The sequence below is a fragment of the Aulonocara sp. 'chitande type north' Nkhata Bay genome, linkage group LG10, assembly GCF_057382095.1.
Source record: "Aulonocara sp. 'chitande type north' Nkhata Bay isolate Kocher_YH1m ecotype deep benthic linkage group LG10, A_spYH_male_GT1.1, whole genome shotgun sequence".
NCBI lineage: Eukaryota > Metazoa > Chordata > Actinopteri > Cichliformes > Cichlidae > Aulonocara > Aulonocara sp. 'chitande type north' Nkhata Bay.
Genome location: NC_141353.1, coordinates 27,044,117 through 27,287,909, shown reverse-complemented (window position 1 = coordinate 27,287,909; position 243,793 = coordinate 27,044,117). Strand labels below are relative to the sequence as shown.

The 243,793-nt window shown below is 38.1% G+C and overlaps 8 protein-coding genes and 2 non-coding genes across 27 annotated transcripts; 4 read left to right on the top strand and 6 right to left on the bottom strand.

The window, feature by feature from the left end:
• Positions 1-1,103: 1,103 nt before the first annotated feature.
• On the bottom strand, positions 1,104-16,714 carry kctd7 (potassium channel tetramerization domain containing 7). Its single transcript, XM_086309341.1, has 4 exons — positions 16,141-16,714; positions 14,195-14,364; positions 6,334-6,512; positions 1,104-4,279 (listed from the first exon to the last, which is right to left on the bottom strand). The coding sequence occupies exons 1-4, from the start codon at positions 16,444-16,446 to the stop codon at positions 3,903-3,905; spliced, it is 1,032 nt and encodes a 343-aa protein (XP_086165467.1). The 5' UTR covers positions 16,447-16,714; the 3' UTR covers positions 1,104-3,902.
• On the top strand, positions 15,902-48,928 carry LOC147321045 (uncharacterized). 13 transcript variants are annotated; one of them, XM_086309343.1, is made up of 14 exons: positions 15,906-16,633; positions 17,874-17,920; positions 18,124-18,356; positions 26,922-27,026; positions 30,487-30,529; positions 30,907-30,950; positions 31,047-31,092; positions 35,045-35,076; positions 35,189-35,221; positions 35,346-35,373; positions 37,431-37,486; positions 37,581-37,634; positions 37,734-37,775; positions 47,403-48,927. In XM_086309343.1, the coding sequence occupies exons 3-14, from the start codon at positions 18,152-18,154 to the stop codon at positions 47,456-47,458; spliced, it is 744 nt and encodes a 247-aa protein (XP_086165469.1). In that variant the 5' UTR covers positions 15,906-16,633; positions 17,874-17,920; positions 18,124-18,151; the 3' UTR covers positions 47,459-48,927. The 13 variants fall into 13 exon arrangements, with proteins under 13 accessions (XP_086165470.1, XP_086165473.1, XP_086165472.1 ...); XM_086309342.1 differs by having other exon boundaries at positions 15,906-16,637; XM_086309354.1 differs by lacking the exon at positions 18,124-18,356 and adding an exon at positions 22,280-22,398 and having other exon boundaries at positions 15,912-16,633; positions 47,403-48,925.
• LOC147321046 (uncharacterized) lies at positions 44,123-46,307 on the bottom strand. Its single transcript, XM_086309340.1, has one exon. The coding sequence runs from the start codon at positions 46,272-46,274 to the stop codon at positions 45,048-45,050; it is 1,227 nt and encodes a 408-aa protein (XP_086165466.1). The 5' UTR covers positions 46,275-46,307; the 3' UTR covers positions 44,123-45,047.
• A 934-nt stretch (positions 48,929-49,862) lies between the features above and the next one.
• Positions 49,863-63,133, bottom strand: pgk1 (phosphoglycerate kinase 1). Its single transcript, XM_086309338.1, has 11 exons — positions 62,950-63,133; positions 59,044-59,094; positions 58,546-58,701; positions 58,165-58,309; positions 55,436-55,539; positions 55,162-55,281; positions 53,399-53,513; positions 51,715-51,894; positions 51,457-51,634; positions 50,667-50,765; positions 49,863-50,566 (listed from the first exon to the last, which is right to left on the bottom strand). The coding sequence occupies exons 1-11, from the start codon at positions 63,012-63,014 to the stop codon at positions 50,526-50,528; spliced, it is 1,254 nt and encodes a 417-aa protein (XP_086165464.1). The 5' UTR covers positions 63,015-63,133; the 3' UTR covers positions 49,863-50,525.
• A 2,070-nt stretch (positions 63,134-65,203) lies between these two features.
• On the bottom strand, positions 65,204-67,137 carry cox7b (cytochrome c oxidase subunit 7B). Its single transcript, XM_086307546.1, has 3 exons — positions 66,986-67,137; positions 65,937-66,052; positions 65,204-65,423 (listed from the first exon to the last, which is right to left on the bottom strand). The coding sequence occupies exons 1-3, from the start codon at positions 67,020-67,022 to the stop codon at positions 65,346-65,348; spliced, it is 231 nt and encodes a 76-aa protein (XP_086163672.1). The 5' UTR covers positions 67,023-67,137; the 3' UTR covers positions 65,204-65,345.
• A 456-nt stretch (positions 67,138-67,593) lies between these two features.
• On the top strand, positions 67,594-67,704 carry trnal-caa (transfer RNA leucine (anticodon CAA)). The gene is made up of 2 exons: positions 67,594-67,631; positions 67,659-67,704. It is a non-coding gene; the product is annotated as a tRNA-Leu (tRNA).
• A 1,550-nt stretch (positions 67,705-69,254) lies between these two features.
• On the bottom strand, positions 69,255-74,131 carry pgrmc1 (progesterone receptor membrane component 1). Its single transcript, XM_086309337.1, has 3 exons — positions 73,765-74,131; positions 71,877-72,032; positions 69,255-71,171 (listed from the first exon to the last, which is right to left on the bottom strand). Exons 1-3 carry the CDS (start codon positions 74,057-74,059, stop codon positions 71,077-71,079), a joined length of 546 nt encoding a protein of 181 aa, XP_086165463.1. The 5' UTR covers positions 74,060-74,131; the 3' UTR covers positions 69,255-71,076.
• Positions 74,132-75,907: 1,776 nt separating this feature from the next.
• On the top strand, positions 75,908-88,533 carry rab24 (RAB24, member RAS oncogene family). Of its 3 annotated transcripts, none has more exons than XM_086309336.1 (9): positions 75,908-76,394; positions 77,107-77,306; positions 78,817-78,885; positions 80,037-80,115; positions 82,191-82,258; positions 82,950-83,049; positions 83,877-83,927; positions 85,057-85,116; positions 86,272-88,533. In XM_086309336.1, exons 2-9 carry the CDS (start codon positions 77,190-77,192, stop codon positions 86,337-86,339), a joined length of 612 nt encoding a protein of 203 aa, XP_086165462.1. In that variant the 5' UTR covers positions 75,908-76,394; positions 77,107-77,189; the 3' UTR covers positions 86,340-88,533. The 3 variants fall into 3 exon arrangements, with proteins under 3 accessions (XP_086165462.1, XP_086165460.1, XP_086165459.1); XM_086309334.1 differs by having other exon boundaries at positions 75,909-76,394; positions 77,179-77,306; positions 86,269-88,533; XM_086309333.1 differs by having other exon boundaries at positions 75,912-76,394; positions 86,269-88,531.
• On the bottom strand, positions 78,436-123,905 carry nsd1b (nuclear receptor binding SET domain protein 1b). Of its 4 annotated transcripts, XM_086309331.1 has the most exons (26): positions 123,815-123,905; positions 123,627-123,719; positions 123,073-123,242; positions 120,878-121,782; positions 116,120-116,264; positions 113,716-113,888; positions 110,522-113,528; positions 108,113-108,225; positions 107,732-107,987; positions 104,143-104,243; positions 100,049-100,091; positions 98,919-99,163; positions 98,699-98,836; positions 98,232-98,355; positions 97,267-97,467; positions 97,003-97,182; positions 95,410-95,566; positions 95,116-95,321; positions 94,918-95,030; positions 94,638-94,784; positions 94,076-94,198; positions 93,864-93,980; positions 91,872-92,013; positions 91,665-91,771; positions 91,381-91,582; positions 87,564-91,195 (listed from the first exon to the last, which is right to left on the bottom strand). In XM_086309331.1, the coding sequence occupies exons 4-26, from the start codon at positions 121,763-121,765 to the stop codon at positions 90,507-90,509; spliced, it is 7,617 nt and encodes a 2,538-aa protein (XP_086165457.1). In that variant the 5' UTR covers positions 121,766-121,782; positions 123,073-123,242; positions 123,627-123,719; positions 123,815-123,905; the 3' UTR covers positions 87,564-90,506. The 4 variants fall into 4 exon arrangements, 3 of the variants coding, with proteins under 3 accessions (XP_086165457.1, XP_086165458.1, XP_086165456.1); XR_015131306.1 differs by lacking the exons at positions 123,073-123,242; positions 123,627-123,719; positions 123,815-123,905 and adding exons at positions 78,436-83,118; positions 122,750-122,879 and having other exon boundaries at positions 89,118-91,195; XM_086309332.1 differs by lacking the exon at positions 123,073-123,242.
• Positions 123,906-135,382: 11,477 nt separating this feature from the next.
• Positions 135,383-135,456, top strand: trnav-uac (transfer RNA valine (anticodon UAC)). The gene has a single exon. It is a non-coding gene; the product is annotated as a tRNA-Val (tRNA).
• Positions 135,457-243,793: the final 108,337 nt, after the last annotated feature.

Genomic DNA, 243,793 nt, shown 5'->3' with positions numbered 1-243,793 from the left:
CACCTATGCACGGCTCCTCTTTGTAGACTACAGCTCGGCTTTTAATACCATCCGGCCATACAAACTCCGTCCCAAACTCCACCAACTGGGACTTAACTCCTCTCTGTGCAACTGGATTGTGGACTTCCTCACTAACCGTAGACAGAGTGTCAGAGTGGGTAAGAACACCTCTTCCACCCTTGTGGTCAACACCGGTGCCCCTCAGGGGTGTGTTCTGAGCCCTCTGCTATACACTCTCTTCACCCATGACTGTATTTCCTCCTGCGCGTCCAATCTCATTGTTAAGTTTGCAGATGACACTACAGTGCTCGGACTTATATCCAACAATGATGAGACAAACTATAGGACAGAGGTGCAACAACTAGAGTCATGGTGCCACGACAATAACTTGGTCTTAAACACCAAAAAGACCAAGGAGATCATTGTAGATTTCCGGAAGAGGGGTCATAACAACCATCTGCCTCTCTTCATTGGCAGTGAGGCGGTGGAGAGGGTGAGCAGTTTTAAATTCTTGGGGGTAACTGTGACCGAGGACCTGTCCTGGGGCAACCATATCACCTCAGTTGTACGGAAGGCCCAACAGCGCCTCTACTACCTGAGGAGACTGCGGAGCGCACACATTCCCAGATCTCTGATGTTGAACTTCTACAACTGTGCCATCAGCAGCGTTCTGACGTATGGATTTCTAGTGTGGTTCCCCAGCTGCACCAAGGCCGATCAGCAAGCACTCCAGCGGGTGGTGAAAGAAGCTGGCAGAATTATTGGAACAAGTCTGCCAGAGATCAGTAATATCTTCCCCACTCGCTGTCTGAGGAGGGTGCACAGTATCCTGCGGGACCAACATCACCCTGCGCGCCACCTTTTCCATCTGCTGCCCTCAGGGAGAAGGTACAGGTCTATACAGGCCAGAACATCCAGACGGGCCAACAGCCTGTATCCACAGGCTGTGAGGCTCCTGAACTCTCTGCCCCCCTCTCACGGACAATAACCATATCCAACTTCTTAATAGCAATGAACTGGTCTGCATTGGTGCATCATATCTTTATTCTCTTCCCCCTCCTGCCCCCCCCCCTCTTTCTTAAATAGATAACTATCATATCTGATATCATATCTCACAGTACAATAATATTGAATGGGTTGCATTGTTGTATTTTGTCATGTTTCTCAGGTCTTTGTCTGAATTTCTACGAACATTATTGCTAAGGATTGTCTTATTGCATTGGAGTCACACTGGGTTAAATATGTACACTTGGGTTTTAAGGGGTATTTATTATTTTCTTCTTTTTTTTGGGTTGTATGGAAGCCCCAAACGCAATTTCATTGTTCTTGACAATGACAATAAATAAATAAATACTAAATACTAAATACTAATACTAACTGTTTTTAAACTTGGCGGGTAAATTTCTGTGGACCTGAGTAAGTACAGTGCTGAGTTTCAGCTGAGCTAAAATCACGCAGCAACCTTTAGAGCTGAAAAATGAACCAAAAACATAAAGTGGAAAAAAACTGTAGTTCCTCAAGTGGCCACTTGAGGCTGCCTCCAAAAGGCAAAAAGTCCCCATAGACTCCCATTATAAAATACCCACTTTCACAGCATTAATATGTTTACAGGTTGGCACTAACTGTGGATATTTCCCTCCTTCATATCAACTGTACAGGGCGTGGCTTGACCTTCACTAAGTGTATTCACTGAACTCGACCTCTTAAAGGTCTTTGTGTTGTTCTAGAGGCTTTTGGAGCATTTTTAATAGAATTAAATAATCTCTGCTAATCCAAGACCGCGTCTGGGTTTTAGATTTGGTGAGTGAAATTCTGCTATCTTTTAGGTCGTCCACACAGGAAACAGTTTCCTCACTGTCTATCGCTTTGTAGCTGATGGGTGATAACAAGGCTTCAGATGCTCCCTGTCACAACTAAATCAATGTTATCCCTCGCTCTCATTGAATGTCAGTGACTTTCTACATTCTTATCCTGTGGGGACGCACCTTAATCGAGTGATATATGTGTCCTAGAAATATAACTACAGGTTGCACAGATGCAGACTACTGTAATTGGCGCCTTAACTACCAGCATTTCATCCTACGTTTTTTCCCCAACGTCTTTTTCTGTTGTAAAAGAGAAACTTCATCCCCATACAGTGTTTGGAAGCAAGGCTGCAGAGAACGCGAGGGGCACCGTGCACAAGTAAAACTGTTGGTGGCATAATTGGGAAAGTGGTGACAGGCTGTCCTCACATGGATGCAGCTGTCGCTGAGGAAGCACTGACAGGTCTGTGCTGGAGTGCAGATAGGTGATCACACTATATGCATAATGTGCCCGAGTGCAATGATGGCTCACTTACTTGCACCTTGGCACAGCACGCAGCAAACAAACTGGACTCACCCTCACCTGGTGCGAGTACAACAGGTGTACTTGTGACTTCATTGGCTGATGTTTCCTAAAACTGTAAGTCTAACAGACAATGCGGCAAGCCATGTGGATTAAATATGAAGCGATCAGCGGTTTACATCAGAAGCAGCCGTACTTTCAAATTGATCCATGTTAGGAAACAATGCTTTTTTTCCTTCGGAATCCACCTGCTCGCATGCTACATGTGCACAGCTGATCGTGAAGCACTACTGTTTCTATTTTTCTATGTTTAATACATAATTGTACATATTGGTCTCAGAGTTCCTGCATGACTTAAATGTGCTCCTTTTTAAAGGTAGGTTGATTACTTTAGTCATTTAAAGTGAAGTGAATCTTTCCATCAGAAAATTTATATCCATCCATCCGCATGTGTCTAACAGAGTAGATATGCTTCAGCTACACAGGTTGCCTTTCACCCATGCCATTTGTGCATGATGTGCATTTCCTTCATCATTTGTTAATAACTCTGAGTATACATGCAATAAACAATAGGTATGATGTATGTGGCCAAAACATTTCCTGCTTTGACATTTAATTAAATACATTAACTCCAAAAATGACCAAAGTGCAGGTTGGTGCTACGATGGTCAGTGCTGCCACCTGAGAGCAACCTCACGGGGCCTTTTGTGTGACATCTTCATAGGTGTTCCAGTTTCCTGCCACAGTTCAAAGACAAGCTTGTTAACTTAGCTGGTGATTCTAAATTTGCTGTAAGTGTAAATGTGAGCATAAGTCTCTGTTTTATCCCTCTGATCCACTGACTGCCTGTCCAAGGGTACCCCGTCTCTCACTCAATGTTAATGCTGAGACCCTCGGGTGGGTTTCTCAGAGTAAAGCTACTACTCTACATCAAAAGGAGCCAGCTGAGATGGTTCCAGCATTTCACTAGCGCCTCCCAGGTGAGGTGTTTGGGCATGTCCAACAGGCTGGAGGCCCCGGGTCAGACCCAGGACAAATGGAAGAGATTATGTCTCTCGGGTAGCTTGGAAAAATCTGTGTCCCCCCAGGAAGCGCTGGAGGAGGTGGCTGGGAGAGAGGTAGGTCTGGGGATGTCTGCTTAGACTGCTAGAAACAGCCTAATTTAATTTGTGGATAGTAACCTATTAATAGGCTGAACAGTAATCTAACTGATCTAACTGAAAGCATCACCTCATCTTGAAGGCTAATGAGTGTATCACACGTGCGCACCTGTGGTGATCTATTGCAGCACACCTGCACACCAGTGAATCAAGGTAAGAGGTTAAACTAGAGGCCACCAGAGTTAGGTGTGTTATGGTACTCTCTACAGTACTTTTAAGACGCTATAGATCTTGAACAAGAAGGAAAATATAAAACATCTTGGGGAAACTGAATACTTACAGCATGATTTAAAGGGTCACATTTTTAAGACATCAGCACAAAACACTGGCAACGTCAATACAAAAACCAGTATCGGCTGAGTTAAAAGTGAAACATCCATCCCATTGCTCTTTGGTCCTATCAGCCATGGAGCTTCACCACCATGTGATCTTGAACTCGTAGATGGGCCTCTTGCAGTAGTAATGGTTGATGAGGTGTTTATCACAGACGCCGATGCACTGCTGCTCGGCGGTGATGCCGCGCTCGGCCAGGTCACTGACGATGCAGTGCAACAGGTCATAAACGTCCGCCACCGCCTCCCACGGTCCAAAGGAAACGTCCACCTCGCAGTGATGCTCAAAGAGCTTGGCCTCACTGTCCGAGCGTTCGAAGCGCAGAGAGTTAAAAAGAGGGCGTTCATACGGCGTGATGGGCATCTCCTCCTTGTAGACGCAGATCTTCAGCTTTGCAAACCGCGCCTTTTTCTGCATGGCTCTCAGTTTAGCGATTTCCACGATACGCTCCAGATTGTCTGAAATGAGAACAGAAGCATTTATCTATACACAGGATGGAGCTAGATAATTAGCTACAGTTTTTTAGAAAAAGAAATAATAACTATTTGTAGTAGTTCATTTCTTTGCACTGTCTCTGTACCTCTTTGGTCCCTTAAGTCTTACTATTCGTGTTTGTCTGGATATTTCCTGTTTCACTTTGAAGGTTAGTTATCTTTTGTGTCCTGCGTTAATTTTGCTTCCTGTCTCCCTCTTCCCCCATTCTTTAATTATTTCCTTATGTGTATTGTTGGGATGATAAACATGTATCATACATGTTCTCATCTGCTGTACGGCTGCATCTGATGTTTCTATAACAGCGACTGCTGAGCTGGCTGAACTGAGAGACTGTTGCTTCCTCTGTGATCGGGGTCGTGACCACTGCTTCGCTGTCAGAGGCAACGCCACAGCAGATGATTTACTCCACAGCAGGAGAGTCTTTAATTTTTTGCCATCTTTCATCTTTCTTAAAGTGATTTTAACTCTCTAAGTGAGAGCATTTAGACTCCTCAAGGAGGAAAACTGTCAGCACGTCATTTGGTTTTAGTCGTCACTTGGCAACAGCATCTGTGAGCTCTTTTAAGTCGACTAAGGCGAGAACACGAGCATTTTCTCACTCCCTAACCTCTTCTTATCGACAAGAAAAAGCTATGAACACCAAAATCAATGTCTGTGTTTGTTTTTGCCATGAACCTGTGCCTTTTGTGATGCTTTTCAATCTAAATAATAATAATAATTATAATACCAATACCAATTATAATACCAATAATAACAGCTGAATGACTCGCACTTGCACAAAGTAATCTGCAGCCTTTGTGGGTCAGTATGTGCAAAAACCGGCACAAACTGGATGAACTCGTCAAGATGTGCTATAATATTAGCCACCATTAACGACCTTTAGCATCCTTTATATGATGAGCTTCAGACGATTGCATCAGTGCAAAGGTTTGACTTTCATCAAATTAGCACCACCAGGTTCAGATTCTGAATTCTCTCCCTCGTGATTCATGGTAACAGCTTTGTACATTGTACCATATGTACTGTAAGTGTGTATGTATTGTGTTGGACTATTGCCTACAAAGCAAATGCCTTAAGGGGACATTAAAGTTTTACTCTACTCCCTAACAGTGTAAATATTTCATGTGTTTTTAACAGCGGGCTTTTGTAGGACAGAACATTTATGACGTATTAAGACTCAAGAGTTACCATGACTTCCCCATGGTACACGGTAACTTCAAAATGAATAGAGTCTTTAGTCTGTAGAGTTTATGGATTTTTATTTTTATATGTATTATTCTAGACACTTCATTTGCTTTTTGTGTGCACCACAGATAAATAGCTCACTTTATGTGTTTATGAAAGCATGTGTTTTATTAGGGACACAACCAGTCTTGACTCAAATCACTGTCTAATCTAGTTGCTTTCTTCCATTTTTAAATAAATCTGCCCGAGTACAGCCTCTCCGCTTCCTTTTCTCTTCCTGTCATATTTTGTATTTATTTTACATGAACCTTAATTCACATCTTATAAATAAACCATTTCCTTGGTATGAGGCCATTCTCGCTTCCATTAATCGAACAACACTTTACACTTCACACAGGATATGCCAAACTCATTATCAGGAGCTGCATCTCATCAAGTTGTTTCAGCCTTCAGCAAATAAAAATTTCATATTAGACTTGATTCATTTACTTGTTTGTTTTTTTTACACCCCTATCAGCTTACTTATAACAACCTGAGGGTTTAAATGCTAACGACAGCCAGGTTAATCTAAAGAGCATGGGGTGACTTCAACACAATGAAATAAAACACAACAACACTTTAAATATTGAGGCTCTAAAATGTAATTATTTGGTTCAGAAGTCGCAGAGACCCAAGAATGTGCTTCCACTGCATATGATTTACACTGTGTGCACATCACACACATTGAAAAGTTAAGTGTGTAGCTGTCACAGCATTATTACAGTCTGCAACATCTTTGAAAAGTTTTCTTTCACAAAGGTTGCATGTGTGAAGGACAGACTTCCCCAGATACCTTTGTAGTAGGGCAGCAGATCGAGGAAAGCTTGTCGAACTTTCTCCCCTGTGAGTGGCTGGATGTCCTCCAGGCTGTCCAGCAGCGGGCCGATGGCATAGTACTGAGCCTCTCTGTATACCGCTCTCACTCTGTCACGGTGAGGAAGCTCGCCTTCTCTGAGGAAGTTCAGGATGTCCCTTTGGATGGAAAGGCCATTGATAAACTGATAAAAAGCCTTAGTACTAAATCCCAGCAGTCACTGGTTATGTTTGAGCTTTTTCAATATGCAGAGTGTTCTTCCACAGGAAGAAACACTTGATTGAAATAGATTATTGATCACCTTCTGTGCTTTGACACAACTTAAATGGTGTACACAGCCGGCTGTAATTATTCTGTTGTCACTGTTGCCTCTTTTGAAAGCTGAAACTATTGTTTTTTTTTATATTGATTAGCCCTGCTGGGTAAAATCTGTTAAACGATGAATGTACAAAATGGCAAATATTATGCAGAAAAATATTCAATAATCCTTTTCCAATAGCTTGCTGTGCCTGGAGCACTGTGCACAAAGCAGACAATATTAAGGTTACCATGCCTGAAACAGCAAATGAGCATCCTGCTCACATAAACAACTGTGAAAGCAATGTGTAACCCTCAGCTGAGTCTGGCACATCCTGATGCCATTTTTATTATTTTAAGATCAGTTTTTACTAATCAGAGACAAAACATAAAACTCATTTTGTCTGAACACAGTCCTGGCAACTATTTCCTTGCATCCAGGTGACCAGTTCCTGAATATGAGGTCTTCAGGTGTTGGAATAATGTAAAAGGCAGAAAAAAAAAAAGAAACACAAAGTGTTCTTGAATGCCCTTCAGTCAGGACAACACATATCAGAAGAAGATTATTATGGTTATTTGACAGATGTGACACTGACTAATATCATAAACAATGTAAAAGAAGGAGCAGAGGTGGAGGTGGGTTTCAAAGAAGCTTGCAGCACCTCAAGCTAGGCTAATGTAGCTTAAATAGTGTCCCTGTATGAGATTTACCAATAGGTATCCAGTCTAGGAACACGTCAACCTTAATGTCTAATGATGATCTGCTCTGTGCAACTGGTCATTGCTTACAAATGCAGATACATTTAAAAGCTAATACTCTAAATGGTAAACATGATAGCTGAGGGTTGTGAGATTGAATGCAAACACTGAATGCAAACACAGGCTTTGTGTAACCAAGGCCTGCTCAAACACAAGTGGCAAATACAAATAGTAAGAGTGGACTGCAAAGGAAATCAGAAATCTTCCAGTAGCAACACTTTTTCCAGAGGACCATACAAAGCAAAAGGGTCACATAGTCGACAACTGAAGAAAAATTTGGTTACACTTAAAATAATTGTATACATGTTTAAATTAATCTGCCCTGATCAAACACACTGCATTGAAACATAGCTAAAAAGCATTAAAGACTCATGTAGTCACTTATCTTGACTGTCATGGGTCAGTCCCAGCCCCCAGGCCATACTTTGCCCATGTGTGATCTAGGTAGTGATTATCAAACTAAAATAAACCCACTTGGTGTTACTGAGTGATCCTAAAAACCACTGACACCTGACCCAAATCAGACAGATCGTAGCACACCTCTCATCATCACCTGGAGATGCTGAACACAGCATCTTTTCCTCTGGAATAAAACGTCGTGCACAATACTCAAATCGTTGACCAGAAACGCCTCCACAGCAGAGGAAAATGATTGTGTGACTGCATCATTACTTTCCTTTCAGCCAGATGTGCCACTGCCGTACCAAGTCAAGAAAATCCTTAGCAATACTGAAATCTTGACAGGAATTTTGAATCCAATTTAAAGTGCTGGAGCATGTCCTAGTAATCACACACCAGGTGTCAGGCCATTGAGACATACATGTTTGTTTGCCTTCTTCATATAGCTGTATGTCTTTTCCTTTACTCATCCTGCATATTTTATGTAGATTCACTAAGAGACACTGACTCAGAAAAGTTGGTTTCCTTCTGTTTCTCTGCAGCAGAGCCTGGAGGGCTTGTGAACTTAAGAGGATAAACTGAATGCAGAAAAATACTGGACGACAAGCTGCTGCAGTGCACAAGATAACAGCAGCCTGGAAGAAGATTTATTTTCCAGCGAGACAATAGGAACCAGAGCACAGAATTGGCTAAAAACATCCCAAATGAAAAGGCTCCTTCTGAGCGTGTGCAGCCTGCAGTGCCAGCACCCTCTGAAGTTTTCATTTTATTACTTTATGCAGTTACTGTATGTTCTGCCTTTCAAGCTGATCGAGTTGTGTTTTTAAATCTTTAATTACACCTCTTCACACATTTCAGCACTGAGCTCAGGTCAACATCACGTCTGACACTGTGGTCAGCAGCACAGGAGCACCACAGGGAACTGTGCTGTCCCCTCTTCTCTTCACCCTGTACACCTCTGACTTCTGCTACAACTCTGAATTATGCCATATTCAGAAGTTTGCAGATGACACGGCCATCATGGGGTGTATCTGGGATGATCAGGAAGAGGAGTACAGAAGTCTGGTGAGGAACTTTGTCGCATGGAGTCACACAAACCACCTGCAACTCAACACCTCAAAGACTAAGGAACTGGTTGTGGACTTCGGGAGGTCCAGAGAAGGTCCACTGCCGGTTCAGATAGAGGGGGAGGAGGTGGAGGTGGTCAACAAGTACAAGTACCTCGGGCTGTGGGTGGACAATAAACTGGACTGGTCATGCAACACAGAGCACCTGTATAAAAAAAGCCCAAAGCCGACTGTACTTCCTCAGGAGGCTGAGGTCTTTTAACATCTGCAGGAAGCTCCTGAGGATGTTTTACCAGTCGGTGGTTGCTGGAGTACTTTTCTATGCTGTGGTGTGCTGGGGGAGCAGCACAGCAAAGAAGGACTCATGCAGGCTGGAGAAACTGATCAGGAAGGCTGGCTCTGTGGTCGGCATGAAGCTGGACACTCTGGTGACAGTGGCAGAGAAAAGGACATTAAAGAAACTGATGGACATTATGAACAATGCCAGGCATCCTCTGCACACGGCCATAAACAATCAGAAGAGTCTGTTCAGTGACAGGTTGCTTCTCCCCAAGACAAGAACTAACAGACTTAAAAACTCCTTTGTCCCACACGCCATCAAACTGTTTAACTCCTCTCTGGAGGGGAGAGGGAGGGGAAACAGGAGGACAAAGGAGGGAACAACTAAGCTGTAGTGCCTCTTCACCTCACTGTACAATACCTTGTGCAATACTTTTTGTAAATAGTCAACAGTGCAATAGACTCAATACTTGAAATGTGCAATTCACTTGTATTTTTATTTTTTATTCCTATTTATTCTATTTATCCCCTTTGTATATTTTATTTATATTTGTCTCTGTATTTATATATGTGTGTGTGTGTGTGTGTATATATATATATATATATATATATATATATATATATAACAATTCTGTAACTGTAACTTCGGTCGTTGCTGTGCTTTTTGGAAGTCGAATTTCCCAGAGGAACCCACCCGAGGGATTAATAAAGTTCTATCTTATCTTATCTTATCTTATCTTACATAAGTCATCTACTCCGTTTGCTCTTGTATTCATATTTAAAGCTTTTCCATTGTAGCAATGGACGGCTCTGGGGATGATAGTGCTGGTGCGCCGTCTTTTACACTGAAATACCTTTTGTACATTCAGGATGAAGCCTATTGGTTTCAACGATTCCTGCTTTATTTTACTACTACTGTAAATATGCAAAATAGCTGTAGCTTTAGTATCACGGCAAATTTAAAGTTTGTGTAATCCTTTAAATTCTTGTTCATTATTTGAGGGTTTTATTTTGGTTCTTAGGTTGTTTATTGTTATATTTAGAAATAACAGAAGTACTTTTATGGTCATACGTGCATGTAAATAAAAACATGGGGTTTATACTGTATGATTAAATTCTTATTTTGCCAAATTCTTTTCACACAGCAGTCATAAAAAGTCATTATAAATAACATAAATTAAAAAATAAGAACTCAAACATTGGAAAGAGAAAGTACAAGTAATGACTATACAAAAAATAAAATGAGTTAAAGAGAAACGTGTTTTAAAAAAACCCGAGTTGTATTTATGCTTGTGCAAGTTTGCAAAACAGGTCTGTCCAGATTTTTGTGACAGTAGATAATAATAACAATAATAGTACAGTAACAGTGAGTCGTGATGAGGTGAAGGAGGGGGAGTACTGACTGTTTTACTCATGAGTCTAATGCTCTTTTTGACTTCGGTTTTAGACTCCTGTAGAAGTGTGAACAGCTGAGGTTGTGGGTGTGTACTGGGTCTAATGATGTTCTCGCCCTCCTGGTGGTATAAATTGGATTTTAGATTGGATTTTCATATCTCTTGAGCCTTTAGTTCTCCGTTTCGGTTTCTCTCCACTTGAATTCTTGTTGGGTTTTATTTGGTATAATTACTCATGTTAGTTTTCCTAGCTTTTTCCGACCCATCTTCTTCTATATATATATATATATGTCTTCTCTAAGTGTTAGTCACTGACTTCCTGTTTTATTTTGGCAGTCATGTGTCCTTTGTGCTTTGTGTTTAATTTTACTTCCTTTGTCTCATTATCCCTGATTAGTCTCACCTGTGGACCCAGCTGTTCCCTATTTCCCTTTTTAAGTGTCAGTAAAAATTATTTCAGTTATCCTTTGCTCTTTGTCACAGTGTCAGTTGCCCTTCCCTGTGTGGGTTTTTTTTTCTGGATAATGCTCGTTGCATTCTTGCTGGGCTTTCCAACTGTAGAATTAAAAATGTGTTTTCTGTTTACTCAGTTTGTCTTGAGATTTAAACTCAAGACAAACAGGTAAACTTGTCGATCAGGTGGTTTTATTAAGGACTCTCCTGGCCACAGCTCTGCCTCTTTACTGCTCACTGTGTGTCAGAGAGGACAGGCTCCAGCTCCACTTAAAACTAGGACAGAGTTACATTCCCAGCTACTGTGTCACTGAGCTTTTTATTACTGCCTGTTTTTCTTTTTTTCCCCAAAAAACAGGTTACTTGGACTGTATCTGCGAATAATTCCATTCCCACATGTGCTCCTGCATACATTCACAGTCTGCGTGCACTTACAGCAAATGCCAATAACATGCTTGTGCTGTCCTGTACAAAGAGCATCGCCTTCCTGCTTTTCTCCACAACACACAAAAAAAAAACCCTAGTTATCACATCAAACTCTTCTTTAATGCAAAAACAGATTACTGACAGCCAGATAAAATACTTACTAACAGCTATCACTAGTCTAAAAATGCAGGCAGCTAGCTAACCAATAGGCACCAAAATACTCACCAATCAGGTAGTCTAATTAAGACTCCAGTCGCCACAGGCCTAGAGACCAGTTGGTGACCCCAGCCCCTGTGGCAACTATTGATTGGTAAGGAAAATTATGTCTTTCCTGGCCAGCTGGTCCATGGTTGTTAGCGGGTGCTACTGCCTGTAAATTCAATTGTTAAAGCCCCACTCAGGCAGGCTTATTGACCAGTGACTGACCTGGCCTGGCAACCTCTGGTCACTAGGGAAAATATGTATTCCTTAATTGATTGGAAAATGGTTGCCTGGGCTTGAGGCCAGTCGGTGGGGAAACTGGCCAAACCAAAAACTTCTTCTGCAGAGACTGTTCACCTTCAAAGTAAAAGCTAAGCCTCACTGCTTTAGCAAAAATATTTCAAAAGGGGCAACTTTTACTTTGGCAGGCAAACCTTCAAGTTTTCACTTTGCAATGCACGTTTTCAAGTTTCACTAACGGTCCACCAGTAGTTGGGAAGTGCTTGCAGAGAAGTTGGCATCTTTAAGGCAAACTTTGGGAGACTGCAGCAATCTGCTTCCAACCATAGCAATCGCAAATTTTTTACTGCTTTGCAACAGCTAGCAACCATTCACCAACTAGCTGAAAAATACTAATTTTTCCTTAGCAAACAGAAGCAGCTATCCCCTCAGACATGTTTTATTTTATCTGGAGAATGACTGACCTATGTGTGAAACACAGAGTTTACAGATCTCAGTAAAGTCTTGTTAAACTCTGCTGAGGTTGTTTTTTATAAGAGATGTCTAAACAGTAAACTCTCTTTTTTTCTTTTTAATTTGCCACACCTTTTCTGTCATGGATTTTTAGTATTTGTGACATTGAGTTTTGGTACTTGTCATCTTCTTATTGTGGCCTTTCTAATCTTCACAGTGGTTTCACTGTGTAATCAGTGTGACTCTGTCGGTCTGTTTATGCCCCCATTGCCGTTTCCTGTTTATTGAAAGTGTCACCCTTCATGCTCACTTTTGATTCCAGTTTGTTTCTTCGGATAAATAAAGGTTTTCTTTCTGTTTAATGCATCTCGGTTCCCTCTGCACCACTCATCCATGACATTTTCAGTCCTTTTCTGCTGACTTTGTTCGCAACTTGTCTGCCCTCCATAATCTAAAATGACAGCAATCTAACTAAAGGCCACAGTGTTATGTTGTGACTAGGGCTGGGCGATATGACCCAAAATTCATATCTCGATATTTTTTAGCTGGATGGCGATATAAGATATATATCTCGATATTTTTTTTAAAGCCATAAGTTAAGAACAAAAATAGAGTTCTTAGTCACACTGTGTCCCAGATGTCACACGGGCACTTTTATTTACATACAGCGTAGATGTACATGAAGAAATTACTCAAAAATAAATTATCAGCATTTATTAAATAATCATGGTCCATAAATAAAAGAAAACAATGTTGTTTTTGTGCATAACAAAAAGCTCACAATTGTGCAGTCAAAATGTAAACTAATAGACGCTGAGCATAATAACAAAGAGACAGATTTCAGAGCTGCACCACGTCTCTGAACAGGTGCCATTTATGGTCCTTATACACACACAGTACGTATCACTCCGCGAGGCTCCTCCCCGGTAGCCGTAATCCTCCGACATCAAGCGGTGTAGCTCCGTAGCTTAGCAAAGTCATATTAAAACATTTTTTGACAGATTGCTGAGCGCTGTGTACCACATAAAATCGGTTTGTGGTCAGTAAGCACAACCAGAATTCATACATAAGGCGCGCTGTCGATTTTTGAGAAAATGAAAGGATTTTAGGCCGTGCAGCTCCTCCGGGCTGCATGTCGTTAGCGCGGTTAGCTCGTTAGCGCGGTTAGCTCGCTAACACGTTGACGCCGTCCAGCCCCACGCACGGTAACTCGCTAACGGAGATTTTCCGCTTTCATCTTGTCATTGCCTGCAGGTGAAGCTATGGGGGAGGGGGAGTTGTGTTCAGTGAAGGAGAGGCGAGGCAGAGTAACGTTGCGTAGAGACAAAAGTGGACGAAAGAGAGGCAAACCTGCGGCTCCACAAGTATAATTATAACGTAACATAGACTATATCGATATAAACGATATTGTCACATCTTATATCTCGTATGAAAATATATCGATATTTTTAAAAAACTCGATATATCGCCCAGCCCTAGTTGTGACAGAGGCTGCAATTTTCATCCTATCACAAATACAATCTCAGTATGGACATTATATCTTCGGAAATAAGCAACAAATAAGAAAAAGCAGCGGCACAGAAATAGATACGTAAATCAACTTTGAGTGCTAGCAGAAGAGACCAATTTATTTCACAGAATACCTGATTCACCGAGACCTGTCAGAATATAATGAGCTGTCTGCAGCAGCTTGAAAATCTTCAGATCACAGAGCGTGAACCTTTCAAAAACTAAAAGTTTGTCCTCCACTAAGCTGCCTTTTAAAAACTTTGTACTCCCACATATAACCCTCCTCTTCCTCAAACTCATAAGGAGATATCACTGCAGGCAGCAGCACTGATAATGATGGTAATATCTTTGCTTGAATCTCACCCAAAGTAAGCTCCATCCCGATCGATGAAGTAGCGCCCCTCTGCATCGCGTGGGATGTAATGACGGCCGCTAAACATGGCAGCCAGCATGGTGTCCTCATATCGCCGCAGTGTGGACAGGCGAGTGGTGAAGTATGTGCCCCCGACGTTTAGAGAGATGACCTCTGGAAACTTAAAAGGAGAAATACGACAGATTTAAAATGAAATGCATATTTTACGGTGCAAAAAAGCAAATCATAAGTAGGTTTTAAGATATTTCCAGTGAAATTCGCCACGTGCATTTTAAGAGGCTTTAAGAGGCCAAGGTAAATGTGATATTACACCAAAAAATGTACTGGAACCGATCTGAGATTCCAGTTACATTTGTTTAGATCTTCTAATAATTTACTGGTCAGGTTCAGTCTCCATCAACAGCTTTACTTTCTAAATCACGTTCTTTCCAGCTGATGAAGATTTATTTTTAAAATGTATGGTGCAGTAAAAATGTCTTTTTAATATGATGATTTCCCTTATGAAGGAAATACAGTTATCCAAACTTGCCTGCCCTGTCTTAAAAAGTAAACCTAATAAGTGGTTGTGCCAGCCTTAGCAGCAAGAAGTACAATTAAGTGTTTGTGATAACTGACAGTGAGTCTTTCTGTGGATGAGTTTTAACCCACTTTTCTTTGGGGTCTCTTCTTCCAGTGTGGCTGTTTTAAATTCAGCCACACTGGAAGGTTTTCCAGCATGAACAGGCTGATTAAGCTCATGCAAAAGCATCTCAATCTGTTTTAAGTCCACAGTTGGCCACTCCAAAACCTTCATTTTGCCCTTTTTCAGCCATTCAGAGGTGCACTTTCTGGTGTTTCAGACCATTGTCCTGCTGTAAGTCAGAGTGCTTTTAACCTTCAGGGCATGAACTGATGGCTGGACATTCTCCCTCAGGATTTATTGGTAGAGAGCAGAATTCATGGTTCCATCAACTACTGACCCTTACTGAGCCAAGTGAGGCCCACGGTTCTTCAGATGTTGTTCTGGGTTCTTTTGTGACCTGCTGGATGAGTAGTTTTTGAAATTTGTGGATAATGGCTCTCACTGTGGTTAGTCCCAAAGCCTTAGAATAGGCTTTGTAACCCTTCCCAGAATGATAGATGTCAGTGACTTTGTTTCTCGGATGTTCTTGACTTTGACATCTTTGACTATTATAGTTAATTTATGATTTTTGGGAGGAAGTCAATTTCTTTTTCACATAAGACCAGGTTGGTTTGGATAGTTTGAAGTAAATTTAAAAACTGTATTTTGTATTTACTTGGGTTATCTTTATTTAACATGCAATTTGCTTGATGATCTGAAACTAAAATATTTCTCAGCCGCTTTAAATGACATAAAAGGCAAAGTTAGAGAGGCAAGGCTAAGATGGCTTGGGTATGTGCAGCTGAGGGATAGTGGATATACTGGAAAACAGATACAGCATGTTTAGCTGCCAGGTAAGAGCAAAGGAGGAAGGCGCGGAGAACATTTATTGATGTAATGAAAGACAAACTGCAGAGGGCTGGTGTGATGAAAGCAAGAACACTCTTTTCACTAAGTGCAATAAGACAATGAATATTACTTTATTTTCTATTGCAGATTAAGAAAATCTTGCTGTGTGAGCAGGTCTCAGCAGCCTGTGGTTAAGATGATTAACCTGCTGTGCCTGTGTTTAGCTCCATCAGTCATGTGACACAATTGCTAGCCAATCATCACAGGATTCAGCAGCTCAACCAGCCTCTGACCTCTGGATAAATATGTATACCCATCAGCACGGTGTTGTTATTTGGTAGTAATAAGGTGGTTATAATTAACGGGATGTTTATGAGAGTGTACCTGCAGTTGGTGTTTAATGAGTTTTCTTTATGTTAGAAGCTGTGTTGTTTGGTGGCTTGTGCCACTGTTTTTTTTTTTTTTTTTCATGGAAAAGAGGCCTACCTCCTGTTCCTGGGTGTTCAGCGAGGAGCGGAGTGGCGTGCTCAGAGTCAGGCTCGGCGAAGGGGAGGCCGGCTTTCGGAACTCGTCCTCCACAGAGTCCGAGCTAGACATGGCATCGCCCGGTTTCTCGGTGTCCCCAGCGGCCGAGAATACCACCATCACTCTGGGTAGAGGCAGCGTCCGTCTCTCCTGAATGAAGCGTCTCACCCGCGTAGCGGCGGGCAGCGGGCTGAAGGACAGAGACTGGCGCTCTCTGCTGCTGCAACCGTCAGAGCCGTTGGAACCGCTCGAGCCATTCTGCTGCATGCGCGCGGCGGGCCAGCTCTCAGCCAGGCAGGTACGACACAAAGCAGAGCTCGCGACTGTTGGTACAGAAAACAACAAGAAAAAGGAGAGGGCAGGAGCGGAGGGTGTGGCCCGAGCAGCTGCCAGTCCGGCTTTCACCGGAGCGAAAGCGGAAGAAGCGGTACCCCGCCTCCGGCGACAGCAACGTGTAGGTAGGAAAAAGATGAAAATTTAATCCCGACGTTAGCAAGCAGCACGGGGACCGTGAGGTTTTTGGAGCGTGCGTACTCTGACGTTCCACGTCGTCATCACGCCAAGAGAGTGAAGTACGCTGAGATTGGAAATGAGCACTTTTTCAGTAAACTTATAATGTTGATTGCAGTTTTATTTTTATAAATGTAACTGAAACTATATGTCAAACATTTCTTCAGGAAAAAAATCTATTAAAATATTTCACATTTTTCTTTAAATATTGTTTTTGAACCTTGGATTTTTGCCAATTTTATTTTACAAATTTTACTATTTTTTAATTTTAATATTATATTTTATTTATTTATGTTTAATTTTTTTTTAAATTTTATTTTTAAAAGTTGGAAGCCAATTGAAGTTCATCTTTACATGTTGTTTTTGAAGTTTTTTCTTTGAATATTTTATTTATTTTTAGCTAGTTAGTTTTCAAAAAAGAAATGGGATTTAACGTACTTTCTTTAAAATGTTTTTGTTTTTGTTGTTGTTATTGTTGTTGTTTTTTTTCACTGACTGACCAGTCAGTATTTAGAAGTAGAATGTGAGGCAGAGCCTTCAGCTTTCAGGGCCCTCTTCTGTGGAACCAGCTTTCAGTTTGGACTCAGGAGACAGAAACAATCTCATCTTTTAAGATCAAGCTTAAAACTTTCCTTTTTTATAAAGCGTTGCATGTTTCTTCTTCAGTTACCTTTTTCACTCACTATGTGTTTATACACCTCTCTGCATTCATTATTTGTTAATATTAATCTCTGGAAGAAAAAAAAATCAATAGAGTCCACAAGAGTTTTTCAAAGGAAAATGTTTAATCTGGTCAAAACAGCAGGAAGGATAACAACACCCCTCACTCCCTGAGACATGGTCGAACAGGCCACAGTTCTAACAGCACCTTCATGTTCCAGCTCCTGTTTTAGCTAATTTCTTCCATATTTCTTCAGTGTAGATTTTTTTGTCTGTGCATATTCTTCTTTTACTTTCTTCCTTTAGATGAAGGTAAGAGCTCATGGTTTCTTATCTCTGGTGCCCCAGATAAGGACTGCCACTGCTTGGCTTTGCTTTTTGTTTTTTATCTTTAGCTTTCTGTCCAGTTCTTGGTTTATTGGTTACAATTTAATTTCTTGAGTTGTAGTTTATTTTAGCTTTTCATCTCCTGTGTCATGCATTCAGTCTTGCTTCTCTTGTGTCCTTATCCCTATTGGTTTCAGCTGCATCCAGTTACCCTCTTGTGTCCAATCCCCTCGATTACCTCAGTGTGAGTATTCAAGCCCTGACTTTTACTTTCTGCTTATCCTTTAGTGTCATTCCCCACATATGACATGTCAAATATCAATGTCAATCACTGTTTTGCAATATGATATAGAAGCAACGATTCCAGATTCTTTTTTCCTTTCTCACCCATTCTCTCCTTTGTTATAAGGTGTTTAACTTCGTCGCGTGACGCTATCTTGTTTCCAGCATGTATTTGAAGTTGTAACAGCACAAAATGTCCAAGGAGATGGAGGCGATCGTGGCAGTTTGTCTTGTAATCGGAAGGTTGCCGGTTCGAGCCTCGGCTCCGACAGTCTCGGTCGTTGTGTCCTTGGGCAAGACACTTCACCCGTTGCCTACTGGTGGTAGAGGGCCCGGTGGCGCCAGTGTCCAACAGCCTCGCCTTTGTCAGTGCACCCCAACCCATCTGTGGCTACACTGTAGCTTGCCATCACCAGTGTGTGAATGGGTGGATGACTGAATGTAGTGTAAAGCACTTTGGGGTCCTTAGGGACTAAGTAAAGCGCTATCCAAATACAGGCCATTTGCCAAGGAGATGCATCTTTATAGATAATGCAACTTAATTGGATTGATGATTAACATGATTAACTGGTCTGTCTAGAGATTTTGTTTGCTTTTACTGACAACTTGGTGGAATCTGAAAGTAACCCACACGTGTGACGCAACCACTGAATGATAAATCATAGACTGGGAATTGTCACAAAGCAAATATAGCAACATATTATAGTGACACTGGAATCATTATTCATGGTAAATAAAATAAGGACCTCCAAATGAAAGATGAAACTATAAAACATTTTTGAGTCTTGGTGTAATGTCTGGATAACTGTGATAATTGTGAGTCAATGAGAAGACGTTTTAAAAGGAAAATGCAAAATGCAGTTTAATTTATTTTATTTTTATAAAAGTTGAAAGCTAATTGAAGTTTATCTTTATATATTGTTTTCGAAGGTGATATTAATAATAACTAATGATTAATATATAATTCATAGTTCAGCATATTGAGAGAGAGTACGACCATGCAGGCTATGTTATTCACCATATTACCATGGTGTCATTCCACTATTATTACCAATAATTACCACCCCCGCTAGAAAGTTATGAGTAGAGATGCGCAGTAACGTGTTACAAGTAATGTGCTACTGAAATCCGATTATGTTTTTCAAGTAAAGGATTACTATTACTGCATTACTAAACCGTGATTTGTTTGTGAGAGTCTCATGAGAATGACATACGAGCCTGCGACATCCGTGGCAGCAACAGACGTGTGTTAGATCAACAATGGATAATATGGAGTGCGGGAGAAAGTACGACCATGCAGCTTTTAACGTTTGAACATTACTTTGAGTTTGATTCCCCTAAAAAGTGCCAAAAACAGCGAAAAATCTGAGCAAGCACCTAGCAAGCCCCCAGATCCCCCCACTGACATGACCCGCTGAGGCACCGGGCAAACCTCCACCGACCCCACTCCCGCTAAACAGGTGAAAATAGATTTAAGAGCAACAGGACTTAGTGCCACTGAATCTTTTATTTTATTTATTTTTTGCTCTGTTTTACTTGCATTTATTTGAAAGAGTGAGTGTAAACACAAAAAATTATTTTATTTTATATGCTTGAATATGCGAAGATAGGTTAAATGTTAAACAAATTTCTTCAAGTCAAAGACTGTTATATCATTCATATCACATTTATTTTTTGCTTGATGCAATGTGCATAAAGTTAAAAGATTAAAACTAATAAAACAAGTTTTAAAAAGAGACTGTTGATTGAATTTTATATGATAGATTATGAGGAAAAAGTAGAATTGGGATGAAAGGTCTATTGCTTTAGAATGTATTCAGCTTGTGTATCATGTTTTTAAAAAGTAACTAAGTATTAAGTAACTAATTACTTTTGAAAATAAGTAACCAGTAAAGTAATTGGATTACTTTCTTGGAGAAGTAATTACTATTTTCAAATAACTTGACCAACACTGGTTATGTGACTGCTTCAACCAGCTCACACTGTGTCGTCAGGTTAGAAATAGGCTCAGAGCAACACTCCCCAGTAACAAGCAAGTCACTCCTCCAATCAGGAACTCACAAAGACCCTCACCAAACAATAAAAGAGGATCTGTTGATTTTCTGACTTGTTAAAGACTTGTGACAGCCCTGGCAGAGCTACCATGGTCTTGTGGTGTGGTGTTACTCTCTCTCTTTATCCCCACCTCCTCTCATCTGCTGTTGTGTTTGTTACTGAGGCAGCATTTTCCTATTCTGACCTGTGCTTTTTCCTGTCCCGATGCTAAAGCTAGGGTCTGTTTTGTCACTGGTCTTTTATACTTTGTAGCATAACTCTGTTGAACAAATACAGGTATGATATAGGTGTCACTTTCAGATAGTATTATTTTATTTTTTGTGTTGACATTACTGCTGCACTTGTTGTCGATGTCTTTAATAACTGATGTCTGATAGTTGCCAAAATAGGAATTTCCCAGAGGGCAATAAACTTTAAAAGGGGGCAGGACTGTGGGCAAAATTTAGCTCAGCGCCTGCTGGTTATCTCCTTTCTGCATAGAAAGGGGAAAATTCTTACTGACTTACTGACCGACTTTCTTGCAGGAGGCGGGTTAGTGAACGAGTTTCACAGCTCGTGAAACTTAGAAACCAACCTGGTGACTAAAACTCAGACACGAGAATTGAAACTTAAGAATGAAAATGAAATCAAAACAAAACTTTAAACACTTTGAAAAGTAATAAAGGCAAACTCAGGTATATTTAAAATAATTCAAAAACCCCAAAATATACAAAAGCCATTTTAAAAGTTATTTTAAGTCATTTTAAAGTTAGTTTAAAGAAACGGTTTTGCCCTGATTCTGCCTCCCTGTCGCCTTTCTGGGAAATGTGGCACATGATTAACACGTGTTGACTCAGTGTGTGTGGCTGCTGCATGATGTCATGGATGGCAAGGTGGTGACGGCTGCATTAAGCTATTAAAACAAGCTGAACAAGTTGTTAAAACCACACAGAAGTTCTGTTCCAACGTTTTTAGTTGTTTAAGTCTTTTTTTTTGTTTACTAATAAAACAACAAATATATTTTAATACTATGAGAAACTCATGGCAAACAAACAAGCAAAAAAATCCAAAATAACTCGCACCAGGACTCACATTACTACTTTAATATATACATAAAATGTCGATAAATGCTATTATTTGAAATATTACTACATAAATAAATACATTACTGTAAAACTGTTAATATTTTCTAAATGGGTTTTTGGGCACAACAAGCGAGAAGCAATTAATGAAAATGACTCCGAAGAAGATAAAGTCAGATGTCGTAACTGACCTCAAAACCAGATACAAAACCTGAGTGGTTGGTGTAGAGGACACAGTCTTTGAATAACAGTGTTTCCATTCCTTATCTCCTTAACTGCACCACTCATCCGCACCTTTGTTTCCTCATTAGAAGAGTACAAGTCGCTGTTGAACATTTATAGCTGGTGGAAATACTCAGCAGCAAGGATACTCACAAATATTCCATGTAGGGAACATGTTACTCCAGATACTGTTTATTTAATGTGCAATTCAATTTTAGATTATACTGATTAATTTTAAATCACTACATGGTATGGATGCATAGGGTGGCAGAAAGGGCGGGGGGTCATGTTAGATTCTTAGTAGGTGAAAACACAATTCCTTTGTTTGCAGGATCCCATTAACTCAGGCAAGTTTTCACCTGAGTAGGTCCTTAAGTAACGGCAGGGCAGGACGCAAGCACGATCTACTAGTGGGTAGAGTCAAAGGCAGGATCTACTCGTCTTCCCTGAGAGCAAGGGAAATTATTAGAGAGTGCATGTGAGAAATATGCAAAAAACGGGAAAGAAAAACCATCAGGAAATACGTTTTCACACCACTGTACAGTCCAGTGACATTGGAGGTAGCCACAATCCTTTTTCTTTATCGTTTCAGAGTCATGTGGCTGGGCTTAGCCTGTATCAGCTGACATGAGGTCAGAGGAGGGGTGCACTTTGCACACGCCTTGCACAGGTTGCCAGGCTATTGCAGGTCCAACACAGAGAGAGGGGCAACCATTTAGTCATATCGTGTAGGTCTTTGGACTGTGGGAGGAAGCTGGCGGAAACGAGAGAATATGCAAATTTCACATTAAGGTTCCAGCTCAGATGAAAGTTTAACTTTTTTGCAAGTGCTAACCATTGCACTGCTGTGCCACCATAAGATTACATTTAGTGTGAGAACAGCTGAAGAATTCGGCTTAAAAATATCAATGAGAGTTGTTGCTTCTAAATAAAAAATGCTGAAGAGAGTGTTTTTGCATGTGTGTCCACTTCAAACCACACAGAGTTTACAGTTGAGTGCTTGACGGATGTGGGGGGTGTTGAAAGAGGAAGCGCAGCTTGTCGTCACTGTGCTGCTGCTACCAGAAACTGCAGAAGAATGAAGACAGACGGACCACAGAAGGTAACACAGAAACACAGCAGATAAAACACATTATTATTATTATTATTATTATTTTTTTACAATTAAGGCTGTATAACATCGATATGTAAAGGATTTTTTTATCTGATGAGATGTTGGAACAAAAAAATCCAAATCATGATTTCACTGGTTTCTACATTTCTCTGGTGGCTCAATGGTGTAATGCTTAAACGAAAGATCCCCATTTGATTTTGGGGTTGTGTCCAAAAGGGGAACTGGCATAAAAAGCCGGCCCAATCAAACATGTAGAACCACCTGCTGTGAATAAGTGAGCAGCTGAAAGTAGTTTCATCCTCTACATTTATCTGAAAGTTTAAGATTTTACCTGCAAAAGATGTGACCAGCTCCTAAAAATGAAATGCTGCTCCTTAAACCGCTAAAGAATGGATATATATAAAAATAAAAAAATCTGCACCTCAACTAAAAGATTGGAAAAAAAATATCACAGGCATTAATGAATACATTATTAATGACGGTCCAAAGTTATAATTCTCTGACAGGATATAACTCTCTTACTTTTACTGCTGCTTTAAGTGCAATAAGGTGCTTATGATTTTTAAAAAAAAATCACAATTAGGATTTTTATATGGTTTTATTTCTGCTTATTCAAAGACTGTATTAATTTAATAGTAAGTCAATGGAAATATTTTAAACTGCTTGCTTGAAAGTACCAAATGTATTTAGTGCCAAAAAGTAAGTAAAGTACTTTATGTCTGGGTATCTGCTGGCAACTGAGGGAAATAAGTAATGGGATAAGCTTTACACAGTAAAAGTATACAAATGCATCATTTGGATACAAACAGGAGGAAAGCGAAGAAAAAACGTACATTTTAGCAGCTAATTTTTATGAATAAAAACACACAGATGGGCCAGATAAAGAAAAAAACACTTCAGATGTAGATTACAGTGTCAGAACTTATTAAATATTACGACATAAAGTATGCTAACATTCAGGATTCAGAGCTTACATTTGTCCCAGGTTTAAATTTTAGTAGAGAAATTAAAATAAGGGTCTGCGATAGTGAGAATGAAAGATTAATATGAAAACGCAATCATTAATCCAAATGTACAGAATGAAGATAGGAGCTGGTGTATTGTTTGTTGCAGTAGTGGACAGCTATTTGTTGGTGAATATGTACATATGCAAATATTCAGTGAGAAGGCTTGACATAAGCTTCATTTAGATAAAAACAGTAAAGACAGCAGTCCTACATCATTAGAAAAAAGTTCCTTAAAAAACTTTACATTGAGTTTTGAGAGTCAGGAAGTTGCTATATGCTATATTCATATTGGAGATCATTAAAAACCTTTTGATCTGCTCTGAAAATCAATGCATGCTTTTGCTGCCAGATTTATAAACACTGCAAGATTTTTACACCAATTTCCTCTAGCATATGTTCACTCCATTGCTCATGGCGATAGATCCAAGTTTTTCCTTCATCGGGATTTTTGGCGCGGCAATGTGAAATTTGTTGCCGCTGTAATATTAAATTTTTTTATTATTGTGGTTTAAATGACTCAATACGGTTGGATTTTTGTTTATCAGATGAGAAGTGAATGCACAGATTTCATTTAGATAACAGGCATTTTCACTCTACTGTGCATGGACCAAAGGCGTTAAATGAATAACAGCGGATAGAGCGATGTTTGGCATCATCCAAATACCGAACACGTCCACGTTTCTCTGCAGCAGGACACAAAATCTTTACAAATAGCAACAAAGATTCATCAGCGCACAGAGAAACAGTAGGTGCTGCAGTGGGGCTGTGATGGAAAAACTGCCGCCCGCTGGAAAGACAGACTTTCCAATGAGACCACAACTTGAGACCTGAAACCAAAGCATTTCACAATGGATGGAAATAATAAACTATGATGTAGAATGAATAAGTCATGTTCTAACCCAGCACTGAGATGCTGATGATATTTAAAGGTGTTAAATATTTACATATTTATACATCCCTTTCCAAAACGCTGCAATAAATGTTGGCGTCTTACTTAGATCCCACGCAGAGTTCACTTGGACTAAATGTGTGAATTTTGCCTAATTGTCACTGTTTGCTCATTGTAAACTTAAATGCATTACTTCATTCATGCAAATTTGCTTTTATACACAGTAAACAAAGATTTACAATTTTATGAAGCCTGGTGAGGAAAAACCTGTTCAGACAATTGAAGAGAAGTGACGATTTGTTAATTTAATTAATTAATTTGTTTATTTAAATCTTATTCAGCCTCTAATATATACAGACTCTTGCAGGGGTCATTTCCTGTAGACTTTGATAAAGACCAGTCATATAATGTCTGACTGTAGCTAATAAACTGAATACTTTATTGGCTACATTTACTGGGTTCGACCATCTCTTGCCTTCAGAGCGGTCTTAATTCTTAATGGCATCGATTCAACAAGGTGCTGGAAATATTTCTCAGAGATTTCAGTCCATGTTACCACAATAGCATCACAGTCACTGCAGATTTGTCAGCTGCACATCCACGACAGGATCCCGTTCACCATATCCCAAAGGTATTCTATTCTATTAGATTGAGATCTGGTGACTGTGGAGGCCATTTGAGTACAGTGCACTTACTGTCATGTTTAAGAAACCGGTGTGGGATTATGTGAGCTTTTTGATATGAGATTTTATCCTGCTGGAAGCAGCAAGCAGAAGAAGGGTACATTGTACATTGTAGGGGTGGCTGTAGCTCAGGTGGCAGAGCAGGTCAGCCGCTAATCAGAAGGTCGGTGGTTCGATCCCAGGCTGCCTCCTGGCTTGGGCAAGATACTAACCCCATGTTTGCCTACTGGTGGTGGTCAGAGGGCCCGGTGGCGCCAGTGTCCGGCAGCCTCGCCTCTGTCAGTGCGCCCCAGGGCAGCTGTGGCTACAATGTAGCTTGCAATCACCAGTGTGTGAATGTGTGTGTGTGAATGGGTGAATGACTGAATGTAGTGTAAAGCGCTTTGGGGTCCTTAGGGACTGAGTAAAGCGCTATACAAATGCAGGCCATTTACCATTTACCATTGTGGTCATAACGGGATAGACGTGATCAGCATCAAAGCTCAGGGAGGCTGTAGTGTTTGAACAATGGTCAGATACAAATATTCCCACACCATTACACCCCCAGCAGCCTGAATCGTTGATACAACGCAGGATGGCATACCAGCATAACCCTTTCATGCTGTTTCCATCAAATTATGACCGTTCCATCTGAAGGTTGCAGCAAAAATCCAGACTAATCAAACTAAGCAACATTTTTCCAATCCTCTGTTGCTGAATTTTGCCTGCGTGAACTTTATCGTATGTTTCCTGTTCTTAGTAGACAGGAGTGGCATCCGGTATAGCTTTCTGTTTTTTTTAGCCCATCTGCTTTGAGATGTTCTGTGTATCTTGGTTGTAATGAATGCTTATTTAAGTTACTGCTGTCTTCCTATTAGCTTGAAGCAGTCTAGCCATCCTGCTCTGACCTCTAAAGCATTTTCAGCCAAAGAACTGCCGCTCACTGCAGTTTTTCTCTCTGTGCTTTGAAGTTCGCATGATCGTCTTGACCATGTCTAGATGCTTAAATGCACTGAATTATTGGCATGTGATTGGCTGAACTAGACATTTGTGTTAAGGAGCTGTTGAACAGGTGCCCCTAACAAAGCGGCCGGTGACTGTTGGGGTTGCATGCTAATCACAAACACCAGCACTCGTACAGACACAAAAGTTTAATATTTATCATTATTACCTGTAAATGAATAAGCTATACCAAATTTTCAATTTAAAAAAGTCGATAATTAATTTTTCTTTGAACACAAAGGCAGCAACAACTTTAAACTTAAAGTGAACTTAAATTCAATTCAATGTAAAAATTCTCTATTTTATGAAAACACAACTGAAGCGACATATTGTGAGTAATACTTGAGTAGTTTTAGCTTTTCAACCCAGTTGCACAGCCTATCTGACCTCTCACACTCCTCTTAAATAAATTTACGTTACATTTTTTTAAAATCAGATTCTTAAAATTTGATTTAATCTGCACATTTGTTGAACTCTCTTAACCTTAACCCCAGAGATCATTGCCTTTTGTTTATTCTTGGAAAAGGAGGGCTGACCAGACTTTAAAAGAAATGCGCTCCGTGAGAAAGTTGCAAAAAACGTCTTCCAAAACGAGCCTGATTAGTCACCTGCTGCAGATGAATAGGAAATGACCTTTCTGAGATCACACTATAAAATAATGTGTCCTTGAAAAAAAACAGTTTTCTTGCATTGGGGTGTTTGATGCTTCATAAAGGGTGTGGGCAGGTATTAGTCCCATACACAAAGCAGTGTTTCAGTTTTGTTTTGGCCGACCACATCCTGTGGTTCTTTGCCGTGTTAACAGGAAAGCAGCAGCAGCAGCTGCTTAAGCCATGTAGGTGTGAATGCTTGTTGACCAGTAATGTCTGCATTAATATAACTAAACAAACTGAAGGGGTTAGTTTGAGTTGCTCTAAAGTCTTTCCTCTCTCTCCTTTGTGTGTCTCTCAGGTATGATAGGAAATTCTGGCCCGCTGCCCGCAGTCCTGACTGTTGCGTCAGTGGCTTTACTGAGTCTGCTGACGCTGCTGTGTCTGCGATGCAAAAGGAAACCCAGTAAGTACATTTCTCAGAGAGCTTGGACCGATGTGACCGATTTCAGGTGTGAATAGTGATATACACAAACAACTGAACTGGAGACACATGCGGGCTTTGTTTTACTTCGCTTGAACCACATGAAGCAGTTTGGGGGGAGGCAGCTCTTCACGCTGTCTCTACCCGCTTTCCATTCTTGGGTCAAGCACAGTAAGTACGTCCTCCATAGGGAGGTCTACTGCACAGCTGCAGAACAAATGAGTTGAAAGATCAGCAACACCACACGCTGTATGTGGGTCACAATGCTGAGGACAATGTGGGAGCATGCTGGTCCCCTGCAGAAGAACCACATGCAGTCTTTATATTATCTTGATCTCTTTAATCAGATATGAGCACTATTCAGCTTCACACCTACAGCATTTTACAATCACAAAGACACCTAACATACATGTCTCTGGGCTGTCAGAGAGAAACCATGCAGACGCGGGAGATCTTGCATACTTTTTACAGAGAGGCTGGCACCACCCTGCCGCTTCAAAGCAAAGATAGAGATGTGAAAAAATCAATTTACCCTTGCTTTTTTTTACACATCCACACAGACCAGACATGGAGGCAGGATTTGGGGGAATTAAAAATTTAGCGATTATAGATATATCATTGTAATAACATACGTTCCATTACCACATTTGTCCTTGTCAAGGTAAAGACCCTTGAACAAATGTTAACAGCACAGTGATCCGCTGCGAGCGAGCACCCAGCCCCCACAAGCCGTCGTAGCAGGAGCAGAGAGCAAAGAGACGAAAGAAAAGCGTAGAGCGAGGACAGACAATAAAATAGGGCAGAAGTCAGAACCACCGAAAAAGCTCTCAGATTTCAAAAACCCCCCAAAACTGTGTTGTAGTATAAAGGAATGCTTAAAGTCAGGTACAAATAAAGCCAGTTACATTCTCGCTTTTTTAGATCTAATAGTTTACAGAAGTGATGATTTCTCAGAGATGAGATCATGTTTTTCAGCTTTGCCTTTAGTCCAGCACAGGGGTGTCAAACTCATTTTAATCTGAAGGGCACATGCAATTTAATTAGATTTGACATGGCTAGAAAAGTATTGTATAATAACCTAAACGTGCTCCTTTCAGTGCAAAGAAGCACAGATGCACTTTGAAAACATCAAACTTTATAGACTTAGAGATGAAAATAACTACAGTTTGAGGAATACGTGACTATGTTTTATACACTTCTGTCATTTCAAAGATATGTGACTGTTGTAAAACAAAGAAGCATAATCTAACCAGACTGTGGTGTGGCAGGTCGTGGGTGATGCCTCTCAGTCAGAAGCACGTTACACTGAAGATGATTCAGATGCAGGCTCAGAGGAAAATAACAAGTTTTACTCTCATTATGTGATACATTCTTAATGACTTCACAAAATAATGATTCCTTGCTATGATAGGGGTCTGATCATGGAGGACTTTGTATGTGAGGATTTTAAATTCTATTTAACGAAGAGCCAAGGTCACTTTAGAAGGGGGATGAAAGCAGAAGATCATCAAACATGCTGCACAGGAACTGAATAGGAACATGTGATGACAGCCAGCAGGCTGAGTAGAAGACAGAGCTATATACACTCACTGGCCACTTTATTAAGTACACCTTGCTACTACCAGGGTTGAACTGCCTTTTCTTTCATGACTGCTGTAAATTTTCATGACTTGACAAAGTGTTGGAATCATTCCTGAGTGGTTGTTTGAGTTTAATATTTTTTTCCTATCAGCTCAAAACAGCCTGACCATTCTTCTCTGGGGTCAACAAGGCATTTTCACAACTGCTGCTCACAGAATATTTTCTATTTTTCAGCCCATTGTCTGCAAACCATTGAGCTGGTTATGTGGGAACATAGACTAGCTTTTAAAGTCTCTTAAATAACCTTTCCTTCCCTGTCTGATGCTCGGTTTGAGCTTGAGTGGGTCGTCTGTTTACATGCCTAAATGCACTTAGTTGCTGCAATGTGACTGGCTGGAATATTTGCATTAAGGAGCAGTTGAACAGGTGTTCCTAATAAAGTGACCAGCGATTGTATACAAAGAAGTCTGACAGGCAAAGAAAAACAGGAGAAACACATTATCAAAAAGGTTAAAAAAAATCAGGGAGTCCAAGGACAATAAACAGGAAGCAAAACTAACACCTTATACCCAAGAAAACATCCTTCATCGCAAACACAGGAAATAACCCAAAGACACTGAAAGACATGAACACTAACACAAGATGACAAAAGCAAAGGGAGGGACCAAGAAGAAACACGAGATAGACTAAAACTAATGATAGAAAGGATCAAAACACAAAACTGAACTTATTTCTTGAAGCCATTAAGTTAAAACTAAAAGAAAGAGACTCAACATTGCCAGGACTAAGACTTGCAATGTGTGGATAACAAAGAAATCAAAACAGGACTCTGAACCTCGAAATTGAATATATCAACTTAGATTTCAAAAAAGAAATTAGGGACAAATAACGGGGACAACTGAAGATCAGTTTTCCATAAATTTTGCCATAACGTGGAGTCAGTCTGCGATAGGCTGAAGTTGGCAATTATATACTCAGTGTTGGATGTTTTTTTCTTTTGAGCCAATTTATTGGCTAACATTATCTCAGAATGGTGATGCAGGAGATTCCCAGAGTAATTTCATAAATGTATTTATTTTCATTTATTTATTAAAATATCAGTATTTAGTGTCCCTTGTATCGATACAAAATATTGCGATACAGTGCTCTATCAGTTTTTCCACCACCAAGTCTTTCCATTCATCGTTGTTATGAGATTACTGGCTATTAGTTTGCCGAGAGAAACAACAGGTGGTGCAAAGTTTGCAGTCAGGTGCCGCTTAAATCCCAGCAAAAGAAAAAAATGAGTCACACCTCCACAGATTTCTCATTTGTTCATGCAGCCTGCTTTCTTAATCATAAGATTTTTGCTTATCAACTCAACATGTTTTCTGCATTGTTATCCTTTATCCTTGAGTAGCTTTGCATGAGTCAGTTTAGAATAATCCTTTTTTTAATCTTATACTTCTTGGTGCAAACCCTTAGTTCATCTTCTATCTGAAAACCCCCCAGTTTAAACTCCTTCCCCTTTAAGCCACTTTCCTTTGCTTGGCTGCTCCTCACAAACAAAGGATTTGAGCGGCAGGTGGGTGGGGCTTCTGCACCCACAACCACAACTGTGAGCCATAGATTACCATATGGCAATATTCACATTCATTAACATCTTGTAGACCACCATAACCTCCTGAGACCCTGCATACTTATATGGAGACATTGGTTATTGCCTTATTGTAGCCTACACTTCATTCTGCTCAGCACAGACTTGTGGAATCACACACATCGTATATTTATAGTCATAAGACACAGCTGCAGTCAACTGGTATAAATATTGAGGTTGAATTCTTTCAACCTGTTTCTTTCTTCTGTCTTTTTTTACCTGCAGAGATCATTCAAGAGGACCGTCAAATATACAATCCACCAACGTTGTAAGTAATATCTTACATGATGATAAACTTTTCAGTCTATAGACAGCTGTAAAAATGTCTGATAAAAACAAATAAATATATATAGATATATATTTTTTGTGACATGTGTCAGATGAGCAAAGTGACTGCAAGAAAGAAAATTACAGAACGTGTCCATCGCTTTCCTGCAAGTTTAGTTTCATTCACTTATTGAAAGTCTCATAAATCTGCAGATAAAGCCTTAAAATTACATCACTGAACATAGTTAAGCATCTCTAAAGGCCTTAAGCAGTAAACAGTAGTAATAGTAGTAAACTGTGTGGCTACCATAAATATTTAATACCAGCATATTTTAATCACTTCATAAAAGTCCTGACATTAAAACTCTATCTCGACAGCCAACGTGGGGGGAGTCAGTTTGCAGTGATGCGATCAAAAACAGGTAGGCTAAAGTAAACCAATCAAATCTGTACCTCAGATACCGCCTCTGTGAAACGAGCTTTAATGCTTTGTTTAAAATCCTCGTTTTATTTTTCAGTAACCAAAACCAACCAGATATCATCATCATTTGAAGCAGCAGCAGCGTACGTACAGCGTGAGATACTGTCACTTGCAAGACTCTGCACGATATTTAACCGCACTTGGTTATGTGTTTCATGCAGTGCTTATGCATATCTGCGCACACGAGACGCTTTTTATCAGGGCACATAACACAGAAGCCAGATCAGTTAAAGGTCAAGTACAAAGACTCAGCTTTAATGGTGTTACTGCTGAAAAGCACTTCAATCTGCAAACAGTTCCCCCCCGATTCCAGCTTGAGTTTATAAGATGTATCCTCCATCAGCTATTGCTGATTTGAGAATTGATACGAGTGAATTCTATTTGCTAAATATGCCCACGTCCAGCAGCTCCCAAATATTTTATTTCTTATTAATCAATGCCGTAGGTGATTCTTTATTCTCCGGTTTGAAGTCTATACACTGCATGTTAATATGTGCTTTAATACCTCAACTGGTTCTGTGTCCTCTTAGTTTTGCTGAACCTAAATAGCAATGGCAAACATGGATGGACATGCTTAACTTACTTAACTTAACTATTGATTTTCAAATGCAAAGTTAGAAGAAAATTAAATATGTAACACTTTAGCCAATATTCAAATTAAACTGCCTAATTTTTTAACTTTACTGCTACTATGTTTGAAAGCTATAAAACTACTATATGTTTTTGGCAGGGTTTTTTCAAAGTAGGCTGTTTATATTTAAATTATTTTACACAAACAAAAGCAGGTGATACGTAAAAAAGTTTTAAACTACAATAAACTGCATTTTTTTTAAGCTATTATGTTTTTTATATGTTTTTTGGCTCCACACAATTTGCAAATTCCTCAAAAATGTTTGTTTTGTTTGGGGGTTTTTTTTAGATTAAAGAGTGCCCACCCCTCAGTAAAATGTATTAAACTGCACACTGAACACACAACTCAACCTGACTGTAAGCTAGGGCTGTCACTATATGATTTTCACTGCATGCTGGGCCATAAAAGAGTAAACTTTCTCTCAAAAAGACAATGATCAGCACAAATACAGGCCATTTACCATTTACCACAGTCTGACCAACCTGTGTACTGCCTGGATTGACTACAAGAAACGCTACGACTCAATGCCTCACACATGGATCCTGAAATGCCTAGAACTTGTGCCTAGAAGTTCAACAGGACCTTTAGACCCTCATCAGGAATTTGACAGAGATGGAGAAGTTCAAGCCAATAGCACAAGTCTCCATCAAGTGTGGGATTTACCAAGTAGATGCTCTGTCCCCACTGACAGGCCTGAACCTCCTCTACCAGATGATTGACAAGACTGGCTGCCAATACCGACTAAAGAATGGTGCAATCGTCAGCCACCTCTTCTAAGTGCAGGACATCAAGCTGCATACCAGGAGTGAACAAGACATCAACTCACTGATCCACACCACTAGAATCTACAGAAATGACAATGGAATGTCATCCGGACTGGAGAAGTGTATCCAGGTAGACACAAAGAGAGGGATGGTAGTTGGAACTCAGGGGACTGCATTACCAGAAAGCAACATTGCAGACATTGAGGATAGCTACAAGTAGACAGGAATCCCACTGGTAAATGGAAACTATGAAGAGGCCCCTAGGAAAGCTGCAGTCAATATCTATGCCATGCCGGTCATCAGATACTATGCTGGGATAATCAGCTGACAAAAAAAAAAAAGAGACAGAAGCCATTGACATCAAGATAAGGAAGCTCCTTACCATGCATGGAGTGTCAAATCTAGCACCCTGTATGATAGAACCACTATCCACGATAAAACAACAAAGATCCGTGTGTACATCAGGAAGATGGGCTTAGTGAATACCTCAGGCAGCAGAAAACTGAGAAAGAAGATGAGCAAGAAGGGGAACCATTATACAAGGACAGGCCTCTGCATGAAAGACAGCACAGAGGCACTAATCATGGCAGCACAGGAACAAGCTCAGAGAACAAGATCCACAGAGGATGGGGCCTATCACGCCAGTCAAGACCGCAGGTGCAAGGTGTGCAAAGATGCCACTTAGAGAGTCAAACAGGGTGCAAGATGCTAGTAGAGAAGGTGCACATGCAATGCCATATCCAAGTGGTTGTCATAATATACAGGAACATTTGTGCCAATTATTTCCAGGAAGTCCAGAGGTCAAAGTGGGATATGCCCCCTAGGGTGGTTGAGAATGACCAAGCTAAGAGCCTGTTGGACTTCCAGATACAGACAGATAAACTGGTGATGGTTAACCAACTGGAGATAGTAGTGGTGAACAAGCAGAGGAGGGCTATAGTGATAGATGGTCAGTGGTCAATGGTAACTTTATTGTTCCCAATGTGAAATTGATTTGCAGTATATCTACTCATTAAACAACAGATACATTGTATTAAAAAAACAAAGAAATAAAAAAAATTAAAAAAAACCCATCCCGTTCTATCAAAAGCTTATGGTTTAGTGTTATTAAGCATAACAATAGCAGTAGGTATAAAAGAGACTCTGTCTCTTGGTCTTCACTGCAGGCACTATATGAATCAGCTCAAAATTTCTAAAGAGAGGATGGTCTGAACATAACATGGCAGAGGTTGGACCTGGACCTGAGTCCCCCCTGAAATCTTACCAGCCACTTTAACCAGGTTACCAAGTCTGGTCTTATTTATCAAGGACAAATGACCTGTACCAGGCAATGATACAAAACATTATAGCTATACCAAGTGACAGCAAAATCAGAAAGAAGGAACACAAGAAGCTTGAGAACCTTGGAGCTTGAGAAGATGTGTGTGTGTGTGTGTGTGTATCTATCTATCTATCTATCTATCTATCTATCTATCTATCTATCTATCTATCTATCTATCTATCTGTGTGTGTGTGTGTGTGTGTGTGTGTGTGTGTGTATCTATCTATCTATCTATCTATCTATCTATCTATCTATCTATCTATCTATCTGTGTGTGTGTGTGTGTGTGTGTGTGTGTGTGTGTGTGTGTGTGTGTGTGTGTATCTATCTATCTATCTATCTATCTATCTATCTATCTATCTATCTATCTATCTATCTATCTGTGTGTGTGTGTGTGTGTGTGTGTGTGTGTGTGTGTGTGTGTGTGTGTGTGTGTGTGTGTGTGTGTGTGTGCAGCTCAGCTAAACAGAAACAAATAAACTCATGATGGAATCAAGGGGAAACTCTTAGAATAAAAAAAAAATGCACCTAACAGCTGCTCAAAGACATTCTAACTTAAACATTAGAATTATTGTTTATTTCTTTATATGCTCACAAACAGAAATGAAAAAAAAAACTACTGTGCGATGTTCTTTCTTTACATCTTTCACAACCACCTGCAGACTTATTATAATTCCAGTCTATGTTCACCTGAGGGTGAACTACCAAATAAGAGAACATAATCAGGCTTTCTTTTCTTTTTTTGCATTTGCTGGCTCAACAAACCATAAAACCGGACTCAGAGATAACACAATGATGGTTATCAGTTTCTCTGTTCTGCTTGCTGCTTCACACTCTGCGCTCTCTTAAAAACACGTATTTAATGCATCATTTTCTTCTGCACAAAATGGATCAACTAAGCAGAGCCTATTTCAGACAGAAATTATCAGAGAAACAGGTAATTTTCTAGAAGTCAAGAAGTTAGCTACTGTCAACAGTTCCATGTGGATGCTTGTTTCCACCACTGAAAAACAAACAAACAAACAAACATAGTTTGTTTGTTTGTTTGTTTGTTTGTTTTTTTTGGGGGGGGGGGGGGGTTGCCAGGTAGAGCGAAGTCAAAATATTGATTTATCATCTCAAAATTTCAACTTAGCAGTTTTTTTGGTGTAACAATCCAAATTTTTAGCTTATTGTTAACAAAAAGAAAATGTTCTTTTTTTTTCAGAAGATGAGCAAATATTATCACCATAATATCAGCTTCCTATCTGCTTCTCTGTGGCATTTCATCCCAAATAAACTTCACAGTTCAAATGGGTTTTTTTGTTTTGTTTTTTTCAGTGAAACTCGAGAGCCATCTGAACCTCCAGAAGGTAAGCCCCCCGTGTTTTCTTATGCTTAAAGAGCACACGCTCTGCATAACTTGCCATGGTGTTTGCAGTGTTTAATCTGAGGTTTAATAACTGTGCTGTGTTACACCTGCAGAAGATGAACAGTCAGACTACATAAATATTGACGGTAATAAGTTAACACACACACACACACATCTGGATGGCTTTTAAATTTAAATTCTTGGTGGTTTTTTTAAATTAAATTATTGTATTATTGTCTTATCTTTGATGTGGTTCTGCTGTTTAACCAGTCTGCGGAAGTGTGGAACGTGACTATGTGTAAGTATTCAAATTCTTTTTAACTGACCTTCTTTTTATGGACCTGCTTTATTAGATGTGTACTCACGAACAGCCAGAGCCAATCCAGACTCAGTGTTTTTGTTTTTTCATGTCTTGAACTTAGTTATTTGACATTTAAACTTATTTTCAAAAGATAAAATGTCTCTTTTTTGAGAAGGAAAGAGAGAGAATTACCTCCTGAATTTGAAAAAATAACGACTAAAAAAAAAAAGTTTAGAAATATTTTTTAGTAGTTGGACTGGAACTCATTTAAATGATAAATGGCCTGTATTTGTATAGCGCTTTACCCCAAAGCACTTTACACTACATTCAGTCATCCACCCATTCACACACTGGTGATGGCAAGCTACATTGTAGCCACAGCTGCCCTGGGGCGCACTGACAGAGGCGAGGCTGCCGGACACTGGCGCCACTGGGCCCTCTGACCACCACCAGTAGGGTGAAGTGTCTTGCCCAAGGACACAACAGCCAAGACTGTCGGAGCCGGGGCTCGAACCGGCAACCTTCTGATTACAAGACGAACACACACTTCGATCATCGCTCAGAGTTCAGGCTCTTATTCGAGGACACTTTGACATACGGATATTGAAAAGTAGTAAATGACCCACTCTATTACTTGAGACACAGCAGCCAAAAACTAATTAAAGACAATTGTTGTTGCTATATTGCAGTTATGATGCCGAAACTAAAATACTGATATTCCTACTCGTATACTGTGTTGTAAATAACTTATATAACTTAGTGTAATTGTTCTTTTTGCACATCTGCAATGGATCCAACATCTGCAACACGCAGAGTGGAATACATGGACACTTATGACCAGTTAATGTAAAAACCAGTTAATCTGGAACACTGGTTTCACATTTAACTGTGCCAGCGTCATCCTCACTGTGTTTTTATTTAAAACTGGGTGTTGCTTTGGCTTAATGTTGTCAACCTCTTTTTCACACGCTGCTCCTGAATAAGTTTGTATTGCAGGTCTGTTTTCAGTCGCAAATGTGGGTGAAACGCTCATTGCATAGTTTAGGACATCGGTATGGGACAGAGTCATGAATTAAACGAGGCATTGAAGCAAAGAATTTGTGTCGAGAATTTTTTATAATCGAATTACTTGATAAATCATTGGAGCCCTACTACACTCCAATTCTGGGAGTAATTCATCTGCAGAAAGGTGCAACAATCAAACATAAAGATGAGTTTTTATTCATATGGTAATGTAGAACTGTATAACATAGTTGTGAGAAAGCAATTAGAATGTGGACCACAATAGAGCATTTGTCCTGTTATGGTTTCACCATTGGTTATGTTGGCTTGTTTGCACTTCTCTTGTATAGTGAGTATTTAAAGGTGATTTACAGTTGTATAACTATTTATGTGAAAAAGGAGAGAGAAAATGGAAATAAAACCAAATACATAAAAGATGGTGCCGTCAACCACTGGTACATATTGAAATCTCAGTCTTACAGCTTTTTTAGACCAAAAGGTTCAGGTGAACACCTATTTGCTAATTAAAGGATCTGTACCACACAGTAAGCCATATTACTTTTCAGACAACTGCATTAAAAATGCACCAAAACTCAACAACTGTTTAGTGACTTCTCCTGGCAGAGCTGACAGCTGTTCAGTGTTCTTAGCAGCTTCCCGTGTCATAACGCCTCTCAATCAAAGCTTTCACAACCTTTCACAGCCTCACCAGTTTCAAAATAGACGTACGATAAAATAATTCACCCCATGTAGAGTTGTTTAACAGGCTGCAAACATGCAGTTTAATCCTGGAAATGCGGGCATTTTAACATCAGAGTCCATTGGTGTTGGCTTACTTTTGCAGCCCGCCTCAAGTGGCCATTTAAGGAACTGCAGTTTTTTTTGCATTTTGAGCTGGATTCATGGAGCTTTTGTCCCTCGGTTAACCAAGTCCTGTTATTATTTATGAAACTGTCAATATAAAACGTTTAAAGAGCATACACTTTAGTTTTTGTATATGTTTACACAAAGCGATAAAGTGATGAGTGTTTGGTTGTTTGTTTATTTTATAGCAATCCAATCAGTGAGTCGCTGTACGTAAATGAAAAAACCCTTAACAACGGACTGGGTGAGTGATTTTGCTTTAAAATAATCACAGATTTTTAAAAAGCTGACTGATTTTTGCTTAACACTTTTTACGTGGGTATTTTGTGTTTTTGCAGATGACATTCCAGGAGTGTATGGAAACGTTTTCCCATCGATAGAATTAACAAACGGTACGTCCAGCCTTATATTTTCTGACTCCATTCGAGATGTGAGAAGTCGATTGACGAATAAAGAGTTCAACTCATTCAAACTATTGTTTCACCAAACAGACGACGACGACTATGAAAATTCAGACTTCCTGAAAGATGCAGGTCAGTTTCATTTTTGTCAAGTTTGTGCTTTTGTTCTGTGTTTTTTTTGTAATCACTTAATCGAGAAATTGAAATCAAGAGTCCAAGTAGACGTGAAAACGAAGCATCTGATTGACAAATAACTTGTGGATTATACTGACTAAGAAAAAATAACAGAAATCAGACCGGTGGTTGAGGACCATAGTATCCCAAAATGTGTGTATGCGTGAAGGAGTCTGGACGGGTACTGAGGAAGGATTTTAAGTGAGAAGAATCTTGTAAGTGATACATACTTACCTGTGAGCCAGTGGAGGTTTAAATTATTATGTAGCAACAAAAGAGGTAATACATACTTCCCCTGGGCAAGGTTATCCAATGGGCATTCTGGGCCCAGGAGTCCAAAGAAGCAAAAAACAAAACAGAAAAAACAAAAGACTCACTGAAATCAATAATAGATCTAAAACGAGGAAAAAATAGGTGAGGCAGGCTGAAGTGAGTAACGCTGATAATCTCTTTATCGTGGCAGCTGTTAGTGGGTGAGATCTATTAGGGAGCAAGTGAACATTTTGTCCTGAAAGCTGACGTGTCAGAAACAGCAAAAATGTGCAAGAGTAAAGATGTGAGTGAATCTGATGAGGTCCAAATTGTGATGGGGTTGAGTGTTCCCAGTCTGGAGTATCTATCAAACCTCAAGAGTTGTGCAAAGAAGGAACGATGGTGAGCCAGCAGCACGGTCATGTGCAGCCAGGGCTCACTGATGCATATGGGGAGCAAAAGCTGGCCTATTCGGTCCAAACCAACAGACGAGCAACGTAGCTCAAATTGCTGAAAAGGTTATGCTGGTTCTGATAGAAAGGTGTAAGAATACAGAGTGCATCACATCACTTGTGTCCTGCCATCATGTGGATGTTATTTTGACCCATAACACCTACCTAAGCTTGTTGCAAGCTGTGGTCACCCTTTCATGGAAACTGTATTCATATATGGCTGTTGCCTCTTTTAGCAGAATAATGCGCCCAGCCACAAACCAGAAATGGTTCAGGAATGATTTGAGGAGCACAACGAGTGTTGACTTGGTCTCCAAATTCTCCAGATCTCAATCCAAACGAGCATCTGTGGGATGTGCTGGACAAACAAGATCGATTGGTGGAGGTCCCACCTCACCACTTCCACGACTTAAAGGATCGTTAGCTAACATCTTGGTGGCAGATACCACACCACAATCCATACCTGTAGGCAGGTCGTCATAATGTTAAATCTAATCGGTGTATATGGATTGCATGTTTTGTTTAATTATTAAAGAAGATGAAAAGCCCTGACTGTCAAGCTCTTGTGCCTATTAGAGGGGGCTATGCACACACATGTGACAAATTAAAGGAATAACCAAAATAACACAGCTAATTTATGAAGGTGTTGGGCAACACAAACAGTTTCAGTGTGCCTCAGCATTGATTCTCCAATTCACCTTTGCAGGGGAGATGGACCAGCGGTCTTCAAAAAAGTATTCGCTTATGTTCTAATGATGGATGCGGAGAGTCCAGCTTGCCAAAAAAGAATATTTTTTTTCCCTGACCTAATTTTTATTAGTTTTATTCATATAAGATTGCATAAGAATCATGTTGATTCCACATGATCTGTGTTTTTTCCTGTAACACAAATCTGTTGTCTCATGTTGAAGTGATTTCATCGTGTTTAGGGTAATGGATTTTCACCTGTAACTGCAACTTTATTTCTTAATGTCAAAATTATTCAAAGGTATTATGTTCTGAGTACACAGGAATACTTTTACTTTAGGTACTTTAAGTTTAATTTCTTGCTACTGCTGAAGCAAAGTGCTACTACTTCTGCTATGGCTAAAATGCAAGTACTACTACTTCTATATTATAATTACAAATACATGTATTATATGCTGACTTAATTCTATGATAAATATATTTTGTACACTGCTCTTCTTTAACTAATACTACCTATAATATCAGTTCTAAATATTTTAAAAGTAGTAATCTAATAAACCAAACATACTTTGTTAATCAAGTGTCTGTATTTTCTCAGCATTACAGTTACAAAACTGGAACTGGAACTTGAATCAACACAATTAGCAATAATACTCTCGGTACTCTTTTTCCATGGAAAATTTTGCGTCATCACTGAGAGTTACAAACTGTCTAAAATCTTTCATCTTTATAAAATGATCAGTGTGGCTGCTCTACCAGGTGTAACAATAAAGTTTAACATCCAGGCATCCGTGAAAACAGAATTTATGAAGTTTAGTGGAGCTTGAAGTTAGCAGAGATTTAGCTCTTTGTGTCAAAGTAACTGAGGATAAAACAGAAAAACATGAAGGAGATTTTCCTGGCCTGGCTTTTTACAGTAGATAACATTAAAAATATTCTGCAGTAGAACAAAAACTGAAGAAAACCATGAATCAGCATATGAACATTACCTGATGCTGCTGAAGTGAAGCAGAGCAAAGTTACAGAGGTTTTACTAGAGACACAGCTAAGCCTTTTGCAGTTCGGCATAATTTTAAAAAGTTTGACATTTCTTGTTGGAAGTCATTTTTTTTTAAAAAAGACAGCGGCTGACAGCGCTGTAAACAACGTTAGACTGGAGGGCAATAAGCTAGCAAATAATGCAGAAAACAGAGATTTGAGATGGGAAATACATTGAGAGAGAGAACTGTGCAGGAAATGTGATTTCATCGTGGTGGAAGCAAAACAGCAAAAGTAAGAGAGAATTCATGACGATGTTTACGTGAAGTGTAGCTTTGATCTTCTTTTGCTTCCGGTTCGGTGAATTTTGGTCACAATGATGAAACCTACAGCTTCAGAATCTGTGAGCTGTCAGCTTTCAGCCCAGATGGCGTGTCTGTTGGGTGAGGATGCCGACATCTCGCAGATTCTGATGCGTCGGGTCTGCGCTTTGTGTTTACGTCTTTGTGTGGAATCCGTTTACTCTCATTTGCTTTTTTAGCTCTTTAGTGGTTGCTGAAATAGTTTTGTGAGCTTTAACCTGAAATTCTGGCGTTTCTGGCAAAATACATTTATATTTAAAAATCGATTCAGTATTTAATGAATCTATATCGCTTTATTCAAGCTAAAATCGATTTTAATTGGAAAACCGATTATCGAAACCCACCCGTAATAATGATTTGCTATGTGGTGGCTAGCTACACAGCTATGGTTAGCATAATATAAAGACAGTGAAGCTGGAGGACGAACGTTAAAAAAAGTTCAAAAGTTAACGTGAGGGTTCCCGATGGTTTGGGACAAATGCAACTGCATGGCAGGATGCTGTAAACAGACCAAACTTCAGTCAGGAGAACAACTGAGATATTGTGGATGGATTATTGTTCAGATTAAACAGAACAAGATACAAAGCATTAAAACAAGTTAAAGACACAACAGCCTTAATAAATGCAGAGTAGTTTAGACCGGGAAGCAAGGTTCATACGTCATCACTTAACAACTGGATACTAATTGCTTAACGCTTTATTTTAATAACAATAACTAAAGTAAATGTGTCACGGCTGGCGGAGGGAGCCGTGTGGTGTGGAGGAAAAGGAGGACCCAAGATGCAGCAAACTGATGATACGAGTGATGTTTTATTTACAAAGGTGGCGGTGACAAAAACAGGCAACGAGGTATGAGTACTTTACAAACGGAAACCTAAACTGGGAGAAACTAAATAGCAAACCTGAGACCGTACAAAGGGGGTGCGGGGCAGAGGGACGCAGAGACAGGACACCATGGAACGCAGATGAATGCAGAGATACGCAGAAATACACGGATGAGTGCAGACGAGCCGACGAGGAGCACAGGCAGACACCAACTATAAATACACACACCAGGTAATGAGGAAATGGCACACAGGAGGGGACACAGCTGGAACTTAATGGGCATAACGAGACACAGACCTACAAAGTAAAACAGGAAATCTAGAACCCGAACCGGACACAAGGGGGGAGGACACAGAATAACTAGAACAGAGGGAAATAGTCACAAAACACAAAACGCTGGGTCAACGACCCAGGACCATGACAAAATGAACCTTGTAACGCTTTAAGAGCTGCACAATATTGTCACATAATAAAAAATGAAAAATGTTTCTTACCTATATATCATATCTTAGGTCACACTTTTTAACTAGCTGCTTAAAGCCCTGCTTTTCCACCATGTAACCACATCAGTAACTTACATCCGTTTACTCTTCCTGTTTGTTCCCGAACAGTTTTATTATCAGATGTAGGTAACCCGTGGGACAAGAAGCTCCATCTAGCATGTAAAAAGTCATATTTCCTCAGCCGAAAGACTCGGGGTTTTTTTTGCATAGAAGCTTTTTGTTTTCTTGTTATCCCACAAAATAAGATGAAGTCCAGGTCCCAGCTACATCAACTACAGCGTTTCACTGCCTTTCTTTATCACTGCAGCCCCTTCATGAGTTCATGGCAGAGTTTTAGTAGCTACATCATCCTATCTGTATGCACATTTGTAGAGGCTTTGGCTACATGCTACTAATGTTACACACTTTCAAGAGACCAGCTACATCAACATTAAGGAGCTGCAGCAGTCTTTAGTGGAAAAATATAAACTAAATCTATTTTTTTTAATATCCCAAAATGACTATGACCTTAGGTGTATGTTGTTTGTCTTATTATGTGGCAATAGACACATAATAAGACAAGCCAATCATATTACCCATTTTACATTAGCTTGTTTAAATGCTAACATACTGACACTAACGCAAGTTTGTTACACTCAGTTAACAACACTCACACAAAAATAATACTACAACCATCTTAACTAACTCATTGACTAACTAATTTGAAAACAGTTAATGTTAGCTAATTTATGTTTCTCTTTAATGTTAGCCGATATGTCAGCACACACACACACACACACACACACACACAAAACAAAACAAAACAAAAATATTAGTAATTAGTAATATAATATAATTTATATATATTATATTAATATAATTTGCTTTGCTGTGAAGCAAAGCAAATGATTCACATCATTTTCAAACTCCTCAAATCTTTTATTGAGTGTATATATTCACTCAGGGATTTGATTAGGACTGAGATCTAGCTGTGGAGGCTCTTTGAGTATAGTGAACTCATTGTCGTGTTCAAGAAACCAGGTTTATGATGATTTGAGCTTTGAGAAATGGTGCATTTTCCTGCTGTAAGCAGCCACTAGACGACGGGTAAACTGTGCTCATAAAGGGATGGACATGATCAGCAAGAATACTCAGGTAGGCTGTTGCGTTTACATGATGCTTAGTTTATACTAGGGGGCCAAGAGAATATCCCCCACACCATTATACCACCAGAAGCCTAAACGTAGGATAGATCCATGCTTTTATGTTGTTTATGCCAAATTCTGACCCTAACATCCAAATGTCACGGCAGATATCGAGAATCATCAGACCGAAAAAAAATCATCACACCATCTTCTGTAGTCCAATTTTGGTGATGCGTGCAAATAGTAGCTTCAGTTTCCTGTTCTTAGCTGACAGGAGTAGCATTTGATGAGGCCTGTTGCTGCTGCAGCCCATCCTCTTTGAATTCGAAAGAAAAAGAAGCACACTGATTCACAGGAGGTCTTCGCGTCTCCTAATATTAGTAAACATCGGTTTTGTGTAACACTTACCATGATTGCTTAAAACCTACGGAGCCCCTCTGATGACATGGTCCAAAAAATAAATAAGTAGTCCACAATTGTTCAGGGACTCTAGGTCACTCAGATCCCTGACAATTTTAGGCTGGGAATGAGCTACAAATGCATTTTGAAAAGCCTGGCACTGCAAGGAACCATTATTCCAGAGAGACATTTAAACAGGATATTGAGAGCCCAGTTGCTTTGCAGACGTAAATACGACCCGGACGCTGGGATAGATTTTATTGTCAACCAACTGCAAGGGCCTGGGAAGGATCACGGTCAAGTGTTTCGTTCCCACAAATTAGCATTTCGTGGGCACGTTACACCTATTTCGTGCCCACGAAGTAGTATTTTGTGGCCACAATTTATTTATTTTTTTGGACCATGTCATCAGAGGGGCTCCGTAAAAACCAGTCATTGTAGTGTCTCACATTAGGCCAATAATAGTAGACCTGTGCTACATTTGTCCAGCTAGGCAACACATATTTCTGCATAAGAGATACATGAGACACCCTTTAAATAAGCAAATTTCATGTTTAAAACATGGAAATGCAGCCAAAATGGACCATACAATGGCCTCAGTGAACACATCAGCACATAAGTAGAGATGAGGAAACTCAATCACATTAGATATTAATATTACTATGAGTAAATTATATATATTATATATTCTGTTACATGGTTTAAAGAATACAATGTGATAATCACACATGACAACGCTGTTTCCAGTTATACAAATTTATTTTATTTCACTATTAAAGAAACCAATTATGTGAATAAAAGCTCACCACAAGAACATCTCCCAACCCAGTCTTACAAAGTTGCAGTTACAATAAAAAACTGTTGGTGAGCTAAAAAACAATCCTGGTGCTGATGCTTGTCATTGAACGTTTTGGACAGAGCTCTTGATTGAAATGCCTACCGTTGTGTGTAGGCATTTCGGTCCAGATGTTATGGAGTTCAGTTCAGCTAAGATGTATTTCTAAAGCACCGGATCGCAAAAATAGCCGCTTCTCGGCTGTTTATATTGTAAGGTAAAGACCATACAATATAAGAGAGAAAACCCCCCAACAATCAGATGATCCCCTGTGAGCAAACCCTTGATGACAGTGTCTGTGAAGGTTATCAGTCATCAAGGCCATAGTAGTCTAAGGAGCTTGGAAAGAAAAGCGCCTGGACTTCTTTAAGTTAAAGAAGTCCAGGCGCTTTTCTCCAAGCTCCTTAGACTTGGTGACGGTGGGAAAGAAAAACTCCCTTTTAACAGGAAGAAACTTTCGGCAGAACCAGGCTCAGTGAGGGGCGGCCATCTGCCTCGACCGGTTGGGGGGGGGGGGGCACAGCTGTTATAACCCCTGACGCAGCATAGCTTCTAATTCTGAAAGATACGTAGATACCTTAAACCTGCACTCTATGCAGGACACCAAGCAATGACACGACTTGCAGTACTATAGGAGTCTATGCAGAAACAGTTTTCTCTCTTGAATCTCTGTAATTTTTTTGCTACTGAGTGTCTGGGTGCAGTCACTCATTTTGGGCCAATTAAATCAAATGAACTTCCATTGTCTAAGTTATAGCCCTATTGAACTTGCGTTAACCAGCTTTAATAGGGAGGGCCAAAGTCGTAGTTGTGCTAAATTTCCTCGAATTCTCCTCGGAGATTTTCGAGTAGCTTCCTTTGTTCTTGAAAGTTCTTTTCCATTTGTCTCATCGCTTCCCGTCCATTCCACATCTTTTTGGTAAGGTCACTAACCGTATTTTCTAAGGCCTTATTTTGTTGTTTGAGTATGTCAACTTGGACATCGTAGTTGTTTATCAGATTGTTATGTTCTTCCTGTGAAACTTTGGGAGTCTGAGCTTGGGTTTGCAACGCCATGTCTTCTGTTTTCAAGGCTTCCTGTAAATCATACAGATTTTTCTTGACCTCTTCAAGCTCTCTTTTCATTTCCTCAAATTCATGGCACAACAACTCCTTTTCTCTGTTGGTCACGTTAAAATCATGTTGGGAGTCTTTCTCAGTGGCTTTGGAGATCCGTGATTCTCCTTTCACACCCTCATCGTGTGGTTTCAGTTCTTTTTGAGAATCACCACTCCTTTTGGAAAGCTCCTGGAGGTCCTGTTCAAGAAGTTCGTTATGCCGCCTCAATATGTCAATTTCATGTGCAAAGCATTGGCGTTCCAGGGTCTGTCTGAGCTGTTCACTGTCCGTTGTTTTGTTTTCCTCATTCATGATCCTTTTTCTTTCTTCACTCTCTTGTAACTCTTTAAAGGCTGTGTTTGCCTGATGGAGCTCAGTTTTAACAGCCTGTATTTCCTGTTGCATGTCATCTTTTTCCTTTTCAAAGTCCCTTTTCAGCTCACACATGCGTTTTACCGTCACATCATTTTCCTCTCTTAAAGACTGGTTGTCCTTTTCCATGTCTCCCACTTTTATAACCAAGCCTGTCTTGCTGCTTTGCAACTCTCTGATTTCTGCCTCCATTTCCTGCATCACCTCTTTCTGTTGCTGGATCTCTTTGGTTTTGGAGCTGTTTAAATCCTTTAGAATTTGGTTCCAATATTCCAGCTCTTGAATTTTGAAGTGAATTGTTTCATTCTCTAGTTGCAGGTCTCTTTTCCTCTTGTTTTTAGAGAACCCACTTCGTTTGAAGAGAACTTCAATGTTTATTTGGAGAATCTTGTTCTCATTTATGAGCTCTCTTTTTTGCTCCTTAAGGTCGGCGTTCTCGACTTTAAGGTCACGTATGGTAGAGTTTTGTTGTTTGAGAGTTTTATTCTCATTTTTCAGCTCTTTGATTTGCTGTTGAAGTTTTTCGTTCTCGGCTCTCATGTTGCATGCAGCAGGATTTGACAGACTCATATTTCAAATTGAAGTTGATGCTAAATCTCTGTACCAACTAAAAGATTTTTTAAAAATACGGTCAACTGTGTCAGAAACGGAAGTTTCGAGTAGTTTAAGTGTTTTCCTGCCTAGTGAATTCTTCCACTATCTTTGAAAGACTGACAAGAGTGAGAACCTCTCCCCTATTTATAGGTTTTCGTGTGCTGATGTCATAAAGAAGACCAGAGATCAAAGGGATTCTGCCACTAAAAGTTATTCCACGCAATAATTTGCATTCATAACAGTTTCAAACGAAAGCTCAGCAACACTGACGTCAAGTAACATCAACCAGATGACGTGAGCAGGGCATTTTGGGGAACCCAGAGTGTTTCCAGCTGATTAAATACCATAAAAGACGTAATTATTTTAACGCCATATAAGTAGTAGCACTTATATGGCGTTGGACGTCTTTATTTGCATACTCACCCAGTATAACCACAAGACCAAAATACTGCCATATATAACATGTCTAACTTTTCTGGCTGATAACATCACAGGAGCACTAACAGAAAATGGCCCACTGAGGATGCTTATAGGTTCCAGAGTCCTGTGAACGTCTAATTGGCTGCCTCACTATATTACTTCACACAGCTTTCAACCAACAGTAAATGTGGTGCCATATTACTGACTACCTGGGGCATTTGCTTTATACAGTAACAGCCAACATGTTACAGCAGCTGCTTGGAAATCTCAAGCACTCAGATATATGATTTAAATGCAACAGAGGAACAAAGAGCACGGTGAAAAAGTCTTGTGCTACCTTTCATTTCTTTATATTTTGTCAGGAAAATGGGAAATAAGTGTCACAACTGATGAAGACCATCAGAAAGCCTGGAAAACTATTGCTTAAGACCACTTTCAAAAATAAGAAATGTGGCTCCTTGGAAAAAAATATATATAAGCGTGGCTTAAGACTTTTCCACAGTACGGTGACTGTGAAAACATTCATTTAAAGGCCTGCTTTCAGCTGTGCTTAAGCAGAGCTGCCCAGGTTTTAGTTGACCTCACAGCCCAGTTTGTCAGTGGTGCTAGTTTCAGTCATTATGCAAATGTGTCAATGGTCTGGACGTGTTTTCATCATTAACCACTTATGCACATGTTTTACAGATGAGGCAGATTACGTAAATCAAGATGTTGAAAGAAGCATCGGTGAGAAGATGTGACCATCCTGGACAGCTCTGCAAGTTATCTGGTGGAAAACTGAAGCTGAAAACTGCTACTTTAAAAAAAGATTCTCATGTCTGTCTGACTGATGTGCAAATAACATGCACAGATGCTTTTGGACACTGAAAGTGAAAACCAAGTCTGCCACCTGGTGGTGAAATAAATCAATTTAAATATAGTGTAAACAAATTTGTGTTTTGCTTTTTTAAAAATCTTTGATAAAAACCTTTTTCTTAAAAAAAAAAAGGTTTCCATTTTTTAATCCAGTCTGTATACGTAAAAAAAATGAGTGATGAAAATGATAAAAAAAAAAACATGATCAAATTAACTGAAACTGACCACACATAGGCTATTATTTGCTTTTTCTGCTCATATTCTAGAATTTTTTCAAATTTATGACACTGATCCCTGTGAAAAAAGTATAATGTATTACAGAGGAAGTAGACTTTATTAAATTATATACATGCAATAATTTATAGTTGTGGTCAGAAGTTTACATACTCTCATCATGGGCATGAAGGTCATGGTATTTTGGGGCTTTCAATGATTTCTCTGAACTGATCTTTTTCCAGGGTGGAATGATTGTACAACATCTTTAATGACTTTAGAAAACTGGGTGCACAAGTTTGAATCTATTTTGGATTTTCTCTAATCCGGCTCAAGTATATACATACACTTCCACTAATCTTTGGTTAAATATCCATTGGTAAGCTTCTGGAATACATTTCCTGGATATTTGATTACTCTTCTTGGCAGTATTGGTAGAGTTCATTTAAACTGATTGGTTTCCTGGCACAGGCACGGACCTGACGTTTAAGCACAGTCCACAAATTTCCAATAGGGCTGAAGTCGGGGCTTTGGGAAGGCCATCCCAGAAGCTTTGTTAGCCTGCTCTATCCTATTCTGAAATCAGTTCTCATGTGTGTTTGGGATCATTGTCCTGCTGGAACACAAGTTTGAGTTTTTTTTAAATATTTGAGTATATGTATATATTTCAGTTTGTATGTATACTTCTGACTCTGTGTGGAATAAAGAAAATCCAAAAGATTAACATGTATGCTGTACAATCTGGAAAAAGATCAAAGACATTCCCATGACATTTATGCCCATTTATGATCATTGTGTGTAAACTTCTCACCAAAACTATATGTGCAACAAAAACACAAAGGATTGATTCCAAGTATGTCTCTCTCTGTAGTAATTAACTTATTTTATTGTTAATAAAATAAAGTTATTTGATTAACTTCTTTTTGGTTTTATTTTTGTTTTGCAAGTTCGCAACAGTGTTTCAGTTTTACTTTGTTTTTTTTAAACATTTTGGTTCCATTTAATGACATTTTTCAAACCTATTTTTAGTCATTATAATAACCATGGTGTTCAAGTACATTATGTTTACACAGTGATTCTATGCGGTAAATAATAAAGCCAGAGAGGTTTTTCTTCTTAACAAAGCCAGAGTCATGTAAATCATTTCATCTTTAATGGATTGTTTTGACATGTTGGTGAAAGTCTTCATTAATAACTTCCGAGTCAACGGCTTCTTAGTCCTCGGTGGGTTCAGGCTCTGTGTCAGATTAGCTGATTATAAAGTCATAAATTCAGGCTCATGCATCATCTCACACAGTTATTCTTAAATTTGAAAACAAAAATAAGAAGCCTCTAAAGTGGCTCTTTGATTAAATAAAAGAAAACATGACTATGGGTCAAACACAATAGTACAGGATTGTGGCTCTCAAACCTCCAGCCCAACCACATGGGAGCATCACCTGTTCACTGTGATGCACAACATCCAATCAAAATTACATCATAAAGAGACATTTGTTGTCAATCCTGGTACGACTTGTTTGATCCAGAATTTGAGCCCCTATTACTCTCATGATAGTTTGTATGCAGACTCAAGTCTACTATTTATGGTTAATAAGGGTAACCTTTAAAAGTCATGAGCTACTCATAATATAGGTAGACCAGCAGAAGACCACAAAAATGTGTCTCACCATCAGGATTTGAACCCTGACACTGAAGTCAGGCATGCCACCGAGATTTGGAGACATTATGAAGGATCAACACTAAATACAGAGACTCTTTGCATACATTTTATCAATAGAAGTCCATGCAAGTTTGAATGCTTATATTTGAGCTTTACTAGATAATGGAAACATGGAAAACAAAACAATAATAGCTCTAACTTATTCAGTTTTAAAAGTTCACAAAATAATTATTTTAATTTTTCACCCCGTTTTTTTTTTTTTAACCTTTGTTCACCAAAAAGTTAAATAACTTTGTTTCCTTTCCTGGTAGTGCAGATAACCCAGAATAAGCTTTATCGCGTCATCAGTTTCACCAGTAAATGGCTGCATTTCTATGACAGTAACACCTTCAAAGGAGGAGTCGTTCACAGCAGAGTTTTTAACACAGAGACAGTTTTATTAGCCTGAACAGATCAGCCGAGACATCTGTCTGAAGCCGCTCGAAACCAGCAACCACCACAGAGGACAGACGACCAGAGCAAACATTAGTGCCAACAGACAAAATGTAACACACCAAGTTACCATTTCTCTCATACATTTTAATATATATACTTTGCATGTATATACACTCAGGGTGGTGCAGTGACGTTCCCAGGGAGGCAAAAGTGACGCAGCAAAACATTTACACACACGAGCCACTGAGGAAGTTTACAGTGAAGCAGACGTTGCTGTTTGAACCCAGATTCAGTCATTGCAGAGGCCGTTTGTGTTTCAGCAGAAAGAAACGACTTCCACCTCGATGAGGTTGATCTTTTTTGTCCTAACCGTTAAGTAAAGGCTCCTACTTTCAGCAGAGTGGCTTTGAGAAGCATGTCGAAGTAAGGCAGGGCGCTCTACTCAGTAATGACAGCAGGTGTGAGGTAACGTTTTCCTCCTCTGAGTCACAACTTCAAAAACAAAGACTGAACATGAAACGGCTGCAGGGTAAAGATGGGATTTGTCTTATTTCACTTCTGGGGATGTTCTGGGAGTAAACAGGAGTCTGGATGTGTAGCTAACCACCTCTCGTACACACACTCGCTCTCCAGTTGATGAAGGTTTAAGCGTTACTCAGGGCGTCCACACCTGGCAGGACTTTACCTGAGGACACAAAGAGCAGATGCTCAGTCAGGCTCAACATGTTAAAAACAGTGTTTTCTATTCTGTGAGTGAACATGGGGCAGCTTCTCCCATCACACACCCTCCAGCAGCTCCAGGCTGGCTCCGCCTCCCGTGCTGACATGGCTAACTTTGTCTTCTGTGTTCCACTTGGCGCAGCAAGTAGCGGTGTCACCCCCACCTGAACAAACACACGTGAACGATTTAAAGGTACAAAAACACCATTAAATTATACTTTTACTTGCTCTTTGTGCACATTCCACACATTTATGTTTTTTTTGTTTTTTTTCACCCAATCAAACAGCCTCATCATTTAATCTCGCTGTAAACCCCCTCATAACATTTACGATCACTGAATGTTATTAAGAAGGTGACATGGCTGCAGTAAAACCATCATAAATGACTCATTTTTGGACTAACTGCACATGTGGTGCTACTGTTTGTACAGCAAACAAACCAGATGTAAGAACACACCTCATTATGAAAGATCTGCTTTTATCTGACAGTTTAAAAGGTGCAGAGAGACAGGAAACAAAGCTTTTCTCCTCAGCTTTGCATACTCAAACATTTTGTTTATTACGATTTGTCAGTAGTAAAAGAACAAGATCTAAAAAAAAAAAAAAAAAAAATATGGAACTGAACCTGAATGATTAAAAAAAAAAAAGAAAAAAAAAAGTCCGAACTGTAAAGCTGCACTATAAGTAAACGTAATGTTCTTGAATGCAGCACGAGTCCCTGTGTGTCTCCAGTAAACACTTGTGTCCCATAAACCAGACTACAAATAAATCACAGTAAAATCTCCTTGTGATGAGCGAGGGATGAAACTGAGTGAAACTAAGGAACACGCTCCCCATTCGTCTCCTCTTTCTTACCGATGATTGTGATGCAGCCAGATTTGGTCACCTCGACCACTTTGTCCATCAGGTTCTTCGTCCCTTTAGCGAAGTTGTCCCACTCGAACACACCGACCGGACCGTTCCACACGATCTGCTTGGCCCTGCCGACCACCTCTGCGTAGGCCTTAGAGCTCTCGGGTCCACAGTCCAGACCCTGCAGAGGAGGAAAGAATGCTTAACTTTCTTCATAGTCCATTAAGTAGTTTTAATTTAAAATAACTTGTCCTTTCTCACCATCCAGCCGGCGGGGATGCCAGCAGCAACTGTTGCAGTACCGGTGGCGGCATGTTCGTCGAACTTGTCAGCAGTGACGAAGTCGACGGGCAGCGTGATCTTGACTTTGTTCTTCTCAGCTTTGGCCATCAGGTCTTTGACGATGCCGGCGCCCTCCTCGTCATACAGGGAGGTACCGATCTGACAGGAGCAGGAGGACGGGAGAAAAGATTTGTGACTTACATGAAACCAGCAAAGACACAATTAAAAACAAGTAAATCTGAGGAACTATATACGAAGAGTATTCAGAATGGGGACACATTGAACACTTTTGAACATCCTAAGTTTTGCATCTAAAACTTTATATTCAGCTATACATTTTAAGATTTACCGTAAACTTCCATGACTATTACTTTAAAAAATAAAATATACAGCCCTCTGAAATCTGATGTTTCTTTATGATACAGACAGGACTGCAAGAAGAAAAAACATTTACTCAAATCTGCAGACATTTATCACTGCATGATTCATATTTTGGGTTTTCTTCTATACGAGTCTCAAAGAGGTTTTGTGTTCAAGTCCTACTTAATGTTTGGAAGTTGCACCGAAGCTACCCCACGAGATGAAAACTGTCGAGTTAAGCTGATGCTGAAACTTATTTTACTTCACACCCTTCATGTGTTGAGCAAGTTTGTGTCATTTCTAGTGGAGACGCTCAGTGCCATTTAAAGGGAAGTGACAACAGCTTTCTGATATCTTGCAGCCTCAGATGGATCAAGATCATTTAGGAATGTACACAACACAACATTTACCGCTCAAACAGGAACAGTAGGAGGATGCCCGTTTCACAGGGCAGATTTGCCCATTGTGGTGCAAAATAACCTCACCTTTTTGTAGTTTCCAAGTATACTAAATCTAAAAAGTTATGCAATGTCACAAATGACTGGGATAAGAATTTTATAGCTGCACCTGTAACTGTTTGCATTGAGGCACAAATCACAATAAGTAACGGCCTGTCATTTTTAAGAGCTCCAGCTTCTTTCACCTCACACCCACTCTGTCTTCATACCTCTGCTCTTGCCTCATAGTTCAACTGTGAGCTTAGTGAGATTAGGAATCTTTTTGCCCAGGCAGGCAGCAACTTATCACTATTATTGGGTTTGTGGTAGCTATTCATTTCATAAACTGGGCAAATAAAACCAGGAGGAGGAAACTGAATAAAATCTGCTTGTCAAGAAGTCAAATTTAGGTCACAATCGTGACTTTCGGTCTCTGCAGTGATGCAAACAAAACTGTTTCACAAGACCGTTTCGTCACTACAAAAGTCCAAGTGTGAGCTCCATTAGAAGGAGAAATTTTATTTTATTAATCTACCTGAGGCTGAACACTGAGGTTAAAACATGAATACTCATGGAAAACTAAGAAACATATCCACTCAAGACTCAAAAAGCATCACTGTTTTAACTTAATAGTGTGTTGTATGCGATTTGTTTTTTTTTTTTTAACCGAGTCGTCTTTTTTGGGAAGTTCATCCAGCACAAGGGGAGCAAGTGTAAATGCAAACTATGTACAGCTAAACAATGAGCTGAAGCTCAAAGCTTTCTGAGGCACAGAGCAGGCGACCTCCATCAGGTGAAGTCATTTGAGCCACCATTTTTAACGGTTTGATTTTCGAATTGCTTTGGCGACGCATCCTCCTCCTCACCTCCATGTTGTTGAGGACTTTGAGGAAGGTGAAAGCCATGCCACCCCCGATGATCATCTCATCAACCTTATCCAACATGTTGTTGATCAGCTGGATCTTATCTTTCACCTTTGCTCTAAAACAGAGAAAACACGTCAGGACAGACAAACAGTGACAATCCTGAAATTCACTCATCTGTACATACAGGAGCTAAAAACTGGTTTATTTTATTAGTTAAGATGTCATAGCCAAATTTTATCCTTAGATTTTCTCTCTTTATCAAAACTGCACAGTCTTTCGCCGCAGGGCATCTGGTGAACCCACTGCCTCCTAATGCAAAGTTCTGTGAGTCAATAATTCAATTAAGTCTTTGATTATATAAGATTAGGCATTTCAAGCAAAAATATTCACTGGCTCTCTGTGAAGGCCTCCTCCTCTTCCTTTATGCTTTAAGGGTTTCATGTAGGCTTCGTGACAGCTGCTGTAGTCTTTGGCTTTGAATGAAACTCTTCTTTGTAAAAGTAGCATCTAGTTACACTGAGACAAACTTTAGTAATTCAAAGTCTTTTAGCAGTGCATTATTTCTCCATTATTGTTAAATATTGGCTCATGGAGCTGCTTAGATATTATATTGTATTGCATCCCACCACACAGAACAGTGCAGGAAAACCATTAATGACAAGAAATGGTTGAATAATCTGGTTTTTTGTTGTTGTTTTTTTATTCCAATATTCGAACACAACCTTCTGTCATTATACCAAACCCTTATCAATAGATCTGCACTGTTATTACATTTCAACTGTAGTTATTAAAAAGAATTATGTCAGTGAAATCAGAAAGCGAAGCTGCTAATCGATTTATCTGCACCTCTGTACCATTAACCTCACCGCTGATGACTTTGAGCTGCAGAAAAGTCTGCAGTCTCCTATTGCAGGTGTAATGTTGTAAGTCAGGGGTTTAACAACAGCAGTCGACGCAGATCATTTACACACTAATGGTCAGCATCCTCACAGAGGAGCTGATTGGCTGCAGCAGTCGACGCCGACTGCCAGCAATTGTTGCACAATGTACTCTGGCATGTTGCCACATCTGGCTGGCAGCAGACCAAGCAAGTTAAGGGTTATGAAACCACGGCAGGACAGAGGTACAAAGCTACAGGAAACAGTGCCACAGTCTCACTAAAACTGTTGATCAAGTCATTATTCCTGAGAAGCAGCTCTTATTCTCACTGTATAGAAGCAATTTCTATACAATTAAATAGAAATACATTCTAATGTTACCTTATACAAGACTTTGACACGATTAGCAACTGTTAGAAAATAAAGTTGTTTATTTTGGAAGTCCTCACTTAATGATGGAAACTGTAGTTTTACTTCTGTGCACAGAAGGTTAATGGGCAGTTTTCTTTCTGAGCATAATTTGCAGACACATGATAAAAGGTTTAAAACATACATAAAATTTTGCTTGTTGACCACCAAATATTTGTGACCATAAATCAGGGGTTAGAGTATAAATCAAAATCAACTTAAATCTTAATCCTGGATCTGCCTGCTCACTGAGCCTTGAATAAAGCAGTGCACAGTGACACCACAGACAATATAATGAGCTTTTCCTCTATTCCTGGCTGGACACCCTGTGACCCTTCCTAAAGAACTGAGCAGAAGAAAATAATGTCTAAAGTGGACACAAATCAGAACTAGTGACCATGCTCTGCGTAGTTTTTTTTTTTTATATTGTCCAGCCAACATTTTCAAACTTCATCTGTTAAAAAGAGATGTTCTCACCCTCCGAGGATAGCCAGGAAGGGCCTCTGAGGTTTTTCCAGAGCCATGGCGAAGTAGTCGAGCTCCTTCTTCATGAGGAAACCAGCTGCCTTCTGAGGCAGATTCACTCCCACCATGGAGCTAACAGCGACAAGGATGAAGAAGTTACAAACTACTGAATTATACCATTTAATTAAACTAATCGAATTGAAACTTCTCAAAGACCATCTGCTTTGAGACCGCAGATTTCACCTAGTGATCATCACTGTATCCACCTGACCTGCGTGGCGCTCACCTGTGGGCTCTGTGAGCCGTCCCAAAGGCATCGTTGACGTAAACGTCTCCCAGTTTGGACAGAGACGCTCTGAAGAAATCAATCTGCTCCTGGGTTGCCTTCGTCTGGAAAGACAAGAGAAGACAAACACCATTTGTTAAGGCTGCAAAGTGGAAAAGCAAGAGTTCATTTTACTTCAACAAGACTGTTGGCCTAAATTCAGGGACTCGTTTAAGTCCTGTGAACTGATGCTGCATGTCTCATCATCCTGATCTCAAAGCAGTTTTTCCTTGTTTCAGCTCCAATCCAGTTCCACTGTCCACATACAAATAAAAGCTAATCTACCTGCCACCAATGAGCAGAGGGCAACACCTACATACCCAAATATCTTCAAGCTCAACTCCGTTTTGTGTCCAGGTATAATCGGACTGCTGTCAATATGAACTCAGTTTATCCATCAGGATTCAGTCAGTACATTGTGGGTCAGGTTTCTGATGCACTTTAACAGGGAAAGGTCACAACTGTGAGACTGTAGGCAGAGTAAAGGTCAAGAGAGCTCTTTAGGGGTCGACCAAATGCCAGGGAGCCCAGGTCACTTCTTTCCAAGGGACAGGTTTCAGGCTTTAAACTTTTACCCCCCTCCAAAGAGTATGAGCTTCAGAAACCAACAGAAGTTAGCAATTTTTGTAAAATAATTGAATAGCTGCAGATTAGTTTTCCATTACTTGACCAGACTAACTACTTGCTTCAGGCCAAAAAATAAACTGGGTAAAACTAAATATGGATCTTCCCCCATAGTTCAACACAGTGATGCTTTTAATAGCCAGACCTCCAAGCTGAAATAACCCTGATGAACTTTCACAGCTACAGAAAACACTTTACAGTTTCACAGGCCGAGTCCTCCTCCTGGCGACAAACCGATCCTTGTGTAAAAAGCAGTGGAGCGCCCATTTAAGTGAGAAAGTGAGACCATTTCATGTTTTTATAATGAGCTAAAAATAAAGAGACCGTGGTGTATACACTACAGCGGTACAGTAGAAACCAACCAGCATACCAACGAGGCCTCACAGGACAGGAAAAGCCCACAGACCTTCAAGATAAATGTCAACAGGTCAAAAGTGGTGCTCGGCCACGGCTCAGACCGATGCTCATTTCAGACAGCGTCTGTCTGCGAGTTTGAATATGCTACATTAGGGAGTGCGACCAGGCATTCTCTAACCAGACTATTTATCCCAGAGATGGGAAATTGCTCCTACAGCAGCCTTACTAAACCACACCATAAATGGCTTATGAGTAGACGAATATGAATCTCAATAAAAACACAAATGACCAAATTTATCTTAAATAGGTAAATGAAAGCCTATTATTGTGTGTGTGTTGCATCATTAGGGCTTTTTAGAAAAGCTGGTTTTAGAAAAGTTTAGTCACATTTTCACAGTTAGTTTATCCTACGAACATAGTGCGGTTAACAGTGTGCTACAAAACAGTCTCTGCACCAGCACTGTGATGTCAGATGGTGATGCAGCAATTTCAGGAGAAGCTGCAGCTGGAGTGACTGAGTCTTCCTCCATGTGACCGAGCATAAAGAAAATCTGCTGAACCGACAAGGTGTTGGCCATTTTTCTGCTTCACTTTGCATCTTTTTAGGTCTTATTGAAAGTGTGTAAAATATAGAACACACTTTTTTTAAACTATAAAAAGACACCTTTGTCTGAGGCCTGGGTCATATTTTCAAATACAATTTTGCCTTCCAGTGATTCATCCATCCATCCATTCGCTTCCGCTTATCCTTTTCAGGGTCGCGGGGGGCGCTGGAGCCTATCCCAGCTGTCATAGGACGAAAGGCGGGGTACACCCTGGACAGGTCGCCAGTCTGTCGCAGGGCTAACACACAGGGACAGACAACCATTCACTCACATTCCTTCGAACATTCACACCTAGTGACAATTTGGATTATCCAATTAACCTATCCCCACAAGCTGCATGTCTTTGGACGGTGGGAGGAAGCCGGAGTACCCGGAGGGAACCCACGCAAACACGGGGAGAACATGCAAACTCCACACAGAAAGACCCCGGCCTGATGGTGGAATTGAACTCAGGACCTTCTTGCTGTGAGGCAACAGTGCTAACCACCGTGCTGCCCGATTCCAGTGATTATGTTGACAAAATGATTGGGCCACATTCCCTTTCGCACTGACGCTCTCATTCTCCGTGTCTTTTGTGCTCGAAAATTCAACTGCAGCATGTTCGTGGATAGAGCCTGGTCTGTCCTCCGTGTACGGCTTGGTTGCCAAATAACAACTTGCTCAGTTACATTTGTGATGCAGCAAATTGCCATGTGATGCAAATAGAGAAAAACCAATTTGGCCAAACTACATTATTTCAATCTCTGAAAAATTCACTTCAGTGTGTTGTGAGAGGTTAATGTTCAACTTCTTTTAGATGGAGGCAAAAAGAAAAAAGTAGAGGACTGGAAGTAAAGAGACAAACTGTAGGACTACATGCAAGTTCTGAAAATAACAGGAACTTGATTGCAGCTGTAAGTTATCGTGCTCTTCTTCACACCGATGGCAGTTCAGAGACTAAATATTCAATTTTCTAATATGACTGTAGTCTTAGATGACAGACCAATATTCTGTCTTTAGGAAAACTGACACACACACAAAAAAACAAAACAAAAACTGAAGCCCAAACCACACATAACGCTGCCGAGTCTAACCACTGTTAACACTCAAACCTCAGAAGCTCACCTTGTTCCCAGAGGGGTCCTTCCCTTTGCCCTCCTCGGCAACGTGGAAGCGGAGGTTCTCCAGCAGGATGACGGATCCAGAGGTGGGGTCAGCACAGGCAGCTTCCACCTCAGGGCCCACACAGTCCTTCAGGAAGGTGACGTCCCTACAGTCACAGAATTAGTGAGTGTGATTATGATTGGTTCTTAGAGCAGATCTTCTCTTCTTTAGTGTATAGATAGACAGATATATACATTTTAAACGAAACAAATCTGCCTTTGCTAGAAGCAACCAAAAATAGCGTTAATATCTTTCTTACTAATACCAGAATATTTCAACCATAACAAGGACACCACCTCTGCCCTTGTTAACAAACACCACTTATTCAGGCCATCATCTCACCTCCCTAGGAGGGTCTTGAGCTCTGCGGCGACGGGCTCCAGGGAGTATTTCTCAGGCATGGCGTTTCCGTCAGGACGGCCCAGGTGACTCATCAGCACCACAGACTTGGCTCCATGATCCAGGCAGTGCTGGATGCTGGGGACGGCTGCCTTGATCCTGAAGGCACCACACAAGTGAACAGGAGTGTTTAGAAAAAAAAGAATCAAGTCACACTTACTCAAACTTAATATTAATGTTCTTGCTTTTAGGAATGTTACATTCTTCCCTTTTCTGTTAAAAGACTACAGTTACGTTTGTCAAAAATCAAGGCCAGTGAGATCTTGACATCGATGTATGGAGTTTTAACAGAATTAAAGCATGCTAGGAAACTACATATTTTTTCAGTTTTCATTTCCGAGGAAGGCTCTCAGCAAATCTAAATCTGCTACTCCTCTTCTAGAAATCCCAGCTGCTTAACACATAACAGACTGAAAAGATTCAGAATAAGATAGACGCTACCTCTGGTTGTTTGTGATCGCCTTGTCCTTCATTGGAACGTTGAAGTCGACTCTGAAAGAGAAGAAACCTTTCACATCAGAAAATAAAACCAGGATGCTACAAAGTGCTACAAAATTTTAGGGAATTTGGCAAGACTTTAAGACAGGGGTGTGGAACTCTAGGCCTCAAGGGCCAGTGTTCTGCAGGTTTTAAATATCACCCTGGGTCAATACACCTGAATCAAATGATTACTTCAAGACATATTGAGTGGGTAATTTAGTCATTTCAATCAGCTGGGTTGGATCAAGGACACATCTAAAACCTGCAGGACACCGGCCCTAGAGGCCTGGCGTTCCCCCACCCCTGCTTTAAGACTATACCCCTTACCCATTTGTTAGAAACCAGATGTAACTGGCAGCTGAGACAGGAGGTCTTGATTTAAATCTTGCACCATTTTTAGCTCAGTGTTTGGTCCCTTCTCCTTCCTCTATTGACTCCTGGAGTCAGCTATACACAGCTCGAGTCCCCTGATGCCAAGCAGTCAATACCATTAGCTGAGAAGCTTTCCTCTAAAATGACTTTTAGCACGCTTTATTTTTATTTCCTATGTAGAGAGGAACATACGTTTTAACCTTCAAGGTTTTAACCTTGAATCCCCCCAAAAATCATCAGGACAGTAATAAAATTTTTTTTACTCATGCATGAAATTGGTCGACTTTGTTTTGTTTTTAAAGGTGGGGGGGGAAAAAAAAAAGCCCATTTTGAGCCAGGAACTGAAACAGTTTTCCTTTTCATAGATGCACACTGGCAGCTTAGAGTACACGCCGTGTCCCTCGTACTCCAGCCGGTTACATAACTGCCTCTCCTTTCCCTCCCTCTGGGGAACTGATGCTCTGAGATGTGATCAGCCTGCACGCACTCTGTACCTGCCGTCATTGTTACAGCAATCCACTGTCTTAGTCTGAAAGCCATCAGTCAGCAATTCAGAGGCTCAACTAGGGCTGGGCGATATGACCCAAAATTCATATCTCGATATTTTTTACCTAGATGGCGATATAAGATATATATCTCGATTTTTTTTTTTTTAAAGCCATAAAGTAAGAACAAAACGAGAGTTCTTAGTCAAAGCTGTGTCCCAGATGTCACACAGGCACTTTTATTAACATAGAGCAGATGTACATAAAATTTACTCAAAAATAAATTATGAGCATTTATTAAATAATAATGCTCCATAAATAAAAGAAAACAATGTTGTTTTTGTGCATAACAAAAAGCTCACAATTGTGCAGTCAAAATGTAAACTAAAAGACGCTGAGCATAATAACAAAGAGACAGATTTCACAGCTGCTCTGTTCCCAACTTCTACTCTGTGACTGACAGCATTGAGTTTGAAATCCTCTTCGTAACCACGTCTCTTAACAGGTGCCATTTATGGTCCTTATACACAGTAGGGTAATATTACGTTGAAGCACAGTACGTATCACTCCGCGAGGCTCCTCGGTAGCCGTAATGCTCTGACAGTCCATCAAGCGGTGCAGCTCCGTAGCTTACCAAAGTCGTACTAAAACATTTTTTGACAGATTGCTGAGCGCTGTGTTCCACATAAAATCGGTTCGCAGCCATCAAGCACAACCAGAATTCATACATAAGGCGCGCTGTCAACTTTTGAGAAAATGAAAGGATTTTAGGCTGTGCAGCGCCTCTGGGCTGCATGGCGTTAGCGTGGTTAGCTCGTTAGCGTGGTTAGCTAGCTAACACGTTGACGGCGTCCAGCCCCACGCACGGGTCGATGCGCAGTAACTCATTAACGGAGATTTGCCGTGTCCGTCTTGTCGCTTCCTGCAGGTGAAGCGATGGGGGAGGAGGGGGAGTTGTATTCAGTGAAGGAGGGGCGAGGCCGAGTAACGTTGCGTAAAGACAAAAGTGGACGAAAGAGAGGCAAACTTGCGGCTCCACAAGTATAGCTTTAACGTAACATAGACTATATCGATATAAAAGATATTGTCACATCTTATATCTCGTATAAAAATATATCGATATTTTTTTAAAACTCGATATATCGCCCAGCTCTAGGCTCAACAGTAGGATCTTGTTCACAGGTGCCACTCATCCAAAAGCTGTGATAGTTTTCCACTCTACTTCTGTAAATTTCTGCATTTCCCCCCCTGTTGCTCTTGAATGCAGATCTTTATACGGTTTATAGCACAGTGGACTCTAAAGCTCTTTTAGCTGCTTTACAACTAGAAATAAGCTCAATGAAGGAGTTAACAGCAGCTCAGCAGCTGATTTTCATGGGAATTTTCAGTCACTTAATAAAGACTTGGATTGCAGTAGACTTCAAGTCTACTGCAATCCATCAAGTAAAACTTTAAACCTTTTTTTTTAATGCTGTAAAGTTTGGTACATTAACATGTGAGGGTATTTCTCACTTTTGTACAGAGCCCCAAAAAGCACTAGTGTGTTTGACTCTCCATTTTTGCCTTCATCTTTCTGTTCGCTGGAATTTTGCAACCCTAAAACTGACATGTTTCATGCTGCTGCAGCAGGAGCCTACATGACAGAGGAAGCCAGCTGCAAGTCTCTGCTGAACACATTTCAATTCTGTCAGCCACTTCAGGACTCTATAGCAACATAGAGCCCTTTCCCCTTTTCAATAAAGAGCCCCTCCCCCTTTTAAATTCAGGGCCAGCCTTGTTCAGTAAGGAAACACCGATTCACTGCCTCCATCTGAATCTGGGGGAAAAAAACCCACCACCACCATGTGTCATGCCACGACAGGCCCTGGGTGTGATCTGACGTAACCCATTGTCTAACTGTCTTAGACCGGCACAACATTCGCTCACATAACTCAACATGTGGTGAATTTTGACCTTTTAACACTCAGCAATACGGGTGAACCTTGTTCTAAGCCACCTGGTGTTGCATCGCCAAACTGAGCGAACCAGCATGGCCCTCTGACATTTTCACACATGGTGTCAGTTTCAAAAGTGCCTTCAAGATCACTGGAGGGGGCTGCAGAAATATAAAGTGAATGACTGCCAAATTAGACTAATATAAATTTGACTTCAGTTTTGTCCAGTTAGGATGCAGGGCATCTTTTCTGCTAGAGAGATTTCACTGGAAGATGGGAATAATAATAAAATAAAACAAACAAATTGGACTGAATTGCCAGTGACCTAATCATTACCTGTTAAAGTGGATCAGTCGGCTGATTAATAAAGTCAGAGTCTTGTTTGATTCAGTTTTCAAGCAATTAAAGTGTTTCTTTGGCTCAACCTTCATATCCCAGCTCAAAAATCACTCAACTTTTTTGGGTTGTTTTGGGCCTCCTAAACTACTGAGAATGGATGTCAAAATGTGAATCTGGATATTTGCGATAGCTATTTTTTGCCGATTATCATTAACTATGAAATTAATAATCCCTTTCATAGATAACGCCAACAATTGCTAGTTTTCCCTCTATATATGAAATAGTTCCTGGTGCTGTCTGAATCATCACCTTTAAAATCTCCTTTGAGGCCTAAGCTGAAATCTGAAGACTTCAATAACATTCATCATCAATTTTCAGGTTTTTAAACTGACAAACTCATTATTATTAGAGGGATGCTGGTGTATTTTACAGGACTGACTCGGATGCCAGTGGTTCCATCCATCCATGCAGCATCTCCGCACAGGCACGTAACATGAAAGGAAAACGTGACAACCGACGAGTTCACTTCCTGTCGTCTGCCCGTCGGACTAAACCGACTCAGACACCATTTAGCCATCACTTTAATGCCCTCACATCACTGTGTGTGAGCACCAAACAGTCTGCCACCGCAGGAAGAACAAACACGACATTTTGGAGAAGCTCATCAATAATCTCATTTCCGATTAGCCGCTACGGTGCCAGCAGAAGCTAACTGCCAGGCGATAATTAACGCTCACCTCATAACGACCCGCTTCCCCTTGACGTCCACCTTGTCCAGGGTGAGTTTGTTAGACAGAGACATTTTGCTGAGTTTAGCTGCTTCTTTCGTGCACCTTCCTTTGCTGGATCTCCTCCGCCTCCTTCGGCTGTTGGTTAGCTACCGAATGACAGCGGTGACCTTAACGCAGCGGAGGAACACCACCGGGCAGGGCAAATCGCACACCCGCCGCTGCTGATTGGCTAATGCATTAGGAGAGCTTCCACGCTGATTGGATCGGTTTGCTGTTTATCTTCTGATGCTTCCTGATTACTGCATCAGCTGAACTTAGTGGATGTCATTCAACCCCCCCTCCCCTCCTGCATACTTTAGAAGATATAGCAAAGGCCAGGGACGGATCTACAGTCATGGCATTGGGTGGCATGTGCCGCCATATAATAGTCTTTTGTCACCCCAGTCAGTCAGTCATCTGCAAAACTAGGGTGGCACTAAGGGGGACAAGAAATTATTTTAGGGTTCCACATGCCACCCTATGCCACCCCTGTAGATCGGCCCCTGCCTATATGCTCTTTTTAAATTTTATTGATAGCCACTAAAACCATAATTATGATTAAAATAAACTATATATACTGATGCTTTTTTTCCTGAATACTGTCATCACGTTTAGTGCAGGAAAAAAATGGTAAAAACGTCATTTTCAAATGACAGCACAAAAAAAGGAAAAAAATGCTACCACGAAAAATGTACTGTGTCGACCAATAAAAAAATGATATGGCAGCACATGAGGTTTGTGTGACTAATGCGAGAGAGAGAGCGAGTTTTGAAATGTGAGAGATTTGTGAAGTTTAGCATTTTGTGGTGTAGTTGGTGTGTAGCATTGTCTAGTATAGTCAGTGTGTAGTGTAGTCATTGTTTGGTTTTGTGTGTTAAAAAAATTAGGGTACTATTGAATGTCAAAGTAGGCAATGCTGTCTCTAAGTGGAAAAAAGGAGGAGCAATACACCTCCCATTGTTAGACCTGCAGGTTTTAGGCCTGTGGTGTTCTCATGTAATGTAACAAACCTCATGTTACAATTTTATTTTTTCTATTAAAAAAAGAGTGTGATGCTTGAGTTAGATTTGTGTGTTAGACTATATTTAAATGAAATGTGTATACTTTGATGTATTTTAACCATATATAATACATATTACAGAAAGTAACAGCTGCATATGTGTAAAAAAAAAAACTAAGGACATTTCTCTAGATCTACCCCTGGCAAAAGCATCAAGGATATTATTTTTGCAAAAATAAGCACATGAAGGAAAAATATAATTAGGTTAATAATAAGGAAAGTAATATCTGTAAGGTAAAAACTGTCAATACCAATTAATACTTTTGAATAAATGAATGAAATTCATAATACATTTTAAAAACATACCAGTAACTAAAACTTAAGAAATCTTTTAACAGATTATTTAGATTCAGGGATAGCTTCTTTCCCAGAGCTATCACCGTAGTAAATAAGCACAAAAACAATTGAACCTATTCCATACCGTCACTGTCATTATATTATGCTGCTATTCATACTGTCATTATATTAATGCTGCTATCCTGTATATATTGTACATACTATTGTTTGAGTACTTACGATTGTTTTTTTTGTACTTTTTATATTTTACATTTATATTTATTATTGAAACTTGCACCAAGGGAGTGGCACTCCAATTTCGTTGTACTCTGTACAATGACAATAAAGGCTATTCTATTCTATTATTGTATACACATCCTTGGATGAATATATTTGATGTACTGAGTACATTAGTTAGAAAATGTGTCACCACTTTGCAAAGGTCCCAAAAGAGATAGCATCATGCTCTGGGGCTGGTACAGTGGTACTGGTACATTGAACACAAATGGATGGAATAATGAAGGATGACCTCCAAATTCTTCAACTTCATCTCAAGTCAACTACATGGGTTGGTACCAGTGAGTGTACTAAAAATCTGACTACATTGGTATTCAAAGCTTTCCAGGTTATTTTTGTTTTTCAGGCCTGTATTTCTCATGTAACAGTATTTCTCATGATCACACAAACCTTGTAATTTTAGATTACCATATTGCTCCCTTCAAATGTCTTAAGCCTCTGTTAAAAAGCCTAATAAAAACACACGGCAGGTAGTAAAATCTGTATTATTTAAATGTTTTAATGCCCTTCAGCAACTCACTTTTCCTCAGTTCAAAACAGTTCTGTCTGATATCAAGCCAACTAATAACTTTATTCAAACAGATGGAGTCAGTAGAATCACACTTAATTTATTTGGACAAAGAAACATGTTGGAATAAACAAGAGCATTTGCTGTCTGAACACGCAGATATTTTATTCATCTGTACAAACAGAAGGGTTGGATGGAAGGTAGCTCTGTCATGGCACCTCTTCACTCCTCTCTCCACGGTTTGGGCTGGATCTTCCCGACAGGTGACAGATTCCAGGTGATGCCAGTCGAAGTTAGCACCTGAAGCAAGAGAAGTCAAATTTATTTTTTCAGTATTGCCTGGTGAAAATGAGAAAACAGACAAGTTTGGAAATATGAAACCAATTTTTAAAAAACTGAAAAATTTGCATATCAGTGGAAAATGCGAGTGTGAAGTATCAAACTTTGTTTTTAATTACTTTTTACTTTTGCCATTTAATAAAAACACCAATACAGAAAACATGGTTATTCTGTAGAATTTCATTTTGAAACAAACGTCTCAATACAGTAGGGAGTCTATATTCAGTCCCCAAAACCTTGGCAATTGCTTTATTTAAATCATTTATTCTGTTTTAAACTGAATTAAACCAAAGTATAGTTTTAACAAATGTGATCTCAGTATCGACCAAACTAACCGCAATGTTTTTTGTTATCTTTAAAAATAGATTATTCCTCCTCCCCCCACACCAAACATCCAACCACACTGACTATATTATCAATGTTAAGGTCTGTTCAGGTCATGCTCATAACTGAATGTGATGCGATCAAACTTACGTATCCCCACACGGCTGTGCAGAAGATGGCTCCACTGACCAACACACCGGCACCGTACTTTGAGTGGAAATTCTGGGGGAGGTTGGATCCATGCCTCACCTGCCGCATGGCCTGGCCTACATGACAAGAAGAAACAGTCCTCATGTTAATGACTGAGCTGTCAGAATGAAAAGAGATGATATACAGAAACTACTGAAAACAATCAATTAAAAAAAAAAAAAAAAAAAAAAGGGAACAAAATCAATCAGTAACAGAAACTAATGATAAAAACAAAACAAATCTAAACAAACATCTTTTTGTTTAATTTTTTTACTTCATCTTATTATTGATGTATATGTAGAGGTATTCATGGAGCGCTTCTATTTTCTATCTAAACTATGTGTTTTTGTGTATTTTTACAGTTGTCCCCTTTCATAACATACACAGTAACTCATTTTTAAAGTGGGGTTTAAAGAAACCAATACATGCTTAAAATAAGCACGTACATTCTGCTCTCCTGTAATAAATAGTATTTGTGAGTACAATTCGCTGTATTAAATGTTAAGCTCAATACTTCCACAATCAATTTCGCTTTCTGCTAGCCTCTTTTAGAAGGGCAAGTCAAGAGATTTACTAATCTTATTTGCCCTTGCAGTATCGCACTCTCACATCAGACGGGTACATTCGCGTACTTTCAAAAATGAATGCATACTAGGATAAATACTCGATAAAGAAATGAGCATTGCAAGTGTGTTAGCCTGTCACGTCTTCGAGTTACGCAGGTCAGAGGGTCGGACAACGACATGTTTATTGAATAAGGAGCACTTTAAAACGACTACCTAATAATGACTCTCACTTACGGGATATAACTCTGGTTATTAAATTAATCGGGAAAACAGCTTTTTAAGATTTCCTCCTTCAGTGGTGCTAAGGTTAGCCTGTCTGCATGCTGACTGCGGTCACCGGCCCATCAAACTGTCATTCTCCAGGTCAACTAGTATTAAACAGCACACCGATCTAAAAACGCAACCATTTAGGGCGAGTTTATATGAAAATAACTGCTTTTTTACCGCTAATGTTCACTGCAGCTTTACCAAACCGGTACATGTTGCCTAGCCTGATGTCTTCAGATACCCTTGAAGCACGGAAGTGTAATATGGCCGCCGCACGTAGACAAAGCGGAAGTTATGCTGCGTTCATGTTCAATAGTAAAATAGTCCCCGCCAATGTACTTGAGTAAGTCATTCAACCTTCCATAAAAAGGCTCTGGTCTCCGCTAGCAAACGAGCTGTTCTCGTGACGATGTTTTTCAATTTTCACATCAACCTACTATATTAAAACCTGTGGAATTAATGCTGATGCTTAGTTATGTCAAATTAAACGGATATCCGCTAAAGATAATATAAATGACTTCATATTTATCCCACTCTTCTCTATTCCCTGAACGCAGCATCATCACGAGTCTTAAAACGAGCATGCGCAGATAAAGTCTTAACATTAAAAGTGAATACAGAAGATAAATACGCACTTTAAGCTGAGATAAAGTTGTAAAATACGCTCACATAACTGGCAGTTGCTTTTGTTAAGAAATATAACGACATATATTACAATCGAATCAAATCATAGGCTACACAGTGTTAGGGTTAAGACCCCTACTAACAACATCGTTGAGCACCGTGTCAGGATGGCCGAGTGGTCTAAGGCGCCAGACTCAAGGATAATCTCCTTCCGCAGAGACGGGACTTCTGGTCTCCGAATGGAGGCGTGGGTTCGAATCCCACTTCTGACACATAACTTTTTTTGGTTAAAATCGATGATACAAAATGATTAGGGTAGGCTGAGTAGGTTATTAGTTAATTTCTACAAATTAGTTTAGAACTAATTAACAAGTTTACCAGCTCAAACATTTATGCTAATGTTCTGAGCTTTCTGCACAAGTACTCACTCTGCATTTTGTAGGAATCGTGTGTTTGTCAGGCACAATCCAGGACTTTTTAAAATCAGAGTGCTTTTCAGATGTAAATGAAGTGTAGAAAACTGTTGCAGAAAACACTGATCCACGTAGATTTTCCTGTACAACTATTACAGAGAATGGTCCAGAAACAGAGAAACTACCCAGTGAGTTCTCAGGGTGAAAATATCTTGTTGATGTAAGAGGTCAGATGAGAATAGCCAGGCTCCTATGAGCTGATAGGAAGGTAACAGAAACTCAAATTCAAATTCAAAGTGTTTATTGTCAGTACAGAAGAAATAGCATTCTCTGTGCAATGACACTCTTCCTTTGCTGTCCATTCACAAATGCCAAGTTAGGTAAGGGGTAAAAGAACAAAAATAAAATTAAATAAAATTAAATAAATAAAAAGATAAAATACGGATAAAAAAATAATAAAAAAGATAAATAATTACAAATAAGTAAGCAAAGAAAAGTGTGGTATGCAGATGTTGATGTCACTCTGTATATTTTATTTTATTTATTTTATATATTTTATTTATTGTTTACTCTATTTAATTTGTAAAATATGTGTACACACACACACACACACACACACACACACATAGAAAAATATTTAGTATACACATCCAGAAATGCATATACTATTATATATTGTACATATATTTATTAGTTTCAGATGTAGCCATTCTTGTATTTTGCTTGTTTACATTATTGTATTTTGCACAACTCTGTTGCTTGTGAAGCTCGCACACAAGAATTTCACTCACATGTGCTGTACCAATGTACCTGCACATGTGATGTGACAATAAAGGTGATTTGATTTGATTTGATTAGATGGATGTACAAAGGAGCTTAATGTGCAAAGCAACCTGATGTGCAAAATTGCAGTTGAGGTAGGTCAGCTGTTCAGGAGTCTGATAGCAGTGGGGAAAAAGGAGTTGTTGAGTCGGGATGTTCTAGATTTCACACTTCTGAACCTTCATCTCGAGGGCAGTCCATAGCAGTAGTGCTGCTGTTCTTCCTCATGTCCACTATTATCTCCTTTGTCTTATCAGTGTTGAAGGCAAGGTTGTTGTCCTCACACCATGACACGACTCGTTATAACCGCGGTATGCAGAAGAGCATCTCTGAGCACACAACACACTGAAACTTAAACCAGATGGGCTACATCAGGAAAAGACCACACTGGGTGCCACTCCTGTCAGAAGAGCTTGCGTGGATTCGGCAAATAGGAGACTGGAAAAACATCACATGGTCTAATGGGTCTTAATTTGTGCTGAGCCATTCAGATGGTAGGGTCGGAATTGGGCATAAACATAAAGGCATGTAAACATGTTCAATAAAAATCTAAATATAGATATAGAAAGACACAAGACAGTCAAGTCTTCATATTGTAGTTTTTTTTATTTAAATCAAAACATCATTTCAGGATTATAACAGTATGACTGTATGATGAATAATATATATACGCATACCAGGAATGTCAACATATTGGATGTTTTGTTTGTTTTAAATGGAAGTTACATAGAAGAAAACATTTTTCTACAGTCAGAAACAACTCCTGAGTTACAAATGAACTCACGTCTGAAGGCTTGAAAACGCTTCAAGGTTTAGCTGTTACGTCCATGACAGCTGATCTGAGGGTTGGTTTTGGTCTCTCTGTCATCATGGATTTAGTGTTAAAATCAAGGTAAACAGAATAAATGGGGGGAAATAATTTCCAAATGTTTGTTCGTTTAAAGGAGCACCACGGTGACCGCACTTACCATTACGCATTTTTTCTAATTCATTTACTGACAAGGTTTTTACATGTCTACTGCTTTTACAGGTCAAAAAGCAAATTGAGAATGAAAAGAGCAGCAAATCCTTTGTCTGGGATGTTGAATCCAGATGCTAAAATGCTTAACTGCTGTTCTGTGGTAAGATCGCAGGAGACAGCAGAGGGAGAGAGAAGATGGCCTTTCCATGCAGAGGAAACACATCAACCTGCACTGTCACAGTAGTATTATAAAGCTACTTTCAGCTGTTCCCTCCTGAAAGATACCCTTAAAGAACCCCAAAGGGATCTGTGTCTCTTCCTGGAGTCAAACCAGGGATCTTTCACTTGTTAATAGTGACTATGGAGACATTGATATAAGATCAATCAAATATGTTAAAGGTTCCCACCAAATCCCCTCAAAATCAGCTCATTTTTGGGACAGATTTAGTGTATTTAATTATGCCATGCAAAATTTAACCTTTATACTTGGAATATTTTTTTCCAGCTACAGGAACTGTTAGGAGTAAGCCGAAGGGTAGGGATAACAGACCTATGGTACATCATCATCCTCTTACAGTTTGAACATGCATGCAGGTACAAATCTTCAGAGATCATCAGTACAACAGGCCTGATGTGAAAGTTAGATGTAGTTTGTAAGGAAAATGTACTTACTCTTATAATTAAAGTGACAATGGACGAGTTTTAGATTTAACTTATCATGTTAGGAACTGCACAATGTAGCGGCTACAGAACAATGACACCAGCAGTGTTTAGACTACCTCCTTTAAGGCCTTGATTTAATGACGCAAGTCTGTGTCAAGGGCAGTGTATTATTATTGTGATTTATGTCATCTTACAGCAATGGATTTTCTTATCACACAGGCCCAAAGACTCAAATGTACAACTAACCCCTATGAGCCAAAGGTTCAGACTTTACACTGCTCAGTTTCAGACAGTTTTTTCTACTTTTGGGTCTCTGTGAGGTCACAGAGAGGGGATGTCAGCAATATGGTTATCTCAGGCACAGAACTCTGCCTGGTGTTTCTGATGGGCAGCCAATCATAACCAAAAATCGCTTCTTGAGACCCTACAGCGAAACCTGGCAACCATCAAGATGAGCTGATCACCTTTTTCAGCACCACATAACTACCAGGAGCTCAACAAAACGCTGGGATTGGTTGGTGGATCAGTGTTTGAGAGATTACAGTAACAGCTCTAAACAATTAAAGAACTCTACATTAGAAAGCTGCATTTCTAACCGTTAATGCCTGTAGACGAGATTAATAAAGATAAACTGAATTCAGTCATTGTATACAAGCCGAGATTGGTCCAAAAGTAGTGGTAGATGGTCAGAAGGTGGAGGAGTTTTCCAGCGACCCTATTAGGGTTATCAAATTACCAATATACATTAAGGCATCTTGTTCCCCCTTGTGGTCACGGTTCATGTTTTAGTTCGCCTTCTTGTTTTTTCCTTCCTCGTCATCGGTGTACTCCGTCGGCTCCTCTCCTGGCTTCAGAAGCTTGCCGATGTAGTCGTACTTCACTGAAACGTAGAACAAAAATCTAATTTAAAAAAAGAAAAAGAAAAAAGACCCGAAGGGAAAACAGCCAAGGTCTGCACGTTGCGATCTGCAGCTGTCTCACTTTATTAATGTGACCTCACACCAAGGCCACCTGCGTGAGGTGGCCATGAAACTCATCCAGAGCCGCCTCAAGTTACTCTTTTTCTCATTTTCTTATGAAAATCAAACATTTTATCACTGCAATTTTGTTTAAGCTCATACAAGCAGTGACATTCTCTGATCGCTCTCTCTCTGTGCTTCTGGGCTGTTTCAGGAAAAAGCCCTGAACACATAAATGGCAGAGATGGCCAAAATCTCTTCCTTTTTCACCTGCATGGTTCCAACAGGTTTTTGCAAATTTGCACTATGAGCATGATGGGAAACAATCTTAAAGCAATCCAGTTGTAATCTGATATCCTTTTAATCTGATAACAGGCTACTGACAGTGAGGAAAATAAATATTTGTGGCTAAAGGGTAAAGGGAGATAATGGATTAAGAGCTGGCAAATCAAACTGCCCGACATACTTGTTGACTGAAACCCTGGTTGATCTAAGTACAGGCTTTATTTTACTATAAATGCTTAGTAAATTATAAAATACACAAGAATTGTAAAACATTTTTAAATTTTTTTCTGTGGCATTTTTGGACCCTAATAACCTGACAGTGTGCTTTATCTTCCACTCACTGGTGAACTGAGACTCCCAATCAGAAAGGCTCTCCTTTTGCATGGAGTTCAGGTCCGACAGGTCATCGTGTTCATCTTTCAGGCCCTCCTTATCCAGGCAGAAGGTTGCCAGACCTCTGGATGCATCTCTGCCTGCAAACACTCCGTACGGTCCATCTGCAAGGTGAGGAAGACATACGATCAGATGATCGTGCATGGGAAAATATCTTGAATATTTGTCTTTAAACCACAGAGCGCGCTGAGGAAAAATCTGACGTTAAAGAAAGGTTATTTCAAATACAGATAATGATACATTTTCCCCAAAACCCCCCCAAAGATGTGGTTCATATCATTGAGGGTGTTTAAAACTCCTAACGAATGCTGTCTTATCCCAGAGTATACTGAACTAGGTGAGTGACCACCTGCCTCAGTTTGGATTTATTTAAAAGATATAACAAAAAGATCAGCATATAGAGTTAATCAGCCTTATTTGCCCCCCCCCCCCCCCCCCCCAACAGCAAACAACAGCCAGTCCTAAGGTTTTCCTCGAGAGCTGCCAAAGCTTTTTCAACTTGAGGGCAAATTTTAATATAAGTGATCCAAACTCCTGAAATGAGACAAACCGTGGAATTTAGGCTACAGGGCAGGGTGTGGAATGCACTAAGAAAATCTGCGTGACAAATGACTATCATGTTGTCCAGAGGTTACACGCAACAGAGGTTACATTCTTAGATAAGACAAAACCCGAGAGTGCTCACTCTGTGCCCGTTTCCACAGAAGTGAAAAGTCACAGAGAAAATTGACTGTGTCCAGGAAATCATATCATCCACATCCAGATACTTCCCTAACTAATTTACTTACCTAATTTTTAAATTTTGTGTTTTCACGGCCTCAGACTTTTCTTTAGATTTTTGGCCATTTGCTAAACATATTTTTGGCTTTTATTAATTAAATGGAACTTAAAAAAAACTTGTTAAAGATGACAGTCCTGGTGGTTTTCACTCTTTCATTTCATCCTCTTAGAAAGTGGTTTTCAGAAATGGGAATGTGCAGCTTAAGTGATTTTGTTTGGTTTAAACGTATTGTTGTCCATTTTCTGTAAAGCTATCATCAGAAACAACTGCTATATCTGTGTCCAAAGCGTTGTGTATTGCATTGATGAGACATCAAGTGAAACTGAACCAGGGCTGGGTTGTACTTTTGTGTAATAACAGTTTGTACCATAAGATGGTGCAGTGAGTTTTAGATCAATTCTGCTTAGTCACTACAAAAAAAACATAGTCAAATTAATTCAAAGTAGTCCAAATGTAAAGCTATAAAAAAGAACAATCTAGATAACAGCTATTAAGACATTAACTACATGTTAACAGCACATTCAGACCAATCAGAGAGTCTATCTACTTTGTGTCAAGCTCTGAAGGCACCAATATTTTGACTCCTATATTATGTCCTCCATCCGCACAGTACATACTGTTGTGCTTTTACTATATTACCTGGATGCCCCGGGGCTCATATAAAACCCTGAATGGTCCCTACTGCAGTTTTAAACCCCTAATAGACTGGACTCTTCTATGGACAGAAGAAGCATCGGGTATGTTTTAAACATTGCAGGGATCAAGCCCTTTTTCTAAGGAGAACTCAACGTCTTCATAGACGATCTCTGGCTCCAAGGCCACCGCAGCCCCTCTGTTATGAAACGGGATCTCAGTTAAACAACTAAAGGGGGTGTGGCGCCAGCTCCAAGACACAGAAGTCAACTAAAAGTTGTGCCAAGCAGCAACAGTTTTTTTTATTTTTTTGCATTTAGCGATAGTAACTAAACTAAAACCCACGCTAAACTAACTGCCGTTGGTTTTGTTCGTGGCACGAGGACACCACAGTTAGTAACCACTGCACGCGCGAACGTTACCTGGTCCGTAGAACTTCTTCCCTCTGGTCACGTCAAACACTTTTCCGTTGATGGCCATGAGGATCCGCGGGTTCTGCAGCCCATCGTAGGGCTTCAGCTCCGCAAGCGTAAAATCTCTCTTCTTCATTTTGGGCAGTGGTTTGTCCTCCTCGCTGAGCTCCGGTGGTTTGTCCCCGCGGAAGATTTTGTACAAAAGGAAAAAGCAGAGACTGAGCAGGGTCAGATTCAGCGGAGAAGTGAAGATCTCCTGAAAAATTCCACCAGAAGTTAACTCGCTACTCTCTGCTTCGGCCATGTTGTCGTCTCTTTCCCCTGAACAGTGTGTGCTGGGTGGGATTGGTGGAGCCTGACCTCACACTACTCAACGGCTTAGGGCCGAGCCAGCGCTTGTGATCCCTGGACCAATCACAGTTCTCTCTCACCCTTACAGTCCGCTGTTTGGACCAATCAACGTCTTCTAAGTGCCTCCATAGATATCGTACTTTGTCCATGTAACAATCATCTGTGGAGGCCAAAAAAAGTCTAAAAAGCGCCAAAAACAACAAGGAAATTACGGTGCGACATGAAACCACCACTAAAAGAAGATATAAAAGACTACAAACAGTTATGTAATGTAACAAACAAATTAAACAAAACAACACATAAAATAAATACAGAGATGCAAATTTATACAAATGCTTCTTAATTCCTTTGTGTTCATTTTGGATGTTTTTGACTGCATCTTGTCTTTTTTGTGTATGTGGTCTTTGTTTTCTTCATTTGGTCCCCGAATTAAATTAATGTCCTTGGTCCTGTGGTGGATATCGTCAATAATTATATTGATAACTTTACACAAAAAACTAACAATAATTCTGTTTTAGAAATGATTAATATGATAAGTCTTTAATTAGTTCCAAAACAGAATAAATACATAATAAATAAGTAAATAAAGATATATATATATTTTTTTTTTTTGGCCTGTCCCGTTTGGCTCTTTTGCCATCAGAATTGTTGTCTAAAGGCAAAGAAAGATGCCCAACGGATTTACTTTACCAAACTGACCATCCCAGCCTTGCCGTAATGGTCCATTTGATTCACCTTTTATTGTTTATTTTATTTTCACTTACTGAATACGGGACAGACTTGACTGGGGGAAAGAAGGGGAGAAAGAAAGAGGGAAAGAGAAACAGCTGAGAAGAGGGACGGGGGAGAAGGGCAAAAAACAAAAACCAACAGAACGGGCAGAGAAAAAAAATGCATATATCAATCACCTGGATCACCTGCTGAGAAAGAAAAAAGAAAGCAAGCAGAAGAGAACAAGAGTAATAGAATAAACAGCATCACAATGATATATGGGAATATGACAGTAAATACTAAATGTTAAACATTATTGTGCAGCACATAAGATCAACAGAACACAGTGTGCTTTGAGGTAGGAGCCAAAAAGGGTGTAGTTTGTGGGTGTGATCACCCGTGTGTACACCTGTGAGCATGGACGCGCTTGTTTTTTGTTTTTTTAAAAGGTTCCTTCACCCTCTAGCAGATTATTACATGAAGGAACCTTTTAAAGATATATTTCTAAAAAAAAGGAAAAAAAAGAGTAAATGTAAACAAAAACAGGCTTAAAATGTTTAGAAGGTCCCAGCACAACTACATAATGGCTACATATTCCTATTAAAAGAGATAAAAATGACCACCACAACAAAGTTATGTTATTATAAGTCAAACACAAACAAATGAAACAAAGCAACACACATAAAACAAACACAGAGACGCAAAATGACAGAAAAGCGCTTCTTTGGACTCGGTGTGAAAGTGTTTTTGGTTGTTTTATGTCTTTTTGTGACTCTCTGTTACTTTTGAATAAAAATGTTTTTATAAAATAAAGTTTAAAAAAGTGGATCATTTTCTTGTGCCTGGTGGTCTCATTCAATAATTAATGCTTGAGATAAATATATCCATGAATTAATTGTATAATATGCTAAATCAATACATATTATTATTATGTGTGCAACTTGTAATCTTGTATTCTTCTAGATTTAAGTCTCTTTTTTTAAACTTCTGGGTGATTTTCTGATGAGATTAAGGTGCACACAGGCAGACTGAATTAAATAATAACAGTAAAAAGCTGTGGTTGTGGTAGGGTCATTTGTGACTTTCAACATCCGTCGATTGTGTCATAGAACTCGGTCCACTTCCTCTTGGAAACCGCCTCTCTCCGGTATTTGGTTCCCACCCACCCAAACAAAGCTCAGCTGGCGATTTTTTTCCTCACAGAGACGATACTTAGCTTCGTGTCTGCCCCAGCGGCAGTAACCTGAACCTGTTTTCAGAGGACTGGATTCCTGATAACCAGAAACCATGACCAGTTGGCTCCCGTGTGTCCCGGTAACACGCTCAGCTGACTGAAGGCTTGTTTATAATTTCACTCATTGCGCAACAATAATAACGTTAACCGAGCTAACCGCCAGCGCTACCAGTACTAACACCACCCGGCTCTGCGAGGCTGGGAGCAGAGATGAAGAGCGAGCCGACGGCTGCTGTGTCCACTTTAAAGCGGATTTGATAGACGGGGCTCAGCCTTGGTTTTGGTTCCTGCTGGGAGGAGATCTGATGCTACGAGAGATTTGTTGAGTCAAGCTAGCTACCCGGTGAGTTTTGATGTTTTTATATGTAGCCTAGCCCAACTCGGGAGCCCTGAAACCCTGTAAAGATAATGCTCGGCCGTGTTTGAGCAAGTAAGCTAGCTGGATCATTTCTAGCTTCATGCAAGGTAGTAAAACCACACCTTTGCTTTTTTTTTGTTATTAAGAGAAAATAAAAGAAAGAGACTTTAGTAAAACTCTAATTAAAGCTAACTCTATATCTCAGGAATAGAAACACACCTAGTAAGACTTTCCTTTTAAATTCAGGTTATCTTAAAATAATATAGTAAAGTACATAGTGTATAAATATTTAATCTACGTTATGATAATTAGTGGTTATTTTCAATGACAAGTGCAGCAGTTATGCAGTAGTAGCTATAAATTTAAAGGAAATAATTCGTGTTTTATGTTGTTAGTCAGATTAAACTAGAAATTAAGGCTACAATTGTACCTTTTTCTTTACCACTTTTATGTAGGTTTTTGAGGGTTGGGTCTTACTGCTGCAGTTTTGTTTCACTTTCATCTTTGAAAAAATAAGAAAAGAAATGCATCCAGAGATTCAAATCGTAAAAAAATGATTGTGAGATTCCCTGTGAAGTAACTATGGTGTTAACAGACTCTTACAGAACGGGTGAGGATTTAAGTTGGTAATTTCTCATTGTTTCCAGTGCATGATTTATAAAGTTCAGTCTCTAACTCGTGTATTTTCTCTTTTCAGCTGCCTTATAAATCAACTCCCCTCTGCTCTCCCTTGTTTGCTGTGCCGTGGTCTCTTCTCTGGCTTTTCCAGACGCCGTCGTTATGACCGCAATGCGTGTGGACGTCAAAGTGGTGATGCTAGGAAAAGAGAGCGTGGGGAAGACTAGTCTGGTGGAGAGATATGTTCACCATCGCTTCTTGGTGGGCCCGTACCAGAATGTGAGTGTCAGCTGCCTCCATGAAGGGCTTCAGTTTTAACTTTAGCCCAAGGGAGGCTGTGGTAACAGAAGATCAAGTCTGTGATTGTTTCAATGCGTCAAAGCTCTGACAGGAAGTAGGGTTGCAGTAATGTTTTAGTACATTTCTGCAAGCTAATGCTGCATTTTCCATAAATAATAACAGTATAGTAAACATTCTATATATACCACCTTTGCAAAGGGCTTTGACAAACAGACAAACACAGACCAATCAATGGCAGATCTAAACATTAAAGTTGGACAAAAAATGTAAACTTATACATGTATAAGAAAAGAATAAAGGGAGCCTAGAAGGCAAAAGTATAAGGTAAGACATCAAGTAAAAGAGAGTTCTAAGAGGTGGTTACCCACTCTGCAAGCCTAATCTCCTCAGGTAGGTAATTCCAAAGTAGGCACCTTCAGATGTAGGTCTGGAACAACCAGGAGGCCCCACCTAAGGATTTAAGGCTCACTCATTTCTGCAGCTGTAGGCCTATGAGGCAGACATCCTCAATTCTATCTTGTAAAGGAAGCTGCTCTGTTGATGACTTTCTCCATGTGAGAGTGTGAAAGTATTGGTTTTATCCTCACAGTGTTGACCTCCCTCGTTCTCACTTAACAGTTTATTTATTCTCGATTCCTCGAGCTTAGGTGTGGGCAATGCCACAGGCTTTTAACAAAGTGAGCCATCTTCACCTATGAGCCTTATTTTAAAGTGATTCCAATTAAATATGACTGCATCATAAATTGTTTTCTTAGACCCAACAGGATTAATGGCACTTGTTTTATATCTTGGACCACTTCTAATTGCACCATGTGACAATACTGTGAGGTGCAGAAAGTTTGATGATCCAATTAATCATCTCAAATAATCAAGTATTTTTCCCACCATGGTTCGTTTATTCCAGCTAGGTGTCACACCCGTTTTATACAAGTCATTAGCCTCTTTAAAGCCGCAGGAGTTAACCCAAAATGCTTTCTGGTTTAGGCAAACCTGTTAGCCTTCCAAGTCTCCAAAAACACAAACACTAAAATAGAAGACGTAAGTAAACACACATCATGTTTAAAATCTACAAATGGAAACAAAAAACAATTAACGTCAAAATGATAAAAATAGCTTTTAATGGTATTCAAAGTGCATATTTAGGATTTTCTGGAAAATCTAGATATTGCTTACATTTCCTACAACACTCATGTAGAAAACACCTGTGGATCTTTACTTAAAGCTCCTCCATCAAGCCATCTCTCTTCCTTTCCTCTGTCCTCCAGATGGATTTTAGGAGACACGAAGTCTTTCAGTATGACGCAATGAGATTGATTTCTGTGTCAAAACCTGCGTACATTTCGAGGAGGCACAAATTAGAGAAATGAGAAAAGCTTTAAGAAAAAACGAAATCCACATATCATCTGACAAATATCAATCTAACATGGCTGAAAGCAGTCATATCATATGTTTGCAGTGTCTAACCCCACTGCTTCTCTCTTTCTGACAGACCATCGGTGCTGCTTTTGTTGCCAAGCCAATCCAGGTGGGAGAGAAAGTGATTACTCTTGGAATATGGGTGAGTTAGAGGCTGCCTAAAATGCACGTGCTTTGTGATAGTCAGTCGTTTCACATTTGATCCCTTTCTTGCAGTTCAATGAGCTGATGGAAGATTCATAAACCCAAAAAGGAATTTTGTATATTTCCCTTTTTTTTTTTTTTTCCTTTTTTCAAAATTTCCTCTGTTTGAAGACCGGAAAATAGCCATGAGTAAGAGCAAAGCCAGTCCGATGTCATTTGTCCTGCTGAAGTTGCTACTTTATGCTGTTAAAAGGTTCATACTAACAGTAACTCTGTCTATTTTTTCCAAACCCAACTACCCACTGCACTCATGGTGTCACAGCTTCAAAGTTATTGGAACCAAGAGAACTAATATTGCTAAGCTTTGCTATGTCACAACCAAAACTTCCTCAACACAATAAAACTTTATGTACCATATGTATTCCAATAAACGGTCCAGAATTTTCCTTTTTGTGCACCATCAGCCAAGCTGACTGGTCTCCACCCCATGTTGTGCTTTTGTCCCTACAGGCCTTTGTGTTGTTTGTGTTGATCACATTTCCAAAGACCTAGCTTTTAACTGACTACCTGGTTTCTGTTTTAGGAAATAACCAAAACAACAGCCTCTTTATATCTTTAATACCGGTATAATCATACTTAAATTACTACCTAACTGAAGGTTGATGATTCTGAATTTTCCTTTCAGAATAGATTAATGTCATCAGCATGTACCCAGTATTAATGTATCTTAACTTTAATTTAAATTAGTCGATGTTAGTGCCAGTTAGAAGAACTCTCTGCATAGCTGTCCTGACTCAACCTGCTAAAGGATTAAAAGTCCGAAGCTAAACAAATGGTTTCCCTGTGTGAATGTGGAAACTATGTAAAAATGATGGCGTGTGTGTGGGTGGATGCAAATAGTTATTAATGAAAGTAGTTTTTATCATATCTCATATAAATGGTAATAAGAATAGAGGTAAAAAAAAATACATAATATTAATTTGACCTGTAAAATTTTGGAACCACAGCCTGTTGCGGCATAAAGATAAAGCATTTGAGCTGTTTATGATAGCTTTAAACAAAAAGTTAAGGCTTCTCTCCTGATCATTTCATCACTGTTTAGGTTCCAGTTCCAGTTAGTTCATCTCTTCTCTTGTGTTTCCCACTCAGGACACAGCTGGATCAGAGCGTTACGAAGCCATGAGCAGAATCTACTACAGAGGAGCTCGAGCCGCCATCGTCTGCTATGGTAAATCTATACTTTTACAGTGAAGAGGAGATATTCCTACGTTAATAACTTCACTGGATACTCACCCTGACCTCCTGTCAAAATCAGCTGATATTTGTTGTGTGTGTTGAAAGTTGGTGCTTCTTAATTATCCTTGTTTTTCCACTGTTTTTGGTGCCTTGTAACTTAAACTTAGCCTAAATACATGAGTTAGCACAATAATTTGTTTAGGGCTGAAAAACACATTTAAGAGCAATTTTACAACCACTTCAGTGTTGCAACAAAATCGCGTTTGTTAAGCAGCTTTGAGTATCAGTATCAAGAATGTCAGGTTGGCCGGTGTGCAAATTAGCACAGTGTTGCTGATAATTATGACGCGCATATCTGGTTTATAAAGATGATGGTGTTCACTCACTTTCAGTCACAGCCAGGTTGAATTTCATGATACGTTCTTTTAATAGGTGAGTCGTGACTGTTAATGTGTTACAAGGGGACCACAAGAACTGTGACAAGTCAGCTTGGCCTGCGTTTCTTTTCTTAGTTTCAGATTTTGTTTTCCCACCCTCATTTGGGCGACTGTAGCTCAGGGGGGTTGGGAAGCGCATCTGTAACCGGAAGGTCGCCGGTTCGATCCCCGGGCTCTCTGTCCTGGTCGTTGTGTCCTTCGGCAAGACACTTTACCCTACCGCCTACTGGTGTTGGCCAGAGGGGTCGATGGCGCGATATGGCAGCCTCGCTTCTTTCAGTCTGCCCCAGGGCAGCTGTGGCTACAACCGCAGCTGCCTCCACCAGTGTGTGAATGTGAGAGTGAATGAATAGTGGCATTGTAAAGCGCTTTGGGTGCCTTGAAAAGCGCTATATAAATCCAATCCATTATTATTATTATTATTATTATTATTATTATTATTATTATTATTATTATAAATTCTGAAGTTATGAGGGTCAAAATGAAAGTGTGGGTTGGCTTCAGTACCAGTTCTGCTCGGTGCTACCACAGCTCACTCGAGGCAGCAGTTTCCATTTCATAAATGAGACGTCCTGCCCATCACTGCACTCTGTAAAACAGTCAGGAGAATCCTTCAAAGGCAGGTACACTGACTCGACCTGGTGATGATTTCAGCAGGTGACGTGTAAATCAAACTGGTGTTGTGATGTCCGGTTTGAGCTGTTGTGTAGAAAAATGTTTCAGCATGTTGTGGGCATTTTAATCCGACTTTAAATAATCATGTTACAGATTACAAGATTACAGCTACCAATGCTTTGGGCTGTTTCAACTGTGCACATATGACAGTGCTGTGGAAAATTTGAAACCGGTTCTCAAGCAGCACCGGTTTTCAATTCCAGTCTGTAATCTCTGTATATCTTCCTATTCAGTATCATTTATTGTGACAGAAAGGTCCCATTTCCATCTATCTAAGGTCTTGGAAAAACCACAGGTGGCAACAACGGCTATCATTTTAGGCATTTGAAACCACAGCTTTCTGATAGAAGATATGTACGGTTGTGCTTTGCAATCTATAATATCAAATTTGTCAATGGCAAAAGAAATTGAGTTTAGGGATACAATATTTCTCAATCCTTTTAAACGGCAGTAATGCATTATCAGTTTTTTTTTTCTTTCAGTGTATTACCCCATTTCCTAGAATCGGCATCAAGGAATCCTGGCTTAAGTGTTAAGAAGCAAACTAGTTGGTGTGGTGTTGGCCTCTAACCAAAGAGCCACTGTCCAGTCCTGAACTGCTTTCAGATCTGTGTCTTTTTTCCACATTGGGGAACTTTGTAAAAATAGTCGGTGGATAGTCATTTCCCAGCAGATTAGTCACACTGCTGTGATGTTTAGTTTAACATCTTTCTTCTTTAACTTCCTCCTTCTTAAGTTGGATTGTATTTCACCTTATAGCCTAATCTTTCAGCATATTTAATCAATTATATTATCAAACAAATAATGGACAGATTGGCTGTTAGTTTTAATGTGTGACGAATATGGGGTGCCTGCTGTGTGTGTGTGTGTGTGTGTGTGTGTGTGTGTGTGTGTGTGTGTGTGTAGACAAGGATGTTGAATACTGAAAAGTCTGCTGTATATTTTTGGCTTTCAGATCTGACTGACAGCAGCAGCTTCCAGCGAGCTCGCTTCTGGGTCAAAGAGCTGCAAAACTACGAGGAGGTAAGATGGTTTCTTTCATTGAAATGATTGCACGTCATTGGATATGTGATTTTTTTTTTTTTTTTTTTTTCTTCACACGCCCAACAGTCATCTTAATATGGAAGCTCAAAAGGGTTTTGGGGGCATTCAGTTTTACACCATAAGTAAAGTTAGCAAATTGCGTTTATACAATAGCCGATTTATACAATAAAATTATATTATGATGGTGTAACTCTGCTAGTTGGCTGTGTTGGTTGCTAAATTGGGGTTTCAGTGTAATTGCCTCTGAGGTAATCCGGCCTCCATTTTGTAAAGCAGTCAGTTTATATGCATCTGTTAGGATAATGAAGCACTGAAAAAACACTGTCTCATTCTGAACTCTATTTCAGTCCTTTACACAGCTGAAAGTACCATATATTTAAAGCAGGCAATATCTAATCAAATAAGACTCAGCTTGATGGATGTGATCAGATGGTTCAGTTTGTAGTAAAAAAAATATAAGAGTTCAGTCCACAACCTTATGGAAGATTGTTTTTATTTTATTTGATTGTTTTATTGATCCAGATAAATGTATGTGTTATTACTATCTGTGGCCGCACAGTCTGCTGTCAGCGAGGTTTACTTGAAGCTGAAGTCCCACATTGGATTTCTGAAATTTCCATCATGTCAGTAATGGACATTGTGTTTTATTCTGGTGTGTTGTGCACTGCAGCACTGTAAGATCTACCTGTGTGGCACCAAGAGCGACCTGATCCAGGAAGACCGGAGTCTTCGCAAAATCGACTACCACGACGCTCAGGACTTTGCTGAAGGTGAGCCCAGTGGAGTGTAGACATGCAGAAAGATTACGCTGTAACATGTTTTCTTTCTGAGATGGTGGCCTGGTCAAAAGTGAATTAACATCAGTATGCTTAACAGTATGCATTACTTATGAAAACAGTTGAGCAATAGTCTTGTGGTTTCTTTCAGGTTACTGATTTCTGATTTTCGAAATTTTCAAATTCCTAAAGTTGAGGCATTCATAATTTTCTAAAATGTAAACATAAATACATAAAACATGGAAGAATAAAAAAACCTAGTTTGGTTGTTTATTGATATAAAGCTAGTCAACTTTGTCTTTTATATGTGAACAAATTTACAGACGATCACAGACAGTTTCAGTTGTATCCACAGTGTCACTTAAAAATACCCTGAGTGTTTAGTACATGAGTCATTTTCCTTACTTTATATACTGTAAATATGTGTTTGAACTCTATAAATGCTCTTCAGCTGTGGAAAAATGATTTATAGTTGATTCCTTGAATGTTTCTGATATTTTCTTGTCTTTTTCTTGAAAATTGTATCCGAGACAGCTTTAAGAGACCAGTCAGATGTGTTGACAAAGTTGATCATTTAACCTTAGAAACAGGATTTTCCACGTGCGCTGTCATGTTTGAAACTGGGGGAAAGACTGTATACTGAAGAGCTTGTGAACACTCTAGATGTTGTTAAAAGGATGTTAAGAAATCTCTAACTTCTGTCTGCTTTCTCTGTGTGATCAGCCCGAGTTGCAACACAAACACAATTTCTCTTCACTTACATAAGTTTGTCCTTCAGACTGACTGATGTTTAACCTGAATGTTCTGGTTAATATTCACAGAGATTGGTGCACAGCACTTTGAGACCTCCAGTAAAACGGGGAATAATGTAGGTGAGTTCGACCTCGAGTCACCGGAAGACTTCATGTAACACAGGTTGTTGGCTCTGACCGCAGCCTCATTCATTCATTCGTGGTTTTGATGAGTGAGGAAGTGAGCTGTAGCATTAAAAATATGGGTATGTTTTCGTTAACATGCAGGATGATCAGAGGATGGTCAGAACACAGCATGGCAGATACAAATTGGCTCCTCATAAAAGACGCTTGAAGCTGCTGCAGATACCCACTCAGTTTTGGATTAAATGTATTCTTAGCAGTGTTGTATGTGCAAATGAAAGCCTTTCAGTTTTTGATTGGAAACATTTCAAGAGTATCAAAACTGTTGCTCTTTGGCAGCTTTTCTGTCTGTAAAAATGCAACACAGGGGTCAAACTTAGACACATTTCTTCACAAAAACAGGAGGCAGAAGGAAGGTTACACAGGGTGACCGCTTAAGATCTGAGTAGTGCATCATGAGGTTTTCGAATTGGTGTGTGTAGCCAGAATCAAACAGGGACAAACTGACATGACAAAATCCACCAAAATGGCATAAAAAGTAGGTTACTGATTCACCCAAGTCCACCTTTTATTTTTGTTTACCCAAGAGAATCTCTGCATATTTTCACACCCTTCTTCAAACAAAACAGCTGACATGAACTGGACAAATGTTATTTTTAAGTTACTTATTAGCACATAGTTTTAATATGTACTGATAAATTTTGTGCACTTAAGAGTGTTTCTCTTTTTTTATGCGAGTGTGATCAAAGAGTGTTACCATAATTTTCCGCTAATCACAGCCAGACATATTTAATTTACTTCCTGACAAGAGAAAATATTTAATCTAAGAAGCTTAATGAATGGATTAATTAATTGGTAGATTATTGCCAGTATTCTAGTGTGAGGCCATGGCTGAATCTGATGATTAAAGTCTAATTAGAACAAGAGCGTTGTCTCCTTTGTGGCTTTTAGCATTCTCTCGCTGGATGCAGGTTTTGGAGCATCCCTTATCAGCCTGCTTACACTAAAAGAAGCTATTGCGTGCTGTACACCAGGTTTTAGGAATGTGAGTTGGCTTGTTTTTGTTGGCCATGACAGATACGAACTGATGGAAACTGACAGGCCTCATTCTTCCTCTGCTTTCCAGATGAGTTATTCCAGAAAGTTGCAGAGGATTACAACAGCACTGCTTTCCAGTATATGACAGGTAAGCGTGTCGTTCATGTACACAGATTGTTTTTGTTATCTTTATATCAATTCATGTGGCAAGGGTAATGGAAATTTGTTTGAAGTTATGTTATCCGTAGCAGAATTTACTGCAGAACTTTCAGGAAAATCTAATTTTTTAAAGTTAAAGGTTTAGCATCTGTGCAGAAAATATTAAAAATGTTACACATCCACAAACGTGTTTGAATTAAAGAAAAGCATGGAAGTAACAAAGGATTACAAATAAAAGCCCTTGACTTTTATTTAATGACTTTATATTTAATTTACTTTATTGCAATTTGTTGTTACTCCATCAAAATCAATAGTTCATCTATATTATGATGTTAAACTAGCATACAGTTATATGGAATACAAGTCAACATACTTTATATCTAAAGATTTTTTTCTAGTAGTATTAAAACAAATACTTTTTAAAATAAAAAAAATAAGAAACCAAGTTATAACATTTCACAAACAAAATTCATGGATTTAAAAAAAACAAAACTTTTTTGCACAGAAATTAATAAAAATCCTTTCAGAATATGTAATAAATAAACAATGCTGAGACCAATTGTTCTTTCTTTTTTTTCTTTTTTTTTGGGTCCAAGAATTTCTGTTTGGTAAATGTATAGCTGAGATTTAGACACTACAGTATTAGTGCTCAGATGGGATGGTGCATGAGGGATCACATTTTGGGCTTTTAAATAGTATTAATCCAAAATAAAAAAGCAGAAATTAACTGTGACACAAGTGATATGAAGTAGCCATTCATACTTAGAAAATATCAGTGGTCCCAGAAATGATCCCTGAGGAACACCATCATAAAATGGAGTAAGTTACAAATTACTGACCTATAATATAGTAGACGCGGGACCTTATAGAAAAGTTTAGACTTTGGAGAAATATATCTATTATCTTTGTTGCTAAAATTTTGGGGAAAAAAGACCAGTACCAGTCTTTTAGATGTGAATATAAAGTTAGAGCTTTCAGCTAATTAACTTAAATGGGAAATGGGTGAAACAGGTTTCCTTAGGTTTGGCAGGACTTTCTCTAATCTATACAAACTATCAAAATGTAAAAGCAATATGCAATGTGTTTATCTCCTGGAAATGATCTCAAACTAATTTAAAGTCCTATCACTTTTGTTTCATAGCAGAGGAAACGGGCGTCGACTTAGGCCAGAAGAAGGACTCTTATTTCTACTCCTGTTGTCACAACAACTGATGCTGAGGAGCAGGACAGGAAGTGTTTGCATTCCCTCAGCTGGAGTCAAACCTGGAAATGCTGGAAAGCTGTAACTCATCTATGAATGTGGTACCAAATCACAAAAAGGAAAATCAAACAAAACTCTTTATACTTTGTTGGATATGTTTCTTTTTTTCTTTTGTGCCATAATGAACTGAGAGCTGCAAGACTTTGGGGAAGAGGATCTTCAACTGCTGGGTGGTGAGGGACTTAAAGACCACCACGCCCACTTTTTTCACCAAGTTATTCATATTTATCACCATATCAACTTGTGACTTTCCTGCAGCCCACAGGGCGATAAGCCTCCCCAAGTTCAGTGTTAAACAATCAGAAGCAACACTGTGGTTGGACAACAGCCTGCAGTGGTAAGGGTGTGGGATCCTCACTGAAGCCAGACTGAAAGAGAACTCGATTGATGCTGTGTGTTTTAGCGGTTGCTGTGTTTTGGGAGGGGGAGTTGTTTGTTTGCAAATGCTGATTTTGTTTACCTCCAACTGTATTTAACATTGTTGTGGAAACACATCTGTCAGTCCTGCTCATGTTCAGTCAAGGCTACACAGATGGAGAAGCCAGCTAGGATGAAGTGTGTCAGAAAACTACTTGTGTTCCTGCTCTTAATTAAAGCCGGGGTAGGCAACATGACCCATAATAACCTTTCAAGAGGGCGCTAGACTCATGCAACTCCTCTACGCTCTGATTTTAGGCTTTAAAAGAAATCAATCAGTTAAGTTTAAAAAAAAGAAAAAGCCTGAGTAAGAATTCGTATGTGGTAGCTTATTGGGTTTTGCAGAAGAATTTTTACCCAGAAGAGTAGGGTTTGAATCCTGTGTGGAGACCAAACTAAGCTCATGCTTCAGGATGAAGGTTGTAGATTCTGGCACAATCTTGGTTTGTCTTTTCTAGTTTTCTACCCGCTGCATTTTTAAGTGAAATACTTGAAAAACTGGCAAAACACACGACATTTTTCTTTATAGAGGCCTTTACAGTAACAGTACATCTTTTGCCATGTGTCAGCCACGAAAGCGCCGTACGCTGCCACTACTCAGACTTGTTGTGCATTTGTCCTAGTTGCCACTCAAGGTAGTGCACCAACACCCACAAAACCCCCCAAAAACTGTGGCCCAAAAAGCATAATTCCCAAAGACAAAATAATTTAAATAATAATGCCTGAATTGGGTGTAAATTCCCCCCCCCCCCCCCAAAAAAAAATCCAGTATGAAGTCCAATTGCTGTGTCCAACACAGCAAGAACACTAAATGCTGCTAAAACAGATCTGTTTTGCATCATAAGCTACAATTTCTGTAAAAATGTCCGAAAAATAAGCTGGTTTTAAGGAGGTGACTAACAACACGCCCACATATCTGTAATTAAATTGCATGGCCTGAGCTGCCTAAAAGAACATTTTTAGGGAATGTTACTTTTCTACAAATAATCTACTGTTTTTCTAAGTTTGAATGCATCTCTCAAAGAAAGAAATATATCTGACAGATTTCTAGCAGGAAAATCTTGGAATGTTCAAATGATTTCAGGAAGAAGCTCTTCTGCAGAAGGACGATCAGCGAAAAGCCTCGTGGGCTAACATTGTAATGTCCCACAAACATTTAAAGCTATATTTAAGATTCGAGTCACTAATTTATTGCCTTTTAAGTTGTACTGCGCAATGGACTTGTAGGTTGCTGCTTTGATGTGTTGATGTTCAATATTGATGCAAATATTTTTTAAAAAACAACTGATGTCCACATCTGTTCTGAAAAATAAAAGGCTCATTCCAAGAATGTTTCAGAACGCAGATAGATTGTAAGTTTGAATTGATCCACAGTATTTTGCTTGTGTGTAATATTTGGCAAAGACTGACAAAAATACTGTATATGCGCAATTTTGGCATTGGATTGCATATCAGCATAAATCTTTGCACGTTTGCCTACAGAAGTGAATTCGAGGAATACTAAAAACCTTTTTGATTCAGGTTGGTATGTTTGGCTTTTTATCCCACACTTACAGCCCACTTTAGTGGATCGGACCAGTGAAACTCCTTTTTCTTGATATAAATAAGTTTTAACTACACACTTAATCCATGACATATTTTAGTATTAGAAAAATAAGTGCAATTTCAAAAGCATAAAAAAAATGCTGCAATGAAGGAAATCTGTCACCATGACTCTTTGGGCATAAATTGTAAGAAATAAATGGAAAATAATGGAAAAAGTTGTAACTTATTGCCCAGACTGTCCTGTCGTTATAAAAAAGAAAATTTTGATAATTCACAAAATATCATATTAAAAAAATATGTATTTCTATATATCTATAGTAGTGAAAACATACTAATTTGGATCCTTGACTTGTGTGATTTATTTTAATTAAATAATAATGTGGTATAATGTAATTATTTTAAAAATTGACATTATTGGCTTTAAAAAGCATCCAAGTATCTCACAGATCTCTTTTCAGATTTATAATTATTAATCTCAAAACAAAAAAAAAGATACGAGCCACAAGATGCTTATTTCATGTCTTCTTATATATTTATATAGCAGTTGTTTTGACAGGTCAGTGGTTGAGATCTAACATAATTACACTGGAATGAGACATTTCTTGTTGGGCAACTGTAAAAAGGCATTAGTAGGGAAACTTGGCTCTCACAGGGGCGACATTGTTCCTTAAAAATATCTCCAAAGAAATACACTCTAAGGCATTGGCAGATAACACACAGACAATATTAAGCTTGAAGACAGAGCGAAATGTGGCAAGAACACATACCCAAGTGCAAGCGTGGTGACAGGAGTCCGCCGTTTCAAACGTTTTTGCTCCCTCCGAAAGACTTTTGTTTCCCCGAGAAGTGCGGGGGTCAAGAACAAGGGAGGAGGGCATCGACCCCGCCGCTCTCCCTCCCTCCCTCGTCACCGTTTGTGCGTCACAGACCAGCGAATAAATAATGACTACAGAGCACAGCACACACACTGGAGCCAACTGAGTGCTACCTTTTCTTTCCGACTGCAAGGGCAAGGCTGAGCGTTCATTTCGCGTTGCACACCATTAGTTGTTGGACGACGTGAGCCTGCAGTCCAACAACAGTGGAGCTGAATGTCCCAGGATGGCACGAAATCTTTCACACTTTAACTTTCAAACAGTTAATCTTTTTTTTTTGGCATGAAATGTTCGAATCTAGAGTCTATTTGTAGCTGCAAACCAAATCTACATGTATTAAAAAACAGTTGATTCCATTATACTGCATTTTGTTTTTCCCAACAACACCAGGAAAGACAAAGTTGGCATGGTTAAGACTACTCCAGGCAGCCTGTCATATCTTCACTGGTAGTCCTGGATCTTGAAGCACCAACTAATTGATGTGAGTCATCATGAAGAACTGGAAATGGAGAGGAGAGTGGATTTAATATAAGCAACAATTAATATTCCCAGGATATGGAGTCCTGCGTGTACATTGACTCGGGCCTTTGTGGCAGGTGTTGCCAGCATCGTGCGTCCCGACAACTGGACCACAAGGGCGAGTTGGTTGTGGTGGTTCAACAGTGTTCAGATTAGAAAGAAAAGCTTTAAAAAGAACACAGAGAACTTCAGCTAGTTTAATTCTAGACAAATACAACGTTTTTCTGACACGGCCTCAAACTGCACGGATGTAAACATAATCCCGATTTAACTCAGTAGAAGTCACAAACCGAGCCCAGCTGTGACTCTCTTTTCTAGCATAAAACATCTGCCTCTAACCGCACAAAGCTTCATAGGACACCTGACCTACACCTCCAACAAACATGTGAGAAAACAAAACAAAAAAAGATGAAATGTGTTTCCAAGTCTCATGATTGATGTCCCGGGTCCGGATAGTTTTTGTGCACTCGTAGCAGGTGTGTAGATGGAGGTAGGGAGTGATTACCAGGGTAAAACTACATGTAATGCAAGCATAAATAAACTGCAAAATTGTTGGATGTGTGTCAGTGTATACATAAATTATATTATATTATATTTTTTATTTATAAACCTCACAATTTGTTTATTTTTTTAAATGTAGTTTTCTCCTAAAAGCCCCTCCATACATCCAACTGAATACTGAACATTAACAGTGACTGTAACTGAGTAACCTCCATGTGCTTCCTCACTGTAGTGACTCTGTAAATAATGATCCTCTGTGCGTCACTCCTCTTCTTCATCCTCCTCCTCCTCCTCTTCTTCTTCTTCATCTTTGAGCTCCAGGTATTCGACCCCCTCCTCCTCCATTACCGTCTCTCTGTCGTCTTCACTAGTGTCTGATTTATGCCTCTCTGCATCACCCTCTTCCAACAGCTCCTCCTCCTCCTCCTCTTCTTCAGCCAACAGGTCTTCCTCCAAGACATCCCTCTCCTCCTCATATGAGGAGATGGGCGAGTAGTGGGGGAGGTCGAACACGTGCGGGCTGCTGGGAGCATCAGAACTACTGGGAGGAGGCGACGTTGCAGGAGCTGCGACGGGAATAGTGATAGGTACTGGGATGGAAAAAGCAGGAAAGGACTCTGACGCGCACATGCCGGCACCGGTGCTTACGTCCCAGGCCCTCCTGGCAGTCGGGTTAACGTTGCAGGTAGTGTTAGTAGCAGAGGGAATGACCGCCATGCCCAGCCCTGAGGTGAGGGCTGTGGGTTCAGGTGTGTACTCTCGGATCTCGCCTGCTTCTAGCGGTTCCCCGCAGGGGTCATGGGCACTACAGGACAGCTTGCCGTCCAGTTTGGAGATAAAGAGCAGGCCGTCACGGTGCTGGCAGCAGTAGGAACTGACGCACAGTTCGCAGAAGGACGCAGCCTCCTTACTGCATATGTCACACTGGTGCCACGGACATTCCCACCGACCTACAACAAATGCAAGAACATTAAGGAATCTTTATTTCACTGAGGACCACAACAACATTTCCACCAGCTGTAATAAACATTTGGTGGCATAGATCTGTTTTGGGACCATCCTACATTTTATTTTCATAAAAACTGGGTGATATTGTGTGGATTAGAGAAAATCCTAAATAAATTAAGTCACTGACCTGCAGGCCTCTTGGTGAGGTTCAGGCAATCTGCATGGTAAACCTTGGGACATCCAGGTTTTTTACATGACACCATCTGTCCTCCGTCTCCGCAGATGAAACACTCGTCCTCCCTTTCTTTGGTCAACACCACCTTTTTCTTCCTCTTGCCGTGACCTCTCCTCTTCAGCTTGCGATCTTTATCATCAGGCGGGGGGTTGTTCTGGTTCAGAGAGCAGAGGAGTAGGTTATTCCCAAACAAACACAGGTGGTTATTAATTTTTGTGGCGTGTCCCTCCTCTCACCTTTGGCCTGAGGCCTAAGAAGCCGCTGCAGTTTGATGCTCCACATTTACACACTGTCTTCCTGTTGCCCAAACACTCCAGGTTGTAGTTGAAGGTGAGCTCTGTGCCTGAAAGGATAAACACAAATGAGTGAGAGTGGCTTGCTGGCATCACCAAACATCAAGATAGAAACAACTTCTATCTTCTGATCTGTAAGAGGCGGCGAACCTGCGGCAATGTCGATGAGAGCGAACAGTCCCACCCGGGTGTCACCGTTCACCGTCCACTTCTGCGTCTCACAGTTTGGCTGACAGCTGTGGTTCATGAAGCGTGCCTCGTTCCCCTTCGGCCCAGCATCAATGATCCGATCCTAAAACACAAAGTCATCCAACAAGAAATTAAATTAAACTTAATTACTGTATAGGTCTCTAGTTTGAAGTTGTAGCTATAACCTGTACTCAAACACAGGTCTGGCCATGAAATTTCCAAAGTGCCAAGAAAGCATCTACTGCTGGTAACAAGGTTAAAACTACCAAACACACGATTCTGTTAGAAGTGCATTCATACCTATCAGGAGGTATTGATTGAAAAAAAGAGACGGCAGGAAACAAGAGATGTAGGAAAGCCATTCATGTTCAGAGGCTTTACTCCAAAGCTGTTCTGTGTAAGTGAATAATTTTAGATCTTAATTAGATTTAATCTAACCATGTGGCAGTTTGCTACTGTTTTTTTTTCTTAAACCATAATTTGGACTGCTTTAAACACTCTTCTGTGTTCCCTGTTAAGGCTCAAGTCCTTGGTTAATGTTGATGCACTTGTTATTTCTCCTCAGAACTACATTGACCACTTTATCCTCTATACTCGCTCAAAAAGAAAAACGACACTACCAGTTACTAGACAAAGTTGGGGAGGCCACTAACTGAGCTCTGACCCAATGTGACTGGGGCCTTATTCACTTGATCCAACATGGCCACCATGATTGTCACACATTCATAATAACTGACAAGTTAATGTCATGTAGTAAGCGGCCACGTAGCTGCAAAACCTCAGTTAGTGCATTCTGTAGTCTTGAATAGGGTTGCTCTTGAGGTTAGCAGCGTTTTCACAGTTATAGTTCATTTACTCTGGTCCAAATCAGTTAATGGTAGGGCTTTTCGATATAATGATATGTATCGGATGACGTCTAATGTTTCATTTTACGCTATCATTTGTTTCGTGGTGTCGCAAAATAAACTGTTTATGGCAATATTTTTTCATCGTTTTGATGGTCACTGTAGTGGCTATATTATTTTCTTAAAGTTCTCTCTTTCTCTTATATTTAATATAACCACACTACAGACAGACAAGCGCTTGTTTTAATGCCTTGTCGTTAGCAACAAGGTAACAGCATCACGTGTCCGCTTGTTTATTTTCCACATAAACCTTTCACAATAAAGCTCAAGATCCTGTTGAGACTTTTCAAAATAAACTGAATCATATGAAAGACGATGCAGAGTGTTTTCCGATGAAAAGCAACATAGAGCCGTCAGGTGCTAAAAAAAATAAACCTTAGACTCAAACGCAGCACGCTGTGTAATAAATACTCACAAAGAAAACGGCGGCTGTTACAACTTATGTCTAAAAATGTATAGTTTCATGCATCGGTTACAACACTCGACTCCAGGTACATGACGCCCAGCTGGAAACACTTCCCGCAAGTCGAGCTGCGCGAGATTCACAGAATTTACAGAAAATGTTAAATTTTTGTGATTTATATCGTTATCGGACGATAGATGTCTTATATCGGGATATGAGATTTTGGTCATATCGCACGCCCTAGTTAATGGGTTTGTAAACTTGAAGTATTTTCCTGTGGTTTGGTTTCTTTCCACTTAGTTATTAGGGAAGATATGATGAAACGATAATTTACATTTTACAGCTGGTTGCCAGCCCATACAGACCTTTGTACATCGAAGTTACCCTGTTGCATCCCAGAATGCAAAATATATGTGGCTACGGGAAGATGTTAATTTAAACTTCCAACGTTCACCTGATAGTTGGTTGAGGTCTGATCACTTTCACACCATAAACGAATCGGTTAGGAACTGAATGAGACCTCCTCCTCCGAAGGGTCTTGGTGCAGTTGTTTTGCGATTAATGTGTACACACCTGCATAAGTGAACTGAACGTAACAGGCTAATGTGAAAACACCCTAAAAACACACGTGGCTCTGAGTCGTACCTTGTCAAGAGTTAACATGTAGAAGTTACAGATGTTGTTGTCCTGAGCGTGTCTGATCCTCGACCTGCACTCCTCCTCATCGATCACCTCCCCGACATACTCGCTCACAAACTGACCCTGAGAGAACAAACACATACGGGAAACGTGGATCATTCACTCCTGGCTTATGATGGGAATTCCAGCAGCAACAGCAGCAGCAGCACTGCGGTTACCTTCTTAATGTCATGGACACAGCGGAGCCCCCAGCCTCGAGACAGCGTCCTAAAGATCTCTACTTGGCTGTACTGACGCTTGGTGAACGCCTGGTTGAGGCACCGCTCGGCCGCCGGGCAAACCTGCAAGTAAAGAAGCGGCCTCGGTCAGATACTCGACACCTGGCTGCAAAGTCCAGGGCAGGCAGCCGCTAAAGTTCCCGATTCAACTTTAGAAGATCTGGAGCAATACAACTATTACGTCTTAGCCCCACTAAACTCCAATTGGTCAAGCACAGCTATTGGTGGCAGCATAGTAGATTTTTAAACGCATTTCTTAACATCCTGAAAGTAGAAAATTTCACTAAATAACTAAAAACACTTAGATCATGCACCTTGTACAATAAAATTCTAGAAAAAAATGAAACCAAACTAACTGGATTAAAATACTTGTAGAAGCAGTCTGTATGATTTAATACACCTGTGGCCATCGAAGTGACTGGAACACCTGAATTCAATGATTTGGATCAGTCAGTGAATCCATCTGTAGCTGTGCATGAGCGTGATGAAGGTGTTTCGGTACCTGTGGATGGCATTCGTAGAGCAGCATGCGGTTGATACACTCGGAGTCCATCCCACATGGACTATCATCTGTCTTCTTGCAGTTACAGCGGGGGATCTCTGAGAGGTCGGCAGTGAAGATCTGAACCTTTCCTATTGGTCGATTAACCTGAATGAGTCAGAAAGGTGTGTATCAGCATTACAATCAAACCTCATTTTTTAAGTCAACTTATGAAGAAAGCTTTTTACAGTTTCTTTGTGATTTAAGCAGCTTGATTTCAAAGTAAAGGCACCTCCATTACCTTAATGTGTTTGTATGGAGGAGGCTTCCTGTCGTTCTTCCTGTCCTCTTGAAGCTGCCGAAGCTCCTTCTCTGCCTGCAGCTCACGGAACCGCACAGCCGCCTCCTCCAAAGCTGAGGAAGGATGTCAAAAGTCAGCGATCGCAAACACAAACCATGATATCAAACCGATCAAAGGACAAATTTTACTTTTGCCTACCTTTTTTGTAGGTCGCATCAACCCCTTTACCCATCTTTTCCTTGCTGTTGGCGTCCACGTCCATGTAAGGGAAGACTCTGGCCTGGTAGGTCCACAGGTAGTCGTTGGAGCCGAAGAAATGAACGGGGAACTCGCCGACATCGTGCCTCATTCTCTGGATGTTTTCTGGGATTGTTTTGGGATGGCTGACCTCTGCCGGCCACCACCTTATGGAGCAGAAAATGGGAGAATAAAGGATTTGATGACGTGCGTCTGACTTTTCAGATTTAAAAGACTCTGTGGGTCATAGCTGACCTGTAGCGCCCAACTTTGACCCATACAATGTCTTTATAGCGAGGCTTCTTCCCGGCCTTGCAGTCGTTGCAGTACCAGCTGCCTTTGGGCATCTCGATGTTCAGACACTCCCGATGAAATGCAGCAGGACAGGACTCACAGCAGAGTAGGCTGCCCCCTGGAGCACAGGAGGAGGGACAGCATTGCATTAACCTCTCATCAATGAATCATGAAGCCAGCCGTCTGACAGCTAAAGCTTGTCAGACGGCTGGTCTCACATTTAGTCCTATATGTACTCTGTATGTATACAGAGGAGTTTATGGTTGGCTCAATGACTTTAAGGTCCTGTTGCTGTAAAACAAGCCCAAATCATCACACTTCCACCATCAGCAGCTGGTATAAGATGTTCCAGCTGATTGGCTTGTTTCGTTTTTCGCATTACAGTCAAACATCTCCCCTTTGGTCTCATCTATCCAAAGGTCTTTATTCCAGTAGTCTTGTGGTTTGTTCAGATCCGACTTGTGCGAAAACTGAGCTGTAGTGCCATGTTCTTTCTCCTACAAACCTCTCAAAACAAGCCATACTTGTTCATTCTTTTTTTCAAATTGTACCATCAAGAACTTCAGGTGAGGCCTTGAGAGTCTGACATGCAGCTCTTGGGCTTTTTGCAGTTTTGCTAAACAACGTTGGGGTAAATTTGCTGGAATGTCCACTTCTGGGAAGTTTGGCAGCTGTGTTCAGTTTCTACTTGTGAATGATCGTTCTCACGGTAGAATGATGGTCTTTAAATTGTTTGGAAATCTACTTGTAACCCTTCCCAGACAGATAGGCAGTAACAACTGCTTCTCTAAGATCATTACTTGGCTTGGCTGCCACAGAGTCTGCGGGACTCTGTGGTGATTTTGTGGGAGTCCGTTGGACTCTGTGGCACTATCCCATTGGGTATAGTAAACAATGAGACACTGGAAAATACCAAATTTTCCAGAACACCTGCCAGAGCAGACGAAAACTGGAAACTTCCATTCCTAAAAAAGTGGGAGCTCCCAAGAGCCTTGGGTCTTTGATTATGTCCAAATGAGTCTATGGCCTAACCCTTTCTGGGTGCTTTATGTCAATTTTACTTCAATTTTGTCCATGTTTTTAAATGTATTAAAACTGTATTTCACTAAACGCTTTTCTGCCTGTTGAGGCTGCATCTCCAGTGGATTTTGCATGTTTTTGGACCAGTTTGAAAGTTTACCTTAGAGCAGAAATTTGGTCTTCAGCTCTAGCCTTTGAAACAACGATGATGATGAATTAAACAAAAATCTTAGTTCTTGTGGAAACAATAAAAGGTATTCTTAAGTTTTTCATACAGTAATTCTGGATTTTGGTTCAGTTTTTGTTAAATAAATAATGACAGTGACATATGCCACGTGTTGGTGATCGTAAAATACTTTGTGAGAACCAGATGATTTATTAATATCCTGACATAAAACCTTACCGGTACTTTATTTTCCACCTGACTGTAATTCGTAACCGTAAGGTGAAATAAAATATAAATCTGAGGTGAAGAAAACAGCTCAGCAACAAAACCAGTTTAGTCTGGTCTGGAGTTTCCTTTCGCATCTGTACCTTCAGTGCAGACGAAGCACCAGCTGACGTTCACGTGTTCGTGATTCTTGACGCCGCGGCGGGGGGTGAAATGGTTAGGACAGACAATGCTGTTGTTGGAGAGTACAACACTGCCCGCTGCCATACAAAGATCTGTAGCGTGATAGGCAACCGGGCAGCGCACGCAACGTACCAGCCGACCTGTAGACGTAAAGAGGAGAGTAAATGCCACGGCGCAAGACGGGTGATTACAGCGAAGGTGCGGTCTGAGCGTCCTCTGATTACCTTTAGAGATGTTGGAGCTGTTGGGATTAGCGATGAAGCAGGTGAGGCAAACGTGGATGGAGCAGCGGAAACCTCTGTTCACGGGTACGGTCGGGGTGTAGTTGGCGATGCACTCGCCATGATAAAACTTCCCGCACACAGGGATCATGCAGCGCCGCACATCCTCACCGCGCTTTTTACACACAAAGCAGGTGTGGAGTCCTGGACACAGGAAAAGTCACAGGTTTAAATGATCACCTAAAAAAATATATCTTCATATTAATTTAACAAAATGAAAACAGCAGATAATAAGTGGCCTCAATTCTCCCTCTAATCGCTTCCAGAATGCAATGAACACAAATGACTGGGAAAATATATATAAATAAAACTATAATTCCTAATAAAACTATGATTATTTTAACAATTCTTTTTAAATCTGTTTTTAATCGTGAACTATTTGTTTAAAACTTCCCATGCTAGACATGATTTCAATACTAAACATGTTTTTCCATTGTATGAACAAAAATAAATAAAATGGCAAACATGACAGGCATTTTTTTTAAAATTATTTAAAAAAAAATTATTTAATGATTGCTAAAACAGACTAAAAAGTCTTACAAACAGAAATAAAATTGAAACCAAAAATAAAGAAAAATTTTGAAAACTAAAAATAATAAATAAATAATAACAATAAATAAATTTGCGTAGTGGTCTATGTGTAGTGGTTTACATAGATTCCCAGTTTGATCCTGGGAGCAGACACAAAAAATAAAAAATAAAAGTCCACCCACTGCGGTGACCCGTTGTGGATTAAGGCAACATGGGGAGTGAAGAAAAATCCAAACGCTTGGATATTTCTTATGCTAGAACATCTTTAGACCTTACAGTCTGACCTTTTGTAGTGATTTTTACATTTGGAAAATTCACACATCAAGAATTAAATTATAGGCTCTACTGACATCAGGGAACAGCTGTTTAGTTTTTACCTGATTTGCACTCTGGACAGACAAACTTCCCCTTCGGTGCTTCGGCCAGAGATATGCAGGGCAGGTGGAAAGCGCCACAACACTGACCCTCACAGAGCAGCAGCTCCCCGGTCTTCTCACACACCTGAGCAGAGATCATAGCATAACTAGAATGACTCAGAGAGAGGGAACTTTACGTCTCATGTATGCATGGTTTGCGAGGTGGATATGAAGGCTTCAGAGTTTTTAGAGGAAAACATCTAATGTCTGCTAACTGTTGTTTAGATCTGACCATAAAGTAATGAACTGAACAGAAATGGAAGCTGTGATAAAATGTTTGAATACAGCAGCAGAGAAGTCGCTGTAGAGCTTCTTGTAAAGACACAAGTAGCGTTCTAATCTATCACTGCTAAAATGAAACCTTTTCTTATGGAGCTTCTGGACACATTTCTAGGGATCTTTTTGTCACTAAACTGCTGAAAGCTCACCTGACATATGTTCTCCTTCATGGAAGCCGGGCCTCCTCGGTCCCCTATGATCTTCCTCGTAGGTAAAAGTGAGTCGTCACACAGTGACAAGTCGTCCTTCATGGAGCAGAAACTGTTGTCCAGGCTGGATGGTTCACCCTGAGGAGACAAAGCAGGACTTTGCTGTTGCATAGCAACAATTTTAATTATTGCTGTACGTAAAAAAGTAAAGCTGACCAACCTCTGACTCTGCTCCGTCCTTTTTGATGTCCTCGGCTTTACCGTCGTCCGGTTGAGGATCGTCGACATCGGCTGGTGCCGTCTCCTCCTGTCCGGGTTCTGGCGAAGACTGCTCTGGAGCAGAAGGTGCAGGAGTGCTGGTCTGAACCAAAGGTGTGGGTGTACAGAGGTCAGAGGTCGTTGCCGGTGTGGACTCTGATGCTGGAAGTGGCTTACTCTTTGATTTTAGGGATGGTGCTGAGCAGTCTATGTGGAAGAAAACCATATTTGAAACAGTAAGACAGAAAAACTAGCTTTTCAAGATTTTCAACTCATAACAACAAGGACTTCCTCTTAGCATCATATTAAATTACATTAACTGTGCAGATTAAATACGCTTGGCTGTAAATTCATCTGGACTCCTCAGAGCGTATTTTAGTTGGCTGCTTTCCCAAATTTAATTTACAAGGAAAAAAGAAAATCTGGTGACTTGGATTTTTTTTTTATGTTAACTTCTTCTTCTTCTGTGTCATAAAATGTTTGAAACCCACTGAACAAATAATGTAATTACACTTTATAGATTTAACATGTACACAATGATTATTTTATTTCATTTACAACATTTAATTACTTATTATATTTTCTCCTTTCTAAATCTGCTGCTTTTCCACTCATGTTTTGTTTGTTTTGTTTTCTAAGCCATCACTAACACTGACCTATGAGTCAGTCAAGCATAAATATACAAAACTCAACGGATGATGTGTGTCGTGTCGACATATAACAGATAATTTAGTAAAGCACTAATTCTAAATTGTATTTCTGGACACTTTGTTACTAGCGGTCTGTCACAAAAACACTATTTGTTCTCATTTCTTTAATAAAAACTATGGAAAATACCAAAGATAACACAGACATAAAATTGTATTTTTACACTATTAATGTGATTCCCAAAGAGTTGAAAACTGGGCAAGTGGAGGAGAAGAAGAAAAAGTGGCAGATGAGTAAAAATCCTCTGATCAAGCATGTCTTTATAAGCCTGCCTCTAATACAGATATAGGCCTGCTACCTACTGTTAAGTTAAATAAAAGTAGTCCTGGATGAGATACCGCACACTACAGTGTAATTTAGAAGGCTTTACGAAAACTCACTGACCAGATTGAGGAGTTGGAGGTGGATTAGTCTTCAGTGTTTTGACCTGGAACAAAGAGGAACACTTTCAAAAATGACTGCAGTTAAACCAACATTGTTTTAGTCTATCAAACAAAAAAAAGTTTCTTTTTTTGCTTTGTTTGTAGCTCTTATCTGCAATTCTCAAAAGCATTTTAAGGCTAGAATCCTCCATCCATGCCCATCCATCCATCGTTTATTCCAGCCAGGTTGGAAAGGGCATCAGTCTGAGATGAAATGCCCACACCTCCTCCAGCTCTTCTCGGGGGACACAAAGATTCCAAGCCAGTGGAGAGACATAATCCCTCCAGCATGTAGGACAAGCCCAAAACACTTAATCTAAGAGATGTCCTGGAGGCATCCTAGTCACATGGCTGATCCAACTCAACTGGCTCATTTCGATGTGGAGGAATCAACAGCTGTACCCCGAGCCCCTCCTGAGTGATTGAGTCCTGTCTCTAAAGGTGAGCCCAGCCTCTCTTCAGAGCCTTTTCAACACTTGTATTTGTGATCTTAATCTGCTCTCGCTTCATCACAGAAAACTGGATTTATACACCAGTCCATCTGTTGATCTCCATCTCCGTCTTGTCTCACTTGTGAACAAGACCACGAGGGAGCTCTGAGAGAAACTTCAACCTCAAGTAGAGGCTCCACGCATCTCTTGCTGGGGAAACTGGGGGTGCTCATCTACACGATATCAGTTCTAAAGACATTCTTAGGAGTGATACACAGAGGATCAGGGAAGAACTACACGCTGTCAAAGTTTTATTTTGTTTTTGAAAGTCACTGACTTCTTTTCTTAGCTGAGATTGAATGTAAGGTGAGTGATGTTTAAAATAAAATATTTAAAAACAAATAAATTCAATTAAAAACAAACACTTTTAATCTTTAAAGGCACTTTTGGCTCTATAAAATTGTTTATCTGTTTGTTTGTTTTTTAACTACACAATAATCTGAAATAATCTGATCATCTCATAGTCTCAGCTTCATCTCCACAGCATAAATCCTTTACTTGTATTATTTATACTTATGTTTGTTATTTATAACTCAAAGCAAAGCTTACATAAAATGAAATACACTTCATTATTTGAAAGCCCCAGACTTTAAGAAGCTCTTAACATAATGCGTGTTTAGATGCGCTTAACTAAACATCTTAACTAAACACGTGTGGGAGGATTAACCCTCCATCATCTCTTAAATGCTGGAATGACTGGAAACACTCAACCGGTGCTTATGTTTGTGACCGGAGGCCAATCAAACATGCCTACGTTGTTTTTATTGGACTGAAAAAGGATTCTAATGTTTCTAATGCCCGTGGTGCAGTGCTGTTTATTTAAGTAGCACAGTGCATCGGTCATGCATTTGCCTACATGCACATTGGTGTTTCTAAGGTTTTTTCAACACAGTGGCAAGTTTCTATTATTTGACTATAACTGAACATCAACTATGACCAAGCATCAGACTGAATTTAGGAAGGTAAAGACTTCTGTCTGACCATCAGATCATCAGTTCTTACATGCTGCTTACAACTCTCTCCACTTTGTATTATCAGAGATATCTCTCACAGCTCAGGTGGAGGCAGGATTGATCCAGAGGAGAAACTATTCCACCCTATAAACCTGAAATCTGCGCTACAGCTGACCTGAATGGTGTGCAGAAAAATCCTATACTCCAAACTGAGATTCAGGCCTCAGGACCTCACACAGTTCCCACCTATTTCTAACAAATGAGTTCACGGTTATAGTAAAGCATTCTCTCCTTCAGCCTCCTCTCATTTATCGTAACTGCCACACTGTTTTCAGAGAGAAAAACCTGTAAAATCCAAACTTACAACGATTCATTTTTGTTAGGGCTTTAAACGCTCCCTTGCACTCCCTCATCAGGTGCGCTTGTTTCTAAGTCACTAATCCATGCTGCTCACAATTATCGCAATAAACCGACTGCATCTTTGTGTATGAATTAGTGTTCATACACAAAGTGTTAGTGTTAGTAGATCACCCAAGGAACTTTCTATTCCCACTGGTGCATTTTTGAAAATTTTCCTTATACTTATTTGCTTTACAGCTTGCAATAAAAACAATGTCTTGCTGGTGCAGGAGTGACTAAATCTGACCGTGGATAACATAATGAGAGCTTTGACCACTAATTTTGTCTTGGAGTCATGGAGTAACAGTTTTTAAATGATTATTTATTTTATTAAGGAGAAAAAGTTATCCAAACCTGCTAAGTCCTGTGTGAAAAAGTAATAACCCGTAACAAGTGGTTGTGCCACTCTTGGCAGCAAGAACTACTTTGTAAAGTACTTTGTGATAACTATCAATCAGTCTTTCAGATCACTGTGGAGTTTTGGTCCACTCTTCTTTGCAGAATTTTAATTCCAATTCCATGAATGGTCTGTTTAAGGTCAGGCCAAAGTATCTCAATCGGATAAAAGTCTGAACTCACTCAGGTACTCCAAAACCTTCATTTTATTTCTTTTTTGGCCATTCAGAGGATTTCTTGCTGCCATGTTTTGGATCATCCTCCTGTATAATAAGAGTACTTTTAATGAGTCATAAGCTTTTATGTTCCGTTTAGTCAGCAGTGGTTTTCTGTGTCTCTTGAACTCTCCCATTGATGCCATTTTTACCCAGTCTCTTTCTTATATTTGCATAAGATCTTTGACCTTAACCCTTTAAGACCTACCATAGAACCAAGTCTGCCAGAGCTTACTTTATATTTTAACATGTTGTAGAGCCATTTTTGGGAGCATTTCAAGTTGCTATACATCAATACAACTGTTATAGCCCATATTTTAATAATATGTATGCATTAAGTCCATAGTAACTACATTAATTGCAAAAAAGTGCAATAAACTACAAAAAAATTGAAAATCGTTTTGTTTTTTGTTTTTTACATATATTTCTACTTGGAGAAATTTAAGAGGTTTATCCCTCAAAATTTTAAATACAAAAAAGTTGCAAAAAATAGTTTACAACAACAGGAAATTTATTTTGAGTGTCTTCATAGTTTTATTTTTGAGATACAGCAATTTTTATATACTGCAGGAAAAACGAAAAAACAATCCTATGATGCAAATTTGCAAAGAAAACAGCATGTGTATCAAAATAAACTATTTCCAGCAGTGCAATTCGAGTTCTAAGCATCCCAGAAACTATTCAGAAAAGCATAAAGTCAAACATGACTTCTAAAAACACCAGTATAGGCTTTTAAGGCTTACAAGTAAAAAACTACATTTTCCACGAAAATGACGTCACTTCCGATTTCGGGCAGGAAATAGCGTACATGCGATCGTTCGCGCTGACGTCTGTTTCAATGTGGGAAGTGTTACGAACAGCTGATCGGATCGGCAAAGCGTGTTTCTGGAATATTATGTTTTTGTTCCTGCAAGCGCTTTTTATGCAATTTTTGCAAAGCTATATGTGGAAGGAAACCGTGACCGAGGACAAGCTGATGGCATAAGATGTAAGTACAACTCCTCCGGTTTCATATGCAAAAAAAATTATTGCGCTAGTTCCGGTTCTACAGGGATTTAAAAATAGGCAAAACGGAGCGTGCCCGCTCCGACCGGCTTTAAAGGGTTAACTGAGCCAAGTTAGTCCCGCAGTTCCTTAGATGATGTTCCAGGTTCTTTTGTGACATCCGTGGGGAGTCATTAGTGTCTTGGTAGACCACCTCCGGGAAGGTTCATTACTGTTCCAAGTTTCCTTCATCTGTGGCTCTCACTGTGGTTTGCCAGAGTCCCAAAGCCTCAGAAATATCTCTGTAATCCTTTCCAGACTGACAGATGTCAATCTTTGTCTAATATTAAAATCTGTTTGATGATCTGAAACATTTAAGTATGACAAATGTGCAAATACTTTTTCATGGCACTGTACTACTGATACTATAGGAGGAAACTAAGATTTTCTTTCTAATTATAATTGCTAACTCAGTAAAATCTAATCTGATGTAATGCTTTTATGAAGGTAAATGGATTTTTTTGCGCTAAATAAAATGTACAGCTCTATCTTATAAGCTGGCACATACAAATACATTACACCAAACGAATAAATGTACACTCATTAAACATGCTGTACCTTCTTCTTGAGGCCTGTTGATGCCTCGGCCTCCAGGCAGTATTCCAGGATCTTCTGAGTGGGTTTTCTTTTGCGCTTCTTCTCCAGCACAGGAGCGCTTCCTGGAAAAACAAGTGTCACAGCCAGATTAGCATTAACCATCACAAGTTTTCAACACACCCGTAAATCAAAGTTTTATGTGGCTTTAGAAAATTTTTAAGTCCATGTGTGGAAACACTGACAGCCTGCATTAGACTTTGTCTGCTCCGTCACACATTTGTAGGAGCAGTGGATACAAACCAAATAACATAAGTGATGATAAAAACTGACTATTATCAGCCTGCTACAAAACAGAAAGTGACTGGTTCTCTGTGGAATACTCTCAAGGTTTTTCCTACATTAAAAAGCCATTTGCAGCAGCTATGTGTGGCTCAGGAGGTAGGTTAGGTCATCAGTGGTTTATTCCCCTGGTCTGCATGAACCCACATTTCTTCTGACTGTATCTATGTGTGCTCGACAGGAAGTGCTTAAAATACTTGTGTATGTGTAAATATGTGAATAACTAGTGCTTTATTAATAATAACTGATAGTTTACAGTAATGAGATCACTGGCACAAGAATAAAGCTTAATACAATATTTACTCTTCATTTGGTTAAAGCTCCTGTTTAACCAGTCATCTTAAGCTGGTCTCATTTTACAGTGTTACTGACAGTATTTACTTTAAGCACTTAACTTACTGCACGCTGAACTGTAACCTGTTAAAACAAAACACAAACTTCATTCTTACAAATTCTTGGGAATTCCTGTCATGTTCCAGTTCTTGTAGAGCTGGGCGATATGAGATTTTTTCATATCACGATATGTTTTTTTCATTTCAGGCGATAACGATATCTATCACGATATAAGCCAAATAACTATATTTGTAAGATTTAAATGTGCCGTTGCTCACAAGTAAAATGTGAAATAATCAGCAGCTTGTTTTTATTTAAATATTTATTTCCCATAATAAGTTCAACAGGGTAGATGTACTCAAGGAACATGAGACTTTTTCAGATAGATAAAGGCAAATATTGCAAACTACACAAAAGGCAGCCGCTAAAGCGTTTAAGTTTCAAAAGAGAACAAACGAAACAGACTACTAAATTGTCAATTCCACTTAGAAACAAAATATTAATTCTAAAAATAAATCTTAGTTTGTTTTACAGAAGAACAGACAAAACTGACTAACTTTTGTCAATATCAAATAAACTGAGAACTAAAAGGAAATTCTCAATCTCTCCTTGTTGTATAGCTTAGCTTTTCAAACAGTTTTAACAGTTACTTTAGTCTGACAAAAGCCGAATGACGAATTAGCGCTTCCAGTCAGAGACTGAGGCTACGTCCACACGTACACGGGTATTTTTGAAAACGGAGATTTTCCGTTTTCGTTTTAAAAAATAATCCCGTCCACACATAAAGGCAGAAATGAAGGAAAACGCTGCTATGAACATGCCAAAGCAGCAGGTGGCGCTAGATTCCTAACCGTGCAGAAATGTTGGCCAATCAGAAGTCTAGAAGCCTCGGTGGGAAAAAGTAAACAAAGCTGGGGCATAGAAGCAGAACCGAGTCGTATGTGTGGAGGGACAGTAACTGTGTGTATATGTAAGCATTTAAACACTGCAGAGAGTAGAATTAACAGTAACAGTATTGTAGAAATTCATTTCACCGAAACAATAACGTGGCGCACAGTGTGACGCATGCACCAGTTCATTGTATTTCCAGACTTGCTTTCGGCACAATTTACAGTGCACGCTACTCTGTTTTTTGTCAGACTTGAAATAGCCGAAATACCTTCACACTACGGAACTTCTATGGCTCTTCCGTTCGACAATCTCTCCGGCATTGGAACCATCATCTGTTTTCTCTTCGGTCACGCTCGGTTGATTTTTCTAGTCGGCACACTCATTTCCTCCATTACCCGCTGGCTGCTTCCCAAACAAACACACGTGTGGCTTGTCACTTGTGCTGTACGTAACAAGTCACGCGACGTGACGCTGCGGCTGTGATTGGTTCGGCTCTGCGCTACTTAGTTTGGATTGGCTGACCTTTTTTTTATTTTTTATTTTTTTTATTTTAAGAGGACAAGAGTGGCGAGGTCTATCGCGATAGCTTAATTTCTCTATCGAGTAAAAGGTATATCGCGATACATATCGTTATCGTTCTATCGCCCAGCTCTAAGTTCTTGTATCATTTCTGTTTGCCTTTCTTTAAGTGCAGTTGTGGTTTATTACTGCTTATCAGCGGCATGAATGTCGCGGTAATTTTGGGCTTTGAATTTATTTTTAATTTTCTTTAATCCACACAGGGTCAAATATATAAATACGTCTCCACTAATATTTGTTTAAGTCCACAAATTTTCAACATGGTTGAGGGCGGGACTTTCAGAAGGCTATTCCAGAAGCCTAATGTTAGCCTTCTTTATCCATTTAAAACCAGTTTTTATGTGTGTTTGGGTTTATTGTCCTGTTGGAACACCAAACTGTGTCCAAGTGTGTTCAAGCGTCTAGCTGTTGATGGTGAAGACGAAGTCCTTCTCCTTCATTATTCCATCCACTTTGTGCAATGTACTACAGGCAGCAAAATCGCCCCAGAGCACAATGATACCGCCACCATGCATGCACCAGTTGGTACTGTGTTCTTATGTGGTTTGACAGCTCCACATTTAATCCTCCATACATGCCTCTTGTCTAGAGGCCAAACAGCTCAATCTTTGTCTTTGACCTTTAAACTGTCCTCCAAAAAGCATTTGGCTTGTTCACCTGGGCAACTGCAAATTTCAGTTGAGCTTGAAGGCGTTGATTTTGGAGCACGGTCTTCTTTCTTGATCGGCATCCTCTCACTCCGTGTCGATGTAAAACTGGCTTCACTGTGAACAGCGACACTGGTGTTCCACCAGTTGCCAGTTCACAGCAGCCTTGAGCCTTTGATGGTTCCTAGGTTGTTCCTGAACGTCCTAACCAACTTCCTCTCATCTGAGGCTGACAGTTTGACAAGGTCTAGCAGAAGATCCAAAGTGGTGACTTAACCAAATAAGGTGTACTTATGTACAATTGTTTGAACTGATGATGGAATCTGCAGTTGTTTTGAAAGGACTCCAATAGATCTCCACAGCTTCTATAAATCTACAATTATCCTTCTTACAGCTTCACTGAGTTCCTAGGACTTTTCTGTCTGATGTCAAACATTTATTTTTATGCTGGCAAATAGAAACTACCATTTGAAGGCAATCATGACCACTAATGAGAAGTTTAAAAGCCTTGCCCTTATCAAGTGAAAGAACCTTTTAACTTGTAGAACCTTCAGCAGCACTTATTAAAAGAGTTCATGTATAAGTTGACCCTGTGTGAAAGGTATGAGTACTGAAATGGCAGAGGAGCACGTCGATACCCGTGCCTATGGCCACAACGCTGTCTACAACACATCTGCATATTTCTGGTCATGGTTCAGGCTTCTTAGCGCCAATGCAGGAAAATCTTAAAGTTAACCGTATAATATTTCAACCACAGTCTACACAGAGACTTGACCTGAACTTGTGTCCTCAGAAAGAAAAGCACACAAACATAGTCCTACCATTGTCTTTGACGATGCTTTCTGGTAGCGAAGGTTCTGCTTCAGGAGGAGGGGTTAACGTGTCGATGGAAAGAACAGGTGCATCTTGTGAAGGTGTGTTTTCAGTGCAGGGAATTTGTAGGTCAGAGGGCGTCGTTGCACAGATTTCCTCAGGGGGTGGTGTCTGTATTTCGGGAAGTAAGTTCAAGGATGGCTGGACTTGCATGCTCTTGTCACACTCCGAGGGTTCAGATATGGAGGTAATGGGTTGAGAGGCCTGAGAGAGCAGATTGCATGAGTTGTGTGAAGCAGTATAAAGTTACACTGGCTGGTTAATACTAAACTGTTATGCTCATATAATAATGTGTACTTACAAAAGAGCTTACTTTGTGTGATTTTTACCTTTCCAATCAACTGGAGAGGCTTTCTCGTTTTCTTCCTCACGGAGAAAATCTGGTCGTACTCTTCAGTCCATTCAATCATCCTCTTGCTTGGTTTTCTTATTCGTTTATGTGCTAAGGGGACAAATTTTATTTTATTTTTAAAAAGATTATAGATATACATTTATTTTTGACCTATTTAGCCCTTTGACAGCATCAGTATTTGTTAGTGCTGTCAGCGTTAATGTCGTTAACGGATCACCTCGTGTGTGTGGCTGGACTGCGCTAACACGTTAACGAGCTAACCGCGCTAATGCATTGACGCCGTGCAGCCCCACGCACGGGGCGAATCGCGCTAACTCACTAACGGAGATTTGCCGTGTTAATGCGGTTATGGCGTCAACGTCATTTTAACGACATTAACACTGAGAGCACTAGTATTTGTACAACTGGTAGACTAACTATGTTAGTAGTCTACCCATTACATGAGCAGAAACAGACTGCTATTTTTTTTTTTAAATTCCTCAATGGCAAGTCAGAATTCAGAACTGAACCTAACAGTTTAAAGTACTGTTACTTTTATACCTGCAGTTTAATGTGCACACAGATTTACACCTGTGGTTAAAGGATTTACTATTCAGAAACACAGATTTTTCATTTCATACACATTATTGTATAAACTAGGGTTGGGGAAAAATAAAACAACAGATGCAGAAAAGCATCACGATATTTTGCGTGATGATACTGTACCATTACAGGGACACAAAAGAGGCGTAAGTATTTTCAAATACTTCACTCTTCAGTGAAGTATTTGAAAATCCCCTATGTGTAAATGGAGTTAACAAAAGCTAGGGGGGCAAGGCACTACAGCAGGGAGGGCAGTTGCCCTCCCTTGTCTTCCCCTCTGTAGACTCGCCCCTGCTGGGAATACTACGAACAAGAGGGCTCATCACATGCAGATAATGTTAGCCGACCAAACTTGTGAATTGGCTCAACCTAAAAAAAAAAATCAACCAAGACTCAGCTTGACAAAACAACCCCCTAATTCAGTGAAAGCTAATGGCTCAGTTGTGCAAGTAAAAATAGGACAGCATGTATCCATGTATCATAACAAATAACCAAATAAATAAGATTATCATCTCCAGCTGCCTGATAATTGTACTGATTTTTTTTTAATTGAAATTTTTTCATATTCTGTGACTAATTGCAACTAGTGGCGACTAAATGGTTGTCCCAGCGTTAAGGCTGTTGCACACCAATGGCCACTTCTAATCACAAGGCGATTGCACAGGTTGCCCGATGGGAGGCAACTTTTCTGCAAACAGTCACAATCCAATTTGGACTGACTCACCACCTACTTTATAAAAGCAGACACATTGCCAACATGTTGCCATCAGTCTGAAGGAGTCTTTCCCAATCAGCACAACTTGAGGGGACTCAAATGAACTGGATGTATTCTGATTATTGCTGAGAACAAATGTAATAAACAGAAATTCCTACCTATGTAGTCAGTGACAGATGTGTGATTTATCACAATTAATTGTTGTATTATCAGAAACCGTCTGCATGTAATTGCCTCACACACTGATATCAGTCTGACTCTGTCTCATGGCAACATTTATGGCAGGTTTTAGTTACAGTGTTGTTTTACTTGACGTAATCGTATTGTATAAAACTGATATTGGCCACGTTTAGCAATTTGCAGTTGAAAATGGCTGAAGTATTTATTTTTTAAGGAGGTATTTGCCAGAGTGCTTAATATTTAATCTAAACAGAATGAGGTACTTCTGTAATTGAGTAATCAAAGGGTAACGAGTACACACGGTTATGAAGCTAATCCGATCGACACAACCTTTACAACAACAACCCCCACAAACAAACAAAAAAAACAGCAAAGACATGACAAACATCATCTATATTTTGGTTATTTGCATTGAGGATTTTAGTGATTAGCCGGTTTATCTGTACTGGCATTTATAACAACGAATAAAACAAAATTCTAAAAAATAAACAAGAGATGGAGAAATGGCCTCTAAACATGGTGTGACTGTCATTAATTGTCATTAATCAAAATTAACGCTGATGATGTAGCCTTCAACTGGCTGAAATTATCCTTATGTTTCTGCTACTAAGCCAAGATAGCAACCACTGAGGGAGAGAAGAGTTCAGGGTTTTACTCTTAACCTTTTGACCATTCTGCTTGTTCTAGCAGTTTATGTAAACACACTAATATGAATGCATTTATACACTTGAAAAAGCCGGTGCTAGTGTGGGAGCACTTGAGACACACAAAAACCTCTTTAAAAACAATTGCTTTTAGCTCTCCCTTGCCTCCCTGGCTTCTATTCAGTTTTTCTCATTATCTTTCTTCTACATTACACCCATCAGCTTAGTCTCTCCGTGGGGGGCCTCTACACTAAATTCTCCTTACCTGTCGGATCCTTGTCACCTTCTCCAGTGTTGTGCGTCAAGCTCGCCTTCTTCTTAGTGCAGTCCACAAGCCCATTAGGCTTTTCCAAAGACAGTGCAATGTCACGACCCTTCTGCTCCAAAGGCACCATGATCTGTAGATTCTCCTTTACTCTGCTCCAACTGTCCTCCTCGGTCACCACAACTGCTCCTTCACCACCTCCAGGCTGCTCCCATATGCCCGGCATTTTTGATGAGCAATCCTCTGTTGATGAAGAGTCCTTTGCTGGCATGGACGACATTCCTGACTCAAGTCCTGGGAAACCAGGCCCAGACCTGGCGCGACGACAAGGCACTTTGCGATTGGCTTTCTTTTTCCACCTGGATGAGCTACCCCGTCTGTTGTAGGGCCTCTTGGACATCTGATACGGACCTTCCTCATTATGTGCGACTATGGTTTTATCTGGACTTGAGTTTGAGATGCTATGAACAAAATCTAATTGTTGATCTTGTCCTGCAGGCGTAGCCTCCCCTGGCATCACTAAAGGCTCTTCCTTAACATGTGCACTTGGTGGCCCAATCTCCAGTTCTAAGGGTGCACCGTCTCGCTCTCTAGTGTCATGCAAGTCCTTCAGCATCATAAGGCAGGTGCTAAACTTGTAGTTGGTGTCCGGCTTGAAAGAAACTGGTTTACCATTGCTTTCATTTGTCAGGGACTGAAAAGAGACCTCTTCAACATTTTTAAAGGCATTTATAAAAGCAAATGGCGAAGACGGTGAATGCGATAACCATGCATCTGAGGAGCAATCCTCCTTCTTTGCCTTTGCTTTAGAAGTAAGAGGTATAAAGTCCATCGGTGGAGTTGAGGGAATTGAGAGGTCTTCATCTTCACTCTTAACATCTGTGTCATAGTCATTGGAATCAGAAAAAATCAAATGGGGGCTGCTACAACTGGAAAAACTGTCAGGCGCATACTCAACACTGTCATTAGAATGTGATTTTGGAGATTTTTTACTAGTGCAAAAGTCCGATTTGGCCTTGGGACTGCAGCTCAGGTCCTCAGATTTTCTAAAATTATTCAAGGGTTGTTTCTGTTCAGCCTCCTTTTTGACTTTTTCACGCTTTTTTTCCTCAGCCTCTTGCATGGCCTTCAGCGCTCTAGTCATCAGCCGACTGCTGGCCGGGAGGTGGGCAGGCTGCTCTTGCATGACTTTATTCACTTCATCTAGGCCACGCTTTAATTTATAGGCCACTTTCTTGGTTTTCTCAGAGGAAGGACGTCCTGGAAAATAAGCTCTTCTACATGCTAACCTTGCACGCTGGTGAGAAGGTGGAACGGTCGTTCTATGTGATGTGACAGATGTGGTTGCTTGGTCTGGTCTGACCAGTTGTTCAGAAGACTTGCTTGTTACATTAGAGTCGGGTGTCTTTTTACCTTCAAACTGATCTGACTGGTTCGAGGATGAGTAACTCACAGTACTCAGACTTCCATTTGAAACTGGTATTCCCTCTGTTTCTGGGCTACCAAACTCCTCAGTGGAAACATTTGAGGTCATGATATTCTCATGTGATGATTCTGATGAGAAATTAACCATACTTGACTTGCCGCGTGCTTTTAATTTCTTAACTGAGACTTTTATTTTGGAGGCGACTACCTCGTCTTTTGAGGCTCTTCCCTGACCATCCATCCAGTTTGATTGTTTGGATGACAATGTAGTCATGTTAGTATCCGATCTTCTCTCTTTCTTTGTGCTTCCAGGTTGGTCTTTGGAATGAATAGTTGTATTGGAGTTTGAGATCTTCTTATCTTTTATGTCCTTGCGTATTAATTTGACAAAGGGTAGCCTACATTTAGAGACCAGACTCGTTTGAGTTTCTAGCCACCCTAATGGGTCCGTAGTTTTATCTTGTAAACAGGATGCTGAAGCATTTTTGCTCTCTTTTTCCTCCTCAGCAATGTTTTCAGTTGTATAATGTTTTTTAGTAGATGTCGCATCAGAATGTTCAGTTTGACTGACAATCTTTGCACTCTCTGAAAACCTGGATAGATCACTCAAATTATCTTTCACGGTGGCCTCTAAGGACTTCTTAATGTCTGAAAGACTTAACTGGCCACATGTGCCACTGATGGTATCCACTGAACTGGCAAATGACTTTCTACCCTTTGAACAACCACTATCCTCAGAGTCTAGAGACTTCTGCTCACCCACACCACCAGCTGTACCAAAGTGCCCATTAGCAGCAACAGTGTTTTTACACTTTAGATTTCCTGACTGTTCAGGAGGCAGATTCGTTTCAGTGGTCTTCTGCTTGTCCGACAATCCTGACTGCTCGTTGGCGGCGGCACTGACAGAGGAGGAGGCACAAGAAGCTGGTGTCTTTTTACTAATAACAGATGAGCTCTTTTTCTTACAGGGGACCTTACTGAAGAGACTGCGGTCTGGCATTGGACTGGTTGTTTTAGGTCGCCTGTCTTTGCTCGATTTGCTAAACCAAAGACCACTTTGAATCTCAGGCTGCTTCTTTACCTCTTTGACAACCACAACAGACGGCTGAGTTGGAACTAGCTTAGGCTGACGTTCAAGTGCTTTAGGACACAAAATTTTAGGGACTGACTCAAGGTCAGAGTACGGGCACTCCTCACTGTCTCTATCCGATTTGTCAGGACTATTATTCAATGTCTTTTTAGAGTGTTTACTTTTTGTATCCTTTGATGCTTCATTCTGTTTCTTCTTTCCAGAAGATTTCTTTAAAGTGCTTGGCTTTGTTGGAGTTGTAACAGGGGGTGTAATTACTGGGGATGGAATGGATCCATTGGTTATGTGTGACGTCTCAGTATGGGTGGAGACAGATGAAGTGACAGGAAGAAAGTTTTGATGGGTCTTATTCTCTCTTTCCAGTGGGGAAGCATCATGGAAGGCATCAGCTATGGACAAAGACACGGAAGACGCCATTTTGGGTCTCTCAGGAAGAATGGATTCAGCTTCTGCCACACTGGACTTCCAGGATTCCTTAAACCGCTTAGCAATCTAGAGAAAGATAAGCAAAGACTCCTCAATCTTTGCGCATATTTCAGCTTACAGAAATAACCTGTTTGGCCTTAGCAAGTCTTTTATTTCTGGACGTGCAAGCTTTCCTTTGTTATCTACCAGGAAGGTTCTTTTTTTAACTCAAGGCATGCAAGTGTTGTCCTGCTATTAATAAAATGGTATTTACGGTGTATTTGCTGTTCTGCTCCCTTTGTTTCCCCCTCCGCCGTAGTAGGAGGAGCTGTTCAAATTCAAAGCCTCCATGGAAAGTATGAGTTGATTTTTCCTCCACCCAAACCAGCTCCTGGGGCTCCCCAAACGTCCTGACATGGTAGAGCCGACAGGGCCGGTCGCTAGGCTCTGAGACAACAACAAAAATTACTCTCAGTCCAGTCAGATCAGTGCATCACCTGAAGAAAAGGGAACTTGAAAATATAAGAAGACAGCAGTCTTAACAACCCATAACTGATGGAAATACATGATGTCTTTATGTCAGAACTATGAGCATGACATATTGCTAAATGACCACAATGCTATCAACTGAAAAAAAATGGCTCTATATGGAACTTCTTCTTTGTGGGAAAGGAAAGTACCATATATGCTGCAGATTATGGAGGTACTGTAAAATTAAAAGAAAATGTGCAACAGGCGCAGCAGGAGGCCCGCTGTGACTTTAGAATCATAAAAACACTCCAAGAACCATTAAAAAAAATTCAATAATCATGCTTTTTTTCTTTGTTTTTTTTGTTTTTATTCCCTTAAGACATAGGACACCTACATAGGTTTTTAATTTATATCTTTAATGTTAGGCACATTATGTTTACGTGAAATGAAACGCGCCAAATAAATAAAAAAACTCATTGTAATTTGCTATAAATGAGCAATTTGAAATGTTATTGTTACTGTTTGTGAATAACAATTCTTTGTATACAAAGACTAATGTGCGGCTAACACATAGCCAACATAATCATTTAGGTTCTCAATATATGACAGCTTTTAAGAAAGCTGCATACAATCATAGTTCATCATTGATAAAATGGTGAAAGGTGAAGAAAAACTAGCCAATGATAACATAGTGTAGAAAAGGACTGTCATCCGTCACTTAAGATAACATTTGGCAGCAGGATCCATATGAGCGTCCCAAAAGTGAGAGCATGCACTTGGCACAATGATAGCTTCTTTAATTATTTGTAAACCAATTATTCCAGACACAGAATTACAGTAAGGGACAGTAAGGACATAACAGAATAAGACAATATCCCTAAACCCTCAGGCAGTCATCACTCGATACATAGTCGCATAGCCCTCGAATTCATTCCTGAACTTTATAATGTCAGATATCTTTATTTTACTGTAAGTAAACACAGCAGTTGCTTTTATTCACCAATTATTATTGCCGCTTGAATGCCTCTGATATGGAAACGGGTAGCCTAGTAACTCTGAAAACACATTTTATGAAACTGTACAGAACTACACACATACATACAATTGTCTTTTCATGTCAGAGAGCATGAATTTGAGAGTAATCTTTTAAGTGTACTTCATGTGAAAAACACATATTTTGTCCAGAGAAAGCAGGGAGGCATCATCCTGGCATCACATAAGGAGATAATGTTCTGTGTACATCCATCAATTTTCTTCCACTTCACCAATTCAGGGTCGTGGCTGTAGCTGCAGCCTAACCCGCTTGTCACTAGGAAAGAGTCGGGATATACCCTGGACAGGCTGCCAGTTTGTTATAGGACTAATGGCCAATTTATGCTCACCACATTGGTCACTTTGAACAGTAACGTCAGCATATCTCCAACCCATTTACATCACCACTTGTTACAGTTTACTCCCGAACGATAAGTGTCGCCACTCAGCCAAAATCCCCACATCAGTGCTGGTTTATGAGGAGAAGTCACGACATTTTCCCCCCTTTTCATCTCTATTTAATCTGGGAACGTCTGAGCTCCTGCACTGATATCTGATTCAAGTGGCAGTAATAACAGACATGACAGCAGCGGCGCCAGTTGATGTGACGTCACTTTTGTCGTCATTGTGAGAACGGCGGGCATAAACAGGCCATATAACAGAGAGACAATCATTCACAGTCACATTCACCAGTTAACCTACCGTGTATGACTGGGGAACCTAGCTAAACTGTGTTTAGAAACCATTAAAACATAAACCAGTATAATCGTTCTGTAAAGAACACCACCTGCAGATTTGGGCTTTCACTATTTATTAAGGGTATTATTGTTCAGGCTTTACAGAAGTGGCAAAGTTTTCTCCTGAAGCACATAGTTGCAGTGTAGCCAAATTACCACACCTCATAATTTTCTCCCAAAATCCCCACACTCACTGCAACCTGTACTTTAAGTTGGCAACCCCAGTATAAGAAGTTAAAATAATCAAATATATCTCAAACAGCCTCAACGTCAGGCTGTGTATGTGCTGTTAATCACCGTTAATTGACTCACGGATTCATTCTGTAACCACCAGCTGAAGTTAAGAGACCAAACCATTGCACAGAACAATTAAAAGCTACTCATTTACCAAGCACCGGCTTGGGTTATCACAGTAAGTCAACAATGTTCCAGGCCCACCTTTCGCTCTGTGATAGACTCCTTGTACGGGGTCAACAATCACCTCGCAGGGCCACCATGGTCTCCGGCTGAACTTTGCCCAAACGACTTCACCCTCAACAAACTTCACAGGTGGCAAAGACTTTTTCTTGAGGCTGCTCTGAGGCTGACAACAGAAAAATGAAGAGGGAAATATAAGTAAAAGAATTATTTTCACTTAACAGAACAGTACAGAAGATATAACAGACAAGAGCAAAGATAAAATATGACCTTGTGTAAGTGTACAAATATTTCACACAAACAGATATGAAAAGGATTTACTATCATTTTATATTTTAACCAAAAGTTTCAGTTTCACGGCCTCCAAAAACCTTTTCTGTGGTCTAATTTTAACTTGTCATCATGCCCAGTTCAAACCGTGACACAAACCTCAGCATGGAAACACCAAAACCCAGTACCAATTGTAGCTGCTGGATTGTTTGTGTAAATGTAACCAGGCTGAACTTGGAGATACATGAGCAGGCCTGAATTATGACTGGCATGTAGCAGGCCTGACCAGAGGGCTGACATTGGGAGCTGCTATGATTTAACCCTGTGTAAAAATAAAGGGTCATTGCATCTCAAGTCATCAATTTTTTTGAATTTTTTCTGCTTAATCAGCTCTGATTTTTCTTGAAAATGTCACAGTTTGAAATTTAGACATAATTTAGCTTATATAAAACATGTATTTTTTATAAATAGATATAATTTTTTTACAATCTGAGTCCACGTTTGAACATGAATATATAAGAAATTATTAAAGATTAAAGCCTGAAATGTTCACTGCCCTTCTCTTATCACAAAATTAAATCAGTATCTGCAGTTTGGGACAGGTGCACTAAAAAAGCTCTCAGTATAAGCTAGTTGAAATAAAAAGAAAGTAAAAAAAAAATAAAAAATGAAGGACTTCTGCAAAGTCCCATATTTGAAAACACACTAACTTCACTTTGCAAAAGACAATTTCTGCATTGTATATAGTTACATTTCACAATAATGCAAAACATAATGTAGAATACTATTTAACATGATTTTCTTTATCACAAAAATTAAACAAAATGCTATTATCATTCAACCTTTTATGCTGGATTGAGCAAATATCACAAGTTGTACCACAAAATTAAAAACATGAGCATATTTCTCATTTTTTAGACCTACTGCCCCGGATGAGTCTAATGATTCAGGTTAAGCCTAAAATATACCGAGAGGCATTCAAAATGCAACAAGCACCAATGCAAATCTTTTTATAAATAAAAATAACCACAACAAAATAATTCGGGGTAATAAAAATGAGATTAGTGCCTCATTTCACGTGAGTGTCTTGTAAGGCCAAGACGCCGTGTCCACATTGCATGATCAGTAGTCCGATACAAGCCTAACACTTTAATGCTACGACTGCTACGGGAGACTGCAAGACCTGTAATATAACTATATTAAATTTTACGTTTCTGCTTCCATCTACTGATTTTTGTTTTTCTGATACAACTTTTCATATCTTACTCAATTCAAAATGAGTGTTGAATGAAAAAGTTATTTTCTTCATTTCTGTGACCAAGAATTTCACTTTAAAAAGTATTCTACGCATTTTATTTTGGATTATTGTGAAATAAAATGATATAGCATTCAGAAATTGTCACTAGTTGTATTTTGCAATGTTTGCAAAGTTGTTTTTTTATTAGTCTGTGCTCACATATGAGACTTTATAGGATGTATGGCTATAAAGTCTCATAAAGCTTTATGGGCTCCAGAGAGAGCTGTGTGACCAGAAAAGCTGTTAGCACTGGAGACAAGCTCACTTAAGGTGTCAATCTAAAAGCCTGGGTGTTAGTTCTCAACCTTTTTCTGGCATGACATACTTTAGACTAAGAGAGAAAAACAAAAAACAAAAAAATCACTGAAAATGAAAAAGAATCGAATTTCTTGTCATATTTCCCTCCCCTGGTCATCCCCATCCATCCGGCCGTGGCGCTACACCTCACAGTGTGAGAATCACTGCAGCGGGTGATAGTAGGAACAGCAAATGCAGATTTTACGCTATAGATCACAGATTTCTTGGCCAGCAAAAACAAACTACTGGCATTTGAATAAAGCTGACAGGCAGCCTGTCTTTTGCCATCATTCTGCAGTCCAACTGTGACCTGATTTTAAGCTGCATGCAGCATGAGTTTGAACAACAGGGAATAGTGAAAGTAATACTTGGTTACCTGGTGGAGATAACCAACCACACTGTGGTCATTGTGGCTGTTCTTGTTTTATTACTCCCTGCAATATTTCAAAACACATCCATCCATTTTCTGCAAGTTATCTGGGACATCAGTATGAGCTGAGATGCTCAGCCCTCTCTGTGCCCAGCCACAGTCTCCAACCAGGGTGACACAGAGATGTTCCCAGACCAGCCAAGAGATGTAATCTCTGTGTCCTGGGCCTGCCTTGAGGCTTCCTCCCATTAGGACATGACTGGAACGCCTCACCTAGAAGGTGTCCAGAAGGGATCCTCGTCAGCTACCCAAGCCACTGCTGCAGATTGTTGGCTCTTCTCCTAAATGACTGAACTCCCTACCCTATCTTTAAGGTTAAGCCCAGACATTGTTTGGAGGAAACTCATTCCCATCACTTGAATCCGGGATCTCAGCCTTCCAGTCATTACCCTGACCTGATGGGCGTAAATAAGGGTAGGAACGACAACTGACCAGTAAATGAACAGCATTGCTTTCACACTCAGCTCTCTCTTCACCACCGCAGATGGATATGGCATCTCAATTTCAAAATACTCCAATGTTTCTTCTGAAATGCAGAAAGTGACCACTTTAAAAGCTCAACTCATTGACATCATGTGTTTTTTTAACCGTTAAATGCTTTTAATTTGAAGCTGAAGGATTTGGCTTGGCTTAAATTAGCATGAACTCAATATGGCATTTTTTGTTTATTTGTTTTTGTTGACACCTAGTTCACATCGCTGCAAATATATAAAATATGGGAATAGCTTCAGAGGCTCAATAACCACTGCTACTTAAATGAAAACCCCTAAGATTGTCACTTTACTAAAAGGTTAAGATACCATAACTACAACTAGCCAAATATTTTATTAGTTAAATAACCATCCAACATGTCTGACACAGTTTCACAGGGGTAAAGCCAGGACATGAGAGCTAAGCCTACTGATAACAGCTAGCCCAGCTCTGTCCAAAGTAGCCTTTTAATCCTTTTACCAGCACTTCTAAAGGTAACAACACATGATGTACTATATAATTTATTTAATTCAAATACCTCCTTTGAGTTGAGGAAAACTCTTTAAACTACAGGAAACTAAACTGAATTTTTCACGAACACGGCTTTCCTGTGAGGCTGACATCAATGTCCCATCATGTCTACAAACAAAAAGCTTTTATGGGTTTTTAAGACATTCTGATAGGTCACTGTAGGAATTAAATAACATTTTATTTATAAAGCACCAAATGACAACAATAGCTGTTTTCGTGGTGCTTTATACTCTAAAGGTAAAGATGCTAGAATAACAGAGAGAAAACACCAAAAGTCAGACAACCCCCTATCAGCAGGCACTTGGCGACAGTGGGAAGAAAAAACTCCCTTATAGCAGGAAGGAACCTCCTTGAATGACGCCTGCATTTCATTTAGATGCTTCAGTTTCAGGGTCCAGATGCTGGTTGATGGTCAGACGGTGCCTTCAAATGGATTTTGTGGTCATGCTTTTGAACTTGTGCATGTGAAAGGATGGTATGGACTTTGTTTGTATCCTACTTTAAATATACTGTACTGAGTGAAAACATCCGCTGTGTTGTATTTATATCGATTGTTATGTGAGCCTATCGGTGTCCTAAAGAAGGCAGCCCACAGAGGCTTTCCATCATAAAAACATGTAAAACAGTGCAAACAGTAAAGTTAATATTAATATGAATATGAAATTTGACATTTTGTCATAGATTTTAGGATAACTGGTACCTACAGTCAATCGTGTGCTTTATAGGATGGTTATAATGGTACCGGGGATTTAGTGGGTTAACTGTGGACTATTTATTCAGTGTTTGTTTAGCACTTTGGAAATATGCATCGTAGAAGTATGTAAAATTCACACTGATACTGATGAGTACAACTGGACTGCTGAGATGGTAAAGGCAACTTCTTAGAAAGGTTCTGCAGTTTTAAGGAGTATTTTAAAATCGGATTTGTAAAAGAACTGTCACTTTTTACTATAAATCGCAACAAAAACTAAATAAGAGCTTTTGAGTAATTTGCCTCCATAGCCTTTGTTGTGTGTCCTCTGCTACAGCTCAAACTGCAGGCCCTGTAGCTAAGCATGCCGTCAGTAAGCCATCGGCACCGCTGGCATCATATTTCACCCTCCACGCCCTCCCTTCAGTTCTGCCCTCAGCTTGAACACCTATGGCGGAGGTGAAAATTATCCTTTGCTGCTTTTTAAAAACAGACAGCTGCGGTTTGTTAAAGGCAGGGCAACAGCCGTGGAGCTGTGCGTTTGTCTGCATCAGGCCAGCATTTAAAATAACCAGTGATTTGTTATGACAGGTTACAAGCAGTGAGCCACTGCATGTCATGGTCAAGGTTTGTGTGTGGAAAAAGTTTTGTAATCCAGCTCCGGAGAAAGTATTTCCCAGCCAGGTGAATGCCAGCAATCCTTTGGCTAGACCCAAAAGCCGTTGCTACTTCTAAAAACCTCTGAACTGCTGCTGTTTCATGACGAGATAACTTAGAAGGGGAAAAACTTGCCATTGAATGCCTTGAGGGGCTATCCTCAAATAGCAGTAACTCGGTGTCGCTGTCCCACTCGTCCTCTGAGCCATCCCAGTATCTCCTGCGCTGACCGGAGGACTGGGAGCGGGTGACGACTTTGGCTGTCGTCAGAGAAGAGTCTTTGGAGTGCAAGTTTACGTCTCCGGAGGCGGACTGAAGTACATTCCCCACCTTCTCCCGTTTCTCCTGAATGCCACTGAGAGGTGGCACGGTCCTCCGCTCCATGTCATTGTCGTCATCCTCAAACAAAGAGGATTCAAAGTGGAGTAAGTTGTTCGCAAAGGGACTGTTACTGTCGAGGGAGAAGGCCGGACTGGGTGGGCCGGAGAAACAGTTTTCTGTCTTTTTCTCCGAAGTGACAGAATCAGTATAATTAGGCGCCGGTGTGTCTCTACTTCCCGTCTGGACCTCAGGTTGTTTCTTTTTGGAAGCAATGTTAACAACGGTTGCCTCTCGGCTTGTAACCTGGGTTCCAGAGTGATCCCTGCCAGTGCAATCAGCCCAGGAGTCCCTCTCCATATTCTCCCTATTCTTCTTATGTGTCCCCCACTCCCATCCCCTCTCTGGCTCCCGCAGCGGCAAGACCAGGTCAGGCTGGCTCACCATGGTGGTGAGATGCTGGAGCCTCCTGAGAGGACTGTACGAAGATGAGGAGGAGGATGAGGAGGAGTGGTCCCTTTGCGTCGTGAACCCATAGATAGAGGAAGCATGTTTGAGTGAGGAGGTGCCTCCTGACATGGTTAGCCCAAGCCTGTGATCCTGGCGTCTGGAGGGGCAGGAGAGGACGGTGAGGTCACACCCAGGGGTCAAAGGGCAGCTGGTCTGATGACTCTCCCTTCCTGGGCCTGTGTAAGGCCCACTCATGCTGGCATGACTCCTCCCTGAAACATGAAGACAAAATAATCAATGAAGGGCCTTCTTTCATTAAATGGAAAACCAAAACATAAAGACTTTGGGAGATGCCTTGTACATTAAAATCCATTCTGATTCTTCAAGGCTGTTATTTTCTTTGATTTATTTGTGACATTTTTTAAAATTTTGTTTCGGCACATCTTTCAGTCACTTAAACGTCTTAAGAGCTTATCTGAAGTTATCCCAAGCAGTAATGAGTAATGAGATATTTGAAAAAAAAAAGTGGCAGAGAAAGGGCACAGCTCACAGAGGCGAGATCCGCAAAAGACAACACAGCCTGCCTTCCCGTGGTGTCAAAATTTGGGGGGAAAAAACAAAAAAAAAACGTAAACAGACTCACTGACGACGGGAAGGTCGAAATAATAACGTGTCATTGTAAGAGGGGATTCTGCGCAAACACCGCCGTCGAGCTGCAAAATCCTTTTAGGAATGTTATCGCGATATGATGAAAATGACATCAAGCGCGATAAGGTCAGCCTGTAAACTCGCACACATGGCTACAGTATCAATAAACCCGGTGACATTATCACATCCCGTCGTGTTGGGGGGAAAAATAATTAATAAAAAAGAAAATCAAGCCCGCGTTCACGCGCCGGCGCTGAAAACGCGAATTAAAATGGACCCGTTCGTGCGCGTGCCCAAAAGGCGTGTGCGCGTTTGCATCTACATATATCTGTGTGTTTTTGTATGTCTGTGTGCAGCTGCATGAGTGTGTGTGTGTGTCGTTCGCTGCTCTCCAGTGGCTCAGTGAATGCACGAGAGACAAGACACATACATACATAACATGCGAAGACCACGACACACACAAGTTCACGAACACACACACTCACACACACTTCCACGGGCTTCCCTCCGACAGATGCAGGCTATGTGCATCAAACAGCAAAATCACGCAGAAAACGCCACATGACACGGGATGTGTCGCGAGAATCTTACCATTCCACTGTCGGCCAGCGCAAAAATGACCCCCGCCCCGCTCATTTTGGCGTTTAAATGTGTCAATTTCCAATTTTTTGAAAGCGGATGAGGAGAGTCCCAGCGGCAATACTACTAGGCCTGGATCCTGTGAAACGTACTCACTCTCTACCCCCCCCTCCACAGCCTCCCTCCACCTCCTCCTCCTCCCTCCTCCTCCTCTCAACATGCGCTAAAAAGCCTGGTCCAGCGGCCCCCGGAATAGAAATTCAGGCGTGTTGTGCTCCTCCAGCGACACTCCCCCTTTGCTTTGTTATAACTACAACTTTATAATCCCCCCTCACCTCCTCAGTCTATGGATGTTTGCTCTGTTGCATGGTTATTTCCTGCCCGCAGACTCTGCCTTGCCCCTTGAAAGTCAGTATCTCTACTGTGCGCACTGCCAGTCGTCACCACTGCCTCCCTCCCCAGCCGGTCCAAAGCATGGAGCACAGAAGGGAGCCGTAAATTTCTCCTTAATAAAAAAGATATATAAAAAGACACAAAGAGAGGAGAAAAATCTGAGCTGTCAGCCATCAAAAAACCCCATAACAAAACAAAACAAAAAAATGCACCGGACGACCACGCGACACCTTCAGAAAAAATCGCCCCGCCCCTCTTCTTAATTACAAGCATCAATTATTAACCCAAAGCGGGCTGCCTTCATCAATGACATGCCATATGCCAAACTTGTGCCAACAACTGACATCTTCTTCATCACCACCACCACCACAACCCCCGCATGTGAGGGCAAGCTCACATGCTCCTGGAGATAAGACGAGTAGTAATAAAAATAAATAAATCAACAAAAATGTCCACCACCACGTCTGAGAGGCTGTGAAATGGTGCAGCAGTCTACCCGGAAAAACAGAAGGGTTTCCTTTCCTGAGACGAGTTGCTGTGTAGTCTCTCTGGCTGCACACCCGGTCCCTTCAAAATGGAGTCCTCCAGCCTGAGAGGAGGGGAAAAAAAACAGGCCACAAAGTGTTAATATATGTTCGATATAAAGTTCACCCAGTCACGGAGAAACTGAACCACAAAGCGCACCTCTGCCGTGCTCTGATGGGGTTTCTGCAGGCTGCTTTGGGTCTTGTCACGGCAGTAACATTTTCTGTAACATGTTGTGCCTCCCAAAGTCACTGTCTTATGAGCGTTTCTGCCACGACAGGAGGGGGACTGAGGCTCTCTTATCCTCTGGTGTGTGTGTGTGTGTGTGCCAAACGTACGTCTTGACAGCAAAAACCACAACATTTAATGGCACTTTAACCGTCGACCGTGCTGCTTTGCTTCCAGTTTTTCTTTTTGTGTGCACGTCTGAAGGGAAGGCTTTTCTTCTCTGTCACACGGAGGGGTTGAGAGCTGAAAACAACTGCAGCTCACTCGGCCGGGGAGACATACGAGATTTCTGCCGTGGTGTGTTTGTTTTTTATGGCTGAGGAAATCTCCAGATTTGAAGATTTGTGGGGAGGATGTGTGACTGGGGACACGGAGGATGGTCGGGGGATTGTTTCAGGTGTAAACGAAAAAATACCCCCCCCCCCAACCACAAAGACACACACACACATACACACACCTCTCCACAGTCACCGGGTGGCGATGTGAGAAACGGCATTTACAACCGACATGCCGCAAAAAAGCACTCGCAACCCCTCCTCTGTCAAAAAAACATTGGGTGGGTCAACTATTGATGTTAAATAAATACACCCTTTAGTCCGATAAGATCATTTCTGAGCCAGCAGAACAAAGAAGAGTCAGATTAATGTACGCTTTCTGCCGTCACACACACTTGGTGTGAGCTCCTCTTTCCGTTTGAGAGGGAGGGGGAAACCCGGACGATTTAGGATGCGTTTTGCTTTTCTGCCTCGATCTTGGCAGGAGTGGTCTGCTGAGAAAGAAAAACAGACCTGTAGAGACAGACAGGAGAAAGGCGAGGGGAGAGACGGGCAAAAAGGACAGGGCCTGCTAAGGGGTTTGCGCAGCGCAGAATAGCGCCGCGGATCGGCACGGTCGCGCAACTCCCGGCGAGCCGCTGTTGGCGTCACTCAACTCGGTTTCACGGTCAGTCTCCGCTTCCCGGACTTTCCACCGCTGCATCATTGCAGGTTCAGGTGCTTTATGAGTCAGAGCTTCCGTTTGCAAATGATTTAAAGTGTGAAAAAGTTGTCAATACTCATTTAACACACCCATGAACTCAGTAGATGCAAGACGTGGAAAAACGATTCAGTGATTCAAAAAGACTGGAATTAATATACGCACAGTTACAGTTCATTGAAATTGAATCATCAGAAGGATTTTGTGCTTCTGTTATTTTGTCCATCTTAAATGAGAAAAACTATTTCATTAGTCTCAGTCCTGCATTTCTATTTTTATCTTATTGTATATTTTTATTCTATTTTATTCTACTGTATATAGTATATTATTTTATTCTATTCTGTACAGCTGTGTACTGTATTTATTCTTATTGTATTTGTTATGATATTTTGATACCACGGTAAGCATTTACAGGATATTGTTTTATACAGGAAAACTGTTACTCAATAAGGCCCATATACTAGTTGTTTTTCTCTTTCTATGTGACCCAAGAATTAATGTGTAGGACTCACAAGCTGGTACCTCAAGGTCGAAAACACCACAGAGATGAGACCACTTCCTTACTCCCATCCTCCCTTTTTCTTTATCTCCTGGAAAAGGCTCGTTAAAGGCTAGGTGGTTTGTTTCAGAATTCACTGATGAAAGAACTCTGTATTTTATGTCTAGGAGTGTATTTTGCTGGGATGATCATAAATTGTAGCTGAACTGATAAACTACACAAGGGATACTTTGCTCAGAAGGCAGGAAGACGTTTCCTTATTTGGTCTGTACCGGTTTGAACTGGGAAAGCTGACACACGAACCTTTTTTCATCTATATAAACTGCTGTGTATCAAATAAACCTTTGAGTCGATTTGGGAAGACAACCTGAAGCAGTCTGTGTTTCCTTGTTCTCCCAAGCTGCTCCCGACGTCGTAACTAACCCAGCTGAATGGCATACCTGAGTGTTACTTTAAATAATTAGGAATCTTAGAAGGAAAGGACAGAACTCTGCTTATCGCTCACGCCACGGAGGAAACCCGGGAAGGCAATTTCCTTCAGTATTCTAATTTTTGCGTCATAACTTTTGCACTGTCCACTTCCTGCTGTGACAAAACAAATTTCCCACGTGTGGGACTAATAAAGGTTATCTTATCTTATCTTATTTAAAATGTTCTGTGATTATTTTTGACAAGTTATATTAGTGCTAAATGTTGCTAACCTGTAGCCAATTTCACAACTGTAAAGCACTACATAATATTTTACGATTACGATGTCACAATACAGTATGGTTTGGTCTGTTTGTGCTGTATATATTATGATGAATTAGAGGAATTAGCACATTTTTGTGGATTCCACGCACTGCTGAGATCCTCCTCCACTGTCGTTTTAGTCTGTTGTTAAGTGGTTGCTGGGCAACTCGATGGCATTACGAAGTAACAATGCGTACGTCAGCTTTTGTGGATATAGATTAGATGCCTCTCTCGTGAAATTAAAATGCTACTCTGCTTTTATAAGATATTGTGGGTGCATAAACTCATACACGATTGGTAGTTGGTTGCTAGGCAATGCAATAACGCTACAATATGTGATATGGTAGATGAGAACCTTTAGTAGATGTACTTCGATGTATCTGTGTCCCAAGTTTGTTTGCTTAACTCATGATCATGTAGGAGGAGTTGAACACTATTAGCAGACATAGATGTCATGTATTATATATGATAGTGAGATTATCAAACAAAACATAAACTAAACTACAAATTAGACAAATTTTAAACAGCAACTTACTAGTAAGATATACTTCTTGTTTTTATCCCAAAGGGGAATTCCTATGGCAGCTATGACACCACTGTGGTGTCCGTAGCTGCCATTTAATCATTATTTTGATTTGCTTATATGAAGAGGGAGTAAAATATTTGTTTGTTTGGCTGATTTTACACGCCTCTGTCATTATATCCTCACACTACCTTCCTTGAGGGTATTCCAGAGAGTTAGCGAGAGATGAGAACCAATTTAATACAAAAGCCTGTTATCAAACAGTTACTAGATGACACAGTTACACAGAAATATTTTCTGTGTGCTCTGTGTTATGTTGATAGAAAAATCTATCAACATAGCAATATGTGAATGACATGAAAACAGAGTCCTTCCAGGTTTTTGGAGTTAATCCTGGAGAAGCAAATGACAAACACAGTGATCGACAGGTGCATATTATCCTCTAATGGATATTACTAGGAGAATAGCCTGATAAATAAAGTTCTAAAAGGTTCACATGTTCTCTAGGAGGGGATTCATATTACATAAAGGTAGAACAAATTATATGGAACTATAATCATTAACTGGGGGGTTGCCCGTTCTGCTGCCAGGGAGAAAAAAAAGTAGAAAAAAAAGTAAATAAAATAAATGAATTAAGAATGGTCAACAGTTAGATAAGTAGGTTACAAAGGTACAAGTACCACTGAGATCAAGTAAAGTCAGCTCTTGTGGGGGTAATGAATACGATCCACTTGTTCCAAATTTGGAACAATTTGATTTCTTAACTGATATGTCAGTTTTTCCATTCTAAATATCTCTAAAGCCCAAACCAGTCATCCAGGGTAGGCTGAACTGGGCTTAACATCTTCTTGTAACTGTTTTCTTACTTGCCACCAAGAGTAGTTGCACCAACTTAATCTCACTCCTACGTTCCAGAAAAGGCACCAGACCCATGTATAGAACCTTAAAATCTAGAGGTATTTGAGCGTTAAAGACTGCGCTTAAGGAGGCCTGGACACCCATCCAGAAATCTTTTAACCTGGGACGGTCCCAAAAGACATGGAAATGATTAGCAACAGTCAAGCCACATTGTCTCCAGCATGGCATATGAGCGCCTTTATATCTCTCTTGATATGGTGTCTTGAAGTATCTAATAATATTCTTCCAGCCGTGTTCTCTCCAGCTCATGGAGCAGGATGTACACGGAAAAATTATATAATCATTTAAAGTCAATTGATGTAAACTCTCTGGCTACCTCATTTGGTGCACCAGTTTGAATGTGAATATCTAATCAGCCATTAATATGGCAGAAGGTCAGAACATTTAAAAATGTAGACATAGTCAGGATGACCTCCTGACATTCAAATAGAGCTAAAAAAAAATAAAGACGAAAGGTGATTTGATTGATTTTGAATGTCATGGTTGTTGGTGCTAAATGGAATGGTCTACTGGGATTTTCCCACACAATCATCTGTAGGGCTTACAGAGAACGGATCAGCAGTTGTCTGGATGAAAATGCTTTCTTGATGCCAGAGTTCAGATGAGAATGGTCAGACTCCCTTAAGCTGAAGGCAAAGAAGACAACAGTAACTCAAATAACCACTTGTTACAAACACAGGTTTGCAGAAGAGCATCTCTGAACACAACACAATCGAACCTTGAAGCAGACAGGGTGCAGCTGCAAAAGGCCACACTGGATGCCTCTGCTGTCAGCTAAAAACAGGAAACCGAGGCTACAATTCAAACAGACTCATCAATGATGATGCAAACATTTTCTTGGGTCGTTTTATGTTTTTAAGTACCAGCTGAGCATCATTTAAACACCACAACCTACAACCTACTAGAGCACCTTTCAGATGGGGTGGAGCAGGAGATCCAAGTTATGGATGTGCAGCCAACAAATCTGCAACAACTGTGTGATGCTGGACCAAAATCTCTTATGAATATTAAAACTTGTTGAATCTATGCCATTAGAAATTAGGACAACTCTGAAGGGAAAAGAAGGTCTTACGGCATACTAGCAATGTGTGTCTAATATAGTAGTCAGTGAGAATAAGTCCAACATTTACTGGTCTCCACCACCTTCTTAATAAAAACTAAATGCTAGTTTCAGACTTTGTGTGTCTGCTGGTTGGTGCTTGGTGAGTTATCAAAAGTACAGCTTTAGTAGTTCATTCTCTGAAAACAAACCACAAAAACTAGTGCTAGATATGAGTGCAGTGAGCGGGAACTATAAAAACGGTATACACGTAATTAAGATACACTGTTAAGAATCAAACCGATGGGTCTGCACATTTGTCAACCCTATGAGTTCTTATCTGTGCCATGATATGGTTTCCCTTTGAACTTCTCTTCTTGTTTTTTTCATTTGATTGACTGTTAGACTTTCCCTTCACTTTTTTCCCCTATTAAACGTATCATCTCTTATGTAAAGGATTTGCAGTTCATCATGCATCAACCAGAGTGGGTGCTTCTCCTGCAGAGCACCACGAGGTTTTCGAGTTTCACTATACATGCAGATTAATAGTGATGAGCAATTTAGTATGTTACAGATATTTATTTTCCCTGCCTTCACATGACTCAGCTGAAAGACTGTGGTTTCTGTTCTGCTAATAAAAGAGTTCACACAGTCATCGCAGTTTTTTCCAAACACGTCAGCTGACCCGAATGAGCTTCTTTAGGTTTAATGGGTTTCACCTGCTTTTAACTTCTTTCAGTATTGGTCTTGAATTCTGAAGCTCAAGGAACAGAACTTAAACCGGTATACAAGCTGGATAGATTTGTATGGGGAGTGATGCTCATAATTGACTTTTTCTTTTTTTTATTTAATACGTATAAAATAACAGATATTCTTGTCCACGCTGATAGCATCTGAAACCCCAACCTGACTCCTTTACTTTTTGTTTTGATACTTTTGTACTTGTGCCAGTATTGGCTGATTAAACTTAGCCAGGCTTGCTTTTCACCTCGCTGGCAGTCGTTGGCAGATACAGACATCTTACTTTTCACAAGGAAAAGTTAGATGTCTGTATCAGGAGCATTTTGTCTGCCTATCTCCACTCTCTTCATTCGGTTTGGTGGATTTTTTTCTGCTCTCAACTGGGATCTGCAATCGAAGTTTCAGGATATGAGGCTCATGAAGTAATTGTTGATAAATTGTGTGTTCACAATAAAACAAATGCCCTTCCTTTCCTTTTTTTCCTGCAGGGCTGAGCACAGAACTTTGTTCTTCCTGTACAGCAGAGGGAGGGATCTCTGTATTTCCCCCTCTTCCTCCCTCCTTTTTTTTTTGCTGACATTACTGCCTGCATACTCTGACAGCTGACGGGGTGGGCTGCAAAGGGAGGCTGTCCTCTGCCAATGTTGGGCCTCTGGGAAGATCAAAAATAAGTTTTTTAATGCATACTTTAGTATCAAAGTCTGGGACGAAATTACTAAATACATACAATGTGGTGCAGAAGCATTTAGTCCCTCCCTCTTATTATTATAAGACAACATATTATTATTTTTGCATATTTGTTACATGTTTCAGATCCTCAACCAAACTTTAATAATAGATGGCCCACTCTTTTTTTGCAGAATTATTTTAATTCAGCAGCGCTGGAGGGTTTTCGAGCCTGATTAACTAAGGTCATACCCAAGCATTACAATCTGATTTAAGTCCAGACTTTGACCAGGCCACTCCACTTGAAAACCTTCATTTTGTTGTTTTTTTTTCTTTCAGTCATTCAGAGGTGGACTTAGTGGTGTGTTTTGGATCACTGTCCTGCTACATAACCCAAGTCAGCTTGAGCTTCAGAGCACAGTAATAGCCGGACATTCTCCTGGAGGATTTTCTGGTAGATCTGGTTGATCAATAACCGCAAGTCGTCCAGTTCTTGAATCAGCAAAGGAGCCCCAGGCGATCAAACTACCACCACCATGATTCAGTGTTGTTATGATCGTTTTATGAAAGGTCGTGCTAGTTGTACACCAGATGTAATGGGACTTAACCCTTACTAAAAGTTCAGCTTTTATCTCATCAGTCCGCAGAAAATTTTCCCAAAAGTCTTGAGGAACATCAAGATCTTTTTTGCAAATGTGAGATGAGCCTTTGTGTTCTTTTTGATAAGCAGTGGTTTCCTCCTTTTCCTCCTTGAACTCTGATTCAAGGATGCCATCTCATCCTTGAATCATCAACTCTGACCTTAACTGAGGAAAGCAAGGCCTGCAGTACTTTAGATGTTGCTCTGGGGTCTTTTGTGACCTCCTGAATGAAACATTGGAGTAATTTTGGTAGGCTGGACACTTCTGGGAAGATTCAGAACTGTTCCAGGTTTTCTCCATTTGTAGATAATGGCTCTCACTGCGGTTCATTGGAATCCCGAAATCTTAGAACTGGCTTCGTAACCCTTCCCAGACTGATAGATGTCAGTGACTTTATTTCTCGACTGGTCTTAAGTTGTTGTGTCCCTCTTTGAACTCTTGTAGCGATCTTTACTTTATCAGACAGGCTCTATTTAATTTTAAGTGATCAGGTCTGGCAGTAATCAGGCTGATCAAATCCCCCTTTACATGCATCACACTGATTGTACAAGACTTTGCACAAGATAAATTCCTCTATTTTTTTAGTGCTTTTTGATTAGGGAACATATTTGCACTCCTTCTGGGAGTGGAAATTAATTTCCAGGTTCTGGACATTTATCTCCAGGGAACCTAGTGGAATATTTATAAGCTCCTTCTCATCTCCAGAAAGTTTATCTACATAGTTGGATCAAAGTTTCTCCAACTAGCGTTACTCTTTGATACTGGAAATTTAACACCCTGCCACATGATAGATTAGATGCTAGTATAAAAGAAAATGATGAGAGGATCTGGTCAGTCTTTTCAGAATATCTCCCTTCAGATTTGGAAAACTTGCTCCTAACAGGGAAGAATTTTGCTGAATGGAAGTTCTCAGTAATAACACACAACTTGATGGCTGCTGACCTGCTTACCAGGGTACTGCTTACCCTGAAAAGAAAGACATGTAGTAGATTGGGATGTATGGGGCAGCTAACATACCCCTTTATTTTTTTATTGGAATTTTTAATTACATGTGGACTTAAAAGTAACTTTTCATTTTCAATAAATATGAATCAATAATTTTGTGCTCCAAACTTTAGATTGTATTTGATGATATTTGTTGAGCTGTTTGAAATTTTTGAAATTACCTGCCAATTATGAATGTTATTCCATTTACACTGACTCATGGTTTGACATGCTAGCCAGAGCCCTCAGATGCTGAAGTCTGGCAACAACTTTATTGACATCAGCAGCATGAACACATCATGGTGATATCGAAAAAAAAGGATACATTGAGGTTGTAAGAACCTGTGGGATGACATCATTTTATTATTTTATAAAACTTTTTTTATTTATTTATTTATTTAACAGATTTGATTACTCATTAACTGATGGTGCTGGAAAACGGTTCCAGTCCACTTTAACCCCTGGCTTTATCCATAGTCGGTGCATAAGAGATGGAAGGTGAAGGAAAACCATGAATTCTTCTTAATAGCCAGTAGGGGGTGACTTATTTAGATGCAAGTTAGATTGTATAGAAGTTTATGGGAAAACATCCTTTTGCTAACTTAATTTATGACTTTTCTTGATGAGTTTATGGCCTCATTCTTGAGTTTCAAGTCTCATTAAATGGTACTGGATGATGATTTTTTAGATTACTGTCAAGATTAGAGTAAAAAAGGATACATTGTTAGAGTAAGCTTGTCCTGTGAGAAGTTACAACAGGCAGCAGTGTTCTTGGTGTTTCAGTCAGACCTAGTGGCAGAGAGCCAGTTAGAAACACTGGAGCATCTCCCTGTGGCCTGCTTTGAACAGTCAAATTAAACAGTGATATCGCAGGTCAACAGCAGTGAGTTCTCAGAGTCCATGCACCAAACATCCATCAAGCATGGACTCTGAGCATAGTCTCACCACTGCATAGTCTCGCTACGAGGCATTCTAAAGAGACACAAAGATGTGTGTATGCAGCCGTTATCTCGCAGGAAGTCATGCAATGTCTTCCTGCTTTTCTACCCGTAACGTCTAGTGACCTGGACAATCAGGACAAAGGCTGTTACCACAGAGGCAGTTAAAGGATGAAAAATAAGTCACAGCCTGGCACCGTTACAGTTGAGTTTACCATCTGTAAGTAAGATTTTGGCAAAAAGTGACAAAAGACATAATAAACAAAGATACATTTTAGTTGCCTACTGTGGTTGTGTCCATCTCATACGTACTCTATGGCTGGAGCAGAGAAACAGAAGCTCGGTATAGACCTGAGCAAACTGCAGTGTTAGCCTGTAGCTGAAATGAGTTGGATTTGGCCCCGAGAACCTACCAAGCATAGAAGTGAAAAATGTCAGCTTCCCAATAAAGGTCATAAACATTAACATATGCCCATCACTTCTTTTAGACAAAAACAAACACCCAAAATTATTATATGGGATGCAATAAATAGTATTATAGATATCAGTTTAAATAAAGCATTATTATTACATTATAATTAAATACAATTTTATTTGTTTGATCAGTGTTATAGATAAAATATTATAATAAAGTTTGGTTCTGCGAAAGCCAAATGCAAAGAAATGAAGAGTGATTCAGGATTTTTGGACAGTACTCTACTAATGTTTTTAGAGAATAAAAGTGGATGCTGTGATCTCGACAAGTACATTCATTAACCTGGAACAACATCTTTCCACAGACTCATACAACACAAATGTCATCCATGTCCACGTCGATCAAATTTGTCACTAAAAGGTTTTTATACAAAATATTACAAAAATCAAAGACAGAAATCCCACAATCTTACTGACTGCTTCAACTTAAAAGTATAGGAGTGTATTCACAATACTGAATATGTGCGTGTGTGTGTGTATGTGTGTGCACACACATGCACTTTTGTGCTTGCTATAAGAATTATTCATATTTTCCTAACAAGCATCACATTATCATATCATACATGTTTTTAATTATCACCTCAGAACACATTTCTTTATAATCATTAAAACAAACCAAACAAAAAGTGTAAAGACTTCAGAAATCCACCAGGGGGCAGCAAAACAGCGCCCAGTGTTGACGGATCCAACACTCAGAGCTCACACAGTTTCACCAACGCAGAAAAGAGGTCTTAAGTGACTAAAGCGACTAAACAGTGTCAGATCCCGGATGAGATCATGACTATATGAGCAACTTTTACCTGTGCACAAAGTAAGGCCAAACCAACCAACCCAATCTCTGTTTAATGTTTGCTATATCTCCTTAGGTTTTGAACTATACAAATGTTTTAACCCTTCCTGCCCGCTTTATATCAGTTACACACAAACCTTTATGTAAAATGTAATACTTAACACACAAAATTTAGTTGCTTTAAAATTACATTTGTGCATTTAATTAACTGCGTGTTTCACAGTTAGCCCACAAAAGTATATTGTTATTTAATACCATTTATTCTGCCTGTGTTCAATCGCCACCGGAACCTTTTCGTTATGGATACTTTTTATTCAAATAATTCCTTCAGTAGTTGTTACAAAGTTGTTACTGACATACAGAGCACACAAGGATACAGACATAAACAAGCAAGTCAGGAAAATCAGACTATGTACCAATCTGTAATAATATTTTATCATTGAAAAAGCAATTTTTATGACAGGATTCAGATGCCCCCCCTTTATAAAGGAGAGAAATAAATTACAAATTACATAACATTAGATTCCTGTAAAACACACACACACACACACACACACACACACACACACACACACACACACACACACACACACACACAGAGCAAAGCCTCTTGATTTCAAATATGAGATTTTAGTGAACTGACTGAGCGAAAGAGAGAGATCCGGAGGCCCACGACTGTCTCCCTCCCGGAACTGTGTGTGTGTGTGTTTCTTCCTGTTGTTTCAGATTCCACTTCACTCCCCCACTGCTGCCAATCCATGACCTCTGACCCCAGCTGAACCCAGCTGTCAGCTGTCCTGGCCTGCATGGGACTATCTATCTCATGGATCTAATAAGAAGGTTAGATGTGGCTCCACCACTCAGCCTGGCTGCTAATTTGTCCCAGGGGTCAAGGAAAACGGCTGTGGGCAGGTCACTGACAGAAAGCAGATCTCTGTTTCTTTTAGACAAGTGCTCACAGAAACATACGATCCTCTTGCCACATTAACGCGGAGCAGAGTGTAATAAAAGGTTACACCAATCAGCACCTGCTTAAGATCACTTAGGCATCCTTAGTCCAGCCATAGCAGCTCTGAAGGTGTAATGCGGGGCTGTACCATCCTTTATTGGACCCTCCACAGCCCAGATGTCTGTGATAGGATGTGTTTTCCTGCTAAAAGAGGCCACCTGTTTCAATGTAAGGGTGTATGTGACCTACACCAACACAAGGTGGGAACATGAAAAAAATCTCCTGTTCAAGACTTAAAAAAAATCACATTATGGAGCACTGATATCAAAATAATACCATAATCCAAAGTTTCCCATAGTGCATCCTGCTGCCATCACCTAACATCAGACATGACCGTTAATCATGAGACCAGGCCACCTTCATCTGTCACATGCTCACTGGTCATTCATTTAGTGGCAGGATATGTCGTGGTTCCACAGTGTTGTGGGTATCACGTCTGCTTTATATGTGACAATTATTTACTGTCTGATTATATGTTAAGACATATATGTTTCATGAAGTTTCCAAACCCACTCGTCTAAAGTGCAAGTTGGTGGTAAAGCCCAGCACTGTGTCTACACAAAGGCGTGAGGTTTCCATAGTGTAGTGGTCATCACGTCTGCTTTACACGCAGAAGGTCCTGGGTTCAATCCCCAGTGGAACCAGTGTTTTAGACAATACCAAATGGTGTATCTTTGACCTAGTACCACTGACAATCTGTTCCCTGTACATCTTCTCCAGTCCAAAATATTGGTTTGTTCTAAACATTAAAAACACAAGCTTTGTATCCAAAACTACACACAAATCGACGCCCATCTATTTAGGCGTTTAGGACTTTAGGACTCTATTTAGGCATCCAGTCTTTGTTTACTTCATTGGTGGATATGTATATTGGATGGAAAGGATTGTTCCTCGAGGATGTGTAATGTGCTTACACATTAATTAAAAAACAAGGACCTCAAGTGTTATTCAATACGACCAAACCACCTTTAAATTATGTGTATTGAGCCATGTACAGATTTTTAAAGCCATTCATTCAGTGATTTGTCAGCTGTAGTGGTTCCATAGTGTTGTGGTCGTCACGTCTGATTTACCGTACACGTAGGAGGTCCTGGGTTCACTCTCCAGTGGAACCATGCTGTTTCAGATGTCTGCCACATAATAAGTGCATCCATAAAGTTTAAAGTGGGAGTTTGCCCAACCAGTCTACATGTGTTTTGTGGACTTAGAGAAGGCATTTGACCGTGTCCCTCGGGGTGTCCTGTGGGAGGTGCTATGGGAGTATGGGGTGTCTGTCCCATTGCTATGGGCCATTCGATCCCTATACAACCGTTGCAAGAGCTTGGTTCGCATTACCGGCAATAAGTTGGACTCGTTCCCGGTGGGTGATGGGCTCCGCCAGGGCTGCCCTTTGTAATCCGATTCTGTTTATAATTTTTATGGACAGGATTTCCAGGCGCAGCCAAGTGGCGGAGGGCTTTCACTTAGGTGGCCTCAGAATCTCATCTCTGCTTTTCGCATATGATGTGGTTCTGTTGGCTTCATCGGGTGATGGCTTCCATCTTGCACTGGAACGGTTCGCAGCCGAGTGTGAAATCAGCGGGAATGAGGATCAGCACCTCCAAATCTGAAGCCATGGTTCTCAGCCGGAAAAGGGTGGAGTGCCCACTTCGGGTCGGGGATGAGTTCCTGCCCCAAGTGGAGGAGTTCAAGTATCTTGGGGTCTTGTTCGCGAGTGATGGGAGAAGGGAGCCGGAGATCGACAGACGGATTGGTGCTGTTTCAGAATTTGAAAATTGAGAATTCATCTCATAAGTCATGGCACACTACTCTTCCCAATTAGCTGCCTGAATAACTTACAATTATTGGTACTGATATCGGCAATACTGGCCCAATATTTACTTGCTATTGGATCGATACCAAAATTTGTAGTGTGACACAGCAGCACTATGAATGAGGGAAAGTGCGAATGTTGAATGTTTTTGTTGAAATGTCCAGGCAGCTATATATATGTTAAATGACAAGATATACAGTGGCTTGCAAAAGTATTCGGCCCCCTTGAACTTTCCCACATTACAGCCACAAACATGAATCAATTTTATTGGAATTCCACCTGAAAGACCAATGCAAAATGGAACGAAAATCATGCATGATTCCAAACATTTTTTACAAATAAATAACTGAAAAGTGGGGTGTGCGTACAAAGTATTGGTATCGAATCAGTATCGTCGATACCACCCTGAGAAATCACTTGTATCAGATATCACTAAATTTTAGCACAGATCTGACAGTCAATGGCTCCCGTTACTCATCTAGTCTGAGGAAGCACTGGTTGAAGTGTTTGTGTATTTATTGATTTCTTTTAAGATTTCTTTGAATCTTTACAAATATTTTAAATTATTTTATTAAGGTTTATATGTTGTGTGTTTTTTGTTTTGTTTTTTAACAATGGATGTAAAGTCTGTCAATAAAGACTGAGTAATTGATAGTTTTTAGGTCATTCAGTAGTTGGTTTCCTGTGTTCTGTGGTGGATCTGTAGTGTAGTGGCAATTACATCTGCTTTACGCACAGAATGTCCTGTATTCATTCCCCAGTGAACCACTATGTGCTTCAATTCTTGGAGTTTTAGTATTTTCCAAAGATGACCAACAATCTTTGGTTGACTTCACTTGAACTCTTTAATCAAAATCACTTGAAACAATTGACTCAGCCCACCAACTACGTACGAAAATGTTGGCAGCTGGCCTTTTCCCCCACAGAGACTTTTATAGGACACAAAGTTAGCAGTTGGCGTGCCCACGTCCAGATGCCTTCCTAACCGCTCAGCACAGACTATGCTCTTATTTATTTATTTATTTATTTATTTATTTATTTATTTATTTATTTATTTATTTATTAACACATTTCACTGTGTGTTGTACTTGTATGACTATGCATGTGACAAATAAAGAATCTTGAATCTTGAAAGTCTTTCAGCAACCACGGCCATCGCCCCCTGGTGACCATTAAAAGATTGCAGGGTTAAAACTCAGTGAGCACTAATTAAAACAGTGTCTGTAACATGTTTGATGATGACCCCAGATGAAAGCCATAAACTAATATGTGTTAACTAAATAACAAAAGCCATTGTCTATACTACATACTGCATGTAAGTACATCCTCACAGTTGCCAATTTTTTCCCTGAAAAAAAAAAAGAGCAGAAAATGTCCTTTGAGGTTGACTTTGATGTTTCGTAATTTCTTTTCTCCCATTGTTTTTATTGTCTCCCAAGCATTTAACGCCTGTTACAAGCACCAATTAATAGGTAGATAAAACAAATTTTTACACTTTCAAAATGATAAATTATCTGCACAACCTTTATGTAAACATCCCAAACAGCAACACACATTGAGGACAAATTGAGGACACCACACCAGAGGAAACATTTATTTTTAAAGAATGAAAACTGTCAGAAAGCTCAGCACCTGGAGTTGAGTCAGTGCTAACCAACAGCCCCAGATGCTGAATCATCTTTTCACCACAGATATGGACACCAGCCCAGAAGGGTCACCCTTCAAGTCCATCACAGGCTCTCCATCAACGAGGGAACCATATGGAGTTTTTCTCCTGCTGCACATGTTGACACAGTCGAGGTAATGAGTCTCTGTCGATCGTTCCAACACCTCCCCACGGACTCACAAACACGCACAGCTGATGGATGAACTGCAGTGACCAGATGAGCCGTCCAGCAGAAAACATTAGTGGACTCTTGTTTCCTGGTGTCCTAAAATGAAATTCTGAAGAGACAGCTTATGTTTTCAGTACTCTTAAATATCATAATTAGATGTTTTAACTTTATATAGCTGGGATTTACATGCATTAAAAGTCCGCTATTGATATCAATAGCACATACACACAAAATTAGTGGCTCAGGAAATTGAGCAGAGCGACTCGTGATGGGTCAATAAAATGATCTATGCACAGTATAAAAGGACTATGAAAAGATTAAAACAGGAATAAACAAGCCCAGAAATGATGCTACATAAATGCATTTTAGAAACCACAGAGCATTTTCTATATGAATCGAAGATATACTGTATTCAATATATCTAGGTATGTTTCTTAAATTCTTATTTATGTTACACTTTGGGAAGGCTAACCAAATAAACAGATGACACATTGAATAAACTCAGCTAATAGTTTATTAAGTACCACTTAAGTGCTTGTTGGTGCAAATATCTAGTCAGCCAATCCTATAGAAGCAACACAGGGGATTTAAGCAAGTAGACACGATGAGGAAAACCTGCTGAAGTTGAAACTGAGCATCAGAATGGGGAAAAAAGGGGAATTAGGTGACTATTAATGTCTGCAGTATTTCATAAACTGCTGAAATAATAGGACCCCCCCCCCCCCCCCCACACACACACACAATCATTTCGAGGAGTTTTTATAGAAGGGTCTAAAAATATTCCGTGAACTGCAGTACCTAATCAAGTGGCTTGTGAGTGTCCGCTGCATGTGCTTTTGGGAATGTTTTGTGGTTGTAACGGCAGCTGTTCTCCACAAAGGGGAGGCAACAGCATCTCTTTCAGAAGAACAAACGGCATGTTTTTTTTCTTAAACTTAATTGTGCTCTTTATGATGTGAAAAACACGGCACTGTCATTCCAGTCAGCCCGCTATTTTGTAAAATTCAGGCCAAATATTGTCAGAAAAATATGAGGAGAAAGTCACTTCAAAACAAAAAACAGGAAAAGCCATGAGCTAATGTTGCCAAATCCCGACTCACTGGGATGTTTTGAAATCTTACACTAAATATCCTCTCTACTCTCATCAAAACTCATTACCTCTCCTCATATACATAATCCTCATTAATCCCACTTGTACTCATGAACAACGTGTGAAAAAAAAAGAAAAAAAAACTCTTTGAAATGAGAGTCCGCTTCATTCCAGCTTTGGTGCCGCCAGACAAAAATATCTCAGGAGACCATTAAAAAATGTCAAATTCAATTATGCCTTTCTCTCTTTTGGGACACCACACACACACACACACACACACACACACACACACACACACACACACACACACACACACACTTATGTAAAAACTGAATGAAAAGAAGAGGAAGTCCTGAGGGCTTTGAAAGCATGATTGGGAGAAAGCCCTTGTGCTGGTTAGAATAGAAAAGGTGAATAACAGCTCCTGGTAGCCGGCAGCCAGCACAAAGTGGAGTGGAGAGCTTCATTCTCCTTGCCAGAGAGGGAGACCCCTCACGGGGGGTGGGTGAGGGCCCAGAGGGCCCTCAGCAGACCGGGACCTATGCTTAATGAGAAATTCCTGGGGATTTAGAGGGGCGCAGAGGTCTTCATTTTCTCACTGCGCCCACCGTCCCCCGGTAGCCGGGTGGTGAGGTTTCTCTTTCAGCCCTGAAACGTCCCCAGAGGAAGGGAGAATCCCCCCATTCAACACGAGCAGGGCCTGCCTGCCTGCCTGCCTCCTGGATTATGTATATGAGATGTGGGTTGCAAGATCACAACCTGCCACCTCCTGCACACTGCAAAAAATGTCAAGTCATTTAAAAGCTGCACCTGCCCCCATAAGCAGCATCCCGTCTCCGCTAATTAAGATGCTGTATTCACAGTAATGATTGTGAGGCAGGAACAGCAGCGGATGAAATTCCACACACAATAAGTCTAGAAAAAAAAAACACAAGGCATGAGCCAACATTTACATTTAATCCTCCAGGCCAAGATAGCAAGATAGTTATTTTCAAGCATGCAAGTTTTTCTAAATGATATATTTTTCCAGGTACATGTTTGGGATGGTGATTTAAAACAATGAAAATCATCCTATACTGAAGAAGCGGTACAGACAGCAATTGAGTTTAGACACTTTGACAATGATGTCACTTTTCAGCCTCAAAGCAGGAGTGGGGGAGGGGGCATACAGTCTTCCATACGGCAGTAGTTTTATAATAAAACCACTGAATACAATTTTAATTACAGTAACCAAATTGAAAAATTCAACATCCCACAGGAAAACAGTGAAACTCATAGACACACTGTATTATTTCAAGAAAAACAATATTTTACACCTGAGGCACAGCTTCATGACAAACAGTGTAGCCATTGTGTTGCAGTAGTCTCACAAGTTTGCAGATAGCTTGCAAAAGCGGCGCTTCTTAAATCTCTAATGATCCTGGGAAAGGTGTAGCTCTGCGGAAGCATTATGACCTTGTTGTGACAGCAGATAAAACTCCCTCCACAGCTCAGCATAGTGAAGCTTTGTTTGGGAATAAATCTGTGTGGACTGTTTTCAAGTTCTTTATTAATTAGCAGAAAATGAAACCAAAGCAGAAATGTCTCCAAAAAGGACACAGTCCCCCCGGACTCCAATGGTAAAATACCCAACGTAGTTACTGACAGGTGCAAAAAAATCATTTTGCTCTATGTAGGTAAGTATCCCAATTACTGTATAACCCACCGTTGTAAACTGTATTAACTAGTGGGAAGCATCACAGTGGATAAACTGCAGCAAACACAGTGAAAACAACAGAGTTATATTTGATGTTATATGTTTCCATGTGCAACAAATGTCCCATCACTAGAGAAAAAAAATAAAATAAAGATCATATAAAGAAATTACATATATTTCATTTTTAAAAAAAAAACAGAACTTCAAACCATTAGTTTTTATGTACGTCCCTGGGACAGCACGTGTGCTGCAGTGTGGGGATTGTTCAGCAGCATAGGAACCTGGCCCCGGACGGGTCAGGAGATAAATCTTCCTTGTGTTGTATGCTTTTTGTCAACATTCTTCTAGCAACAAAATTTTTAAAATTTAGTTTAGTTCTAGTTGATTAAAAGAAAATATTAAAAAATTCTGGGAACTTGCACAACTTTCACTTTCAATTTGTGATTAGAAGTCATCTGAAGATTGCTCAACCTTGAGATATTTGTTTAGTACTGGAGTACATGTGCTGTACTTTGTTTTGTACTGGTGAAGTAGCAAGCATAAAACTTTGTGTTTAAGGTTGGTAAATTTGGCTTTACCAGGTGAGTTCAGTTAGGTCAGGTTGTGACAGGATTGCCAGAAGCATGGTTGTATTAGATCTGAGCAACCCTCCTCTCCATACATAGGGGATGATAGCACTACTGTAGATAGAGGACAGAATGAACTCTTAATTTTTCCAACCAGGGCCCTGTGCTTCGTACGTCGCTTACTACATCCAAGATCAAATGAAACATCCAAGACCAAATCATCGCGCTAACTCTGAGCTCGCTATTCCGGTTCCCCGAACACACCTGTTGTTGACGATTAGTATAGCTGGATGAAGTAATGTGAGATCACTGGGTGGCCCAACAGGGGCTACGCATCGATAGTAGAAACATTGATCGGCAACCCTTTGATTGGTCGGCGAAAATGTCGAAGGAGCGCGCTCGGTATTTTTCGGCAGCAGAGCAAGAACTCTTGAGTGAGGGATTTCAGGAGTTTCAGAGTTTAATTAAAACGCAAGGGAACACTGCAAAGGCTGCAAAAGCAAGGAGAGAGGGCTGGCAGAAAGTTGCTGACAAATCAAACTCGTAAGTAATTCAATAATAACAATAATAATGGAGTGGATTTATATAGCGCTTTTCAAGGCACCCAAAGCGCTTTACAATGCCACTATTCATTCACTCTCACATTCACACACTGGTGGAGGCAGCTACAGTTGTAGCCACAGCTGCCCTGGGGCAGACTGACAGAAGCCAGGCTGCCATATTGCGCCATCGGCCCCTCTGGCCAACACCAGTAGGCGGTAGGGTAGATTTATCATATCACACCATATTATCCAATATTATATTACATCATATTATATTATAATATGTTATATTATATCCCCTTTCACATTAGAGCCACAACAGGACCCACTAGAACATGGGAACAAGTAAAAGTGAAATATAAGAATATTCTACAGAATGGTAATATTTATCACTTATATTGCTTGTCGTCTCTTGGAAAGAGACCCTGGAATACTCTGTTTGTTTGTTCATAACAGCAACCAAGAAAAGGGCAGAGCAAAAAAAAAAGACAGGTGGTGGTCCTGCACCCCCTCGTCAACAAGTTGGTTAAGTGAATAATACCCTCACGGGAAAATCGATATCTCTCTATGAGCACACTGTCGCGCTGAGCTAAAGGATCCTGTCTGTCCCGCAACATACACTGAATTCTGAGGACTCTCCTTATCAATCTTGCACCTTCCGCAATGGGTTGCTCGCGTAAACGGACAGGATATGACTGCGACAGACTTCCCAAATCCACCTTCGCTTTTATAGCCGTGGTCTCTCATCTTGATTACACGAAGTAATTAGTGTGAATGCTTGAAAAGCATTCACAGTATTGTTATTCTAATCTTTATTATTAGTGTGAATGCTTGAAAAGCATTCACAGTATTGTTATTCTAATCTTTATTATTAGTGTGAATGCTTGAAAAGCATTCACAGTATTGTTCTTCTAATCTTTATTATTATTAGTGTGAATGCTTGAAAAGCATTCACAGTATTGTTCTTCTAATCTTTATTATTATATTTTATTTTTCCGTACGTTTTTTGAAAGCCTACTCCTTCAAAACCGTTCAACTTAGAAAAACCATTCAAACATCGTTAGATTCCTATTCTTTTGGACAACATTGCTTGTATTTTTCTCATTTTTAACATTTATATTTTTAATTTTATTCAACTTTATTCAACAAAAATTTCCCATGTATTTCAATGGGGAGACCCTTCAAATTCTCATTCAACTTACTCATTTTTAAACTCTTACTACTTCAACATACGTTCACATAGAGCCACCATTCAAACTTTAAAACGAAGACAAGACATTCAACTATTCAACTTGTATTTATCTTTTCAATATCTATTATACTTTTTCTTCAGTTCCAGTTTAAGTTTCATGATGTTTTTTCACCCGTTTCAGAGTTTATAATGGGTGTGTATGGGACGGAATGTTGGGGCTAGAGTGAGGCAGCTCAACTGCTAGAGTGAGAGGAGCAAAAAAATTAATCTTAAAATATTTTTTAAAACTGCTGCTGTGTCCGCAGCGTTTGCTCTACAGGTATGATTTTACCCTCAAAACGTAGCCATGGCTGTCCTCTTTCATCCAATGTGTTTACTATTGTACTAGGTGTTATGGTTCTTTCATAAATGTCACCAATGCACAGCCTCCTCCCTCCAACTCTTCCATAGACTCTAATGTTAAAATGGCTCAGAAGGTTCGTTTGAAAATCAGAAGAGCATGGTGTCTTTACACTGTCACCACGTCCATATAATAAACTCCACAGGCATGAAAACTGAGAATTCAGTAGACTAGAAGCTGCTGTCGCTCACGGTGAAAGAATTTTGTCAATACGACTTTTACTTTTCATTTGGGAACGATTTGTTTCGGCCTGACTTTTCTGTTCATTTTAAGCAGCAAAAGTGAGGCGCATGTCTGTGTACGTGTGTATGGAGCCATTGGGTGCGGTCACTATAGCAACCAGGCTCACACCTGCCTGCTTAACGAGCTCTGCCTGCCACTGTGCCAAGATTCATCTTAAACACTTCTCTTTCAACTGCTGCTGTGTCCACAGTGTTACAGCCATCATTTTACCCTCAAATTGTCGCCATTATTGTTCTCTTTCCAACACCGTATCTTTCAAAGCTCAGGCATTTAAACTTTTTAAACTGTGTGGATCAAAGTGGAGGGATCACATTTGAGTCATTCAGTGATTCAAAGAATATGACCTTTTAATATTCATTCAGATGTTTTCTGACTCTAAATGTTCTTTTCTCATTTCTTAGGGTTTTCTAATTTACATTTAAAACATTTTCAGTTTTTTTCCAACTCCTTCTTCTGTGTAACCTTCAGCTTTTAGCAGTTCAGCACTTTTGTTTTCAGGTTAAATTCAGGTTGTTTTTTTTTTTTTTTGTCTCATTCAAAATTTTTAACTCAAAATTCAGTAATTAATTCATTTAAGTGCATACATTCAGATTCAAGCATTCACACTGCAGTTTCTTCAGAAAATGCACTTTCTAGTTAGTGTGAATGCTTGAAAAGCATTCACAGTATTGTTCTTCTAATCTTTATTATTGTGTGGATGCTTTAAGCATCCACACTATTGAGTTCCTGTTTCTCTTTATTCTTTATTATTGTGTGGATGCTTTAAGCATCCACACTATTGAGTTCCTGTTTCTCTTTATTCTTTATTATTGTGTGGATGCTTAAGCATCCACACTATAGAGTTCCTGTTTCTCTTTATTCTTTATTATTGTGTGGATGCTTTAAGCATCCACACTATTGAGTTCCTGTTTCTCTTTATTCTTTATTATTATTATTATTATTATTATTCTTAGGACTTCCGTACACTTTTCGCCGTTAAACTACTTCCACAATTTTCAGCCGATTTTCACCGTTCAAATTTTAAACTATTCAGCTATTTTTGCTCTTTCCGGCTATGACTTTTGCTATTTTTAACTATTATACTTTTTAAAATATTCCACTTTTTTCCTTTAATTTGTCCCATTGAAATGAATGGGAAACTTCAGCAATTCTGCTAAAATTTGCTTGTTTTTGAAACTTAACTACTTCCTCATACTTTCACCTAGAACAACCATTCAAATTTTAAAATGTTCACAAATTATTGGGCTATTCAGGTATGATTCAGCTTTTTCAAATCTTTTACTGTTTTACTTTTATGCCTCTTAAAGTTTTGAGTTGCAAAATTGTGATTTTTCACAAAATACATGCGTTGTTATGGTTGCTATGCTCTTGGCTTCCAGTGTGCCACTGAAGCTTTTGCAGTCTTCTCTTCATGTCCGAACAACTGTTTGCTACTTGCTCAATATTCACTCAACTTCCACAAATTATACATCAAAACGTAGGTATTTTTTCTGGCTTTCAGAAAATGTCACTATCATTGTTGTGGTATTCATAGAACTTTCGCAAATCTCCTCAGACTAACACAAGGTCAGAAAACTCTCCATATAAAGTCAATGGAGAGTTTGTTCAAAATCACCGCTGCATTTCTGGAATGAGAGGCATATTCGAATCGTCATATCTCCTTAACGAAGCAAAGTTAAGACATGAGGCTTGTCCCGGCATATCTTCAGACACTCCTGACGCTCACAATTCAAGAATTTCTTTCTCAACTATTACCGTTCTGAAATGAGTTGGACTTGTTTGAGGGTAGGAAATTCGTCCTTCGCTCAGATTTCTTCAGATTTCAAAGTCTGGAAATGAACCACTTTTTTCTCTCGTCATAACTTTTTGTTGGATTTCCACAGAGACCTGAAAATTTCCATGACTGTTCACCAAAGCCTGCTGTCTCTTACGGTGAAAGAATGATATCGATACTCCAAATAGATTTCAAGTTACAAAGCGTTGTTTGAGGGCAAGTCAAGGCAGTTTTTGCTTCGCTCTACTCAGTTATGGTGCATTAGAAGTCAAATATCTTTAATAATTCATATTTTAATGATAAATTGTAAACACTGGAAGATTCCCCCATGTCTTCTGAACAAAACGGTGTAAGAATGACCGTTCTAGCCCCTACGGTTAGGAAATTATGGTCATTTGTTTGAGGGGAGTCGTCACTATGAGAAATAGACTGCAATAATCCTGTGCCTCTCTCTGCTGCGTGTGTAAAAAGATGCACCTTTTTTGGCGGGAAAACGTAAACAGCCACTCTGATTGGTGGATTTAAATTCGGCAGCTCTCTCCCTCTGTGTCTGTCTGTGTGTGTGTGTGTGTGTGTGTGTGTGTGTGTGTGTGTGTGTGTGTGTGTGTTTAGTGGGAGAGAGAGGACCCTGCCCTTATTTGGCAGCATGTCATTGTAGGATTTAAATTGAATATAGTTAGACTGATTGACTGGATTAGAGCCTGTGTTTGTGTGTCCCTCTCTGCATTTCTGTTTCAATATGCCTCCATATTTGTAATTTTGTAAGTTATTGCTATTCTGCTAAATCATAGTATTTCTGGTACTTTTTGGTACTTGTGCTAAATACAATATTTCTGCTAAATTATAGTATTTCTGCTTTATTATACTATTTGTGCTAAAACATAGTATTTCTACTAAATGTAGTATTTCTGCTTTTTATACTATTTGTGCTAAATTATAATATTTCTGCTTTTTATACTATTTGTGCTAAATTATAATATTTCTGCTTTTTATACTATTTGTGCTAAATTATAATATTTCTGCTTTTTATACTATTTGTGCTAAATTATAATATTTCTGCTTTTTATACTATTTGTGCTAAAACATAGTATTTCTACTAAATGTAGTATTTCTGCTTTTTATACTATTTGTGCTAAATTATAATATTTCTGCTTTTTATACTATTTGTGCTAAATTATAATATTTCTGCTTTTTATACTATTTGTGCTAAATTATAATATTTCTGCTTTTTATACTATTTGTGCTAAAACATAGTATTTCTACTAAATGTAGTATTTATGCTTAATCATACTATTTCTGCTTTTTATAGGATTTGTGCCTAATATAGTATTTCTGCTTTTTATAGGATTTGTGCTTTTTATAGTATTTGTGCTAAAACATAGTATTTCTACTAAATGTAGTATTTATGCTTAATCATAGTATTTCTATATATTTCTGCCAGGTCCCCAGGCAGCCAATCCTCTGTGAGGACTTAGACATTCAAATTTTCAAATCAGGGCCTGCACGGTTTCCCAGCCAATCATATATGTGTCCTGAGGCATTCAAATTTGCATATTGGGGCCTTCATGGCTTCTAAGCCAGCCAATCATATCTGAGGGCTGAGGAATTCAAATCCACAAATCAGGGCCTGCACGGCTTCCCAGGCAGCCAATCATATATGTGGCCTCAGGCATTCAAATTTGCATATTGGGGGAATTCGTGGCTTCTAAGTCAACAAGTCATCCATGTCGTATATCTCTAAAAATTCACATTTTAATGATAAATTGTTAACACTGGAAGATTCCCCCATCTCTTCTGAACAAAACGGTGTAAGAATGACCGCTCTAGCCCCTACGGTTTGGAAATTATGGTCATTTGTTTGAGGGGAGTCCTCACTATGAGAAATAGGCTGCAATAATCCTGTGCCTCTCTGTGCTGCGTGTGTAAAAAGAGGCACATGTTTTGGCGGGAAAAAGTACACAGGCTCTCTGATTGGTGGATTCAAATTCAGCAGCTCCCAGGCTGACCTAGAAACTTACTTCTCTCTCCCTGTGCATTTTTTTGCTGATTTTTTCATTTAACAAGTATATTTGAGGGACCCTCAGCATGTTCAGCATTTTTTCAGCTGTCCATTTTGCTTTTCCAATTTTTCTGTTTAACTTATTACTATTGTGCTAAATAATACTATTTCTGCTATTTTATAAGATTTGTGCCTAATATAGTATTTCTGCTAAATTACAATATTTCTGCTTTTTATACTATTTGTGCTAAAACATAGTATTTCTACTAAATGTAGTATTTATGCTTAATCATACTATTTCTGCTTTTTATGGGATTTGTGCCTAATATAGTATTTCTGCTTTTTATAGGATTTTTGCTCAAACATAGTATTTCTACTAAATGTAGTGTTTATGCTTAATCATCCTATTTCTGCTTTTTATAGGATTTGTGCTTAATATAGTATTTCTGCTAAATTATAGTATTTCTGCTTTTTATAGTATTTGTGCTAAAACATAGTATTTCTACTAAATTATAGTATTTCTGCTTTTTATACTATTTGTTCTAAATTATAGTATTTCTGCTTTTTATAGGATTTGTGCTTAATATAGTATTTCTGCTAAATTATAGTTTTTCTTCTTTTTATAATATTTGTGCTAAAACATAGTATTTCTACTAAATGTAGTATTTATGCTTAATAATAGTATTTCTATATATTTCTGCCAGGTCCCCAGGCAGCCAATCCTCTGTGAGGACTGAGACATTCAAATTTTCAAATCAGGGCCTGCACAGTTTCCCAGCCAATCAAATAAGTGTCCTGAGGCATTCAAATTTGCATATTGGGGCCTTCGTGGCTTCTAAGCCAGCCAATCATATCTGAGGGCTGAGGAATTCAAATCCACAAATCAGGGCCTGCACGGCTTCCCAGCCAGCCAATCACATATGTGGTCTCAGGCATTCAAATTTGCATATTGGGGAATTCGTGGCTTCTAAGTCAACAAGTCATCCATGTCATATATCTCTAAAAATTCATATTTTAATATTAAATTGTCAACACTTGAAGATTCCCCCATCTCTTCTGAACAAAACGGTGTAAGAATGACCGTTCTAGCCCCTACGGTTAGGAAATTACGGTCATTTGTTTGAGGGGAGTCGTCACTATGAGAAATAGACTGCAAAAATCCTGTGTCTCTCTGTGCTGCTGCGTGTGTAAACAGATGCACCTGTTTTGGTGGGGAAAAGTGCACAGCCTCTCTGATTGGTGGATTCAAATTCACCAGCTCCCAGGCTGACCTAGAAACTTACTTCTCTCTCCCTGTGTGTGTGTGTGTGTGTGTGTGTGTGTGTGTGTGTGTGTGTGTGTGTGTGTGTGTGTGTGTGTGTGACAGAGAGAGAGAGAGAGAGAGAGAGAGAGAGAAAGGCTTTTAATGGGATGATCTCATTCTAAGATTTAAATTCAATATATTTAGACTGGTTGACTGAATTGGATCTTGTGTGTGGGTCTCTCTGTGCATGTGTGTTTCCTCATGTGTACATATTTGTGATTGTGTGGCTGTAATAAAATTTTTTGCAGATTTTTGTCATTTAACAAGTATATTTGAGGGACCCTCAGCATGTTCAGCATTTTTTCAGCTGTCCATTTTGCTTTTCCAATTTTTCTGTTTAACTTATTACTATTGTGCTAAATCATACTATTTCTGCTATTTTATAAGATTTGTGCTTAATATACTATTTCTGCTTTTATAGGATTTGTGCTTAATATAGTATTTCTGCTAAATGTAGTATTTATGCTTAATCATACTATTTCTGCTATTTTATAAGATTTGTGCTTAATATACTATTTCTGCTTTTCATAGTATTTGTGCTTAATATAGTATTTCTGCTAAATTTAGTATTTCTGATTAATTATAGTTTTTCTACTAAATCATAGTACAGTATTTCTGCTTTTTATAGGATTTGTGCTTAATATAGTATTTCTGCTAAATTATAGTATTTCTGCCAAATTATAATATTTGTGCTAAAACATAGTCTCAATTTAAAATTACAATATTCATAGTTCATCACAGTGTCTCTGGTAAATCACAATATTTCTGCTCTGTTGTACTATTTTTCTAAATCATAGTGTTTCTGTAATGTTTAAGTATTTTTGGCTAAATATATTCTTTCTGTTATCTTATACTATTTCTCCTAAATTCTTGTATTTTTGAGAAGTTATCATGTTTCTGGTAAGTTACAATATTTCTGCTAAATTCTGCTATGCTATTTCTGCCAAGTATTATGTTTCCTCTAAGATATTGCAGTTCTGCTAAGTTATTCCATTTTAGCAAACTTCTTTTGCTTCTGCAAAGTTTTTACAATTTCTGCAACTTTTCAGCTTTTTCAGCTACTTTTTGCATACAGCTTCAGCTTTAAGCATCCACACTGCATTTTCGCAGGAAATGCAAATTTTTCTAGTTGTGTGGATGCTTTAAGCATCCACACTATTGAGTTCCTGTTTCTCTTTATTCTTTATTATTATTATTATTATTATTATTATTCTTAGGACTTCCGTACACTTTTCGCCGTTAAACTACTTCCACAATTTTCAGCCGATTTTCACCGTTCAAATTTTAAACTATTCAGCTATTTTTGCTCTTTCCGGCTATGACTTTTGCTATTTTTAACTATTATACTTTTTAAAATATTCCACTTTTTTCCTTTAATTTGTCCCATTGAAATGAATGGGAAACTTCAGCAATTCTGCTAAAATTTGCTTGTTTTTGAAACTTAACTACTTCCTCATACTTTCACCTAGAACAACCATTCAAATTTTAAAATGTTCACAAATTATTGGGCTATTCAGGTATGATTCAGCTTTTTCAAATCTTTTACTGTTTTACTTTTATGCCTCTTAAAGTTTTGAGTTGCAAAATTGTGATTTTTCACAAAATACATGCGTTGTTATGGTTGCTATGCTCTTGGCTTCCAGTGTGCCACTGAAGCTTTTGCAGTCTTCTCTTCATGTCCGAACAACTGTTTGCTACTTGCTCAATATTCACTCAACTTCCACAAATTATACATCAAAACGTAGGTATTTTTTCTGGCTTTCAGAAAATGTCACTATCATTGTTGTGGTATTCATAGAACTTTCGCAAATCTCCTCAGACTAACACAAGGTCAGAAAACTCTCCATATAAAGTCAATGGAGAGTTTGTTCAAAATCACCGCTGCATTTCTGTAATGAGAGGCATATTCGAATCGTCATATCTCCTTAACGAAGCAAAGTTAAGACATGAGGCTTGTCCCGGCATATCTTCAGACACTCCTGACGCTCACAATTCAAGAATTTCTTTCTCAACTATTACCGTTCTGAAATGAGTTGGACTTGTTTGAGGGTAGGAAATTCGTCCTTCGCTCAGATTTCTTCAGATTTCAAAGTCTGGAAATGAACCACTTTTTTCTCTCGTCATAAGTTTTTGTTGGATTTCCACAGAGACCTGAAAATTTCCATGATTGTTCACCAAAGCCTGCTGTCTCTTACGGTGAAAGAATGATATTGATACTCCAAATAGATTTCAAGTTACAAAGCGTTGTTTGAGGGCAAGTCAAGGCAGTTTTTGCTTCGCTCTACTCAGTTATGGTGCATTAGAAGTCAAATATCTTTAATAATTCATATTTTAATGATAAATTGTAAACACTGGAAGATTCCCCCATGTCTTCTGAACAAAACGGTGTAAGAATGACCGTTCTAGCCCCTACGGTTAGGAAATTATGGTCATTTGTTTGAGGGGAGTCGTCACTATGAGAAATAGACTGCAATAATCCTGTGCCTCTCTCTGCTGCGTGTGTAAAAAGATGCACCTTTTTTGGCGGGAAAACGTAAACAGCCACTCTGATTGGTGGATTTAAATTCGGCAGCTCTCTCCCTCTGTGTCTGTCTGTGTGTGTGTGTGTGTGTGTGTGTGTGTGTGTGTGTGTGTGTGTGTGTGTGTGTGTGTGTGTGTGTGTGTTTAGTGGGAGAGAGAGGACCCTGCCCTTATTTGGCAGCATGTCATTGTAGGATTTAAATTGAATATAGTTAGACTGATTGACTGGATTAGAGCCTGTGTTTGTGTGTCCCTCTCTGCATTTCTGTTTCAATATGCCTCCATATTTGTAATTTTGTAAGTTATTGCTATTCTGCTAAATCATAGTATTTCTGGTACTTTTTGGTACTTGTGCTAAATACAGTATTTCTGCTAAATTATAGTATTTCTGCTTTATTATACTATTTGTGCTAAAACATAGTATTTCTACTAAATGTAGTATTTCTGCTTTTTATACTATTTGTGCTAAATTATAATATTTCTGCTTTTTATACTATTTGTGCTAAATTATAATATTTCTGCTTTTTATACTATTTGTGCTAAATTATAATATTTCTGCTTTTTATACTATTTGTGCTAAAACATAGTATTTCTACTAAATGTAGTATTTCTGCTTTTTATACTATTTGTGCTAAATTATAATATTTCTGCTTTTTATACTATTTGTGCTAAATTATAATATTTCTGCTTTTTATACTATTTGTGCTAAATTATAATATTTCTGCTTTTTATACTATTTGTGCTAAAACATAGTATTTCTACTAAATGTAGTATTTCTGCTTTTTATACTATTTGTGCTAAATTATAATATTTCTGCTTTTTATACTATTTGTGCTAAATTATAATATTTCTGCTTTTTATACTATTTGTGCTAAATTATAATATTTCTGCTTTTTATAGTATTTGTGCTAAAACATAGTATTTCTACTAAATGTAGTATTTATGCTTAATAATAGTATTTCTATATACTTCTGCCAGGTCCCCAGGCAGCCAATCCTCTGTGAGGACTGAGACATTCAAATTTTCAAATCAGGGCCTGCACAGTTTCCCAGCCAATCAAATAAGTGTCCTGAGGCATTCAAATTTGCATATTGGGGCCTTCGTGGCTTCTAAGCCAGCCAATCATATCTGAGGGCTGAGGAATTCAAATCCACAAATCAGGGCCTGCACGGCTTCCCAGGCAGCCAATCATATATGTGGCCTCAGGCATTCAAATTTGCATATTGGGGGAATTCGTGGCTTCTAAGTCAACAAGTCATCCATGTCGTATATCTCTAAAAATTCACATTTTAATGATAAATTGTTAACACTGGAAGATTCCCCCATCTCTTCTGAACAAAACGGTGTAAGAATGACCGCTCTAGCCCCTACGGTTTGGAAATTATGGTCATTTGTTTGAGGGGAGTCCTCACTATGAGAAATAGGCTGCAATAATCCTGTGCCTCTCTCTGCTGCGTGTGTAAAAAGATGCACCTGTTTTGGCGGGAAAAAGTACACAGGCTCTCTGATTGGTGGATTCAAATTCAGCAGCTCCCAGGCTGACCTAGAAACTTACTTCTCTCTCCCTGTGCATTTTTTTGCTGATTTTTTCATTTAACAAGTATATTTGAGGGACCCTCAGCATGTTCAGCATTTTTTCAGCTGTCCATTTTGCTTTTCCAATTTTTCTGTTTAACTTATTACTATTGTGCTAAATCATACTGTTTCTGCTATTTCATAAGATATTGTGCTTAATATAGTATTTCTGCTTTTAATAGGATTTGTGCTTAATATAGTATTTCTGCTTTTTATAGAATTTGTGCTTAATATAGTATTTCTGCTTTTTATAGAATTTGTGCTTAATATAGTATTTCTGCTTTTTATAGGATTTGTGCTTAATATAGTATTTCTGCTAAATTATAGTATTTCTGCTTTTTATAGTATTTGTGCTAAAACATAGTATTTCTACTAAATGTAGTATTTATGCTTAATCATAGTATTTCTATATATTTCTGCCAGGTCTCCAGGCAGCCAATCCTCTGTGAGGACTTAGACATTCAAATTTTCAAATCAGGTCCTGCACGGTTTCCCAGCCAATCATATATGTGTCCTGAGGCATTCAAATTTGCATATTGGGGACTTCATGGCTTCTAAGCCAGCCAATCATATCTGAGGGCTGAGGAATTCAAATCCACAAATCAGGGCCTGCACAGCTTCCCAGCCAGCCAATCATGTATGTGGGCTCCAGGCATTCAAATTTGCATATTGGGGAATTCGTGGCTTCTAAGTCAACAAGTCATCCGTGTCATATATCTCTAAAAATTCATATTTTAATGATAAATTGTCAACACTTGAAGATTCCCCCATCTCTTCTGAACAAAACGGTGTAAGAATGACCGTTCTAGCTCCTACGGTTAGGAAATTATGGTCATTTGTTTGAGGGGAGTCATCATTATGAGAAATAGACTGCAATGATCCTGTGTCTCTCTGTGCTGCGTGTGTAAAAAGGATGCACCTGTTTTGGAGGGAAAGAGTGCACAGGCTCTCTGATTGGTGGATTCAAATTCAGCAGCTCCCAGGCTGACCTAGAAACTCACTTTTCTCTCCCTGTGTGTGTGTGTGTGTGTGTGTGTGTGTGTGTGTGTGTGTGTGTGTGTGTGTGTGTGTGTGTGTGTGTGTGTGTGTGTGTGACAGAGAGAGAGAGAGAGAGAGAGAAAGGCTTTTAATGGGATGATCTCATTCTAAGATTTAAATTCAATATATTTAGACTGGTTGACTGAATTGGATCTTGTGTGTGTGTCTCTCTGTGCATGTGTGTTTTCTTATGTGTACATATTTGTGATTGTGTGGCTGTTATAGATTTTTTTGCTGATTTTTTTCATTTAACAAGTATAGTTGAGGGACGTTCAGCATGTTCATCATTTTTTCAGCTGTCCATTTTTGCTTTTCCAATTTTTCTGTTTAAGTTATTACTATTGTGCTAAATCATACCATTTCTGCTATTTTATAAGATTTGTGCCAAATACCGTATTTCTGCCAAATATAGTATTTCTGATTAATTATAGTTTTTTTCTACCAAATCATAGTACAGTATTTCTGCTTTTTATAGGGTTTGTGCTTAATAAAGTATTTCTGCTAAATTATAGTATTTCTGCTTTTTATAGTATTTGTGCTAAATTATAGTATTTCTGCCAAATTATAATATTTGTGCTAAAACATAGTCTTAATTTAAAATTACAATATTCATAGTTCATCACAGTGTCTCTGGTAAATCACAATATTTCTGCTCTGTTGTACTATTTTTCTAAATCATAGTGTTTCTGTAATGTTTAAGTATTTTTGGCTAAATATATTCTTTCTGTTATCTTATACTATTTCTCCTAAATTCTTGTATTTTTGAGAAGTTATCATGTTTCTGGTAAGTTACAATATTTCTGCTAAATTCTGCTATGCTATTGTATTTCTGCCAAGTATTATGTTTCCTCTAAGATATTGCAGTTCTACTAAGTTATTCCATTTTAGCAAACTTATTTTGCTTCTGCAAAGTTTTTACAATTTCTGCAACTTTTCAGCTTTTTCAGCTAGTTTTTGCATACAGCTTCAGCTTTAAGCATCCACACTGCATTTTCGCAGGAAATGCAAATTTTTCTAGTTATTCTTCAAGTTGCTTCCGTACACTTTTCGCCGTAGAACTACTTCCACAATTTTCAGCCGATTTTCACCGTTCAAATTTTAAACTATTCTGCTATTTTTGCTCTTTCCGGCTATGACTTTTGCTATTTTTTGCTATTATACTTTTTAAAATATTAAGCTTTTTTCCTTTAATTTGTCCCATTGAAATGAATGGGAAACTTCAGCAATTCTGCTAAAATTTGCTTGTTTTTGAAACTTAACTACTTCCTCATACTTTCACCTAGAACAACCATTCAAATTTTAAAATGTTCACAAATTATTGGGTTATTCAGGTATGATTCAGCTTTTTCAAATCTTTTACTGTTTTACTTTTATGCCTCTTAAAGTTTTGAGTTGCAAAATTGTGATTTTTCACAAAATACATGTGTTGTTATGGTTGCTATGCTCTTGGCTTCCAGTGTGCCACTGAAGGTTTTGCAATTTTCACTTCATGTCCGAACAACTTCCTGCTACTTGCTCAATTTTCACTCAACTTCCACAAATTATACATCAAAACGTAGGTATTTTTGCTGGCTTTCAGAAAATGTCACCATCATTGTTGTGGGATTTATATAATTTTGGCAAATCTCCTCAGACTAACACAAGGTCAGAAAACTCTCCATATAAAGTCAATGGAGAGTTTGTTCAAAATCACCGCTGCATTTCTGTAATGAGAGGCATATTCGAATCGTCATATCTCCTTAACGAAGCAAAGTTAAGACATGAGGCTTGTCCCGGTATATCTTCAGACACTCGTGACGCTCACAATTCAAGAATTATTTTCTCACCTATTACCGTTCTGAAATGAGTTGGACTTGTTTGAGGGTAGGAAATTTGTCCTTCGCTCAGATTTCTTCAGATTTCAAACTGTGGAAATGAACCACTTTTTTCTCTCGTCATAACTTTTTGTTGGATTTCCACAGAGACCTGAAAATTTCCATGATTGTTCACCAAAGCCTGCTGTCTCTTACGGTGAAAGAATGATATCGATACTCCAAATAGATTTAGAGTTAGAAAGCGTTGTTTGAGGGCAAGTCAAGGCAGTTTTTGCTTCGCTCTACTCAGTTATGGTGCATTAGAAGTCAAATATCTTTAATAATTCATATTTTAATGATAAATTGTAAACACTGGAAGATTCCCCCATCTCTTCTGAACAAAACGGTGTAAGAATGACCGCTCTAGCCCCTACGGTTAGGAAATTATTTTCATTTGTTTGAGGGGAGTCCTCACTATGAGAAATAGGCTGCAATAATCCTGTGCCTCTCTGTGCTGCGTGTGTAAAAAGAGGCACATGTTTTGGCGGGAAAAAGTACACAGGCTCTCTGATTGGTGGATTCAAATTCAGCAGCTCCCAGGCTGACCTAGAAACTTACTTCTCTCTCCCTGTGCATTTTTTTGCTGATTTTTTCATTTAACAAGTATATTTGAGGGACCCTCAGCATGTTCAGCATTTTTTCAGCTGTCCATTTTGCTTTTCCAATTTTTCTGTTTAACTTATTACTAATGTGCTAAATAATACTATTTCTGCTATTTTATAAGATTTGTGCCTAATATAGTATTTCTGCTAAATTACAATATTTCTGCTTTTTATACTATTTGTGCTAAAACATAGTATTTCTACTAAATGTAGTATTTATGCTTAATCATACTATTTCTGCTTTTTATGGGATTTGTGCCTAATATAGTATTTCTGCTTTTTATAGGATTTTTGCTCAAACATAGTATTTCTACTAAATGTAGTGTTTATGCTTAATCATCCTATTTCTGCTTTTTATAGGATTTGTGCTTAATATAGTATTTCTGCTAAATTATAGTATTTCTACTAAATGTAGTATTTATGCTTAATCATAGTATTTCTATATATTTCTGCCAGGTCCCCAGGCAGCCAATCCTCTGTGAGGACTGAGAAATTCAAATTTTCAAATCAGGGCCTGCACGGCTTCCCAGCCAATCATATATGTGTCCTGAGGCATTCAAATTTGCATATTGGGGCCTTCATGGCTTCTAAGCCAGCCAATCATATCTGAGGGCTGAGGAATTCAAATCCACAAATCAGGGCCTGCACAGCTTCCCAGCCAGCCAATCATGTATGTGGGCTCCAGGTATTCAAATTTGCATATTGGGGAATTCGTGGCTTCTAAGTCAACAAGTCATCCATGTCATATATCTCTAAAAATTCATATTTTAATGATAAATTGTCAACACTTGAAGATTCCCCCATCTCTTCTGAACAAAACGGTGTAAGAATGACCGCTCTAGCCCCTATGGTTAGGAAATTATGGTCATTTGTTTGAGGGGAATCCTCACTATGTGAAATAAACTGAAAGAAGCAGGTCTATGTCTCTGTGCTGCGTGTGTAAAAAGAGGCACCTGTTTTGGCGGGAAAACGTAAACAGCCTCTCTGATTGGTGGATTCAAATTCAGCAGCTCCCAGGCTGACCTAGAAACTTAGTCCTCTCTCCCTGTGTGTGTGTGTGTGTGTGTGTGTGTGTGTGTGTGTGTGTGTGTGTGTGTGTGTTTAGTGGGAGAGAGAGGACCCTGCCCTTATTTGACAGCATGTCATTGTAGGATTTAAATTGAACATAGTTAGACTGGTTGACTGGATTAGAGCCTGTGTTTGTGTGTCCCTCTGTGCATTTGTGTTTCAATAAGTTATTACTATTCTGCTAAATCATAGTATTTCTGGTACTTTTCGGTACTTGTGCTAAATACAGTATTTCTGCTAAATCATACTATTTCTGCTTTTCATAGGATTTGTGCTTAATATAGTATTTCTGCTAAATTATAGTTTTTCTTCTTTTTATAATATTTGTGCTAAAACATAGTATTTGTACTAAATGTAGTATTTATGCTTAATAATAGTATTTCTATATATTTCTGCCAGGTCCCCAGGCAGCCAATCCTCTGTGAGGACTGAGACATTCAAATTTTCAAATCAGGGCCTGCACAGTTTCCCAGCCAATCAAATAAGTGTCCTGAGGCATTCAAATTTGCATATTGGGGCCTTCGTGGCTTCTAAGCCAGCCAATCATATCTGAGGGCTGAGGAATTCAAATCCACAAATCAGGGCCTGCACGGCTTCCCAGCCAGCCAATCACATATGTGGTCTCAGGCATTCAAATTTGCATATTGGGGAATTCGTGGCTTCTAAGTCAACAAGTCATCCATGTCATATATCTCTAAAAATTCATATTTTAATATTAAATTGTCAACACTTGAAGATTCCCCCATCTCTTCTGAACAAAACGGTGTAAGAATGACCGTTCTAGCCCCTACGGTTAGGAAATTACGGTCATTTGTTTGAGGGGAGTCGTCACTATGAGAAATAGACTGCAAAAATCCTGTGTCTCTCTGTGCTGCTGCGTGTGTAAACAGATGCACCTGTTTTGGTGGGGAAAAGTGCACAGCCTCTCTGATTGGTGGATTCAAATTCACCAGCTCCCAGGCTGACCTAGAAACTTACTTCTCTCTCCCTGTGTGTGTGTGTGTGTGTGTGTGTGTGTGTGTGTGTGTGTGTGTGTGTGTGTGTGTGTGTGTGTGACAGAGAGAGAGAGAGAGAGAGAGAGAGAAAGGCTTTTAATGGGATGATCTCATTCTAAGATTTAAATTCAATATATTTAGACTGGTTGACTGAATTGGATCTTGTGTGTGGGTCTCTCTGTGCATGTGTGTTTCCTCATGTGTACATATTTGTGATTGTGTGGCTGTAATAAATGTTTTTGCAGATTTTTGTCATTTAACAAGTATATTTGAGGGACCCTCAGCATGTTCAGCATTTTTTCAGCTGTCCATTTTGCTTTTCCAATTTTTCTGTTTAACTTATTACTATTGTGCTAAATCATACTATTTCTGCTATTTTATAAGATTTGTGCTTAATATACTATTTCTGCTTTTATAGGATTTGTGCTTAATATAGTATTTCTGCTAAATGTAGTATTTATGCTTAATCATACTATTTCTGCTTTTCATAGTATTTGTGCTTAATATAGTATTTCTGCTAAATTATAGTATTTCTGCCAAATTATAATATTTGTGCTAAAACATAGTCTCAATTTAAAATTACAATATTCATAGTTCATCACAGTGTCTCTGGTAAATCACAATATTTCTGCTCTGTTGTACTATTTTTCTAAATCATAGTGTTTCTGTAATGTTTAAGTATTTTTGGCTAAATATATTCTTTCTGTTATCTTATACTATTTCTCCTAAATTCTTGTATTTTTGAGAAGTTATCATGTTTCTGGTAAGTTACAATATTTCTGCTAAATTCTGCTATGCTATTGTATTTCTGCCAAGTATTATGTTTCCTCTAAGATATTGCAGTTCTGCTAAGTTATTACATTTTAGCAAACTTCTTTTGCTTCTGCAAAGTTTTTACAATTTCTGCAACTTTTCAGCTTTTTCAGCTAGTTTTTGCAGACAGCTTCAGCTTAAAGCATCCACACTGCATTTTCGCAGGAAATGCAAATTTTTCTAGTTATTATTATTATTATTCTTAGGACTTCCGTACACTTTTCGCCGTTAAACTACTTCCACAATTTTCAGCCGATTTTCACCGTTCAAATTTTAAACTATTCAGCTATTTTTGCTCTTTCCGGCTATGACTTTTGCTATTTTTAACTATTATACTTTTTAAAATATTCCACTTTTTTCCTTTAATTTGTCCCATTGAAATGAATGGGAAACTTCTGCAATTCTGCTAAATTTTGCTTGTTTTTGAAACTTAACTACTTCCTCATATTTTCAGCTAGAACAACCATTCAAATTTTAAAATGTTCACAAATTATTGGGCTATTCAGGTATGATTCAACTTTTTCAAATCTTATACCGTTTTACTTTTATGCCTCTTAAAGTTTTGAGTTTCATTTTTTTGATTTTTCACAAAATACATGTGTTGTTATGGTTGCTATGGTCTTGGCTTCCAGTGTGCCACTGAAGGTTTTGCAATTTTCACTTCATGTCCGAACAACTTCCTGCTACTTGCTCAATTTTCACTCAACTTCCACAAATTATACATCAAAACGTAGGTATTTTTGCTGGCTTTCAGAAAATGTCACCATCATTGTTGTGGGATTTATAGAATTTTGGCAAATCTCCTCAGACTAACACAAGGTCAGAAAACTCTCCATATAAAGTGAATGGAGAGTTTGTTCAAAATCACCGCTGCATTTCTGTAATGAGAAGCATATTCGAATCGTCATATCTCCTTAACGAAGCAAAGTTAAGACATGAGGCTTGTCCCGGTATATCTTCAGACACTCGTGACGCTCACAATTCAAGAATTTCTTTCTCACCTATTACCGTTCTGAAATGAGTTGGACTTGTTTGAGGGTAGGAAATTTGTCCTTCGCTCAGATTTCTTCAGATTTCAAACTGTGGAAATGAACCACTTTTTTCTCTCGTCATAACTTTTTGTTGGATTTCCACAGAGACCTGAAAATTTCCATGATTGTTCACCAAAGCCTGCTGTCTCTTACGGTGAAAGAATGATATCGATACTCCAAATAGATTTAGAGTTAGAAAGCGTTGTTTGAGGGCAAGTCAAGGCAGTTTTTGCTTCGCTCTGCTCAGTTATGGTGCATTAGAAGTCAAATATCTTTAATAATTCATATTTTAATGATAAATTGTTAACACTGGAAGATTCCCCCATCTCTTCTGAACAAAACGGTGTAAGAATGACCGCTCTAGCCCCTACGGTTAGGAAATTATGGTCATTTGTTTGAGGGGAGTCCTCACTATGAGAAATAGGCTGCAATAATCCTGTGCCTCTCTGTGCTGCGTGTGTAAAAAGATGCACCTGTTTTGGCGGGAAAACGTAAACAGGCTCTCTGATTGGTGGATTCAAATTCAGCAGCTCCCAGGCTGACCTAGAAACTTACTTCTCTCTCCCTGTGCATTTTTTTGCAGATTTTTGTCATTTAACAAGTATATTTGAGGGAACCTCAGCATGTTCAGCATTTTTTCAACTGTCCATTTTGCTTTTCCAATTTTTCTGTTTAACTTATTACTATTGTGCTAAATCATACTATTTCTGCTATTTTATAAGATTTGTGCTTAATATACTATTTCTGCTTTTATAGGATTTGTGCTTAATATAGTATTTCTGCTTTTTATAAGATTTGTGCTTAATATAGTATTTCTGCTAAATGTAGTATTTATGCTTAATCATATTATTTCTGCTTTTCATAGTATTTGTGCTTAATATAGTATTTCTGCTAAATTATAGTATTTCTGCCAAATTATAATATTTGTGCTAAAACATAGTCTTAATTTAAAATTACAATATTCATAGTTCATCACAGTGTCTCTGGTAAATCACAATATTTCTGCTCTGTTGTACTATTTTTCTAAATCATAGTGTTTCTGTAATGTTTAAGTATTTTTGGCTAAATATATTCTTTCTGTTATCTTATACTATTTCTCCTAAATTCTTGTATTTTTGAGAAGTTATCATGTTTCTGGTAAGTTACAATATTTCTGCTAAATTCTGCTATGCTATTGTATTTCTGCCAAGTATTATGTTTCCTCTAAGATATTGCAGTTCTGCTAAGTTATTACATTTTTGCTAACTTGATGTTCTTCTGCAAAGTTATTAAAATTTCAACAACTTTTTAAACACTGACTTTGATTTCTTCAGCTTCTTCAGCTATTTTCAACTATTTTCAGCAGACAGCTTCAGCTTTACAGTTTCCTCTAAGTGATTGCAGTTCTGCTAAGTTATTCCATTTTAGCAAAGTTCCTTTGCTTCTGCAAAGTTTTTACAATTTCTGCAACTTTTCAGCTTTTTCAGCTACTTTTTGCATACAGCTTCAGCTTTAAGCATCCACACTGCATTTTCGCAGGAAATGCAAATTTTTCTAGTTGTGTGGATGCTTAAGCATCCACACTATTGAGTTCCTGTTTCTCTTTATTCTTTATTGTGTGGATGCTTTAAGCATCCACACTATTGAGTTCCTGTTTCTCTTTATTGTGTGGATGCTTTAAGCATCCACACTATTGAGTTCCTGTTTCTCTTTATTCTTTATTATTCTTAGGACTTCCGTACACTTTTCGCCGTTTAACTACTTCCACAGTTTTTGTGCTATTTTCACCGTTCAAACTTTAAACTATTCAGCTATTTTTGCTAATTCCTGCTATATCTTTTGGTATTTTTAACTATTATACTTTTTAAAATATTCCACTTTTTTCCTTTAATTTGTCCCATTGAAATGAATGGGAAACTTCAGCAATTCTGCTAAAATTTGCTTGTTTTTGAAACTTAACTACTTCCTCATATTTTCACCTAGAACAACCATTCAAACTTTAAAATGTTCACAAATTATTGGGCTATTCAGGTATGATTCAGCTTTTTCAAATCTTTTACTGTTTTACTTTTATGCCTCTTACAGTTTTGAGTTGCAAAATTGTGATTTTTCACAAAATACATGTGTTGTTATGGTTGCTATGCTCTTGGCTTCCAGTGTGCCACTGAAGGTTTTGCAATTTTCACTTCATGTCCGAACAACTTCCTGCTACTTGCTCAATTTTCACTCAACTTCCACAAATTATACATCAAAACGTAGGTATTTTTGCTGGCTTTCAGAAAATGTCACCATCATTGTTGTGGGATTTATAGAATTTTTGCAAATCTCCTCAGACTAACACAAGGTCAGAAAACTCTCCATATAAAGTGAATGGAGAGCTTGTTCAAAATCACCGCTGGATTTCTGTAATGAGAGGCATATTCGAATCGTCATATCTCCTTAACGAAGCAAAGTTAAGACATGAGGCTTGTCCCCGAATATCTTCAGACACCCCTGACGCTCACAATTCAAGAATTTCTTTCTCACCTATTACCGTTCTGAAATGAGTTGGACTTGTTTGAGGGTAGGAAATTCGTCCTTCGCTCAGATTTCTTCAGATTTCAAACTGTGGAAATGAACCCCTTTTTTCTCTCGTCATAACTTTTTGTTGGATTTCCACAGAGACCTGAAAATTTCCATGATTGTTCACCAAAGCCTGCTGTCTCTTACGGTGAAAGAATGATATCGATACTCCAAATAGATTTCGAGTTAGAAAGCGTTGTTTGAGGGCAAGTCAAGGCAGTTTTTGCTTCGCTCTACTCAGTTATGGTGCATTACAAGTCAAATATCTTTAATAATTCATATTGTAATGATAAATTGTAAACACTGGAAGATTCCCCCATCTCTTCTGAACAAAACGGTGTAAGAATGACCGTTCTAGCCCCTACGGTTTGGAAATTATGGTCATTTGTTTGAGGGGAGTCCTCACTATGAGAAATAGGCTGCAATAATCCTGTGCCTCTCTGTGCTGCGTGTGTAAAAAGAGGCACATGTTTTGGCGGGAAAAAGTACACAGGCTCTCTGATTGGTGGATTCAAATTCAGCAGCTCCCAGGCTGACCTAGAAACTTACTTCTCTCTCCCTGTGCATTTTTTTGCTGATTTTTTCATTTAACAAGTATATTTGAGGGACCCTCAGCATGTTCAGCATTTTTTCAGCTGTCCATTTTGCTTTTCCAATTTTTCTGTTTAACTTATTACTATTGTGCTAAATAATACTATTTCTGCTATTTTATAAGATTTGTGCCTATTATAGTATTTCTGCTAAATTACAATATTTCTGCTTTTTATACTATTTGTGCTAAAACATAGTATTTCTACTAAATGTAGTATTTATGCTTAATCATACTATTTCTGCTTTTTATGGGATTTGTGCCTAATATAGTATTTCTGCTTTTTATAGGATTTTTGCTCAAACATAGTATTTCTACTAAATGTAGTGTTTATGCTTAAACATCCTATTTCTGCTTTTTATAGGATTTGTGCTTAATATAGTATTTCTGCTTTTAATAGAATTTGTGCTTAATATAGTATTTCTGCTTTTTATAGAATTTGTGCTTAATATAGTATTTCTGCTTTTTATATGATTTGTGCTTAATATAGTATTTCTGCTTTTTATAGGATTTGTGCTTAATATAGTATTTCTGCTAAATTATAGTATTTCTGCTTTTTATAGGATTTGTGCTAAAACATAGTATTTCTACTAAATGTAGTATTTATGCTTAATCATAGTATTTCTATATATTTCTGCCTGGTCCCCAGGCAGCCAATCCTCTGTGAGGACTTAGACATTCAAATTTTCAAATCAGGTCCTGCACGGTTTCCCAGCCAATCATATATGTGTCCTGAGGCATTCAAATTTGCATATTGGGGACTTCATGGCTTCTAAGCCAGCCAATCATATCTGAGGGCTGAGGAATTCAAATCCACAAATCAGGGCCTGCACAGCTTCCCAGCCAGCCAATCATGTATGTGGGCTCCAGGTATTCAAATTTGCATATTGGGGAATTCGTGGCTTCTAAGTCAACAAGTCATCCGTGTCATATATCTCTAAAAATTCATATTTTAATGATAAATTGTCAACACTTGAAGATTCCCCCATCTCTTCTGAACAAAACGGTGTAAGAATGACCGTTCTAGCCCCTACGGTTAGGAAATTACGGTCATTTGTTTGAGGGGAGTCGTCACTATGAGAAATAGACTGCAAAAATCCTGTGTCTCTCTGTGCTGCTGCGTGTGTAAACAGATGCACCTGTTTTAGTGGGGAAAAGTGCACAGCCTCTCTGATTGGTGGATTCAAATTCACCAGCTCCCAGGCTGACCTAGAAACTTACTTCTCTCTCCCTGTGTGTGTGTGTGTGTGTGTGTGTGTGTGTGTGTGTGTGTGTGTGTGTGTGTGTGTGACAGAGAGAGAGAGAGAGAGAGAGAGAGAGAGAGAGAGAGAAAGGCTTTTAATGGGATGATCTCATTCTAAGATTTAAATTCAATATATTTAGACTGGTTGACTGAATTGGATCTTGTGTGTGGGTCTCTCTGTGCATGTGTGTTTCCTCATGTGTACATATTTGTGATTGTGTGGCTGTAATAAATTTTTTTGCAGATTTTTGTCATTTAACAAGTATATTTGAGGGACCCTCAGCATGTTCAGCATTTTTTCAGCTGTCCATTTTGCTTTTCCAATTTTTCTGTTTAACTTATTACTATTGTGCTAAATCATACTATTTCTGCTATTTTATAAGATTTGTGCCTAATATACTATTTCTGCTTTTATAGGATTTGTGCTTAATATAGTATTTCTGCTAAATGTAGTATTTATGCTTAATTATACTACTTCTGCTTTTCATAGTATTTGTGCTTAATATAGTATTTCTGCTAAATTTAGTATTTCTGATTAATTATAGTTTTTCTACTAAATCATAGTACAGTATTTCTGCTTTTTATGGGATTTGTGCTAAAACAAAGTATTTCTACTAAATGTAGTATTTATGCTTAATCATACCATTTCTGCTTTTTATAGGATTTGTGCTTAATATAGTATTTCTGCTAAATTATAGTATTTCTGCCAAATTATAATATTTGTGCTAAAACATAGTCTCAATTTAAAATTACAATATTCATAGTTCATCACAGTGTCTCTGGTAAATCACAATATTTCTGCTCTGTTGTACTATTTTTCTAAATCATAGTGTTTCTGTAATGTTTAAGTATTTTTGGCTAAATATATTCTTTCTGTTATCTTATACTATTTCTCCTAAATTCTTGTATTTTTGAGAAGTTATCATGTTTCTGGTAAGTTACAATATTTCTGCTAAATTCTGCTATGCTATTGTATTTCTGCCAAGTATTATGTTTCCTCTAAGATATTGCAGTTCTGCTAAGTTATTCCATTTTAGCAAACTTCTTTTGCTTCTGCAAAGTTTTTACAATTTCTGCAACTTTTCAGCTTTTTCAGCTACTTTTTGCATACAGCTTCAGCTTTAAGCATCCACACTGCATTTTCGCAGGAAATGCAAATTTTTCTAGTTATTGTGTGGATGCTTTAAGCATCCACACTATTGAGTTCCTGTTTCTCTTTATTCTTTATTATTCTTAGGACTTCCGTACACTTTTCGCCGTTTAACTACTTCCACAGTTTTTGTGCTATTTTCACCGTTCAAACTTTAAACTATTCAGCTATTTTTGCTAATTCCTGCTATATCTTTTGGTATTTTTAACTATTATACTTTTTAAAATATTAAGCTTTTTTCCTTTAATTTGTCCCATTGAAATGAATGGGAAACTTCAGCAATTCTGCTAAAATTTGCTTGTTTTTGAAACTTAACTACTTCCTCATATTTTCACCTAGAACAACCATTCAAACTTTAAAATGTTCACAAATTATTGGGCTATTCAGGTATGATTCAGCTTTTTCAAATCTTTTACTGTTTTACTTTTATGCCTCTTACAGTTTTGAGTTGCAAAATTGTGATTTTTCACAAAATACATGTGTTGTTATGGTTGCTATGCTCTTGGCTTCCAGTGTGCCACTGAAGGTTTTGCAATTTTCACTTCATGTCCGAACAACTTCCTGCTACTTGCTCAATTTTCACTCAACTTCCACAAATTATACATCAAAACGTAGGTATTTTTGCTGGCTTTCAGAAAATGTCACCATCATTGTTGTGGGATTTATAGAATTTTTGCAAATCTCCTCAGACTAACACAAGGTCAGAAAACTCTCCATATAAAGTGAATGGAGAGCTTGTTCAAAATCACCGCTGGATTTCTGTAATGAGAGGCATATTCGAATCGTCATATCTCCTTAACGAAGCAAAGTTAAGACATGAGGCTTGTCCCCGAATATCTTCAGACACCCCTGACGCTCACAATTCAAGAATTTCTTTCTCACCTATTACCGTTCTGAAATGAGTTGGACTTGTTTGAGGGTAGGAAATTCGTCCTTCGCTCAGATTTCTTCAGATTTCAAACTGTGGAAATGAACCACTTTTTTCTCTCGTCATAACTTTTTGTTGGATTTCCACAGAGACCTGAAAATTTCCATGATTGTTCACCAAAGCCTGCTGTCTCTTACGGTGAAAGAATGATATCGATACTCCAAATAGATTTCAAGTCACAAAGCGTTGTTTGAGGGCAAGTCAAGGCAGTTTTTGCTTCGCTCTACTCAGTTATGGTGCATTACAAGTCAAATATCTTTAATAATTCATATTTTAATGATAAATTGTAAACACTGGAAGATTCCCCCATCTCTTCTGAACAAAACGGTGTAAGAATGACCGCTCTAGCCCCTACGGTTTGGAAATTATGGTCATTTGTTTGAGGGGAGTCGTCACTATGAGAAATAGGCTGCAATAATCCTGTGCCTCTCTGTGCTGCGTGTGTAAAAAGAGGCACATGTTTTGGCGGGAAAAAGTACACAGGCTCTCTGATTGGTGGATTCAAATTCAGCAGCTCCCAGGCTGACCTAGAAACTTACTTCTCTCTCCCTGTGCATTTTTTTGCTGATTTTTTCATTTAACAAGTATATTTGAGGGACCCTCAGCATGTTCAGCATTTTTTCAGCTGTCCATTTTGCTTTTCCAATTTTTCTGTTTAACTTATTACTATTGTGCTAAATAATACTATTTCTGCTATTTTATAAGATTTGTGCCTAATATAGTATTTCTGCTAAATTACAATATTTCTGCTTTTTATACTATTTGTGCTAAAACATAGTATTTCTACTAAATGTAGTATTTATGCTTAATCATACTATTTCTGCTTTTTATGGGATTTGTGCCTAATATAGTATTTCTGCTTTTTATAGGATTTTTGCTCAAACATAGTATTTCTACTAAATGTAGTGTTTATGCTTAATCATCCTATTTCTGCTTTTTATAGGATTTGTGCTTAATATAGTATTTCTGCTAAATTATAGTATTTCTGCTTTTTATAGTATTTGTGCTAAAACATAGTATTTCTACTAAATGTAGTATTTATGCTTAATAATAGTATTTCTATATATTTCTGCCAGGTCCCCAGGCAGCCAATCCTCTGTGAGGACTGAGACATTCAAATTTTCAAATCAGGGCCTGCACGGCTTCCCAGCCAATCATATATGTGTCCTGAGGCATTCAAATTTGCATATTGGGGCCTTCATGGCTTCTAAGCCAGCCAATCATATCTGAGGGCTGAGGAATTCAAATCCACAAATCAGGGCCTGCACAGCTTCCCAGCCAGCCAATCATGTATGTGGGCTCCAGGTATTCAAATTTGCATATTGGGGAATTCGTGGCTTCTAAGTCAACAAGTCATCCATGTCATATATCTCTAAAAATTCATATTTTAATGATAAATTGTCAACACTTGAAGATTCCCCCATCTCTTCTGAACAAAACGGTGTAAGAATGACCGCTCTAGCCCCTATGGTTAGGAAATTACGGTCATTTGTTTGAGGGGAATCCTCACTATGTGAAATAAACTGAAAGAAGCAGGTCTATGTCTCTGTGCTGCGTGTGTAAAAAGATGCACCTGTTTTGGCGGGAAAACGTAAACAGCCTCTCTGATTGGTGGATTCAAATTCAGCAGCTCCCAGGCTGACCTAGAAACTTACTTCTCTCTCCCTGTGTGTGTGTGTGTGTGTGTGTGTGTGTGTGTGTGTGTGTGTGTGTGTGTGTGTTTAGTGGGAGAGAGAGGACCCTGCCCTTATTTGGCAGCATGTCATTGTAGGATTTAAATTGAACATAGTTAGACTGGTTGACTGGATTAGAGCCTGTGTTTGTGTGTCCCTCTGTGCATTTGTGTTTCAATAAGTTATTACTATTCTGCTAAATCATAGTATTTCTGGTACTTTTCGGTACTTGTGCTAAATACAGTATTTCTGCTAAATCATACTATTTCTGCTTTTCATAGGATTTATGCCTAATATAGTATTTCTGCTAAATTATAGTATTTCTGCTTTTTATAGGATTTGTGCCTAACATAGTATTTCTGCTAAATTATAGTATTTCTGCTTTTTATAGGATTTGTGCCTAACATAGTATTTCTGCTAAATTATAGTATTTCTGCTTTTTATACTATTTGTTCTAAATTATAGTATTTCTGCTTTTTATAGGATTTGTGCTTAATATAGTATTTCTGCTAAATTATAGTTTTTCTTCTTTTTATAATATTTGTGCTAAAACATAGTATTTCTACTAAATGTAGTATTTATGCTTAATAATAGTATTTCTATATATTTCTGCCAGGTCCCCAGGCAGCCAATCCTCTGTGAGGACTGAGACATTCAAATTTTCAAATCAGGGCCTGCACGGTTTCCCAGCCAATCAAATAAGTGTCCTGAGGCATTCAAATTTGCATATTGGGGCCTTCGTGGCTTCTAAGCCAGCCAATCATATCTGAGGGCTGAGGAATTCAAATCCACAAATCAGGGCCTGCACGGCTTCCCAGCCAGCCAATCACATATGTGGTCTCAGGCATTCAAATTTGCATATTGGGGAATTCGTGGCTTCTAAGTCAACAAGTCATCCATGTCATATATCTCTAAAAATTCATATTTTAATATTAAATTGTCAACACTTGAAGATTCCCCCATCTCTTCTGAACAAAACGGTGTAAGAATGACCGTTCTAGCCCCTACGGTTAGGAAATTACGGTCATTTGTTTGAGGGGAGTCGTCACTATGAGAAATAGACTGCAAAAATCCTGTGTCTCTCTGTGCTGCTGCGTGTGTAAACAGATGCACCTGTTTTGGTGGGGAAAAGTGCACAGCCTCTCTGATTGGTGGATTCAAATTCACCAGCTCCCAGGCTGACCTAGAAATGTACTTCTCTCTCCCTGTGTGTGTGTGTGTGTGTGTGTGTGTGTGTGTGTGTGTGTGTGTGTGTGTGTGACAGAGAGAGAGAGAGAGAGAGAGAAAGGCTTTTAATGGGATGATCTCATTCTAAGATTTAAATTCAATATATTTAGACTGGTTGACTGAATTGGATCTTGTGTGTGGGTCTCTCTGTGCATGTGTGTTTCCTCATGTGTACATATTTGTGATTGTGTGGCTGTAATAAATTTTTTTGCAGATTTTTGTCATTTAACAAGTATATTTGAGGGACCCTCAGCATGTTCAGCATTTTTTCAGCTGTCCATTTTGCTTTTCCAATTTTTCTGTTTAACTTATTACTATTGTGCTAAATCATACTATTTCTGCTATTTTATAAGATTTGTGCTTAATATACTATTTCTGCTTTTATAGGATTTGTGCTTAATATAGTATTTCTGCTAAATGTAGTATTTATGCTTAATCATACTATTTCTGCTTTTTATAGTATTTGTGCTTAATATAGTATTTCTGCTAAATTTAGTATTTCTGATTAATTATAGTTTTTCTACTAAATCATAGTACAGTATTTCTGCTTTTTATGGGATTTGTGGTAAAACAAAGTATTTCTACTAAATGTAGTATTTGTGCTTAATCATACCATTTCTGCTTTTTATAGGATTTGTGCTTAATATAGTATTTCTGCTAAATTATAGTATTTCTGCCAAATTATAATATTTGTGCTAAAACATAGTCTCAATTTAAAATTACAATATTCATAGTTCATCACAGTGTCTCTGGTAAATCACAATATTTCTGCTCTGTTGTACTATTTTTCTAAATCATAGTGTTTCTGTAATGTTTAAGTATTTTTGGCTAAATATAATCTTTCTGTTATCTTATACTATTTCTCCTAAATTCTTGTATTTTTGAGAAGTTATCATGTTTCTGGTAAGTTACAATATTTCTGCTAAATTCTGCTATGCTATTGTATTTCTGCCAAGTATTATGTTTCCTCTAAGATATTGCAGTTTTGCTAAGTTATTCCATTTTAGCAAACTTCTTTTGCTTCTGCAAAGTTTTTACAATTTCTGCAACTTTTCAGCTTTTTCAGCTACTTTTTGCATACAGCTTCAGCTTTAAGCATCCACACTGCATTTTCGCAGGAAATGCAAATTTTTCTAGTTATTATTATTCTTAGGACTTCCGTACACTTTTCGCCGTTTAACTACTTCCACAATTTTCAGCCGATTTTCACCGTTCAAATTTTAAACTATTCAGCTATTTTTGCTCTTTCCTGCTATATCTTTTGCTATTTTTAACTATTATACTTTTTAAAATATTCCACTTTTTTCCTTTAATTTGTCCCATTGAAATGAATGGGAAACTTCAGCAATTCTGCTAAAATTTGCTTGTTTTTGAAACTTAACTACTTCCTCATACTTTCACCTAGAACAACCATTCAAATTTTAAAATGTTCACAAATTATTGGGCTATTCAGGTATAATTCAGCTTTTTCAAATCTTTTACTGTTTTACTTTTATGCCTCTTAAAGTTTTGAGTTGCAAAATTGTGATTTTTCACAAAATACATGCGTTGTTATGGTTGCTATGCTCTTGGCTTCCAGTGTGCCACTGAAGGTTTTGCAATTTTCACTTCATGTCCGAACAACTGTTTGCTACTTGCTCAATTTTCACTCAACTTCCACAAATTATACATCAAAACGTAGGTATTTTTGCTGGCTTTCAGAAAATGTCACCATCATTGTTGTGGGATTTATAGAATTTTTGCAAATCTCCTCAGACTAACACAAGGTCAGAAAACTCTCCATATAAAGTGAATGGAGAGCTTGTTCAAAATCACCGCTGGATTTCTGTAATGAGAGGCATATTCGAATCGTCATATCTCCTTAACGAAGCAAAGTTAAGACATGAGGCTTGTCCCCGAATATCTTCAGACACCCCTGACGCTCACAATTCAAGAATTTCTTTCTCACCTATTACCGTTCTGAAATGAGTTGGACTTGTTTGAGGGTAGGAAATTCGTCCTTCGCTCAGATTTCTTCAGATTTCAAACTGTGGAAATGAACCACTTTTTTCTCTCGTCATAACTTTTTGTTGGATTTCCACAGAGACCTGAAAATTTCCATGATTGTTCACCAAAGCCTGCTGTCTCTTACGGTGAAAGAATGATATCGATACTCCAAATAGATTTCAAGTCACAAAGCGTTGTTTGAGGGCAAGTCAAGGCAGTTTTTGCTTCGCTCTACTCAGTTATGGTGCATTAGAAGTCAAATATCTTTAATAATTCATATTTTAATGATAAATTGTAAACACTGGAAGATTCCCCCATCTCTTCTGAACAAAACGGTGTAAGAATGACCGCTCTAGCCCCTACTGTTTGGAAATTATGGTCATTTGTTTGAGGGGAGTCCTCACTATGAGAAATAGGCTGCAATAATCCTGTGCCTCTCTGTGCTGCGTGTGTAAAAAGAGGCACATGTTTTGGCGGGAAAAAGTACACAGGCTCTCTGATTGGTGGATTCAAATTCAGCAGCTCCCAGGCTGACCTAGAAACTTACTTCTCTCTCCCTGTGCATTTTTTTGCTGATTTTTTTCATTTAACAAGTATATTTGAGGGACCCTCAGCATGTTCAGCATTTTTTCAGCTGTCCATTTTGCTTTTCCAATTTTTCTGTTTAACTTATTACTATTGTGCTAAATCATACTGTTTCTGCTATTTTATAAGATTTGTGCTTAATATAGTATTTCTGCTTTTAATAGGATTTGTGCTTAATATAGTATTTCTGCTTTTTATAGGATTTGTGCTTAATATAGTATTTCTGCTTTTTATAGAATTTGTGCTTAATATAGTATTTCTGCTTTTTATAGGATTTGTGCTTAATATAGTATTTCTGCTAAATTATAGTATTTCTGCTTTTTATAGTATTTGTGCTAAAACATAGTATTTCTACTAAATGTAGTATTTATGCTTAATCATAGTATTTCTATATATTTCTGCCTGGTCCCCAGGCAGCCAATCCTCTGTGAGGACTTAGACATTCAAATTTTCAAATCAGGTCCTGCACGGTTTCCCAGCCAATCATATATGTGTCCTGAGGCATTCAAATTTGCATATTGGGGACTTCATGGCTTCTAAGCCAGCCAATCATATCTGAGGGCTGAGGAATTCAAATCCACAAATCAGGGCCTGCACAGCTTCCCAGCCAGCCAATCATGTATGTGGGCTCCAGGTATTCAAATTTGCATATTGGGGAATTCGTGGCTTCTAAGTCAACAAGTCATCGGTGTCATATATCTCTAAAAATTCATATTTTAATGATAAATTGTAAACACTGGAAGATTCCCCCATCTCTTCTGAACAAAACGGTGTAAGAATGACCGTTCTAGCTCCTACGGTTAGGAAATTATGGTCATTTGTTTGAGGGGAGTCGTCATTATGAGAAATAGACTGCAATGATCCTGTGTCTCTCTGTGCTGCGTGTGTAAAAAGGATGCACCTGTTTTGGAGGGAAAGAGTGCACAGGCTCTCTGATTGGTGGATTCAAATTCAGCAGCTCCCAGGCTGACCTACAAACTCACTTTTCTCTCCCTGTGTGTGTGTGTGTGTGTGTGTGTGTGTGTGTGTGTGTGTGTGTGTGTGTGTGTGTGTGTGTGTGTGTGTTTAGTGGGAGAGAGAGAACCCTACCCATATTTGGCAGCATGTCATTGTAGGATTTAAATTGAACATAGTTAGACTGGTTGACTGGATTAGAGCCTGTGTTTGTGTGTCCCTCTGTGCATTTGTGTTTCAATAAGTTATTACTATTCTGCTGAATCATAATATTTCTGGTACTTTTCGGTACTTGTGCTAAATACAGTATTTCTGCTAAATCATACTATTTCTGCTTTTTATAGGATTTTTGCCTAACATAGTATTTCTGCTAAATTATAGTATTTCTGCTTTTCATAGGATTTATGCCTAATATAGTATTTCTGCTAAATTATAGTATTTCTGCTTTTTATAGGATTTGTGCCTAACATAGTATTTCTGCTAAATTATAGTATTTCTGCTTTTTATAGGATTTGTGCTTAACATAGTATTTCTGCTAAATTATAGTATTTCTGCTTTTTATACTATTTGTTCTAAATTATAGTATTTCTGCTTTTTATAGGATTTGTGCTTAATATAGTATTTCTGCTAAATTATAGTTTTTCTTCTTTTTATAATATTTGTGCTAAAACATAGTATTTCTACTAAATGTAGTATTTATGCTTAATAATAGTATTTCTATATATTTCTGCCAGGTCCCCAGGCAGCCAATCCTCTGTGAGGACTGAGACATTCAAATTTTCAAATCAGGGCCTGCACAGTTTCCCAGCCAATCAAATAAGTGTCCTGAGGCATTCAAACCCACAAATCAGGGCCTGCACGGCTTCCCAGCCAGCCAATCACATATGTGGTCTCAGGCATTCAAATTTGCATATTGGGGAATTCGTGGCTTCTAAGTCAACAAGTCATCCATGTCATATATCTCTAAAAATTCATATTTTAATATTAAATTGTCAACACTTGAAGATTCCCCCATCTCTTCTGAACAAAACGGTGTAAGAATGACCGTTCTAGCCCCTACGGTTTGGAAATTATGGTCATTTGTTTGAGGGGAGTCCTCACTATGAGAAATAGGCTGCAATAATCCTGTGCCTCTCTCTGCTGCGTGTGTAAAAAGATGCACCTGTTTTGGCGGGAAAAAGTACACAGGCTCTCTGATTGGTGGATTCAAATTCAGCAGCTCCCAGGCTGACCTAGAAACTTACTTCTCTCTCCCTGTGTGTGTGTGTGTGTGTGTGTGTGTGTGTGAGACAGGGAGAGAGAGAGAGAGAGAGAGAGAAAGCCTTTTAATGGGATGATCTCATTGTAAGATTCAAATTCAATATATTTAGACTGGTTGACTGAATTGGATCTTGTGTGTGTGTCTCTCTGTGCATGTGTGTTTCCTCATGTGTACATATTTGTAATTGTGTGGCTGTCATAAATTTTTTTGCAGATTTTTGTCATTTAACAAGTATATTTGAGGGAACCTCAGCATGTTCAGCATTTTTTCAGCTGTCCATTTTGCTTTTCCAATTTTTCTGTTTAACTTATTACTATTGTGCTAAATCATACTATTTCTGCTATTTTATAAGATTTGTGCTTAATATAGTATTTCTGCTTTTATAGGATTTGTGCTTAATATAGTATTTCTGCTAAATGTAGTATTTATGCTTAATCATACTATTTCTGCTTTTCATAGGATTTGTGCTTAATATAGTATTTCTGCTAAATTTAGTATTTCTGATTAATTATAGTTTTTCTACTAAATCATAGTACAGTATTTCTGCTTTTTATGGGATTTGTGCTAAAACAAAGTATTTCTACTAAATGTAGAATTTATGCTTAATCATACCATTTCTGCTTTTTATAGGATTTGTGCTTAATATAGTATTTCTGCTAAATTATAGTATTTCTGCCAAATTATAATATTTGTGCTAAAACATAGTCTTAATTTAAAATTACAATATTCATAGTTCATCACAGTGTCTCTGGTAAATCACAATATTTCTGCTCTGTTGTACTATTTTTCTAAATCATAGTGTTTCTGTAATGTTTAAGTATTTTTGGCTAAATATATTCTTTCTGTTATCTTATACTATTTTTCCTAAATTCTTGTATTTTTGAGAAGTTATCATGTTTCTGGTAAGTTACAATATTTCTGCTAAATTCTGCTATGCTATTGTATTTCTGCCAAGTATTGTGTTTCCTCTAAGATATTGCAGTTCTGCTAAGTTATTCCATTTTAGCAAACTTCTTTTGCTTCTGCAAAGTTTTTACAATTTCTGCAACTTTTCAGCTTTTTCAGCTACTTTTTGCATACAGCTTCAGCTTTAAGCATCCACACTGCATTTTCGCAGGAAATGCAAATTTTTCTAGTTATTATTATTCTTAGGACTTCCGTACACTTTTCGCCGTTTAACTACTTCCACAATTTTTGTGCTATTTTCACCGTTCAAACTTTAAACTATTCAGCTATTTTTGCTAATTCCTGCTATATCTTTTGGTATTTTTAACTATTATACTTTTTAAAATATTCCACTTTTTTCCTTTAATTTGTCCCATTGAAATGAATGGGAAACTTCAGCAATTCTGCTAAAATTTGCTTGTTTTTGAAACTTAACTACTTCCTCATATTTTCACCTAGAACAACCATTCAAACTTTAAAATGTTCACAAATTATTGGGCTATTCAGGTATGATTCAGCTTTTTCAAATCTTTTACTGTTTTACTTTTATGCCTCTTAAAGTTTTGAGTTGCAAAATTGTGATTTTTCACAAAATACATGTGTTGTTATGGTTGCTATGCTCTTGGCTTCCAGTGTGCCACTGAAGGTTTTGCAATTTTCACTTCATGTCCGAACAACTTCCTGCTACTTGCTCAATTTTCACTCAACTTCCACAAATTATACATCAAAACGTAGGTATTTTTGCTGGCTTTCAGAAAATGTCACCATCATTGTTGTGGGATTTATAGAATTTTTGCAAATCTCCTCAGACTAACACAAGGTCAGAAAACTCTCCATATAAAGTGAATGGAGAGCTTGTTCAAAATCACCGCTGGATTTCTGTAATGAGAGGCATATTCGAATCGTCATATCTCCTTAACGAAGCAAAGTTAAGACATGAGGCTTGTCCCCGAATATCTTCAGACACCCCTGACGCTCACAATTCAAGAATTTCTTTCTCACCTATTACCGTTCTGAAATGAGTTGGACTTGTTTGAGGGTAGGAAATTCGTCCTTCGCTCAGATTTCTTCAGATTTCAAACTGTGGAAATGAACCACTTTTTTCTCTCATCATAACTTTTTGTTGGATTTCCACAGAGACCTGAAAATTTCCATGATTGTTCACCAAAGCCTGCTGTCTCTTACGGTGAAAGAATGATATCGATACTCCAAATAGATTTCGAGTTAGAAAGCGTTGTTTGAGGGCAAGTCAAGGCAGTTTTTGCTTCGCTCTACTCAGTTATGGTGCATTAGAAGTCAAATATCTTTAATAATTCATATTTTAATGATAAATTGTAAACACTGGAAGATTCCCCCATCTCTTCTGAACAAAACGGTGTAAGAATGACCGCTCTAGCCCCTACGGTTTGGAAATTATGGTCATTTGTTTGAGGGGAGTCCTCACTATGAGAAATAGGCTGCAATAATCCTGTGCCTCTCTGTGCTGCGTGTGTAAAAAGAGGCACATGTTTTGGCGGGAAAAAGTACACAGGCTCTCTGATTGGTGGATTCAAATTCAGCAGCTCCCAGGCTGACCTAGAAACTTACTTCTCTCGCCCTGTGCATTTTTTTGCTGATTTTTTCATTTAACAAGTATATTTGAGGGACCCTCAGCATGTTCAGCATTTTTTCAGCTGTCCATTTTGCTTTTCCAATTTTTCTGTTTAACTTATTACTATTGTGCTAAATAATACTATTTCTGCTATTTTATAAGATTTGTGCCTAATATAGTATTTCTGCTAAATTACAATATTTCTGCTTTTTATACTATTTGTGCTAAAACATAGTATTTCTACTAAATGTAGTATTTATGCTTAATCATCCTATTTCTGCTTTTTATAGGATTTGTGCTTAATATAGTATTTCTGCTAAATTATAGTATTTCTGCTTTTTATACTATTTGTACTAAAACATAGTATTTCTACTAAATGTAGTATTTATGCTTAATCATAGTATTTCTATATATTTCTGCCAGGTCCCCAGGCAGCCAATCCTCTGTGAGGACTGAGAAATTCAAATTTTCAAATCAGGGCCTGCACGGCTTCCCAGCCAATCATATATGTGTCCTGAGGCATTCAAATTTGCATATTGGGGCCTTCATGGCTTCTAAGCCAGCCAATCATATCTGAGGGCTGAGGAATTCAAATCCACAAATCAGGGCCTGCACAGCTTCCCAGCCAGCCAATCATGTATGTGGGCTCCAGGTATTCAAATTTGCATATTGGGGAATTCGTGGCTTCTAAGTCAACAAGTCATCCATGTCATATATCTCTAAAAATTCATATTTTAATGATAAATTGTCAACACTTGAAGATTCCCCCATCTCTTCTGAACAAAACGGTGTAAGAATGACCGCTCTAGCCCCTATGGTTAGGAAATTATGGTCATTTGTTTGAGGGGAATCCTCACTATGTGAAATAAACTGAAAGAAGCAGGTCTATGTCTCTGTCCTGCGTGTGTAAAAAGATGCACCTGTTTTGGCGGGAAAACGTAAACAGCCTCTCTGATTGGTGGATTCAAATTCAGCAGCTCCCAGGCTGACCTAGAAACTTAGTCCTCTCTCCCTGTGTGTGTGTGTGTGTGTGTGTGTGTGTGTGTGTGTGTGTGTGTGTGTGTGTGTGTGTGTGTGTGTGTGTGTGTGTTTAGTGGGGGAGAGAGGACCCTGCCCTTATTTGACAGCATGTCATTGTAGGATTTAAATTGAACATAGTTAGACTGGTTGACTGGATTAGAGCCTGTGTTTGTGTGTCCCTCTGTGCATTTGTGTTTCAATAAGTTATTACTATTCTGCTAAATCATAGTATTTCTGGTACTTTTCGGTACTTGTGCTAAATACAGTATTTCTGCTAAATCATACTATTACTGCTTTTCATAGGATTTATGCCTAATATAGTATTTCTGCTAAATTATAGTATTTCTGCTTTTTATAGGATTTGTGCCTAACATAGTATTTCTGCTAAATTATAGTATTTCTGCTTTTTATACTATTTGTTCTAAATTATAGTATTTCTGCTTTTTATAGGATTTGTGCTTAATATAGTATTTCTGCTAAATTATAGTATTTCTGCTTTTTATAGGATTTATGCCTAATATAGTATTTCTGCTAAATTATAGTATTTCTGCTTTTTATAGGATTTGTGCCTAACATAGTATTTCTGCTAAATTATAGTATTTCTGCTTTTTATACTATTTGTTCTAAATTATAGTATTTCTGCTTTTTATAGGATTTGTGCTTAATATAGTATTTCTGCTAAATTATAGTATTTCTGCTTTTTATAGGATTTATGCCTAATATAGTATTTCTGCTAAATTATAGTATTTCTGCTTTTTATAGGATTTGTGCCTAACATAGTATTTCTGCTAAATTATAGTATTTCTGCTTTTTATAGGATTTGTGCCTAACATAGTATTTCTGCTAAATTATAGTATTTCTGCTTTTTATACTATTTGTTCTAAATTATAGTATTTCTGCTTTTTATAGGATTTGTGCCTAACATAGTATTTCTGCTAAATTATAGTATTTCTGCTTTTTATACTATTTGTGCTAAAACATAGTATTTCTACTAAATGTAGTATTTATGCTTAATAATAGTATTTCTATATATTTCTGCCAGGTCCCCAGGCAGCCAATCCTCTGTGAGGACTGAGACATTCAAATTTTCAAATCAGGGCCTGCACAGTTTCCCAGCCAATCAAATAAGTGTCCTGAGGCATTCAAATTTGCATATTGGGGCCTTCGTGGCTTCTAAGCCAGCCAATCATATCTGAGGGCTGAGGAATTCAAATCCACAAATCAGGGCCTGCACGGCTTCCCAGCCAGCCAATCACATATGTGGTCTCAGGCATTCAAATTTGCATATTGGGGAATTCGTGGCTTCTAAGTCAACAAGTCATCCATGTCATATACCTCTAAAAATTCATATTTTAATATTAAATTGTCAACACTTGAAGAATCCCCCATCTCTTCTGAACAAAACGGTGTAAGAATGACCGTTCTAGCCCCTACGGTTAGGAAATTACGGTCATTTGTTTGAGGGGAGTCGTCACTATGAGAAATAGACTGCAAAAATCCTGTGTCTCTCTGTGCTGCTGCGTGTGTAAACAGATGCACCTGTTTTGGTGGGGAAAAGTGCACAGCCTCTCTGATTGGTGGATTCAAATTCACCAGCTCCCAGGCTGACCTAGAAACTTACTTCTCTCTCCCTGTGTGTGTGTGTGTGTGTGTGTGTGTGTGTGTGTGTGTGTGTGTGTGACAGAGAGAGAGAGAGAGAGAGAAAGGCTTTTAATGGGATGATCTCATTCTAAGATTTAAATTCAATATATTTAGACTGGTTGACTGAATTGGATCTTGTGTGTGGGTCTCTCTGTGCATGTGTGTTTCCTCATGTGTACATATTTGTGATTGTGTGGCTGTAATAAATTTTTTTGCAGATTTTTGTCATTTAACAAGTATATTTGAGGGACCCTCAGCATGTTCAGCATTTTTTCAGCTGTCCATTTTGCTTTTCCAATTTTTCTGTTTAACTTATTACTATTGTGCTAAATCATACTATTTCTGCTTTTATAGGATTTGTGCTTAATATAGTATTTCTGCTAAATGTAGTATTTATGCTTAATCATACTATTTCTGCTTTTCATAGTATTTGTGCTTAATATAGTATTTCTGCTAAATTTAGTATTTCTGATTAATTATAGTTTTTCTACTAAATCATAGTACAGTATTTCTGCTTTTTATAGGATTTGTGCTTAATATAGTATTTCTGCTAAATTTAGTATTTCTGATTAATTATAGTTTTTCTACTAAATCATAGTACAGTATTTCTGCTTTTTATAGGATTTGTGCTTAATATAGTATTTCTGCTAAATTTAGTATTTCTGATTAATTATAGTTTTTCTACTAAATCATAGTACAGTATTTCTGCTTTTTATAGGATTTGTGCTAAAACAAAGTATTTCTACTAAATGTAGTATTTATGCTTAATCATACCATTTCTGCTTTTTATAGGATTTGTGCTTAATATAGTATTTCTGCTAAATTATAGTATTCCTGCCAAATTATAATATTTGTGCTAAAACATAGTCTTAATTTAAAATTACAATATTCATAGTTCATCACAGTGTCTCTGGTAAATCACAATATTTCTGCTCTGTTGTACTATTTTTCTAAATCATAGTGTTTCTGTAATGTTTAAGTATTTTTGGCTAAATATATTCTTTCTGTTATCTTATACTATTTCTCCTAAATTCTTGTATTTTTGAGAAGTTATCATGTTTCTGGTAAGTTACAATATTTCTGCTAAATTCTGCTATGCTATTGTATTTCTGCCAAGTATTATGTTTCCTCTAAGATATTGCAGTTCTGCTAAGTTATTCCATTTTAGCAAACTTCTTTTGCTTCTGCAAAGTTTTTACAATTTCTGCAACTTTTCAGCTTTTTCAGCTAGTTTTTGCATACAGCTTCAGCTTTAAGCATCCACACTGCATTTTCGCAGGAAATGCAAATTTTTCTAGTTGTGTGGATGCTTTAAGCATCCACACTATTGAGTTCCTGTTTCTCTTTATTCTTTATTATTATTATTATTATTCTAGTTGCTTCCGTACACTTTTCGCCGTTAAACTACTTCCACAATTTTCAGCCGATTTTCACCGTTCAAATTTTAAACTATTCAGCTATTTTTGCTAATTCCTGCTACGATTTTTGCTATTTTTAACTATTATACTTTTTAAAATATTAAGCTTTTTTCCTTTAATTTGTCCCATTGAAATGAATGGGAAACTTCAGCAATTCTGCTAAAATTTGCTTGTTTTTGAAACTTAACTACTTCCTCATATTTTCACCTAGAACAACCATTCAAATTTTAAAATGTTCACAAATTATTGGGCTATTCAGGTATGATTCAGCTTTTTCAAATCTTTTACTGTTTTACTTTTATGCCTCTTAAAGTTTTGAGTTGCAAAATTGTGATTTTTCACAAAATACATGCGTTGTTATGGTTGCTATGCTCTTGGCTTCCAGTGTGCCACTGAAGGTTTTGCAATTTTCACTTCATGTCCGAACAACTTCCTGCTACTTGCTCAATTTTCACTCAACTTCCACAAATTATACATCAAAACGTAGGTATTTTTGCTGGCTTTCAGAAAATGTCACCATCATTGTTGTGGGATTTATAGAATTTTTGCAAATCTCCTCAGACTAACACAAGGTCAGAAAACTCTCCATATAAAGTGAATGGAGAGCTTGTTCAAAATCACCGCTGGATTTCTGTAATGAGAGGCATATTCGAATCGTCATATCTCCTTAACGAAGCAAAGTTAAGACATGAGGCTTGTCCCCGAATATCTTCAGACACCCCTGACGCTCACAATTCAAGAATTTCTTTCTCACCTATTACCGTTCTGAAATGAGTTGGACTTGTTTGAGGGTAGGAAATTCGTCCTTTGCTCAGATTTCTTCAGATTTCAAACTGTGGAAATGAACCACTTTTTTCTCTCGTCATAACTTTTTGTTGGATTTCCACAGAGACCTGAAAATTTCCATGATTGTTCACCAAAGCCTGCTGTCTCTTACGGTGAAAGAATGATATCGATACTCCAAATAGATTTCGAGTTAGAAAGCGTTGTTTGAGGGCAAGTCAAGGCAGTTTTTGCTTCGCTCTACTCAGTTATGGTGCATTAGAAGTCAAATATCTTTAATAATTCATATTTTAATGATAAATTGTAAACACTGGAAGATTCCCCCATCTCTTCTGAACAAAACGGTGTAAGAATGACCGCTCTAGCCCCTACGGTTTGGAAATTATGGTCATTTGTTTGAGGGGAGTCCTCACTATGAGAAATAGGCTGCAATAATCCTGTGCCTCTCTGTGCTGCGTGTGTAAAAAGAGGCACATGTTTTGGCGGGAAAAAGTACACAGGCTCTCTGATTGGTGGATTCAAATTCAGCAGCTCCCAGGCTGACCTAGAAACTTACTTCTCTCTCCCTGTGCATTTTTTTGCTGATTTTTTCATTTAACAAGTATATTTGAGGGACCCTCAGCATGTTCAGCATTTTTTCAGCTGTCCATTTTGCTTTTCCAATTTTTCTGTTTAACTTATTACTATTGTGCTAAATAATACTATTTCTGCTATTTTATAAGATTTGTGCCTAATATAGTATTTCTGCTAAATTACAATATTTATGCTTTTTATACTATTTGTGCTAAAACATAGTATTTCTACTAAATGTAGTATTTATGCTTAATCATACTATTTCTGCTTTTTATGGGATTTGTGCCTAATATAGTATTTCTGCTTTTTATAGGATTTTTGCTCAAACATAGTATTTCTACTAAATGTAGTGTTTATGCTTAATCATCCTATTTCTGCTTTTTATAGGATTTGTGCTTAATATAGTATTTCTGCTAAATTATAGTATTTCTGCTTTTTATAGTATTTGTGCTAAAACATAGTATTTCTACTAAATGTAGTATTTATGCTTAATCATAGTATTTCTATATATTTCTGCCAGGTCCCCAGGTAGCCAATCCTCTGTGAGGACTGAGAAATTCAAATTTTCAAATCAAGGCCTGCACGGCTTCCCAGCCAATCATATATGTGTCCTGAGGCATTCAAATTTGCATATTGGGGCCTTCATGGCTTCTAAGCCAGCCAATCATATCTGAGGGCTGAGGAATTCAAATCCACAAATCAGGGCCTGCACGGCTTCCCAGCCAGCCAATCATATATGTGGTCTCAGGCATTCATATTTGCATATTGGGGAATTCGTGGCTTCTAAGTCAACAAGTCATCCATGTCATATATCTCTAAAAATTCACATTTTAATGATAAATTGTTAACACTGGAAGATTCCCCCATCTCTTCTGAACAAAACAGTGTAAGAATGACCGCTCTAGCCCCTATGGTTAGGAAATTATGGTCATTTGTTTGAGGGGAGTCCTCACTATGAGAAATAGGCTGCAATAATCCTGTGCCTCTCTGTGCTGCTGCGTGTGTAAAAAGATGCACCTGTTTTGGCGGGAAAACGTAAACAGCCACTCTGATTGGTGGATTTAAATTCGGCAGCTCTCTCCCTCTGTGTGTGTGTGTGTGTGTGTGTGTGTGTTTAGTGGGAGAGAGAGGACCCTGCCCTTATTTGGCAGCATGTCATTGTAGGATTTAAATTGAATATAGTTAGACTGGTTGACTGGATTAGAGCCTGTGTTTGTGTGTCCCTCTGTGCATTTGTGTTTCAATAAGTTATTACTATTCTGCTAAATCATAGTATTTCTGGTACTTTTCGGTACTTGTGCTAAATACAGTATTTCTGCTAAATTATAGTATTTCTGCTTTTTATAGGATTTGTGCTTAACATAGTATTTCTGCTAAATTATAGTATTTCTGCTTTTTATACTATTTGTTCTAAATTATAGTATTTCTGCTTTTTATAGGATTTGTGCTTAATATAGTATTTCTGCTAAATTATAGTTTTTCTTCTTTTTATAATATTTGTGCTAAAACATAGTATTTCTACTAAATGTAGTATTTATGCTTAATAATAGTATTTCTATATATTTCTGCCAGGTCCCCAGGCAGCCAATCCTCTGTGAGGACTGAGACATTCAAATTTTCAAATCAGGGCCTGCACAGTTTCCCAGCCAATCAAATAAGTGTCCTGAGGCATTCAAATTTGCATATTGGGGCCTTCATGGCTTCTAAGCCAGCCAATCATATCTGAGGGCTGAGGAATTCAAATCCACAAATCAGGGCCTGCACGGCTTCCCAGCCAGCCAATCACATATGTGGTCTCAGGCATTCAAATTTGCATATTGGGGAATTCGTGGCTTCTAAGTCAACAAGTCATCCATGTCATATATCTCTAAAAATTCATATTTTAATATTAAATTGTCAACACTTGAAGATTCCCCCATCTCTTCTGAACAAAACGGTGTAAGAATGACCGTTCTAGCCCCTACGGTTAGGAAATTACGGTCATTTGTTTGAGGGGAGTCGTCACTATGAGAAATAGACTGCAAAAATCCTGTGTCTCTCTGTGCTGCTGCGTGTGTAAACAGATGCACCTGTTTTGGTGGGGAAAAGTGCACAGCCTCTCTGATTGGTGGATTCAAATTCACCAGCTCCCAGGCTGACCTAGAAACTTACTTCTCTCTCCCTGTGTGTGTGTGTGTGTGTGTGTGTGTGTGTGTGTGTGTGTGTGTGTGTGTGTGTGACAGAGAGAGAGAGAGAGAGAGAGAAAGCCTTTAAATGGGATGATCTCATTGTAAGATTCAAATTCAATATATTTAGACTGGTTGACTGAATTGGATCTTGTGTGTGTGTCTCTCTGTGCATGTGTGTTTCCTCATGTGTACATATTTATAATTGTGCGGCTGTCATAAATTTTTTTGCAGATTTTTGTCATTTAACAAGTATATTTGAGGGAACCTCAGCATGTTCAGCATTTTTTCAGCTGTCCATTTTGCCTTTCTGATTTTTCTGTTTAACTTATTACTATTGTGCTAAATCATACTATTTCTGCTATTTTATAAGATTTTTTGCTTAATATACTATTTCTGCTTTTATAGGATTTTGTGCTTAATATAGTATTTCTGCTTTTTATAAGATTTGTGCTTAATATAGTATTTCTACTAAATGTAGTATTTATGCTTAATCATAGTATTTCTGCTTTTTATAGGATTTGTGCTTAATATAGTATTTCTGCTTTTTATAAGATTTGTGCTTAATATAGTATTTCTGCTAAATGTAGTATTTATGCTTAATCATACTATTTCTGCTTTTTATAGTATTTGTGCTTAATATAGTATTTCTGCTAAATTTAGTATTTCTGATTAATTATAGTTTTTCTACTAAATCATAGTACAGTATTTCTGCTTTTTATGGGATTTGTGCTAAAACAAAGTATTTCTACTAAATGTAGTATTTGTGCTTAATCATACCATTTCTGCTTTTTATAGGATTTGTGCTTAATATAGTATTTCTGCTAAATTATAGTATTTCTGCCAAATTATAATATTTGTGCTAAAACATAGTCTCAATTTAAAATTACAATATTCATAGTTCATCACAGTGTCTCTGGTAAATCACAATATTTCTGCTCTGTTGTACTATTTTTCTAAATCATAGTGTTTCTGTAATGTTTAAGTATTTTTGGCTAAATATAATCTTTCTGTTATCTTATACTATTTCTCCTAAATTCTTGTATTTTTGAGAAGTTATCATGTTTCTGGTAAGTTACAATATTTCTGCTAAATTCTGCTATGCTATTGTATTTCTGCCAAGTATTATGTTTCCTCTAAGATATTGCAGTTCTGCTAAGTTATTCCATTTTAGCAAACTTCTTTTGCTTCTGCAAAGTTTTTACAATTTCTGCAACTTTTCAGCTTTTTCAGCTACTTTTTGCATACAGCTTCAGCTTTAAGCATCCACACTGCATTTTCGCAGGAAATGCAAATTTTTCTAGTTATTGTGTGGATGCTTAAGCATCCACACTATTGAGTTCCTGTTTCTCTTTATTCTTTATTATTATTATTATTATTCTAGTTGCTTCCGTACACTTTTCGCCGTTAAACTACTTCCACAATTTTCAGCCGATTTTCACCGTTCAAATTTTAAACTATTCAGCTATTTTTGCTAATTCCTGCTATGATTTTTGCTATTTTTAACTATTATACTTTTTAAAATATTCCACTTTTTTCCTTTAATTTGTCCCATTGAAATGAATGGGAAACTTCAGCAATTCTGCTAAAATTTGCTTGTTTTTGAAACTTAACTACTTCCTCATATTTTCACCTAGAACAACCATTCAAACTTTAAAATGTTCACAAATTATTGGGCTATTCAGGTATGATTCAGCTTTTTCAAATCTTTTACTGTTTTACTTTTATGCCTCTTAAAGTTTTGAGTTGCAAAATTGTGATTTTTCACAAAATACATGTGTTGTTATGGTTGCTATGCTCTTGGCTTCCAGTGTGCCACTGAAGGTTTTGCAATTTTCACTTCATGTCCGAACAACTTCCTGCTACTTGCTCAATTTTCACTCAACTTCCACAAATTATACATCAAAACGTAGGTATTTTTGCTGGCTTTCAGAAAATGTCACCATCATTGTTGTGGGATTTATAGAATTTTTGCAAATCTCCTCAGACTAACACAAGGTCAGAAAACTCTCCATATAAAGTGAATGGAGAGCTTGTTCAAAATCACCGCTGGATTTCTGTAATGAGAGGCATATTCGAATCGTCATATCTCCTTAACGAAGCAAAGTTAAGACATGAGGCTTGTCCCCGAATATCTTCAGACACCCCTGACGCTCACAATTCAAGAATTTCTTTCTCACCTATTACCGTTCTGAAATGAGTTGGACTTGTTTGAGGGTAGGAAATTCGTCCTTCGCTCAGATTTCTTCAGATTTCAAACTGTGGAAATGAACCACTTTTTTCTCTCGTCATAACTTTTTGTTGGATTTCCACAGAGACCTGAAAATTTCCATGATTGTTCACCAAAGCCTGCTGTCTCTTACGGTGAAAGAATGATATCGATACTCCAAATAGATTTCGAGTTAGAAAGCGTTGTTTGAGGGCAAGTCAAGGCAGTTTTTGCTTCGCTCTACTCAGTTATGGTGCATTACAAGTCAAATATCTTTAATAATTCATATTTTAATGATAAATTGTAAACACTGGAAGATTCCCCCATCTCTTCTGAACAAAACAGTGTAAGAATGACCGCTCTAGCCCCTACGGTTAGGAAATTATGGTCATTTGTTTGAGGGGAGTCCTCACTATGAGAAATAGGCTGCAATAATCCTGTGCCTCTCTGTGCTGCTGCGTGTGTAAAAAGATGCACCTGTTTTGGCGGGAAAACGTAAACAGCCACTCTGATTGGTGGATTTAAATTCGGCAGCTCTCTCCCTCTGTGTGTGTGTGTGTGTGTGTGTGTGTGTGTGTGTGTGTGTGTTTAGTGGGAGAGAGAGGACCCTGCCCTTATTTGACAGCATGTCATTGTAGGATTTAAATTGAACATAGTTAGACTGGTTGACTGGATTAGAGCCTGTGTTTGTGTGTCCCTCTGTGCATTTGTGTTTCAATAAGTTATTACTATTCTGCTAAATCATAGTATTTCTGGTACTTTTCGGTACTTGTGCTAAACACAGTATTTCTGCTAAATCATAATATTTCTGCTTTTCATAGGATTTATGCCTAATATAGTATTTCTGCTAAATTATAGTATTTCTGCTTTTTATAGGATTTGTGCCTAACATAGTATTTCTGCTAAATTATAGTATTTCTGCTTTTTATAGGATTTGTGCCTAACATAGTATTTCTGCTAAATTATAGTATTTCTGCTTTTTATACTATTTGTTCTAAATTATAGTATTTCTGCTTTTTATAGGATTTGTGCTTAATATAGTATTTCTGCTAAATTATAGTTTTTCTTCTTTTTATAATATTTGTGCTAAAACATAGTATTTCTACTAAATGTAGTATTTATGCTTAATAATAGTATTTCTATATATTTCTGCCAGGTCCCCAGGCAGCTAATCCTCTGTGAGGACTGAGACATTCAAATTTTCTAATCAGGGCCTGCACAGTTTCCCAGCCAATCAAATAAGTGTCCTGAGGCATTCAAATTTGCATATTGGGGCCTTCGTGGCTTCTAAGCTAGCCAATCATATCTGAGGGCTGAGGAATTCAAATCCACAAATCAGGGCCTGCACGGCTTCCCAGCCAGCCAATCACATATGTGGTCTCAGGCATTCAAATTTGCATATTGGGGAATTCGTGGCTTCTAAGTCAACAAGTCATCCATGTCATATATCTCTAAAAATTCACATTTTAATATTAAATTGTCAACACTTGAAGATTCCCCCATCTCTTCTGAACAAAACGGTGTAAGAATGACCGTTCTAGCCCCTACGGTTAGGAAATTACGGTCATTTGTTTGAGGGGAGTCGTCACTATGAGAAATAGACTGCAAAAATCCTGTGTCTCTCTGTGCTGCTGCGTGTGTAAACAGATGCACCTGTTTTGGTGGGGAAAAGTGCACAGCCTCTCTGATTGGTGGATTCAAATTCACCAGCTCCCAGGCTGACCTAGAAACTTACTTCTCTCTCCCTGTGTGTGTGTGTGTGTGTGTGTGTGTGTGTGTGTGACAGGGAGAGAGAGAGAGAGAGAGAGAGAGAGAGAGAGAAAGGCTTTTAATGGGATGATCTCATTCTAAGATTTAAATTCAATATATTTAGACTGGTTGACTGAATTGGATCTTGTGTGTGGGTCTCTCTGTGCATGTGTGTTTCCTCATGTGTACATATTTGTGATTGTGTGGCTGTAATAAATTTTTTTGCAGATTTTTGTTATTTAACAAGTATATTTGAGGGACCCTCAGCATGTTCAGCATTTTTTCAGCTGTCCATTTTGCTTTTCCAATTTTTCTGTTTAACTTATTACTATTGTGCTAAATCATACTATTTCTGCTATTTTATAAGATTTGTGCTTAATATACTATTTCTGCTTTTATAGGATTTGTGCTTAATATAGTATTTCTGCTAAATGTAGTATTTATGCTTAATCATACTATTTCTGCTTTTCATAGTATTTGTGCTTAATATAGTATTTCTGCTAAATTTAGTATTTCTGATTAATTATAGTTTTTCTACTAAATCATAGTACAGTATTTCTGCTTTTTATGGGATTTGTGCTAAAACAAAGTATTTCTACTAAATGTAGTATTTGTGCTTAATCATACCATTTCTGCTTTTTATAGGATTTGTGCTTAATATAGTATTTCTGCTAAATTATAGTATTTCTGCCAAATTATAATATTTGTGCTAAAACATAGTCTCAATTTAAAATTACAATATTCATAGTTCATCACAGTGTCTCTGGTAAATCACAATATTTCTGCTCTGTTGTACTATTTTTCTAAATCATAGTGTTTCTGTAATGTTTAAGTATTTTTGGCTAAATATATTCTTTCTGTTATCTTATACTATTTCTCCTAAATTCTTGTATTTTTGAGAAGTTATCATGTTTCTGGTAAGTTACAATATTTCTGCTAAATTCTGCTATGCTATTGTATTTCTGCCAAGTATTATGTTTCCTCTAAGATATTGCAGTTCTGCTAAGTTATTCCATTTTAGCAAACTTCTTTTGCTTCTGCAAAGTTTTTACAATTTCTGCAACTTTTCAGCTTTTTCAGCTACTTTTTGCATACAGCTTCAGCTTTAAAGCATCCACACTGCATTTTCGCAGGAAATGCAAATTTTTCTAGTTATTATTATTATTCTAGTTGCTTCCGTACACTTTTCGCCGTTAAACTACTTCCACAATTTTCAGCCGATTTTCACCGTTCAAATTTTAAACTATTCAGCTATTTTTGCTAATTCCTGCTATGATTTTTGCTATTTTTAACTATTATACTTTTTAAAATATTCCACTTTTTTCCTTTAATTTGTCCCATTGAAATGAATGGGAAACTTCAGCAATTCTGCTAAAATTTGCTTGTTTTTGAAACTTAACTACTTCCTCATATTTTCACCTAGAACAACCATTCAAACTTTAAAATGTTCACAAATTATTGGGCTATTCAGGTATGATTCAGCTTTTTCAAATCTTTTACTGTTTTACTTTTATGCCTCTTAAAGTTTTGAGTTGCAAAATTGTGATTTTTCACAAAATACATGTGTTGTTATGGTTGCTATGCTCTTGGCTTCCAGTGTGCCACTGAAGGTTTTGCAATTTTCACTTCATGTCCGAACAACTTCCTGCTACTTGCTCAATTTTCACTCAACTTCCACAAATTATACATCAAAACGTAGGTATTTTTGCTGGCTTTCAGAAAATGTCACCATCATTGTTGTGGGATTTATAGAATTTTTGCAAATCTCCTCAGACTAACACAAGGTCAGAAAACTCTCCATATAAAGTGAATGGAGAGTTTGTTCAAAATCACCGCTGGATTTCTGTAATGAGAGGCATATTCGAATCGTCATATCTCCTTAACGAAGCAAAGTTAAGACATGAGGCTTGTCCCCGAATATCTTCAGACACCCCTGACGCTCACAATTCAAGAATTTCTTTCTCACCTATTACCGTTCTGAAATGAGTTGGACTTGTTTGAGGGTAGGAAATTCGTCCTTCGCTCAGATTTCTTCAGATTTCAAACTCTGGAAATGAACCACTTTTTTCTCTCGTCATAACTTTTTGTTGGATTTCCACAGAGACCTGAAAATTTCCATGATTGTTCACCAAAGCCTGCTGTCTCTTACGGTGAAAGAATGATATCGATACTCCAAATAGATTTAGAGTTACAAAGCGTTGTTTGAGGGCAAGTCAAGGCAGTTTTTGCTTCGCTCTACTCAGTTATGGTGCATTACAAGTCAAATATCTTTAATAATTCATATTTTAATGATAAATTGTAAACACTGGAAGATTCCCCCATCTCTTCTGAACAAAACGGTGTAAGAATGACCGCTCTAGCCCCTACGGTTTGGAAATTATGGTCATTTGTTTGAGGGGAGTCCTCACTATGAGAAATAGGCTGCAATAATCCTGTGCCTCTCTGTGCTGCGTGTGTAAAAAGAGGCACATGTTTTGGCGGGAAAAAGTACACAGGCTCTCTGATTGGTGGATTCAAATTCAGCAGCTCCCAGGCTGACCTAGAAACTTACTTCTCTCTCCCTGTGCATTTTTTTTGCTGATTTTTTCATTTAACAAGTATATTTGAGGGACCCTCAGCATGTTCAGCATTTTTTCAGCTGTCCATTTTGCTTTTCTAATTTTTCTGTTTAACTTATTACTATTGTGCTAAATAATACTATTTCTGCTATTTTATAAGATTTGTGCCTAATATAGTATTTCTGCTTTTTATAGGATTTTTGCTCAAACATAGTATTTCTACTAAATGTAGTGTTTATGCTTAATCATCCTATTTCTGCTTTTTATAGGATTTGTGCTTAATATAGTATTTCTGCTAAATTATAGTATTTCTGCTTTTTATAGTATTTGTGCTAAAACATAGTATTTCTACTAAATGTAGTATTTATGCTTAATCATAGTATTTCTATATATTTCTGCCAGGTCCCCAGGCAGCCAATCCTCTGTGAGGACTGAGAAATTCAAATTTTCAAATCAGGGCCTGCACGGCTTCCCAGCCAATCATATATGTGTCCTGAGGCATTCAAATTTGCATATTGGGGCCTTCATGGCTTCTAAGCCAGCCAATCATATCTGAGGGCTGAGGAATTCAAATCCACAAATCAGGGCCTGCACGGCTTCCCAGCCAGCCAATCACATATGTGGTCTCAGGCATTCATATTTGCATATTGGGGAATTCGTGGCTTCTAAGTCAACAAGTCATCCATGTCATATATCTCTAAAAATTCACATTTTAATGATAAATTGTTAACACTGGAAGATTCCCCCATCTCTTCTGAACAAAACGGTGTAAGAATGACCGCTCTAGCCCCTACGGTTAGGAAATTATGGTCATTTGTTTGAGGGGAGTCCTCACTATGAGAAATAGGCTGCAATAATCCTGTGCCTCTCTCTGCTGCGTGTGTAAAAAGATGCACCTGTTTTGGCGGGAAAAAGTACACAGGCTCTCTGATTGGTGGATTCAAATTCAGCAGCTCCCAGGCTGACCTAGAAACTTACTTCTCTCTCCCTGTGCATTTTTTTGCTGATTTTTTCATTTAACAAGTATATTTGAGGGACCCTCAGCATGTTCAGCATTTTTTCAGCTGTCCATTTTGCTTTTCCAATTTTTCTGTTTAACTTATTACTATTGTGCTAAATAATACTATTTCTGCTATTTTATAAGATTTGTGCCTAATATAGTATTTCTGCTAAATTACAATATTTCTGCTTTTTATACTATTTGTGCTAAAACATAGTATTTCTACTAAATGTAGTATTTATGCTTAATCATACTATTTCTGCTTTTTATGGGATTTGTGCCTAATATAGTATTTCTGCTTTTTATAGGATTTTTGCTCAAACATAGTATTTCTACTAAATGTAGTGTTTATGCTTAATCATCCTATTTCTGCTTTTTATAGGATTTGTGCTTAATATAGTATTTCTGCTAAATTATAGTATTTCTGCTTTTTATAGTATTTGTGCTAAAACATAGTATTTCTACTATATGTAGTATTTATGCTTAATCATAGTATTTCTATATATTTCTGCCAGGTCCCCAGGCAGCCAATCCTCTGTGAGGACTTAGACATTCAAATTTTCAAATCAGGGCCTGCACGGTTTCCCAGCCAATCATATATGTGTCCTGAGGCATTCAAATTTGCATATTGGGGCCTTCATGGCTTCTAAGCCAGCCAATCATATCTGAGGGCTGAGGAATTCAAATCCACAAATCAGGGCCTGCACAGCTTCCCAGCCAGCCAATCATATATGTGGCCTCAGGCATTCAAATTTGCATATTGGGGAATTCGTGGCTTCTAAGTCAACAAGTCATCCATGTCATATATCTCTAAAAATTCATATTTTAATGATAAATTGTCAACACTTGAAGATTCCCCCATCTCTTCTGAACAAAACGGTGTAAGAATGACCGTTCTAGCCCCTACGGTTAGGAAATTATGGTCATTTGTTTGAGGGGAGTCGTCACTATGAGAAATAGACTGCAATAATCCAGTGTCTCTCTCTGTGCTGCGTGTGTAAACAGAAGCACCCGTCTTGGTGGGGAAAAGTGCACAGGCTCTCTGATTGGTGGATTCAAATTCAGCAGCTCCCAGGCTGACCTAGAAACTTACTTCTCTCTCCCTGTGTGTGTGTGTGTCTGTGTGTGACAGGGAGAGAGAGAGAGAGAGAGAGAGAGAGAGAGAGAGAGAGAGAGAGAGAAAGCCTTTTAATGGGATGATCTCATTGTAAGATTCAAATTCAATATATTTAGACTGGGTGACTGAATTTGATCTTGTGTGTGTGTCTCTCTGTGCATGTGTGTTTCCTTATGTGTACATATTTGTGATTGTGTGGCTGTTTTAGATTTTTTTGCTGATTTTTTTCATTTAACAAGTATAGTTGAGGGACCTTCAGCACGTTCAGCATTTTTTCAGCTGTCCATTTTGCTTTTCCAATTTTTCTGTTTAAGTTATTACTATTCTGCTAATTCATACTATGTCTGCTATTTTATAAGATTTCTGCTTAATATACTATTTCTGCTTTTTATAGGATTTGTGCTTAATCATACTATTTCTGCTAAATGTAGTATTTATGCTTAATCATACTATTTCTATATATTTCTGCCAGGCAGCCAATCCTCTGTGAGGACTCAGACTCATATCACATATCAGGGCCTGCACGGCTTCCCAGCCAGCCAATCATGTCTGAGGTCTTTCGTTTCCTCTCTCGTCATATCTCAGCGACGGATGTACATAGAGCAATGAAAATCGCACTCAAAGTACACCAAAGTCCGCTGATTCACCCAGTACAAGGATTATGCTTCTAGTCCACCTAGTGTTTGAGTTACACAACGTTTTGTAACTCCAAAAAACTGTCTTTCCAAGCGGCTGCTCTTTTTCCCAGTGGCGCAGTTGGTAATGACACGGGTCTGCAAGCCAAAAGTCGCCGGTTCGATTCCACCTTGGTCAACATTTTTTTTCCCTACAAATTAATACACTGTCACAGACCAGTAATTCATATTCATCATTTATTACAATTCTGCAAACTTTTGTGATTTTACGAGCTTTTCTAATATGGACCTCACATTCTTGTTAACACTCCATGGCACAAATACTCTTCCCTTTAGGCTCTGTGTATGTGTGTGTGTGTGTGTATCAATATTTCTCCCACTTTAAAGTATTACTCCTCCATAATTGTATTTCTGTTAAATCAAAGTACTTTTACTACATCTCAGTACTTCTCCTGTATCATAGTATTTCTGCCAAATGATAGTATTTCTGTCAAATGATAGTATTTGTGCTAAAACATAGTATTAATTTAAAATTACAATATTCATAGTTCATCACAGTGTCTCTGGTAAATCACAGTATTTCTGCTATGTTGTACTATTTTTCTAAATCATACTGTTTCTGTAATGTTTAAGTATTTTTGGCTAAATATATTCTTTCTGTTATCTTATACTATTTCTCCTAAGTTCTTGTATTTTTGAGAAGTTATCATGTTTCTGGTAAGTTACAATATTTCTGCAAAGTTCTGCTATGCTATTGTATTTCTGCCAAGTATTATGTTTCCTCTAAGATATTGCAGTTCTGCTAAGTTATTCCATTTTAGCAAACTTCTTTTGCTTCTGCAAAGTTTTTACAATTTCTGCAACTTTTCAGCTTTTTCAGCTACTTTTTGCATGCAGCTTCAGCTTTAAGCATCCACACTGCATTTTCGCAGGAAATGCAAATTTTTCTAGTTATATTTTATTTTTCCGTACGTTTTTTGAAAGCCTACTCCTTCAAAACCGTTCAACTTAGAAAAACCATTCAAACATCGTTAGATTCCTATTATTTTGGACAACATTGCTTCTATTTTTCTCATTTTTAACATTTATATTTTTAATTTTATTCAACTTTATTCAACAAAAATTTCCCATGTATTTCAATGGGGAGACCCTTCAAATTCTCATTCAACTTACTCATTTTTAAACTCTTACTACTTCAACATACGTTCACATAGAGCCACCATTCAAACTTTAAAACGAAGACAAGACATTCAACTATTCAACTTGTATTTATCTTTTCAATATCTATTATACTTTTTCTTCAGTTCCAGTTTAAGTTTCATGATGTTTTTTCACCCGTTTCAGAGTTTATAATGGGTGTGTATGGGACGGAATGTTGGGGCTAGAGTGAGGCAGCTCAACTGCTAGAGTGAGAGGAGCAAAAAAATTAATCTTAAAATCTTTTTTTAAACTGCTGCTGTGTCCTCAGCGTTTGCTCTACAGGTATGATTTTACCCTCAAAACGTAGCCATGGCTGTCCTCTTTCATCCAATGTGTTTACTATTGTCCTAGGTGTTACGGTTCTTTCATAAATGTCACCAATGCACAGCCTCCTCCTTCCAACTCTTCCATAGACTCTAATGTTAAAATGGCTCAGAAGGTTCGTTTGAAAATCAGAAGAGCATGGTGTCTTTCCACTGTCACCACGTCCATATAATAAGCTCCACAGGCATGAAAACTGAGAATTAGGTAGACTAGACATTGCTGTCGCTCACGGTGAAAGAATTTTGTCAATACGACTTTTACTTTTCATTTGGGAACGATTTGTTTCGGCCTGACTTTTCTGTTCATTTTAAGCAGCAAAAGTGAGGCGCATGTCTGTGTACGTGTGTATGGAGCCATTGGGTGCGGTCACTATAGCAACCAGGCTCACACCTGCCTGCTTAACGAGCTCTGCCTGCCACTGTACCAAGATTCATCTTAAGCACTTCTCTTTCAACTGCTGCTGTGTCCACAGTGTTACAGCCATCATTTTACCCTCAAATTGTCGCCATTATTGTTCTCTTTCCAACACCGTATCTTTCAAAGCTCAGGCATTTAAACTTTTTAAACTGTGTGGATCAAAGTGGAGGGATCACATTTGAGTCATTCAGTGATTCAAAGAATATGACCTTTTAATATTCATTCAGATGTTTTCTGACTCTAAATGTTCTTTTCTCATTTCTTAGGGTTTTCTAATTTACATTTAAAACATTTTCAGTTTTTTTCCAACTCCTTCTTCTGTGTAACCTTCAGCTTTTAGCAGTTCAGCACCTTTGTTTTCAGGTTAAATTCGTTTTTGTTTTTTTTTGTTTTTTAATCTCATTCAATATTTTTAACTCAAAATTCAGCAATTAATTCATTTCAGTGCATACATTCAGATTCAAGCATTCACACTGCAGTTTCTTCAGAAAATGCACTTTCTAGTTATTATTATTAGTGTGAATGCTTGAAAAGCATTCACAGTATTGTTCTTCTAATCTTTATTATTATTCCATTTTTTTATTATTATTATCTATTCCGTACGTTTTTTGAAAGCCTACTCCTTCAAAACCGTTCAACTTAGAAAAACCATTCAAACACCGTTAGATTCCTATTCTTTTGGACAACACTGCTTCTATTTTTCATATTTTTAACATTTATATTTTTAATTTTATTCAACTTTATTCAACAAAAATTTATAATGTATTTCAATGGGGAGACCCTTCAAATCCTCATTCAACTTACTCATTTTTAAACTCTTACTACTTCCACATACATTGACATAGAGCCACCATTCAAACTTTAAAACGAAGACAAGACATTCAACTATTCAACTTGTATTTATCTTTTCAATATCTATTATACTTTTTCTTCAGTTCCAGTTTAAGTTTCATGATGTTTTTTCACCCGTTTCAGAGTTTATAATGGGTGTGTATGGGACGGAATGTTGGGGCTAGAGTGAGAGAGCTCAACTGCTAGAGTGAGAGGAGCAAAAAAATTAATCTTAAAATATTTTTTAAAACTGCTGCTGTGTCCACAGCGTTTGCTCTACAGCCACCATTTTACCCTCAAAACGTAGCCATCGCTGTCCTCTTTCATCCAATGTGTTTACTATTGTCCTAGGTGTTATGGTTCTTTCATAAATGTCACCAATGCACAGCCTCCTCCCTCCAACTCTTCCATAGACTCTAATGTTAAAATGGCTCAGAAGGTTCTTTTGAAAATCAGAAGAGCATGGTGTCTTTCCACTGTCACCACGTCCATACAATAAACTCCACAGGCATGAAAACTGAGAATTCAGTAGACTAGACATTGCTGTCGCTCACGGTGAAAGAATTTTGTCAATACGACTTGTACTTTTCATATGGGAACGATTTGTTTCGGCCTGACTTTTCTGTTCATTTTAAGCAGCAAAAGTGAGGCGCATGTCTGTGTACGTGTGTATGGAGCCCTTGGGTGCGGTCACTATAGCAACCAGGCTCACACCTGCCTGCTTAACGAGCTCTCTCTCTCTCTCTGCCAAGATTCATCTTAAACACTTCTCTTTCAACTGCTGCTGTGTCCACAGTGTTAAAGCCATCATTTTACCCTCAAAACGTCGCCATCGTTGTTCTTTTTCCAACATCTTGTCTTTCAAAGCTCAGAGATGTAAACTTTTTAAACTGTGTGGGTCCAAGTGGAGGGATCACATTTTAGTCATTCAGTGATTCAAAGAATATGACCTTTTAATATTCATTCAGATGTTTTCTGACTCTAAATGTTCTTTTCTCATTTCTTAGGGTTTTCTAATTTACATTTAAAACATTTTCAGTTTTTTTCCAACTCCTTCTTCTGTGTAACCTTCAGCTTTTAGCAGTTCAGCACCTTTGTTTTCAGGTTAAATTCGTGTTTTTTTTTTTGTTTTTTTTTTAATCTCATTCAATATTTTTAACTCAAAATTCAGCAATTAATTCATTTCAGTGCATACATTCAGATTCAAGCATTCACACTGCAGTTTCTTCAGAAAATGCACTTTCTAGTTATTGTGTGGATGCTTTAAGCATCCACACTATTGAGTTCCTGTTTCTCTTTATTCTTTATTATTATTATTATTCCGGGTGTTTCCGTACACTTTTCGCCGTTTAACTACTTCCACAATTTTTGTGCTATTTTCACCGTTCAAACTTTAAACTATTCAGCTATTTTTGCTAATTCCTGCTACGATTTTTGCTATTTTTAACTATTATACTTTTTAAAATATTAAGCTTTTTTCCTTTAATTTGTCCCATTGAAATGAATGGGAAACTTCTGCAATTCTGCTAAATTTTGCCTGTTTTTGAAACTTAACTACTTCCTCATATTTTCACCTAGAACAACCATTCAAATTTTAAAATGTTCACAAATTATTTGGCTATTCAGGTATGATTCAGCTTTTTCAAATCTTCTACTGTTTTACTTTTATGCCTCTTAAAGTTTTGAGTTGCAAAATTGTGATTTTTCACAAAATACATGTGTTGTTATGGTTGCTATGCTCTTGGCTTCCAGTGTGCCACTGAAGGTTTTGCAATTTTCACTTCATGTCCGAACAACTTCCTGCTACTTGCTCAATTTTCACTCAACTTCCACAAATTATACATCAAAACGTAGGTATTTTTGCTGGCTTTCAGAAAATGTCACCATCATTGTTGTGGGATTTATAGAATTTTTGCAAATCTCCTCAGACTAACACAAGGTCAGAAAACTCTCCATATAAAGTGAATGGAGAGCTTGTTCAAAATCACCGCTGGATTTCTGTAATGAGAGGCATATTCGAATCGTCATATCTCCTTAACGAAGCAAAGTTAAGACATGAGGCTTGTCCCCGAATATCTTCAGACACCCCTGACGCTCACAATTCAAGAATTTCTTTCTCACCTATTACCGTTCTGAAATGAGTTGGACTTGTTTGAGGGTAGGAAATTCGTCCTTCGCTCAGATTTCTTCAGATTTCAAACTGTGGAAATGAACCACTTTTTTCTCTCGTCATAACTTTTTGTTGGATTTCCACAGAGACCTGAAAATTTCCATGATTGTTCACCAAAGCCTGCTGTCTCTTACGGTGAAAGAATGATATCGATACTCCAAATAGATTTCGAGTTAGAAAGCATTGTTTGAGGGCAAGTCAAGGCAGTTTTTGCTTCGCTCTACTCAGTTATGGTGCATTACAAGTCAAATATCTTTAATAATTCATATTTTAATGATAAATTGTAAACACTGGAAGATTCCCCCATCTCTTCTGAACAAAACGGTGTAAGAATGACCGCTCTAGCCCCTACGGTTTGGAAATTATGGTCATTTGTTTGAGGGGAGTCCTCACTATGAGAAATAGGCTGCAATAATCCTGTGCCTCTCTGTGCTGCGTGTGTAAAAAGAGGCACATGTTTTGGCGGGAAAAAGTACACAGGCTCTCTGATTGGTGGATTCAAATTCAGCAGCTCCCAGGCTGACCTAGAAACTTACTTCTCTCTCCCTGTGCATTTTTTTGCTGATTTTTTCATTTAACAAGTATATTTGAGGGACCCTCAGCATGTTCAGCATTTTTTCAGCTGTCCATTTTGCTTTTCCAATTTTTCTGTTTAACTTATTACTATTGTGCTAAATAATACTATTTCTGCTATTTTATAAGATTTGTGCCTAATATAGTATTTCTGCTAAATTACAATATTTCTGCTTTTTATACTATTTGTGCTAAAACATAGTATTTCTACTAAATGTAGTATTTATGCTTAATCATACTATTTCTGCTTTTTATGGGATTTGTGCCTAATATAGTATTTCTGCTTTTTATAGGATTTTTGCTCAAACATAGTATTTCTACTAAATGTAGTGTTTATGCTTAATCATCCTATTTCTGCTTTTTATAGGATTTGTGCTTAATATAGTATTTCTGCTAAATTATAGTATTTCTGCTTTTTATAGTATTTGTGCTAAAACATAGTATTTCTACTAAATGTAGTATTTATGCTTAATCATAGTATTTCTATATATTTCTGCCAGGTCCCCAGGCAGCCAATCCTCTGTGAGGACTGAGAAATTCAAATTTTCAAATCAGGGCCTGCACGGCTTCCCAGCCAATCATATATGTGTCCTGAGGCATTCAAATTTGCATATTGGGGCCTTCATGGCTTCTAAGCCAGCCAATCATATCTGAGTGCTGAGGAATTCAAATCCACAAATCAGGGCCTGCACGGCTTCCCAGCCAGCCAATCATATATGTGGTCTCAGGCATTCATATTTGCATATTGGGGAATTCGTTGCTTCTAAGTCAACAAGTCATCCATGTCATATATCTCTAAAAATTCACATTTTAATGATAAATTGTTAACACTGGAAGATTCCCCCATCTCTTCTGAACAAAACAGTGTAAGAATGACCGCTCTAGCCCCTACGGTTAGGAAATTATGGTCATTTGTTTGAGGGGAGTCCTCACTATGAGAAATAGGCTGCAATAATCCTGTGCCTCTCTGTGCTGCTGCGTGTGTAAAAAGATGCACCTGTTTTGGCGGGAAAACGTAAACAGCCACTCTGATTGGTGGATTTAAATTCGGCAGCTCTCTCCCTCTGTGTGTGTGTGTGTGTGTGTGTGTGTGTGTGTTTAGTGGGAGAGAGAGGACCCTGCCCTTATTTGGCAGCATGTCATTGTAGGATTTAAATTGAATATAGGTAGACTGGTTGACTGGATTAGAGCCTGTGTTTGTGTGTCCCTCTGTGCATTTGTGTTTCAATAAGTTATTACTATTCTGCTAAATCATAGTATTTCTGGTACTTTTCGGTACTTGTGCTAAATACAGTATTTCTGCTAAATCATACTATTTCTGCTTTTCATAGGATTTATGCCTAATATAGTATTTCTGCTAAATTATAGTATTTCTGCTTTTTATAGGATTTGTGCCTAACATAGTATTTCTGCTAAATTATAGTATTTCTGCTTTTTATAGGATTTGTGCCTAACATAGTATTTCTGCTAAATTATAGTATTTCTGCTTTTTATACTATTTGTTCTAAATTATAGTATTTCTGCTTTTTATAGGATTTGTGCTTAATATAGTATTTCTGCTAAATTATAGTTTTTCTTCTTTTTATAATATTTGTGCTAAAACATAGTATTTCTACTAAATGTAGTATTTATGCTTAATCAAACTATTTCTATATATTTCTGCCAGGTCCCCAGGCAGCCAATCCTCTGTGAGGACTGAGACATTCAAATTTTCAAATCAGGGCCTGCACAGTTTCCCAGCCAATCAAATAAGTGTCCTGAGGCATTCAAATTTGCATATTGGGGCCTTCGTGGCTTCTAAGCCAGCCAATCATATCTGAGGGCTGAGGAATTCAAATCCACAAATCAGGGCCTGCACGGCTTCCCAGCCAGCCAATCACATATGTGGTCTCAGGCATTCAAATTTGCATATTGGGGAATTCGTGGCTTCTAAGTCAACAAGTCATCCATGTCATATATCTCTAAAAATTCATATTTTAATATTAAATTGTCAACACTTGAAGATTCCCCCATCTCTTCTGAACAAAACGGTGTAAGAATGACCGTTCTAGCCCCTACAGTTAGGAAATTACGGTCATTTGTTTGAGGGGAGTCGTCACTATGAGAAATAGACTGCAATAATCCTGTGCCTCTCTGTGCTGCTGCGTGTGTAAACAGATGCACCTGTTTTGGTGGGGAAAAGTGCACAGCCCCTCTGATTGGTGGATTCAAATTCACCAGCTCCCAGGCTGACCTAGAAACTTACTTCTCTCTCCCTGTGTGTGTGTGTGTGTGTGTGTGTGTGTGTGTGTGTGTGTGTGTGTGTGTGTGACAGAGAGAGAGAGAGAGAGAGAGAGAGAGAGAGAGAGAGAGAGAGAGAGAGAAAGGCTTTTAATGGGATGATCTCATTCTAAGATTTAAATTCAATATATTTAGACTGGTTGACTGAATTGGATCTTGTGTGTGGGTCTCTCTGTGCATGTGTGTTTCCTCATGTGTACATATTTGTGATTGTGTGGCTGTAATAAATTTTTTTGCAGATTTTTGTCATTTAACAAGTATATTTGAGGGACCCTCAGCATGTTCAGCATTTTTTCAGCTGTCCATTTTGCTTTTCCAATTTTTCTGTTTAACTTATTACTATTGTGCTAAATCATACTATTTCTGCTATTTTATAAGATTTGTGCTTAATATACTATTTCTGCTTTTATAGGATTTGTGCTTAATATAGTATTTCTGCTAAATGTAGTATTTATGCTTAATCATACTATTTCTGCTTTTCATAGTATTTGTGCTTAATATAGTATTTCTGCTAAATTTAGTATTTCTGATTAATTATAGTTTTTCTACTAAATCATAGTACAGTATTTCTGCTTTTTATGGGATTTGTGCTAAAACAAAGTATTTCTACTAAATGTAGTATTTGTGCTTAATCATACCATTTCTGCTTTTTATAGGATTTGTGCTTAATATAGTATTTCTGCTAAATTATAGTATTTCTGCCAAATTATAATATTTGTGCTAAAACATAGTCTCAATTTAAAATTACAATATTCATAGTTCATCACAGTGTCTCTGGTAAATCACAATATTTCTGCTCTGTTGTACTATTTTTCTAAATCATAGTGTTTCTGTAATGTTTAAGTATTTTTGGCTAAATATATTCTTTCTGTTATCTTATACTATTTCTCCTAAATTCTTGTATTTTTGAGAAGTTATCATGTTTCTGGTAAGTTACAATATTTCTGCTAAATTCTGCTATGCTATTGTATTTCTGCCAAGTATTATGTTTCCTCTAAGATATTGCAGTTCTGCTAAGTTATTCCATTTTAGCAAACTTCTTTTGCTTCTGCAAAGTTTTTACAATTTCTGCAACTTTATAGCTTTTTCAGCTACTTTTTGCATACAGCTTCAGCTTTAAGCATCCACACTGCATTTTCGCAGGAAATGCAAATTTTTCTAGTTATATTTTATTTTTCCGTACGTTTTTTCAAAGCCTACTCCTTCAAAACCGTTCAACTTAGAAAAACCATTCAAACATCGTTAGATTCCTATTATTTTGGACATGACTGCTTCTAATTTTCTCATTTTTAACATTTATATTTTTAATTTTATTCAACTTTATTCAACAAAAATTTCCCATGTATTTCAATGGGGAGACCCTTCAAATTCTCATTCAACTTACTCATTTTTAAACTCTTACTACTTCCACATACATTGACATAGAGCCACCATTCAAACTTTAAAACGAAGACAAGACATTCAACTATTCAACTTGTATTTATCTTTTCAATATCTATTATACTTTTTCTTCAGTTCCAGTTTAAGTTTCATGATGTTTTTTCACCCGTTTCAGAGTTTATAATGGGTGTGTATGGGACGGAATGTTGGGGCTAGAGTGAGGCAGCTCAACTGCTAGAGTGAGAGGAGCAAAAAAATTAATCTTAAAATCTTTTTTAAAACTGCTGCTGTGTCCACAGCGTTTGCTCTACAGGTATGATTTTACCCTCAAAACGTAGCCATGGCTGTCCTCTTTCATCCAATGTGTTTACTATTGTACTAGGTGTTACGGTTCTTTCATAAATGTCACCAATGCACAGCCTCCTCCTTCCAACTCTTCCATAGACTCTAATGTTAAAATGGCTCAGAAGGTTCGTTTGAAAATCAGAAGAGCATGGTGTCTTTCCACTGTCACCACGTCCATATAATAAACTCCACAGGCATGAAAACTGAGAATTAGGTAGACTGGACATTGCTGCCGCTCACGGTGAAAGAATTTCGTCAATACGACCTATACTTTTCATTTGGGAGCGATTTGTTTCGGCCTGACTTTTCTGTTCATTTTAAGCAGCAAAAGTGAGGCGCATGTCTGTGTACGTGTGTATGGAGCCATTGGGTGCAGTCACTATAGCAACCAGGCTCACACCTGCCTGCTTAACGAGCTCTGCCTGCCACTGTACCAAGATTCATCTTAAGCACTTCTCTTTCAACTGCTGCTGTGTCCACAGTGTTACAGCCATCATTTTACCCTCAAATTGTCGCCATTATTGTTCTCTTTCCAACACCGTGTCTTTCAAAGCTCAGGCATTTAAACTTTTTAAACTGTGTGGATCAAAGTGGAGGGATCACATTTGAGTCATTCAGTGATTCAAAGAATATGACCTTTTAATATTCATTCAGATGTTTTCAGACTCTAAATGTTCTTTTCTCATTTCTTAGGGTTTTCTAATTTACATTTAAAACATTTTCAGTTTTTTTCCAACTTCTTCTTCTGTGTAACCTTCACCTTTTAGCAGTTCAGCACTTTTGTTTTCAGGTTAAATTCGGTTTTTTTTTTTATCTCATTCAAAATTTTTAACTTAAATTCTGTAATTAATTCATTTCAGTGCATACATTCAGATTCAAGCATTCACACTGCAGTTTCTTCAGAAAATGCACTTTCTAGTTAGTGTGAATGCTTGAAAAGCATTCACAGTATTGTTCTTCTAATCTTTCTTATTATCTATTATTCCATATTCCGTACGTTTTTTGGCATCTAACTCCTTCAAAACCGTTCAACTTAGAAAAACCATTCAAACACCGTTAGATTCCTATTCTTTTGGACATGACTGCTTCTAAATTTCATATTTTTAACATTTATATTTTTAATTTTATTCAACTTTATTCAACAAAAATTTATAATGTATTTCAATGGGGAGACCCTTCAAATCCTCATTCAACTTACTCATTTTTAAACTCTTACTACTTCCACATACATTGACATAGAGCCACCATTCAAACTTTAAAACGAAGACAAGACATTCAACTATTCAACTTGTATTTATCTTTTCAATATCTATTATACTTTTTCTTCAGTTCCAGTTTAAGTTTCATGATGTTTTTTCACCCGTTTCAGAGTTTATAATGGGTGTGTATGGGACGGAATGTTGGGGCTAGAGTGAGGCAGCTCAACTGCTAGAGTGAGAGGAGCAAAAAAATTAATCTTAAAATCTTTTTTAAAACTGCTGCTGTGTCCGCAGCGTTTGCTCTACAGGTATGATTTTACCCTCAAAACGTAGCCATGGCTGTCCTCTTTCATCCAATGTGTTTACTATTGTACTAGGTGTTATGGTTCTTTCATAAATGTCACCAATGCACAGCCTCCTCCCTCCAACTCTTCCATAGACTCTAATGTTAAAATGGCTCAGAAGGTTCGTTTGAAAATCAGAAGAGCATGGTGTCTTTCCACTGTCACCACGTCCATATAATAAGCTCCACAGGCATGAAAACTGAGAATTAGGTAGACTAGACATTGCTGTCGCTCACGGTGAAAGAATTTTGTCAATACGACTTTTACTTTTCATTTGGGAGCGATTTGTTTCGGCCTGACTTTTCTGTTCATTTTAAGCAGCAAAAGTGAGGCGCATGTCTGTGTGCGTGTGTATGGAGCCATTGGGTGCGGTCACTATAGCAACCAGGCTCACACCTGCCTGCTTAACGAGCTCTGCCTGCCACTGTACCAAGATTCATCTTAAACACTTCTCTTTCAACTGCTGCTGTGTCCACAGTGTTACAGCCATCATTTTACCCTCAAAATGTCGCCATTATTGTTCTCTTTCCAAGACAGTGTCTTTCAAAGCTCAGGCATTTAAACTTTTTAAACTGTGTGGATCAAAGTGGAGGGATCACATTTTCTTCATTCAGTGATTCAAAGAATATGACCTTTTAATATTCATTCAGATGTTTTTTGACTCTAAATGTTCTTTTCTCATTTCTTAGGGTTTTCTAATTTACATTTAAAACATTTTCAGCTTTTTTCCAACTTCTTCTTCTGTGTAACCTTCAGCTTTTAGCAGTTCAGCACCTTTGTTTTCATGTTAAATTTTGTTTTTTTATTTTTTTTTATTTCATTCAATATTTTTAACTCAAAATTCAGTAATTAATTCATTTCAGTGCATACATTCAGATTCAAGCATTCACACTGCAGTTTCTTCAGAAAATGCACTTTCTAGTTATTATTATTAGTGTGAATGCTTGAAAAGCATTCACAGTATTGTTCTTCTAATCTTTATTATTAGTGTGAATGCTTGAAAAGCATTCACAGTATTGTTCTTCTAATCTTTATTCTATTTTTTTATTTATTATTATTCTGTATTCCGTACGTTTTTTGTAATCTATCTCCTTCAAAACCGTTCAACTTAGAAAAACCATTCAAACACCGTTAGATTCCTATTCTTTTGGACAACACTGCTTCTATTTTTCTCATTTTTAACATTTATATTTTTTATTTTATTCAACTTTATTTAACAAAAATTTATAATGTATTTCAATGGAGAGACCCTTCAAATTCTCATTCAAATTCCTCCTCTTTAAACTGTATCTACTTCCACATACATTGACATAGAGCCACCATTCAAACTTTAAAACGAAGACAAGACATTCAACTATTCAACTTGTATTTATCTTTTCAATATCTATTATACTTTTTCTTCAGTTCCAGTTTAAGTTTCATGATGTTTTTTCACCCGTTTCAGAGTTTATAATGGGTGTGTATGGGACGGAATGTTGGGGCTAGAGTGAGAGAGCTCAACTGCTAGAGTGAGAGGAGCAAAAAAATTAATCTTAAAATCTTTTTTAAAACTGCTGCTGTGTCCGCAGCGTTTGCTCTACAGGTATGATTTTACCCTCAAAACGTAGCCATGGCTGTCCTCTTTCATCCAATGTGTTTACTATTGTACTAGGTGTTATGGTTCTTTCATAAATGTCACCAATGCACAGCCTCCTCCCTCCAACTCTTCCATAGACTCTAATGTTAAAATGGCTCAGAAGGTTGGTTTGAAAATCAGAAGAGCATGGTGTCTTTCCACTGTCACCACGTCCATATAATAAGCTCCACAGGCATGAAAACTGAGAATTAGGTAGACTAGACATTGCTGTCGCTCACGGTGAAAGAATTTTGTCAATACGACTTTTACTTTTCATTTGGGAGCGATTTGTTTCGGCCTGACTTTTCTGTTCATTTTAAGCAGCAAAAGTGAGGCGCATGTCTGTGTACGTGTGTATGGAGCCATTGGGTGCGGTCACTATAGCAACCAGGCTCACACCTGCCTGCTTAACGAGCTCTGCCTGCCACTGTACCAAGATTCATCTTAAGCACTTCTCTTTCAACTGCTGCTGTCTCCACAGTGTTACAGCCATCATTTTACCCTCAAATTGTCGCCATTATTGTTCTCTTTCCAACACCGTATCTTTCAAAGCTCAGGCATTTAAACTTTTTAAACTGTGTGGATCAAAGTGGAGGGATCACATTTGAGTCATTCAGTGATTCAAAGAATATGACCTTTTAATATTCATTCAGATGTTTTCTGACTCTAAATGTTCTTTTCTCATTTCTTAGGGTTTTCTAATTTACATTTAAAACATTTTCAGTTTTTTTCCAACTCCTTCTTCTGTGTAACCTTCAGCTTTTAGCAGTTCAGCACCTTTGTTTTCAGGTTAAATTCGTTTTTTTTTTTTGTTGTTGTTTTTTAATCTCATTCAATATTTTTAACTCAAAATTCAGCAATTAATTCATTTCAGTGCATACATTCAGATTCAAGCATTCACACTGCAGTTTCTTCAGAAAATGCACTTTCTAGTTATTATTAGTGTGAATGCTTGAAAAGCATTCACAGTATTGTTCTTCTAATCTTTATTATTAGTGTGAATGCTTGAAAAGCATTCACAGTATTGTTATTCGAATCTTTATTATTATTATTAGTGTGAATGCTTGAAAAGCATTCACAGTATTGTTCTTCTAATTAGTGTGAATGCTTGAAAAGCATTCACAGTATTGTTATTCTAATCTTTATTAGTGTGAATGCTTGAAAAGCATTCACAGTATTGTTATTCGAATCTTTATTATTATTATTATTATTATTATTATATATTCCGTACGTTTTTTGGCATCTCACTCCTTCAAAACCGTTCAACTTAGAAAATCCATTCAAACACCATTAGATTCCTCTTCTTTAGGACATGAATGCTTGTATTTTTCTCATTTTTAACATTTATATTTTTAATTTTATTCAAATTTATTCAACAAAAATTTATAATGTATTTCAATGGGGAGACCCTTCAAATTCTCATTCAACTTACTCATTTTTAAACTCTTACTACTTCCACATACGTTGACATAGAGCCACCATTCAAACTTTAAAACGAAGACAAGACATTCAACTATTCAACTTGTATTTATCTTTTCAATATCTATTATACTTTTTCTTCAGTTCCAGTTTAAGTTTCATGATGTTTTTTCACCCGTTTCAGAGTTTATAATGGGTGTGTATGGGACGGAATGTTGGGGCTAGAGTGAGGCAGCTCAACTGCTAGAGTGAGAGGAGCAAAAAAATTAATCTTAAAATCTTTTTTAAAACTGCTGCTGTGTCTGCAGCGTTTGCTCTACAGGTATGATTTTACCCTCAAAACGTAGCCATGGCTGTCCTCTTTCATCCAATGTGTTTACTATTGTACTGGGTGTTATGGTTCTTTCATAAATGTCACCAATGCACAGCCTCCTCCCTCCAACTCTTCCATAGACTCTAATGTTAAAATGGCTCAGAAGGTTCGTTTGAAAATCAGAAGAGCATGGTGTCTTTACACTGTCACCACGTCCATATAATAAACTCCACAGGCATGAAAACTGAGAATTCAGTAGACTAGAAGCTGCTGTCGCTCACGGTGAAAGAATTTCGTCAATACGACTTGTACTTTTCATATGGGAACGATTTGTTTCGGCCTGACTTTTCTGTTCATTTTAAGGAGCAAAAGTGAGGCGCATGTCTGTGTACGTGTGTATGGAGCCATTGGGTGCGGTCACTATAGCAACCAGGCTCACACCTGCCTGCTTAACGAGCTCTGCCTGCCACTGTACCAAGATTCATCTTAAGCACTTCTCTTTCAACTGCTGCTGTGTCCACAGTGTTACAGCCATCATTTTACCCTCAAATTGTCGCCATTATTGTTCTCTTTCCAACACCGTGTCTTTCAAAGCTCAGGCATTTAAACTTTTTAAACTGTGTGGATCAAAGTGGAGGGATCACATTTGAGTCATTCAGTGATTCAAAGAATATGAACTTTTAATATTCATTCAGATGTTTTCTGACTCTAAATGTTCTTTTCTCATTTCTTAGGGTTTTCTAATTTACATTTAAAACATTTTCAGTTTTTTTCCAACTTCTTCTTCTGTGTAACGTCCAGCTTTTAGCAGTTCAGCACCTTTGTTTTCAGGTTAAATTCGTTTTTTTTTTTTTTGTTTTTTTATCTCATTCAATATTTTTAACTCAAAATTCAGCAATTAATTCATTTCAGTGCATACATTCAGATTCAAGCATTCACACTGCAGTTTCTTCAGAAAATGCACTTTCTAGTTATTATTATTATTATATTTTATTTTTCCGTACGTTTTTTGTAAGCCTACTCCTTCAAAACCGTTCAACTTAGAAAAACCATTCAAACACCGTTAGATTCCTATTCTTTTGGACAACACTGCTTCTATTTTTCATATTTTTAACATTTATATTTTTAATTTTATTCAACTTTATTCAACAAAAATTTATAATGTATTTCAATGGGGAGACCCTTCAAATCCTCATTCAACTTACTCATTTTTAAACTCTTACTATTTCCACATACATTGACATAGAGCCACCATTCAAACTTTAAAACGAAGACAAGACATTCAACTATTCAACTTGTATTTATCTTTTCAATATCTTTTATACTTTTTCTTCAGTTCCAGTTTAAGTTTCATGATGTTTTTTCACCCGTTTCAGAGTTTATAATGGGTGTGTATGGGACGGAATGTTGGGGCTAGAGTGAGGCAGCTTAACTGCTAGAGTGAGAGGAGCAAAAAAATTAATCTTAAAATCTTTTTTAAAACTGCTGCTGTGTCTACAGCGTTTGCTCTACAGGTATGATTTTACCCTCAAAACGTAGCCATGGCTGTCCTCTTTCATCCAATGTGTTTACTATTGTACTAGGTGTTATGGTTCTTTCATAAATGTCACCAATGCACAGCCTCCTCCCTCCAACTCTTCCATAGACTCTAATGTTAAAATGGCTCAGAAGGTTCGTTTGAAAATCAGAAGAGCATGGTGTCTTTCCACTGTCACCACGTCCATATAATAAGCTCCACAGGCATGAAAACTGAGAATTAGGTAGACTAGACATTGCTGTCGCTCACGGTGAAAGAATTTTGTCAATACGACTTTTACTTTTCATTTGGGAACGATTTGTTTCGGCCTGACTTTTCTGTTCATTTTAAGCAGCAAAAGTGAGGCGCATGTCTGTGTACGTGTGTATGGAGCCATTGGGTGCGGTCACTATAGCAACCAGGCTCACACCTGCCTGCTTAACGAGCTCTGCCTGCCACTGTACCAAGATTCATCTTAAGCGATTCTCTTTCAACTGCTGCTGTGTCCACAGTGTTACAGCCATCATTTTACCCTCAAAACGTCGCCATCGTTGTTCTTTTTCCAACATCTTGTCTTTCAAAGCTCAGAGATGTAAACTTTTTAAACTGTGTGGGTCCAAATGGAGGGATCACATTTTAGTCATTCAGTGATTCAAAGAATATGACCTTTTAATATTCTTTCAGATGTTTTCTGACTCTAAATGTTCTTTTCTCATTTCTTAGGTTTTTCTAATTTACAATTAAAACATTTTCAGCTTTTTTCCAACTTCTTCTTCTGTGTAACCTTCAGCTTTTAGCAGTTCAGCACTTTTGTTTTCAGGTTAAATTCGGGTTTTTTTTTTATCTCATTCAAGATTTTTAACTTAAATTCAGTAATTAATTCATTTCAGTGCATACATTCAGATTCAAGCATTCACACTGCAGTTTCTTCAGAAAATGCACTTTCTAGTCTTTATTCTATTTTTTTATTTATTATTATTCTGTATTCCGTACGTTTTTTGTAATCTATCTCCTTCAAAACCGTTCAACTTAGAAAAACCATTCAAACACCGTTAGATTCCTATTCTTTTGGACAACACTGCTTCTATTTTTCTCATTTTTAACATTTATATTTTTTATTTTATTCAACTTTATTTAACAAAAATTTATAATGTATTTCAATGGAGAGACCCTTCAAATTCTCATTCAAATTCCTCCTCTTTAAACTGTATCTACTTCCACATACATTGACATAGAGCCACCATTCAAACTTTAAAACGAAGACAAGACATTCAACTATTCAACTTGTATTTATCTTTTCAATATCTATTATACTTTTTCTTCAGTTCCAGTTTAAGTTTCATGATGTTTTTTCACCCGTTTCAGAGTTTATAATGGGTGTGTATGGGACGGAATGTTGGGGCTAGAGTGAGAGAGCTCAACTGCTAGAGTGAGAGGAGCAAAAAAATTAATCTTAAAATCTTTTTTAAAACTGCTGCTGTGTCCGCAGCGTTTGCTCTACAGCCGCCATTTTACCCTCAAAACGTAGCCATCGCTGTCCTCTTTCATCCAATGTGTTTACTATTGTCCTAGGTGTTATGGTTCTTTCATAAATGTCACCAATGCACAGCCTCCTCCCTCCAATTCTTCCATAGACTCTAATGTTAAAATGGCTCAGAAGGTTCGTTTGAAAATCAGAAGAGCATGGTGTCTTTCCACTGTCACCACGTCCATATAATAAGCTCCACAGGCATGAAAACTGAGAATTAGGTAGACTAGACATTGCTGTCGCTCACGGTGAAAGAATTTTGTCAATACGACTTTTACTTTTCATTTGGGAGCGATTTGTTTCGGCCTGACTTTTCTGTTCATTTTAAGCAGCAAAAGTGAGGCGCATGTCTGTGTACGTGTGTATGGAGCCATTGGGTGCGGTCACTATAGCAACCAGGCTCACACCTGCCTGCTTAACGAGCTCTGCCTGCCACTGTACCAAGATTCATCTTAAGCACTTCTCTTTCAACTGCTGCTGTGTCCACAGTGTTACAGCCATCATTTTACCCTCAAATTGTCGCCATTATTGTTCTCTTTCCAACACCGTATCTTTCAAAGCTCAGGCATTTAAACTTTTTAAACTGTGTGGATCAAAGTGGAGGGATCACATTTGAGTCATTCAGTGATTCAAAGAATATGACCTTTTAATATTCATTCAGATGTTTTCTGACTCTAAATGTTCTTTTCTCATTTCTTAGGGTTTTCTAATTTACATTTAAAACATTTTCAGTTTTTTTCCAACTCCTTCTTCTGTGTAACCTTCAGCTTTTAGCAGTTCAGCACCTTTGTTTTCAGGTTAAATTCGTTTTTTTTTTTTTTGGGTTTTTTTTATCTCATTCAATATTTTTAACTCAAAATTCAGCAATTAATTCATTTCAGTGCATACATTCAGATTCAAGCATTCACACTGCAGTTTCTTCAGAAAATGCACTTTCTAGTTATTATTATTATTATTAGTGTGAATGCTTGAAAAGCATTCACAGTATTGTTATTCTAATCTTTATTATTATTATTATATTTTATTTTTCCGTACGTTTTTTGAAAGCCTACTCCTTCAAAACCGTTCAACTTAGAAAAACCATTCAAACATCGTTAGATTCCTATTATTTTGGACATGACTGCTTCTATTTTTCTCATTTTTAACATTTATATTTTTAATTTTATTCAACTTTATTCAACAAAAATTTCCCATGTATTTCAATGGGGAGACCCTTCAAATTCTCATTCAACTTACTCATTTTTAAACTCTTACTACTTCCACATACATTGACATAGAGCCACCATTCAAACTTTAAAACGAAGACAAGACATTCAACTATTCAACTTGTATTTATCTTTTCAATATCTATTATACTTTTTCTTCAGTTCCAGTTTAAGTTTCATGATGTTTTTTCACCCGTTTCAGAGTTTATAATGGGTGTGTATGGGACGGAATGTTGGGGCTAGAGTGAGGCAGCTCAACTGCTAGAGTGAGAGGAGCAAAAAAATTAATCTTAAAATCTTTTTTAAAACTGCTGCTGTGTCCGCAGCGTTTGCTCTACAGGTATGATTTTACCCTCAAAACGTAGCCATCGCTGTCCTCTTTCATCCAATGTGTTTACTATTGTCCTAGGTGTTATGGTTCTTTCGTAAATGTCACCAATGCACAGCCTCCTCCCTCCAACTCTTCCATAGACTCTAATGTTAAAATGGCTCAGAAGGTTCGTTTGAAAATCAGAAGAGCATGGTGTTTTTACACTGTCACCACGTCCATATAATAAACTCCACAGGCATGAAAACTGAGAATTAGGTAGACTAGACATTGCTGTCACTCACGGTGAAAGAATTTTGTCAATACGACTTTTACTTTTCATTTGGGAACGATTTGTTTCGGCCTGACTTTTCTGTTCATTTTAAGCAGCAAAAGTGAGGCGCATGTCTGTGTACGTGTGTATGGAGCCATTGGGTGCGGTCACTATAGCAACCAGGCTCACACCTGCCTGCTTAACGAGCTCTGCCTGCCACTGTACCAAGATTCATCTTAAGCACTTCTCTTTCAACTGCTGCTGTGTCCACAGTGTTACAGCCATCATTTTACCCTCAAATTGTCGCCATTATTGTTCTCTTTCCAACACCGTATCTTTCAAAGCTCAGGCATTTAAACTTTTTAAACTGTGTGGATCAAAGTGGAGGGATCACATTTGAGTCATTCAGTGATTCAAAGAATATGACCTTTTAATATTCATTCAGATGTTTTCTGACTCTAAATGTTCTTTTCTCATTTCTTAGGGTTTTCTAATTTACATTTAAAACATTTTCAGTTTTTTTCCAACTCCTTCTTCTGTGTAACCTTCAGCTTTTAGCAGTTCAGCACCTTTGTTTTCAGGTTAAATTCGTTTTTTTTTTTTGTTTTTTTTTAATCTCATTCAATATTTTTAACTCAAAATTCAGCAATTAATTCATTTCAGTGCATACATTCAGATTCAAGCATTCACACTGCAGTTTCTTCAGAAAATGCACTTTCTAGTTATATTTTATTTTTCCGTACGTTTTTTCAAAGCCTACTCCTTCAAAACCGTTCAACTTAGAAAAACCATTCAAACACCGTTAGATTCCTATTCTTTTGGACAACACTGCTTCTATTTTTCATATTTTTAACATTTATATTTTTAATTTTATTCAACTTTATTCAACAAAAATTTATAATGTATTTCAATGGGGAGACCCTTCAAATCCTCATTCAACTTACTCATTTTTAAACTCTTACTACTTCCACATACATTGACATAGAGCCACCATTCAAACTTTAAAACGAAGACAAGACATTCAACTATTCAACTTGTATTTATCTTTTCAATATCTATTATACTTTTTCTTCAGTTCCAGTTTAACTTTCATGATGTTTTTTCACCCGTTTCAGAGTTTATAATGGGTGTGTATGGGACGGAATGTTGGGGCTAGAGTGAGACAGCTCAACTGCTAGAGTGAGAGGAGCAAAAAAATTAATCTTAAAATCTTTTTTAAAACTGCTGCTGTGTCCACAGCGTTTGCTCTACAGGTATGATTTTACCCTCAAAACGTAGCCATGGCTGTCCTCTTTCATCCAATGTGTTTACTATTGTACTAGGTGTTATGGTTCTTTCATAAATGTCACCAATGCACAGCCTCCTCCCTCCAACTCTTCCATAGACTCTAATGTTAAAATGGCTCAGAAGGTTCGTTTGAAAATCAGAAGAGCATGGTGTCTTTACACTGTCACCACGTCCATATAATAAACTCCACAGGCATGAAAACTGAGAATTAGGTAGACTAGACATGGCTGTCGCTCACGGTGAAAGAATTTTGTCAATACGACATGTACTTTTCATTTGGGAAGAATTTGTTTGGGCCTGACTTTTCTGTTCATTTTAAGCAGCAAAAGTGAGGTGCATGTCTGTGTACGTGTGTATGGAGCCATTGGGTGCAGTCACTATAGCAACCAGGCTCACACCTGCCTGCTTAACGAGCTCTGCCTGCCACTGTACCAAGATTCATCTTAAGCACTTCTCTTTCAACTGCTGCTGTGTCCACAGTGTTACAGCCATCATTTTACCCTCAAATTGTCGCCATTATTGTTCTCTTTCCAACACCATATCTTTCAAAGCTCAGGCATTTAAACTTTTTAAACTGTGTGGATCAAAGTGGAGGGATCACATTTGAGTCATTCAGTGATTCAAAGAATATGACCTTTTAATATTCATTCAGATGTTTTCTGACTCTAAATGTTCTTTTCTCCTTTCTTAGGGTTTTCTAATTTACATTTAAAACATTTTCAGTTTTTTTCCAACTCCTTCTGTGTAACCTTCAGCTTTTAGCAGTTCAGCACCTTTGTTTTCAGGTTAAATTCGGGTTTTTTTTTTTTATCTCATTCAAGATTTTTAACTCAAAATTCAGCAATTTATTCATTTCAGTGCATACATTCAGATTCAAGCATTCACACTGCAGTTTCTTCAGAAAATGCACTTTCTAGTTCTATTTTATTAGTGTGAATGCTTGAAAAGCATTCACAGTATTGTTCTTCTAATCTTTATTAGTGTGAATGCTTGAAAAGCATTCACAGTATTGTTCTTCTAATCTTTATTATTATATTTTCTTATTCCGTACGTTTTTTGAAAGCCTACTCCTTCAAAACCGTTCAACTTAGAAAAACCATTCAAACATCGTTAGATTCCTATTATTTTGGACATGACTGCTTCTATTTTTCTCATTTTTAACATTTATATTTTTAATTTTATTCAACTTTATTCAACAAAAATTTCCCATGTATTTCAATGGGGAGACCCTTCAAATTCTCATTCAACTTACTCATTTTTAAACTCTTACTACTTCCACATACATTGACATAGAGCCACCATTCAAACTTTAAAACGAAGACAAGACATTCAACTATTCAACTTGTATTTATCTTTTCAATATCTATTATACTTTTTCTTCAGTTCCAGTTTAAGTTTCATGATGTTTTTTCACCCGTTTCAGAGTTTATAATGGGTGTGTATGGGACGGAATGTTGGGGCTAGAGTGAGGCAGCTCAACTGCTAGAGTGAGAGGAGCAAAAAAATTAATCTTAAAATCTTTTTTAAAACTGCTGCTGTGTCCGCAGCGTTTGCTCTACAGGTATGATTTTACCCTCAAAACGTAGCCATGGCTGTCCTCTTTCATCCAATGTGTTTACTATTGTCCTAGGTGTTATGGTTCTTTCATAAATGTCACCAATGCACAGCCTCCTCCCTCCAACTCTTCCATAGACTCTAATGTTAAAATGGCTCAGAAGGTTCGTTTGAAAATCAGAAGAGCATGGTGTCTTTCCACTGTCACCACGTCCATATAATAAGCTCCACAGGCATGAAAACTGAGAATTAGGTAGACTAGACATTGCTGTCGCTCACGGTGAAAGAATTTTGTCAATACGACTTTTACTTTTCATTTGGGAACGATTTGTTTGGGCCTGACTTTTCTGTTCATTTTAAGCAGCAAAAGTGAGGCGCATGTCTGTGTACGTGTGTATGGAGCCATTGGGTGCGGTCACTATAGCAACCAGGCTCACACCTGCCTGCTTAACGAGCTCTGCCTGCCACTGTACCAAGATTCATCTTAAACACTTCTCTTTCAACTGCTGCTGTGTCCACAGTGTTACAGCCATCATTTTACCCTCAAATTGTCGCCATCGTTGTTCTCTTTCCAACATCTTGTCTTTCAAAGCTCAGAGATGTAAACTTTTTAAACTGTGTGGGTCCAAGTGGAGGGATCACATTTTAGTCATTCAGTGATTCAAAGAATATGACCTTTTAATATTCTTTCAGATGTTTTCTGACTCTAAATGTTCTTTTCTCATTTCTTAGGTTTTTCTAATTTACAATTAAAACATTTTCAGCTTTTTTCCAACTTCTTCTTCTGTGTAACCTTCAGCTTTTAGCAGTTCAGCACTTTTGTTTTCAGGTTAAATTCGGGTTTTTTTTTTAATCTCATTTAAAATTTTTAACTTAAATTCAGTAATTATTTCATTTCAATGCATACATTCAGATTCAAGCATTCACACTGCAGTTTCTTCAGAAAATGCACTTTCTAGTTAGTGTGAATGCTTGAAAAGCATTCACAGTATTGTTATTCTAATCTTTATTATTAGTGTGAATGCTTGAAAAGCATTCACAGTATTGTTATTCGAATCTTTATTATTATTATATATTCCGTACGTTTTTTGGCATCTAACTCCTTCAAAACCGTTCAACTTAGAAAAACCATTCAAACACCGTTAGATTCCTATTCTTTTGGACATGACTGCTTCTATTTTTCTCATTTTTAACATTTATATTTTTAATTTTATTCAACTTTATTCAACAAAAATTTCCCATGTATTTCAATGGGGAGACCCTTCAAATTCTCATTCAACTTACTCATTTTTAAACTCTTACTACTTCCACATACATTGACATAGAGCCACCATTCAAACTTTAAAACGAAGACAAGACATTCAACTATTCAACTTGTATTTATCTTTTCAATATCTATTATACTTTTTCTTCAGTTCCAGTTTAAGTTTCATGATGTTTTTTCACCCGTTTCAGAGTTTATAATGGGTGTGTATGGGACGGAATGTTGGGGCTAGAGTGAGGCAGCTCAACTGCTAGAGTGAGAGGAGCAAAAAAATTAATCTTAAAATCTTTTTTAAAACTGCTGCTGTGTCCGCAGTGTTTGCTCTACAGGTATGATTTTACCCTCAAAACGTAGCCATCGCTGTCCTCTTTCATCCAATGTGTTTACTATTGTCCTAGGTGTTATGGTTCTTTCGTAAATGTCACCAATGCACAGCCTCCTCCCTCCAACTCTTCCATAGACTCTAATGTTAAAATGGCTCAGAAGGTTCGTTTGAAAATCAGAAGAGCATGGTGTCTTTCCACTGTCACCACGTCCATATAATAAGCTCCACAGGCATGAAAACTGAGAATTCAGTAGACTAGACATTGCTGTCACTCACGGTGAAAGAATTTTGTCAATACGACTTTTACTTTTCATTTGGGAACGATTTGTTTCGGCCTGACTTTTCTGTTCATTTTAAGCAGCAAAAGTGAGGCGCATGTCTGTGTACGTGTGTATGGAGCCCTTGGGTGCGGTCACTATAGCAACCAGGCTCACACCTGCCTGCTTAACGAGCTCTCTCTCTCACTCTGCCAAGATTCATCTTAAACACTTCTCTTTCAACTGCTGCTGTCTCCACAGTGTTACAGCCATCATTTTACCCTCAAAACGTCGCCATCGTTGTTCTCTTTCCAACATCTTGTCTTTCAAAGCTCAGAGATGTAAACTTTTTAAACTGTGTGGATCCAAGTGGAGGGATCACATTTTAGTCATTCAGTGATTCAAAGAATATGACCTTTTAATATTCATTCAGATGTTTTCTGACTCTAAATGTTCTTTTCTCATTTCTTAGGGTTTTCTAATTTACATTTAAAACATTTTCAGTTTTTTTCCAACTCCTTCTTCTGTGTAACCTTCAGCTTTTAGCAGTTCAGCACCTTTGTTTTCAGGTTAAATTCGTTTTTTTTTTGTTTTTTTTTAATCTCATTCAATATTTTTAACTCAAAATTCAGCAATTAATTCATTTCAGTGCATACATTCAGATTCAAGCATTCACACTGCAGTTTCTTCAGAAAATGCACTTTCTAGTTATTAGTGTGAATGCTTGAAAAGCATTCACAGTATTGTTCTTCTAATCTTTATTATTAGTGTGAATGCTTGAAAAGCATTCACAGTATTGTTCTTCTAATCTTTATTCTATTTTATTTATTATTCTGTATTCCGTACGTTTTTTGTAATCTATCTCCTTCAAAACCGTTCAACTTAGAAAAACCATTCAAACACCGTTAGATTCCTATTCTTTTGGACATGACTGCTTCTATTTTTCTCATTTCTAACATTTATATTTTTAATTTTATTCAACTTTATTTAACAAAAATTTATAATGTATTTCAATGGAGAGACCCTTCAAATTCTCATTCAAATTCCTCCTCTTTAAACTGTATCTACTTCAACATACGTTCACATAGAGCCTCCATTCAAACTTTAAAACGAAGACAAGACATTCAACTATTCAACTTGTATTTATCTTTTCAATATCTATTATACTTTTTCTTCAGTTCCAGTTTAAGTTTCATGATGTTTTTTCAGCCGTTTCAGAGTTTATAATGGGTGTGTATGGGACGGAATGTTGGGGCTAGAGTGAGACAGCTCAACTGCTAGAGTGAGAGGAGCAAAAAAAATAATCTTAAAATCTTTTTTAAAACTGCTGCTGTGTCCGCAGCGTTTGCTCTACAGGTATGATTTTACCCTCAAAACGTAGCCATGGCTGTCCTCTTTCATCCAACGTGTTTACTATTGTACTAGGTGTTATGGTTCTTTCATAAATGTCACCAATGCACAGCCTCCTCCCTCCAACTCTTCCATAGACTCTAATGTTAAAATGGCTCAGAAGGTTCGTTTGAAAATCAGAAGAGCATGGTGTCTTTCCACTGTCACCACGTCCATATAATAAACTCCACAGACATGAAAACTGAGAATTTGGTAGACTGGACATTGCTGCCGCTCACGGTGAAAGAATTTTGTCAATACGACCTATACTTTTCATTTGGGAGCGATTTGTTTAGGGCTGACGTTTCTGTTCATTTTAAGCAGCAAAAGTGAGGCGCATGTCTGTGTACGTGTGTATGGAGCCATTGGGTGCGGTCACTATAGCAACCAGGCTCACACCTGCCTGCTTAACGAGCTCTGCCTGCCACTGTACCAAGATTCATCTTAAACACTTCTCTTTCAACTGCTGCTGTGTCCACAGTGTTACAGCCATCATTTTACCCTCAAAATGTCACCATCGTTGTTCTCTTTCCAACATTGTCTTTCAAAGCTCAGACGTTTACATTTTTTAAACTGTGTGGATCCAAGCGGAGGGATCACATTTTAGTCATTCAGTGATTCAAAGAATATGAACTTTTAATATTCTTTCAGATGTTTTCTGACTCTAAATGTTCTTTTCTCAGTTCTGAGGTTTTTCTAATTTACAATTAAAACATTTTCAGCTTTTTTCCAACTTCTTCTTCTGTGTAACCTTCAGCTTTTAGCAGTTCAGCACTTTTGTTTTCACGTTAAATTCGGATTTTTTTTTTATCTCATTCAAAATTTTTAACTCAAAATTCAGCAATTAATTCATTTCAGTGCATACATTCAGATTCAAGCATTCACACTGCAGTTTCTTCAGAAAATGCACTTTCTAGTTATATTTTATTATTATTATCTATTCCGTACGTTTTTTGAAAGCCAACTCCTTCAAAACTGTTCAACTTAGAAAAACCATTCAAACACCGTTAGATTCCTATTCTTTTGGACAACATTGCTTCTATTTTTCTCATTTTTAACATTTATATTTTTAATTTTATTCAACTTTTTTCAACAAAAATTTATAATGTATTTCAATGGGGAGACCCTTCAAATTCTCATTCAACTTCATCCTCTTTAAACTGTATCTACTTCCACATACATTGACATAGAGCCACCATTCAAACTTTAAAACGAAGACAAGACATTCAACTATTCAACTTGTATTTATCTTTTCAATATCTATTATACTTTTTCTTCAGTTCCAGTTTAAGTTTCACGATGTTTTTTCACCCGTTTCAGAGTTTATAATGGGTGTGTATGGGACGGAATGTTGGGGCTAGAGTGAGACAGCTCAACTGCTAGAGTGAGAGGAGCAAAAAAATTAATCTTAAAATATTTTTTAAAACTGCTGCTGTGTCCGCAGCGTTTGCTCTATAGGTATGATTTTACCCTCAAAACGTAGCCATCGCTGTCCTCTTTCATCCAATGTGTTTACTATTGTACTAGGTGTTATGGTTCTTTCATAAATGTCACCAATGCACAGCCTCCTCCCTCCAACTCTTCCATAGACTCTAATGTTAAAATTGCTCAGAAGGTTCGTTTGAAAATCAGAAGAGCATGGTGTCTTTACACTGTCACCACGTCCATATAATAAACTCCACAGGCATGAAAACTGAGAATTTGGTAGACTGGACATTGCTGCCGCTCACGGTGAAAGAATTTTGTCAATACGACCTATACTTTTCATTTGGGAGCGATTTGTTTAGGGCTGACGTTTCTGTTCATTTTAAGCAGCAAAAGTGAGGCGCATGTCTGTGTACGTGTGTATGGAGCCATTGGGTGCGGTCACTATAGCAACCAGGCTCACACCTGCCTGCTTAACGAGCTCTCTCTCTCACTCTGCCAAGATTCATCTTAAGCACTTCTCTTTCAACTGTTGCTGTGTCCACAGTGTTACAGCCATCATTTTACCCTCAAATTGTCGCCATCGTTGTTCTTTTTCCAACATCTTGTCTTTCAAAGCTCAGAGATGTAAACTTTTTAAACTGTGTGGGTCCAAGTGGAGGGATCACATTTTAGTCATTCAGTGATTCAAAGAATATGACCTTTTAATATTCTTTCAGATGTTTTCTGACTCTAAATGTTCTTTTCTCATTTCTTAGGGTTTTCTAATTTACAATTAAAACATTTTCAGCTTTTTTTTCCAACTTCTTCTTCTGTGTAACCTTCAGCTTTTAGCAGTTCAGCACTTTTGGTTTCACGTTAAATTCGGGATTTTTTTTTTTCTCGTTCAAAATTTTTAACTCAAAATTCAGCAATTAATTCATTTCAGTGCATACATTCAGATTCAAGCATTCACACTGCAGTTTCTTCAGAAAATGCACTTTCTAGTTATTAGTGTGAATGCTTGAAAAGCATTCACAGTATTGTTATTCTAATCTTTATTATTATTATTATTATTATATTTTATTCTGTATTCCGTACGTTTTTTGTAATCCTACTCCTTCAAAACCGTTCAACTTAGAAAAACCATTCCAACACCGTTAGATTCCTATTCTTTTGGACAACACTGCTTCCATTTTTCATATTTTTAACATTTATATTTTTAATTTTATTCAACTTTATTCAACAAAAATTTATAATGTATTTCAATGGGGAGACCCTTCAAATCCTCATTCAACTTACTCATTTTTAAACTCTTACTACTTCCACATACATTGACATAGAGCCACCATTCAAACTTTAAAACGAAGACAAGACATTCAACTATTCAACTTGCATTTATCTTTTCAATATCTTTTATACTTTTTCTTCAGTTCCAGTTTAAGTTTCATGATGTTTTTTCACCCGTTTCAGAGTTTATAATGGGTGTGTATGGGACGGAATGTTGGGGCTAGAGTGAGGCAGCTCAACTGCTAGAGTGAGAGGAGCAAAAAAATTAATCTTAAAATCTTTTTTAAAACTGCTGCTGTGTCCACAGCGTTTGCTCTACAGGTATGATTTTACCCTCAAAACGTAGCCATGGCTGTCCTCTTTCATCCAATGTGTTTACTATTGTACTAGGTGTTATGGTTCTTTCGTAAATGTCACCAATGCACAGCCTCCTCCCTCCAACTCTTCCATAGACTCTAATGTTAAAATGGCTCAGAAGGTTCGTTTGAAAATCAGAAGAGCATGGTGTCTTTACACTGTCACCACGTCCATATAATAAACTCCACAGGCATGAAAACTGAGAATTCAGTAGACTAGAAGCTGCTGTCGCTCACGGTGAAAGAATTTCGTCAATACGACTTGTACTTTTCATATGGGAACGATTTGTTTCGGCCTGACTTTTCTGTTCATTTTAAGCAGCAAAAGTGAGGTGCATGTCTGTGTCGTGTGTATGGAGCCATTGGGTGCGGTCACTATAGCAACCAGGCTCACACCTGCCTGCTTAACGAGCTCTGCCTGCCACTGTACCAAGATTCATCTTAAGCACTTCTCTTTCAACTGCTGCTGTGTCCACAGTGTCACAGCCATCATTTTACCCTCAAATTGTCGCCATTATTGTTCTCTTTCCAACACCGTGTCTTTCAAAGCTCAGGCATTTAAACTTTTTAAACTGTGTGGATCAAAGTGGAGGGATCACATTTGAGTCATTCAGTGATTCAAAGAATATGACCTTTTAATATTCATTCAGATGTTTTCTGACTCTAAATGTTCTTTTCTCATTTCTTAGGGTTTTCTAATTTACATTTAAAACATTTTCAGTTTTTTTCCAACTCCTTCTTCTGTGTAACCTTCAGCTTTTAGCAGTTCAGCACCTTTGTTTTCAGGTTAAATTCGTTTTTTTTGTTTTTTTTTAATCTCATTCAATATTTTTAACTCAAAATTCAGCAATTAATTCATTTCAGTGCATACATTCAGATTCAAGCATTCACACTGCAGTTTCTTCAGAAAATGCACTTTCTAGTTATTATTATATTTTATTCTGTATTCCGTACGTTTTTTGTAATCCTATAACTTCAAAACCGTTCAACTTAGAAAAACCATTCAAACACCGTTAGATTCCTATTCTTTTGGACAACACTGCTTCTATTTTTCATATTTTTAACATTTATATTTTTAATTTTATTCAACTTTATTCAACAAAAATTTATAATGTATTTCAATGGGGAGACCCTTCAAATCCTCATTCAACTTACTCATTTTTAAACTCTTACTACTTCCACATACATTGACATAGAGCCACCATTCAAACTTTAAAACGAAGACAAGACATTCAACTATTCAACTTGTATTTATCTTTTCAATATCTATTATACTTTTTCTTCAGTTCCAGTTTAACTTTCATGATGTTTTTTCACCCGTTTCAGAGTTTATAATGGGTGTGTATGGGACGGAATGTTGGGGCTAGAGTGAGACAGCTCAACTGCTAGAGTGAGAGGAGCAAAAAAATTAATCTTAAAATCTTTTTTAAAACTGCTGCTGTGTCCACAGCGTTTGCTCTACAGGTATGATTTTACCCTCAAAACGTAGCCATGGCTGTCCTCTTTCATCCAATGTGTTTACTATTGTACTAGGTGTTATGGTTCTTTCATAAATGTCACCAATGCACAGCCTCCTCCCTCCAACTCTTCCATAGACTCTAATGTTAAAATGGCTCAGAAGGTTCGTTTGAAAATCAGAAGAGCATGGTGTCTTTACACTGTCACCACGTCCATATAATAAACTCCACAGGCATGAAAACTGAGAATTAGGTAGACTAGACATGGCTGTCGCTCACGGTGAAAGAATTTTGTCAATACGACATGTACTTTTCATTTGGGAAGAATTTGTTTGGGCCTGACTTTTCTGTTCATTTTAAGCAGCAAAAGTGAGGTGCATGTCTGTGTACGTGTGTATGGAGCCATTGGGTGCAGTCACTATAGCAACCAGGCTCACACCTGCCTGCTTAACGAGCTCTGCCTGCCACTGTGCCAAGATTCATCTTAAGCACTTCTCTTTCAACTGCTGCTGTGTCCACAGTGTTACAGCCATCATTTTACCCTCAAATTGTCGCCATTATTGTTCTCTTTCCAACACCGTGTCTTTCAAAGCTCAGGCATTTAAACTTTTTAAACTGTGTGGATCAAAGTGGAGGGATCACATTTGAGTCATTCAGTGATTCAAAGAATATGACCTTTTAATATTCATTCAGATGTTTTCTGACTCTAAATGTTCTTTTCTCATTTCTTAGGGTTTTCTAATTTACATTTAAAACATTTTCAGTTTTTTTCCAACTCCTTCTTCTGTGTAACCTTCAGCTTTTAGCAGTTCAGCACTTTTGTTTTCAGGTTAAATTCGGGTTTTTTTTTTTATCTCATTCAATATTTTTAACTCAAAATTCAGTAATTAATTCATTTCAGTGCATACATTCAGATTCAAGCATTCACACTGCAGTTTCTTCAGAAAATGCACTTTCTAGTCTTTATTATTAGTGTGAATGCTTGAAAAGCATTCACAGTATTGTTCTTCTAATCTTTATTATTATATTTTATTCTGTATTCCGTACGTTTTTTGAAAGCCTACTCCTTCAAAACCGTTCAACTTAGAAAAACCATTCAAACATCGTTAGATTCCTATTATTTTGGACAACATTGCTTCTATTTTTCTCATTTTTAACATTTATATTTTTAATTTTATTCAACTTTATTCAACAAAAATTTCCCATGTATTTCAATGGGGAGACCCTTCAAATTCTCATTCAACTTACTCATTTTTAAACTCTTACTACTTCAACATACGTTCACATAGAGCCACCATTCAAACTTTAAAACGAAGACAAGACATTCAACTATTCAACTTGTATTTATCTTTTCAATATCTATTATACTTTTTCTTCAGTTCCAGTTTAAGTTTCATGATGTTTTTTCACCCGTTTCAGAGTTTATAATGGGTGTGTATGGGACGGAATGTTGGGGCTAGAGTGAGGCAGCTCAACTGCTAGAGTGAGAGGAGCAAAAAAATTAATCTTAAAATCTTTTTTAAAACTGCTGCTGTGTCCTCAGCGTTTGCTCTACAGGTATGATTTTACCCTCAAAACGTAGCCATCGCTGTCCTCTTTCATCCAATGTGTTTACTATTGTCCTAGGTGTTACGGTTCTTTCATAAATGTCACCAATGCACAGCCTCCTCCTTCCAACTCTTCCATAGACTCTAATGTTAAAATGGCTCAGAAGGTTCGTTTGAAAATCAGAAGAGCATGGTGTCTTTCCACTGTCACCACGTCCATATAATAAACTCCACAGGCATGAAAACTGAGAATTCAGTAGACTAGACATTGCTGTCACTCACGGTGAAAGAATTTTGTCAATACGACTTTTACTTTTCATTTGGGAACGATTTGTTTCGGCCTGACTTTTCTGTTCATTTTAAGCAGCAAAAGTGAGGCGCATGTCTGTGTCGTGTGTATGGAGCCATTGGGTGCGGTCACTATAGCAACCAGGCTCACACCTGCCTGCTTAACGAGCTCTGCCTGCCACTGTACCAAGATTCATCTTAAACACTTCTCTTTCAACTGCTGCTGTGTCCACAGTGTTACAGCCATCATTTTACCCTCAAATTGTCGCCATTATTGTTCTCTTTCCAACACCGTATCTTTCAAAGCTCAGGCATTTAAACTTTTTAAACTGTGTGGGTCCAAGTGGAGGGATCACATTTTAGTCATTCAGTGATTCAAAGAATATGACTTTTTAATATTCTTTCAGATGTTTTCTGACTCTAAATGTTCTTTTCTCATTTCTTAGGTTTTTCTAATTTACAATTAAAACATTTTCAGCTTTTTTCCAACTTCTTCTTCTGTGTAACCTTCAGCTTTTAGCAGTTCAGCACTTTTGTTTTCAGGTTAAATTCGGGTTTTTTTTTTATCTCATTCAAGATTTTTAACTTAAATTCAGTAATTAATTCATTTCAGTGCATACATTCAGATTCAAGCATTCACACTGCAGTTTCTTCAGAAAATGCACTTTCTAGTTATTAGTGTGAATGCTTGAAAAGCATTCACAGTATTGTTGTTGTAATCTTTATTATTATTATTATTATTATATTTTATTCTGTATTCCGTACGTTTTTTGTAATCCTACTCCTTCAAAACCGTTCAACTTAGAAAAACCATTCCAACACCGTTAGATTCCTATTCTTTTGGACAACACTGCTTCCATTTTTCATATTTTTAACATTTATATTTTTAATTTTATTCAACTTTATTCAACAAAAATTTATAATGTATTTCAATGGGGAGACCCTTCAAATCCTCATTCAACTTACTCATTTTTAAACTCTTACTACTTCCACATACATTGACATAGAGCCACCATTCAAACTTTAAAACGAAGACAAGACATTCAACTATTCAACTTGCATTTATCTTTTCAATATCTATTATACTTTTTCTTCAGTTCCAGTTTAAGTTTCATGATGTTTTTTCACCCGTTTCAGAGTTTATAATGGGTGTGTATGGGACGGAATGTTGGGGCTAGAGTGAGGCAGCTCAACTGCTAGAGTGAGAGGAGCAAAAAAAATAATCTTAAAATCTTTTTTAAAACTGCTGCTGTGTCCGCAGCGTTTGCTCTACAGGTATGATTTTACCCTCAAAACGTAGCCATGGCTGTCCTCTTTCATCCAATGTGTTTACTATTGTACTAGGTGTTATGGTTCTTTCATAAATGTCACCAATGCACAGCCTCCTCCCTCCAACTCTTCCATAGACTCTAATGTTAAAATGGCTCAGAAGGTTCGTTTGAAAATCAGAAGAGCATGGTGTCTTTCCACTGTCACCACGTCCATATAATAAACTCCACAGACATGAAAACTGAGAATTTGGTAGACTAGACATTGCTGTCGCTCACAGTGAAAGAATTTTGTCAATACGACTTTTACTTTTCATTTGGGAACGATTTGTTTCGGCCTGACTTTTCTGTTCATTTTAAGCAGCAAAAGTGAGGTGCATGTCTGTGTCCGTGTGTATGGAGCCATTGGGTGCGGTCACTATAGCAACCAGGCTCACACCTGCCTGCTTAACGAGCTCTCTCTCACTCTGCCAAGATTCATCTTAAACACTTCTCTTTCAACTGCTGCTGTGTCCACAGTGTTAAAGCCATCATTTTACCCTCAAAACGTCGCCATCGTTGTTCTTTTTCCAACATCTTGTCTTTCAAAGCTCAGAGATGTAAACTTTTTAAACTAAGTGGAGGGATCACATTTGAGTCATTCAGTGATTCAAAGAATATGACCTTTTAATATTCTTTCAGATGTTTTCTGACTCTAAATGTTCTTTTCTCATTTCTTAGGTTTTTCTAATTTACAATTAAAACATTTTCAGCTTTTTTCCAACTTCTTCTTCTGTGTAACCTTCAGCTTTTAGCAGTTCAGCACTTTTGTTTTCAGGTTAAATTCGTTTTTGTTTTTTGTTTTTTTTTAATCTCATTCAATATTTTTAACTCAAAATTCAGCAATTAATTCATTTCAGTACATACATTCAGATTCAAGCATTCACACTGCAGTTTCTTCAGAAAATGCACTTTCTAGTTATTATTATATTTTATTTTTCCGTACGTTTTTTGTAAGCCTACTCCTTCAAAACCGTTCAACTTAGAAAAACCATTCAAACACCGTTAGATTCCTATTATTTTGGACAACACTGCTTCTAAATTTCATATTTTTAACATTTATATTTTTAATTTTATTCAACTTTATTCAACAAAAATTTATAATGTATTTCAATGGGGAGACCCTTCAAATCCTCATTCAACTTACTCATTTTTAAACTCTTACTACTTCCACATACATTGACATAGAGCCACCATTCAAACTTTAAAACGAAGACAAGACATTCAACTATTCAACTTGTATTTATCTTTTCAATATCTATTATACTTTTTCTTCAGTTCCAGTTTAAGTTTCATGATGTTTTTTCACCCGTTTCAGAGTTTATAATGGGTGTGTATGGGACGGAATGTTGGGGCTAGAGTGAGACAGCTCAACTGCTAGAGTGAGAGGAGCAAAAAAATTAATCTTAAAATCTTTTTTAAAACTGCTGCTGTGTCCACAGCGTTTGCTCTACAGGTATGATTTTACCCTCAAAACGTAGCCATGGCTGTCCTCTTTCATCCAATGTGTTTACTATTGTACTAGGTGTTATGGTTCTTTCATAAATGTCACCAATGCACAGCCTCCTCCCTCCAACTCTTCCATAGACTCTAATGTTAAAATGGCTCAGAAGGTTCGTTTGAAAATCAGAAGAGCATGGTGTCTTTACACTGTCACCACGTCCATATAATAAACTCCACAGGCATGAAAACTGAGAATTAGGTAGACTAGACATGGCTGTCGCTCACGGTGAAAGAATTTTGTCAATACGACATGTACTTTTCATTTGGGAAGAATTTGTTTGGGCCTGACTTTTCTGTTCATTTTAAGCAGCAAAAGTGAGGTGCATGTCTGTGTACGTGTGTATGGAGCCATTGGGTGCAGTCACTATAGCAACCAGGCTCACACCTGCCTGCTTAACGAGCTCTGCCTGCCACTGTGCCAAGATTCATCTTAAACACTTCTCTTTCAACTGCTGCTGTGTCCACAGTGTTAAAGCCATCATTTTACCCTCAAAACGTCGCCATCGTTGTTCTTTTTCCAACATCTTGTCTTTCAAAGCTCAGAGACGTAAACTTTTTAAACTGTGTGGGTCCAAGTGGAGGGATCACATTTTAGTCATTCAGTGATTCAAAGAATATGACCTTTTAATATTCTTTCAGACGTTTTCTGACTCTAAATGTTCTTTTCTCATTTCTTAGGTTTTTCTAATTTAAAATTAAAACATTTTCAGCTTTTTTCCAACTTCTTCTTCTGTGTAACCTTCAGCTTTTAGCAGTTCAGCACTTTTGTTTTCAGGTTAAATTCGGGGTTTTTTTTTTTTATCTCATTCAAGATTTTTAACTTAAATTCAGTAATTAATTCATTTCAGTGCATACATTCAGATTCAAGCATTCACACTGCAGTTTCTTCAGAAAATGCACTTTCTAGTTAGTGTGAATGCTTGAAAAGCATTCACAGTATTGTTCTTCTAATCTTTATTCTATTTTTTTATTTATTATTATTCTGTATTCCGTACGTTTTTTGTAATCTATCTCCTTCAAAACCGTTCAACTTAGAAAAACCATTCAAACACCGTTAGATTCCTATTCTTTTGGACAACACTGCTTCTATTTTTCTCATTTTTAACATTTATATTTTTTATTTTATTCAACTTTATTTAACAAAAATTTATAATGTATTTCAATGGAGAGACCCTTCAAATTCTCATTCAAATTCCTCCTCTTTAAACTGTATCTACTTCCACATACATTGACATAGAGCCACCATTCAAACTTTAAAACGAAGACAAGACATTCAACTATTCAACTTGTATTTATCTTTTCAATATCTATTATACTTTTTCTTCAGTTCCAGTTTAAGTTTCATGATGTTTTTTCACCCGTTTCAGAGTTTATAATGGGTGTGTATGGGACGGAATGTTGGGGCTAGAGTGAGAGAGCTCAACTGCTAGAGTGAGAGGAGCAAAAAAATTAATCTTAAAATCTTTTTTAAAACTGCTGCTGTGTCCGCAGCGTTTGCTCTACAGGTATGATTTTACCCTCAAAACGTAGCCATGGCTGTCCTCTTTCATCCAATGTGTTTACTATTGTACTAGGTGTTATGGTTCTTTCATAAATGTCACCAATGCACAGCCTCCTCCCTCCAACTCTTCCATAGACTCTAATGTTAAAATGGCTCAGAAGGTTGGTTTGAAAATCAGAAGAGCATGGTGTCTTTCCACTGTCACCACGTCCATATAATAAGCTCCACAGGCATGAAAACTGAGAATTAGGTAGACTAGACATTGCTGTCGCTCACGGTGAAAGAATTTTGTCAATACGACTTTTACTTTTCATTTGGGAGCGATTTGTTTCGGCCTGACTTTTCTGTTCATTTTAAGCAGCAAAAGTGAGGCGCATGTCTGTGTACGTGTGTATGGAGCCATTGGGTGCGGTCACTATAGCAACCAGGCTCACACCTGCCTGCTTAACGAGCTCTGCCTGCCACTGTACCAAGATTCATCTTAAGCACTTCTCTTTCAACTGCTGCTGTCTCCACAGTGTTACAGCCATCATTTTACCCTCAAATTGTCGCCATTATTGTTCTCTTTCCAACACCGTATCTTTCAAAGCTCAGGCATTTAAACTTTTTAAACTGTGTGGATCAAAGTGGAGGGATCACATTTGAGTCATTCAGTGATTCAAAGAATATGACCTTTTAATATTCATTCAGATGTTTTCTGACTCTAAATGTTCTTTTCTCATTTCTTAGGGTTTTCTAATTTACATTTAAAACATTTTCAGTTTTTTTCCAACTCCTTCTTCTGTGTAACCTTCAGCTTTTAGCAGTTCAGCACCTTTGTTTTCAGGTTAAATTCGTTTTTTTTTTTTGTTGTTGTTTTTTAATCTCATTCAATATTTTTAACTCAAAATTCAGCAATTAATTCATTTCAGTGCATACATTCAGATTCAAGCATTCACACTGCAGTTTCTTCAGAAAATGCACTTTCTAGTTATTAGTGTGAATGCTTGAAAAGCATTCACAGTATTGTTATTCTAATCTTTATTATTATTATTATTATTATATTTTATCTATTCCGTACGTTTTTTGTAATCCTATAACTTCAAAACCGTTCAACTTAGAAAAACCATTCAAACACCGTTAGATTCCTATTCTTTTGGACAACACTGCTTCTATTTTTCATATTTTTAACATTTATATTTTTAATTTTATTCAACTTTATTCAACAAAAATTTATAATGTATTTCAATGGGGAGACCCTTCGAATCCTCATTCAACTTACTCATTTTTAAACTCTTACTACTTCCACATACATTGACATAGAGCCACCATTCAAACTTTAAAACGAAGACAAGACATTCAACTATTCAACTTGTATTTATCTTTTCAATATCTATTATACTTTTTCTTCAGTTCCAGTTTAAGTTTCATGATGTTTTTTCACCCGTTTCAGAGTTTATAATGGGTGTGTATGGGATGGAATGTTGGGGCTAGAGTGAGGCAGCTCAACTGCTAGAGTGAGAGGAGCAAAAAAATTAATCTTAAAATCTTTTTTAAAACTGCTGCTGTGTCCGCAGCGTTTGCTCTACAGGTATGATTTTACCCTCAAAACGTAGCCATGGCTGTCCTCTTTCATCCAATGTGTTTACTATTGTACTAGGTGTTGTGGTTCTTTCATAAATGTCACCAATGCACAGCCTCCTCCCTCCAACTCTTCCATAGACTCTAATGTTAAAATGGCTCAGAAGGTTCGTTTGAAAATCAGAAGAGCATGGTGTCTTTCCACTGTCACCACGTCCATATAATAAGCTCCACAGGCATGAAAACTGAGAATTAGGTAGACTAGACATTGCTGTCGCTCACGGTGAAAGAATTTTGTCAATACGACTTTTACTTTTCATTTGGGAGCGATTTGTTTCGGCCTGACTTTTCTGTTCATTTTAAGCAGCAAAAGTGAGGCGCATGTCTGTGTACGTGTGTATGGAGCCATTGGGTGCGGTCACTATAGCAACCAGGCTCACACCTGCCTGCTTAACGAGCTCTCTCTGCCACTCTGCCAAAATTCATCTTAAGCACTTCTCTTTCAACTGCTGCTGTGTCCACAGTGTTAAAGCCATCATTTTACGCTCAAAACGTCGCCATTATTGTTCTTTTTCCAACATCTTGTCTTTCAAAGCTCAGACATTTAAACTTTTTAAACTGTGTGGATCCAAGTGGAGGGATCACATTTTAGTCATTCAGTGATTCAAAGAATATGACCTTTTAATATTCTTTCAGATGTTTTCTGACTCTAAATGTTCTTTTCTCATTTCTTAGGTTTTTCTAATTTACAATTAAAACATTTTCAGCTTTTTTCCAACTTCTTCTTCTGTGTAACCTTCAGCTTTTAGCAGTTCAGCACTTTTGTTTTCAGGTTAAATTCGGGTTTTTTTTTTAATCTCATTCAAAATTTTTAACTTAAATTCAGTAATTATTTCATTTCAATGCATACATTCAGATTCAAGCATTCACACTGCAGTTTCTTCAGAAAATGCACTTTCTAGTTATTATTATATTTTATTCTGTATTCCGTACGTTTTTTGTAATCCTATAACTTCAAAACCGTTCAACTTAGAAAAACCATTCAAACACCGTTAGATTCCTATTCTTTTGGACAACACTGCTTCTATTTTTCATATTTTTAACATTTATATTTTTAATTTTATTCAACTTTATTCAACAAAAATTTATAATGTATTTCAATGGGGAGACCCTTCAAATCCTCATTCAACTTACTCATTTTTAAACTCTTACTACTTCCACATACATTGACATAGAGCCACCATTCAAACTTTAAAACGAAGACAAGACATTCAACTATTCAACTTGTATTTATCTTTTCAATATCTATTATACTTTTTCTTCAGTTCCAGTTTAAGTTTCATGATGTTTTTTCACCCGTTTCAGAGTTTATAATGGGTGTGTATGGGACGGAATGTTGGGGCTAGAGTGAGACAGCTCAACTGCTAGAGTGAGAGGAGCAAAAAAATTAATCTTAAAATCTTTTTTAAAACTGCTGCTGTGTCCACAGCGTTTGCTCTACAGGTATGATTTTACCCTCAAAACGTAGCCATGGCTGTCCTCTTTCATCCAATGTGTTTACTATTGTACTAGGTGTTATGGTTCTTTCATAAATGTCACCAATGCACAGCCTCCTCCCTCCAACTCTTCCATAGACTCTAATGTTAAAATGGCTCAGAAGGTTCGTTTGAAAATCAGAAGAGCATGGTGTCTTTCCACTGTCACCACGTCCATATAATAAGCTCCACAGGCATGAAAACTGAGAATACAGTAGACTAGACATTGCTGTCGCTCACGGTGAAAGAATTTTGTCAATACGACTTTTACTTTTCATTTGGGAGCGATTTGTTTCGGCCTGACTTTTCTGTTCATTTTAAGCAGCAAAAGTGAGGCGCATGTCTGTGTACGTGTGTATGGAGCCATTGGGTGCGGTCACTATAGCAACCAGGCTCACACCTGCCTGCTTAACGAGCTCTGCCTGCCACTGTACCAAGATTCATCTTAAGCACTTCTCTTTCAACTGCTGCTGTGTCCACAGTGTCACAGCCATCATTTTACCCTCAAAACGTCGCCATCGTTGTTCTTTTTCCAACATCTTGTCTTTCAAAGCTCAGAGATGTAAACTTTTTAAACTGTGTGGGTCCAAGTGGAGGGATCACATTTTAGTCATTCAGTGATTCAAAGAATATGACCTTTTAATATTCTTTCAGATGTTTTCTGACTCTAAATGTTCTTTTCTCATTTCTTAGGTTTTTCTAATTTACAATTAAAACATTTTCAGCTTTTTTCCAACTTCTTCTTCTGTGTAACCTTCAGCTTTTAGCAGTTCAGCACTTTTGTTTTCAGGTTAAATTCGTTTTTGTTTTTTTTTATCTCATTCAAAATTTTTAACTTAAATTCAGTAATTATTTCATTTCAATGCATACATTCAGATTCAAGCATTCACACTGCAGTTTCTTCAGAAAATGCACTTTCTAGTTAGTGTGAATGCTTGAAAAGCATTCACAGTATTGTTCTTCTAATCTTTATTATTATATTTTATTATTTTTCCGTACGTTTTTTAAAAGCCTACTCCTTCAAAACCGTTCAACTTAGAAAAACCATTCAAACATCGTTAGATTCCTATTATTTTGGACATGACTGCTTCTATTTTTCTCATTTTTAACATTTATATTTTTAATTTTATTCAACTTTATTCAACAAAAATTTCCCATGTATTTCAATGGGGAGACCCTTCAAATTCTCATTCAACTTACTCATTTTTAAACTCTTACTACTTCCACATACGTTGAGATAGAGCCACCATTCAAACTTTAAAACGAAGACAAGACATTCAACTATTCAACTTGTATTTATCTTTTCAATATCTATTATACTTTTTCTTCAGTTCCAGTTTAAGTTTCATGATGTTTTTTCACCCGTTTCAGAGTTTATAATGGGTGTGTATGGGACGGAATGTTGGGGCTAGAGTGAGGCAGCTCAACTGCTAGAGTGAGAGGAGCAAAAAAATTAATCTTAAAATCTTTTTTAAAACTGCTGCTGTGTCCACAGCGTTTGCTCTACATGTATGATTTTACCCTCAAAACGTAGCCATCGCCGTCCTCTTTCATCCAATGTGTTTACTATTGTCCTAGGTGTTATGGTTCTTTCATAAATGTCACCAATGCACAGCCTCCTCCCTCCAACTCTTCCATAGACTCTAATGTTAAAATGGCTCAGAAGGTTCGTTTGAAAATCAGAAGAGCATGGTGTCTTTCCACTGTCACCACGTCCATATAATAAACTCCACAGGCATGAAAACTGAGAATTCAGTAGACTAGAAGCTGCTGTCGCTCACGGTGAAAGAATTTTGTCAATACGACTTTTACTTTTCATTTGGGAACGATTTGTTTCGGCCTGACTTTTCTGTTCATTTTAAGCAGCAAAAGTGAGGCGCATGTCTGTGTACGTGTGTATGGAGCCATTGGGTGCGGTCACTATAGCAACCAGGCTCACACCTGCCTGCTTAACGAGCTCTCTCTCTCTCTCTGCCAAGATTGATCTCAAACACTTCTCTTTCAACTGCTGCTGTGTCCACAGTGTTACAGCCATCATTTTACCCTCAAAGTGTCGCCATCGTTGTTCTCTTTCCAACACCGTGTCTGTCAAAGCTCACACTTTTAAAATTTTTAAACTGTGTGGATCCAAGCGGAGGGATCACATTTTAGTCATTCAGTGATTCAAAGAATATGACCTTTTAATATTCATTCAGATGTTTTCTGACTCTAAATTTTCTTTTCTCATTTCTTAGGGTTTTCTAATTTACATTTAAAACATTTTCAGTTTTTTTCCAACTCCTTCTTCTGTGTAACCTTCAGCTTTTAGCAGTTCAGCACTTTTGTTTTCAGGGTAAATTCGGATTTTTTTTGTTTTTTTTTAATCTCATTCAATATTTTTAACTCAAAATTCAGCAATTAATTCATTTCAGTGCATACATTCAGATTCAAGCATTCACACTGCAGTTTCTTCAGAAAATGCACTTTCTAGTTATTAGTGTGAATGCTTGAAAAGCATTCACAGTATTGTTATTCGAATCTTTATTATTATTAGTGTGAATGCTTGAAAAGCATTCACAGTATTGTTCTTCGAATCTTTATTATTATTATTATTAGTGTGAATGCTTGAAAAGCATTCACAGTATTGTTCTTCTAATCTTTATTATTATATTTTATTCTGTATTCCGTACGTTTTTTGAAAGCCTACTCCTTCAAAACCGTTCAACTTAGAAAAACCATTCAAACATCGTTAGATTCCTATTATTTTGGACAACATTGCTTCTATTTTTCTCATTTTTAACATTTATATTTTTAATTTTATTCAACTTTATTCAACAAAAATTTCCCATGTATTTCAATGGGGAGACCCTTCAAATTCTCATTCAACTTACTCATTTTTAAACTCTTACTACTTCAACATACGTTCACATAGAGCCACCATTCAAACTTTAAAACGAAGACAAGACATTCAACTATTCAACTTGTATTTATCTTTTCAATATCTATTATACTTTTTCTTCAGTTCCAGTTTAAGTTTCATGATGTTTTTTCACCCGTTTCAGAGTTTATAATGGGTGTGTATGGGACGGAATGTTGGGGCTAGAGTGAGGCAGCTCAACTGCTAGAGTGAGAGGAGCAAAAAAATTAATCTTAAAATCTTTTTTAAAACTGCTGCTGTGTCCTCAGCGTTTGCTCTACAGGTATGATTTTACCCTCAAAACGTAGCCATCGCTGTCCTCTTTCATCCAATGTGTTTACTATTGTCCTAGGTGTTACGGTTCTTTCATAAATGTCACCAATGCACAGCCTCCTCCTTCCAACTCTTCCATAGACTCTAATGTTAAAATGGCTCAGAAGGTTCGTTTGAAAATCAGAAGAGCATGGTGTCTTTCCACTGTCACCACGTCCATATAATAAACTCCACAGGCATGAAAACTGAGAATTCAGTAGACTAGACATTGCTGTCACTCACGGTGAAAGAATTTTGTCAATACGACTTTTACTTTTCATTTGGGAACGATTTGTTTCGGCCTGACTTTTCTGTTCATTTTAAGCAGCAAAAGTGAGGCGCATGTCTGTGTCGTGTGTATGGAGCCATTGGGTGCGGTCACTATAGCAACCAGGCTCACACCTGCCTGCTTAACGAGCTCTGCCTGCCACTGTACCAAGATTCATCTTAAACACTTCTCTTTCAACTGCTGCTGTGTCCACAGTGTTACAGCCATCATTTTACCCTCAAATTGTCGCCATTATTGTTCTCTTTCCAACACCGTATCTTTCAAAGCTCAGGCATTTAAACTTTTTAAACTGTGTGGATCAAAGTGGAGGGATCACATTTGAGTCATTCAGTGATTCAAAGAATATGACCTTTTAATATTCATTCAGATGTTTTCTGACTCTAAATGTTCTTTTCTCATTTCTTAGGGTTTTCTAATTTACATTTAAAACATTTTCAGTTTTTTTCCAACTCCTTCTTCTGTGTAACCTTCAGCTTTTAGCAGTTCAGCACCTTTGTTTTCAGGTTAAATTCGTTTTTTTTTTTTGTTTTTTTTTAATCTCATTCAATATTTTTAACTCAAAATTCAGCAATTAATTCATTTCAGTGCATACATTCAGATTCAAGCATTCACACTGCAGTTTCTTCAGAAAATGCACTTTCTAGTTATTATTATTATTATATTTTATTCTGTATTCCGTACGTTTTTTATAATCCTATAACTTCAAAACCGTTCAACTTAGAAAAACCATTCAAACACCGTTAGATTCCTATTCTTTTGGACAACACTGCTTCTATTTTTCATATTTTTAACATTTATATTTTTAATTTTATTCAACTTTATTCAACAAAAATTTATAATGTATTTCAATGGGGAGACCCTTCAAATCCTCATTCAACTTACTCATTTTTAAACTCTTACTACTTCCACATACATTGACATAGAGCCACCATTCAAACTTTAAAACGAAGACAAGACATTCAACTATTCAACTTGTATTTATCTTTTCAATATCTATTATACTTTTTCTTCAGTTCCAGTTTAAGTTTCATGATGTTTTTTCACCCGTTTCAGAGTTTATAATGGGTGTGTATGGGACGGAATGTTGGGGCTAGAGTGAGGCAGCTCAACTGCTAGAGTGAGAGGAGCAAAAAAATTAATCTTAAAATCTTTTTTAAAACTGCTGCTGTGTCCGCAGCGTTTGCTCTACAGGTATGATTTTACCCTCAAAACGTAGCCATGGCTGTCCTCTTTCATCCAATGTGTTTACTATTGTCCTAGGTGTTATGGTTCTTTCATAAATGTCACCAATGCACAGCCTCCTCCCTCCAACTCTTCCATAGACTCTAATGTTAAAATGGCTCAGAAGGTTCGTTTGAAAATCAGAAGAGCATGGTGTCTTTACACTGTCACCACGTCCATATAATAAGCTCCACAGGCATGAAAACTGAGAATTAGGTAGACTAGACATTGCTGTCGCTCACGGTGAAAGAATTTTGTCAATACGACTTTTACTTTTCATTTGGGAACGATTTGTTTGGGCCTGACTTTTCTGTTCATTTTAAGCAGCAAAAGTGAGGTGCATGTCTGTGTACGTGTGTATGGAGCCCTTGGGTGCAGTCACTATAGCAACCAGGCTCACACCTGCCTGCTTAACGAGCTCTCTCTCTCACTCTGCCAAGATTCATCTTAAACACTTCTCTTTCAACTGCTGCTGTGTCCACAGTGTTAAAGCCATCATTTTACCCTCAAAACGTCGCCATCGTTGTTTTTATTCCAACATCTTGTCTTTCAAAGCTCAGAGATGTAAACTTTTTAAACTGTGTGGGTCCAAGTGGAGGGAATCACATTTTAGTCATTCAGTGATTCAAAGAATATGACCTTTTAATATTCTTTCAGATGTTTTCTGACTCTAAATGTTCTTTTCTCATTTCTTAGGTTTTTCTAATTTACAATTAAAACATTTTCAGCTTTTTTCCAACTTCTTCTTCTGTGTAACCTTCAGCTTTTAGCAGTTCAGCACCTTTGTTTTCAGGTTAAATTCAGGTTGTTTTTTTTTATTTTTATCTCATTCAAAATTTTTAACTCAAAATTCAGCAATTAATTCATTTCAGTGCATACATTCAGATTCAAGCATTCACACTGCAGTTTCTTCAGAAAATGCACTTTCTAGTTATTAGTGTGAATGCTTGAAAAGCATTCACAGTATTGTTCTTCTAATCTTTATTCTATTTTATTTATTATTATTCTGTATTCCGTACGTTTTTTGTAATCTATCTCCTTCAAAACCGTTAAACTTAGAAAAACCATTCAAACACCGTTAGATTCCTATTCTTTTGGACAACACTGCTTCTATTTTTCTCATTTTTAACATTTATATTTTTTATTTTATTCAACTTTATTTAACAAAAATTTATAATGTATTTCAATGGAGAGACCCTTCAAATTCTCATTCAAATTCCTCCTCTTTAAACTGTATCTACTTCCACATACATTGACATAGAGCCACCATTCAAACTTTAAAACGAAGACAAGACATTCAACTATTCAACTTGTATTTTTCTTTTCAATATCTATTATACTTTTTCTTCAGTTCCAGTTTAAGTTTCATGATGTTTTTTCAGCCGTTTCAGAGTTTATAATGGGTGTGTATGGGATGGAATGTTGGGGCTAGAGTGAGACAGCTCAACTGCTAGAGTGAGAGGAGCAAAAAAATTAATCTTAAAATCTTTTTTAAAACTGCTGCTGTGTCCGCAGCGTTTGCTCTACAGGTATGATTTTACCCTCAAAACGTAGCCATCGCTGTCCTCTTTCATCCAATGTGTTTACTATTGTACTAGGTGTTATGGTTCTTTCATAAATGTCACCAATGCACAGCCTCCTCCCTCCAACTCTTCCATAGACTCTAATGTTAAAATGGCTCAGAAGGTTCGTTTGAAAATCAGAAGAGCATGGTGTCTTTCCACTGTCACCACGTCCATATAATAAGCTCCACAGGCATGAAAACTGAGAATTAGGTAGACTAGACATGGCTGTCGCTCACGGTGAAAGAATTTCGTCAATACGACTTGTACTTTTCATATGGGAACGATTTGTTTCGGCCTGACTTTTCTGTTCATTTTAAGCAGCAAAAGTGAGGTGCATGTCTGTGTCCGTGTGTATGGAGCCATTGGGTGCGGTCACTATAGCAACCAGGCTCACACCTGCCTGCTTAACGAGCTCTCTCTCTCACTCTGCCAAGATTCATCTGAAACACTTCTCTTTCAACTGCTGCTGTCTCCACAGTGTTACAGCCATCATTTTACCCTCAAAACGTCGCCATCGTTGTTCTCTTTCCAACATCTTGTCTTTCAAAGCTCAGAGATGTAAACTTTTTAAACTGTGTGGATCCAAGTGGAGGGATCACATTTTAGTCATTCAGTGATTCAAAGAATATGACCTTTTAATATTCCTTCAGATGTTTTCTGACTCTAAATGTTCTTTTCTCATTTCTTAGGTTTTTCTAATTTACAATTAAAACATTTTCAGCTTTTTTCCAACTTCTTCTTCTGTGTAACCTTCAGCTTTTAGCAGTTCAGCACCTTTGTTTTCAGGTTAAATTCGGGTTTTTTTTTTATCTCATTCAAGATTTTTAACTTAAATTCAGTAATTAATTCATTTCAGTGCATACATTCAGATTCAAGCATTCACACTGCAGTTTCTTCAGAAAATGCACTTTCTAGTTGTGTGGATGCTTAAGCATCCACACTATTGAGTTCCTGTTTCTCTTTATTGTGTGGATGCTTTAAGCATCCACACTATTGAGTTCCTGTTTCTCTTTATTGTGTGGATGCTTTAAGCATCCACACTATTGAGTTCCTGTTTCTCTTTATTCTTTATTTTTATTATTATTATTCTTCAAGTTGCTTCCGTACACTTTTCGCCGTAGAACTACTTCCACAATTTTCAGCCGATTTTCACCGTTCAAATTTTAAACTATTCTGCTATTTTTGCTCTTTCCGGCTATGACTTTTGCTATTTTTTGCTATTATACTTTTTAAAATATTAAGCTTTTTTCCTTTAATTTGTCCCATTGAAATGAATGGGAAACTTCAGCAATTCTGCTAAAATTTGCTTGTTTTTGAAACTTAACTACTTCCTCATACTTTCACCTAGAACAACCATTCAAATTTTAAAATGTTCACAAATTATTGGGCTATTCAGGTATGATTCAGCTTTTTCAAATCTTTTACTGCTTTACTTTTATGCCTCTTAAAGTTTTGAGTTGCAAAATTGTGATTTTTCACAAAATACATGTGTTGTTATGGTTGCTATGCTCTTGGCTTCCAGTGTGCCACTGAAGGTTTTGCAATTTTCACTTCATGTCCGAACAACTTCCTGCTACTTGCTCAATTTTCACTCAACTTCCACAAATTATACATCAAAACGTAGGTATTTTTGCTGGCTTTCAGAAAATGTCACCATCATTGTTGTGGGATTTATATAATTTTGGCAAATCTCCTCAGACTAACACAAGGTCAGAAAACTCTCCATATAAAGTCAATGGAGAGTTTGTTCAAAATCACCGCTGCATTTCTGTAATGAGAGGCATATTCGAATCGTCATATCTCCTTAACGAAGCAAAGTTAAGACATGAGGCTTGTCCCGGTATATCTTCAGACACTCGTGACGCTCACAATTCAAGAATTATTTTCTCACCTATTACCGTTCTGAAATGAGTTGGACTTGTTTGAGGGTAGGAAATTTGTCCTTCGCTCAGATTTCTTCAGATTTCAAACTGTGGAAATGAACCACTTTTTTCTCTCGTCATAACTTTTTGTTGGATTTCCACAGAGACCTGAAAATTTCCATGATTGTTCACCAAACCCTGCTGTCTCTTACGGTGAAAGAATGATATCGATACTCCAAATAGATTTAGAGTTAGAAAGCGTTGTTTGAGGGCAAGTCAAGGCAGTTTTTGCTTCGCTCTACTCAGTTATGGTGCATTAGAAGTCAAATATCTTTAATAATTCATATTTTAATGATAAATTGTAAACACTGGAAGATTCCCCCATCTCTTCTGAACAAAACGGTGTAAGAATGACCGCTCTAGCCCCTACGGTTAGGAAATTATTTTCATTTGTTTGAGGGGAGTCCTCACTATGAGAAATAGGCTGCAATAATCCTGTGCCTCTCTGTGCTGCGTGTGTAAAAAGAGGCACATGTTTTGGCGGGAAAAAGTACACAGGCTCTCTGATTGGTGGATTCAAATTCAGCAGCTCCCAGGCTGACCTAGAAACTTACTTCTCTCTCCCTGTGCATTTTTTTGCTGATTTTTTCATTTAACAAGTATATTTGAGGGACCCTCAGCATGTTCAGCATTTTTTCAGCTGTCCATTTTGCTTTTCCAATTTTTCTGTTTAACTTATTACTATTGTGCTAAATAATACTATTTCTGCTATTTTATAAGATTTGTGCCTAATATAGTATTTCTGCTAAATTACAATATTTCTGCTTTTTATACTATTTGTGCTAAAACATAGTATTTCTACTAAATGTAGTATTTATGCTTAATCATACTATTTCTGCTTTTTATGGGATTTGTGCCTAATATAGTATTTCTGCTTTTTATAGGATTTTTGCTCAAACATAGTATTTCTACTAAATGTAGTGTTTATGCTTAATCATCCTATTTCTGCTTTTTATAGGATTTGTGCTTAATATAGTATTTCTGCTAAATTATAGTATTTCTGCTTTTTATAGTATTTGTGCTAAAATATAGTATTTCTACTAAATGTAGTATTTATGCTTAATCATAGTATTTCTATATATTTCTGCCAGGTCCCCAGGCAGCCAATCCTCTGTGAGGACTGAGAAATTCAAATTTTCAAATCAGGGCCTGCACGGCTTCCCAGCCAATCATATATGTGTCCTGAGGCATTCAAATTTGCATATTGGGGCCTTCATGGCTTCTAAGCCAGCCAATCATATCTGAGGGCTGAGGAATTCAAATCCACAAATCAGGGCCTGCACAGCTTCCCAGCCAGCCAATCATGTATGTGGGCTCCAGGTATTCAAATTTGCATATTGGGGAATTCGTGGCTTCTAAGTCAACAAGTCATCCATGTCATATATCTCTAAAAATTCATATTTTAATGATAAATTGTCAACACTTGAAGATTCCCCCATCTCTTCTGAACAAAACGGTGTAAGAATGACCGCTCTAGCCCCTATGGTTAGGAAATTATGGTCATTTGTTTGAGGGGAATCCTCACTATGTGAAATAAACTGAAAGAAGCAGGTCTATGTCTCTGTGCTGCGTGTGTAAAAAGATGCACCTGTTTTGGCGGGAAAACGTAAACAGCCTCTCTGATTGGTGGATTCAAATTCAGCAGCTCCCAGGCTGACCTAGAAACTTAGTCCTCTCTCCCTGTGTGTGTGTGTGTGTGTGTGTGTGTGTGTGTGTGTGTGTGTGTGTGTGTGTTTAGTGGGAGAGAGAGGACCCTGCCCTTATTTGACAGCATGTCATTGTAGGATTTAAATTGAACATAGTTAGACTGGTTGACTGGATTAGAGCCTGTGTTTGTGTGTCCCTCTGTGCATTTGTGTTTCAATAAGTTATTACTATTCTGCTAAATCATAGTATTTCTGGTACTTTTCGGTACTTGTGCTAAATACAGTATTTCTGCTAAATCATACTATTTCTGCTTTTCATAGGATTTGTGCTTAATATAGTATTTCTGCTAAATTATAGTTTTTCTTCTTTTTATAATATTTGTGCTAAAACATAGTATTTCTACTAAATGTAGTATTTATGCTTAATAATAGTATTTCTATATATTTCTGCCAGGTCCCCAGGCAGCCAATCCTCTGTGAGGACTGAGACATTCAAATTTTCAAATCAGGGCCTGCACAGTTTCCCAGCCAATCAAATAAGTGTCCTGAGGCATTCAAATTTGCATATTGGGGCCTT

Coding starts and splice junctions, on each gene's coding strand:
- LOC147321045 (XM_086309343.1), top strand. CDS start 18,152: ATGTCCAAGGAGATGGAGGCGATCGTGGCAGTTTGTCTTGTAATCGGA. Junction 30,951..31,046: donor AGTGATGCGATCAAAAACAG/GTAGGCTAAAGT, acceptor TTTATTTTTCAG/TAACCAAAACCAACCAGATA. Junction 37,487..37,580: donor AACCCTTAACAACGGACTGG/GTGAGTGATTTT, acceptor GTGTTTTTGCAG/ATGACATTCCAGGAGTGTAT.
- kctd7 (XM_086309341.1), bottom strand. CDS start 16,446: ATGCAGCAGAATGGCTCGAGCGGTTCCAACGGCTCTGACGGTTGCAGC. Junction 14,365..16,140: donor TGAACACCCAGGAACAGGAG/GTAGGCCTCTTT, acceptor TCTCCTTTTAAG/TTTCCAGAGGTCATCTCTCT. Junction 4,280..6,333: donor TCTGCTGCCCTACTACAAAG/GTATCTGGGGAA, acceptor TTCTCATTTCAG/ACAATCTGGAGCGTATCGTG.
- pgrmc1 (XM_086309337.1), bottom strand. CDS start 74,059: ATGGCCGAAGCAGAGAGTAGCGAGTTAACTTCTGGTGGAATTTTTCAG. Junction 72,033..73,764: donor GAAGAAGTTCTACGGACCAG/GTAACGTTCGCG, acceptor CTCACCTTGCAG/ATGGACCGTACGGAGTGTTT. Junction 71,172..71,876: donor TTGGGAGTCTCAGTTCACCA/GTGAGTGGAAGA, acceptor TCTACGTTTCAG/TGAAGTACGACTACATCGGC.
- nsd1b (XM_086309331.1), bottom strand. CDS start 121,765: ATGAGTGGGCCTTACACAGGCCCAGGAAGGGAGAGTCATCAGACCAGC. Junction 116,265..120,877: donor GCCCCTCAAGGCATTCAATG/GCAAGTTTTTCC, acceptor TTCTGTTGTCAG/CCTCAGAGCAGCCTCAAGAA. Junction 113,529..113,715: donor AGCAGAACAGCAAATACACC/GTAAATACCATT, acceptor ATCTTTCTCTAG/ATTGCTAAGCGGTTTAAGGA.
- pgk1 (XM_086309338.1), bottom strand. CDS start 63,014: ATGTCTCTGTCTAACAAACTCACCCTGGACAAGGTGGACGTCAAGGGG. Junction 58,310..58,545: donor CTCAAGACCCTCCTAGGGAG/GTGAGATGATGG, acceptor CTGTGACTGTAG/GGACGTCACCTTCCTGAAGG. Junction 50,567..50,666: donor CAGCCTGGAGCTGCTGGAGG/GTGTGTGATGGG, acceptor TTGTGTCCTCAG/GTAAAGTCCTGCCAGGTGTG.
- rab24 (XM_086309334.1), top strand. CDS start 77,190: ATGACCGCAATGCGTGTGGACGTCAAAGTGGTGATGCTAGGAAAAGAG. Junction 77,307..78,816: donor TGGTGGGCCCGTACCAGAAT/GTGAGTGTCAGC, acceptor TCTTTCTGACAG/ACCATCGGTGCTGCTTTTGT. Junction 82,259..82,949: donor AGCTGCAAAACTACGAGGAG/GTAAGATGGTTT, acceptor TGTGCACTGCAG/CACTGTAAGATCTACCTGTG.
- cox7b (XM_086307546.1), bottom strand. CDS start 67,022: ATGTACCGGTTTGGTAAAGCTGCAGTGAACATTAGCG. Junction 66,053..66,985: donor AGCTGCAGTGAACATTAGCG/GTAAAAAAGCAG, acceptor CTTGTCATGTAG/GCCAGGCCATGCGGCAGGTG. Junction 65,424..65,936: donor GCACAGCCGTGTGGGGATAC/GTAAGTTTGATC, acceptor CTCTTGCTTCAG/GTGCTAACTTCGACTGGCAT.
- LOC147321046 (XM_086309340.1), bottom strand. CDS start 46,274: ATGAGTCTGTCAAATCCTGCTGCATGCAACATGAGAGCCGAGAACGAA.